At 43.8% G+C, this 240206-nt stretch overlaps 2 protein-coding genes across 6 annotated transcripts; both read right to left on the minus strand.

The window, feature by feature from the left end:
* Positions 1-19185: 19185 nt before the first annotated feature.
* On the minus strand, positions 19186-39840 carry LOC139159451 (mucin-22-like). The gene is made up of 9 exons (XM_070736769.1): positions 39565-39840; positions 37114-37589; positions 35804-36417; positions 35149-35712; positions 33068-33796; positions 32413-32976; positions 23083-23471; positions 21617-22235; positions 19186-19739 (listed from the first exon to the last, which is right to left on the minus strand). The coding sequence occupies exons 1-9, from the start codon at positions 39838-39840 to the stop codon at positions 19186-19188; spliced, it is 4785 nt and encodes a 1594-aa protein (XP_070592870.1).
* Positions 39841-58393: 18553 nt separating this feature from the next.
* Positions 58394-188941, minus strand: MAP2K6 (mitogen-activated protein kinase kinase 6). 5 transcript variants are annotated; one of them, XM_070740276.1, is made up of 12 exons: positions 188235-188941; positions 112217-112283; positions 103024-103072; positions 101905-102018; positions 98316-98435; positions 97015-97131; positions 94627-94678; positions 91125-91252; positions 77868-77945; positions 75045-75184; positions 63037-63082; positions 58394-61442 (listed from the first exon to the last, which is right to left on the minus strand). In XM_070740276.1, exons 1-12 carry the CDS (start codon positions 188245-188247, stop codon positions 61365-61367), a joined length of 1002 nt encoding a protein of 333 aa, XP_070596377.1. In that variant the 5' UTR covers positions 188248-188941; the 3' UTR covers positions 58394-61364. The 5 variants fall into 5 exon arrangements, with proteins under 5 accessions (XP_070596377.1, XP_070596378.1, XP_070596374.1 ...); XM_070740277.1 differs by lacking the exon at positions 188235-188941 and adding an exon at positions 188002-188021; XM_070740273.1 differs by lacking the exon at positions 188235-188941 and adding an exon at positions 187462-187732.
* Between the last annotated feature and the right edge of the window lie 51265 nt (positions 188942-240206).

Raw genomic sequence — 240206 nt, forward strand, 5'->3', positions numbered from 1 at the left:
TCCTCCATTCCTGCCATGGAGAGGCACCTGTGGAGAGTGGAACCTGCAGAGATCAGGGAAGGCACAGGCAGCAGAAATGCAGAAGAAAGCTAGGGTGTGCTGGGGGGAGAAAGAAGTGTTGGGGAGAAATCTGTGGGGATTGGTGCAGGACCCACTCCCACACATGCAGTCATAAGCAGAGCGGCTTTGGACCAGTCCCTCTCTGTCAGTCTAGGAAACAGGAGTCAAGGGCAAACAAGAAACGAACGACTTCTGAAAATATTGCCAGGAAAATTTTTATTTATTTATTTATTTATTTATTTATTTTTATTTATTTATTTTGTCCAATACAAATTGAAAGTTAAGGAGAATAAAAACGTGTAGTAGTAAATATCAGGTAAGGGATAGAAGAAGAGATACGAGAATAGAATACATCAATGAAGAGTAGAGGAAACGATATATGAATGGGAGAAAAGATATATAAAATATAGGAGAGACAATTGGACAGGGGACGGAAGGCACACTAGTGCACTTATGCTCGCCCCTTACTGACCTCTAAGGAATCTGGAGAAGTCAACCGTGGAAAGTCTAAGGGGAAAATGTTGGGGGTTGACACCACGGAGTCTGGTAATGAGTTCCATGCTTCAACAACTCGATTGCTAAAGTCATATTTTTTACAGTCAAGTTTGGAGCGGTTGATATTAAGTTTGAACCTGTTGCGTGCTCTTGTGTTATTGCGGTTGAAGCTGAAATAGTTGTTGACAGACAGGATGTTGCAGCATATGATCTTGTGGGCAATACTTAGATCATGTTTAAGGCATCGTAGTTCTAAGCTTTCTAGACCCAGGATTGTAAGTATTTTCACAGGGTATTCTGTTTCGAGTGGTGGAGTGAAGGGCTCTTCTGGTGAAGTATCGTTGGACCTTTTCTAGGGTGTGATGTCCAAAATTTGGTGTGGGTTCCAGACAGGTGAGCTGTATTCGAGGATGGGTCTGGCGAAAGTTTTGTAAGCTCTGGTGAGTAGTGTGAGATTGCCGGATCAGAAGCTACGTAGGACCAGGTTGACAATTTTAGAAGCCTTTTTGGCGATATTGTTGCAGTGGGCTTTGGCACTTAGGTCATTAGTATTAGTATTCCAAGGTCTTTTACTGTGTGGGGGTTGTTTGTCAGATTTTGTTTATTTAGTTTGTATATGAGGTTCGGATTCTTTTTGCCGATGTGGAGGGTAGAGCATTTGCTAGATGATATTTGAAGTTGCCAATGTTAGACCAATCTGAGATGAAGTCAAGGTCTTTTTGGAGAATAGTTGTGTTGTCTGTGGTATTGAAAAGTTTTACATCATCAGCCAAAAGAACACAGTTGCTTATGATATGATCGCAGAGGTCGTTGATGTAGAGAATGAAAAGAGTAGGTCCTAGTACGCTGCCTTGAGGAACACCACTTTTAACAGGGATGGGGGTGGAAATGGTGCTTCCAATTTTGACAACTTGTTGTCTGTTTGACAGGAATGCTGTAATCCAGCTGTGGAGGAATCCTGAGAAGCCATAGGATTTAAGTTTTAGGAGTAGTTTGTCATGGACCACTGAATCAAAGGCTTTGCAGAAGTTGATATAAATTGCATCAATAGATTTTCCTTGATCTAGGTGGGTAGTCCATATGTTTTTGCAGTGAAGTAGTTGTAGGTTGCAGGATAATTTCCTTCTGAATCCAAATTGTTTGTTAGAGAGTAGATTATTAGATTCTAAGTGAAGAGTAATTGATTGATTTATAATTGATTTCATGACTTTACATGAGACGCAGCATAGTGATATTGGTCTGTAGTTATCAATGAGAGAAGGGTCCCCTTTTTTAAAGATGGGGATGACTAGTGCTTTTAACCATAGTTTGGGAAGTGTGCTGGTCCTGAAGGATTTTTGGAATATAATGATTAGAGGTTCGGCTATAGCAGAGGAACTTGCCAGTCTTCAGGGACTTGCCAGTCATAGACAGTCAAAAACTGAGGCTGAGGCTCAGCCAGGTTAGCCAAGGAGAAAGTGGGGCAAACAAAATCCATAGCTGAGTAGCATGGGTGGGCAACAGGCAGGATGGGGTAGAATGCAGTTCCACCGGCGGAAATGAATAAGTGTGCACAGCTCCAGCTGATCGGCGGCTGTCACTTCCTGGATTACTGGTGTCGGCTGGGTTCTTCTTTTTTCCCCTGCTGTTGCTCCTGCTGCTGCTGCACTCCTTCCTTTTTTCCTCTTTTCTCCTTCCTGGCCTTGGACAAGCTCCCCTCTCTCCTGCCTGGCTCCCCTCCAGCCTCACGTGGCCACCTCACGTGGTGTGGATGGAAGCAGCACTGGCAGCATTTATGCTTCTGGCAGCACCCGTTCACCTGGCTACCCAGCCTGAGGTGGAGGGGCGACCTAGGAAGGAGAGCGTGGGAAACACGAAGCAAATTGTCACCCCAGCGAGCAACACTGGTAAGGTTATAAGTCGAGGACTTAACAGTTCACTTGAACGATGATCGTTCAAGCCACTCCCACCTGATCACATCGCCGGCAAGCCACTCCTACCCAGTCACATGACCATTAAGCCACACCCAGTGTGGCAGTAAAATTTTTGGCTGCCCATTACTGCTGAGTAGTATGGGAGAAGGAATGGCAGTACCTGGAGGTGGAGTTAAAAGAGGGATCACTCTAGAATCACTGTCACCACAGGGAAACTAAATCCACCACCACCACTTGACTACCATTGACCTTTACCTAAATCTGGCCAAATGTTAATTAATCAAGAAGATGCCTGTTCATAGGCCTTCAGCAGAGCTAAGTTCTAACTTACCTCACTGCTGGTTCGCTTCCTCGCACACTGTGTGGATGCTCCTCGTGGGCACGTGCATGATGGAGGCATCCATGGACTGGCACCAACAGAACCAGTTCTGTGACATCATAGTGATATCATCAGCAGCTTGCTATCAATTCAGGTGAACTGTTCCTACCCGGGAGGAACCCACCTCTGGCCTTCAGTAATAAATCATTTTAATTGAACCTTCATGTGTGGATTTAATCATTAACTAATAACATCTATAACAAATTAAGATGTCAAAATGTCAATAACCATATGCAGTACTATCTCATAAATATTGCTATTTTGGGCCTGTGTCTGACAACTGGTGCAAGTAAGTTCTGGTGTTAGCACAATGTCATTGTTCATATTTAGACAATTCCTTGCTTACCAGTTTGCTCTGCAGATGCCTAGAGGTACAGCTGACTTTGTTCTCCCTTCATATACCACTTCAGAGAACCAAAAACAAAATTCTATTTTTCTTCCACATATTGTTCTGAAAAAGATTTCTGCAGTATATTCAGTTTTCCAAGAATCCAAATAAGTCTTCGGAGGAGTGGCATACAAATCTAATCAATAATAGTAATAATAATAATAATAATAATAATAATAATAATAATAATAATAATAATAATAATTAATAATAATAATAATAATAATAATAATAATAATAATAATAATAATAATATTCTCCCAGAAGACAGCAGAATTGGGGAGAAGCAGCTAGAGAAATTAGTGAAATACGAAGATCTAAAAATCGAGCTGCAACGACTCTGGCATAAGCCAGTGAAAGTGGTCCCAGTGATCCTTGGCACGCTGGATGCAGTGCCAAAGGATCTAAGTCGACATTTGAAAACTATTGGAATTGACAAAATCTCCATCTGTCAATTGCAAAAGGCCGCTTTACTGGGATTGGCACACAAAATTCGCCGCTACATCGCGCAGTCCTAGGTGCTTGGGAAGCGCCCGACTGGTGATAAAATAAGAAATCCAGCATAGTGATCTCATTTGCTGTGTCGTATTGACAATAATAATAATAATAATAATAATAATAATAATAATAATAATAATAATAATATCTTACATCATTCATCTACCCACCTACCTACCTACCTACCTACCTACAGTATCTATCTCTTTGTCTGTCTCTCTCTCTCTATCATCCATTTGCTATCTATATTTGTCTCTCTGTCTCTTTCTATCTTTCTTCCTGTCTGTCTGTCTATCTACAGTATCTATCTCCTTGTCTGTCTGCCTCTATCTATCATCTATTTGCTATCTATGTCTCTCTGTCTATCTTTCTTCCTACGTATCTATTTGTCTGTCTGTCTGTCTTTGTCTGTCTGTCTGTCTTTCTGTCTGTCTGTCTGTCTATCTATCTATCTATCTATCTATCTATCTATCTACAGTATCTATCTTTGTCTGTCTGTCTGTCTATCTGTCTGTCTCTCTCTATCATCCATTTGCTATCTATATCTGTCTCTGTCTCTCTTTCTATCTTTCTTCCTGTCTGTCTGTCTGTCTATCTACAATATCTATCTCCTTGTCTGTCTGTCTCTATCAATCATCTATTTGCTATCTATGTCTATCTTTCTTCCTATGTATCTATTTGTCTGTCTTTGTCTGTCTGTCTTTCTGTTTATCTATCTATCTATCTATCTATCTATCTATCTATCTATCTATCTTCAATCTAATTAAATTGGTCTCAACTCACTCATTATTCAACTTTGTGCCTGTGTCTACAACTTTTAGGCTGCCCAGTCTTGATTTCTAAATCAACACATCTGGAGGGCATCAGGTTGAAAGAAGCTGTACCAGATTTTTTAAAATGTTAAGATTATAAAATGGAAGAATTGGGTTAAACCTTCGGCAATCATAAATTTTAAGAACAGTTCAACAATGGAAAATGACTTCCAGGAAAGCCATACTTTCCTCCTCTTTTCTATGAAGTTTTTCAAGGAATATAAGTACTTGGATTTGTGCTCTATAAGGCCCGTGGCTTAACCTCATTCTTTAATCAGGTTTTCTTTTGCCATAAAATGATTCATTAGGTTTTTAAAAATAATCTAATGTGAAATAAAGTACAGGCATCAAGATATTCAGATTTTATTACTTCTGGCATTGTGGCAGAGTTGATTCGAACAGATTTGCTCTATTACTTACAGCTATGGAAAAACCAACAAACCACATTTTGAAACATGTCTCATCAGATGAGACTTTTAAAAGCATCTTGCCTGCTGTTGCAGAAGCAGAATTCTCCCATGATGCTCTAGGAAGGTGAAATCAACAAAGAGAATAGCTTTCACCTCATTTCCAGATAAAAACCATCCAATGGGACTTTAGAGGGGCGGGCAGGGAAGAATTCTCAGAAGAGAACGGAAGATAACAGAACTTAGAAGTTTTCCAGTCCTCTGAGATGACACAGAAGAGGAACAAGACACTGATCTTGTGAATCAGGGATGCACAACTTTTGTTGATTGGATGGTCCCAGCCAGGGAAGGGCTACCCATCGCCAGTGCTCCTGGTGTGCTCCCAGCAGCGGGTGTGGGAGCGGGCGCATCCAGCAGGTGGGCGCATGCATCAGTGTGAAATTTGACTTCCTGCACATGTGCAGGAAGTCGAATCTCATGCAAGGACATTCATGTGTGCAAGACTTCACTGGTTTTCAATGATTTCTTTGTTTTTGCACATGTATGGAAGCAAAAAAAACCCAGAAATTGGCAAAATCTCACATGCACGTGAAGCTGAATCTTGTGTCGATGCACCTGCCCATCTGCCGGTCAGCTGGAGCTATGCGTGGAGCTCCAATTTTCCAACCTGGACTATGCACCTGATTGTTCCAGACCGTTCCATTACTGGTCCCAGCACACTTTGGTGCCAGGTTGAGGCTCATAATCTGAAAGTGAAGGAGGAAGGGTCCATTTTGAAGGCACTTTCAGGGTGAGCACCTTCAAATGAGTGCCTTAAGCATAGGCATGGCTTCCCAGTTTGCCCCATAAGGCCCCCTATAAAAGAAGGAGGCTCATCCATTGGAGGCAAAAAAAACCCAAAGCAGATACATAATCCCGGTAGTCCTCAATTTGCAACCATTCATTCAGTGACACAATCTGAAGTTAGTTGGGGGAAAGATCAAAAGCAACATGAGAAAATATTATTTTACTGAAAGAGTAGTAGATCCTTGGAACAAACTTCCAGCAGACGTGGTAGATAAATCCACAGTAACTGAATTTAAACATGCCTGGGATAAACACATATCCATCCTAAGATAAAATACAGAAAATAGTATAAGGGCAGACTAGATGGACCATGAGGTCTTTTTCTGCCATCAGACTTCTATGTTTCTATGACTGTTCAAAATTACTATGGCATTCAAAACAGTGACTTAGGACCAATTCTCATACTTATGGTCATGTGATCAAAATTTAGTTGCTTGGCAACTGGCATGGTCATGTGATCAAAATATAGTTGCTTGGCAACTGGTTGCCGCTAGGTGGTCATGTGATCAGCATTTGGAACCTTCCAAGCCAGCTTCTGCCAAGCACAGTCAATGGGGGAAACCAGATTCGCTTAATGAACGTATGATTCACATAACCACTGCAGTGATTTTCTTAACAACAAAGGGTGTTAAATGGGACACAACTCACTTAACAACTGCCTTGCTTAGCAACAAAAATGTGAGGCTCAATTGTGGCCGCAAGTCAATATGTGGTCACTTGCATTATTCCCAACTTTCATACTTGCTTCAAGTCCATATGCAGGTAAGTTGCTAACACCAACTTTGTTTAGTGTCCACTCTCCAAACTACGAGAACTGAATGAGGGGAGGCTGGATCGCCTCCTACCGGCCAAACCTCCTGCTCCATTCCTCTTGGTCAGCCATGTCTGCTCCACGTGTTACAGAAGTAATTTCCGCAATGGGAAGTTCTATCCTGTGGGAAGCATCACTGCAATATAAGCTGGGCTGGAAGACCACAAAACAGCCTTTCCTTGCAGATACTCATCCTAGAAACATAGAAACATAGAAGACTGATGGCAGAAAAAGACCTCATGGTCCGTCTAGTCTGCCCTTATACTATTTTCTGTATTTTATCTTACAATGGATATATGTTTATCCCAGGCATGTTTAAATTCAGTTACTGTGGATTTACCAACCACGTCTGCTGGAAGTTTGTTCCAAGGATCTACTACTCTTTCAGTAAAATAATATTTTCTCATGTTGCTTTTGATCTTTCCCCCAACTAACTTCAGATTGTGCCCCCTTGTTCTTGTGTTCACTTTCCTATTAAAAACACTTCCCTCCTGAACCTTATTTAACCCTTTAACATATTTAAATGTTTCAATCATGTCCCCCCTTTTCCTTCTGTCCTCCAGACTATACAGATTGAGTTCATTAAGTCTTTCCTGATACGTTTTATGCTTAAGACCTTCTACCATTCTTGTAGCCCGTCTTTGGACCCGTTCAATTTTGTCAATATCTTTTTGTAGGTGAGGTCTCCAGAACTGAACAAAGTATTCCAAATGTGGTCTCACCAGCGCTCTATATAAGGGGATCACAATCTCCCTCTTCCTGCTTGTTATACATCTAGCTATGCAGCCAAGCATCCTACATGCTTTTCCTACCGCCCGACTACACTGCTCACCCATTTTAATGTAATCCTTTAATGTAGGGAGCAAGTAGGAGGAAGAGAGTGGACCCGTTGATACTGCCTGCCTCACATTTTGCTGATAGTGCAGGCTTCTCCATATGTCCAAGCATCGGACAAGAGGTTCCTTTCAACTGAACTACTTTAGAAGAAATCATTTCAAGCAGCAGGTTTGTTTGTTTGTTTTAATATCCTTTTGGATTTCTCTAACACACGCTGATTGCTTGGCTCATAGTTGTTCCATTATATTCATCCGTTGTTGGCTCTACAATATTCCCCTTCCAGCTTGCCAAGGCTATCTGGCTCACCAGGTTATTGCTCTACATAGTTCCTTGGTCCAATCCAAGAGGCTGTTTGTGTGTCCTTAGATCGAATGTTGTGGAGATGGGAGAGAATTCTATCAACCGTGATAATTAGAGGGTTGCATCTAAAATGTTTTTGAAGATGTATCTTTATCCTACTAATCACTGACTATCAGAGCAGAAACTCAAGCTTCATTTCCTGCTAGGCAACCCAGCTGAGCACTTAAATGCAGTAGGCATTGGGTATGTTAACTAAAGGCTGTGTGGCAGCCAGAGATACAAGTAGTCTTCAACTTACAATCATTCATTTGGTGACTGTTGCAACAGCAGTGAAAACAATGTCTTATGATCGTTTTTCACATTTATAACTGTTGCAACATCCCCCTGGCCATGTGATCAAAATCTGGACACTTAGGAACTGGCTCGTATTTATGGTAGTTGAAGTGTCCTGTGGTCATGTGACCACTTTTTGTGACCTGATAAACAAAATTAATGGGGAAGCCAGATTGACTTAACAATTGAACAGTGTTCCCTCGATTTCCGCGGGGGATGCGTTCCAAGACTGCCCGCGAAAGTTGAATTTCTGCGAAGTAGAGATGCGGAAGTAAATACACAATTTTTGGCTATGGATAGTATCACAAGTCTTCCCTTAACACTTTAAACCACTAAATTACCATTTCCCATTCCCTTAACAACCATTTACTCACCATTATTACTGGTACTCACCATTGAATAAGACACTTAGTGACCCTGATATTTATAAACATAACTATTTATTAACAATAATTATTTTTTTTGTTATTTATTTGCAAAAATTATTAGTTTGGCGATGACCTATGACGTCATCGGGTGGGAAAAACCGTGGTATAGGGGAAAAAACCACGAAGTATTTTTTAATTAATATTTTTTGAAAAACCGTGGTATAGGCTATTCGCGAAGTTCGAACCCGCGAAAATCGAGGGAACACTGTATTAGTAACAATAAGGGCAGTGAGTCACTTAACAACTATGGAACGAAAATTCATAAAATGGGGCAAAACTCATTTAACAATTGTTTTGCTTAACTCTTTTTTTTGTTAAATTTTTTTATTGATTTTTTAAAAATATGAACACATACACAACATAAAGCAGGTGCTTTGTGAGTAGTGCCCACCACCAGACAAGCATTCACACCAGAACACTAAATCGGAGGTGTTTCTTGTATATACCATTTTAACTCAAGAGCAAAGTATTTGTTTACATATTATAGAGTGATTCCAATTTATTCCTTGTAGCTTGGTCTCGGATTCTACTCACCATATATCATCTTACCTTGTCCCATCGTCCCATCAGTTGTCGCAAATCATCCCTTTATCCATAATCTCAAATTGAATATGGTCCACCATGTACCGGTACCAATTTTGCATTGTCCATTTTGTCGCATCCTTCCAGCCCAAGACTATTACCGCCTGAGCGTTTTCTATCGCTGCTTGTTTTATTTCTCTAAATTCTCCCATTTCCTTAGAAATTATCCATCGTATATTTAACAACCTATTAATATCCTCTTGCACTTTTTGCCAAAAATTCTGCACTACTGGGTATTCCCAACGCATATGTATGAACACTCCTTTATCTTGGCACCCATGCCAACAGATACCTACTGTGTTTATGAAGTGGTTGTTTTGTTTCCCCAATATACAGATCTGCACATGGCTCATTGCTATCTATGTCATCTATGTCAAAATTGAACAGACCTCTTTCAACAGCGGGATGTAACATCATCTAGTCCTTCCAACAGTTCCAAGAAGGCACCACACCCAATTGCACTACTCAGGTGATCCTGATGACAGAGACAAACCTGTGGGTGGCCTCCACTACTCACTAAGAGAATGCAAGGAATATTAATCCTTCCATTCCCCACCATCCAGTCAGAACTGAAGAATCTTCTTCAATGAGAAGCAAAACGTCTTCAAAGAAAAAGCAGAAAGTCCAGTTGCACCATGATCTGTATGACTGAGACTCTCTATAGACATTTCCGCATCAGTTATCTTTAAATAAGAGGAATTCAGAAAATTTTGAGGTCTTCCCCAATATGTCACAAAGACACACACATATATAAATTGCTCTTCATTCTGCTTTTATGTAACCTTCAGGCAATTGTTGGCTATTTGATATTTGGTGCATTTAGTAGATGGAGAGGGGTGGAACTGAAAAAACAATGTTATGAGCCAGAGTAGTACATCACTAAAAATCTTTCAGAGCTATAGAATTTGGCCAAATATGCCGTTTCATACCAAACTCTCTTTTACAGGAAAACAAAGCTGAAGAGAAACAGTAACAATAGATATTGGAACATGATCAGACTCCAGTAACTGTTAACTGAAAAGAAATATTCAGCCAAGCAAAGTTCCTCTGTGTGTGTGTGTGTGTGTGTGTGTGTGTGTGTACTTTCCCAAAAACCCAAACAGAAGCAAAAAAAAAAAGTTTTAAAAAACGTAATTTTTTCTACTCCCAGCCTAGCCAAAGCCACAAAAAACTGGAAATCTCCAATTGATGCCTGATCTTGTTTAATATTTCCAGAGATGCTTTAAAGTTGAGAGATGTTTCCAAACCCTTGTGGAACTTTGCAAGCCCTCATGTTTGATTGTGGTTTTTCTATTGAAAAAAAAATCTAAATCTTTCTAAGAAGATTTCCACTTGTTTTGAGCATGCAAACCTATCCACGGTATGATTGTGCAAAACCATGTTTGGAAACTCCAGCCAAACCTTGTAAGAAATACTCCAAGATCTTCACAATGCTATACTGTCTGATTTATAGGGGGGAAAACCAGAGGTCCCTGACTATATACAGTTATTCTGAGATATTGGATACTATTTATACTATTTATGGGCAACTTTTCAGGGGTCTGGGGCTTCAGGAAGCCCTCTGATAAAGCAATGACATCACAAGAAGGAATACAAATGAAAACATATTTACCCTTCTGGATCTGCTAAGGACTCCCCATATGCTTGAGCAGTTTTGTGGGGTTTGTCATATATGGGGATGGAAGCAAGTCTCAAAGAGAGAAGCCAATCGTATTTTGTACTTTTATTATTTGCAATCATTGAGAAGAAACTGAATTTTTTGTAGAACAATTTGGTCATTGCAATATCATATTTGGAAGGATGCATGTAACACTTTCCTGCTTATTACTTTATTTTGATTATTTTCCTGATTACTTGATTTTGAGTGATTGACCTATTCAGGTCAAGTCATGGGCATCAGGTCAAAAAGTAAATTCTGATTCTTAAGAGATTGGTGTCTATTACTAGAGATTCAGAATGCTGGTCTGTGACCATAATAAAAATTGATTGATTGATTGATTGATTGATTGACTGATTGTCTATTACTGCAGATTCGGCACAGCTTGGTATCAGAGGGGTTCAGCCTTACTTTCTTGAACTAAGGCATCTCCTTCAATTGGATTGCTCAAATGAGATGATGCAAAGGGCTGTTAATTAAAAGGGAAAACTCTTTGCATATCTGGAACAATAATTTTTTTATTAGGAATAGAGGCAGAAAAGAGAGAACTTGGTCATTAAGATGGCTACACATAACTAATCTGAAGAAAGACAAGCAGTGACATGATTGCAGCGTTTCTAAGGGGCTCCATAAAGAAGAGAGGGTCAACCTATTCTCCAAAGCATCGGAACGCATTACCGGAAGTAACAGATGGAAAGGAGGGAATCAACTTAGAACTAAGGAGAACTTTCCTGACAGCGAGAAAAATTAATTGGTGGAATGTCCTACTTTCAGAAGTTGTAGATTCTCTAACACTTGCTATTTTAAAGAAGAGCTTGGATAATCATGCTAAAGTGATATAGGGTCCCCACTTGAGCAGGGGGTTGGACTAGAAGACCTCTTAGATCCCTTCCAACTGTTAATTTTGTTCTGCTGTTCTCTTAAAATATAGTCAATCACTGAGAACGTGTTTCTCTAAAATTTGGTGCTTCTGTTAATGTTCTTTTTTAAAATTTACAAAATAGGTAGGCTAGTTCAAAATTCAGTATACAGGTTCAAAAATCATGTATTAGAACAAAGTTTCTTTTTGTGTTACTGGTTTTTGTTTAATCATTTGTCTTTTAGGAGTGGTATTTTTGTACGCACACATATTTGCATAGATATATTAACTGCTATAGTGCATACGTATTAGAGAAAAGGCTGAATCCCTATTTGGTATGATTCCTAGGGGTTATATTGAAATTCAAACAGCCGTATCATTTTACATCACTTACCTATTATTTCGAGGTTCCAGTTAATGCATAGTTATCTAATTCAATGACGGCTAGATTTAAAGTAATCTCAAAAGAGCCACGAAATTGCTAAGTATTTGGAGTAGAGTTCTCATTGTCCAAAGTCCCCAAACACACTGAAAGCAAACCTTTGTAGAAACACAGCTTTTGAAGAAGTCTGGAAGATGATATTTTGGAATTATTTATTTGTTGGGACCTTCAGAGAAGTTACTTCTGCTTTTCTCCATTAGAATGCAGCTGCTTCTTTAGAACTATTTTTCTTTCCTAGAACTCAATTTTCTGTATTTGAAACTTTATTTATTATTACAGTCAGAATTTATAAGCACAGGATGGACTTGCAAATAAACTAGGTTTTGGTTAATGAACATTGCCTTAGATGTTATCTTAGGAAAGTTGTCCTATGAGTTCTCCTTTTCTGGAGCCCATAGCTATAGTTCCCAGTTGACCTATAAATGAAAACTGGAATTAATTCCAGTTTCCTGACTTCTTCTATTGCTTATACAAAGAGGGGAATATAAGGTCAGCAAATGAGCTCTGTCCCAGCTTAATAAGCTAAGATCTTCCAAAAATAACTGAAGTTGTGGGGCTGATCAGCATATAAAGATGAATATAACTACTGAAGTTTTTCACTTGAAATTATGGTAGGAGATACATTATATGTGTCACCTGTGATGGTTACTGCACACATTTAAGATAAATATCTATGGAGATCCTCAATCATCTGGGTCATGGTTGTCCCAAAGGTGCTTTATTTCAAGAGGCAACTGGACTTTCTGGTTTTTCTTTGAAGACATTTCGCTTCTCATCCCAGAATCTGAAGAAGCTTCCACGATGAGAAGCTAAACATCTTCAAAGAAAAACCAGAAAGTCCAGTTACCTCTTGAAAAAGCACCTTTGTGACATTTAAGATAAATGTGTGCTCATTCAACAATGACCATCTATTCAAAAACAATATGAAATAGGTGTATGTGTTACAGTGATGGTTTCTGCCACATATGGCATTCAGCAGGTTCTTACCAGTTCTGAAGAATCGATAGTGGAAATTTTGAGTAGTTCAGAGAACTGGTAAATACCGACTCTGACTGACCCTACCCCCATCTATTCTCCACCTCCCAAGTCCCAGCTGATTGAGAGAAAATGGGGATTTTGCAGTAACCTTCTCCTGGTGTGGAAATGTAGATTTTACAGTATCCTTCCCCTGCCAAGCCCACCAAGCCATGCCTACCAAGCCACACCACACCCACCAATCCATGCCCCCAGAACCAGTAGTAAAAACAATTGAACCCCACCACTGGTTTCTGCACACATTTAAGATAAAGTCTTCGGAGAGGGGCGGCATACAAATCTAAGTAATAAAATAAAATAAATAAATAAATAAATAAAAGTGCAGCCATTCAGCAATGAACATCTATACAAGAACAGTATGAAATGGGGCTCCTCACCAAAAATCAATTCCATGTGCAAGATTCATGTGTTTGTGTATAAACCAATCTTTTTAGTCTGGCAGTACTGACATTTACAACTTGCTTTATTCAGAGACCTCAAATCTGGCTGTGTAAACTCATAAACTTTTTGTGATCACCACAATTTAATAATTTAAATAATCTTGGCCTTTCCAGGAGGAAAAATGGAAGGAATTAATCTACAACTAAGACAAAATGGGAAAACATTTAGGACCCTAATGTTTGCTTTATCAAGAAGACCATCTGTTTGCCATTCTGCCAACCGCAGAAGGACTGGTTTCTTTCTAACCTCAGGTTTGTGACTGCAGGTGTGACAGGTGGCGTTCCACCAGAAGATGTATTTAGATCTGTTTCAATGACCTCCGGGCCATTTCCAGATGAAATATGAATGAGATTCAATTGGACTTTGAGAGAAAAATAACTGGGACTTAATGAGTATGCCATCAAGATACTAATCATATTTGATTATCCAGAGTTTTTAAATGCTTCCTGTTTGTAGTGAATATATTTCAATTGCATGGAGTTTTTTATTTTAATCAAACAGCTCTGATAATGATTTTCAGATTGCTAACATCATAAATATAAACTGAAAGTACGGTGTTTGAGTGTCACTATTACCTTTTCTTTTTTTTTTTTCCTGTTAGGCTTCAGCAGTGAATTGCACCCAGAAATCCAGGTGAGATAAAAAATTCAGAAAATCCAGATGACAAGTACTGATATAAAGAAGCAGCACTTAGCCATAAATACCTAAAATGAGTTCATACAAATGGGTACAGTAGGAAAAGGGATGGAAGGCACGCTGATGCGCTTATGCAAGCCCCCTTAGGGATTTCTTAAAGAAACGTGTAAGGTCTGCAGTAGACAATTTAAGGTAAAAGATTGTGGGGATTAGAGAAACTAACAACAGGATCAGGTAAAGTGTTCCAGACATTTACTACTCTATTGCAGAAGTTGTATTTTCTGCAAACAAGATTAGAACAAAATACATTTAATTTGTATTTCTTGATAGCACTTCTATTCCATTTGTAATGCCATACTTAGTGCCACATTGAAAAGGGGGAATTTTGGTCAGAGTCAAACATAGCTGTTTCATGTTCCTTTGCAATTCTGTATTAATTAGCAGCTAACAAAAGTTAGTTGGACAAAGATACCCAAAATTACTTTGTACGCATGTCATGGTGATTTTATCAAAAATCCGATTGCCTCAGGAGGGCTCCTTTTAAGGGCAGTACTGACAATCAGCTTTTGTTTAATTACCAGAAGACAGATTTTGCTCTTTGTCAAAAGCCCACCAAAATTAGTAACTGGAACATCAAAGCCAACATCAATGAGCAGGTAAAATGAATGTCTGGGGGTTGTACTCTATGCTTTATGAAGAGAGTGTAAATTGGAAGCGTGCTACAGACAATTTAGAAAAGTACAAGTACAGGAATTGTTTTTCCTAAAAAGGAGATGTGCTTTCTTCAATTCAAGGCTGTTCCTGCCTCAACTTTGTTCTGAGTTCAGACAGAACCATCAACCCCCAATTTCATCTCAAAGCTACATTGTAGTTTAAGACAGGTTTGACCAAAATGCTGTTCTTGTCCAGTAATCTGTGTTTGAAACTTAACTTCTTCCCAGTGAGTCTAGCTCCACTGATACTGTAAATATATTAATGCATTTTATTCTGTTTGGTAAAAGAACTGGTTAGATAAATTGCTACTTTTTGTCTTATGCTATCTCCATGCGATGATCAAGTTGGAATGCTTCTTAAACAGTCTACAATGCTGAATGAGGGGGAAATGTAATCTGTAATTATGTTAAACCCTAGAGCAGTGATGGCAAACCTATGGCATTCATGCCACAGGTGGCACATGGAGCCATATAGTATACTGCATACTGTATACTGCATGAGTCAAAAAGAGGGCGGCGAAAATATTTACTGACCCATCACATCCTGAACACAAATTGTTTCAACTCCTACCCCCAAAACGTCACTAGAGCATTGCACAGCAAGAGAATTAGACGCAAGAACAGTTTGCAGAAGAGACGGAGTAGTGACACGGACACAAGAGCTGGAATTAAAACTGGGTCATTTTTATTAAAATAAATCTGCATAATTTATTTAATTAAATTAGCAAAATAAACATAACTAACTATGACCCTAACAATGGACCTGCAGGGCCAAACAATTGCTTCCGGGGTGGAAAATGACGTAGGATAAACTTCCGGGGCAACTTATGGGCGTAGCTCCATGCTAGTCCAGGTGAGGGACCCCTCCCTCACCTGAGACCCTGCCATGCACTTGCATGTGGGAGGTCCCACCGACTAACCCCTAACAGGGGAATTAAATGTGCGGGACCCAAAGACAGGTTCCCCCCAACTGCTCAGGTCGTCAAAACCACAAGCTTGGATAGAACCTGTCAATCATCCCCAAAGATGCCCAACGGAGAACACGTAGTTGCTAAACCACCACCCAGTTTTCCGCCCCTAACCTGCCTACCCAAATGACCAAAGGTAAGCCAATTAGTCTAACAGGTGCAAGCACCCCCTAACCGCTTATCCTTCTCCTCAGTGTAGAATAGGCAAAAAAACGGTCCGGCTAAAAGGCCAGACCGCCAAAAATTCCTATTCGGCCCCCTAGGGCGACCCCTAATAGCACACTGTAAAATAGGGAGGACGGGCGGGTGTCTGCTCTAAGACGATGTCCGGGCAAAAAGGCTGAGCCCGGGCCTGCACGCCCTTTTATAGGGCTGGCAGGCCCCGCCCGGACATGTCATCGATCAGGCCACTCTGGCCTGATCGTCGGCCGAAGTATCGCGATCTCGCGAGACTTTGACCGAAAAACAACATGGCGGCTTCGCCATGTGTCCGGTCTCCCCGAGCCCTCCTGCAAAAGGCACCAGCGGGTAAGTCCGCCGGCGCTATTTTCCCGAACACCATCACTCTACAAAACAAGTAATTCCCTCAACACTGTCAACTTTTTACTAAGTCTACACTTCTATTTCTACTAGTTTTTTCTCATTATTCTTATCATTCTTTTCCTCTCACTTAGGATTGTATGACTGTAACATGTTGCTTATTTGACCCCTATGACAATCATTACATGTTGTACCACATGATCCTTGACAAATGTTTATTTTTTTTTAATGTACATGAGAGCATATGCACCAAGACAAATTCCTTGTGTGTCCAATCACACTTGGCCAATAAAGAATTCTATTCTATTCTATAGGAGGGTACATGAAGCGTTGCCCTATGTCCACTTCAGTGAGCATGTGCATGCTGGCCAGTTGATTTTTGGGCTTGGGGAGGGCTGTTTCGCAATCCGGAGGCTTCAGGGAAACATCTCTGAAGCCCCAAAGTGTGAAAAATGGCCCAATAGGCAAACCAGATGTTTGGAAAAATGGTCACCTGGTTTGTCCATTGTGCTGTTTTTTGCACTCAAGACTTCAGGGAAGCTTCTTGAAGTCCCAGAGTGTGAAAAACTGCCCAATGGAAAAACCAGAAGTTTGCAAAAACAGACTTCTGGATTGCCCATTGTGCTGGTTTTTGCACTCCAGAGGCTTCAAGGAAGCTTCCTAAAGCCCCACAGTGCAAAAAATGGACCAATGAACAAACCGGAATTTTGGAAAAAAGGAAGTTTGGAAGTTCCGGTTTTCCCATTGGGCTGTTTTTTCACCATCCTAGGCTTCAGTCAGTTAAGTTAAGAAAGTTTGCCCCATTTACAACTTTTCTTGCTATCCTTGTTAGGTGAATGATTGCATATTTTAAATTAGTATAACATGGTAGTTAGGTGAATCTGGCTTCCCCCATTGACTTTGCTTATCAGGTTGGGAAAACTGATCAACGTGACCCGCAAGTCATAAATTTGAGTCAGTTGTCAACCATCTGACCTTTGAACATGTGACCATGGGGAATGCTCCAATAGTTGCTAAGTGTGAAAAATGGGCACAAGTCACCTTTTAAAGTGTCTTTAACTGGTCTGAACCAGTTTGGTCTGGTCTGGTCTGGTCTGGTCTGAACCGGTTTGGTCTGGTCTGAACTGGTTGGAATTGGTCTGGTCTGAACCAGTCGGAACTGGTCTGAACCGGTTTGGTCTGGTGTGAACTGGTCTGAACCGGTTTGGTCTGGTCTGAACCGGTTTGGTCTGGTCTGAACCGGTTTGGTCTGGTCTGAACCGGTTTGGTCTGGTCTGAATCAGTCGCAACTGGTCTGAACCGGTTTAGTCTGGTCTGAACTGGTTGGAACTGGTCTGGTCTGGTCTGAACCAGTCGCAACTGGTCTGAAACGGTTTGGTCCGGTCTGAACCGGTTTGGTTTGGTCAGAACTGATTGGAACTGGTTTGGTCTGGTCTGAACCGGTTTGGTCTGGTCTGAACTGGTTGGAACTGGTTTGGTCTGGTCTGAACCAGTTTGGTCTGGTCTGAACCGGTTTGGTCTGGTCTGAAATGGTCTGAACCGGTTTGGTCTGGTCAGAACTGGTCTGGTCTGGTCTGGTCTGAACCAGTCGGAACTGGTCTGAACCGGTTTGGTCTGGTCTGAACCAGTCAGAACTGGTCTGAACCGCTTTGGTCTGGTCTGAACTGGTCTGAACTAGTTTGGTCTGGTGTGAACTGGTTGGAACTGGTCTGGTCTGGTCTGAACCAGTCGGAACAGGTCTGAACCGGTTTGGTCTGGAACAGGTCTGGTCTGAACCGGTCTGGTCTGGTCTGAACCGGTCTGGTCTGGTCTGAACCGGTCTGGTCTGGTCTGAGCCGGTTTGGTCTGGTGTGAACTGGTCTGAACCAGTTTGGTCTGGTCTGAACCGGTTTGGTCTGGTCTGAGCCAGTTTGGTCTGGTCTGAACCGGTTTGGTCTGGTCTGAACTGGTCTGAACCGGTTTGGTCTGGTCTGAACCGGTTTGGTCGGGTCCGAACTGGTTTGGTTTGGTCTGGTCTGAACTGGTCTGAACCGGTCTGGTCTGGTCTGGTCTGAACCGGTTTGGTCTGGTCTGAACTGGTCTGAACCGGTTTGGTTTCATCTGAACCGGTTTGGTCGGAGCTGGTCTGAAACGGTTTGGTCTGGTCTGAACCGGTTTGGTCTGGTCTGAACTGGTTGGAACTGGTCTGGTCTGAACCAGTCGGAACTGGTCTGAACCGGTTTGATCTGGTCTGAACTGGTCTGAACCGGTTTGGTTTGGTCTGAACTGGTTGGAACTGGTCTGGTCTGAACCAGTCGGAACTGGTCTGAACCGGTTTGGTCTGGTCTGAAATGGTCTGAACCGGTTTGGTCTGGTCTGAACTGGTCTGAACCGGTTTGGTCTGGTCTGAACTGGTCTGACCGGTTTGGTCTGGTCTGAACCGGTTTGGTCTGGTCTGGTCTGGTCTGAACCGGTCAGAACTGGTTTGAACCGGTTTGGTCTGGTGTGAACTGGTTGGAACTGGTCTGGTCTGGTCTGAACCAGTCAGAACTAGTCTGAACCGGTTTGGTCTGGTCTGAACTGGTCGGAACTGGTCTGAACTGGTCTGAACCGGTTTGGTCTGGTCTGAACTGGTTGGAACTGGTCTGGTCTGAACCAGTCGGAACTGGTCTGAACTGGTTGGAACTGGTCTGAACCGGTTTGGTCTGGTCTGAACCGGTTTGGTCTGAACCGGTTTGGTCTGGTGTGAACTGGTCTGAACCGGTCTGGTCTGGTCTGGTCTGAACCGGTTTGGTCTGGTCTGAACTGGTCTGAACCGGTTTGGTTTCATCTGAACTGGTTTGGTCGGAGCTGGTCTGAACGGGTTTGGTCTGGTCTGAACCGGTTTGGTCTGGTCTGAGCTGGTTGGAACTGGTCTGGTCTGAACCAGTCGGAACTGGTATGAACCGGTTTGATCTGGTCTGAAGTGGTCTGAACCGGTTTGGTTTGGTCTGAACTGGTTGGAACTGGTCTGGTCTGAACCAGTCGGAACTGGTCTGAACCGGTTTGGTCTGGTCTGAAATGGTCTGAACCGGTTTGGTCTGGTCTGAACTGGTCTGGTCTGGACCAGTCGCAACTGGTCTGAACCGGTTTGGTCTGCTCTGAACTGGTCTGAACCGGTTTGGTCTGGTCTGAACTGGTCTGAACCGGTTTGGTCTGCTCTGAACCGGTCTGGTCTGAACCGGTCTGGTCTGAACCGGTCTGGTCTGAACTGGTTGGAACTGGTCTGAACCAGTTTGGTCTGCTCTGATCTGGTTGGAACTGGTCTGGTCTGAAACAGTCGGAACTGCTCTGAACTGGTTGGAACTGGTCTGGTCTGCTCTGAACCAGTCGGAACTGGTCTGAACCGGTTTGGTCTGGTCTGAACTGGTCTGAACCAGTTTGGTCCGGTCTGAACTGGTCTGAACCGGTTTTGTCTGGTCTGAACCGGTTGGAACTGGTCTGGTCTGGTCTGAACCGGTTTGGTCTGGTCTGAACCGGTTTGGTCTGGTCTGAACCGGTTTGGTCAGAACTGGTTGGAACTGGTCTGGTCTGGTCTGTACCAGTCAGAACTGGTCTGAACCAGTTTGGTCTGGTCTGAACCGGTTTGGTCTGGTCTGAACCGGTTTGGTCTGGTCTGAACCGGTTGGAACTGGTCTGGTCTGGTCTGAACCGGTTTGGTCTGGTCTGAACCGGTTTGGTCTTGTCTGAACCGGTTGGAACTGGTCTGGTCTGGTCTGAACCGGTTTGGTCTGGTCTGAACCGGTTTGGTCTGGTCTGAACCGGTTTGGTCAGAACTGGTTGGAACTGGTCTGGTCTGGTCTGTACCAGTCGGAACTGGTCTGAACCAGTTTGGTCTGGTCTGAACCAGTCGGAACTGGTCTGAACCGGTTTGGTCTGGTGTGAACTGGTCTGAACCGGTTTGGTCTGGTCTGAACCGGTTTGGTCTGGTCTGAACCGGTTTGGTCTGGTCTGAACCGGTTTGGTCTGGTCTGAATCAGTCGCAACTGGTCTGAACCGGTTTAGTCTGGTCTGAACTGGTTGGAACTGGTCTGGTCTGGTCTGAACCAGTCGCAACTGGTCTGAAACGGTTTGGTCCGGTCTGAACCGGTTTGGTTTGGTCAGAACTGATTGGAACTGGTTTGGTCTGGTCTGAACCGGTTTGGTCTGGTCTGAACTGGTTGGAACTGGTTTGGTCTGGTCTGAACCAGTTTGGTCTGGTCTGAACCGGTTTGGTCTGGTCTGAAATGGTCTGAACCGGTTTGGTCTGGTCAGAACTGGTCTGGTCTGGTCTGGTCTGAACCAGTCGGAACTGGTCTGAACCGGTTTGGTCTGGTCTGAACCAGTCAGAACTGGTCTGAACCGCTTTGGTCTGGTCTGAACTGGTCTGAACTAGTTTGGTCTGGTGTGAACTGGTTGGAACTGGTCTGGTCTGGTCTGAACCAGTGGGAACAGGTCTGAACCGGTTTGGTCTGGAACAGGTCTGGTCTGAACCGGTCTGGTCTGGTCTGAACCGGTCTGGTCTGGTCTGAACCGGTCTGGTCTGGTCTGAGCCGGTTTGGTCTGGTGTGAACTGGTCTGAACCAGTTTGGTCTGGTCTGAACCGGTTTGGTCTGGTCTGAGCCAGTTTGGTCTGGTCTGAACCGGTTTGGTCTGGTCTGAACTGGTCTGAACCGGTTTGGTCTGGTCTGAACCGGTTTGGTCGGGTCCGAACCGGTTTGGTTTGGTCTGGTCTGAACTGGTCTGAACCGGTCTGGTCTGGTCTGGTCTGAACCGGTTTGGTCTGGTCTGAACTGGTCTGAACCGGTTTGGTTTCATCTGAACCGGTTTGGTCGGAGCTGGTCTGAAACGGTTTGGTCTGGTCTGAACCGGTTTGGTCTGGTCTGAACTGGTTGGAACTGGTCTGGTCTGAACCAGTCGGAACTGGTCTGAACCGGTTTGATCTGGTCTGAACTGGTCTGAACCGGTTTGGTTTGGTCTGAACTGGTTGGAACTGGTCCGGTCTGAACCAGTCGGAACTGGTCTGAACCGGTTTGGTCTGGTCTGAAATGGTCTGAACCGGTTTGGTCTGGTCTGAACTGGTCTGAACCGGTTTGGTCTGGTCTGAACTGGTTGGAACTGGTCTGGTCTGAACCAGTCGGAACTGGTCTGAACTGGTTGGAACTGGTCTGAACCGGTTTGGTCTGGTCTGAACCGGTTTGGTCTGAACCGGTTTGGTCTGGTGTGAACTGGTCTGAACCGGTCTGGTCTGGTCTGGTCTGAACCGGTTTGGTCTGGTCTGAACTGGTCTGAACCGGTTTGGTTTCATCTGAACTGGTTTGGTCGGAGCTGGTCTGAACGGGTTTGGTCTGGTCTGAACCAGTTTGGTCTGGTCTGAGCTGGTTGGAACTGGTCTGGTCTGAACCAGTCGGAACTGGTATGAACCGGTTTGATCTGGTCTGAAGTGGTCTGAACCGGTTTGGTTTGGTCTGAACTGGTTGGAACTGGTCTGGTCTGAACCAGTCGGAACTGGTCTGAACCGGTTTGGTCTGGTCTGAAATGGTCTGAACCGGTTTGGTCTGGTCTGAACTGGTCTGGTCTGGACCAGTCGCAACTGGTCTGAACCGGTTTGGTCTGCTCTGAACTGGTCTGAACCGGTTTGGTCTGATCTGAACTGGTCTGAACCGGTTTGGTCTGCTCTGAACAGGTTTGGTCTGGTCTGGTCTGGTCTGAACCGGTCTGGTCTGAACTGGTTGGAACTGGTCTGAACCAGTTTGGTCTGCTCTGATCTGGTTGGAACTGGTCTGGTCTGAAACAGTCGGAACTGCTCTGAACTGGTTGGAACTGGTCTGGTCTGCTCTGAACCAGTCGGAACTGGTCTGAACCGGTTTGGTCTGGTCTGAACTGGTCTGAACCAGTTTGGTCCGGTCTGAACTGGTCTGAACCGGTTTTGTCTGGTCTGAACCGGTTGGAACTGGTCTGGTCTGGTCTGAACCGGTTTGGTCTGGTCTGAACCGGTTTGGTCTGGTCTGAACCGGTTTGGTCAGAACTGGTTGGAACTGGTCTGGTCTGGTCTGTACCAGTCGGAACTGGTCTGAACCAGTTTGGTCTGGTCTGAACCGGTTTGGTCTGGTCTGAACCGGTTTGGTCTGGTCTGAACTTGTCTGAACCGGTTTGGTCTGGTCTGAACTTGTCTGAACCGGTTTGGTCTGGTCTGAACTGGTTGGAACTGGTTTGGTCTGGTCTGAACCGGTTTGGTCTGGTCTGAACCGGTTTGGTCTGGTCTGAAATGGTCTGAACCAGTTTGGTCTGGTCTGAACTGGTCTGGTCTGGTCTGAACCAGTCGGAACTGGTCTGAACCGGTTTGGTCTGGTCTGAACCAGTCGGAACTGGTCTGAACCGGTTTGGTCTGGTCTGAACTGGTCTGAACTAGTTTGGTCTGGTGTGAACTGGTTGGAACTGGTCTGGTCTGGACCAGTCAGAACTGGTCTGAACCGGTTTGGTCTGGTCTGAACCGGTTTGGTCTGGTCTGAACTGGTTGGAACTGGTCTGGTCTGGTCTGAACCAGTCGGAACTGGTCTGAACCGGTTTGGTCTGGAACTGGTCTGGTCTGAACCGGTCTGGTCTGGTCTGAGCCGGTTTGGTCTGGTGTGAACTGGTCTGAACCGGTTTGGTCTGGTCTGAACCGGTTTGGTCTGGTCTGAGCCAGTTTGGTCTGGTCTGAACCGGTTTGGTCTGGTGTGAACTGGTCTGAACCGGTTTGGTTTCATCTGAACTGGTTTGGTCGGAGCTGGTCTGAACGGGTTTGGTCTGGTCTGAACCGGTTTGGTCTGGTCTGAACTGGTTGGAACTGGTCTGGTCTGAACCAGTCGGAACTGGTATGAACCGGTTTGATCTGGTCTGAAGTGGTCTGAACCGGTTTGGTTTGGTCTGAACTGGTTGGAACTGGTCTGGTCTGAACCAGTCGGAACTGGTCTGAACCGGTTTGGTCTGGTCTGAAATGGTCTGAACCGGTTTGGTCTGGTCTGAACTGGTCTGGTCTGGACCAGTCGCAACTGGTCTGAACCGGTTTGGTCTGGTCTGAACTGGTCTGAACCGGTTTGGTCTGGTCTGAACTGGTTTGAACCGGTTTGGTCTGCTCTGAACCGGTTTGGTCTGGTCTGGTCTGGTCTGAACCGGTCTGGTCTGAACTGGTTGGAACTGGTCTGAACCAGTTTGGTCTGCTCTGATCTGGTTGGAACTGGTCTGGTCTGAAACAGTCGGAACTGCTCTGAACTGGTTGGAACTGGTCTGGTCTGCTCTGAACCAGTCGGAACTGGTCTGAACCGGTTTGGTCTGGTCTGAACTGGTCTGAACCAGTTTGGTCCGGTCTGAACTGGTCTGAACCGGTTTTGTCTGGTCTGAACCGGTTGGAACTGGTCTGGTCTGGTCTGAACCGGTTTGGTCTGGTCTGAACCGGTTTGGTCAGAACTGGTTGGAACTGGTCTGGTCTGGTCTGTACCAGTCGGAACTGGTCTGAACCAGTTTGGTCTGGTCTGAACTGGTTTGGTCTGGTCTGAACCGGTTTGGTCTGGTCTGAACCGGTTTGGTCTGGTCTGAACTTGTCTGAACCGGTTTGGTCTGGTCTGAACTGGTTGGAACTGGTTTGGTCTGGTCTGAACCGGTTTGGTCTGGTCTGAACCGGTTTGGTCTGGTCTGAAATGGTCTGAACCAGTTTGGTCTGGTCTGAACTGGTCTGGTCTGGTCTGAACCAGTCGGAACTGGTCTGAACCGGTTTGGTCTGGTCTGAACCAGTCGGAACTGGTCTGAACCAGTTTGGTCTGGTCTGAACTGGTCTGAACTAGTTTGATCTGGTGTGAACTGGTTGGAACTGGTCTGGTCTGGACCAGTCAGAACTGGTCTGAACCGGTTTGGTCTGGTCTGAACCGGTTTGGTCTGGTCTGAACTGGTTGGAACTGGTCTGGTCTGGTCTGAACCAGTCGGAACTGGTCGGAACCGGTTTGGTCTGGAACTGGTCTGGTCTGAACCGGTCTGGTCTGGTCTGAGCCGGTTTGGTCTGGTGTGAACTGGTCTGAACCGGTTTGGTCTGGTCTGAACCGGTTTGGTCTGGTCTGAGCCAGTTTGGTCTGGTCTGAACCGGTTTGGTCTGGTGTGAACTGGTCTGAACCGGTTTGGTCTGGTCTTAACCGGTTTGGTCGGGTCCGAACCGGTTTGGTCTGGTCTGAACTGGTCTGAACCGGTCTGGTCTGGTCTGGTCTGAACCGGTTTGGTCTGGTCTGAACTGGTCTGAACCGGTTTGGTTTCATCTAAACCGGTTTGGTCGGAGCTCGTCTGAACGGGTTTGGTCTGGTCTGAACGGGTTTGGTCTGGTCTGAACTGGTTGGAACTGGTCTGGTCTGAACCAGTCGGAACTGGTCTGAACCGGTTTGGTCTGGTCTGAAATGGTCTGAACCGGTTTGGTCTGGTCTGAACTGGTCTGACCGGTTTGGTCTGGTCTGAACTGGTTTGGTCTGGTCTGGTCTGAACCGGTCAGAACTGGTCTGAACCGGTTTGGTCTGGTGTGAACTGGTTGGAACTGGTCTGGTCTGGTCTGAACCAGTCGGAACTGGTCTGAACCGGTTCGGTCTGGTCTGAACCGGTTTGGTCTGGTCTGAACTAGTCGAAACTAGTCTGAACTGGTCTGAACCGGTTTGGTCTGGTCTGAACTGGTTGGAACTGGTCTGGTCTGAACCAGTCGGAACTGGTCTGAACTGGTTGGAACTGGTCTGGTCTGAACCAGTCGGAAGTGGTCTGAACCGGTTCGGTCTGGTCTGAACTGGTCTGAACCGGTTTGGTCGGGTCTGAACCTGTTTGGTCTGGTCTGAACTGGTCTGAACCGGTTTGGTCGGGTCTGAACCTGTTTGGTCTAGTCTGAACTGGTCTGAACCGGTTTGGTATGGTCTGAACTGGTTGGAACTGGTCTGAACCAGTTTGGTCTGGTCTGAACTGGTCTGGTCTCGTCTGAACTAGTCGGAACTGGTCTGAACTGGTCTGAACCGGTTTGGTCTGGAACTGGTCTGGTCTGAACCGGTTTGGTCTGGTCTGAACTGGTTGGAACTGGTCTGGTCTGAACTGGTCGGAACTGGTCTGAACTGGTTGGAACTGGTCTGGTCTGGTCTGAACCAGTCGGAACTGGTCTGAACCGGTTTGGTCTGGTCTTTTTTTTTTTTTTAATAAATTTTATTGATTTTATAAGTTTACAAAAAGAAACGTATAACAGTGCACAGTGCATGTGCCCATCACCAAACAACACACACCCCCCATCACCCCCACCACCCCTATAGAGGGATTCAAAGACTTTTGAATTATTTGTCTATCTATTAATCCTTGGCTCTATCTTGAACGCTTTTTTTACTAAAAGAGTGATTGTAGTTTATTTTTCGTATTTACATCACAGATTCTACTTAACATATAATCTTTTACCTTGTTCCATCGCACCATCAGCTTCTCTAGTTTATTCTCATCAAAATTATTTAATCTTATTTCCATAATTTCAAAGTGTATGTAATCCACCATGTACCAATACCAATTCTGTAGTGTCCATTTTGTAGAGTCTTTCCATCCTAATACTATCACCGCTTGAGCACTTTCCAATGCTACAGTTTTAATTTCTTTAGATTCTCCTAGTTCCCTATATTTAATTAAGATTGCTGTTTCTTTTGTAATTATCCAATTAATATTTAACATTTTATTAATTTCATTCTGGATTAGCTTCCAGAATTTCTGTATTTCTATACATTCCCAGATCATGTGCATAAAAATTCCTTTTTTCTGGCATCCATGCCAACATTTACCTTTCTCTTTCCCCTGGTAATGTGCAAGTTGAGCAGGTGTATAATACCACTTATGTAAGATTTTTCTTCTCATCTCTTTAACTCTCGTATTTTTAATCTTATATATATTTACTATTATTTCTTCCATTTCTCTTTCGTCTATTTTTAAGTCATCCTGCCAACATCTTGTTAGACTTTTAACTACCTCTTCTTGCCTCTGCAATAGCAATCTATATATGTTACTGGCTTGTCCTTTACTTTCATTTATCTTTACCCTTATTATTTTTTCCAAGTTATTTTCTTCTCGTAAGAAGGTTTCTTTATTCTCCCTTTTATTTAAACATGTATATATTGCATTAATCTGCAACCATTGCTGTTTACCGATCAGCCATTCCAATCTAGTTCTACTAACTCTTCCATCTTTCTCATATAGCTGTTCCATTCTCATTACCCCTTTACTATTTAATATTTTAATGATTCTAATTAAATTAGCCTCATCCCCTATATTCAGTGCATGCAACGTTGATAGCTTGGATAACTTTATTCCACTTGTCCTCTGCCATTTAAGCCATATTTCTAAACATGCTTTAAAAGAATCACTTAGGGTACTGATTTCAATTCTATTCCAATTTTTAAATAATAATTCTTTATTATTTATATTATTAATTTCTCTTTCTAATTCTACCCATTTCTTTTCCCCCCATAGCTGTAGCTCGATTAACCTTTCAATTTGAAATGCATTTCTATATATTACTAGAGATGGGCTTCCCCAACCTCCTTCTTTTTCTTGTGCATACTGCCAATGCTTCCTTATTCTAGATTTTTTCTCTCCTTCAATCCAAAAGTTTAGTCTATTATCCCATTCTCTTAATTTTGCCTCAGGAAAGCTGCCCGGTAAAACTTGAAACAAATACATCATCTTTGGTATTATCATCATCTTAAGGGCCCTTATCTTAGCCATTCTTCCTAAATTTTTCCCCTTCCAATTTTTGATCTGCTTCTGGATTTTTTTCCATATTAAGTTATAATTGGCCATTGTTATTTTGGATGGATTTTTAAATAACCAAATTCCCAAATATTTCATTTTTTTACAACCTAGTTTCAATCCTGAAATTTTTTGAATTTCAATTTGCTCTTTGGGGCCAGTATTTAAGCATATTATCTCTGACTTTTCTATATTAACCTTGAGCCCAGATTGATCTTTAAATTCTTGAAGTAATATCATTATTTTTTTCATCATTTCAATTGGGGTTTGAGACATTACTATAGCATCATCTGCAAATAAGTTTAATTTCAATTCAAGTTCCCCTATTTGATAACCTCTCCATTCCTTATCATTTCTAATTTTATTTGCTAAGGTCTCAATTGCTAATGCAAATAGCATTGGGGATAATGGGCATCCCTGTTTAGTTCCATTTTGAATTTTAATCATTTCTGTTCTATTGCCATTTACTCTAATTTGAGCTACATTATCCTTATATATTGTTTCTATAACTTTACAAAATTTATTTCCCATATTTAAATCTTTACATAGTTGAAATAGGTATTCATGATTAACTTTATCAAAGGCCTTATAAACATCTAATTTTAAAATGCTTAATTTCCTTTTGGTACTGGTAGCATGATGTAGAACATTAATCACGTTTCTTATTGGTTCAAAGATTTTCCTTCCTTTCACAAATCCATATTGATCTTCTCCAATTATTTTTGGTAATATATTCTCCACCCTATTTGCCAATATTTTCATAAATATTTTATAATCCTGATTTAACAAGCTAATAGGGCGATAGGAACTAGGATCCATTAAATCACGATCTGGTTTTGGGACTGTTATAATTTCTGACATTTTCCACGTTTGTGGAGTTTCAAAAGTTTCCATTACATTATTGAACAATTTCTCCATATACGGTAATAATTCGTTCATATACACTTTATAATATTCAGCTGTAAAACCATCTGGACCGGGAGCTTTAGCAGGTTTCAATCCCTTAATAACTCTAGATATCTCCTCACTTGTAATTTTTGCATTTAACATTTGACTGTCCTCTTTCTTTAATTGCTTTTTAACCTCTGAAGTTTGTGAAACAACATACTCTTTTTTATATAATTCCCCATAAAAGTCTCTCATTATTTTTTCCATTTCTACAGTATTACGCTTTATTAGACCATCCTTATCTTTTAAAGCAGAGATAACAGATTTCTCTTTTCTTTTTTTTAAATAATTTACCATTTGCTTCATGGATTTCTTATTCCAGCTACTAATTCTATGTTTCATAATCATCTTCATTTTATTCCAATTTTCCTCATCAAGTAATTGCAATTGCTTTTTCTTAAATGATAGTAATAAATTCCATTCTCTGTTTCTTGTAATTTTTAAAGTTTCTTGGATTAATTCTATCTCTTTTAATAGATTATTCCTCTTAACATTCCAGGATTTCCTAAGGAAAGCTTCCGTACTAATGCAATTACCTCTCATCACTGCTTTATGTGTATCCCAAACTATTGTTTCTTTAACCTCGCCTGTTGCATTAATACTAAAAAATCCATTGAGTTCCTTTTGTAATTTAGTTCTGCTCTCCTCATTTGCAGAGACAATGGGGTTATACCTCCAAATTCTTTGTTTGTTAGAAATCCCTATTTCTAACACAACTAACATAGGAGCGTGATCTGATAGCCATATGGCTTTCACTTCCGCTTTCTTCAACTTAACCTTATCTGTTTTATTAATTAACATATAATCTATACAGCTAAATTTATTATGTCTAGCAGAATAGAAAGTGTCTCTTTTAACCACATTTTGATGGAGGTCCATCATATTAATTTTATTTAAATGTAACTTTTTCTTATCCCCCTTCCCTGTTGTTAGTTCCAAATTAAAATCACCTGCTAAAACCACTATACCTTCCGCAAAGTTATCTAATTTCCGTTTTACATTTATTATAAATTGTTTTGCATTTACGTTAGGGGCATAAATAACCGCTAAAGTTACTAAATTATTTCTTATTTTCCCCTTAATAAATAACATTCTACCATCCTTGTCTCTCTTAATATTGCTTAACTGAAAATCCACTCTTCTATGAACCATTATAGCCACCCCTCTGGATTTATTCGTTCCTTTCGAATGATAAGTTTTTTCCCATTCAATATTTTTTACTAATCTGTTTGTTTTTTCCCTTCCCTTATGGGTCTCCGACAAGAATAAAATATCTGCATAACAGTCTTTAGCCAGCTTCATGATTCTACATCGCTTCTTCTGTGATGATAGACCATTTACATTGAGAGATAGAAGGCTTAGATCACCCATCTGCATAAACTAAATGCATTTCCTCTTTCAACAAAACAGAGCCTACCGGAGAATTGTTTATTTTCCCAAAGAATCCCCACCCTGTGCCCCTCCCCTGACCGTCCCACAGGGGAAGGCAACGGAAAAAAAATCTTCCGCTACTGAGAGGCACGCTTAGATCTACGTTCCCTCTGAAAGCCCTCCCTTCTCCCCCATTTTACAAGACAATAAAAGATTCCCCCCTCCTTCCCTCCTTTCCCTTTCTTAACTAACGTGAACCCCCAACAAGAAATACAAAAGTATGGAAAAAAAGAAGTTAATTAGTTGAAAAACTTAATACCATATTAGCACGACAACTCAGTTCAGTTTGGTCTGGTCTGAACTGGTCTGAACCGGTTTGGTCTGATCTGAACCTGTTTGGTCTGGTCTGAACTGGTCTGAACCGGTTTGGTCTGGTCTGAACTGGTTGGAACTGGTCCCAAAGTGTGAAAAATGGCCCAATAGGCAAACCAGATGTTTGGAATAATGGTCACCTGGTTTGTCCATTGTGCTGTTTTTTGCACTCAAGACTTCAGGGAAGCTTCCTGAAGTCCCAGAGTGTGAAAAACTGCCCAATGGACAAACCAGAAGTTTGCAAAAACAGACTTCTGGATTGCCCATTGTGCTGGTTTTTGCACTCCAGAGGCTTCAAGGAAGCTTCCTAAAGCCCCACAGTGCAAAAAATGGCCCAATGAACAAACCGGAATTTTGGAAAAAAGGAAGTTTGGAAGATCCGGTTTTCCCATTGGGCTGTTTTTTCACCATCCTAGGCTTCAGTCAGTTAAGTTAAGAAAGTTTGCCCCATTTACAACTTTTCTTGCCATCCTTGTTAGGTGAATGATTGCATATTTTAAATTAGTATAACATGGTAGTTAGGTGAATCTGGCTTCCCCCATTGACTTTGCTTATCAGGTTGCAAAAACTGATCAACGTGACCCGCAAGTCATAAATTTGAGTCAGTTGTCAACCATCTGACCTTTGAACATGTGACCATGGGGAATGCTCCAATAGTTGCTAAGTGTGAAAAATGGGCACAAGTCACCTTTTAAAGTGTCTTTAACTGGTCTGAACCAGTTTGGTCTGGTCTGGTCTGCTCTGGTCTGAACCGGTTTGGTCTGGTCTGAACTGGTTGGAATTGGTCTGGTCTGAACCAGTCGGAACTGGTCTGAACCGGTTTGGTCTGGTGTGAACCGGTTTGATCTGGTGTGAACTGGTCTGAACCGGTTTGGTCTGGTCTGAACCGGTTTGGTCTGGTCCGAACCGGTTTGGTCTGGTCTGAACTGGTCTGAACCGGTTTGGTCTGGTCTGAACTGGTTTGGTCTGGTCTGAAATGGTCTGAACCGGTTTGGTCTGGTCTGAAATGGTCTGAACCGGTTTGGTCCGGTCTGAAATGGTCTGGTCTGGTCTGGTCTGAACCAGTCGGAACTGGTCTGAACCGGTTTGGTCTGGTCTGAACCGGTCGGAACTGGTCTGAACCGGTTTGGTCTGGTCTGAACTGGTCTGAACTAGTTTGGTCTGGTGTGAACTGGTTGGAACTGGTCTGGTCTGGACCAGTCGGAACTGTTCTGAACCGGTTTGGTCTGGTCTGAACCAGTTTGGTCTGGTCTGAACTGGTTGGAACTGGTCTGGTCTGAACCAGTCGGAACTGGTCTGAACCGGTTTGGTCTGGAACTGGTCTGGTCTGAACCGGTCTGGTCTGGTCGGAACCGGTCTGGTCTGGCCTGAACCGGTCTGGTCTGGTCTGAGCCGGTTTGGTCTGGTGTGAACTGGTCTGAACCGGTTTGGTCTGGTCTGAGCCGGTTTGGTCTGGTGTGAGCCAGTTTGGTCTGGTCTGCACCGGTTTGGTTGGGTCCGAACCGGTTTGGTCTGGTCTGAACTGGTCTGAACCGGTCTGGTCTGGTCTGGTCTGAACTGGTTTGGTCTGGTCTGAACTGGTCTGAACCGGTTTGGAATGGTCTGAACCGGTTTGGTTTCGTCTGAACTGGTTGGAACTGGTCTGGTCTGAACCAGTCGGAACTGGTCTGAACCGGTTTGATCTGGTCTGAACTGGTCTGAACCGGTCTGGTCTGGTCTGGTCTGAACTGGTTTGGTCTGGTCTGAACTGGTCTAAACCGGTTTGGAATGGTCTGAACCGGTTTGGTTTCATCTGAACTGGTTGGAACTGGTCTGGTCTGAACCAGTCGGAACTGGTCTGAACCGGTTTGATCTGGTCTGAACTGGTCTGAACCGGTTTGGTCTGGTCTGAACTGGTTGGAACTGGTCTGGTCTGAACCAGTCGGAACTGGTCTGAACCTGTTTGGTCTGGTCTGAACTGGTCTGAACCGGTTTGGTCTGGTCTGAACTGGTTGGAACTGGTCTGAAATGGTCTGAACCAGTTTGGTCTGGTCTGAACTGGTCTGGTCTGGTCTGAACCAGTCGGAACTAGTCTGAACCGGTTTGGTTTGGTTTGGTCTGAACTGGTCTGAACCGGTCTGGTCTGGTCCGAACCGGTTTGGTCTGGTCTGAACTGGTCTGAACCGGTCTGGTCTGGTCTGGCCTGAACTGGTTTGGTCTGGTCTGAACTGGTCTGAACCGGTTTGGAATGGTCTGAACCGGTTTGGTTTCGTCTGAACTGGTTGGAACTGGTCTGGTCTGAACCAGTCGGAACTGGTCTGAACCGGTTTGATCTGGTCTGAACTGGTCTGAACCGGTCTGGTCTGGTCTGGTCTGAACTGGTTTGGTCTGGTCTGAACAGGTCTAAACCGGTTTGGAATGGTCTGAACCGGTTTGGTTTCATCTGAACTGGTTGGAACTGGTCTGGTCTGAACCAGTCGGAACTGGTCTGAACCGGTTTGATCTGGTCTGAACTGGTCTGAACCGGTTTGGTCTGGTCTGAACTGGTTGGAACTGGTCTGGTCTGAACCAGTCGGAACTGGTCTGAACCTGTTTGGTCTGGTCTGAACTGGTCTGAACCGGTTTGGTCTGGTCTGAACTGGTTGGAACTGGTCTGAAATGGTCTGAACCAGTTTGGTCTGGTCTGAACTGGTCTGGTCTGGTCTGAACCAGTCGGAACTAGTCTGAACCGGTTTGGTTTGGTTTGGTCTGAACTGGTCTGAACCGGTCTGGTCTGGTCTGAGCCGGTTATGTCTGGTGTGAACTGGTCTGAACCGGTTTGGTCTGGTCTGAACCGGTTTGGTCTGGTCTGAGCCAGTTTGGTCTGGTCTGAACCGGTTTTGTCTGGTGTGAACTGGTCTGAACCGGTTTGGTCTGGTCTGAACCGGTTTGGTCGGGTCCGAACCCGTTTGGTCTGGTCTGAACTGGTCTGAACCGGTTTGGTCTGGTCTGAACTGGTATGAACCGGTTTGGTCTGGTCTGAACTGGTATGAACCGGTTTGGTTTCATCTGAACCGGTTTGGTCGGAGCTGGACTGAACCGGTTTGGTCTGGTCTGAACCGGTTTGGTCTGGTCTGAACTGGTCTGAAGCGGTTTGGTTTGGTCTGAACTGGTCTGAACCGGTTTGGTCTGGTCTGAACCGGTTTGGTCTGGTCTGAACTGGTTGGAACTGGTCTGGTCTGAACCAGTCGGAACTGGTCTGAACCTGTTTGGTCTGGTCTGAACTGGTCTGAACCGGTTTGGTCTGGTCTGAACTGGTTGGAACTGGTCTGAAATGGTCTGAACCAGTTTGGTCTGGTCTGAACTGGTCTGGTCTGGTCTGAACCAGTCGGAACTAGTCTGAACCGGTTTGGTTTGGTTTGGTCTGAACTGGTCTGAACCGGTCTGGTCTGGTCTGAGCCGGTTATGTCTGGTGTGAACTGGTCTGAACCGGTTTGGTCTGGTCTGAACCGGTTTGGTCTGGTCTGAGCCAGTTTGGTCTGGTCTGAACCGGTTTGGTCTGGTGTGAACTGGTCTGAACCGGTTTGGTCTGGTCTGAACCGGTTTGGTCGGGTCCGAACCCGTTTGGTCTGGTCTGAACTGGTCTGAACCGGTTTGGTCTGGTCTGAACTGGTATTAACCGGTTTGGTCTGGTCTGAACTGGTATGAACCGGTTTGGTTTCATCTGAACCGGTTTGGTCGGAGCTGGACTGAACCGGTTTGGTCTGGTCTGAACCGGTTTGGTCTGGTCTGAACTGGTCTGAAGCGGTTTGGTTTGGTCTGAACTGGTCTGAACCGGTTTGGTCTGGTCTGAACCGGTTTGGTCTGGTCTGGTCTGGTCTGAACCGGTCAGAACTGATCTGAACCAGTTTGGTCTGGTGTGAACTGGTTGGAACTGGTCTGGTCTGAACCAGTCGGAACTGGTCTGAACCGGTTTGGTCTGGTCGGAACTGGTCTGAACCGGTTTGGTCTGCTGTGAACTGGTCTGAACAGGTCTGGTCTGGTCTGGTCTGAACCGGTTTGGTCTGGTCTGAACTGGTCTGAACCGGTTTGGTTTCATCTGAACCGGTTTGGTCGGAGCTGGTCTGAACCAGTTTGGTCTGGTCTGAACCGGTTTGGTCTCGTCTGAACTGGTTGGAACTGGTCTGGTCTGAACCAGTCGGAACTGGTATGAACCGGTTTGATCTGGTCTGAACTGATATGAACCGGTTTGATCTGGTCTGAACTGGTTGGAACTGGTCTGGTCTGAACCAGTCGGAACTGGTCTGAACCAGTTTGGTCTGGTCTGAAATGGTCTGAACTGGTTTGGTCTGGTCTGAACTGGTCTGGTCTGGACCAGTCGCAACTGGTCTGAACCGGTTTGGTCTGGTCTGAATTGGTCTGAACCGGTTTGGTCTGGTCTGAACTGGTCTGAACCGGTTTGGTCTGGTCTGAACCGGTTTGGTCGGGTCTAGTCTGGTCTGAACCGGTCTGGTCTGGTCTGAACCGGTTTGGTCTGGTGTGAACTGGTTGGAACTGGTCTGGTCTGGTCTGAACCGGTTTGGTCTGGTCTGAACTGGTCTGGTCTGAACCAGTCGGAACTGGTCTGAACTGGTATGGACCGGTTTGGTCTGGAACTCGTCTGGTCTGAACTGGTTGGAACTGGTCTGGTCTGAACCAGTCGGAACTGGTCTGAACCTGTTTGGTCTGGTCTGAACTGGTCTGAACCGGTTTGGTCTGGTCTGAACTGGTTGGAACTGGTCTGAAATGGTCTGAACCAGTTTGGTCTGGTCTGAACTGGTCTGGTCTGGTCTGAACCAGTCGGAACTAGTCTGAACCGGTTTGGTTTGGTTTGGTCTGAACTGGTCTGAACCGGTCTGGTCTGGTCCGAACCGGTTTGGTCTGGTCTGAACTGGTCTGAACCGGTCTGGTCTGGTCTGGCCTGAACTGGTTTGGTCTGGTCTGAACTGGTCTGAACCGGTTTGGAATGGTCTGAACCGGTTTGGTTTCGTCTGAACTGGTTGGAACTGGTCTGGTCTGAACCAGTCGGAACTGGTCTGAACCGGTTTGATCTGGTCTGAACTGGTCTGAACCGGTCTGGTCTGGTCTGGTCTGAACTGGTTTGGTCTGGTCTGAACAGGTCTAAACCGGTTTGGAATGGTCTGAACCGGTTTGGTTTCATCTGAACTGGTTGGAACTGGTCTGGTCTGAACCAGTCGGAACTGGTCTGAACCGGTTTGATCTGGTCTGAACTGGTCTGAACCGGTTTGGTCTGGTCTGAACTGGTTGGAACTGGTCTGGTCTGAACCAGTCGGAACTGGTCTGAACCTGTTTGGTCTGGTCTGAACTGGTCTGAACCGGTTTGGTCTGGTCTGAACTGGTTGGAACTGGTCTGAAATGGTCTGAACCAGTTTGGTCTGGTCTGAACTGGTCTGGTCTGGTCTGAACCAGTCGGAACTAGTCTGAACCGGTTTGGTTTGGTTTGGTCTGAACTGGTCTGAACCGGTCTGGTCTGGTCTGAGCCGGTTATGTCTGGTGTGAACTGGTCTGAACCGGTTTGGTCTGGTCTGAACCGGTTTGGTCTGGTCTGAGCCAGTTTGGTCTGGTCTGAACCGGTTTTGTCTGGTGTGAACTGGTCTGAACCGGTTTGGTCTGGTCTGAACCGGTTTGGTCGGGTCCGAACCCGTTTGGTCTGGTCTGAACTGGTCTGAACCGGTTTGGTCTGGTCTGAACTGGTATGAACCGGTTTGGTCTGGTCTGAACTGGTATGAACCGGTTTGGTTTCATCTGAACCGGTTTGGTCGGAGCTGGACTGAACCGGTTTGGTCTGGTCTGAACCGGTTTGGTCTGGTCTGAACTGGTCTGAAGCGGTTTGGTTTGGTCTGAACTGGTCTGAACCGGTTTGGTCTGGTCTGAACCGGTTTGGTCTGGTCTGAACTGGTTGGAACTGGTCTGGTCTGAACCAGTCGGAACTGGTCTGAACCTGTTTGGTCTGGTCTGAACTGGTCTGAACCGGTTTGGTCTGGTCTGAACTGGTTGGAACTGGTCTGAAATGGTCTGAACCAGTTTGGTCTGGTCTGAACTGGTCTGGTCTGGTCTGAACCAGTCGGAACTAGTCTGAACCGGTTTGGTTTGGTTTGGTCTGAACTGGTCTGAACCGGTCTGGTCTGGTCTGAGCCGGTTATGTCTGGTGTGAACTGGTCTGAACCGGTTTGGTCTGGTCTGAACCGGTTTGGTCTGGTCTGAGCCAGTTTGGTCTGGTCTGAACCGGTTTGGTCTGGTGTGAACTGGTCTGAACCGGTTTGGTCTGGTCTGAACCGGTTTGGTCGGGTCCGAACCCGTTTGGTCTGGTCTGAACTGGTCTGAACCGGTTTGGTCTGGTCTGAACTGGTATTAACCGGTTTGGTCTGGTCTGAACTGGTATGAACCGGTTTGGTTTCATCTGAACCGGTTTGGTCGGAGCTGGACTGAACCGGTTTGGTCTGGTCTGAACCGGTTTGGTCTGGTCTGAACTGGTCTGAAGCGGTTTGGTTTGGTCTGAACTGGTCTGAACCGGTTTGGTCTGGTCTGAACCGGTTTGGTCTGGTCTGGTCTGGTCTGAACCGGTCAGAACTGATCTGAACCAGTTTGGTCTGGTGTGAACTGGTTGGAACTGGTCTGGTCTGAACCAGTCGGAACTGGTCTGAACCGGTTTGGTCTGGTCGGAACTGGTCTGAACCGGTTTGGTCTGCTGTGAACTGGTCTGAACAGGTCTGGTCTGGTCTGGTCTGAACCGGTTTGGTCTGGTCTGAACTGGTCTGAACCGGTTTGGTTTCATCTGAACCGGTTTGGTCGGAGCTGGTCTGAACCAGTTTGGTCTGGTCTGAACCGGTTTGGTCTCGTCTGAACTGGTTGGAACTGGTCTGGTCTGAACCAGTCGGAACTGGTATGAACCGGTTTGATCTGGTCTGAACTGATATGAACCGGTTTGATCTGGTCTGAACTGGTTGGAACTGGTCTGGTCTGAACCAGTCGGAACTGGTCTGAACCGGTTTGGTCTGGTCTGAAATGGTCTGAACTGGTTTGGTCTGGTCTGAACTGGTCTGGTCTGGACCAGTCGCAACTGGTCTGAACCGGTTTGGTCTGGTCTGAATTGGTCTGAACCGGTTTGGTCTGGTCTGAACTGGTCTGAACCGGTTTGGTCTGGTCTGAACCGGTTTGGTCGGGTCTAGTCTGGTCTGAACCGGTCTGGTCTGGTCTGAACCGGTTTGGTCTGGTGTGAACTGGTTGGAACTGGTCTGGTCTGGTCTGAACCGGTTTGGTCTGGTCTGAACTGGTCTGGTCTGAACCAGTCGGAACTGGTCTGAACTGGTATGGACCGGTTTGGTCTGGAACTCGTCTGGTCTGAACTGGTTGGAACTGGTCTGGTCTGAACCAGTCGAAACTGGTCTGAACTGGTTGGAACTGGTCTGGTCTTGTCTGAACCAGTCGGAACTGGTCTGAACTGGTTTGGTCTGGTCGGAACTGGTCTGAACCGGCTTGGTCTGGTCTGAACTGGTTGGAACTGGTCTGAAATGGTCTGAACCAGTTTGGTCTGGTCTGAACTGGTCTGGTCTGAACCAGTCGGAACTGGTCTGAACCGGTTTGGTCTGGTCTGAACTGGTCTGAACCGGTTTGGTCTGGTCTGAACTGGTTGGAACCGGTCTGGTCTGAACCAGTCGGAACTGGTTTGAACTGGTCTGGACCAGTTTGGTCTGGAACTGGTCTGGTCTGAACCGGTTTGGTCTGGTCTGAACCAGTCGGAACTGGTCTGAACTAGTTGGAACTAGTCTGGTCTGGTCTTAACCAGTCGCAACTGGTCTGAACCGGTTTGGTCTGGTCTGAACTGGTCTGGTCTGGTCTGAACCAGTTGGAACTGGTCTGAAATGGTCTGAACCGGTTTGGTCTGGAACTGGTCTGGTCTGAACCGCTTTGGTCTGGTCTGAACTGGTTGGAACTGGTCTGGTCTGAACCAGTAGGAACTGGTCTGAACTGGTTGGAACTGGTCTGGTCTTGTCTGAACCAGTCGGAACTGGTCTGAACCGGTTTGGTCTGGTCTGAACCAGTTTGGTCTGGTCTGAACTGGTTGGAACTGGTCTGAACTGGTTTGGTCTGGAACTGGTCTGGTCTGAACCGGTTTGGTCTGCTCTGAACTGGTTGGAACTGGTCTGGTCTGAACCAGTAGGAACTGGTCTGAACTGGTTGGAACTGGTCTGGTCTGGTCTGAACCAGTCAGAACTGGTCTGAACCGGTTTGGTCTGGTCTGAACCGGTTTGGTCTGGTCTCAACTTGTTTGGTCTGGTCTGAACTGGTCTGAACCGGTTTGGTCTGGTCTGAACTGGTCTGAACCGGTTTGGTCTGGTCTGAACCAGGTTGGAACTGGTCTGAAATGGTCTGGTCTGAACCAGTCGGAACTGGTCTGAACTGGTCTGAACCGGTTTGGTCTGGAACTGGTCTGGTCTGAACTGGTTTGGTCTGGTCTGAACTGGTTGGAACTGGTCTGGTCTGAACCAGTCGGAACTGGTCTGAACTGGTTGGAACTGGTCTGGTCTTGTCTGAACCAGTCGGAACTGGTCTGAACTGGTTTGGTCTGGTCTGAACTGGTCTGAACAGGTTTGGTCTGGTCTGAACTGGTTGAAACCGGTCTGAACTGGTCTGAACCGGTTTGGTCTGGTCTGAACTGGTTGGAACTGGTCTGGTCTGGTCTGAACCAGTCGGAACTGGTCTGAACTGGTCTGAACCAGTTTGGTCTGGAACTGGTCTGGTCTGAACCGGTTTGGTCTGCTCTGAACTGGTTGGAACTGGTCTGGTCTGAACCAGTTGGAACTGGTCTGAACTGGTTGGAACTGGTCTGGTCTGGTCTGAACCAGTCGGAACTGGTCTGAACCGGTTTGGTCTGGTCTGAACTGGTCTGAACCGGTTTGGTCTGGTCTGAACTGGTCTGAACCGGTTTGGTCTGGTCTGAACCTGTTTGGTCTGGTCTGAAGTGGTCTGAACCGGTTTGGTCTGGTCTGAACTGGTTGGAACTGGTCTGAAATGGTCTGAACCAGTTTGGCCTGGTCTGAACTGGTCTGGTCTGGTCTGAACCAGTCGGAACTGGTATGAACCGGTTTGGTCTGGTCTGAACTGGTCTGAACCGGTTTGGTCTGGTCTAAACTGGTCTGTTTGGAACTGGTCTGGTCTGAACCAGTCGCAACTGGTCTGAACCGGTTTGGTCCAGTCTGAACTGGTTGGAACTGGTCTGGTCTGGTGTGAACCAGTCGGAACTGGTCTGAACCGGTTTGGTCTGGTCTGAACTGGTTGGAACTGGTCTGATCTGGTCTGAACCAGTCGCAACTTGTCTGAACCGGTTTAGTCCAGTCTGAACTGGTTGGAACTGGTCTGGTCTGGTTTGAACCAGTCGGAACTGGTCTGAACCGGTTTGATCTGGTCTGAACTGGTTTGAACCGGTTTGGTCTGGTCTGAACCGGTTTGGTTTGGTCTAAATCTGGTCGGAACCAGTCGGATGGTCTGAACCGGTTTAGTCCAGTCAGAACTGGTTGGAACTGGTCTGGTGTGGTCTGTACCAGTCGGAACTGGTCTGAACCAGTTTGGTCTGGTCTGAACCAGTTTGGTCTGGTCTGAACTGGTTGGAACTGGTCTGGTCTGGTCTGAACCAGTCAGAACTGGTCTGAACCGGTTTGGTCTGGTCTGAACTGGTCTGAACCGGTTTGGTCTGGTCTGAACCGGTTTGGTCTGGTCTGAACTGGTTGGAACTGGTCTGGTGTGAACCAGTCGGAACTGGTCTGAACCGGTTTGGACTGGTGTGAACTGGTTGGAACTGGTCTGGTCTGGTGTGAACCAGTCAGAACTGGTCTGAACTGGTTTGTGAACTGGTTGGAACTGGTCTGGTCTGGTCTGAACCAGTCGGAACTGTTCTGAACCGCTTTGGTTTGGTCTGAACTGGTTGGAACTGGTCTGAACTGGTTTGGTCGGGTCTGAACTGGTCTGAACCGGTTTCATCTGGTCTGAACTGGTTGCAACTGGTCTGGTCTGGAACCGGTTTGGTCTGGTGTGAACTGGTTGGAACTGGTCTGGTCTGAACGTCGGAACTGGTCTGAAGCGGTTTGGTCTGGTCTGATGGTATGGTCTGGTCTGAACCGGTTTGGTCTGGTCTGAACTGGTTGGAACTGGTCTGGTCTGGTCTGAACCAGTCGGAACTGGTCTGAACCAGTTTGGTCTGGTCTGAACTGGTCTGAACCGGTTTGGTCTGGTCTGAACTGGTTTGGTCTGGTCTGAACTGGTTGGAACTGGTCTGAAATGGTCTGAACCGGTTTAGTCTGGTCTGAACAGGTTGTAACTTTGTCTGGTCTGAACCAGTCGGAACTGGTCTGAACCGGTTTGGTCTGGTCTGAATTGGTTGGAACTGGTCTGATCTGGTCTGAACCGGTCTGGTCTGGTCTGAACTGGTTGGAACTGGTCTGGTATGGTCTGAACCAGTCGGAACTGGTCTGAACCGGTTTGGTCTGCTCTGAACAGGTTGGAACTGGTCTGAAATGGTCTGAACCGGTTTGGTCTGGTCTGAACTGGTTGGAACTGGTCTGGTCTGAACCAGTCTGAACTGGTCTGAACTGGTTTGGTCTGGTCTGAACCAGTCGGAACTGGTCTGAACCGGTTTGGTCTAGTCTGAACCAGTTTGGTTTGGTCTGAACTGGTTGGAACTGGTCTGGTCTGGTCTGAACCAGTCGGAACTGGTCTGAACCAGTTTGGTCTGGTCTGAACTGGTCTGAACCGGTTTGGTCTGGTCTGAACTGGTTGGAACTGGTCTGGTCTGAACCAGTCGGAACTGGTCTGAACCGGTTTGGTCTGGTGTTAACTGGTTGGAACTGGTCTGGTCTGGTCTGAACCAGTCGGAACTGGTCTCAACCGGTTTGGTCTGGTCTGAACCGGTTTGGTTTGGTCTGAATCTGGTCTGAACCAGTCTGAACCAGTCAGATGGTCTGATCCGGTTTGGTCTGGTGTGAACTGGTCTGAACCGGTTTGGTAATTTTGGTCACTAAGTGAACTGTTGTAAGTTGAGGACTTAAGTTGTTGCTGTTGTTGTTTTTCATTTTGGACCTTGTTCTGATCCAGGCTTTATCAAATCACGAAACAGATTCCTTGTCCCGAAAAAAAAAACCCTTTTGATTTGGTTTATCCAACCAGTCCTTGGAGAGTTCCCAAGCCAATATCTTCTTGATTCAATGCTGTACAAGGAGTCTCCCAGATCAGCAAATCTTCACAATAGCAAATTAATTGTCTCCTACCAACACCACTCCTCTTTTGCTCTTATTTCTTATGGGAAGGGCCATTCAGCATCCCCTTGTGTTTTTACTCCCGACTCCTGAGTCGACCTGTTTCTTAATTTTTCCTGTCTCCTCACACCCTTGTGCATGCGCACATTAGAAACAGGCTCCAATTGTTCTTTAACCCCACTAATCTGACTCCGAATGTAGCTGATAACTGTCAGACAGCCCTGGCCCCATCTTTGCCTCCGATGCAGAGTGCTCATCAGAGCCTTTCCCAGACTCCAGGACTGGCCCACGTTCCTCCACAACTTCCTCACTGTCCAAGTCTGCTGCCAGCTCCGTGGGCCACAACAGACATGCCCAATCTTCTTTCAGACTTGCTTAATAACATTTCCTTATAGACTGTGGATGCCCTTATGGCACCAGAGCAGTCAGAACAACTGTATGTAACATTTGGTTGGCTCAACTTTTCTATTTTAATATGTACCTTTTTGACCTTACATTTCTACTGGGTTTTAAACTGCTGGACCCGGGCCATCATCACATGATCTTTCTCTTTTTACAGCTCTACTATGGTCATTTATTTATTTATTTATTTATTGGATTTGTATGCCGCCCCTCTCCAGAGACTCGGGGCGGCTAACAGCGACAATAAAACAGTGTACAATAGTAATTTGGTATTGATGATTAAAAATCAATTAATATAAAAACCAAACATACATACATACATACCATGCATAGAATTGTAAAGGCCTAGGGGGAAAGAGGATCTCAATTCCCCCATGCATGGCGGCAGAGGTGGGTTTTAAGTTGTTTACGAAAGGCAAGGAGGGTGGGGGCAGTTCTAATCTCTGGGGGGAGTTGGTTCCAGAGGGCTGGGGCCGCCACAGAGAAGGCTCTTCCTCTGGGTCCCGCCAGGTGACATTGCTTAGTTGACGGGACCCGGAGAAGATCCACTCTGTGGATCCTTGAGGTAATCTTGAGGTAATCTGGTCCGGTGCCATGAAGGGCTTTATAGGTCATAACCAACACTTTGAATTGTGACCGGAAACTGATCGGCAACCAATGCAGACTGCGGAGTGTTGGTGTAACATGGGCATATTTGGGAAAGCCCATGATTGCTCTCGCAGCTGTATTCTGCACGATCTGAAGTTTCCGAACATTTTTCAAAGGTAGCCCCATGTAGAGAGCATTACAGTAGTCAAGCCTCGAGGTGATGAGGGCATGAGTGACTGTGAGCAGTGACTCCCGGTCCAAGTAGGGTCGCAACTGGTGCACAAGGCGAACCTGGGCAAATGTCCCCCTCGCCACAGCTGAAAGATGTTTCTCTAATGTCAGCTGTGGATCGAGGAGGATGCCCAAGTTGCGAACTTTCTCTGAGGGGGCCAGTGATTCTCCCCCCAGGGTAATGGATGGACAGATGGAGTTGTCCTTGGGAGGTAAGATTCACAGCCACTCCGTCTTGTCTGGGTTGAGTTTGAGCTTGTTGACACTCATCCAGGCCCTAACATCCCCCAGGCACCGGCCCATCACTTCCACTGCTTCATTGGCTGGACATGGGGTGGAGATGTATAACTGGGTATCATCGGTGTATTGATGATACCTCACCCCATGCCCTTGGATGATCTCACATAGCGGTTTCATGTAGATATTAAATAGCAGGGGGGAGAGGACCGACCCCTGAGGCACCCCACAAGGGAGAGACCTAGAGGTCGACCTCTGATCCCCTACTAACACCGACTGTGACCGACCAGAGAGGTATGAGGAGAACCACTGAAGAACAGTGCCTCCCACTCCCAACCCCTCTAGTCGGTGCAGAAGGATACCATGGTCGATGGTATCGAAAGCCGCTGAGAGGTCAAGAAGCACCAGGACAGAGGACAAGCCCCTGTCCTGGGCCCGCCAGAGATCATCCATCAACGCGACCAAAGCAGTTTCCGTGCTGTAGCCGGGCCTGAATCCAGACTGCTGAGGACCTAGATAATCGGCTTCTTCCAAGGACCGCTGGAGCTGAAGTGCCACCACCTTCTCAACAACCTTCCCCATAAAGGGAAGGTTGGAGACTGGACGGTAGTTATTGAGTATGGCTGGGTCCAGGGAAGGCTTCTTGAGGAGGGGGCGCACAAGTGCCTCCTTATAAGGAGCTGGAAAGGACCCACTCCCCAAAGAGGCGTTGACAATCTCCCGGACCCAGCTCCGCATCACCTCTTGACTGGCCGAAACCAACCAAGAGGGACACGGATCCAGTAGACAGGTGGCGGAACACACAGCTCCAATCGCCTTGTCCACTTCCTTAGGTGTCACCAAGTCAAACCTCTCCCAGACAGATGGACAAAGACGTTTAGCCCCAGTCACCTCGACTGACTCGTTGTCAGTTGACTCTGTTTTACAATTGGAGTCGAGGTCCGCTCGAATCCGAGCAATTTTATCAGCGAAAAATGTGTTAAAATCCTCGGCACTACTCTGCAAGGGCTCCCCAACTCCCCCCTGGTTAAGAAGGGAGCGGGTTACCCTGAACAGAGCGGCCGGGTGGGATTCCGTTGATGCAATCAGGGTGGCATGATACGCGCATCTTGCTGCCTTGAGTGCCACTTTGTAAGTCATAATATGAGCTCTTACAAGTGTTCGATCGGATTCGGACTTACTCTTCCTCCATTGCTTCTCTAGACGTCTCTTCTGGCATTTCAACTCCCGGAGCTCCTTGTTGAACCATGGAGCTCTACGGGGTCTAGTGCCGCGGAGAGGTCGCAGCGGTGCAATTCGGTCAAGGGTCTCCGCTGCAGCCTTGTTCCAGGCCTCAGCCAGAGACTCTGCCGAACTGTGGATGAGTGCATCTGGAAGAGCCCCAAGCGCCTTCTGAAAGCCTTCTGGATCCATCAGGCGCCTGGGGCGGAACAACTTAATCGGTTCCGCCTCCCTGCGAGGGAGGATTGGAGCCAGGAAGTCAAGCCGCAGTAGAAAATGGTCTGACCATGACAAAGGCAATACTTCTAAGCCCCTTAATCTCAGACCATTACTCAGTTGCTCAGAGAGGAATACCATGTCGGGTGCGTGCCCCCCCTTATGAGTCGGACCCTGCACTACTTGAGTCAGGTCCATGGCTGCCATGGCGGCCATGAACTCCTGTGCCAGCCCAGAGGATCCGCCGAGCGACAGCAGGTTGAGGTCCCCCAAGACCATAAGCCTAGGGAACTTCACCGCCAGCCCGGCCACCTCCTCCAGCAGCACAGGCAGGGCTGTTGACACGCAGCTGGGAGGCAGGTACGTGAGTAACAAGCCCACCTGAACCCCTAGGTCCAACTTCACCAGGAGGGACTCGCAACCCGCAATCTCTGGAGCAATGAGTCTACGCAGGCACAGGCTTTCCCTGGCTATAATAGCCACTCCTCCCCCCCTTCCCTGGGGTCGAGGCTGATGCCATATCCGAAACCCGGCTGGGCAGATTTCAGAGAGAGGAACTCCTCCCTCCGGGCCCAGCCAGGTTTCGGTCACACAAGCCAGGTCGGCCTCCTCATCCAGGATCAAATCCCGGATTAGGAGAGCTTTATTTACTACCGACCTGGCATTGAGTAGCAACAGCTTGAGCCTAGGGCCAGACTTACACTCATCACCAGTGCCTTGAGTTAAGCTCATGGAGCCGGAACAAGGGATTGTTATTAAGCAGCGATCCCTCCTTCCCCTGGAACGGCTAGCTCCATGGCTTCCGCCATATCTGCCTCTCCCCAGCAAGACCGGGATATTCTGACCCTCCGCCACCCCAGAGATAAGTGTTCCCCCACCTCCTGCCCTTCCAGTGTCAGGTGTGCCTGAAATTTCATTCATATCATATTCATTCATTTCATACATATTATAATCCCACCCACCCACCCTGTTCCATCTATCATCCCCTTCCCATTCATTTCCATTCACAATATTCCATTCATTCCAATAATTACTAACATAATCCCATTCATTCATACCATAAATACATTAATCCCTAAAAAATAGTTAAAAAATTCAAAATACATAATACATATACCAGAAATATAAAAATAGCCTAAATGTACTAATTAATTATCAATTACTCTAAAACTAGTACTGGATGTCAAATTATTAAATATTTTTAAAGACCAAAATACAGGGGGGGGAATCAGTTAAAAATCAATTAGTTAGCAGTTCTTAGAGCATCAACAGCTAGGTGGCGCCAGACTCTGAGTCAATTAACTTCTGGAAAAAGTCCAGCATAAATGTCCAAGTCTTTAAATAATGAGTCCCTGGGGGAAAGAAAGATCTCTTTAGTGCCGTCCGTTGCCACCGCCTGGCACTCCCAGTTCGTAAATTGCGTCTCAAATTATTATTAACTCGGACTCCTGCGTCTCTACAGCTCCCCCGGCTCTCGGTGTTCACTCCGGTCACCCTGTGATAGTTACTATTCTTACTGGGCAACAACTCCAGTTCTCCACACTCTCCTCTCACCGCGATCCCGCACAGTCTCTCAGTAATGTCGAACAGCCTCAGAACAACTCCTCGCCCTCTCCTCAGCCTCGGCCATCCTTCTCTCTCTGCAGTAACCTCCTTACCCTTGATAATGACAGTCCCCTTGGTAATGACAGCTCTAGTATAATCCTTCATTCCGACGGCTCCAACAGTCCCTCCGATGCCAGGCACCCCCACCATTTGGCGCCACAACCTCCCAGGTCTGTCTGTCCGTCTGTCTGTCTGTCAGTCTTGGTCTTAAGGCCCAGCTCTCACTCTCTGCTACTTGTTTGCTTGCGGTGGCCACACGATTAAATGGTGGCCGCCATTTTCTGAATCCCAGCTGATCGAGTTCGGCAGCGAAGGGATGATCAGGAATGCCACGGGGAGCTAAAGCACATAGCATACAGCTCTTCCGAGGCATACAGGTCTTTTCTCTGGCTTGATCTTACAGCCCAGTTCTCAGTCTCTGTCCCTTGATCACTAGCGGCAGTTTACGGCGGTTGCAGAATTAGATGGCAGCCGCCATTTTCCGAGTTACAGCTGATCGAGCTCCGATGTCTTCATTATAAATAGTGTTATTTTCTCTCAGACCGTTATATTTCACACTGCTTATCTTGAAGTTTAAAAAATTTACCACAGGAGGCTGAGCATCCATTTGCAATTAGGCAGTGAAGAAATGCAAACTGGGTGAATTGTAATTCGTGGAAGTTCATGAGTCTCTGTAAACGTATTCTGAAATTTGCACAATATTTTCATTATAATGTGGAATCTTTTCTTTTTTAAGGAACATTTCATTAACCAGAAAACCCATCTTTCCACTGTAGGAAATAATATGGTGATGAATTACACTAATTTATGTGTTTCACCATTGACTAACATTTATCAGCTGGTGTTGGTCTTTAAAGTAGTATAAGTCTAGTCAAAGAGGGGGTTTTCCCTGGCTAATAAAAATTTATTGTCTACCACAAACTATGCAAAGCCTTTATTTTCTGTTTTAAGGCTGCATGCTGGTTCAATGGTTGTCTCACTCAAAGAATGGGGAAGCAAAATTAAAACTAACTGGACCTGGTTTGCCTCCCTCCAAAAATGGGATAAGGTTGGGGGGGGGAGAAGTGAAAACTGTGCAATATTATTGACTCAAATATATTGCGTAAACATATACATATGTATCTGTGTAAATGGGTAGTAAAATTGTTGACTTTTTCCCTTCTCTCAATCCTTGGGAATCAAGTCAAGTATTCCCCACAGAATTGAATATAGCAGTATTTCTTAACCTCACCAAGATGCGTGGACTTCATTTCCAGAATTCTCCAAGGAGCTTGCTTGCTGGAGAATTCTGGAAGTTGAAACCCACACATCTTAAAATAGGCGCTAGTACTTGACTTACAACCAGTTGCTTAATGAATATTAGAAGTTATGACAGCCTTGAGAAGAGCACTTTACAGCCATATAAATTGTCTTTGTATATGTGTGTGTCTTCAAGTAAAGTGTTGACACGTGGAGATGGCATGGAGTGGTCCTCTGCAGGCTTTTTTGAAAGGTTTTTCAGAAGTGCTTTGCCATTGTTGAGTGATCCACGACCAGGTAAGTTAGTGACAGATACTGAGGAGGATGAACCATGTCTGTCTTGGTACCCTTGCCAGCTGAATCAGAGAGTGAGATTGAGGGAGAATTGAAACTGGAGGAATCTCCAGAGACTGTAGAAACCCCAAAGACGGTAATGACTGAGTCAGAGGACATGGGAAACCAGGAGTCCCTATTAGATGCCCAAGTCAGAAGGGTCAAGAAGCAGACAGTAATATCTTCATGGGAAAAAGTTCAGAAAGTGAGTCTATGAAAGAAAGTCTAGTCAGTATAGCTCTAGGAAACAGTTGACCACACCCAGTCTGTATATAAAGGAGGGTTTCTGGGTAAAGAGACATGGAGTTTCAATGTTCGACATGGTAGAGGACTCAGATTTGGAGTTCCAGAACTGCCATATTGAGAAACTGCTATGACTCCTTTAAGAATCATGCAGAGATGCCGATGAACGAGAAAGAAGACCCGTTGTACCTACCTGAACGGTCTTCTCGATGCACTGGAAGGAGAGTCCAACATGGGTATTTAACCAATCCTATTGGTAGAGACTGAGTAAAAAATTAGCATAATAATAGGTACCGCCCCCCTTGCAGTCCCCCATGAGCTCAGTTTTAAAAACGAAAGGCACTTAAGAGGATAACCAACTTTTATTGAACAATTCAATAACTCATGAACCAACCCAACCTCCGGTGTCCCTGAACTTCAACTACCGGGTGGGTTTGGACTCTCCTTCCAGTGCATCGAGAAGACCGTTCAGGTAGGTACAACGGGTCTTCTCCACTGCATCTGGAAGGAGAGTCCAACATGGGATATACCAAAGATCTTTAAAGCCCATGGGAGGGAGAAGGTCTAGCTAGAGACTTAGGAGAAACACAAACTCTTTGAAGAACCCTCCTGCCAAAGGCCGCTTCCGCTGAAGCAAAGGAGTCCAACTTGTAATGTCTAATAAACGTCGTAGGGGCTGCCCAGGTTGCAGCCCGACAAATGTCCTCTATTGATGCTTGAGTAGACCAAGCCGCTGAAGTCGCCGCACTCCTGGTTGAGTGAGCTGTCAATCCTTCCGGAACTGTGTGTCCTCCGGCCCTGTAGGCCTCCGAAATACAGTCCTTAATCCAACGACTAATGGATTTTGCCGATAGTCCAAGTGCCTTCCTATAGTCAGAAAATGAAATAAAGAGAGTCTCAGACTTACGGAACTCCTCCGTCCTTCTAATGTAAATCTTTAGAGCCCTTCGGACATCCACCTTATGCCACAGCAGCTCCGACGGATGACTCCCATGAGAACAGAAATCCGGAAGAATTAGTTCCTGCTTCCTGTGGAACGCCGTGTTCACTTTTGGCACAAAAGTGGGGTCCAATCGAAGGACCACCCTATCTGGGTAAAAGACACAGAGGTCAGGTCTCACAGATAGGGCCGATATCTCCGACACCCTGCGTGCAGATGTAATAGCCACAAGGAAGGCTGTCTTGATGGAAAGTAGCCTAATTGGTATAGACCTCAACGGTTCAAAGGGAGGCTTAGTTAAGGCCTTAAGTACCCACGTGAGGTCCCAGGATGGAAATCTCCTGACAGGCAGAGAACGTATATTCGTGGCTCCCTTAATAAAGTCTCTGATCCAAGCATGCTGAGCCAAGGAACGAGACTCTGGAGTTTGAATCATGGTGGCTAGGGCTGCCACCTGTCTTCTTAAGGTATTAGGGGCTAGGCCACGCTCCACCCCTGCTTGTAAAAATTCCAAAACTGTAATTACAGAAGCTTCCCTAGGGTCACGTAAATCTTTGTTGCAAAAGTTACAAAATGCTGCCCAGGTCGCCTGATAAATCCGTGAAGTCGATGGGCGCCTGGCAACCTGCATGGTATCTATGACCTTCTCTGGTAAGTCCAACTGCTTCAATTTATGCCTTTTAAGTGCCAGCCTGTCAAGTGCAGCCATTGGGGATCTGGGTGTTGCAGATTCCCCTGGCTCAACGAGATGATCTGATCCGGGATTCTCCACGGGGGTGACACTGAAAGCTCCACCAAGTCCGCGAACCACGGCCGACTTGGCCAGTGTGGTGCTAGTAAGATCACTTCCGCTTCCTCGTGAAGAATCTTCTCCACCACCCTCGGGATGAGATTCACGGGAGGGAAGGCGTACAGGAGACCGGGGGGCCAAGGTGACAGTAGAGCGTTGGTCCCTTCTGCCTTTGGGTCCGGAAAACATGTGAAAAACCGCGGGAGCTGGGTGTTCTGGCTGCTGGCAAACAGGTCCACTAGGGGAACCCCGAAACTCTGGGTCAACTGATAGAACAGGTCTGGATCGAGTTGCCACTCTGACGGGTCCAGGGTAGTCCTGCTGAGCCAATCCGCTGTGGAATTGCTGATCCCTGCGATATGTTCTGCAGTCAGCGATGCTAAATGGGTCTCGGCCCAGTTGAAAAGCATCGTAGTTTCCTCCATAAGTCGTTGTGACCTTGTGCCTCCCTGGTGATTCAGGTGGGCCCTGGTCGCTACATTGTCTGTTAAGATAAGTATGTGTTTGCCCTCCACTATGGGGGCAAAGGCCAGTAGGGCTAGAAACACTGCCCTTAGTTCTAAGAAGTTTATATTGACTGAAGCCAGTTCCTCCACCGTCCATTGTCCTTGGGCCATATGTCGTCCCAGGTGGGCACCCCATCCATATAAACTGGCGTCTGTGGTGAGAATGAGACGGTCCTGAGTGCGAAAGGGGGAGCCTTCCTGAATTGTTTCGGTAAGCCACCACTTCAACGACCCTCTGACTCTCTTTGGTAAGATGATAGTCCTTTGTGAGTGGCTGACCTTGGCTCTCTGAGCTGGTAAGAGAAACCACTGGAGGCCTCTTATATGGTGCCTGGCCCAGGGAACTATACCTATGGCCGACACCAACGTTCCTAGCACTTTCGACAACAGTGCCAGCGGGGCCCGTCTGAGGTGGACCAAGTCGGAAACCAGGCGATGAATATTCTCCTGTCTCTCGGGAGAAAGGGTTACCTTGCCTGATAAGGTATTGATGATGGAACCCAGGTGTTGTAGTCTGGTTGCCGGAGACAGCTGACTTTTTTCCACGTTTATAGTGAAGCCATGCGCTTCTAATGTCCGTATTGTCCTGGCTAGGTCCTCTCTGGCCTGCCCGGGGGACCTGGACAAGATAATTATGTCGTCCAGGTAGGCCATCAGTCTGATGGAATGAGACCGAAGGTTGGCCGTCAGGGCGTCCAGCAACTTGGTAAAAGTCCGTGGGGCCGAGGAGAGGCCGAAGGGCATCGCCCTGTATTGGTAATGGACGCCTTCTGAACAGAACCTGAGAAATTCCCGGTGTGTCGGGTGCACAGGCACGTGGAGGTAGGCCTCCTTTAAATCTATTGAAGTCAACAGATCCCTGGAGCGTATTGAGGGAAGAATAGTCTGTAAGGAGTGTATGTGGAATCTCCTGTATTTGATGTAGATATTGAGTTGTTTCAAATTCAGTATCATTCGGTATCCTCCTGAAGACTTGGGTACCAGGAAGATCCTGGAATAAAATCCCCTGCCTACTTCTTGCCGAGGTACCTGTTCGATGGCTTGTATTTCCAATAAATGGGCAATCTCCTTGCGGATCTGCTGTCTCTTGTGCAGGTCCCGAAGCCTCGGGCAACTTACAAATCGATGAGGAGGAGGTCCCATGAATTCCAGACGAAGTCCTTCCGATACGGTGGCTAGTACCCACTTGTCCAAGGAAGTGAGCAGTCAGGAGGGGCTGAAGTATTGCAGCTTCCCACCTAATGGTAGAGGCCCGGGAGAGTCATTTGGAACGACGATATCCCCTCTGGTTGCCTCCCCGAAAGGGCCGCCTGGACTGCTGGAAACCTCTTGGATGATCCTGATAGGTTCCGCGATCACTCCTGAACGATTGTTGGGAATATTGGTTCTGGTGAAAACCTCTCTGCGCCTGTCCCTGTCCGGTAGAAGAATCCCAACGTGGGTTCTGCTGTCTAGTGTAGGGAGTAAAGCGACGGTCCTGGCGTCTATTGGACTTAAGGAGGACCTTCCTCTTGTCCTTGTCCTCAATGAGGACTTTATCCAGAATGTCGCCAAAGAGCATTGATCCCTGCAGCGGGGCTGATGCCAGGCGCCATTTTGATTTCAAGTCCGCTGGCCAATTTCTTAGCCACAACAGTCAGCGTGACGACAGTGTAGTGGCCATGCCTCTACTGGCAAACTTAGCTGCGTGTAGGGTGACATCGGCGGAAAACTCAGCTGCGGCCTGCAGTTTACTGATATCCTGGCGAAGTCTGGCCTCCTCCGGGCCGAGGCGTGACTGCAGTTCCTGGAGCTACATGATAGAGGCCCTGTTGAAGAAGGAGGCCGCGGCAGCCGCTCGGAAGCCCCAGCCCGCCATCTGGTGGGTCTTGCGCAATAGGGTTTCCGCCTTCCTGTCCTCTGGTTTCAAGCTTTCCCCCGTCTCCGACGGTACCAGGGCACTAGAAACCAGCGTGACTACCGGCTGGTCAATGGGGGGAAACTCCAAAAGTTTTTCCACCTCCTCGTCGAATGTGTAGAACTTTCGCTCCAAATTCGAAGGCCCCTGGGCCGCTGCGGGGTGCTGCCAGGGCTTTTTAACTCCCTCAACAAAAATGTGCGAGGCCGGGATGTGGTCCGACTCGGGTTGGGGTTCTCGTAAAAGGGAAGCTGATGTCTTGCCGGTCTCTGCTTCAGGTGTCTTGGCAGCTCCCTGCAGGTCCATTACCTGCTTTGCTTTGAAAAGTAGGGTCCGAAACAGTGTAGGTTTAAACAGGCCAGCTACTGGCTGCCGCTCTGGGGTGTTCTCATCCTCTGAGAATTCGTACTCTTTGTCAATGTCCTCGCCAAAATCCGGATCCTCTGAAAGAGACCCCAAGCCCGAGGGGGGCGGTATTGGCCAAAGGTTTCTTGCTTGAGTCTGAGGACGGTTCACCTGCTGACCTGCCCCGGCATTCACTCCTTGAGCATAGACATTCGCGAACATCTCCTGTAGATCTGGAGGCATGTGTTGCCATGAACCAGCCTGGGATCGCAGCCCAGCCGCTGTAGGGGTAAACGTAGCCGAAGGTGCCTGGGTGCCCCTTCTTGGAGGCCCTGAAGGTTCAGGTCTAGTCCAGGACAAAGCTGGAGACGGGGCCTGTGGCAGTGTCATGAACTGCCCTTCTGGGGACCAGTCACCCTCTTGGAGGGGCCCCATGTGTCCAAAGGCTGACTGTGGAGTCCTAGATTCAGGTGTGGTTGCCTGCCTCTGAGCCAATGGTACTGGCGAGGGGGAGAGGTGTAATGCTGCCTCCAATTTCTTCTCTAGCGCTTTTCTGCGCTTTTCTGCCTCTTTCAATGAGGCCACCGAAGCAGGGGACTGGGAGGGCTTTGACCTCTCCTTATCCTTCCCCTTAGCCTTTTCCTTGCTCACCACTGGGGAGCTGGCTTTCTCGGTACTGGGCTTATCATCCATTGTACTCACAGCTCCGGTGGTTGTATCAGGTGAATTGCCCGGGAAATTGCCTCTCAGCAGCTTCGTCACTAATAGTAAAAATGGCTGCTGCTGCTGGCCTCGCCCTTGCGGTTGCACATTAGAGCCGAAGCCCAATTTGCGCCTCTCAGCTGCCAGAAGCCCTTCCGGTTGGCGCCTTTGCGCTCCGTGGGGGGGCCTTTCCAAAATGGCACTGCCCAGCGTCTTCGCGGGCTTTTTGCGCTTACCCCCCGCTCTCGCCGCCTATTCAGGCTCACCCAGCCCGTTCTCGGTCGTCCGGACCTCGATGGACCTCTCATAGGCCAGCCGCGGCGATTTTAGCTCTGGTGGCGGCGGCGGCGGCAGCGGCGGTAGCCTCTGCGGCTTTCCCCTCTAGCCGCTTAACAGCTGATCCGGGCTCCGGCGCTGTTCGCAAACCCCTCCGGGGGCATTTGTCCTCCTCGAGCCTCCCAGTGGGGGGGGCGGACCCCCCCACCTTCGGCTCGCAGCCCTTGTTTGACCGCTGGGGCCAGGGACTCCGGACTGAGGTGCTCCTCTTGGGGGCAGTTCCCTCGGGGGGAAGCAGCCCCTAAGGAGATCGTTGGGGGTGTTGTCCGCGGAGGACAGAGACCCCTTCCTCCAACGCTGATCAAATCTGTAAGGAGACAAAAGAAACAAATCTGTAAGGAGACAAAAGTAAACAACAATCAAATTTCTTTAAGTAAAACTCAGTATGTCTCTACTCTGGGACTGAGTTTTTAAAACTGAGCTCATGGGGGACTGCAAGGGGGCGGTACCTATTATTATGCTAATTTTTTACTCAGTCTCTACCAATAGGATTGGTTAAATACCCATGTTGGACTCTCCTTCCAGATGCAGTGGAGAAACCAGGAGATCTGTATGTGTGTGATTTACAGACCTTATTTGAAGGAAGAATGTGCTAATTAGCTCTGCCTCTGGATTGCCGGCAGTTTGTTATCTCTTGGCCAATATGAGCGGGGCTTCTGTCAACATGAACTGATAAATCTGCTCCTGTCTGTACCTATATAAGTGTTTGAATTGAATCCTTTGGTCGTGAGGGCTTCTTTGTTCCGATCTGGTAGGCCCAAAGCAGAACAGCCATTGCCTTCTTAATTTGTGCCTAAGAGAGTGACTGTCCATCACTCAACTGGTTTTGTACCTAAATTGATATTTGAACTCAAGCTTTCTAATCTGGTGTCTTAATCCATAAACCAAATCACTTGTTGATTTACCATACTCAACTTAACAGATATTGATATTGAAGTATTACTGATATTAATCCAGAATAGGAATTACATTCAGCCATTTTTCTACAAATTGGAAAGGACCATTCTCCCATGCAATAAAAAACAAGACTGATACATTCAAGAAGTAATTCCTAGACATATTGGGGGGGTTTTCAGATTTCAAATTTTCTAATTACCAAATAGCGGACAGAGATTGATGTTTTCTTGGTAAATTCCTTCTCCCAGTATTGGCTCAGTCACCAGCTATCATGTCAGAAATCCATCTATGGCTGCTCTTCTAGTGTGCCAGAGTCAGAAACTAAGAATTTTGACACTGTCAACTATTACTTTATGATTAAACCAGGATATATCAAATCCCGACTTACTGTAACTAAATATTGCCACTGTATATATATTAGCATATATATATATATTATATTCAAGTATATTCAAGGATGGTGATGATGGTAGTGCTGCTCTTCTCAACATATTCTTGAAACAAAACTAGATGATTATGAAAAAAATGTTTTATCAATCAATAATAATAGAGCTGGAAGAGACCTTGGAAATCTTCTAGTACAACCCCTTGCTCAAATAGGAGACTCTATACCAGTGATAGCAAATCTTTTTTTCCTCAGGTGCCGAAAGAGTGTGGGCATGCGCTATCACACCCATAACTCAATGCCTGGGGAGAGCAAAAACCGTCTCCTGGAGGTCCTCTGGAGGCAGGAAACGGCCTGTTTCCCAACTTCTGGTGGACCCAGTAGGCTTGTTTTGCCCTCCCCAGGCTCCAAAGGCATCCCTGGAGCTGGGGAAGGGTAAAAATGCCCTCCACATCTGCTCAGAGCATCTCTGGAAGCCAAAAGCACCCTCCCAAAGCCTCTGTGAGAGCCAAAAATCAGCTGGCCAGCACACACATGCACATTGGAACTGAGCTAGGGCAACATCTCACGTGCCAGCAGATACGACTCCGCAGGCCACCTGTGGCACCCATAGGTTCGCCATCACTGCTCTATACCATTTCAGACAAGCAGCTGCCCAGTCTTTTCTTAAAAACCTCCAAAGATTAAGCACCCACACCTGAAAGCAAATTATTCCACTGGTTAATTGTTCTCACTGTTAGGAAGTTTCTCCTTAATTCCAGTTTGCTTCTCTCCTTGATTAGTTTCCCTCCATTGTTTCTTGTCCTGCCCTCTGGTGCTTTGGAAATAAATTGACCCCCCTCCCCTTTGGAGCAGCTCCTCAAATATAATATCATATATATAAACGTATTACATGATGTTGCCACTATCTGCTAATGCTATGCTACTGAGTAGAGACTGGCTTTTTCTTTTCGCAGTGCTTTGGAAGAAACTATCCCATGTAACTCAGCAATGCCTAACTACATACAATAAAAGCCATAAGGAACAGATTATGGGCTTTTACATACTGATTAGGGGTAACTAAAAACTCTGCTTGGGAGTTCTGTATAAAATTTTCCATTTCCTGTGTCAATTTGGAGCATCTCACACAACAGATGCCCTGGTGTGGGTCAGAGTTGAGAGGCTCTGGATACCAATTGTACAAATTTATGTAGACTGTATTTTCAATTCACGCACAATTAGGAAAGAAAAATAAGATCAACTAGTAGATCAGTCAATTGTATCAGATACACTATTTCAGCTAATCTGTCAAGTCCATTATGAAACCACTGTTTGGGAAAATGCAACGATAGCAAATTTACAGGTTCCAAATACCACAAAGAGTGAACAGCAGACTATCCAAGATCTCCTGTTGTCTGTACTAACATTAAAAGGGCTTAACATTATGGTTGAACATCATTAACTGACTCAAACTGAGGTACAGAATATGTGGGCCAGAACATACACACACATAACAATTGCATATATTTGTACATTGACAAACGGCAAACATGGTTCAGAAAATACTACATAATTTGAGAATCAAAATTTTAATTTCAGGAAGAAATTAAATGTAATTTTAGTCCCATGAAATCATAAATTAAGTTACTCATAATTATATGAAGCTTCACGGTTCAATGGATTTATTCTCTTATTTTATTTTAGACTATTAACTCCAGGGTCTAGAATTAATTAGGCTGTGTTTTATGACATAGAAAAATAGTTTTGCGAGAGAAGAATGGGCATTTAATTTTCCTATTTTGAAAAGAAAACATTGACCAAAAAATATTAGTTGATGTTTAAAACATAAAATGCAGCAACTCATTCCCGCATTATTTCCTTCAGTGGAAAGATAGATTTTGTAGTTAAAGAAATGTTCTTTTAAAACAAAAGAAAACAAAAGACTTTCCACATTATAAGAGGGGGAGAAATCACACAAACATAATTTCTAAGGCCTTTTCTGAGGTTTGCCTGGAGACTGTATGAAAATCAGAATCCATGAAAATATTTCCTTCATTCCCCAAATAAATGCACACCAGGCTGTTTTTAATTCATTGGTTGCTTTCCCGAACAAGTTGTGTGTGATGAGGAACCTCAGTGGAAGAATTCATAACATTCAGAATAAAGGAACCCCAAAGTAATTAAGAGACTGGGGAAAAAAACTTAAGATTCTTGTGTTTTTAATGGAGGAATGAGTTATGCTATCATGGTCTACATCTGAAAGTAGGAAATCATCAAGTTGAGTGTGGCATGAGATGAGAAAAGCAATACCCTGTAGAGAATAATTCAACAATTACCTTTTAGCTCAAACAAGAGGGCAACACAGTGTGTGCGCGCGCCCATCCACGACTCAAAGCCACCCCTTTTCCTTCATTGTTCCAAGCAATACTGAAAATGGGCATTCCTGCTTCACAAGTTTCTAGGATACACAATCCAGAGTGGGGCACACAACTTTATCGCAAATGTCCAATGCAGTGTTTTGTTAGCTTGCTAACATGCTTGGCAAAACGTTCTGGTGTTAAATAATAGGATTTTGCTACATGCATCAGTCTCTGCCAGCTACTTCTTGCTTAGAAATGGTTTCAACAGTCACTTATATGAGTTTCTAGAATGTATGCTATTATGGCAAATTTTTCAGCACTGTTTTACAAAGGAGAAAAAAACCCAAACTCCCATGACATCGCCAGTTTGAATATAGCCATGCCCCAAATCCACATACCATTGAAAATAATTAACTTGAAGTAACTTAAACAAACCTAAGACAACTGAGGACTCTGAAATTAAAGATCAGTCACAACAGCCATGGATTCCTGCTGTTAACATTTCCTAGAACAGATGAATTGTACTAATGGAACCTTGCTGAACCCAGAAACATTTTTAAATATTGAAAGACTTGGAAAACATCAACAGATGATGTCTATAAAACACATAATGGGTATTTGTGTCAGTTATTTATTTAAGACAGCCTATAAAAATGAATGCTCTATTAACAGTGATGATGAACCCTTTTTCCCCCCCAGTCAGGTGCCAAAAAGGTGCGGGCGGGCGATAGCGTATGCAAGTGTGCTCACACCCATAATGCAATGCATTCTCCCCTGTGCATGTGTGCTCTCTTGCATGTGCAGAATTGCCTGTCTCCCTGCACCCGCGCATGCACAGAGGCCTCACTGAAGGCTCTGGACTTCCGGTAGGCCCGTTGGGCTGTTTTTCGCTTTCCTCAGGCTTCAGGAAAGCCTCTTGAGGCTTCTTCACCATCCCCAAGGCTTCAGGAGGCTTTCCTAAACCCTGGGGGCAGCAAAAATCTGCCAAAAATCAGCTGCCCAGCACACACATGAGTGCTGGAGCTGACATAAGGCAACACCTTGTATGCTCTCAGATATGGCTCTGCATGCCACCTGTTGCACGCGTGCCATAGGTTTCGCCATCACGGCTCTATAACAACTTCAAACAAGATGATGCATTTCGGAACACTCTGGAGGTACATGTGCATGTCTCTGTATGTGTGTGTATACACACACACACACACACACACACACACACACACACGTGAATGGGCGATGTCTTCTTTAAAGCCCGTTAATTCTTACCCTGTTTCCAGGAGACAATCTGAACAGTTATTTCTTTTCTATTTTTACCTATCATCCTTTACAAAATGGATGTGAATTTGGGCTGCATTGCAAGGGCTGTGAACATTTCAGGGAAATTATGCTCACTAACATGATACGAGAGAACTTTTAAATAACAAAGAGAAGCAAAGCTTTAAATCTGGAACAGAAAATACAGATGTTAGGCACGTTTTATTCTATAACTGTGGTAGGGTTCGTGCACCTGCCAAGAGATGAATTATGTTTGGACAGACCTGACAAAAGAGCTCACAAACACCACATTCTAATTCCTAAAACAAAGCATGAGGCGCGTAGTGTTATTCTTTCCAGTCAGACTTAACTGCAGACGTCACTGGCATGCTCCAGCTATTGGAAACCAATAGGAATATTAATATTGTCTATTAAGCCCAATTTGATCTCCTAAATCCAGCCTGCCTGTTACCACAGCGCTCCGATAAAGGTATCCTGAGGTGAAGAGGATGTAATATCCAATGAGGTGTCACCATTTCAAGAGGAAAAAATGAAAAAGGCAGCAAACAATCTCTATGGCAAGCATCAGATCCGTTTATGGGAAACCCCCAAAGTGGGTTTTAAATGACATGTTTTTCCAAAGCGAGAATAGATGCTGGAACTAGTTCTAAAACCTGGCTGGCTGAACTTTAGCTGCAGCTGAAGACAATCAATCACAGAAACGAAGAATCAAAGGGGTGGGGAGCAGGGAAGGTAACCAGATATGTAAAATAGTTACATGTTCTTTGCTTCTGAAAAAAAAATACAATGAAAGGGAAGGACCTTAGTGTTTTATCTGCAATTAAACATCACTTCCAGTGGACTTCTGCAAAAAAGATTAACTACACTGTAAAATATGGACTGCTGGAAAGCAGGATCAAAATGTCTTTGACAAAAATCCACCTTATCAATACTAATATATCGGTCTTCCCCAATTTGATACACTCCAGATGTGTAGGGTCTGGATGAAGGCCTGAAGGAACATTGTCCATGGGGTCGTGATGAGTCAGACATGACTTCGCAATTAACAACAAGATGTGTAGGGTGTCAACTACATATTGGACAGCACACTTTGACGACCCCGGATGCATTCCTACTATACCCAAAACCTCCATTTGGAGTGAACAAACATCGCTGCTTGAACCATAGAAAGAATTAATCTTGTCAGGGGGAAACTTGCTTCTTGGAAAAAAGGTTTCCTTGGAAATTATGGGATCACTGCAGTTATTTTCATCAGATAAAGATCCAGTCTTATTTCTGAAACAACCCCAATAAAAAACAGTGTATTGTGAAGAGACACACACAAATTGTCGTTTCCATGTGTTAAAACAAAATCTATGACAACTATTTCTGAATGAAATATCAAGTAGTTTTAGCCCTACCAGTGTTGTTGTTGTTGTTGTTTTGTGTGTGTGTGTTTGCGCTGTCATGTTAGATAAAGGAAATAATGCTTATTAAGTAATTTCTGTTCTCTAACTATTGTTTTTAGACAGAGCCAACTTGCTGCGGCCAACTTGCAGCGGGTGAACTTGTCAAGGCCAGCTCGGTGCAAGACAACTCGTTGTGGGAGAATTTAACAATTCTATTTAATTTATTTAAAATAAATAAGAAATATTTCAATTTTTGCCATTTGCATTTCATTCTGTTCTTCCTTTTGCATCCTTTCGTTAATGATTCTATTCCACCATTTCTTTGATATTAGTGTGACTCTTGTCCTGCAGTGAGCTGTTTGGTAGCGAGTTGGCCGTGGTGAGTTGGCTGAGAATTGTCATAGTTCCGCCAAACATATAGGTGGGTCTTCTTCAGGAAACAGTAAGGAAAAAAATATTCATGTAGGTGAAAAAGGAGACAACTATGGGACACTTGAGAGTCCAAAACAAGCTCAGTGTTCTCAGAAGGATGTAAAACTAGTAAATCTTTGCTTGATTTCTTTATTTTTTTTCCCCTTTTGTGAAAACCACATCTTTATGCCCAGGCATGGGTTGCCGCTCCTGTTGCTACTGGTGTACTGTGCGCTCAGCTGTGTCCCACGTGCATCCGAGTGAATTTTGCTTCTGCGCATGCACAGGGAGCCAAATCTCATGAAGAGATGCACACGTGTGAGATTTCGGTGATATTTTTTTGCTTCCGTGCATGCGCGAAAGCAAAAAAATCATCAAAATCTCACATGCACGCGCATCCCCTCATGAGATTTTTCTTCCTACGCAAAATCTCGCTCGGATACATGCACACACGTGCCGGAGATGCGAAGCTGCACGTGCAGCTCCATTTTTGCTACCAGTACAATGGCGTTGACTGTACCAGTAGGAACTCGCTACTGTCTATGCCTCCTCAGTCCCACTTGTGAAGCCTTTTTTTCCCATTCAAAGGAACAAAACTCTCTACTAAGCCAATAGGGCCAGAGTTCTTCCTTGATTGGCCATGATTTAGAGCAGGGGTGTCCAACTGGCAGCCTGCGGGCTGGATGTGTCATTCCCACCTTGGTTCTGCAAAGGCAAAAAAAGTTGTGATGTGTCACAATATGTCACATGACATCATCGAGTTTGACACCCATGATCTAGAGAAACATCATTATTTAAGCAACAATCAAATGTCTAAAGCTGCTTTTGATTTTCCACTAACTTTTAAATACATCATTCTCCACTGTTAATCCCACAGATCCTGATACTGAGATAGAATCTTAAATCTTAAGGATATAATTGTTTATAGAAACTTCAGTTTTAAACCAAACCACTGGAATAATCATCTCATCCAACAAATCATTTTCTTTTCTTTTCCTTTCTTTTTTTCCTTTTTGCATCCTGCTGATGTTCTCGCCAAAACAATCTTCAGACATATCCTAGGGAATGATGTAGACTTCCTCATACATTGCTGGAGTATCATACAAACCAGACTCTTACTTCAATGTAAGAGTCATAAATGGACCATGCCTTCTCCTCTTCCTTTTCCTACAAAGCACTATAAATACTCTTTTCTGTAACTTCGCTGTTTTAGCTGTCATTATTGTCTCACATAAAAACAAAAACAAGAATTCTATTAAAAATCAAGCGCTTAACATAAATATTAAAATAATAGTAAGGACAAAATATAACTCTATATCAAACTTCATAACTACCGTAGCACCTATTACCATAAACAAAAGAAATCTGATTTGACAGAAAATTAAGTATGGCTGTTCGAGAGGTTGGTTAGAGAGCCCTAAAATATCATCATTTAAATCACTCGTTGTTTTGTGTATTTTTTGTTTATGGTTGACAATCTTATTAAAATTCATTTCACTAATCAGTTCATCCTATATCACTATGAATACCAAAGAACCCTTTTAAAAAGCCTTCAAGGGAAGGAGATTAGGATTTTACCAAAAAAAAAAAAAAAAAAAAGGAAAATGGCCACCAGTTAAATTCTCTTCTGGCTTTCCTGTAATGAAGGCTGTCCTACCATGACCCCTTCCTCCTTAATCCCACAAGTTCATCAAAGAATAAAATAATGTACAAGTCCATTTTTCTTTTCAGTTTTCCAGGATGAGTTTGACAAAAGAAGCCACATCTGTTTCTTTGGATTCATGAAAGGTAAAGAAGGGGTGTTGCTAAAAAAAGAAAAGAAAAGGAAGCAATGAGTAGAAGGTGATAAAAAGTTCCTAATAAAAATCCATATTTTTAATTTGTTTGTTTGTATCCCATCTTAATTATTTTTACAAATAACTCAAAGCAGCAAACATATACTGTACAACACTTCCTCCTCCTCCTATGTTGGGCTGAAGAGAAAGTGACTGGCCCAAAGTCATCTAGCTGGTTTTCATGGCTAAGGCAAGATTTGAACTCAGTCTCTCACTTTCTACACTGGAGCTGTAAGCATTACATCAAATTGGTTTAAATGGCTAGGGCTAGGATCGGCAACCTGTGGCTCTGGAGCCGCATGTGCCTCTTTCAACCCTCCGCTGTGGCTCGCTATTGTCGGTCAGCTCCACAATTGATACGGCTTTTGTTTAGGAAAGATAGAGGAAAAAGGACACCATGCTAGGAGGAGACTCTTATGGTGGGGGAACCGAACTTCCAGCTCCAAAATTGAACGGGGGGCTTTTAGTTAGGACCTTTGTGGTTCTTTGAGTATTTAAGGTTGCCCGCCCCTGGGCTAAGGAGACACTTCCTGAGTGCCATGACAGAACCTTATTCCCCTCATGATCAGTTTGCAGACCTCCCACGGCCTTTTTTAAAAAACTTTTCAGTGTAGTGACTGAATGCTTAGTTGGCATTGGTTGTCCCAATCCAATATGGGCTATTGTTTCTCAAGGGCACAAACACACAACTGTTTCTCTACTGCCCTTAACCTACTGCAACCTCCACCCACGGTTTCCTGCTGTGCATCAAAGGTAGCATTTCCTGACTTCTGCTTTATAGGCTGCTGACCATTGTTATTGCTGCCCTCTTGGGTATGTTTTGTATTTTCCAATGAAACATTAATACAGCAACAACTCAAACAGGTTCACTGGCAATATAGAGAAAGGATGTGCTGTTTGTTTTTTAAAATAAAACCTTGTATCTCTCTCTCTTAAAGAATACTGAACTCATAATGAAGTCACTGGAAAGTCTTGATAAGCTACCAAATTTTTTAAAAATATCTCAATACCCATATTGAGAACTACAGCAATAACAAAAAGCAGAGCTCAAATTTTTCATTTGAGTGTATATGTGTGTGTGTGTGTGAGAGAGAGAGAGAGAGAGAGAGAGTATGTGAGTTTGTGTATTTCAATTTATAGACAAGCAGAAGAAAAAAATCACTTCGATTAGAAATCTACTCTTTCATCCATCCCTGACGCTAAGTCATAAAACATCACATCAAACAACTCTAGCATTTGAAGGGGAATCCTTCCTTCCTCCCTTCTTCCCTCCCTCCCTTCCTTCCTTCCCCCCCCCCCTTTCCCCATTTAGTGATTTCAAAATTGTGCCTGGGTGTTCTGCATTCAGATGAATATAGGTGGACAGACAAAAAGGGAGAGGTAGGTGCAAGCTATAACATGGTCCTACAGGCATCAACTCTATAACTGACATTTCTTTTGGCTATGTAAAGGCTGAAGGCAGAGAACAGAAATATTGGGATGCGCTATTTTTCTTGCCACCTCATGTTTATTAAAAGCATAAGTGAAATCTATGTTACACTTGAATTCAACAAGATAAACTCACCATTAGCTCAGGGTATGTAGGTCTTTCTGTGGAATCTTTCTTCAAGCTTTGAAAGAAAAAGAAAGATGCATATTATTTTATGTTCAGTATATAAGCAATAGCCAAATGCCAACCTTAACCCAACAAAAGCTACAGATAGATCTCTCTAAAGCCAGACAGATAGAGATTATGCTCAAAACCAAAATAGTAAGTAATTAACAATATATATAAATCCCCCAAATGCTCAAATAAAGTAGGGGGATTAAAAGGCTATTATATTTTAATATACCATAGTGCCTCATCCCAAACTTTTGGGCACCAGGGACTGCTGCTGTGGAAAGAGGTTTTCCGGTGGACTAGGGAGGGTGTGGTTTCATGTACCACCTGCAGTTCCATGGATGGGGCTTCACTTGTTTGCATGGCCCAGTTTCTTGCATGGTGTGGACCAGTTCTCTGCCCATGGATGGGGCTGGGGACCCATGATATAGATTACTGTGCTATGAACATTTTTAAAAAACAGTCATACTATTTTGCACAAATTCAACACAATATAACAAATACACGTTCTGATGAATACCCTAACCATAATTCTGAAGCATCAGCAGCATATATGCAGTAACCACATCTCAGAATTATAGGACCGAAATTAAATTCCACATGTAAAATCTAATTTGTGTCTGGCTGAAATACAAGTAAATGGAATAAATGTCGTTTCTTAAAGCAGAAATTGTCTATACCTTTGAGTTTACAAATTCAAGAGTAAAACAGAATAACATTAATATAATTTATAATATCATATAAAAGAAGTTAAAGTAAAGTTTAAAAGTATCCATATCATATCCTTACAAATTAAATGTGTTTTACCATATTCATCTAATTTTACATCAAGTTTTAAAGGAAAACCTTTTGCGCATTTTTGTTCCTTTTAAACAAAATATGAGTTAGAATGTAGTTCCCAGGTAATATTATACAAGCTACTCATACATTTTAATTTTGTTTATTGGGTTAAGGGAAAGGAAAAAAAGAAAACTTTTAAGGGTTCCTTCTGAATTCACAGTAGCAACTGCTTTGAAACTTCTGAAAATTAAATTGATTTGAAAATAGGAATTCTGCTTAGGAAACTGGCATTTCAATAGAGGTCAATATAATCCACAGCATGGCAAAAATTTAAAAAAGTGGTTTCTATTCATTTTTTTAAAAATGGCTGCTTTCATGATAATATCATCCTTATGTTTTATGCTATAAATAATATAATGTGGAAATTTCTAATAAAGCTTAACTTCTGCTTTATGTACTTGGTGAATGTTTTATTGTGTAGTTTTATGAGTTTTCAAGTTTTAACCAAAAATAGCTTTAAATGTAAAAGAGAAATTATGCCAGTTATTTGGTGCTTTAACACACAAATGTCAAACATTTCTTTAAAAACCAAAAATGTTGCTATTCACTCAGCTACGCGTAGACAAATAATGCTGAAAAAATTCCTGGCTTGTTTAAAATTTTCAATATGGCAACCAGAATATCATTTTCTTAATTTACTGGCTAAATATTTTTAGAATTGGATATTTTTTAACCTCCAAAAATGTAATTCAGAAATAAAAAAAACCCTTATATTTTATGTCATACATTCTGGCTTTATGGATAAATGGATAATTTTACCTTGGATGAATGGATAATTTTACCTCTTAAATGGATAATCTTACCTTGCTGGATACCTTTCATACTAAGACTTCCATAATAATAATAAAAAATGATACATTTATATGGTGTAGGACTTATAGATAAAGGTAAAATAAAGGTTCCCCTCGCACATATGTGCTAGTCATTCCTGACTCAGTTTCTAAGCCAAAGAGCCAGCACTATTTGATGAAGATTCTGTAGTCATGTGGCCGGCATGTCTAAACACCGAAGGTTACCTTCCCACCAAAGTGGTCCCCATTTTTCTATTTGCATTTTTTACATGCTTTCAACTGCTAGGTTGACAGAAGCTGGGGCAACTAACCGGAGCTCACTCCATTACGCAGTGCTGGGGATTAGAACTGCTGAACTGCCAACCTTTCTGATCGGAATGGGACTGTTCACCAACTCCGCTTGGCGGTGCCTGTTTGGTCCCCAGGTTTCCACCCCCTCATCATTTGGGCGCTGCATTTTCTCCTTGGCCCATTTGCCGAATGGGCTCAAAAGCCCTTTCACCCTGGCCTTTTGGATGCAGGGGACACCTTGCTGCCAGCCAATCAGAATCCCACCCCACCCCACCACACACACTTCATTCTTTCCATTCCATCCCCCCCCCCCGCACTCTGGCGGCGGAAGCCTGGGGACCAAACAGGCACGGTCAAGTAGAGGAGGTAAACAGACATAGACTCCTTTTCGATCGACAAGTTATTGAGCCACCGTGTCCCCTTGTAAGGGACACAATCCCCTGCAATATCCAGCCAATAACAACTATGACCAGTATTACGAAATCAAAAGGGAAGTTCTATAAGAAATAAGATGAAGGACGAACCAGCAGTTCCCAGGCTAGAAAGAAATGTTATGCTAGCATAGCCTGAATACCTCTCAGGGTCATCATTGTAGCCACATATCCAATAAGTCCTGGTGTCACAGTGGTTAAAGTGCCGTATTACAGGCTAATTCTGCCCACGTCTTAGAGCTTAATCCTGACAAGGTCTAGAATCTGAACTCTGTAACAGACATATATTAAGGCTTTGACTTTTGTGACTGCAATATATGGCTTCAATCTGTCCTGCAATAATAAGACTATTAACTTGTCAAACTGTGCCTATAAGGCTTCTTAGAAAAAGACAAATCCTGAATAAGGGATTAAGTATCTGAAGAATTAACATTCAAAATTCTAGGTAAATACAACAATTCAAGTGCTATTTTCTAATATTTGTGAAGATGAAAGAAAATCAGCAATTTTAGTATCTTGGTATCCTCTGTGTATTTAATACTGTATCTGCCAAATAATTATAAACAGTACCAAGACCTGAGAAACAGGTATCAGGTTACTTTACATCTTACACAAAATGAATAGAATAGATTTTGAGTAAAACATCTATAGATGAGTTAGGTGGAGAGGTGTAACTGACAGGAACAAGGCTGACTCAGCAGCAACAGCAAGCTTTATTTCAGCACCAACAGACACAACAGGGAACAGTGGCTTTTATAGTAGAGCTGTCAAACTCCAAACCAATTGCAGGGCTTTATTTTCCCACTTGCCGGCTATTTGCATCTGAGCCAATCAGGCTTGAGTAGCAACTGGTGCGGTTCACTCCCTGGATGGCGCATGCATAGTTGGTGAGGTAGGTGGGTGGCCATCGATAGCAACCAAAGGAGGTTTAACAGAGTATTGTCCCACGGAACTTCCGGAGATGTGAGGGGCACCATCTTGGAAGGCTCGACTATCGCTGGAGAGGCCCTGATTTCAGGTGAGGCCGGCAGATGTTATCCGACAGTGGAGGAAGGAAGGGCCACCTCTTGCAGAGAGAGACAAGCTAGAATGGGAAGGTGTCAGCTAGCTGGGCCACATTGTCACAGAGAACTCTTCGGCAAAGCTATTCATGTGGCGCCACCATAGTTGACAATCAGCTAGGCGCACCCTGTAGGAGCATAGGCCTGTTAGTTGAGCCACATGCCCTGGAACCCATTTTTGACCAATCCCGAAATATAATGCAAAAATAGGGTCGCCTGGCCGGACCTGTCTATTGGTGGTTGCCAAGTGGGGTTGTTGTTCTGAGGCATAGCTGGGATGCAAACAATAAAGCTGGGTTCTGAGGTGGCAACTTTGGCTGAGGCCAATGGCCTGGCAAGGGGTGGTGTATTGTGCCAGGAGATAAGTGGTGATGCTTGTGTGCCAATTTAAATTCCCCAGACAGCCCAAAGCTTCTTTAGCAGATCTAAAGGTTTGTTTAGCTAAGTCGTTGGCAACTAGGTGTGCTGGGACTGTGGTGGCATGTCGAAGCCCTAACTGAGCCAAGGAGACCTGGAAGGTAGCAGATATAAAGTGGGGGCCATTGTCAGTGATCTGGGTGTCAGGCAGGCCATGGGTGGCAAATAGAGCCTCCAAGAGTCTAATTATGGCCTCAAACTAAATGGTGGGCATGCGAGTCATCTCAACCCACTTCAAATAGGAGGTCCACTAGTACTAAAAACATCCAGCTTTTGAAGGGGCCAGCCAAATTGAAGTGGGGCCTGGACCAAGGGCCTTTGGATCCTCCCAGTCTAAGATGGGGCAGCAGGCAGGGCTGCCTAGACTGCTGGCAATTCTGGCACTTAACCATCCAGGCCTCAATTTGCTGGTCCATTTTAGGCCACCAGGCATAGCTGCGCCAAAGTGATTTCATGCGAACTATGCCCGGGTAGGCCCTATTGAGGCAATGGAGGCTGGTGTCCCTGACAACTGGTGACACTACAACTCTATGCCCCCATAATAGGCAACCATTCATGACTGTCAACTCATATCTTCTGTTGAAAAAGAGCTGGAATTAAAGGGAGGGATACACTGAGGGCCACCCCTTGTGCACCCAGTCCAAAACCTGAGCGATTATAGGGTCTGAGACTGATTGAGAAGTAAATTGGCCAGCAATGACCAGGGTCTGGAGTTCAATAACAAGCAAAACAGGAGATGCAGGGGCAGGGTGAAGGATTGGAATGGGTAGACAGCAGCGGCTTAGGGCATCAGCATGGCCCATCTGGTGACCAGGGCAATGTTGGTAAGAATAGGAGGCAAGAAACCCAAACCACTAGGACATCTGTCTCTGGCAATTAGGCTAAGGAGAAGTTGGTGGTTTGTGACCAAGTCGAAGAAACAGCCATAAATCCAATATATAAATAAATAAAATAAAGGTAATCATGAAATTTATACTGTATATGCCAGCGACACAAGCAAGGGTTAGGGTTAAACTCAACACGAGGTATCCTACTTACTCCAATAGAGACACTACTCCCAAATTTAAATATTCATTCAGCCCAGCAATTAAAGATATCCGGATAGACAGCTAGAAAAGCCTTCAGAACTTTAGTTCCCCGATGAGTTTACTACACTTTAGTGTGCATAATGGATAAAAAGAAGTTAGGACTGCAGGCTATGCTTAGCATAGAAAGTAAAGACAAACTTTATGACCTATATTCTGTAAAAGAACTAATGGATCTCCCTTTGAAAATGGCAGTTCCAAAGATGCCTTGAAGAAACAGGTACAAATCGGACACAATAATGCTTATCTTAAAATATTTGACTGCGCTGAGCTGATGCATTTAACATTTCATTACTGACTCTAAAACACAGTGCAGACTTGCCTTCCACATACAATTTGTTTAATCTACTTTCTAAATATGGAGTTTGTTATTATTGATGCTTGTGAAGATCCTCCTTTCTGAAAATAGCTTTACTCCAAATGGCTGGCTGAGAACATTTGACAGCTATGGGGTTGTGAGTTGAAAAGGTAAAAGGCTGGTTATTTCAGTCTCTTTTACACACACACACACACACACACACACGTACACATGCACGCGTGCACACACACAGACAAAAGCTTTGAAGACAGGATGTAATAGCCACTCTGTTCCTGGCAGGGTATTTAGGGGGAAGATGCTTGGAGCAACTTGACAAAGATCCTGACACATACGGAGGGGAAGGAGGCATAAAGCGTCACATTATGAGAAAGCAAAGCGTGTTCATCAGCTCCAGCAAAAACACACCCTCTGCTGGGATTTATCAGGCCCGGAAGAAATGAAGGATGCTTGCTGAATAGGTACTTCCTGATAATCTCTTGCTGCTTCATCACAGAGCTCAGGTGTACGGAAGCGCTTCTGCTGTGTAATAACAAAAGCTGATGATTCACATAGTCACATATGTACACGCTGCCTCGGCTTATCAAAACTGACAGGAGAGACCGTGTGTGGACAAAATGGATTAGTTTTTAAATCTGCATTGAATCCTATCCAAGTTCACTCCGAAAACACTTTTAATGTAGACCAATGCCTGTTGGTTTATTCCTTTCCAAAGACCATTTATGTGAGTGGCCCCCAATATTTTGGGCACCAGGGATCGGTTCCGTGGAGAGAGATTGCTCCATGGATCGCAGAGAGTGTGGTAGTGAGAGTGATGCCTGCATTCCATAGATGGGGCTTCACTTGTTGCGCAGCCTGGTTTCCGTTTTGGGTGGGGCTTTTTGGGGGGGAGGGTTGCCTATCGGTTCTTCCAGGGGCCATATACAAGCTGAAATGGAGGTGAGCCTATGGTCCAGAGCAGGGGTGGGCAATTAATTTTGCCATGGGGCCGCATGAGAAATTGGGATGTTTTAGAGGGCAGGACTAATATAATTAACTCAGTTCGTTTATAGTATAAAATTCATAATGCAAAGTCACTAAAATCATGCAGTACATATCATAAACCCCTTATTTATCCTATGTATCGTCCATTAATTTTACCCATGTAATTCTATATAGTTCTAAAATTCTAATCTAATTTTACGAATTAATACATCCTAATATTAAACAACACCTAAATACTGTATATCTTTTATCATCATTCCATAGTCAATCCATAGTTAATAATCAATCATCCCTCCTCAAATTTCTACCACTCTCTCATTTCTGGGTACCCCTCCCCCTCTCTCCCCCTTTTCTCTCTCATTTGTTTCTCATTTCTCCCTCTTCCTCCCTTTTTTCCTCATTCCTTCCCCCTCTCACTTCTCCTCTCTTCCATCCCTGTCTCCTCCCCCCCTTTTGTGTGTGTGTGTGTATACACTCTTGAACCATTTCCACAAACAGGTGAGGGCTGGTTTTTTTTTCTTTCTTATTCTTTGGGTGCTTTTTACCATATTCTTTAAATCAAGAGTCACTTCTCTCTTTCTTTTGTTTCTCTCTCTTTCCTCTCATTCTCTGCCTCAGTCATTTTCTCATCTCTTTTTTTCTCCCCTTTTTTCTCTCATTTCTCTCTCACTCTCTCCCTTTCATTTGTTTTTCTCTTCCTTCTCCTTTTCCTTATCTTCCCTTCGCTCTCTCACTTTTTGTTTTTGTTCTTCCCCTCCCTCGTTCATTTTCTCAATCACCCTCCCCCCTCTCTTTTCCCCTCTCGTCTCTCTGCCTCCGTCTCTGTCTCTCTGGGAACCAGCCAGCAGCCTACCCCACTTCTTCAGAGCTTATCCTCTGGTTTCACACAGAACTTTCCGGTTTTACAGCCAGCCGACCCCGATCGACTCCTCTCCTGCTTCCCTTGTTCACCCTCCCTCTTCTCTCCCTGTGGAGAACTCGCCCGACAAGCCTTCACCCTCCGACCTCGGACTCCCATTCAGTTTCCATTCTGAAAATGGGAGCCAGCAACTCAGAGAGGAGGCGGGTGTGTGTGTGTGTGTATGCTGTGCCCTGCTCGGCTTTCGGCAGGCCTTCCATTACCTTGGCCTCCGAGGTGCCTCAGTGAGCGGGCGTGAAGACTCAGCGCCTCCTCTGGGCACAGTCCCCACCTCCTCCCTCAGGGCTGCCTCAGGGTGAACTTCTGCGCCCCGCCATGCGCCTCTTCCACCTGCGAAGGAAAAACCTTCGCAGGCGGAAGACTTCCTCACACTTTCCTTGCCACTCCCCCACTGACTCCGACACCCAGCTCCCCTGCGCAGCCTTGGAAAAGACTGTGCGGGGGGTTGCAGGCGGGCCAGTCACAAATAGCGGGCGGGCCGGATGCGGCCCGCAGGCCGCCCCTTGCCCAGGTCTGCTCTAGATGTTTTATTTTGGTGTTCATGCTATATATCTGCTATATATATATATAATAGGCTCTTGAATATAATCTGGAAATAATTGTTCTGGTCAAAGATACACAAAGAAAAAGAAATAAAAGAAAATGAGGCTGGACACATTATTGCTTTGCATACTGTGAGACACAGAATTCAGGCAACCACCATCATATTACTAACTACTTTGAACAGATTTGAGCTATATTATAGAAAAGCTAGCCATCAAACTTTTTATTTTCCCATTCTCAGTGAAAGAGCTGCTCTGCAGTTCCAGATGAATGCTCCCAAATAGATATAAACGCCTCCAAAACAACACAAGGAATATTGCCAAGTACCATTCAACAAAAGAAAAGAACAGAATGTCACTCTTATGGGCAGAAATGAAAGAACTACTGTACATTGCTTTCTCCACACTAATTTTAATTCCCAGACCCTATTTCTTACTACAATTTTATTTCTGAGAGTATCTTGTCCACCCCACAAAATGGCTTAAAACTCTGAGAAACTGATCTTAGTTCCTCCATAATCTTCTGGGAGGTCAACGTGACATTTCCTGAAAGCCACTGTAAATAGTTCTTTAGGAAAAGTTCAACTGAGACACACATGGCTTAGCTCAGGAAGAAGGCAGTGGAAGTAACGCCAATTTGCGTAAAGGACAATCTTACTGTACCTTGACCATTTCCCTTGAGGACTTCTGCCTGTTTTAAAAACAATGAAGCTTCTATAGAAAGCTTCAGCATGGTTCTTTAATAGTCATGGATGAATGTCCACTAAAAACACACTTCCAAAAAGGACAAAAATAAATAAATAACCAGACCGGAAAAATTGTCTTCCTTATTATTCTTTTTTTAGAATTATTTCAATTTATTTATACACAAATTCCTTAAGCAATCAGAACTCAGGAAGCTAAACTTGCAAAGACTGGGTATAATGTGTCGCCTTCCAAAATTGACAGGATAACATAACTAAGACTTACTATCATTGCAATCTCATTGTGGCCAGTTCACTATTTAGAGATCTCGGAAAGTAATTTTATTCTAGGCAAAGGATATATTTTGTCTAGGCTTAGAGAATATAGATTTAAAAAATACAAAAGAACATTGTGAGAGTAAAAATCTGTGCAGAAAATAATTACAAAAAAAAACACAAGCCAACAAAAGAAACCAACACAGATATAACAAAGTAACCAATCAACTCACAGCTCTAGGAGTTCTTCAGAAGGAGCCAGTTAGAGGTCACCTCATCATTTTAGCACAATAATTTAACTCTACTTTCTGTTTTGCCAATGTTTTACCTTCTATGTGGGAAATTAAAAATATACATAACTACTTTTGATATAAGATACCAACTTCTATCTTCTCTCTGTGTGTGTATCTTCTACTTCCCATTGTTTATTTATTTATTTTATTTATTTATTGGATTTGTATGCCGCCCCTCTCCGGAGACTCAGGGCGGCTAACAGCAATAATAAGACAGCGTACAATAATTGTTGTTCTTTCTCCTATTGTTTTAACCTCATTCTCACTCCATTTTAACATTTGTAAACCTTTCTCTGTTGTTTTTTTTGTGTTCCCCACCTCAAAAGTTATTTGGGTAATATTTTCTTTTTCCTAAATTCCAGTCACTACTTATAGGCAATGATCACAGGCCACACAGATTAGGATTCATATGTTCTGCCTAGTTACATCTTTCCCATTAATTCCAGGCCGATCCAATCTGAACTCTCAACTACTGATTCTTGCTGGGGACCACTTTATCCTTGGCAAACAAGAAAATGAACAGAACACTTTGAATGACACCCAAGCTTTAAAGGATACGGAAACCTGCTATGCTAAAAACAGTTTTGAAACACTTAAAAAGTTTAAGATCTTGTATTTCACAACATTCATCTGTTTTTCCTTTGCTTATTTTGTTTGGCAATGTTTATTACAAGGTTATGAGTAATTCAGAATGAACACTCAATATTCAATACTTGAGTATTTTTGGATGTTTTTTTTTTTTAATGTAACATGGGTTTTGCCCCATGCAAGCTTTGTTTTATACAGTGGTACCTCTAGTTATCTCTAATTTGTTCTGTGACCAGGTTCTTAAGTAGAAAAGTTTGTAAGAAGAAGCCATTTTCCCCATAGAAATCAATGTAAAAGCAAATAATGTGTGCGATTGAGGAAACTACAGGGAGGGTGGAAGCCCTGTATCCTCCCAGGAGATTCCTAGAGAGGCCCTAGGGAGGCTTACCCCCGCCTTTTCCGGCCCTGTTTCCTCCCAGGAGATTCCTAGAGAGGCCCCACAGAGGCTTCCCCCTGCCTTTTCTGGCCCTGTTTCCTCCCAGGAGATTCCTAAAGAGGCCCCATGGAGGCTTCTCCCCACCTTTTCCGGTTACAGTTTTAGAGGCTCGGGTTTGTAAGTGGAAAATGGTCTTGAACACCAGGTTCTTATCTAGAAAAGTTTGTAAGTAGAGGCGTTCTTAGGCAGAGGTACCATTGTACTGAGATTTCTTGTTTATGAGCAAGTGTCAACATTTATTTTGATTTTATTAGACTGCTTATCTCCCTCAAGGTTATCATGTAAAATGATTAAGTTCATTGGAAATATCTGCCAGATATACTTCCAATGAACATATTTCATAAACATATCAAAGGAGGGAAAGATGAAAAGATTGGAATTCTTTCCAGTGTCTTTACTAGACGTCATAGAAGGTGTCTGTATTTTCTTCAGTATAATAAAATACAGTTAGTCCCCAACTTCAAACCATTTGTTAGTGACCGTTCAGTTACGTTTCTGGAAAAAAAAGTTGACCGTTTTTCACATTTACAACTGTTATGAGTATCCCATGGTCACAAAACTGGATGCTTGGCGTGGATTTATGACAGCTGCAGTGTCCCGGGGTCATATGATCACCTTCTGCAACCTTCTGATTAAGCAAAGTCAATGGAGAGGCCAGATTCACTTCACAATTGTGACGCAAAATTCATTTAACAAATGTCTGGGCTGAGTTTGGGCTCAGTTGGGCTGAGTTATGTTGTAAGTTGAGGACCACCTGTGTTTTTTCTCTCTTTATATGTTTGAGGACAGGTGCAAATATGTGGCTCATAGGTTTTCCTTTTCTTTGGGTTGGATCTGATAGGTTACAAATATGGCCCTGTGTCACCTAAAAAGTGGGGACAGAAATAAGCAGTCAGAGGAATTCCAAAATGTTACATAACTCTGTTGGGAATTATTTTTCGCATCCCCTAGACAAACAAGTCCAATCAGTTTGAAACAAAACCTTTTTTTGTAAATCTGCTTGCATTCTGATCTGTTTTCAGAGATTTATTCTGCTGATAGACACGCAGAACCTTTAACATATTTGATTTCTGGGTTGAAAAGATTAAAAAGAGCAAGACACTTTTGTGGACAGAGCTTTTACAAGGCATAATAATGATACAGCTGCAACCGGACATCTGGAAGAAAGCAAAGCCCTTCCCTTTTCCTCCATGGTCCTGGGAGTCCATTGGGATGGACTAGGTCTGCAGAATTGTGAGTTAGACGCCAATACATCTGGATATCTGAGCAGAACTGCAAAAGTAATTAGCCCACCCACCTTTCTGCTGTTTTTAAAAGAGAAAACTGTGAAGACTAGAGACAGATATGTGGGTGCCTAATTGTTCTCATTCAAAAATAATATTCAACCTATCACATAATGTAAAGCCAATGCTTTAAAAACACAAGTTAACATATCTGTTCCCAGTCCTAAGGACATTACAGTTTACAGCTCAAGACATGTAAAGGACAGAGAAAGAGGAAGACAACACAACAGAAATTTTAGCAAGGTTGTTAAGGTTAGTTGTGTGCACCAAAGCTTAGTTTGAGTAGCAGAGATCATTAGTGCTGTGCCCATTTTCATCCATGTTTCATTTTTAAAGGATAAGCATTATAGGACTTAAAAACAAGAATATATATTACTGAGATTCAAATTATGTGTTTAGTACCTTCCTGAACAACTAGTGCACTCCTGTTCCAATATTTGTATTAAAAGACTGATTGGGTTGCAGTTAGAAAGCAATTCATAAACAACTAGGGTTATTTTTCCCTCCTTGCCAATTTCTTCTTTTGTGAGAAATAACTCATTTTAGAGACAATCTAGGCATCATCACTCATTTGGGAATCCAGTGCATTTTGGAAACAACTGCCTGATTTTAAGCTGCATTTATCTCTGGTCAGCATGTCAGTCTACACCTGTACGCCCCCAGTAATATGTGAGCAAATTCAAAGGTTAATGAAGCAATATCTGACTTCTCCATGATTCAGGGAGAACATTCTTACCACTGTGAGGTAAAGTCAACGAATTCAGCTGAAAACTTGTCTGCAGGGAGTTGTGGTGATGGCTCTTCCACTACCTGTTTGAGCTGCTGGAACGGCGTCCCCCAGGAGTCATATGGAAACCGCAAGATTGCTAATTCAATCTAGGTCCAAAAACAAAAGACAGGGAGGCATCAAGGCATTTTCCGGGGGACTCTTTTCTCCCTCCCCCTCCCTATCTTCCCAAAGAAAAATATGAAAAGGCTACTGTGATAAAGACACACAAACTCAATCCAATGTTGTTGCATGCTGCCACCTTCAGGATGAGAGCTGAAATTACAACTTCATTTTTTAAAATGGATTTCTATTGGAGGCTGTGCTATTCTCCCCCTCCCTCTTCCATTTTCCCTTGGAAACACTGGGCTCATTTGGTGCCTCTGAGGCACAGCCTGTGTAAGTCTCTGGAGACAGCATGTCTCTGGGAATATTTCAAAGCTGCAGCTTTGAAATATGTGAGGCGAGTTCTTCTGGTTTGTGCCACGTACCCACAGATTCTCCAGAAGACGCAGGGTGCCAGGGGAAGAGTCTACTTTCCTCTCTGCCCAGCCTACGAGGGCTGTTGCAACAAAGTGGGACTAATCATTCCCAAGATAATGATTCTGACTTGCTAGCAGAAACCTTAATGTTCATTCTGAATGCGTATTTCCCTCCTGCAGGCATGGTGCCAATGGAACAAGCTTTGTGATGGATGGTTGCTATAGGGCATTTTTTTCTGTTTGCAGACACGCAACCCACGTATGTTGCTGCCTGGTTTTTCAATATTCATCACAAGCAATGCAGAACTGTGGCTGAGGACGACAGCTGGACCTGCTAAGATTTCTGAAGAAAGTATAAAAAGCCCATTCTAAATTTAAATGGATAAACACTTTGCTAACCGCATGGACCAATTGAGTAGTTTATAAATTAAGCTGTCATAGCTAATGCGTCAGGCCGAAGCCATCGTTTGAGTTGGAAATTTTGGCCTGCACATGATAGAATGTCAAGGTTCCAAATAGCATCTGAGAATTAAATCAGCATCTAGCGTTTACTCATAAATCGGAACTTTGAGCAAGGCCATGCCTCGAACTCTGATTGTATTATGTGGCAGGCCAAAGTCTCCAACTCAAACGATGGCTTCGGCTTGACATAACGTAGTGCTGGGTAAATTCTGACTCTGAAAGGGTTTGCTCTTTTTTCTCCCTTCCCCTGACCAGGCTTCCCTGAACTGTTTGTTCTTTCACTCCAATTTTATGAGGGTGATGCAAAATAAAATCTGGCTTTTGTTCATAAAATCAAATCATTTTGCCAAAAAAAAAAATCCAGCAAGAGGAGCTGAGTGAGAGAAGGAGAGAGAGAGAGCAATTAAAGGGTACAAATCAGGCAGATGCACAAGACAAGCAAAATAAAAGCAAGCTAAACATCATCTTTCTATATGCAGCTGAATTGAAACAGTTATGAGAAGGGGGGAATAGGTCAGGAACTAACTGCATACTCTTTTACCAGTCAATCAATAAGAGCTAGTCAGGATGCTTTCTGAACAGAAGACTGACGGCAGAAAAAGACCTCATGATCCATCTAGTCTGCCCTTATACTATTTCCTGTATTTTATCTTAGGATGGATATATGTTTATCCCAGGCATGTTTAAATTCAGTTACTGTGGATTTACCAACCACGTCTGCTGGAAGTTTGTTCCAAGGATCTACTACTCTTTCAGTAAAATAATATTTTCTCATGTTGCTTTTGATCTTTCCCCCAACTAACTTCAGATTGTGTCCCCTTGTTCTTCTGTTCACTTTCCTATTAAAAACACTTCCCTCCTGAACCTTATTTAACCCTTTGACATATTTAAATGTTTCCATCATGTCCCCTCTTTTCCTTCTGTCCTCCAGACTATACAGATTGAGTTCATTAAGTCTTTCCTGATACGTTTTATGCTTAAGACCTTCCACCATTCTTGTAGCCCGTCTTTGGACCCGTTCAATTTTGTCAGAAGCTTTGGACCTTTGGAATGGTGTAAAAATTATGAGTGTGACCCTAAAAAAATTTAGAGCAGATTTTGGGGAAATAGCGGAGCAAGGCAGGAGCAAATCATGAGAGGCAGAGAAACCTGTACGAGAAACTCAAAATATGCCCACTTTAATTTTGTCTCATATAAAATGGGACTCGGAAAACAGGTTTTCAAATTTCAAAATTCAACAATAAAGCAGCATTTCTTGAAACCCTACTGTGCCAAACTCGATCACATCATGTGATTTATTGTGAGGCACTGTGACAATTTTTGCCTTTGCAGGGCCGTTGTGAATATGGCCTATGCATGACACATTCAGCCCATGGACCTCCAGTTTGACAGGCCCGCTACTGTGTCTCTTTCTTCTTGAAGAGAAGCTGAATTGAGTCTTGAAGTTTTTCTCTGCCTCATTTTATACTCAACAAAGTCAAGGCAAGGTTTACCTTGAATTTCTTTCTTACACTTTCTCCATTTTTGGGACTCTGTAAACTCTTAGAAGGTCAGTCCCTCTTTAGAACTCATTCTCCTGCTCCCCTTAGTGTCTCTTTCTCATCTCTTCTCTAAGGTCAGCTCTAAATTCTTTTAAAATGACTTTCCAACAAAACACAATTGGTTAACTCAAGAATCTTCCATGAAATTTCCCATCTTTTTGAACCTGTACGTTTAGAATACTGGCCTCCATAATTTAAATGCAATTAAACCCATTTCAAATTACAAAGATTTTCAGTTGCAAAAGTCAGCAGAATAGAATAAATAATAAAATTAATCCCGATATCATTCCTCAGTAATGTATTCTTACCATTGTAATCCCCAGACTCCAAATATCAGATTTTACACTGTAGCCCTTTTGGTTTAATTCCGGGTTGATTCTTTCAGGCTTGAATGGGGAGTAAAAGAAAGAGAGAGAGAAAATTTAATTGCTATATTGTTAGTTTTAAGTGTTCACTCGGGGAATGGAAGAATGTTCAACTTCTGCTATGAGAAAAGTAACATATATGCAACCCAAACTGTTATTACATCAACTTAAACTGTGTCTGAGTCTATACAAAATGCTTTGAGTCCAAGGCAAAGTAGTCAAAGTAGTTATAACCTAGTAAGCAACAGCACAGGAAAGTTCATTTTACAACAGCCAGGTTGGTTACAAACAGCAATTTTATGTCCCATTCCAGGATATAAGAATTCAAACCATGCCCATAGTTGTCTGACTGGCCAATGTAACAAAGCCAGTCAAAAATAAAGGTAAAGGTAATGGTTCTCCTCACACATACCTGCTAGTCATTCCCGACTCTAGGGGGCAGTGCTCACCTCCATTTCTAAGCCGAAGAGCCAGTAATATCTAATGATGATTTGTGGTCATGTGGCTGGCATGAGTAAAGGCGGAAGGCACCCAGAATGCTGTTATCTTCCCAACGTGATCCCTATTTTTCTACTTGCATTTTTACATGCTTTCGAACTTCTAAATTGGGAGAAGCTGGGGCAATTAACGGGAGCTCACTCCGTTACGCAGCACTAGAGATTCAGGCTGTCAACCTTTCTGATCGACAAGCACAGGCTCTTAGCCACTGAGCCACCGAGTCCCATTTTTAGTCCAAAATAGGGCACTTCTAAAACCCTGACTAATCAGTTTTCAAAAAGAAGTTGAAGATAAAGTGCAATTTTGCACTGCAAGCTACTTTCCCATACCATTCCGTGTATTCCTTAAACCAGTGCTTCTCAATATTTCATCCCCCCCAATTCTCTGCCGTCGCGCGTCTTGCAGCCTATCCCGTCTGACCTGTCAACTCCAAATTGCACCCTACTGTGAGATGCGTATCCTACCTGATACTGGTACCAGTACCTCCATCATGTTCCTCCGCGTTGTGTCCAGAGCAGCCCATTCTAAAAGAAAACATCTCACAAATGCGAGAAGTTTGAACTCACAAGACATTTTCTTTTAAAACAGGCTGCCCTGGGCACAACGCCGAGGAACACGATGGAGGTACTGGTACAAGTGTCAGGTAGGACGTGTTTCCTACTCCCTGCAGCAAAAAATAGCACGTTCCCCGTGGTCACATGCTCCGTGCCCCCCCCCGAGGGGCCCACCCCATTATTTAAGAAGCACTGCCTTAAACCAACTTCAATCTGGATTGCAGTAAATTGGTAACACGGATGGCCTAGTGTTCATCTTAGACTTTGGCGCCACTAGAATTGATTGCTCATTCTTCTACTTCTTGCCCATCCCCCATCCATGCAGGAAAAGTATACTTTACTGGTTGGGTTCAGTGTGAACAGGTCTACAAATGCTGCCTGCTTTTGGTTCCCCCCAAAGTTTGCACAAATGGACACATTCATCCCTCCCCACATTACTTTTGACAACAACATTGTTTTTTCTCTTTTTTCCATTATTATTATTATTATCATTATTATTATCATTATTATTAGGATTTCTATGTCGCCCCTCTCCAAGGACTCGGGGTGGCTCACAACATATAATAAATAATATACAATATCTTGAATCCAATTAATTAATTAAAAATCTAAAAACCACAAAAGCATAAAAAAAGAATAATTCCATACACTCAACATTCTCTCAATACATTCACTGGCCAGGGGGCGAGAATCTAATGGCCGCAGGCCTGGCGGCATAAATGAATCTTCAGACTCTTACGGAAGGCAAGGAGGGTGGGGGCCATACAAATCTCTGGGGGGAGCTGATTCCAGAGGGCTGGGCCCCCCACAGGGAAAGCTCTCCCCCTAGGTCCCGCCAAATGACATTTTCTAGTTGACGGAACCTAGAGAAGGACGACTCTGTGGGACCTCACCGGTCGTTGGGATTCATGCAGCAGAAGGCGGTCTTGGAGGTATTCTGATCCCATGCCATGTATGCAACAATAATCAAAGTAATAGGGAGAAGATTGTTCTTTTAATCTGCAAAAACCTTACAGCAAAGACTAATTGAGCTTCACAGAAATAAAATTAAGATGTAACTTTGCAACTTAAAATTGTTTTAAAAATAACACAAAGGGAAACTCTACAGAACTGCGGGCGGCATTGGGAAAGCAAAAGGGGGTGTACTTTATTAAGTTAAGGTAAACTGGGCAAAATCTGAAAGAATGCCCACTGGGGAGATGTTAAGAGTTGAAGGGATCATGAGGATAATTCATTGAGGTGCAGGCCACTATTAAATCGACTAAAAATGATTAAAGAAAAAGCAAGCCATCAGCACCTGCCAATCAAAACAGAAGATGGTTTTCCAGGGCAATGATTGAGTGCTGGAAGGTAGTGGGCATGCCACTTGCTGAAATCAGTTAGAACTGGAGCTGATACTGAAATGGAATAAAGCATGGAGATCATCCTCTCTCAACAGCCTAAGTTGGGTATGGTTAAAATAAAACACCAGTAGTTTTGAATTGCAACTGGGAAAAAATAGGCATGAGGTGCATTTGTAATTGGCCGACAATGGGAGGAGGATGTCATTTGTTCCTACGCTTGGGCAGTTATGATTGGCCCATACTGGCAGCGGGCCAATGGGAAAATGCAGTTTAAAGAATGGCATAACATCACAGTGTTCATCGAGGGAATCCTTGAAATCAGAGAAGATGCCTCCTTGGCACTGACTGGTCAAAAGGACCAAGCCATGCCCACTGACATGTTGACTTGACAATGTAATGAAGCTTGTCACATCATTCTTGGTGGAAGGAGGCTGTGGTGGCACAATGGTTAGAATGACATAATGCAGACTAACTCTGCCCACTGCCAAGAGTTCAATCCTGATTGGCTGGCTTCCATGCTTCTGAGGTTGGTAAAATGAGGACCCAGATTGTTGGGGGCAATCTGCTGACATTTGTAAGTTGCTCAGAGAGTGTGTTGTGCTTCGACTGCCAGCGCAGATGGCAATCAAGTCTGATGAGTCAGAGGAGATGGAGGGGGTGCTAGGGTTACTATCGGAGCCGATGAAAAGCTGTGAGGAGCAGGAGTTCTCAGAGCCAGATGCAGAGTAGGACCCATCTACTCAAACGCAGGCAAAGACACAGCTGTTTTGGGGGCTGAGCTGAGCAAAGGGGAGATATAGCTGGGTCCTGCCCCAGATGAGTGTGTGCGGAGGGGAGATCAATGCAGGACTGAGGGGCAGCCATCCAGGAAAAAGAGATGTTAGCAAATCCCTCCCTGGCTGAGATATAAGAAGGTGTGTGGAAGGTGTGGTTGTCATTCCTTTGTGCTCCAGAAGTATTCCCCCAGGTGGATTCCTTGCCAGGATTTCCAGGTTGGTCGGGATTCTTTGTGTTGGGATTGAAGTGCTAATTGAGGCTACCTGCAGGGAATTCAGAGACTCCTATGGATGTGTGACCTGGACCTTTGTCAGTGAATGCTGTGTATTCCTGACTTTCTAAATAAAATAGGCGTTGATTGCTTACCTGAACGCCTCTTCTCGTACGGTGAGCGGGTACAGCAGTCACATGGGTTGCTCATGTCCAATCCGGTGGAACTGAGCCTAGTATTAAAAAAGCTTGCCGGATCCGCCCCTTCCCCAGAATTCGCGAATCCATAGACTAGGCTCAGTTGTGAAGCTCTGTAGTGTTCAACTCTCATTGTTAGAGGAAGAAAGATATAGAAAGGTAAAGAAGACACATACAAGGGCGGGAAGTGACTGCTGTACCCGCTCACCGTACGAGAAGAGGCGTTCAGGTAAGCAATCAACGCCTATTCTCCGTACTGAAGGAGCGGGTCCAGCAGTCACATGGGACATACCCAATAGATGGTCCCTAGGGTGGGATTAGCTTGCTATCGTGTGAGATAACGGATTGGAGTACCCTTCTGCCGAAGGCAGCGTCCGCTGAAGCGTAAGAATCAATCTTGTAGTGCCTGATGAAGGAATTTGGCGAGGCCCAAGTGGCTGCTTTGCAGACCTCCTCCAACGGGGCTTGAGTCGCCCAAGCGGCCGAGGTGGCTGCGCTCCTGGTGGAATGCGCTGTGATGTTCCTTGGAACTGAGAGGGAGGCCGACTCATAGGCCTTAGATATAGTCCCTCTGATCCAACGGCCTATTACTGTTGAAGACACTTTGGCCCCCATGACTCTGGGATGATAGGCTACAAAAAGTGCTTCTGACCTCCGAAAGGGTCCTGTGCGTTGGATATAGATTCTCAGCGCTCTGGTGAGATCCAGGGTGTGCCATCTAATTGCCAAGGGATGGTCTCGTTGGAGGCAGAAGGAAGGTAGGACAATATCCTGAGATCTGTGGAACATGGAACTGACCTTGGGTAAGAAGGTGGGGTCCAGTCGCAAGACTACCTTGTCCTGATGGAATTGACAAAGGTCCTGCCTGATTGAGAGGGCAGCCAGCTCCGAAATGCGTCGGGCAGAGGTAATAGCCACCAGGAATGCTACCTTAAAGGATAGGTACCTGAGGGACGCCGATTTTAGGGGTTCGTATGGTGCCTGCGTGAGGGAATGGAGAACCCGTGGCAAATCCCAGGATGGGTACCTGTGGACCTTGGAAGGTCTGAGGTTGGCTATGCCCTTGAGGAATTCCTGAACTTCAGGGAAGGATCGGAGAGGCTGTCTGCGGGGGCCCCCTAGGACAGATGAAATGGCTGCCAGATGACGCCGGAGGGTGCTGGTGGAAAGTCCTTTATGGAAGCCTTGCATAAGGAAGGAAATTATTCTGTGTATGGGGATGCACAGAGGGGAGAGACCTTCCTGTAGACACCACTGGTGAAACTTGGACCACGTGTGGTCGTAGATTCGATTGGTCGAACCCCTTCTGGCCTTTAAAATGACCTCCACTGAATCGGGGTCATGACCACGCAGTTCTAAATCTCTCCTGATAACAGCCAGGTGGTGAGGTGGAACCACTCCGGGTCTGGATGGAAAGAGGCCCCCTGCCGCAGCATATCCCCCGAAACGGGGAGTCGCCAAGGGTCCTGGACGGACAGCTGTTGGAGATCCGCGAACCAGGGCCGGCGGGGCCAGTGAGGGGCGATTAGGATTACTCGGGCCCTCTCGGTGAGGACCTTGTGAATCACGTCCGGGAGGATTGGAATTGGAGGAAATGCGTAGAGTAGGCCTGGAGGCCATGGACTCCGGAGGGCATTGATTGCTTCCGCTCCCGGGGATGGAAATCTGGCATAGAAGCGAGGGAGTTGGGCGTTCGCATTGGTCGCGAAGAGATCCAGGATTGGTAGGCCGAATCTGAGGGTGATTTGATGGAACAGGTCTTGATGGAGGTTCCACTCTCCTGGGTCTATCGTTGCCCGGGATAGCCAATCCGCCTGGACGTTGAGACTCCCCGAGATGTGATCGGCTAGGAGCGACTGGAGATGTTTTTCCGCCCAAAGGCCCAACTTGAGGGCCTCCCTCATGAGAGCCTTGGATCTCGTGCCCCCCTGTCTGCAAATATGGCTTTTCGTGGCAATGTTGTCGGTGAGAATGAGAACGTGCCGGTTGGGAATGCGAGGAGAGAAATGCTTCAGAGCCAGGGAAACGGCTCTTAACTCTAGCCAATTGATTGGCCTGGAAGCTTCCTCCGGGGACCACGTGCCCTGGGCTATCATCCCCTGGGCGTGGGCGCCCCATCCCGATAGACTGGCATCTGTGGTGATGACAAATTGATCCGGGCACCTGAACGGGGATCCTCTGTCCATGGCCGGAGACTTCCACCACTTGAAGGATCTGCGAACACTCAGTGGGATGACAATGCGTCGATTTGAGTTGCTGTGCCCTGATCTCTGAAAAGGTAACAGGAGCCACTGGAGTTCCCTAGCATGGAGGCGAGCCCAGGGAATGATGCCTATGCATGACACCATCTTCCCCAAAAGGGAAGATAGAGTGACTATGGAAACTGAAGAATTAGATAAAATGTTAGAAATTAACTCCACTATACTGAGTTTTCTCTCGGGAGAGAGAAAAACCTGGGAGGATTCTGAATCAATAATGGATCCCAGGTGAGAAATGGATGTGGAAGGTTGGAGGTGGCTTTTATCAAAGTTGATGGAAAATCCATGGTCCTGAAGGACTGACATGGTGACAGAAAGGTCTGTTTTCACTTTCTCTAGGGAGTTCCCATGAATCAAAATATCATCAAGATAACATAAAATGTGGATGGGAAACGCCCGGATATAGGCCGCCAGGGACCCCAAGAGCTTTGTAAAGACCCGAGGGGCCGAGGAAGGGCCAAATGGCATCGCCCTATACTGGAAATGCCTGCCTTGAAAGGAAAAACGTAAAAATTTTCTGTGGCATTTGGCTATAGGAATGTGAAGGTAGGCCTCAGTGAGGTCTAAGGAGACCATGAAATCTCCCGAGTGAATGGCGGCCAAAATAGAAGACAAGGAGTGCATCTTAAACTTCCTATATTTGATGAATAGATTTAGATTCTTTAAATCCAAAATAGCTCTCCAACCTCCGGAGGACTTTGGAACCATAAATAGGATGGAGTAAAAACCTAGGCCCTTCTGACCGGGAGGGACCGGTTGAATGGCTCTGATGGACAATAGATGAGAAATGGCCTCCTCCATACGGTTACAATCTGAGGATGACCTGGGAGAAGGGCAGGAAATAAAACGTTTAGGGGGAGGAGAAATAAATTCTAAAAGAAGGCCTGTTTGAACAGTGTCAATGACCCAAGGGTCCTTGGAGGTGAGACGCCAATTAGAGGCGAAATGAGCTAGGCGACCCCCTATGGGAATAGAGGTAAGATTACCATCTAGGTTTTTTTGAAGCCCTGTTAGAGGAAGCTCCCCTTTGGAAGCGAAACCCTCTACCCCTGGAGTTCCTACCTTGGGAACGAAAGCGGGGGGAATACTGACCTGGAGATCTCTGGTAGGAAGCCGCTTGATCTTGCTGGCGCCCTGGGCGACGAAAGGACTGCGTTTTGGTAGCCTTTTTTGTGGTTGGACCCAAAACTTTCTTCTTGTCCGTGGTTTCCGTGAGGAGTGGATCCAGAAGATCACCGAAGAGAAGGTCGCGCTTTAAGGGACCCTGGGATAACTGCCACTTTTGGCGAACTCCCGCTTGCCAAGGGCGAATCCATAGGAGTCTTCTTGCCGTAGTAGAAGCTGCAATAGACTTAGCAGAAAATCTAGTAGATTGCAAGGTGGCATCAGCCACGTACTGGGCAGCTGCAAAGACCTTGTTGAAGTCTTGTTGACCTCTCAAGTCATCGGGAGGAATATGCTGTTGAAGTTGGCGAAGCCACAGCAGCATGGCTCTGGAGAAAAAGGAAGCCGCTGCAGAGCTTTTAGTGGCCCAGGAATCAGCGGTGAATCCTCTTTTGAGCATTTGCTCAATGCGCTTGTCCTCTGGGCGGAGGACTTCCTCCGCCTCGCCTGGCACAGCCGCTGCCGAGTGAAGAATCTTGACAGGTTCATCCGGTTTGGGAAAGGATAGAAGCTCTTCATAGGAAGAGGAAAGTTTGTACAACTTTCTGTCCTTGGTGGAGGGATTAAGGCCAGAGGCTGGAAATTCCCACTGTTTGAGTAAAGCATCTTTAAACAACTTAGGCATAGGAATTACCTCGTTATCCTCCTGTTCCTCTGTGAAGTAAGGTAAATTCTCCTCCGGGGGATCAGTGGAAGTGGAGGCTTGTTTCTCCTGGGCCGCTAATCCCGTAGAAATTCTAGCTTTGAGGAGGAGAGATTTGAATAATTGAGAAGGAAAAATAGTAATTGGAGGAGGAACCTTTATTTGGGATTCCTCATCATCTGATAAGCCTTGAAAAGCATCCTCATCATCCTCTATATCCTCATATTCATCCTGGGAGGAATCTGAATCATCCTGCATAGGAGCTCTGACCGCTGGGGGAGAACCCAAGGGGCGGGAGGAGCGAGAAGGAGGAAGAGGTAAGGGAAGCTCATTGATGGTGGAGAGTTTGGCATCAATGGCTTTGGACAACACAGCAAAAATAGACTGGAACTCAGGAGGTAAGCTGGAAATATCAGCAGAAATGGCAGAAGAATCCCTAAAGGCCTGGGAGGATCCTGGCTGGGGGGAATCTTCAATAATATCTGGTTCCTCTGGACCTATGCCCCATAGGTTAGGTTGGGGTCTGTCTAGGTTTGGCTCATCCAGAGATAACACAGGGACCCCAGAAGGAGGAAGACTAGAAGCCTCTGGTGGGTCTTGACTACTGATTACTTGGGCCTGCACTTTCAAACGTTTTGCTGATTTGTCATGGATTTTTTGTAGGGCTAGGTCCCTTCTCTTCTCGGCCCTGGTGACCTTGGTCGAGGGGCGGGCCCCTGGAGAAGAGGAGGAAGAGGCCTGGGGGATACTAGTAATCTCATCGCCTGTAGGCCTGGCCTCTCTGGGACCTTTAGTTGTGCCTCTCTTGGGAAAAGTAGCCATAGTCTGACAATTAACAGAAGACAAGGCTGAGCCAATAAGTGAATAATAAGGAGAAGAATTTCAAGGACTTCCCAAGAGGAATGGATCCTGCTTCGAGGCCTCGAAGCTGCTGAAACTTGAGGACAATCTGGGCAAACCCAGAGTTCGTGCCCCCAAATCCAGCGGGGCCAGCCTCCCTAAACTTTATAATTAAGTAAACCAAGGCACTCTGGTTGGAGGCTTAGCCGGTGGAGAATTTAGCCTGGGACCCCCAAGGCCCGCTCCGGGATCCACGCGGTGGACTGAGGCCTACGCGGCTGGCAGGAGGCCAACACGAGAGGCCTAGATTTAAAAAGGGCGCGAAGGCCTTCGCGCCGAAAAAATCGCCCCGTAAATTTCTTAAAGGGGAAGCGATCGACTAAGTCCAGGAGACTAGAAGGCGTCTCACTCCGCAGGAGGTATTTCTTAAGCCCTTAAATATATTGTATACAATAAATAATCAATAATTCAATAGATTAATACTTGCACCAGGACCTCCAGGCCAAAGGATTAGAAGAATCCACAAGCGGCCGCAGGAATCGTAACCGGCAAAACCGCCGGGGGGAAACGAAACCACAACTTCTCCAAAAGAAAAAAGCCGAGCCGCAAACGGCTGGCGCTATTGGTGCAAGTAAATAATAATGATAAAACAAATCTTACTACTTTTGAAGAAAAGGATCGAAGGGAAGGTGTTAGAATGTTGAACGAGCTATCACAATACAACCGCAGGATATGCGAACTGAGCGAATTCTGGAGAAGGGGCGGATCCGGCAAGCTTTTTTAATACTAGGCTCAGTTCCACCGGATTGGACATGAGCAACCCATGTGACTGCTGGACCCGCTCCTTCAGTACGGAGAAAGGGGCTTCTCCTCATGAGTAGGCTGTTGAGTGGGGGCTGTGGAGGCTGGGTCAGAACAGAGTGTGGTAACGCACTGTGGAGCGGTACGTAACTCTAAGTACTATTGCTATCAGATACCAGGAAGAAGTGTGTAAGATCTTGCGTTCCCCCAACTCATCATTTTTTTACCAGTTAAGGTGAAAGTGTGCTGCCAGAATGACTGGGTAAAATGTTTTGTGAAGAAAGCTCGAGGTAAAGATCATCACAAGCTAATAAATATTTAGAAGATTGTTTGATAAAGACAGATGGGAGGTCTTCCATCTTCTCCAAAGATATCTACCTCTTCACCACTTTATGGGAAGGTCACTAAGGAAAAGTAGAGTAAGTCTCCACTCTTAAGAAATTCCAGAAGATAAAAAGAGTTCCGTATGTCCAATCATACTAGTGTGTCTAATCACACTTGGCTAATAAAGAATTCTATTCTATTCTATTCTGTATGATCAGTTCTTGAAATTCTTGTACAATACACGGATTAGTTTCAGTTCAATAAATCTGGTTAACAGAGCTGTGTGAGAATCTTACTTTTGGTTTGAGAAGCTGGTGCCAATCTTAACAAAACACGTAGCACAACCCCCACCCTATACATTCTCCAGTTTGAGGGCATTCCTCCCACCCCCCTCCAAAAGAAAAGGCAACCAAAAATGCTGTTGTCTTCCTTAATGGGATAGCATGCAGGCTTTCTGAAGCCAATAATCACATTTTGCTAGTAGAAAAAAGCAGCAGCTTGCAAAGACTCTTCGAAGGGGAAGAAATAACAGATGGCAGCCAAAACAACAGTGTTAATATTCCAAAGCCCTACAGGCTTGGTAAATTTCTCAGCAGAGCATCATCCCTGACAGGTTTATGCATTTTGCTTAATTGTGATGGAGAAGATCCTTGCAGATTTGCCTGTAATCCTGGTAAGTTTATTATAGTATTAAGATGGCATGATCACCCATGCATGACCTATAGAAGGCAATCGAGACAGTGACAAATTCATTTCTTCTCAATTCACAATTGGCTCAGTGTATGCAAGCTGAAAAGAGTTCCAGCCAAAGGCACAAGAATCTATAGGCGAATGTATGAAAGAGTGTGTATTTCTATAAGAAATGAACTAGATGCTTATACGGCACTGTAGTTCTAACAATCACACGTCGAAATGCATTTAATATTAAGGTATTGGGAGGGATGTTCTTAAGAACCTGGAGAAAAATTAAGAAAAGGGAAACTGGAAGACTTACAAAACAATATTTAATCACTTTCATCTAGTCTGATCAGACTGCTTCCGTTTCCTCAGACAAGCTGGTGGATTATTTTGCTATCTTGTTCCCAAAGAATAATGGGAATCTCCAAGTTTGCTCGTAAATTTTTTTAAAAAATCAACATTATTTGGATATACTGTACTTGTTCCGCTTTGAACTATACTTAATGTCTGAGTCTCAGATAGATTTTTACTATGACCCTCTCAGATAGATTTTTACTATGATGTTCAAGACAGTTTATTTAAGTATGTGCTGCACATATGCTGTAACTTATTTTCATTTTATAGTATCAGATTTCAAACAGTTTTGGTTAACCTTAATTGCCAGAGTAGAAGCTGTAATTACCAGCCCCCATTGTGAACAGTACCTAACTCCAGACATTCCCATCATGAAGGCTGAGAAAGTGCTACTCCACTGCCCAAAGGCACCTATTGCATTGTACTGCGACAGAATCTAACACACCTCATCTGCACCAGTCTAACAATAAAAAGTGGGGGGGGGGGGGGTAGTGTAAATGTTAAACACTCTTTCTGGTTTTAAAGGTACGTGGAGTACTATGACATGATGGAGCACAGCAATTGCTCTCTCTGTGTTCAAGGGTTTCCGAAGAAAAGGTCAAGAGTTCCAATCCAGCTGTTTCACTGTTTCTGAAAAGGAAAGGCTGGGGGGATATGTCAGCTTGTCTGTGCACAGTCCAGGTTCTCATTCTGATTTGAATAATATATCAAATTATTGTTTCTGCTTAAAGTGAACGTGTGTATGTGGCTCCTTGTCTCCAGTGTTCTTACTGCAGCAGCTTCTATCTGGGTCCATCATCTAATCCTAGAGAGATACTGAGAACATTTACTTGAATGTGAAACCAACGAAGAATCCTATGGCTGGATGGCATTGACAGAATATGGTAGGTTCTGAGCTGAGACCCAATTTTTTCAGTCCTGGCACCTGAGAGCAAAACAGCTACTCTAAAACACTGCTTCGTTTTACAAGACAAGCACAAATGCATTCTAACAAGTTTTCACCAAGCCAAATCTTTAGACCTTTATTCTTTTTCTGCTTTTCTGATATTTCTGCTGTTTATTTGATGGTGTTCAGATGCAAAGAAACCTTGTAATAATTAGAAATGTAGAACACATATGCACATATATAAAAACTCCCTTTTATACGACCCTATAAACTCTTAATTCAGGTTAGAGTCGGAGCAACTGAATACAGTGTTTACTGGCTGGATATCCTTCTTGATGCTATGCGGAGTTTGCAGCAAATACCTTTTCTTTGTACCCTGAAAAACATTTGCCACTAACTAGGGATTGAATTCTGAGTTGGGAGACAAGCATCTTCATCACTAAGCCACCACACCGCTCATACAAACACACACACAGTTCCAAAGAGTTGGACATGACTTAATGACTTCACAATACACACACACACAGAGTATGTGTATACAGTGGAACCCCGACATAAGAGCTGCTCTACTTAAGAGCAACTCGAGATAAGAGCTGGGAGGGGAGAGATATTTTTGTTCTACTTACAAGCCCAAATTCGAGATACAAGCGCCAAGGAGCTGTCTCCTGAAGCCAAACGCTAACTTCCGCGTTCGGCTTCAGGAGACAGCTGCGAAGCGGCGCGCATGTTTTAAAAGGTTGCAGCCGGCCTGGGGGGCTCGGGGGGGTGCTTGCAGCTTTCTTTCTTGCTCTTTTTCTTTCTCTCTTTTACCTTCCCTTCCTCTATTTCTTCTTTTCTTTCTCCTTCCCACCTTCTTCCCTCCCTCCCTCCCTTCACTCATTCCTCTCTTACTCTCCCCTTTCATAAGTTTCCTTGCTTCCTTCCTCTGTTCCTGTCCCTTCCCCCTTTCTTTCTTTCTTTCTTTCTTTCTTGCTTTCTTTCTTGCTCTTTTTCTTTCTCTCTTTTACTTTCCCTTCCTCTATTTCTTCTTTTCTTTCTCCTTCCCACCTTCTTCCCTCCCTCCCTCCCTTCACTCATTCCTCTCTTACTCTCCCCTTTCATAAGTTTCCTTGCTTCCTTCCTCTGTTCCTGTCCCTTCCCTCTTTCCTTCCTTCCTTCCCACCCTCCGTCCATTCATTCACCCATTCCTCTCTTGATCGCTTAAAGCCGGTCCCTGGTGCAAAAAGGGTTGGGGACCTCTGTCCTACAGGATTGGGTGGCAGAGAAGTTGAACATATGTAAATTTAAAAGTTTAAGAAAGTTTACAAGTTAAGTGAAAGAAACTTCATTATTCATTTATATGTACATGTACATTTCTTCATTAAAAACATGTCTTTCTGCATAATTTAGACTAACTTTGTGAGTTTTTTGAGGGCTGGAACCAATTAAAATTATTTACATTAATTCCTATGGGGAAAAGTCGTTCGAGATAAGAGCTGCTCGACTTAAGAGCCCAGGTCCGGAACGAATTAAACTCGTATCTTGAGGTACCACTGTATACTGCATGTATGTGTGCACGGGTGTGCGCACACACACTTTCTTAAATTTGATAAAATAAAGCAAATATCTGTCACTGTGCCTAAAAAGTGTTGTGACAGTTTGCCCTGAAGGTTTCACGATTCACTGCACTTACTGCCATGTACGGTTTACAGCCAGCATCCATTGTCTTAGCCACAGAATCAACCAGGTAACCACTAATTCCAAAGTCACACATTTTCACCTGTCCTTGTGTATTAATCAGTACATTGGAAGGCTTGACATCTGCAAAAGAAATTACAGCGGAAAGTCATTGCTTGCAAACAGTCTTTTTTTTCCTTGTAAATCAGAGGTCTCCAAACATGGCAACTTTAAGACTTGTGCACTTCAATTCCCAGAATTCTGGGAGTTGAAGTCCACAAGTGTTAAAAGTTCCCACGTTTGGAGACCCCTGTTGTAGATTATGATGAAAAGGGAAGCAGGCTAACATGGGTTGTCACCAGCAGAGGGCACCCAAAGCAATACACCGTTTATTTGTTGGCTTGACATAAAAGGATCTACGCAAAAAAAAATCACACACAGAGACACAAATGTATTTTTCCATAAGACCGTAGTCGGGCGTTTATTCCAACCAACAATTCCGCTATTAATTTACACTAAGGAAACAGCTAATAAAGTTCAAACAGAAGAACAAAGGCTTTTAGCTGTGTGTGAATCAGGATGAAAAATCTAAAAAGTAGCACTGAGATGATATACTTTCTTTCAAAGTTTCTTCTCTCCATGGAGCAAAATGAAACATGGTCAATTGTTGATACTGATTTGATAACCATCGATTTATACCTTGTCTTGCATTCAAGAGCTCATAACACTCACTTATACAGTACTTTTCCCCACAAGAATCCTGTGATTGGCCCAAGAGATCAGCCCAAAGTCAGCTAGGAAGTTTCAGTGGCTGAGGAGAGACGAGAACTTGGATCTCCTCCCTCTCCTGAACCAACTTCTTAAACACTAGAGCAGTTAACTTTAAAAGTGGCCCTCCAATATCCACTAACAAATGTCACATGTCATACTAAGCTGCAGTATATGATAATACAAGTACTCGTCACTTAGCAACCACAATTGGGGGCAGCAAATCAGTCACTAAGCGTTGTGTCGCATGACCGGCTTATAAATTCACTTCCCCCCACAGTCACTAAGAAAAAAGAAAACAGAAATCATGTGATTGTGATGTACTATTTTGTCTCCAGCTCCTTTATTAACTCTGCTTGTCACAAACCAGTTGTGAAGCCTGCAAATGATAATTGCATGATGCTGCAAGGATCATTAATGGGCCTGGAGACTCGATTTGGAGCCAATCAAGTGGCTTGTTTGAGTCTGAAGTTAATTGTCATGGGGGGTGGGGGTGGGGAGAGAACAGGAGGATTAAATTGCAATTTTTTAAAAAAATTAATGCCACCTGGAATCACTGAATATGAGTTGGGAGGCTATGTAAATTTGTTTAATAAATAAATAAAATGGAAGGATTGGTTGCAGTGCTATTGTTTTACATTATTGTAACTTCCAGCTAAACAAGGCAATTGGTAAGTCAGGGCTACCAATAAAATCAAGATGGGCCACTACATGCAGGCTAATTCAGCTACTTCAGAGCTCACTCCCAGTAGTTCAATCCTGACCAGCTCAAGCTTGACTCAGCCTTCTATCCTTCCAAGGTCGGTAAAATGAGGACAGATTGTTGGGTGGAAATAAGGGGTATGTAAGTGCTATTAGTGGTATATAACCATCATGAACATGCTTGAGGCCTCTTTCTCTGCAACATTGGTTTGCTTAACGTGACATAAGCAATTTTGGATTCACCATCTGTTATAGCCATTCAGAGAGAAAAGATGGCAGGTGCAAGCGTTTATGCCTCTTGCCACATGAATCCCAGCGACTGGTTAGGTCCCACAGAGTCGGCCTTCTCCAGGTCCTGTCAACTAGACAATATTGTTTGGCGGCACCTATGGGAAGAGCCATCTCTGAGGGGGGCCCAGCCCTCTGGAATCAGCTCCCCCACCCACCCCGGAGATTCGTACTGCCCCCACCGTCCTCGCCTTTGTAAGAGTCTAAAGGCTCACCTATGCCGCCAAGCTTGGGGTTATTAGATTCTCCCTCCTAGCCGTTGAATGTAGTGTATTTATTGATTGGATGGTTATGTATGTATTTTAATTGGTTCTTTAGTTTTTTTAGTTGTAACTGAATTTTAATTATTTAGATTTTACATTTAGACAATATATATTGTCTTTTTTATATGTTGTAAGCCACCCGGAGCCCTCGGAGAGAGGCGGCATATAAATCTAATAATTCAATAAACAAACTTAAAGCAATATATGAAAAATGTCCACTGCTGCCTTATTGTGAAAACAGACAAACAGGACCTCTGATTAGCACTAAAGCACTGGAGCATTTCAGAGTTCTGAGGTCAAAACTAGCTCTTGATTTGATAACTATCCACTCATGAAGCTACTTCAATGAAAATCTTTCCGTCTTGGATGTCTACAAAATGCAATGAGGCGAATTTTCAGTCACAGTAGCATATCAGTTGTATTACTGATTGATCAAATCACATTAACCAGTTTGTCTCCTAAGTCAGAAGAAATTTGGCCTGACTTTAGTTGCTGTCTACAGCCAAATTCCTGCTGCTGAATAAAGTCTCCCTTATCTTTAGGCGAGTCTCTCTGCGATAAAGCACTACAGACAAGGCAAGAAGGCCCTAAAGACATGGTTCTGCCAGCAGGCCTGGGGAACCCAGAGCAGGATGGAGCCCACTGAATAGCTGGTATAAGTGTGTGTTGTTGCCAGGAAAGGGTAGGGGTGTTATTTCATTTATATTGTGTTTTTAATCTCCTGTAAGCCACCTGGAGTCACCTGAGTAACAATAGCACTGGCGCTTAGACTTATATACTGCCTCACAGGGCTTTACAGCCCTGTCTCTACCCAGTTTGCAGAGTCAGCACATTGCCCTCCAACAAACTGGCTCCTCATTTTATCGACCTCAGAAGGATGGAATGCTGAGTCAACCTTGAGCCATTCAGAATCAAACTCCTCAGGTGAGCAGTGAGTTAGCTTGCAGTAGCACACCACCACTGAGTAAGCGGAAACAAAACAAAACAAACACAAAACAAAAATAAAATAATAAAAGAAAACCCCTTATTCTAAATTATATAATACAAAGTAGTTGCCTTAGAATATGTATAGTATGGCATTCCACTGGCTGTCCAAAGACTTTAGGTGAAACAAAAATTATAGGAAAACAGGAAGCCACTATTATGCAAAAGCACTACTTGCCCAGTGTCCAAGGGCTGCAGTGACATAACCATAGGGGAAGGGGGGGGGCGCGGAGTGAAAATGTTTATTGTTCACTTTGGACCCAGGGTAGCTAAATGAAAGATTTTGCTTCCTTAAAACAAACAAAAATCATGGCTCTACAGAGCTGAATGTCAATGGAAAATCCAAGAAGCATTGGAAAGCAAAGTGGTGGAAGAGTGGGGAGGCAGAGATAAATAGCTGTGGGGTGGGGTGTGTGTTAAATGACATATATCTTTGATCAAAAAGCCTTGCCCCTCTTTTCATGGCTGAGAAATAAGTGAGAGAATTGAAGCACCAAGTTCATGTTTACTTACCTCGGTGAATTACAGAGAGTTTACTATGTAGGTGTTCTAATGCTTTTACAATCTGAAACACACAAGAGAGAGAGAGTGAGCTGCAACTGCTGAACCAGAAATATTTATTTTCAGGGCACAAGTTCATTCCCCACCCCCTCCACGTTTTCAACACTTAACCTCAGGTAGAGACAGTCTGGGGTTGGGCATCTTGGTAATTAACCAGCAGAAGAATGCTGAGCCTGCAGTCTAATACCAACGTAATAAAACATGATTCATGCCAAACACCCTTAGCAGCGTGGCCAAGCTAAGGGTTGATATAATGAGCTCTTTTTTCCAAGAGTCAGACTGTACCCATCCTTTATACATCTTTATGGGGGGGGGGGGGGGGGGATTTTTGATTAGAATTCCAGCCATCTCCCAATGAATCAAATATTTTTACAGCAAGGATCTGTCTGATTGTTTTTTCCCTGCAGAACAGAAAGAGATGGCAGATGAAGAGTGCTTTGGTTACCCAGCAGGGTAATTTAAAAATCCTCCTATCTCATGAGCAAGATCGCAATAAAATAACATGCACCTTGCTGTACAGTTAGTGCTTGACTCACAACAGTTTGCTTAGTGACCGTTGAAAGTTACGACGACAGTGAAAAAATTGACTTATGACCGTTCTTCACTCTTATGACTGCTGCAGCATCTCCATGGTCATTTGATCAAAATTCATCCGCTTTGCAACTGACTCATAATTATGATGGTCGCAGTTCAAGTTTCAAGTTTCAAGTTTAATCAGATTTGTATGCCACCCCTCTCCGCAGACTCGGGGCGGCTCACAGCAATAGCAATACAATGTAAGACAAATCCAATACTTAAAATTATTTTAAAAAACTGCGACCAGCTTTTGCAATCTTCTGACAAGCAAAGTCAATGGGGAAACCAGGTTCACTTAACAACTGCAGTGATTCACTTAACAAACATGGCAAGAAAAGTCATAAAATGGGAGCAAAATGCACTTTAAAAATTTCTCACTTAGCGACATAAATTTTGGGCTCAATCGTGTTCGTAAATTAAGGACTACCTGCATAAACACGAAAAGTGTCAAAAGATTAAACAGATATTTTTTATTGTACCTAAGTTGGTCCTAATCTCCTTTCAGGAGAATGATTTCTTCCCCATTAACAAAAATACTGCCACAACTTCCATCAAGGTATTCCAGGAAACTTTTAAGGAAAGATAGCTCTATAATAATTCTGTGCACCTGCTTTTACAGTGTTTCAACAGTGTTTCCTTTTGTTTTAATTGAGGCAGATGGTCTGCAAACTGACTCAAAGCAGATCAGGCTGCACCCAGTACCTTTCTCCTGCCTCAAGAGTTTAAGAAGCTGCAGACTGCAGGCAGATAAACCAGTAAAAGCAAACAATTACATTTCTCTCCATTCTCCTTAGAGGTATGAAGAAAGAAAAGGAGGAAATCTAGCTCTGTGATTGACAGCTCTGGCTTCCAACCTATAGTTAAACACACACACACACACACACACTTTCAGTCCCAGTGTTCTGGAAAAGGTGTTACAACCCTCAATAAGCAAAACATAAATACAATCCTTTTTTTAGATTTTTTGTTTGTTTGGGGTTTTTAATTTTACAAAACAAACAGAAATGCCTTCATATTCCTTGGAACTCTGCCCCCAAATATACAGACTTTTTTTTTAAAAAAAGTATCAGAATATCAAGGTATTTAATGCAGAAGCCCTTGTATCAATTATCATATTTTTCAGAGTATAAAACACACTGGAATATAAGACGCACCTTAGTTTTGGGGAAGGAAAACAAGGTGGGCCAGAATTCTGCCTACCAGGTATTCATCTGGCTAGTGTCCTTAGTCTGGTCAGTTTCAGTGCATAAATCCCCTGATTGGGGATAAAAAAAACAGCTTCTAAAGTACAGCTGATCATCGGAGGGAACAGCAATGAGAAAAATAAGCAAAAGTGGAGAAAATCGCTAATATCTCATTAGGGCTGAAAAAAAGTTTCGAGAAAAGATACATTTGGAGTATAAGACACCCGCAAATTTTCAGCCTCTTTTGGGAATGGGGGAATATGTCTTATACTCTGAAAAATACGGAATCTTACCCCTGGCAGGCAATTTTCTGTACAAGGATTCTGCCTGGGGTTTGAACTAAAGTGGTTCATGCCTGAAGCAGGCAAAGTAAGGCCCAAATCAAATTTTATCTTCAATATCTGATCTACTAATTAAAAGAAACAATCCCTTAAAAAGCACGTTACATGTAATCCCCATTTAATAATAACAGCAACTGGGACTGCTGTTGCTAAGCAGTGTGGTCGCAATGCCCCCCCTCCCTTACATGTTAAATCATTTTTGGAAGAGAGTTACAATTTTTAAAAAATGGAGCACTTACAGAGACAGCTATTTTCCCTAAGATATCCTCAGGAATCGTTAAGCCCCTGTCAATCACTTGCTTGTAGAATTTGTCCAGTGAGGTATCCATCAATTCCATACAAATCCACACATCCCCCTAGACAAAAGGGAGTTGGAGAAAGAGGAAACAAGTAAGTGATGTTAAACTTTGACCAGTTTCTATCACCAAAACATATCCTTATCAAAACACGTATGCATTGCCTCCAAAAATTTCTTCTCCAATTATGTTAGATTTTAAATCAGGCTTCCTACCACACACAGAAATCTTTAGGGACCTGTGGGGAGCTGGAATGTGCTAAAAGTTCCTTTCCTGTAGTGTGGAATGTGAATTGTTTAGATTCACTGATTGATGGAAGCAATGAGCAATGGAAGTGTGGGGAAAAAGGCACCAGAAATTAGATAATAGTACAAAGAGAAAATAAATCATTTACAAGCTGCTTGTCAGATTAAAAACTCAGCTTGATCAATAAAATTCAACCAGTGAGAGGTCTACCTTTTAAACCACTGCTTTATTTGATTGTTTCTGAAAAGGATGAAAGGATATAGAAAGTAAGTCCTGCTAGCCATTTTTGTTATTGTTGTTTGGATTTTGCTATTTTAAAAGTCTAGCGTCGTAGTCTGGTACACTAAAACAGCCATAGTTAATGCAGCCCAACAAATGTCTTGCAGATCTGCCATAACTCTCCTTTTGTGGGATGATTTGGGATTACGCATCCTTCCAATACCTCTTTTGCTATTTTTCATTGTTGGATGAAAAGACATACTATTCTCCTCTGAGCTTTTCATCTTCTAGGTCAAATGAAATTTTGTTGTTCAGAACCTTCTGTCCGTGCCTGGTTTTCTTGTGTTTTCTGTATATACTGAAGATATTTTGCATCAACTGAATTGTCTCCTGGGGTCCTACTGTAACAACTGGTTGTGTGCAATTTGCAAATGATTTAAAGAAGAGCTTTGGGCTTTATTTGACCACAGCAAGCTCTCTGCCAGTTATTAAAGCAGTCCGTCTTTTTTCACAAGGTACAAGCCCCTGAATAATCTTTACCAATTACAGACTAAAGTATTTTGGTTTGTCGTGAGGCATATTAAATAATAGGATGAGATGGAGTTTGAATAACTGAAATCCATGCATTATTTGCTTTCAGATCCAATCACTTGCCAAATGAAGGACTAAACTAGGAATAGCCCAGCAGGTTACCCACTCCCAGGCTAAATGACCATCCAGTTAATATAGTATAATTTTCTATGTCCTAGATAAAAGTGTGAGAAAGTGCTAAGTCCTACCTCTCGAAATAGTGCACCGTAGAACGTGACAGTGAAATGACAGTCTACAGTTCTCATAGAAATGTCCAAGTCCATCAGTAGCCTCTTCTGTTCCTGGCTATTCACTGTTGCTCGGATTCGCTGGAAAATAGAGCCGGTTTACATGTTCACTCTTCCTATTCTTAATCATGGATACTTAATAATAATAATAATAATGATAATAATAATAATGATAATAATAATAATAACAACATCAACAACAACAACAGTTTATTAGATTTGTATGCCGCCCCTCTCCGAAGACTCGGGGCAGCTCACAACATAACAGCAATACAATATAAATACAAATCTAATGTTAAAAAATTAAAAAACTAATTTAAAATACATTGTTATAAAAAACCTTATCTACTACACAATCATACACACTCAGGCTGACTGAACATAACCATAATAAAGGTCAGCAAAAAAAGAGGGGAGATTAATCCCCCCACGCCTGGCAGCAAAGGTGAGTCTTCAACATTTTGCGGAAGGCGAGGTGGGTAGGGGCAGTTCGACTCTCCGGGGAGAGTTGACTCGAGGGCCGGGGCCGCCACAGAGAAGGCTCTTCCCCTGGGTCCCATCAGACAGCATTGTTTTGTTGACAGGACCTGGAGAAGGCCAACTCTGTGGTCCGATGCTATGTAGGGCAACAGACAACAACAGACAACAACCTGGCTGTCAAAATGATGACATTCCCACAAAGAGGTCTTACCAGATGCAAACCTTCTCTTTCCTGATCTTACTGGATGAACAAAATCAACCAAAGAGAGGGTTACAGACATGTCCGGGCCATCAGCCCATTGGGTGCTTAAAGAAAATAACTACTTTTTGAATCACACCGCAAAATTAATTGGCAGCCAATGCTGTTTTCACAGCAGTAGTATTAGATTGGTAGACCTAGGAGTTTGGTTTATTTTATCAAGCAAATTTAACCAGTTATTTTTCTAGTGGCTCATCCCTTTTACTGCAGGACAAGGAAGAACAAATGCCTGCTGACCCACCCTCAGAAGCTGGAAGCCTTCAAATTAGGTTAGTTTAAAGATGGCAGCTACAAACGTTCAAGCCAGCCAATGTTGTGGCTTGGGTGTTTTTAATCCCCTGAATCCCAGCATCCTTTGAGAAAACTCAGTGCTTTTCTGGGATTAAACAAGAAGGCTGCAGTCCTTAGCATACTTACCCAATACTGGTGCTGGTGGAGAGTAACTTCTTTGAAATCCAGGATAATTTACTATTGAGTGGATAAACATAAGCTTAGGCTACAAATGCCCCATAATGGACACTCCAATATGAAGCTTTTTAAAAACCTCTTTATGCCTTTGTGAAATGGGGGTGATGACATTTACCTCACAGGCATAATTTGTGTGAGATCCTCGGAGATGAGGTGCTATAGAAGGGCAAGCGATGATCGTTATTACAGAAGTGTTTTCCTGTCTTTTCCCCGATTATTTACTTTTGTTTTCTTGGGATGTCTATTATTAACAAAGCAACAAGGGCAGAGCACTGACTGAAGAGCAGAGGTGGGTTCCTCCCGCTTCGCTTGAAGCCGTATCGATCCACTGCTGACATCACAATGACATCACGAAATCAGTTCAGTCAGTGCCAGTCCATGGGCGCCATCTTTTTTTTTCTTCTTTTTTTAACTTTTTTTTATTTTATTTTATTATTTTATTTTTCTTCTGAGCATGTGCAGAAGCCAGGTTTCGGGCACTGCTTGTGGTCGCCATCTTGTTTTCAGCTTTTGGGAAGGGGACTTTTTGTTACTGCGCATGCACGCACAAGCACATGAGACGTGGCCACACGGTGTGGGAGGAAGAAAACCAGCAGGGCAGTAAGTTAGAACCCACCCCTGGTGAAGAGGGACCACAGAAAAAGCACCAGCTTTATTAAGGGTTTTGCACTATGGTTTAGCAGTAACTTGGATTCAGTAATATATTTGTATCAGGCTGGTAGCTGTCAAAACAGCTGGAATCTGTGACTAATATAATTGATAGGCAGTCTGGCACTCCATAGAAAATTTATATTTCATGTTATTGTAATTGCTTAAAAACAAGCTCGAGTCTGTTCCCCAAAGGCATACTTTACCATTCTCACAGTTTTGGAAGGGAAGTTTTTGTCATAATCAATTATATTTTGTATGCTAATCAGTTTCAGCAGAATCTGCCATCAATATATTCAGGGAATTTTTTTTTCCAAGTGTTTTAATTAAGTGGAAAGAGGACACAATGTTTCTTACTCTTTCCCTTTTAAATTTTCACATTTAAAATATTGCTTATCTTTATTCAGATGACAATCAATCCCAAAATGTTAATTTGGATCATCCATTGACAACTTTATTAATAAAGGAATCAGTTACAAAAAAATCATACATTTTATGAGCTTTTATGAAATGTAGTTTGTTAATACTTGATAGGAACATAATCATCATTTCTGCACGGAATGAAATTACCTAATGATATGATCTGTATGGGTGATTACCTACCATGAATTCATATTAAAACAAAAACACATTGATGCTTAACTGTAATGATATTCAAGGGTTATAATATTTATAGTAAATTCTGAGCATTATTGAAGGTGAGGCTTTAAATACATAATTCTAAATATACATAATTCTAAATATCTAAAGACATATTACAAAGATGTGAACTAACTAGAAGTTCTAAGGTATAAGTCACAATTTTTGTTTTTTTCAAATAACATGCTTTCTCCCTCCGCAGCCTGTCCTTAAGTGGGTGTGGGTGGGTGGGGAAGAGAGAGGGAGGGAGAGGGAAAGAAATATTTAAAACTTTACAATTAGTACTTCTTAACAACCCTAATTGGGGACGGAATTTCAATAGTTAACCTAAGTGACTGTTAGCTCTACTATGATAATCCGAGTAGTCCTGGTGATTACATGTGATGTTATGTATTTTATTACCATATTGCTTAACAATAGAAATTCCAGTCCCAATTACCATTGTTAAGCACGGACTACCTGTACACACATACACACACAATTCCTTCTCATTTTTAAAAAGAATATTTGCATAGAGAAATTCCACTCATTCCAAGCAATACTACTACTCTTGCTACTACTACTAATTTTTTATTATTATTATTATTATTATTATTATTATTATTATTATTATTATTATTAAACTCCTTTGAGCTATGGTAAATAAAAAATCTGTTTCCAATTTAAGCAGCCAAATACTTAGAAAAAAGCCGACACAGTAATAGTTAGATGTCAGTTGGTAAGGAAAAGAACCACAAATAATTTCTAAAGCCCTTTCCTGTGTATCACAAAAAAGAGAAAAAATATAACGGAATGTTTGAATTTAAAAATGGAAGCAGGACTTATGGAACATAAGCAGATACTAAATCAAAATTTATGAATGACTGCATGTGTGTAGAACTACACAACTTATGATTCAACAACATGCAAATGAGCCATTTGGAACTTTCAAAACTAAATGAAATTTCACCATTACACTTTGGCCTGATCTGATCCACTTTGCTGTTTCAAAATCCTGAAGAACAGCAGGGGTGAATTTGGATAGTTAATGCACACTAGGAGAGAATCTTACTCTACCTTCACTGCCATTATTTGCCCGCTGGGCATATGTCGCATCATCTCTACCACCCCATATGCACCACGTCCTAGTTCTGATATTGGCTCCAGGTCATCAGCTTTAACTTCAAAGTTCTATGAAGAAATAAAGTCAGGAAAACAAAACAGAAGTTAAAAGGCAGATCTTCATTCCAATTCAGCCAAAGCAGGTGAGCTGTTTAGCAATCCATTTTCTTGGACGTTGTGTTCCCTAAAGGTAAGTAATTAAACATGTGATTTTCACACATAAAATAAATAGTGCCTGATCTTTTGCATACTTTTTTTCTCATTTCACTAGATTAGACAAGTGATTTGTACAAGAGATATTCTCTCTCTGGAACCCAAAAGAATAGTAGTTCATTTTTATCCCTCTTCCATTCTCAGATCACTTCAGATGTAATTCAGCGCTAGATTTCACCACAGGTGAGAGATGCAGGAGGAGATGGGTTGTGGACAAGCACTCTGGATTATGGGCAAATGTGTGGTTGCTGCAAGGGGCGGCGGGGGGGAAGTGTCACAGCCAAGGTCCAGGTAGGCATTGCAGAGTACAGGTGGGTGAAAAAGCAGTAGGAACAGGAACAACTTTTGATTTCCCAAAGGCTTTCCCATTGATTTTGCTTCTAAGAAGCCATCAGAAAACGGAAAACACCGTAATTTGATCATGGCATGCTGTAATGTCATAATTGCAAGGTGGGAACTGGCCCTCATGTTGCCATGGTGACACTGGCAAAGCCAGAGCTCTGAGGACCATCTTTAAGTCCCTCATAATCATCACCATTATAACCATGAATGGTTGCTTAATGAGTGTCCACCTATATTGATGCTCTTTAAAGGAAAGTTAATTTAATGCCTGTAAAAATACCCCACGTCATTTAAAAACGTTAAAAGCTTTTTGAATACTGGGTTAAACAGCTAAGGATATAATAAATAAAAACGTAAATACAAGACTGAGAAATAAAATTACATACAGAGAAAGACACACACACACACATTTATAGGACTACTGTATTCATTCCTATTCACTTCTTTATTAATTTCCATCTTAGTTCTCCCAACAAGCACACAAGCAGACCTGCCCAACATATTTTATCTTCACCATACCTTGTCTCCAATATTAATGCAAGCTTTGGAATCCAAATCTCTAGGTGGTCTGTGAAATTAAGAAAAGTAAAATCAGAAAATAATCTGATTCATGCTTAGATCCACACCTATGAATACCTGTATAGAAAAATGCATTAATCTACTCAGAGAACAAAGGCTGATGGACCATTTTTTAAAATATATATACTGTATATATTAAGAGAGTTTGGAAATTAATACATTTTTAAATTGTATACAGTCATACCTTGTCTTACGAACCTAATTGGTTCCAGGGGGAGGTTCGTAAGACGAAAGGTTCGTAAGACGAAACATTGTTTCCCATAGGAAACAATGTAAAGTCAATTAATCCGTGCAACCCAAAAAAAACCCCGCAAAAAAACCGCTGCCGCCCGGCTGTGACCTTTTAAAACAGCCATGAGGCTTCCCAGCCGTCTCCCGAAGCCGAACGCCAAACCCAAATTTCTGCGTTTGGCGTTCGGAGGCTGCTGGAAAGCCGCACGGCTGTTTTAAAAGGTGACAGCCGGGCTGGGGGGGGGGGGTTGCTGGGAAGCCCCCCAGCCCGGCTGTGACCTTTTAAAACAGCCGCGCGGCTTCCCAGCCGTCTCCCGAAGCCAAACGCCAAACCCAAACTTCCGTGTTTGGTGTTCGGAGGCTGCTGGAAAGCTGCGCGGCTGTTTTAAAAGGTGACAGCCGGGCTGGGGGGCTTTCCAGCAGCCTCCGAACGCCAAACGCGGAAGTTTGGGTTTGGCGTTCGGCTTCGGGAGACGGCTGGGAAGCCGCGCGGCTGTTTTAAAAGGTCACAGCTGGGCTGGGGGGGTTGCTGGGAAGCCCCCCAGCCCGGCTGTGACCTTTTAAAACAGCCGCGCGGCTTCCCAGCCGTCTCCCGAAGCCAAACGCCAAACCCAAACTTCCGTGTTTGGCGTTCGGAGGCTGCTGGAAAGCCGCGCGGCTGTTTTAAAAGGTGACAGCCGGGCTGGGGGGCTTCCCAGCAGCCTCGGAACGCCAAACCCGGAAGTTCGGGTTTGGCGTTCGTATCACGAAAAAAGTTCGTAGGAAGAGGCAAATTTTTTCTGAAGCCCGGGTTCGTATCTTGAGTTGTTCGTAAGACGAGGGGTTCGTATCTTGAGGTACCACTGTACTTGGAAAATGCTGCTCTTTACTTGTGTATGTGAATTTCCTATCAAGTACTTTTTCAAATATGAATCTACATTTAGGGGCTTCCAGTGATTAGTTATCCCAATAAATTTTATCTCTATTTCAAGTTTTAAAAATATTTTAAATTAATATATGTATAATGATCAATAAAACATTTTTAATGTTAAGAACTTTTTTTAAAAAAGCAGCAGCAACAACTATAAAAAGGCAGTAACTATATTATTCAAAGGACTCCCAAAGTATAGTTTACAAACATACTAGTGTATACGACACTCCTGCCCTGCCCCCCCCCCCCCGCCAAAAGTGGGTGGAAATGTCTGTGCGTCTTACACAGCTAATGTTGCAAAAGTCCCTACTTCTCAGCAATTTATCCCCCCAGTCTGGAACACTTGATTGGCGATACTGCAGGAGGCAGATCTAGCTGCTTGAGCTAAATCAGGTTATGTTGAACCTGACCAGGCTTTTTGCTGTAAGGGAGCAAACTGTTGGGAAGTAGAGGCAGATTATTTTTTTCTTGTTTTCCTCCCCAAAAGCTAGGTATGTCTTAGAGTCTGGAGCATTTTATAGTCTAAAAAATATGGTAAATATATATTTTAAGCCTAAAAAAGTATCTTAAGTGTTAAACACTGATTTAATTGATTTCTTCCATTCTTTATATTACAGGTAAATTAACTTATGCAATTCTTCTTGGTGGTTAAAAATTTGGTCCCTTTTCATAGACCATCTTTTGAATAGTATTTCTTCAGAATATTATTTTGACGATTTTCCCATTCTTTAAAAGCCTTGATGAGACAAATTCAAGATGCAACAAATGCAGCATTCAACAAATGACTCAAGGGCCATTGTAATTATGGAAGGAAAGGGGTGGGTAGAATAAAAACATCCTTCTCTTTTTTCATTTCTGTAGTTATAAACGTTTGTGCCTATTTAAAATTAATTAAGTTATCAAAATGGAGAAAAGCCTACAGGACAACTGGGCTGGGATTCTGGTAGAGGACTTCCTAGAAGAAACTTGCAACCTAGAAGACCTGAGGGCAAAACCTTGATTTGCAACAATCACTAGGAGGAAACCCCAGTTGTCTTTGCTGCCTTGTCTCTTGTTTTCTGGGTTTGTATTATTAGCTTCAAAGTCTGATGGGGCCTGGAAAGCCCTTAATATCCTTTCCACTGCTTCCAGGAAAAAGATAATGTTTGCCTAGCGTGCAGGGTCATGGAGAGTGACTTGGAGTCTCGACATTTGCTGGATTAATGATTACTTGAGATACCTTGGCAAATTTGTTAGATAAAACAGAGACTTATTTTACTGAATTGTGTCAAGCTGTCCTTTCTTTCTAATTTGGCAGTCAGCTAGGATAACAACCTTTTTTCCCCCACTTGGCTTTTGACTGTGTCTGCTATATTTTCTTTCAAAAAGGAGGTCTGTTTTAGTTTATAAGTTCCTTTGGATGCAGTTTCCAAGACTTCATACAGTATCTGCTTTTTTTCACCGTGCTTCTCTCTTCTTTCAATTGATAACAAGGCATCCAGAATACCATCAGAAGTACAGTCTCCACCAAGAACTTGATACTCCTCTAGCAATCAATAGAAGGACTTCTTAAGGCTGAATGTTCTCTTGTGACCAATTTCCTAGAGCAGAACTATTTCTCTTCCCCTTTCTTTAGCTTTCAGTTGGCCATACCTGTATCACTGACAAATGTCAGGTGTGGCTGTCTCACCAGCAGACATTAAATAAGCCTGTGGTAGGGAAGAAGTTTGAAAGTGGGGAAGGTTTAAAGCTACTGTAGAATGATCAACAGATAAATTGAGGTGGACAAGATTATTTATGAAGACTATGTAAAAATAATTATTTGATAAAGATACAGATTTAAAGGGGCTTCCACTGTAAATAAGGTGTCATATGTATAGTTGCATTGTTCCAGTGTTCATGTTACATTTCTGGTTATTTGATGTAGCCCATCACAAGACTCTACTGCTGTCTCTATTGTCTTGCCTCTTGCCTTTTGCGTTATGATAGCCCCTAACCGTCTATTGTTTTTTTCAAAGTTTGTGTTTCTTCAAAGTGCAGTGACAGTGTCCTTTTTTGACCAGACACTAACACTCACTGCCCTAGTTTTCTGTACTATGATCAACATGTCTTGCAGGTCACTAAGTAAAATCATCAACAACATTAATAAATCAGGAGTCTGGGAGAGGGTTTTTAACCTTCTCTGCTCATTAATGCTAACCTATTATCCTAACACATAAAGACTATTGGCACAGGCTTCTCTGTGTGTATGTGTGTGTGTACATATACATACACATACATACATACATGCATACATACACAGTATATATGTTTTCATAGATTTTCATACAGTGGTACCTCTACTTACAAACTTAATTCGTTCCGTGACCAGGTTCTTAAGTAGAAAAGTTTGTAAGAAGAAGCAATTTTCCCCATAGGAATCAATGTAAAAGCTAATAATGTGTGCAATTGGGGAAACCATAGGGAGGGCGGAGGCCCTGTTTCCTCCCAGGAAATTCCTAGAGAGGTCCTACAGAGGTTTCTCCCTACCTTTTCTGGTTACAGTTTCGGAGGCTCGGGTTTGTAAGTGGAAAACGATTCTTGACAAGAGGCAAAAAAATATTGAACACCTGGTTCTTATCTAGAAAAGTTCGTAAGTAGAGGCCTTCTTGGGTAGAGGTACCACTGTATGTAGATAGTTGTGAGTTCGCGTTTTTTCCATGTAATATTTTGAGTGTCTTTGCGACATTTCGGTGAAATCACATTCGCCATCATCAGGCTGAAATTATTGGCTTCATGTTGCTTTGAGTATGGTTTGTTTGCAACTGCCGTTTTTTCTTTATAAATAGTGGTGGGGGGCAAAGAAAAATGTTTTCCAAGCCCTAAGTCTTTGCAGGGTTTTTTCCATTGCTCTACTTGCTGAGACTGTTTCTTTCCAGGTGCCAATGATGTTCCCAGCTCTTACTGGCTTTCAAGCTCTTTCATTGTTACTGTCTCAGAATTAAAAAAAAAAATTAAGCTCTTAACCAGGGGATAAAATAATGGCCAGACTAGCCAGATGTAAACAGATTCTTTTCCCTGCTTTCCTCCCCAAAAACTAAGGTGCGTCTTATACTCTGAAAAATACGGTATATGTATAAGTATATATACAGTATATGTATATATGTGTGCATTTATTACAATGTCACTGGCAATGTCTTAAATCTCGTCCACTCCAGTTCTGTGGAATATCTGCTGGAATTCATTGCATGTTGTAATGACAATATTTTCTCACTTTGCATTATGAACTGCTGCTGATTGGGAACTGGATAGGGAGTAATGATGATTGATAGCTGTTTCATATTTACCCCAATATCAAAATTTAGCTCTGACATATTCATGGAAGTTCTAAAAACTATTCAATGTTATATGAGGCAAGCCATTTAAAACAGACAGCAAATGTATATTTTGTACTGTACTGCCATTAAGGAGTTCTGAGTTATTTAAAAGCTTTTTTTAAAATGAACAATTTAAGAAAAGGAAATACTTATTTGAAATTTGAAATACAGTAAGCAAGTTTCTGTTGATATCAGAAGTTGAAAATTCATACGCACATGGACTTTGGATTAAGTTGAGGAATTCTGTTTAACATCTTCTGCAGAATCCAATTTGGGTTGGACCAGAAAGTTCATAAGTTTTGTAAGCTTTCAGACTTATACTAGAACCCATCTTCAGGGAATTTCTCTCTAGCAGAGTCTGTGCTGTGTGTGGTATTTATAGTGCCTATTGTAAGTGGCTTTTTAGATGTTGATTGGGGTGTGTTGATGGCTGGCTTTTAAGTCATTAGCTGTTGTTTGCTTGTACAGCCCAGCCCTTGCCTTCTACTTGATAGGCTGGTGGTAAATCAGTACTCCTATTGACTTGGGTTGGGGGGGTGTTAGGGTTTCCCAGGCTTCAATCACTCCCCCAGCTGTTTTTGTGCCTACTTGTCCAACAATCTTGGTTTCTGAAAAGTTGAATGTGTGTCCTTGTTCATTGCCGTATGAGTTTACCAACGAGCTCGGGTCTCCTTGTTTGACCGCTTGCAGTCTGATCTGAAAGTCAATGGTCCTGGTGATCAATCCAGGTTGTATCCTGCCTCATTATCCTGGGACACATATATTCCCTTCATTTGTTAACATCATTTGATTTTTCTGTGTTAAGCTGTAGTTGACGTAAGCAAGAGTCATTTTAAAAAGAAACATTGTGGTTTGTTTGTAAGAGAAGGGGTTTCAGAACACAGAGGAAGAGGAGAGAAAAATAGTGCTCTTTTACAGTTTGTATTTCTGAATTCAAGGGGGAGAGGATATAACTGGCTGTAAGGGGAAATTCTATTGGCTGATTGTGTTTTTGAATTCAGGGAGGAGGGGACTAGACTGGGAAGTATAAAAGAGTGAGAAAAACCATTTTAAACTGCACTTTCAGAACACAGAGGAAGAGGAGAGAAAAATAGTGCTCTTTTACAGTTTGTATTTCTGAATTCAAGGGGGAGAGGATATAACTGGCTGTAAGGGGAAATTCTATTGGCTGATTGTGTTTTTGAATTCAGGGAGGAGGGGACTAGACTGGGAAGTATAAAAGAGTGAGAAAAACCATTTTAAACTGCACTTTCAGAACACAGAGGAAGAGGAGAGAAAAATAGTGGCCCGCGCGCCTGGCGGAGTGCGAATTATATAACTATAAACCAAAATCAGCAAAGTTTGGTAGCAATAGGGGTTCATTTTCTTGCTAAGTACCTGTATTTCAATACATTGTTAAGATGATTGGCTTGGTGCAGTGTAACACTTGTTTGGCTGTTGTGTTCCGTAGTACCTTGTGGAACTTGGGGTACTGCCCTCTTTGCATTAGGACATCTAGGTTAGATGGCGAGATCTCTAGATTGCAGTCCTTAGTTTGTAGCTTGCAGGCAGAAGTGGAAAGATTGTCCCAGCCACGTGCTGTAATGCAGCCATGTGTGCAGCCTCCACTTCCACAGTGCCCCCCGAGGAGGAGGGCTGTTTGGACAACTGTTGGTTCAGGAAGATTACGTGCAGTTGAACAAAAACATAACAATTTTGGTCTCTCTGTATCCAATTCCTATAATGTTCTTGCGGATTTAAATAGTAAGGATGTTGTAGATATTAGCAAGGCCCCTCAGGCGGAGAATGAGGGGATGTTCAAAGGAGAAGTTGTTGTAAATGAGGAGCATAGTGTCACCAAACCAAGTCCAGTTAGTAGAAATAAGGAGAGGACACATGTTCTTGTGGGTGACTCGATTGTCAGAGGTGTTGATTTGGGACAGAGGAAGGATGTGGTGAAGGTGATGAGGTGTCTTCCAGGAGCCACTGCCCACAGGGACAGGAGGCGGATTACAAACATTGTCAAGGCTGTGAGTAAAGGTAATAAAGTTGATGTGGTGGTGCATCTTGGCACAAACGATTTGTCCCAGAGAAATGTTAATGTAGTAAAAAGAGATTTTCAATGTCTAAGTGTGGAGCTGGGTAAAATAACTGATTCAGTGACTTTCTCAGAGGTGTTACCGGTTTGTGGCCAGGAGGGTAAAACAAGTTGTATCAGAGAGTTTAATGTGTGGTTAAGGCAGTGGTGTAAAGCTGAAGGTTTTGGTTATGTAAGTCATGATGTCAGTAGGTGGTCTAATAGGGAGTTGTTTAAGAGGGATGGTTTGCATCCATCATACAGAGGTACCCAGGTGCTTGGTGAGGAATTCAGAACTTTTTTGGACAGGCATTTAAACTAGGTAAAGGGGACAGAGATGTACCAGATGTGGAGGATTTCTGTCCCCGACCAATGAGGATAAATCAGTTTCTGGAAGCTTATGAAAAGGGAGCTGTAAATAAAATAGATGTAGTTGTTGATGATAAGGGGCAAACTAATAATGAAAATAATGTTCTTCGGGTAATGTACACGAATGCTCGAAGCTTGAGCAACAAGCTCTGTGAGTTAATGGCCATAATATCTAGAGATAATTTGGATCTGGTTGCCATAACTGAGACATGGTTTAAGGATTCTAATGAATGGGAAATATCCATACCAGGATATACACTGTATAGGAAGGATAGAATAGAGAGAAGGGGAGGTGGAGTAGCCATTTATGTTAAAGAAAGTCTAAAAACAATACTAATTCAAAATACATGTAAAGATCTGGAGACCCTCTGGATTTGCATGCAAAATAAAGACGGTTCTGTCATTAGAATTGGGGTGATCTATAGGCCTCCAGGGCAATCTGAGGAACATGACAACAAGATGGTGGATGAGATTACCCTAATGGCAGTAAAGGGAGATATTGTGGTTATGGGTGATTTCAACATGCCTGATGTTGACTGGAATATCCCCAGTGCCCTTACATGCAAAAGTAAGAATATAGTAGAGGCCTTTACAGGAGCAGCTATGGCACAGCTAGTTAAGACACCAACTAGAGGGGAGAATATTCTAGATTTAGTTTTTACAAATGGGAATCGGGTTTCAGAGGTCAAGATGGGAGAAAATTTAGGTTGCAGTGACCATCTATGTTTGTGGTTTGATGTAAAAACTGATTGTGAGCAATCCTATACTGTAAATGATTTAGCGTTACTAGATAAATGGTCAAAGCAATGGAAACTGCAGTTTAATGTTTCCAAATGTAAAATAATGCACTTGGGGAAAAGGAATCCTAAATCTGAGTATTGCATTGGCAGTTCTGTGTTAGCAAAAACTTCAGAAGAGAAGGATTTTGGGGTAGTGATTTCTGACAGTCTCAAAATGGGTGAGCAGTGTGGTCGGGCGGTAGGAAAGGCAAGTAGGATGCTTGGCTGCATAGCTAGAGGTATAACAAGCAGGAAGAGGGAGATTGTGATCCCCTTATATAGAGCGCTGGTGAGACCACATTTGGAGTACTGTGTTCAGTTCTGGAGACCTCACCTACAAAAAGATATTGACAAAATTGAACGGGTCCAAAGATGGGCTACAAGAATGGTGGAAGGTCTTAAGTATAAAATGTATCAGGAAAGACTTAATGAACTCAATCTGTATAGTCTGGAAGACAGAAGGAAAAGGGGGGACATGATCGTAACATTTAAACATGTTAAAGGGTTAAATAGGGTTCAGGAGGGAAGTGTTTTTAACAGGAAAGTGAACACAAGAACAAGGGGACACAATCTGAAGTTAGTTGGGGGAAAGATCAAAGGCAACATGAGAAAATATTATTTTACTGAAAGAGTAGTAGATCCTTGGAACAAACTTCCAGCAGACGTGGTTGGTAAATCCACAGTAACCGAATTTAAACATGCCTGGGATAAACATATATCCATTGTAAGATAAAATACAGGAAATAGTAAAAGGGCAGACTAGATGGACCATGAGGTCTTTTTCTGCCGTCAGTCTTCTATATTTCTATGTTTCTATGTTTCTATGTTTATGATAAAGTTCATCAGTGCCCAGGTTACTTGGAGCTATTTCTGCCATATATAATGCAAGATAAATAAGATATTTTCCAGGTAAGTCTACTTGCCTGAGCAATTCATCAAATCAGATTAAATGAGCAAAATTGAAGATTTACAGTATATCTCCCTAGGCACACAATTAAAATAAAAGAATGTTAGCAGAAAGGAGTCATAATGAACCCTATCTTCAGCAGTATATAAGAAATGAAGGCCAAATGTAACGTGTATCTTTTGTGGTGAGTAAAATGTATTTTGAGGAATTCATAATTTAGAGAAATTATTTATTCTTTCAATCACAATACTATCTCTATAGGAGTGCAAGGGTGTGATGGCTCAAGCGTTTAAAGATGCTGAGCTTATCAGCTGGAAAACTGACAGCCCACCTAGCAGTTCAAAAGCATGCAAATGTGAGTCGAATAATAGGTACCACTTTGGTGTGAAGGTAAAGACATTCCATAAATCTATGACCACAAAAATTATCTTTGGACAATGTTGACTCCCTGGGACAAGAAATGGAATGAAGAGGGGATTGAAGTGCTCCAGCCCCCTCTCCATGTCCCCTACCCACCCCATCATAACAATATTAAAATATACATACGTTGAGCTTGTCTGTGGTTGTTCAAATGCTTCTTTAGGAATTTTCAAACCTGGGTTTTTCTTCTTGCCTGAAATTTAAAAAGAATGCATTAATTTTTTATTAAGGTTTAGCGTCATTTTGCAGTCTGCCACAGACATCAATCACTTTATTTGAGGAATATTTCAGAGTGCAAGGTTCAGCATACGAAGTCTGTGGCTGAAACTTTACCATAACTCATAATTTCTTAGAAATCCAAGCCTTAAAATGATCTGGAGGGAATGACGTACGATGCAAGTGGTAAACCTGAAAAGCCAAGTGGATGCCTTTGCAAGTCTTCAAAGAAAAGAGCTTTTGTCAGAGCCTTTTAATAGCTTGGAATCTCTCACCCTGACCCTTCCTGACCCTAATGTATTTTAACATCAAGGATGCCAGAAAGGAACCAAATTACACATCTTACTTAAAATTGCATGAATGGAACTTATTCCAAGCAATTGAAAGCTTTCTTAGTCAAGACTGACTGGCTTGAACAAATGTGTAAGGCTCTAATAATACTCAAGTTAATGCTTCTGTAAGGCCCAGTGGTGGGCTGCTGCTTTGGATTGGTTAAAGATGAACTGGAAGTTCTGAGGATCAGCTGGCTCCGCCCATCTACTCCTGCCCTATATTTTCTTCTTTCTGGCTCAGCTAATTCACGCAGCACAGCTGATTACTGCGCCTCCGCTGTTCTACTTACAGGGACGGCCTTAGAAGATAAGCAACTGAACTTCAAATTGCCGTATTTTGAATATTATGCGCAAGTGCGTTAGGCATGACCACAGAACAGGGTGTTAAACCAGTTGCAGCCCATCACTGTGTAAATCTATTTTGCTCAAATTTATTTATTGGATTTGTATGCCGTCCCTCTCCGTAGACTCGCATTAGCATTAAAAAGAGCTCTAAGATGACTTCCAATTACTTTAAATTTGAACACAGATAGCCAAAAAGATAAACTAGGCAATTTCAACAAGCAAACTACCCAAATCTCTTAAGTGTCCTTTATTGTAATTGCACCTCGTACAATGAAATTAAATCATTTTACATCCTGCTGTGATTCTACGGGTAGGAAGAAGGACAATTTATTTGGTTTATCACTGAAAAACCCTGACCGCTAGTTTGGACACCTGTGCCTTCATCATTTTATATATGGCAACATCACAATGTGAACCGGTAGGGAAGGTAGATAGAACTCACCCCTGCCCTGGTTCTAACTTATACTACACCCCCTTCTTATGGCTTTCTTAGTAAGCTACATTTTAACTTCTATTCTGAAAATATAAGTTGTGGTTAGTCTGATCTTGGATAATTTTTCTAAGTATAGGCAAGTCTGCTTCCTATTACTGTTGTTCTGGGTAGCAGCTAGCAGACATCCATTAATTGCCAGCAAAGAGTTACATAAAACTAAATGATGAAAAATTAATTTGGGTGTACAACTATCTTGGAAGATCTGTATTCATGGTTATACTGACTATGGCTTTTAAGGGGGAAATAATAAGAGCTATTTGAGAAGTGTGATCTAGGCAACTAGGTCACTCTCTCTTCCAACAGCTTTGAGGAACATACTTAAAATGTCAACAATGATTGTCAGGGGCTGTTTCTTCTTAATATTCAGTGTACTATATTGTTTCCAATATTACAGTATCTCCAAAGGATACATAAAATGCACCAGAAAAATAATAAACTGTTAAAAACATGCACAGGAAGAAGGAGAAGAAAATGAAAACAAAACAAAACTGATTTGGGATTCACTCTGAGTGTGACAATAAATCACTTTCAAGAAACAGAAACACAGTCGCAGGAGCTTAGTTGTAGAAGATGCAAGGCCATGGCTCGGCTTCCCATTGATAAGTTTGTTTCGTTCTTTTTTAGGAAGATGGGAAAGAAACTCTTACAATGATGATCTGTCACTGCAGAATCTGGAAATCTAACCGTATTTATGCAATACATCAGTTCAAGGGTGTAAACTCTACATCTTATTCATAAATGTCCAAAGATACTTCACCAGAAGAGCCCTTCACTCCTCCACTCTAAATAGAATACCCTATGAGACTAGACTTTCAATCCTGGGCCTAGAAAGTTTAGAACTAAGACGCCTTAAACAAGATCTAAGTATTGCCCACAAGATCATATGCTGCAACATCCTGCCTGTCGGCGGCTACTTTAGCTTCAACCACAACAACACAAGAGCACACAACAGATTTAAACTTAATATTAACCGCTCCAAACTTGACTGTAAAAAATATGACTTCAGTAACCGAGTTGTCGAAGCGTGGAACTCATTACCGGACTCCATAGTATCATCCCCAATCCCCCAACACTTTACCCTTAGATTATCTACGGTTGACCTATCCAGATTCCTAAGAGGTCAGTAAGGGGCGAGTACAAGTGCACTAGAGTGCCTTCCGTCCCCTGTCCTATTGCTCTCCTATATCTCCTGTACCTTTCTTCTATTCCTATATCTCTTCTTCTGTTCTTTCATTGATATGTTCTATTACTATATCTTCTTTTCTATTATTTCTTAGATATATTTTACTATGAGTATCTCCTCTATAACCTTCATCATGTATTTTACTATGTGTATATATATATATACCCACTAAAACCCTCATTGTGTATTGGACAAAATAAATAAAATAAATAAAATAAATAAATTAAATTCCACTCATTTCTCAGTTCTGGAGATGAAGAGCACCTGCAGGGTCTTAACAGCTATGCCTTTTTTTCCACATTAGCCAGCTTCAACCTCCTGGCCTCATGTTGCAATTATTTGTAACCTATGACAATCATTAAGTGTTGTACTACATGATTCTTGACAAATCTATATTTTCTTTAATCTACATTGAGAGCATAGGCACCAAAGACAAATTCCTTGTGTGTCCAATCACACTTGGCCAATAAAGAATTCTATTCTATTCTATTCCATTTCTCGACTTACGGACCACAATTGAATCCAAAATTTCCATTGACAAGCAAGGCAGTGGTTAAACGACTTTTGCTCCATTTTATGACCTTTCTTGCCTTTGTAATGGTTAAGGGAATGACTGAAGTTGTTACATTAGTAACATAGTTATTAAGTGAATCTGGCTTCCCTACTGACTTTGCTTGTCACAAGACCGCAAATGATGATCTACGGCTGTCATGAATACATGCCAGTTACTAAGTCTCCAGATTTTGGTTACCTGACTACAGGAATGCTACAACGGGCGTGTGAAAAATAGATGTAAGACACTTTTCTCAGTGCCACTGTAACTCAGTCACTAAATGAATGATTGTAAGTCAAGGACTAACTGTACAGTATTTCGTGCCATTTATATCATAAGGAAAATCCCGAACCTGACTCAGAGGATTAATAAACCTTCAGGGCATTTATTTCAAAATAGGAGTCACAAGTACACATCATCAATCAATTGCTACATTTTTCATGGGTTTCTAGACCTGTGATGGCAAACCTATGGCACACGTGCCAGAGATGGCAAACAGAGCCCTCTGTGGGCATGCACACCATCACCCCAACTCAGCCAGCTGGTCATCGGGTTTCCTGTGCTTGCAACTTCAAGTTTGGGCACTCCGTGCCTAAAAGGTTCACCATCACTGTTCTAGACCAAGTGCAAACACACTACAGTACCTAAGCATGAGTTACCCATATGTATAATAAGCATTCCTGGTCACAAAAATAAATCGAGCCTCAGTTACATAATGGGAACGTAGAAATATCACATTTTCAATATACCCAATTGATACACATTTTGTAAAGATTCAAACTCTGGGTTTTGGTTTTTTTTAAAAATCTTCTTCTACTCATCACTGCATTCAAACCCTGGTTCAGAACATATAAATTGCGGCTTCAAATGTTAGCAAAAGACCACAGCCAAGTTTTCGTAATTTATTAATGATACTTAACCCCAAAATTCTCAACGGCCACTACTCCTGATTTTATACAGAGGTAGCACAGAAAGAAAACAATGCTAGGGTATCACACACTGTAACTGCTAACTATAGTTATACTTTCTCATTGTCACAGCATGCTCATTGAGAGAAAGATAACCCAGAGTTTCTCCAAATTTCAAAGACCCTTCAAAATTTAAAGCCCCACTAACATAGGCTAACATATAGAACAGACATACCATTTAATTTCAGATTAACAGTTAAGCAGCCTCACTGTCTCACTGTGATATCGCACTCTGATGAAGTTTGGTCTCACATCATTATCCAACTACAGGGAAGTATTATCTACTCTGGAATCTGGTGGATTCTTAAATAGGATATTGATGGGAATTGCTGAGTGTATTAATACCCTATGTGATTCTCTTACTGTAGCTTTACAATATAAGTAATATTGGCCTACGTCAGTGTCCCACAATCTTTTGGGCATCAGGAACTGGTTCCGTGGAGAGATTTTTCCGTGGACCATAGGAGGTGTGGTTTTCCATCAGTGGTGGGTTGCGCACCGGTTCGCCCTGGTTCGGCAGCGGCAGGAGGCTCCTCCCACCCACTCGGACATCTCTGCACATGTGCAAAAGCACTGCACCTGCAGACTCCCAATAGCGAACCAGTAGCAAAGTTAATTGAAAACCAATACTGTTTTTCATGCTTCCTGCATCCTGCGGATGGGGCTTTGCTTGTCTGCGCAGACCAGCTGCTGGCATGTTGCGGTTCCAGGACTGGTCCAAAGATTCTGGTCTACATGACTTTGGCTTCCTACTCTGGTGTACCTTGAAGAGCTGACAATACCTCTCCTGAAGAGCAGATGATAAGAAAGGATTGCTGTCTAAATAAGCTGCTTTTCCAATGTCTGTAATGGGATGCTAGTCTGATCCAGTGAGCCTCTTAAACCCATATTAGCTAAATCTGCAAGATTTATTGCATTCCTTAAGTTCTCATTTCAAACATTTACACCCTTAGACTAAACAAGAGCCACTAAGGGAAGGTGCTTTCTGGCCAAATCTTCAGATCCCCACTCACATAAAATAAACTAAGAAACAAAACAGCTATTTGTCTTTCAGAGGAATCTTGCACAGGATGACTGGAGGTCTGGGCCTCACAAATGCACTTTCCCTCTTAGGTCTCTAAGGACCCAAATGGAGCTTCGATTCTTCTGAACTGACACCTGAAATGAATGACATACGCAAGGTTTTAGCTAATCCAATCTTCTCATGCTACTGAATTACATCGTTTTCATGTATTGAGTTGCTTCTTCAAATTAAACTCCTTCATGAAGCCATTCTTTATGAGGCCCTAATAGCTGAGACCCGTTTAAACAGCCATACTACCCAGTTTCCCCAAAAATAAGACGTACCCCGAAAGTAAGGTATATCAGAGATTTTGCAGAATTTGCTAATATAAGGCACCCCCCAAAAATAAGGCGTAGTCAAGTTTACATACGGTACAATGGAAAAACATACGGTACCATTCAAAGCTGTTCATAGCAGTACCGTAATAATGTGGCATCCCCGGCTGGCCCCTTCCATTGCTTTGTACCATCCAGTACAGCAGCCCCGAGTCTGCGGAGAGGGGCGGCATACAAATTTGATTAATAAATTACAGTCTCCACTACAGTGCATAGACTGTAGTTCCTCTGGTGACCGGAAGCTGCAATATCAGAAGTGTACTGTTGTACCATATAAGTGCCGTCACTTTTGTGTGTGGGTGCCATACTGACAGGTACCGTACCATAATCAGTGTACGGTACACTTTCTTTGGGGGTGTCAGCTTTTCTGCCTGTGAATTTGTCTTATTTGAGAAATATAAGCCCCCCCCCCCCCCCCCGAAAATAAGACGTAGCACAACTTTGGAGTAAAAATTAATATAAGACTGTGTCTTATTTTCGGGGAAACACAGTAGCTGTTTGGAGTGATTAAGCTGGGTGCTCTTCAGTCAGCCATCCTCTTTCAGCCCTAAAGGGAAGGTGAACTACTTTTAAAATCTTGCCAAGAAAACTGTGGAGTCTAAGACAGTGATCGAGAAATATGACACATGTGTCAAGGGTGGCACACGACACTTTGGATGACATGCCAGCATTCAACAAAATCCAACAACTATTCTCAAAATTACATCCCATTCTTGTGAAACTTTCAGGGTCCAGGTGGGAATAGAGACCTGAAATAAAATGTGCTCTGTGAAGCCTCCAAATCCACAGGAAGTTGCACAAAAGGGTCACACTCATGTGGCCTGTGGAACCTCTGAATATTGAGAGGCCCATGAGAACAGGATATACTTTTTGCATGATTTTTGGAGGCTGCAAAGGCCATGGAAGAGTAGCTATTGCTATCATCTCTGGTCTCTATGAGAAAGGGTTCCAAAGCACAGCCAAAGAGATTCCCCCCCTTCAAAAGCCCCAAAAGTGAGCTTCCAGCAGTTCTTGGCATCCATCTGCCATACCGTAACAAAGGAAGTGATAGATCAGGCTGAAAACGTGGCCACAGCTAAGATGGTGCCTGCTATAAACTCAGCTGCAGCAATAACTTTGGACAGATCCTGGTGACTCCAGAGGTCCTCCAAAGGAATTCTGTCCTGCAACTGGCAAAGCCACCGCAACAAAACCCTGGTGAAAAAAGGAGGCCATGATATGGGCCCAAATAGTCCTGGAGTTGGCCTGATGAGCCTTGCACAGGGTGATCTCCTCCCATCATTCATCGGCTTTCAAAGTATCATCTGCATCCAGAGGCAAGATGGAATTTGTAGCCACCAGCGCATCCACCTGTGGCAACTGGATCAACTGGAACAGGTTGGGTTCCACAGAGAAACAGGTGTTCTCTGTACTGTTAGGCCGCTGAGTGCTGGCTGGAGAGTTCCATTGGTGCCTAATCACGTCCAGAAACATGTTGGGAATTGGGATGGCATCAATTGTATCCTCCTGTTCAGAAAAGAGAAAGTCCCCCTGCCCCCAGGGCCCTGGGGCTGCAGAAGGTCATTAGTATCAGTGCCCAGGCAGGCCATGGCCAGAGCCTTGACCAGAAGCTATCTAAATAAAGCTGGACCAAACAGGCCCTTGAAGCAAGGTTTGGATGAAGTTTCCAGATCCAGATACAAATAATCCATCTCCTTCACAAGCTCCCCCTCAGAAATTGAAATCTGTCTGGCATCTGACTGACCAGTAGAATAGGCCCCTCCTAACCCAAATCCCATCTGGGCCATCATACACTGGAGGCAGAACTGCAGGGGCAACAAGTCTCTGATGCAGTTCAGCAGCAATGCCCTCCTTGATGACCGCAGTCAGACAAGCCTTAACTGAAGAAGGAATCTCTTGGTCCAAAACCTCCTCCTGGTGAAGCCCTGCTGCAGCAGGGGTAAAGGTGGCTGAGGGGGAAGCCTGATGACCACCCTTGGAAGCTGACATGCTCTGGGTAGGTCACGAATCCAGAACCTCCAGACAATCAGAGGTAGGTCACCCCTGGGACCCTGCACCGTTGTCCATGCTCCGATCAGAATGAGCGGCCATAAACAGCTGGGAATCAGCCAAAGCAGCCAGCCCAGAAGCCTCCTCAAGTACCCTACAATACCCAGCTGAGGAGTTGTTAAGGTCTCCTCTGCCCTTGAGAACTCCTTGTCTAACACCCTTTGGCATTTGAGACCTGCCTTCAAATCAGCCTTAAGAAGCCTTCATGGAAGCCGGACCCATCATTTTAAATGACAGCCACGTCAAAATAATAATGGCCCTTGAGGAAAAATGGGCCAGAAAGGCAAGTTGCATAACCTTTGTCCCCCAAAACATGGTGTTTGTGCAAAAAACTCCAATCCAAAATGGCACCCGGGTCAAAAAATGTGAATCTCAATGGTCCCAGAAGGCAAAATGGCAATCCCACCAAAAATACAGTTAAAGCCAGAATGGTAAAACAACTCCTGGCAACACAGAAGTGCTCCAGAAACCTCACTGAAGTCGGATCAACCCCCTGCCGAATTAATGCGAGTGGAGCAGCCAGCCAAGTCACAGCCGGAGCAAACAAGTACTCCTCGATGGGAATGGCATGAAAGTGAGCAATGGCACTAGCCGACAGCCTCCTGAGCCAACAAACGGACTGAAACTCGAGCATAGCAAAGATGTTAAAAGCCCTGCTCCAACACTCACCCTGCAGCCAGACACACAGATAAAGTGAATAGCCCACCTGGGCGCCCAAAGGCAGCATAAGACAGGCATTCGTAGTCATATGAATTCCTTCAAGAAGGCAAAGTGTTGTTGTTCCAATGGATGGAAAACAAAATAAAAAGGATTCAGGGAAAGTCCAGGATGGAATAAATACAAAAATAAATTAAACAACTCAAAGCTCACAGGAGCTGATAGGAAAGTGTCCATGAGCTGAGCACTGAGTTGAACGACTGAGGATTATGTCATCAGAGATGATGATGGTGAGGATCACCAAATCATCAGAAAATTCAACCATCATTAGAACCTCAGGAAATTCAACCCAGTCCATAGAGCTATGGGGCTAGAGTAACCCATCCTAGGCTCTTCCTTCGATGTGAGGGGAAACTGTTTCTCTTGTGTTTGGGAATGTGATATGCTCACCGAGTCAAGTTAGGCATTGTTTGAATTTTCGAGTCAAGGCAGTCGCTAAGAATCAAGGCTGACTTCAATGCTCCCCCCTCCCCAGAAAAAAAGCACAACTCAAAAGTTACAAGGCTGCCCGGGGATAACACTGTCCAGCCATTTGGAACTGATGAACGTATCGAGAATTTCGAGGAGTCCCGAATGGCTGCTGTGGGAAATAACCAATTACAAAGCACCAATTTATCATGATGTTATCCCTCTGGAACTATTCTACTTAGACAGATTCCTTTCTTGTTCTTTTTAAGGCAGGTAGACACTTGGCTGCAACCATCCCTTATTTTTTCCATATTATGGTCTGTTTGGTGCTAAGGGCAGAGGATGTTGGATGTTGTTTTGCAGCATAATGGCTTTCCGTTACCTATGATTGACAGTCAAGGGCATCAGGGAGCCTGGAAATTGAAAAGGAGAAAGGCTATAGCTGTGACAGAGGCTGGTGAGCCACACTGGGATCCATAAAGATAATAGAACCCAGTTCAGGCATGATTTAAATGCAGCTACTTCTTTAGCTCTCAATCTTGCACAATACCTAGTACATTTGCAGGAAAGGAGAGCAAAGACAAGACTGCTAAGCCTCACAGGAGACTTAAAACCTAAGAAAAGACCTGTTACATCAGGTCAAGGCCCATTTTATTCAGTATTTTGTGTTGTGTATCACCTTTCTCAGTCCATCAGGTATTTGCAAACAGAGTCCTCTCATGGTTGTTCCCCTGCAAATGATGTGTTGTCACCAATTTTAAAGTAAATAAGGAGTCTTCCACATTAATAGCCTGGATTTAGATAATTCCCTTTTAAAGCCATGCAAGTTAGGGACATCACCATCTCTCATGGTAATTAATGCCAGATTAATTATGCTCTGTGCAAATGTAATTTGCACTTCCTTAAACAGCCTCTTGTTCTAATGCTTTGAGAAAGCAACAAAATGTTTTCTCCGTCTACTTTTTCTTCCTCCTTCTCTTCATTTTGTCCATGCTCCTGTTCATTTTGTCTACCCCATGCTCTGTGCATAGACCAATTCAGCTATTCAGGCATCTTCTGCTTGAGCAGGGGTGGGGGTGGACTAGATGCCCTCTAAGGTCCCTTCCAACTCCCTTATTCTGTTATTCTGGCCTCAAAGATTTTCCCCATTCACTCAGACTGCCAGACACAATCCCCACTGACAGCGATCGTAGTTACTTGGGCACCTAAAGCATTGGATATACAAGCAAAGATTTCTTGTATATTATTTTCAATTTTTAAAATATTTGTTTATTTTATTTCCAAAGTTAAAATATAAAATCCAAAAAAAGAAAGAAAAAAAAAGAAAAAGGAAACAGTACAAAAAAAGGAAAAATGTGCCTAAAGGCAAAGTAACAAAGATGCACATAGATTGTCCTCCCTGGTTGAATTCTGATAAATATATTTCAACAATAGTTTCTCTCACTGTGAAATGCCACAATGTAAACAAAGCAGTCGACAGGTAAGTCCAACAACAAGCCCAATTTCAAAGCCTTCTGTTAATTGTTTATTATTGTATTTATTTGCAGAAAGTCCTCAAATGGCTTCCAAGTTACCATAAACCCACTGCAATCATTATCTATGATCCATCCAGGATCAAATATCCTTGATTGATTCTTGTTTTCATTTTTAAAAGATGTTACATTATAATCTCCATCCCTGGTAGCGCTACTGTACTGCCTATCCCTGCTTTAAAACTGCTCCTATATTCCAGATAAGGAACGAGGTAGGGACAAACATAGATTTTTTTTAAAAAAAAAAATCCCCAGTATTTACTGTTCAAATTACAGCTTAAGTCATGGGACCAGTAGGCCCATAAGGATAAGGCAGAATTTTCCTCTTTGCTATAAACCTGCGATGTATTTGAGAACACAACCAGTTTATTAGAGGAAAAGGTTGTACATTTTCAAAATAAAAAAGTATAATAGCATGATGAGCAAGAGGCAACTTGACAACTAACAACTAACATAATCAACAAATTCAGGTGCACATCTGGGCCTGTTTCCCCACTGCCTGTCTTGGTTACTTCTTATTGGATGTGTATGAGAGGTTTCCCTGATCTTTGGTTTATCTACACCAGGGATGGGTTCCACTTACCTTCGCCACCGGTTCGCATCGCAACGTTTCACGCACGCACATCCCCTCGTACAATTTCACTTTCGCACATGCACAGTAGCAGGATTCAGACTGAAACACAGCTAAGGATATGATCAGCTGTGCTTCGGGTTAAGAAATAAAGGTCAGTATTAACCCGGAGGTGGGCAGGAGGGCTGTGGAAGAGAAGCCATCCAAGCATGGAAAAATTCGCCAAAAAGTCCTCAAAAAAGATGGCAGCGCCCACGGACTGGCACTGACCAAACCAGATCTGTGATACCATCATTATGCCACCAGTGGGTCGCTCATGGTTTGGAGATATCTGGTCCGAACCGAGAGGAACCCACTCCTGACCTACACCACTGGCTGCATTTGCAGACTACCAAACAAAAACAGAGAGGTTGACTCAGCCTTCCATCCTTCCGAGGCCGATAAAATGAGGGCCCCAATTGTTGGGGCCAATATGCTGACTCTGATGTTTGGGGAAGGCTGTAAAAGCACTATGAAGTCATATATAAGTCTAAATGCAATTATTATTAAGATAGAAAGTAGGTTGCAGAGGCAGAGAATGAGAAAAAAAGAGGATTCAAGGAATGATATAGAAAATGGCTAAGCTACCATAATGTTTTATGATTAAGGCGAAGTTGAAATTCATGTTGACCCTTGGAATTATTGTAAAAGCCTCTAACTCAGTGATGGCGAACCTATGGCATGGGTGCCACGGGGAGCCATATCTGCTGGCACATGAACTGTTGCCCTAGCTCAGCTCCAACGTGCATGTGTGTGCCGGCCAGCTAATTTTTGGCTCGTACAGAGGCTCTGGGAGGGCATTTTTGGTGGGGGCAATGGGGGAGGGCATTTTTACCCTCCCCTGGCTCCAGGGAAGTCTTTGGAGCCTGGGGAGGGTTAAACACAAGCCTACTGGGCCCACCAGAAGTTGGGAAGCAGGCCATTTCCAGCCTCCAGAGGGCCTCTGGGGCATGGGGGAAATGATTTCGCCTTCCCCAGCAAATTGAATTATGGGTGTGGGCACTCGTGCATGTGAAATAGAATGCAAGCACGCTCTTTTGGCACCCGAGGAAATAAAGGTTTGCCATAACTCTTTGCTTGATCCCACATGCATTCCAAGAGGTTATAAAAATCAACAAATTGCCAAAAGCTCTTAGGAGTATACGGCCAAATGAATTCTTATAAAGCTTACTGTTAGGGCATGGGAACATTAAATTGATCTCAGGTGAATTATAGCATTTCAAACCACAAAACAAAGAATAACCTTTCTCATGCCACCAGGTTCAAAGAAATCATATGGGGAGGGTGCCTAGGGGGGGAGAGTCGTGTGACTTAACAGTGGGGAGTGGCCTTGGTCTGCAGGACCTGTATTTGGCTAAGGAAGCAAAGCAAAAGGGAGGAGTTTACAACATTAAATAGACATTGCTGCTTCACTGTGTTACTAGGGAGTGTTGCTGCTTGCAATCTCTAGGATCACTTTTTCTCATCCTAGATGTTTACATAGTACTCTGCTAGACTCATTTCTCTGTTTTCAGTACAAATCTCCTCCTTCTGAACTCTGCAACCCACACTGGTTTGCATTACAGCTCCTAGCAACTTCCAGAATATAGCACTGCTACTGTTGTTCTGGAGAACGTTGGTTAGTTACACGATTCATTCATACTCTTTATTACCTCTCAGTCTGCTGGGCAGAAGAGAGTAGGATGATGCTACCAAGAATCATCCATGCAATTCTTATAGTCATGTTTTAAGACTATAAAGAATCCACAAGGAGTTGGGCAGCTTATAAATCCAATAAATTAAATTAATTTATGGTCTCTTGAGCCTTAGTCTCTTCAGCCTTGAAAGAGAGCGTTTAAGGGGTGACTTGATCGAAGTGTATAAAATCATGCATGGGATATAAAGGGTGGATAGAGAAAAATTATTTTCTCTATCACACAATACTAGGATGAGGGGGCACTCCCTAAAGCTCATAGGTAGGAAAGTGAGGACAAATAAAGGGAAATATTTCTTCACCCAGAGAGTCGTTGGTTTATGGAATTCACTTGCAGAAGAGGTTGTGACATCTATCAGCCTTGATAGCTTCAAGACAGGATTAGACAGATTCATGGGTGCCAAGTGTATCGGTGGTTATTGAAACGGATGTCCATGTGATGCCTCTATGTTGGTTGAGGGAGGCAGGATTCCCTTGAGTACCATATGTTGGGGGTCAAGGGAAAGGGAGGGTCTTGCCTTCTCTTTCTACTCAAGATCCCCATGTACAATTGGTGGGCCACTGTGTGACACAGAATGCTGGACTCGATGGGCTTTGGCCTGATTCAGCACAGCTCTTCTTATGTTAAATTAAATGGTTGCCAATATTTGAGTCTCAAGGACATCTCTCTTGGCCAACAGATGGCTCTTCCATCCAAACGTGCCATGATATGAAACATAGAAACTGGCAAGCAAAATGGCACCGTGAAAAATTAGCTTGTCATGGAGATTAGCTCAAATCAGGAAGAGTCAAACATACAATTTCTCTAGATGTGGACTATGCAACTACAACCAAAAAGGGCAGTGCCACACCCGGTTTTTGGAAGATGTAGTTTGGATGTTTAAAAGAAATGTTATACAGTGATCCCTCGAGTACCGCGAGGGTTACGTTCCAAGACCCCTCGCGATACTGGATTTTTCGCAATATAGTGGTGCGGAAGTAAAAACACCATCTGCGCATGCGCGCCCTTTTTCCATGGCCGCACATGCGCAGATGGTGGAGTTTGCGTGGGTGGCGGGGAAGACTCAGGGAAGGTTTCTTCGGCTGCCCAGCAGCTGATCTGCTCGGCAGCGCCGCAGCAGCGAGGAGCCGAAGATCGGGGTTTCCCCTTTGCGTGGGCGGCGGGGAAGACCCAGGGAAGGTTTCTTCGGCCGCCCAGCAGCTGATCTGCTCGGCAGCGCCGCAGCAGCGAGGAGCCAAAGATCAGGGTTTCCCCGCCGCCCACGCAAAGGGGAAACCCCGATCTTCGGCTCCTCGCTGCTGCCGCGCTGCCGAGCAGATCAGCTGCTGGGCGGCCGAAGAAACCTTCCCTGGGTCTTCCCCGCCGCCCACGCAAAGGGGAAACCCCGATCTTCGGCTCCTCGCTGCTGCCTGCCCACCGCTCGCCCACCCGCCGCCCGCCGCTCGAGAGCAAGAGGGGGAGAGATAGAGAAAGAGAGAGAAGGAAAGAAAGAGATGAGAGAGGGAGGAAGAGAGTGTGAGAGAGGAAGAAGCAAGATAGAGAAAGAGAGAGAGAAAGAAAGAAAGATGAGAAAGGAAGAGAGTGACGTCATCGGGTGGGAAAAATCGCGATATAGTGTTTCGCAAAGATCGAGATCGCGAAAATCGAGGGAACACTGTAATAATAACCCATGCTTCTTAGAGAGCAGAGGGGAGGAAATCAGCAATCTAATTTCAATTTTCTCTTTCACTTCAGTCCAGACAATGAAGTCATTGTAATTTTCTGTTTAGCAAACACTAAAGGCTAATGTACAGTTGTAGACAAATTAAAGATGTGGATTCCCCGTGGGCGTGTGAAGTTCCTTGCCCTAATGAAACAAGAACAAGTACATATATAGTTTTTCCTGGTTTTAAGCACAAATTCTGTCAGGACGTTATTGCAAAAGTTCTTCTGAAAGACATCAGATTTTGGGAGGGGGGGAATAACAGAGTTGGAAGGGATTTTGAAGGTCCTCTAGTCCAACCCCTTACTCAAAGAGGAGACCCTATATCAGTGATGGCAAATCTTTTTTTTCCTTGGGTGCCAAAAGAGCATGCGCGTACCCTATCGTGGGGAAGGCGGAAACAGCTTCCCTCACTCCATGGAGGCCCTCTGGAGGCTGGAAATGGACTGCTACCCAATTTATGGTGGGCCCAGTAGGCTCATGTTTCGCCCTCCCCAGGCTCCAAAGCCTTCCCTGAAGCTGAGGAAGGGTAAAAATGTCCTCTCCCGTCCCCCTGGAGGTGCTCTGGAAGCCAAAAACACCCTCCCAGAGCCTCATTGTAGGGCAATGGCTCGGGTGCCAGCAGATATGGCTCCGCATGCCACCTGTGGCACCCATGCCACAGGTTCGCCATCACTGCCCTGTATCATTTCAGACAATATTTTCTTAAAAACCTCCAAGTGATGGAGCACCCACAACTTCTGAAGGCAAGCCATTCCACTGGATGACTGTTCTAACTGTCAAGCAGCAATCTAATAAAATTTATTTCTGTCTCCAAAGACAACAGAATCTAGTTTATTAAATCAAAAGATTGCCTACAAAGCTGTTGCTGTATTAGTCATTGAAAACAAAAGTAATCATATACTGAAGGACAAGTGCGTGAAAGGCAAGCAAAACTAAAATCACAGGCAAGGGTTAAGAATTGAAACAGAATGCATTCTGTAAGGAAAATGAAATATTTTTATATACTATTCAGACTGTAGGTTCATATGTTATCAATTTATTCACTTTTGTTTAGAGCTGCAGAAATCCTAGTAACAACCAGATTGCAGCCAACAATTAGATTTTTCTGAATCTTACTGCTTCTATACATCTATATTTCTAAAATTTGGATCTAATGACAGTTTCACACTTTAGAAATGCCACTGTTATTTGATATCTAAAAATACTAACACATATTCCATGTGCAAGAGTGCAAAGAGTGAAATGGTAAAGGAAAATATTGTATGGTAAAATGAAACTAAATGCTCTAATTAAATTATCCTCTAAAACAGGAGTGGGCAACTATGGTCTCCTTACGATCTGTGGATTTCATCTTCCAGAATTCCGGACTATGCTGGAGTTTGAAGTCCATAGGTCGTAAAGGGACTCCAGTTGCCCATCCTTGCTCTAAAGCAGTGTTTCCCAACCTTGGCAACTTGAAGATATTTGGACTTCAACTCCCAGAATTCCCCAGCCAGCGAATGCATTCTGGGAGTTGAAGTCCAAATATCTTCAAGTTGCCAAGGTTGGGAAACACTGCTCTAAAGACAGAGAGCTGAATTTCCCTGTCTTTTCAAGCATTAATGCCCCTTGTGGCAATCTATACAAAAGTAGATCATAACAACATCTAAATGTAGTAAGACACCATTTTAAAAATACCCTAATTTTAGTAGCAATCACAAATCTCCATCCATTGCTTTAATAATAATCTGGATTTGCAATGGAGAACCATCTGTTTTCTTACATTATCCATATTAACCTTCAATCTCCTGAGTTCTTCTCATAGTGTGCTGTGATAAAACGACCACTGAGGTAAAATCCAGTTGATATTTGATGTGCTTGAAAATGCAACAGTAGAAACATAAGAGTTATGTGTGAAATCACCTAATTTATGTTGCTAAATAATTCCTAACCAATAAGATAAAACTCATAATTATGTTCTTTGGGACTGAACATTATCTTCATAGAGTGCTCCAGGTACTATGAAATATGGGAAGGTACCCCCTCTCTTCTTTGGAGAAATTTATACAAGGTAGATGGCCTTAGCCATCTTGGACAGAAATGGTTTAAACAGAAGAGCCCAGTAAAGAGCAGATGGCTTGAGTTCTAGATTAAATCCCTGACATGTGTATATGTAGGCAGCTTCCTCAAAGTCCAGAATATGGCATCTAGCCAGTGCAGACCATATTCAGCTAGTAGAACAAATGAGCTATGACAGTGTTTCCCAACCTTGGCAATTGGAAGATATCTGGACTTCAACTCCCAGAATTCCCCAGCCAGCATTTGCTGGCTGAGGAATTCTGGGAGTTGAAGTCCAGATACCTTCAAGTTGCCAAGGTTGGGAAACACTGAGCTATAATAGCTTTCTGTTTTACAATATACAGACCACGTTTGACACAGGTTGCATTGCTGAACCAAGAGTATCACCTAGCAAGGGAAATTAACAATAGATGGCATTCTACTGGAATTACAGTACTCCCTGATTCATCCCATTTTACAATGTGAGGTAGATATGGAGGAGAGGATGGACTCAAGTTTCTATTTTTCTTCACAACTATTATTCTTTTAATGATACTGGGACTTGAGTGTATTATCTGAAAAGTTAACGTTACCCACTCTTGGTGTGAATATTGTTACTGTGATTCCTTTGCAACTAGTGGTACTATCGTTAAGGAATTTGGCCTTCTTTCATCCACTTGTCCATTCATCAGCTCTAAGAGAAAGAACATTTTCTATCCTCTATCATTTTAATCAATGTTCTGATTTGCTGAAAGTCCAATGACAAAACTGTTCTAACGCCAAAGAATGTGTATGTCGAGAAAGAGGTCAATGGATGTTTCCCCTAATCAATCCCCTTCACCTGAGCACCGGTTGCAAGTCACAATTGCTACTTCCTGACATTCAACTAATCTCACCCCAACATATGTTGTAGAACAGCCTCCAGTGTCTTTTAAAAATCCATAAGTGTAAACTAGCTATAGAAAAACTCCACTCCTTCAGGAAATCCTGCAGAGGTGACTTGTTCCATTAATCATTCAGTCCCAGAAGGGAATGGCTATCACCAAATAGTATAATTACTACTGCATATTTTCCTCCCACTTCAACAGATGTCATATTGTGGTAATTCCAATCAAGAATTCCATTTCCTGATTCAAATAAGCTATTTTTCGGGTGGCTGCACCATTCTTACTATCCAAGTTCAGTCATTTGATGCTCCACATACCTGAATGAGATCTTTTAAGCTAACGTGAAAAGCATAAAACGTGGCACTTCTTTTCCTATTTCCTTGAAGAGAGAGAAAATATACATGGATGTCTGAGTGTATCTGAGAGAAAATTTAGAAGCTCTTCATTGTTTAAGGTACGCTCGTTGCTTTCCCTACCGCCCCCAAATCACTTATTTCACCTTGCTAGAATTCCTCCCCTTTTTCTTAAGGTGTTAAAAATAAAACTTATGTTTTCTGTTTTGTTTTTTGTAAAATTCTTTAAAAATCAATAAAAAATTATATTTTAAAAAAATAAATAAATAAAGCTTTTAATGCTAGCTTAGGTCAGTGAGTGTTGGTTAAATAAAGTAAGCCTGCAACTTTCTAGACAGCAGCCAGGCACAACAAAAGACTTTAATATCTAAATATTTAAATTTAATTTTTAAATATCTAATATTTAAATTCAAATTTCTAAACTTAGCAATTGACAGTTGTAAGAAAAAAAGAAATGTAAGCAGATTCAAAGTAGAAGAAAACACTGTGTTTTGTATAGTGTAAAATGACAAACATGACAGCATGCTATATACATTGGTATTTATAATAGAAACTTCCTTTGTCATTATCAAATGAGTTGATGTTAGACTGGTATGGCTTTTTAAATTAATGTCAGGGTAGGAAAAACTTATTTTATTGCTCTTGAAAATGAACATTCAACTTCTCCAATAAAGGTATATGACTCTTCTCTAGAAAACAGCCAGTCAGAAGTGTAAGACTTTCGCGGGTCCGACTTTCGTGGAAAGGCTATATCACGGGTTTTCAAAAAATATTAATAAAAAATTTATTTCACGGTTTTTTTGAACACCACGGGTTTTCCTGTGGCCGCCCGATGTACAATATTGCGTGTTTTAACTCTCCTCTTCCACCACCCACCCCTGCTTCTTTAAATAAAAGCTCCGCTTCTGTCCTAGCCTCCCGATCCCTCCCCTTTAATTCTCGGAGCGTTGGTACACTGCACTTGAAGCCGAGCCTTATTGCCATCCACTGTTGCCGCCTCTTCTTACCCCACCCACCTATGCCGTCTCCCTTAGTGGTAGCATCCGACCTCGCAGCTGACCGACCTGGAATCCCGGCTTCGAGTCCTGGCCTGGATTCCTCTTGCCTTGAGCTTCCCTTTCCCCTGCCCTGACCCTGAGAGATGCCAGCAGAGAGCGCAGCAAAGCCCCCAGCTTGCCTCCCCGTTGCCCCTGCGAGTTCTGGGGGTAAGTAAAACCAGGAATGGAAGAGGGAGGGGGAGGAAGGAAGGGAGCATCTCTACTTCACGGAAATTTGATTTTCACAGGTGGTATTGGAACGTGTCCCCCGCAAAAGTCAAGGGACCACTGTAGTCATAAAATTTGTATTAATTAGCGGATGAACTTGCTTCCAGGATGTTTTAGCCCCTCACTTGATCTCTTCTGGGGAAAAGATACATTATTGGTGGGAAAATAGATACCAAATGGCAAAGCTCTTACTTTGCTTTGGATGTTCCACTATTTTTTTTTAATTAAAACAATGTTTTAAAAATATCAAATGCGTCATAGAGGTTAGTAGGCACAAAGAGAAGCACTTGGGGATACATTTGGTGTGCCCATTGGTTCAATGATTCCTGCATTTAATCAGCACTTTCTGAACCACAACAGCAAGTCTCCTCACTGATTATGATTTCTTATTACACCTGCAGTCTAAAGAAACGTAACAAGAAAGTAAGCTAAAATCCCTCAGGAATTTTACTCCAGTAGTACACATAAACACACACACACCTCAAAGCAAATCATGCTATTTGTAATGAAGAACAAATGCCTTTAGAGCAACTGCCACGCAAAGTGAGAAACCGAGAATGCAAAATTTAAGGGATGAAGAATTTCTCAAAATTTTCTTTCTCTGGGAAATGCTAAAAATAAAGGCATATAATACCTGGAATGAAGATAGCACAAGGTGGTGATCAACGCTCTAGAAATATCTATCGAATACACATGATATTAAAGAAAAGTGGCCTTTTGGGGGGTGAGGACATTTGCCTTCAAACCATTCTTGATTCCCAGCTGGCTTCATGTCTAAGGGAGGACTAGAGCTCATGGTCTTGTTTCTAGCCTACTGCCTTTACTCACTACACTGAAATGGTTCTCATTAGATATGTCCATGGTGGCCTTATCTTCCTCTTAAAGAATTATTGGGCTCCATTTAGCTTTCTTATCTGCCCAGACAAATGCCTCAGGAAGCAGAAGCTAGGTAGAGTCAAGTCTGGTTAGGACAATATGTGAATGAAAAAACCATTAGGAAATAGAACTAGAGCTGTAGGTGATACTGGGAAGTCAAAAGAAAAAAGGGGAGACAGCAGTGAATCATTTCTACACAGTGATACTTCATCTTACAAACGCCTCATCATACAAACTTTTCGAGATACAAACCTGGGGTTTAAGATTTTTTTGCCTCTTCTTACAAACTATTTTCACCATACAAACCCACCGCCGCTGCTGGGATGCCCCGCCTCCAGATTTCCGTTGCCAGTGAAACATCCATTTTTGCACTGCTGGGATTCCCCTGAGGCTCCCCTCCATGGAAAACCCCACCTCCGGACTTCTGTATTTTTGTGATGCTGCAGGGGAATCCCAGAAGCGCAAAAACGGGTGCTTCACTGGCAACAGAAGTCTGGAGGTGGGGTTTCCCAGCGAGGGGAGCCTCAGTGAAATCGCAGTATCGCAAAAACACAGAGGTCCAGAGGTGGGGTTTCAAGGACTTCGGTGTTTTTGCAATGCTGTGATTTCACTGATGCTCCCTTTGCTGGGAAACCCTACCTCCGGACTTTCGTTGCCAGCAAAGTGCTCATTTTTGCGATGCTGGGATTCCCCTGCAGCATCACAAAAACACAGAAGTCCGGAGGTGGGGTTTCCTATGCAGGGGAGCCTCAGGGGAATCCCAGCAGTGCAAAAACGGGCACTTCAGCTGGCAAAAAGGGTGAATTTTGGGCTTGCACGCATTAATCGCTTTTCCATTGATTCTTATGGGAAACATTGTTTCGTCTTACAAACTTTTCACCTTAAGAACCTCATCCCAGAACCAATTAAGTTTGTAAGACAAGGTATCACTATCATTATTATCCAAAAAAGCTGCAATGTAATGAGCAAGAGGCAAATCCAACTTGAAGATGTGTTTATCACTGCCTTGACAGTGGAAGGAAACTTCCCCCCTAGTATTTCTGGCACAGAGTTAGCAACAAGTGTAGTTTTGCATCTACAGCACAGAGCAGTTTGCTCAAGGCTATCTGGCTGTCAAACAGAAGTGGCTGAAGATGTTGAAAGGATCAAGCAAATATCCTTAGGAAGAAATCTCATTTCTGAGCAACATTGTTTGGCAACAAGCATGCTACTAAGCCATGCAGAGTCACCATGTGGGAGTTAGGTGGCCATATAAATTTGTTTAATAAGTAAATACATGCTGATAAAAGCTGCTTGTTTTTTTCTTCATCGGACATGCTGATAAACAAATAAGGAAACGTGATTCACAGTTTGAGTTTACGAGAGTACCTAGGAAGGGAGCTAATCAGGGTTAAACAAATAAATCTAAACAAACCATGGCTTGGGTACCTCATTGGTTTAGCTCTACCTGGCCTTTTTCCTCCTGCTTCCGTATTACCTTTTCTTTCTGTGTGAAGTATCTTATTTTAAAATCCCTTTTGGCAAAATCAAAAGATCAGCTCAAAAAATAATGCTGAAAAGAAGTGCAGAGTGTGATGGACACTTATAAATTTACAAGTAAAGTGATCCTTTACTTACAACTACGACTGGGACTGATTTTCCACAGGGTAAGCAAAGTGAATCGTGCCCAATGTTATGGTCTTTTTCGCCACTGTTTTTAAGAGTTTATTCATATATTTTCACATACTGTACATACAGGTAAGTGCTTAGTGAACTGCATATTGTCTGGATCAATTTATTTATATACAATTATGCTTTCCCAATTTCTACCTCTATTGTCCAAACGTTTATAAAACAAATCCCATGTTTGAAAAGACTATGTATCTTCTTTTTCTTTTATTTTTAATGTCAATTTGTCCATTTCTGCGTAATCTAACAATTTTTTATTACATCACTTTGTAGATGTTTCCTCATTTTTCCAGTACTGTGCAAATCCTTTTTTGCCACTGTTCATTTCACTGTTGTTAAGTGAATCACTGCAGTTGTTAAGTGAACCATATGGTTGTTAAGCGAATATAGCTCCCCCTCCCCCGACTTGCCAGAAGTTGAGATCATAAAAGGCAATCACGTGACCATAGTAAGTCACTTTTTACAGTGCTGACATAATTTCAAACAATTGCTTAACAAATAAGTTGCAAGCTGGAGAAAACCTGTATATAAATGTTTGATTAAAAAAAAAAACAACTTTCCAGCAGTAAATAGGCGTTGATTGCTTACCTGAACGCCTCTTCTCGTACGGTGAGCGGGTACAGCAGTCACATGGGTTGCTCATGTCCAATCCGGTGGAACTGAGCCTAGTGTTAAAAAAGCTTGCCGGATCCGCCCCTTCCCCAGAATTCGCGAATCCATAGACTAGGCTCAGCTGTGAAGCTCTGTAGTGTTCAACTCTCATTGTTAGAGGAAAAAGAATTATAGAAAGGTAAAGAAGACACATACAAGGGCGGGAAGTGACTGCTGTACCCGCTCACCGTACGAGAAGAGGCGTTCAGGTAAGCAATCAACGCCTATTCTCCGTACTGAAGGAGCGGGTCCAGCAGTCACATGGGACATACCCAATAGATGGTCCCTAGGGTGGGATTAGATTGCTATCGTGTGAGATAACGGATTGGAGTACCCTTCTGCCGAAGGCAGCGTCCGCTGAAGCGTAAGCATCAATCTTGTAGTGCCTGATGAAGGAATTTGGCGAGGCCCAAGTGGCTGCTTTGCAGACCTCCTCCAACGGGGCTTGAGTCGCCCAAGCGGCCGAGGTGGCTGCGCTCCTGGTGGAATGCGCTGTGATGTTCCTTGGAACTGCGAGGGAGGCCGATTCATAGGCCTTAGATATAGTCCCTCTGATCCAACGGCCTATTACTGTTGAAGACACTTTGGCCCCCATGACTCTGGGGTGATAGGCTATAAACAGTGCTTCTGACCTCCGAAAGGGTCCTGTGCGTTGGATATAGATTCTCAGCGCTCTGATGAGATCCAGAGTGTGCCATCTAATTGCCAAGGGATGGTCTCGTTGGAGGCAGAAGGAAGGTAGGACAATATCCTGAGTTCTGTGGAACATGGAACTGACCTTGGGTAAGAAGGTGGGGTCCAGTCGCAAGACTACCTTGTCCTGATGAAATTGACAAAGGTCCTGCCTGATTGAGAGGGCAGCCAACTCCGAAATGCGTCGGGCAGAGGTAATAGCCACCAGGAATGCTACTTTAAAGGATAGGTACCTGAGGGATGCCGATTTTAGGGGTTCGTATGGTGCCTGCGTGAGGGAATGGAGAACCCGTGGCAAATCCCAGGATGGATACCTGTGGACCTTGGAAGGTCTGAGGTTGGCTATGCCCTTGAGGAATTCCTGAACTTCTGGAAAGGATCGGAGAGGCTGTCTGCGGGGGCCCCCTAGGACAGATGAAATGGCTGCCAGATGACGCCGGAGGGTGCTGGTGGAAAGTCCCTTATGGAAACCTTGCATAAGGAAGGAAATGATTCTGTGTATGGGGATGCACAGGGGAGAGAGGCCTTCCTGTAGACACCACTGGTGAAACTTGGACCACGTGTGGTCGTAGATTCGATTGGTCGAACCCCTTCTGGCCTTTAAAATGACCTCCACTGTATCGGGGTCATGCCCACGGAGTTCTAAGTCTCTCCTGATAACAGCCAGGCGGTGAGGTGGAACCACTCCGGGTCTGGATGGAATGAGGCCCCCTGCCGCAGCATATCCCCCGAAACGGGGAGTCGCCAAGGGTCCTGGACGGACAACTGTTGGAGATCCGCGAACCAGGGCCGGCGGGGCCAATGAGGGGCGATTAAGATTACTCGAGCCCTCTCGGTGAGGACCTTGTGAATGACGTCCGGGAGAATTGGAATTGGAGGAAATGCGTAAAGTAGGCCTGGAGGCCATGGACTCCGGAGGGCATTGATTGCTTCCGCTCCCGGGGATGGAAATCTGGAAAAGAAGCGAGGGAGTTGGGCGTTCGCATTGGTCGCGAAGAGATCCAGAATTGGAAGGCCGAATCTGAGGCTGATTTGATGGAACAGGTCTTGATGGAGGTTCCACTCTCCTGGGTCTATCGTTGCTCGAGATAGCCAATCCGCCTGGACGTTGAGGCTCCCCGAGATGTGGTCGGCTAGGAGCGACCGAAGATGTTTTTCCGCCCAAAGGCCTAACTTGAGGGCCTCCCTCATGAGGGCCTTGGATCTCGTGCCCCCCTATCTGCAGATATGGCTTTTTGTGGCAATGTTGTCGGTGAGAATGAGAACGTGCCGGTTGGGAATGCGAGGAGAGAAATGCTTCAGAGCCAGGGAAACGGCTCTTAACTCTAGCCAATTGATTGGCCTGGAAGCTTCCTCCGGGGACCACGTGCCCTGGGCTATCATCCCCTGGGCGTGGGCGCCCCATCCCGATAGACTGGCATCTGTGGTGATGACAAATTGATCCGGGCACCTGAACGGGGATCCTTTGTCCATGGCCGGAGACTTCCACCACTTGAAGGATCTGCGAACAATTGGTGGGATGACAATGCGACGAGTTGAGTTGCTGTGCCCCGATCTCTGAAAGGGTAATAGGAGCCACTGAAGTTCCCTAGCATGAAGGCGAGCCCAGGGAATGATGCCTATGCAAGACACCATCTTCCCCAAAAGGGAAGACAGAGTTACTATGGATACTGAAGGTTTAGATAAAATACTAGAAATTAACTCCCCTATACTGAATTTTCTCTCGGGAGAGAGAAAAACCTGGGAGGATTCTGAATTAATAATGGAACCCAGGTGTAAGATGGATGTGGAAGGTTGGAGATGACTTTTATCAAAGTTGATGGAAAATCCATGGTCCTGAAGGACTGACATGGTGACAGAAAGGTCTGTTGTCACTTTCTCTAGGGAGTTCCCATGAATCAAAATATCATCAAGATAACATAAAATGTGGATGGGAGACGCCCGGATATAGGCCGCCAGGGACCCCAAGAGCTTTGTAAAGACCCGAGGGGCCGAGGAAAGGCCAAATGGCATTGCCCTATACTGGAAATGCCTGCCTTGAAAGGAAAAACGTAAAAATTTTCTGTGGCATTTGGCTATAGGAATGTGAAGGTAGGCCTCAGTGAGGTCTAAGGAGACCATGAAATCTCCCGGGTGGATGGCGGCCAAAATAGAAGATAAGGAGTGCATCTTAAACTTCCTATATTTGATGAATAGGTTCAGCTTCTTTAAGTCCAAAATAGCTCTCCAACCTCCGGAGGACTTTGGTACCATAAATAGGATGGAATAAAAACCTAGGCCCTTCTGACCGGAAGGAACCGATTGAATGGCTCTGATGGACAATAAGTGAGAAATGGCCTCCTCCATACGGTTACAATCTGAGGAGGACCTGGGAGAAGGGCAGGAAATGAAACGTTTCGGGGGGGGAGAAATAAATTCTAAAAGAAGGCCAGTTTGAACAGTGTCAATGACCCAGGGGTCCTTGGAAGTGAGACGCCAATTAGAGGCGAAATGGGCTAGGCGACCCCCTATGGGAATTGAGGAAAAATTACCATCTAGGTTTCTTTGAAGCCCTGTTAGAGGACGCTCCCCTTTGGAAGCGAAAACCTCTGCCCCTGGAGTTCCTTCCTTGGGAACGAAAGCGGGGGGAATACTGACCTGGAGATCTCTGAAAGGAAGCCGCTTGGTCTTGCTGGCGCCCTGGGCGACGAAAGGACTGCGTTTTGGTAGCCTTTTTGGTGGTTGGACCCAAAACTTTCTTCTTGTCTGTGGTTTCCGTGAGGAGTGGATCCAGAAGATCACCGAAAAGAAGGTCACGCTTTAAGGGTCCCTGGGATAACTGCCACTTCTGGCGTACTCCCGCTTGCCAAGGGCGAATCCATAGGAGTCTTCTTGCCGTTGTAGAGGCTGCAATAGACTTAGCAGAAAATCTAGTAGATTGCAAAGTGGCATCAGCCACGTACTGGGCAGCTGCGAAGACCTTGTTGAAGTCTTGTTGACCTCTCAAGTCATCGGGAGGAATATGCTGTTGAAGTTGGCGAAGCCACAGAAGCATGGCTCTGGAGAAAAAGGAAGCCGCTGCAGAACTTTTAATGGCCCAGGAATCAGCGGTGAATCCTCTTTTGAGCATTTGTTCAATCCGCTTGTCCTCTGGGCGGAGGACTTCCTCTGCTTCGCCTGGCACAGCCGCCGCCGAGTGAAGGATCTTGACAGGTTCATCCGGTTTAGGAAAGGATAGGAGCTCCTCATAGGAAGAGGAAAGTTTGTACAATTTCCTGTCCTTGGTGGAGGGATTAAGGCCAGAGGCTGGGAAATCCCACTGTTTAAGTAAAGCATCTTTAAACAATTTAGGCATAGGAATTACCTCATTATCCTCCTGTTCCTCTGTGAAGTAAGGTAAATTCTCCTCCGGGGGATCAGTGGATGTGGAGGCCTGTTTCTCCTGGGCCGCTAATCCCGTAGAAATTCTAGCTTTGAGGAGGAGAGATTTGAACAATTGAGAAGGAAAAATAGTAATTGGAGAAGGAACCTTTATTTGGGATTCCTCATCATCTGAGAGGCCTTGAAAGGGATCCTCATCCTCCTCCATATCCTCATATTCGTCCTGAGAGGAATCTGAATCATCCTGAATAGGAGCTCTAACCGCTGGGGAAGAACCCAAGGGGCGGGAGGGACGAGGAGGTGGAGGAGGTAAGGGAAGCTCATTGATGGTAGAGAGTTTGGCATCAATGGCCTTGGACAACACAGAAAAAATAGATTGGAATTCAGGAGGTAAACTAGAAATATCAGCAGGAATGGCAGAAGAATCCCTGAAGGCCTGGGAGGATCCTGGCTGGGGGGAATCTTCAATAATATCTGGTTCCTCTGGACCTATTCTCCATAGGTTAGGTTGGGGTCTGTCTAGGTTAGGCTCATCCAGAGATAACACAGGGACCCCAGAAGGAGGCAGACTAGAAGCCTCCGGGGGGTCTTGACTGCTGAGTACTTGGGCCTGTACTTTCAAACGTTTTGCTGATTTGTCATGGATTCTTTGTAGGGCTAGGTCCCTTCTCTTCTCAGCCCTGGTGACCTTGGTCGAGGGGCGGGCCCCTGGAGAAGAGGAGGAGGAGGCCTGGGGAATACTGATAATCTCATCGCCTGTAGGCCTGGCCTCTCTGGGACCTTTAGTTGTGCCTCTCTTGGGAAAAGTAGCCATAGTCTGACAATTAACAGAAGACAAGGCTGAGCCAATAACTGAATAATTAGGGAGAAGAATTTCAAGGACTTCCCAAGAGGAATGGATCCTGCTCCGAGGCCTCGGAGCTGCTGAGACTTGAGGGCAATCTGGGCAAACCCAGAGTTCGTGTCCCCAAATCCAGCGGGGCCAGCCTCCCTAAACTTTTTAATTAAAGTAAACCAAGGCACTCTGGTTGGAGGCTTAGCCGGTGGAGAATTAAGCCTGGGCGTCCCAAAGCCCACTCCGGGATCCACGCGGTGGACTGAGGCCTACGCGGCTGGCAGGAGGCCAACACGAGAGGCCTAAATTTAAAAAGGGCGCGAAGGCCTTCGCGCCGAAAAATCGCTCCGTAAGTTCTTAAAGGGGAAGCGATCGACTAAGTCCAGGAGACTAGAAAGGCGTCTCACTCCGCAGGAGGTATTTTAATTATTTTAGCCCTTAAATAATAATACAATAATGAATCAATGAATCAATACTTGCACCAAGACCTCCAGGCCAAAGGATTAAAAGAATCCACAAGCGGCAGCGGGAATCGTAAACGGCAAAACCGCCGGGGGAAAACGAAACCGCAACTTCTCCAAAGGAAAAAAGCCGAGCCAGAAACGGCTGGCGCTATTAGTGCAAGTAAATAATAAGGATAAAACAATTCTTACTACTTTGAAGGAAAAGATCGAAGGGAAGGTGTTAGAATGTTGAACGAGCTATCACAATACAACCGCAGGATATGCGAACTGAGCGAATTCTGGGGAAGGGGCGGATCCGGCAAGCTTTTTTAACACTAGGCTCAGTTCCACCGGATTGGACATGAGCAACCCATGTGACTGCTGGACCCGCTCCTTCAGTACGGAGAAATATCTATCTGCTTCAACACAGCACGCTTTTTAAGTTCCACTGAAATCAATTGGCTTTGTGATCTCTTCCCCAGAGTTCAGTGAATGAATTCAGTGAATGAACAAATGGATCTAAATGTACTTATTTAGAGACTTCCTTCCCAACGTAATTTGCATTGGGTGTCATGACTTGCCTGTTTCTCTCACAATTTTTCAGAGCTGTCCAGATTCCAGAGAAGCAAATGAGTTGTACTACCACTAAAGCACTGTGGGGTCAACAGCACCAAATGACTGAAGCATTTCCAAAACAGTTGCTCCTCCTGTCATGTTGAACAGTGGCTATGTTTAATACTAACAGCATATCTGACAACAACCCCAAATTCCACTAAACATAATACCCTTGTTACAAGGGTAGGCCTAGCTCTTCTGGCTTGTCTTAAGCCACTCTTGTAAACACGGTTGCATTTAATATTTTCACTTCACCTTTGAAAGAAAATCAGGCCTTCAAGAAACTGCCAGAGGCATGAATGACTAACTATTTGATGCATTTCCACATCCCACCACTTACACATGCAATCAAGAGAACGTGGGCAGACCTTTCATTTATCTGGCATAAAGAAAGGAGTGTACAGTGATACCTCGTCTTACAAACCCCTCGTCATACAAACTTTTCGAGATACAAACCCGGGGTTTAAGATTTTTTTGCCTCTTCTTCCAAACTATTTTCCCCTTACAAACCCAAGCTGCCGCCACTCGGATGCCCCGCCTCCAGACATCTGTTGCCAGCGAAGCGCCCGTTTTTGCACTGCTGGGATTCCCCTCAGGCTCCCCTCCATGGGAAACACCACCACCAGACTTCCGTGTTTTTGTGATGCTGCAGGGGAATCCCAGCAGCGCAAAAACGGGCGCTTCATTGGCAACGGAAGTTCGGAGGTGGGGTTTCCCAGCGAGGGGAGCCTCAGCAAAATCGCAGCAACACAAAAACACGGAAGCCCAGAGGTGGGGTTTCGAGGACTTCTGTGTTTTTGCAATGCTGCAATTTCACTGAGGCTCCCCTCGCTGCGAAACCCCACCTCTGGACTTCTGTTGCCAGTGAAGCACCCATTTTTACGCTGCTGGAATTCCCCTGCTGGGATTCCCCTGCAGCATCACAAAAACTCGGAAGTCTGGAGGTGGGGTTTCCCATGGAGGGGAGCCTCAGGGAAATCTCAGCAGCGCAAAAATGGGCATTTCACCTGGCAAAAGGGGTGAGTTTGGGGCTTGCATGCATTAATCGCTTTTCCGTTAATTCCTATGGGAAACATTGTTTCGTCTTACAAACGTTTTACCTTACAAACCTCATCCTGGAACCAATTAAGTTCGTAAGATGAGGTATCACTGTATTTGTAAAAAAAAGGGGGGGCATGTGTTTCATGGAACAGGCAACATTCACAAAAATAATAACAACAGTTTGAACCGTTAGAAACAAATACTTCCGGTTCTCCAAATCGGTATTAAAAATGCTTTTAAAAAATAAAGAAAACAAGTTTTCATTATCCCGCAGCACAGCTGATTGTCACAGCTGATGAAACTTTTTTTTACTTTTTTAAAAGCATTTTTGCTACCTATTCCACAGAGCTGTTAGTAAAAAAAAATGCTTTAAAATGTTTTTTTTAAAGTCCCATCAGCTGTTGTTTTTTTTTAATTTGCCAAGTGTTATTGGATACACAAGGAATTTGTCTTGGTGCATATGCTCTCAATGTACATAAAAGAAAAGATACATTTGTCAAGACACTTAATGATAGGTACAAATAAGCCATCAAATCATATTAGAAACCAGTCAATATAAATTGTAAGGATACAAGCAACAAAGTTACAGTTATACAGTCATTTGTGGGAGGAGATGGGTGATGGGAAGGATGAGAAGATTAATAGTAGTGCAGACTTATAGTTTGACAGTATTGAGGGAATTATTTGTTTAGCAGAGTGTTGACGTTCGGGTAAAAACTGTTCTTGTGTCTAGTTGTTCTGGTGTGCAGTGCTCTATAGCATAGTTTTGAGGGTAGGAGTTGATGTCCAGGATGCGATGGGTCAGTAAATATTTTCCCTGCCCTCTTTTTGACTCGTGCATACAGGTCCTCAATGGAAGTCAGGTTGGCAGCAACTGTTTTTTCTGCAGTTCTGATTATCTGTGTCTGTCTTGTTGGGTTGCAGAACCAAACCAGACAATTATAGAGGTGCAGATGACAGGCTCAATAATTCCTCAGATGTTTCTAAATTGGGGAAGAAAGAACATTCTTTGTTGTGCTTTTTTGATGATGTTTTTGATGCTAGGTGTCCATTTTAGAGCTTGTGATATGGTAGAACCTAGAAATGTAAAAGCCTCTACTATAGATACGATATTGTCCAGAACTGTAAGAAGTATAAGTATGGGAGAATTTGAGTGTGTTCAGTTCCAGATTGTTCTGGAATGAGACCAATCACTGTTGTATCATCTGCAAACTTCATTAGTTTAAAAGATGAGTCCGTAGAGATGCAGTCATTGGTATATAGAGAAGTGGAGAGTTATTTTTGTGTAAAGTGTGAACGTTAGTTTTTGAGCTCTTTGTGGCTCTGTTCGGTTCCTGCTTGTTGCTGCAGGGGCCATTTTGTGTGCTTTTGCATTTTGTATGAGTCAGTTGTGTAACTTTTGTGTTATTTTTGTGTAAAGTTTGAAAGTTGGTTTTTGAGCTCTTTGTGGCTTGTTGCAGGGGCCATTTTGTGTGCTTTTGCATTGTATGTGGATGGATGGGTGGGTGAGTGGGTGGACGGACAGATAGATGGACAAACAGATAGGCAGACAGATAGACAGACAGACCTGAGCCTGAAAAGAACTCAATGTTTTTAAAGCTTGTCTCAGAGGCAATTGTCAGTAACACAGTTCACTGAGTTCATACTCAGAAAATCACAGAACAACTATCAGTAGCATCAGAAATTCAGATTAATTGGTTCTAGAAATACCCTGGGTGTATCAAAACCAGTCTTGACATTTCCAGACATTCCTTCTATATATTCCACTGACAAATTACACAATGCTTGACTTCTCACCATGGTGTCCCAGAAAAACATTGAGTACTAGGAGAAAAAGAAATTGTCTCCAGATTATGAGCTTCCTAATTGTTGCACAGTGTTAGGGCCGCATGGAACTGCAAAAACAAGACTGATCGTTCTGATAATAAAATGTCTCCTCCACCAGAGAAAGTTATCAGAATGGTGGAGTGCAAGCCTGGTCCCATCAGTCCCTGGACAGTAAAAGGTAAATGGGAAAACAACACAATAGACAAACAGAGGACTGTAGGCAGATAGCTTGCACATACAATTCTGTTCCTGTGCCAAGAATGAGGTGTTACTCACAAACAGAGAGTAGTAGATGCTTGGAACAAACTTCCAGCAGACATAGTTGGTAAATCCACAGTAACCGAATTTAAACATGCCTGGGATAAACATATATCCATCCTAAGATAAAATACAGGAAATAGTATAAGGGCAGACTAGATGGACCATGTGGTCTTTTTCTGGCGTCAATCTTCGATGTTTCTAGGACATGGTGCAGGGACATATTTACAGAAGATGAACCTTGCAGACTGTTTCAATCAGAAACAAACTTTAATTAAATGGAGGGGGGGAGATATATAATGATTCAGATTGAAATTGGAAGAACAAGAAGGCACTAAATCTACCTACTCAGCAGTGTTCATGTTGTCAAACAAGAGACAATAAACTTTATTGTCCTGAAACCATAGACAATCTGGTGCCCTCCAAATGTTTTCAACTGCGGCTCCCTAAAATCCTGAATCATAGCTATATCATCCCCAATACAAAGGCAAGTAAGTTATGTACCGTCTAGAAAATGAAAGCTTTTCTTACATTTATTTAAACAACAGTTGTTTAAAAACTAGGAAATCCTTAAGTATCAAAATTCATTGCACTTCAAGAACTTTAAATTTTTTAAGCATAAAATTTTAAACCAGGTAAGGCAAAATAGTGGCCTAGCAGTTAAAATGCTGGGCTGTTGACCAGAAAGTTAGCAGTTTAAGACCCAAGCACCAGATGACGCAGTGAGCTCCTGTTCTTGCTCAGCTCCTGCCTACCTACCAGTTTGAAACCATAAAAATGCAAGTAAATAAATAGAAACCATTTCTGTAGAAAAGTATCAGTGTTATGTATGCCTTGGCATAAAATTATGCTGGCCACATTACTACGGAAGCATCTTCAGACAATGTTTGCTCCCTGGGCTAAAAAACAGAGATGAGCACCGTCCCCTAAAGTTGGACATGACTGGACAGGGGAATCCTTTACCTTTGCCCAGGTAAGGAGGGATAGTCAGAAGCTTATACATTTTATTGTGCTGAGGCTCATGAAACTTCAATGCGGTATCAGATTTATGGTATCTTTTAATACTAGTGCTTAAAACTATGCTTATACTTGCTATAAGTAGTATAAGAGTGACATAATTACATAAGAAGCTCCATCACCACATGTCATGCTATTGGATATTTCTACTTACTCAGTTTTGAAAAAAAAATACAGTGATACCTTGTCTTACGAACTTAATTGGTTCCAGGACAAGGTTCGTAAGGTGAAAAGTTCGTAAGACGAAACAATGTTTCCCATAGGAATCAATGTAAAAGCGAATGCAAATCCTTCAGGAAAATCCCAAACTTTAGAAGGGAGGCGAACAGAGGGCAGGGAGGAGCAGCGAAAGGGGGCGGGTGGAAGAAGCAAGGCTAGGCTAAAGGGTGAGTAGGAAGGAAGAAAGGCAAGGGGGGCGCCCCTCCCTTTTCTTTCTTCAAAAGACACTCTTTCAGTGCCTCTGCAAGCACTCCGTTCTCCTAGCTTTGTTAATGCAAACTCTTTCCGTCTCCAAGCTGCCCCTCCCTTTTCTTTCTTCAAAAAAGAAAAAAAAAGAAACCCCTCCATCCCAGCAGCAGCGGCTTCTGTTCGTAAGGTGAAAATAGTTCGGAAGAAGAGGCAAAAAAATCTTAAACACCGGGTTCGTATCTCAAAAAGTTCGAAGACGAGGTACCACTGTATCTAGATCACGGGTTCCCAACCCCGTAGCATGCCAGAAACTGTCCGGGACAACAGTTCCAGGATGCAAGCAGCATGCAAAACAAAATCACACCCTTTCCGGTCTGCGGAAAAGCCCCTCTCCATGGAACTCTGGTGCCCAAAAGGTTGAGGGGCTGCTGATCTAGATGAACATCAAAGGCGTCATAGAAAAGTAGCAGGTGCACTGAGTCAAACACAGGGCAAAAGCAAATATTTTTCACTCAATCCAAATGTCACATTGAAACAGTATCTCCAAACAAAATATCACAAAACTTTCTTCCTCTTCACGATGATGATGAATATGATGTTGATGATGATGGCTGTGAAAATTAATCTACAGTATCTGTTCAGACCAGGGACTTGGGCCACGGATGGGTTAATTAGTATAACATCCATAATACAGTGTAGCTGCTACTTCTTCAGATCTTTTCTGATCTTAACATGCTACTGGCCATTACAGGAGGGATGAGCACAGAAACAGCATATGGGTAGTTCTTGACTTACAACCATAGTTCAAAGTTGTAAAGGGATCAGAAATAAAGTTACCACCTATCCTCGTACTTGTGACTGTTGCTTCATCCCTGCAGTCACATGATCACATTTTAGACACTTGGCAACAGGTTCATATTTATGACCTGCCACGGTGTTTTGCAGTCATGTTTTCCAGCACTTTTTTTTTCACATTTTCCAGATAAGTTCGATTCAGATCTATGAACGCATGATTCAATTGACAACCACGTGGTCCATGACTTGCTTTATGACCATCATAAAAACTGTCATAAAAATCAAATCTGCCATGACTTGACTTGCAACTGCAGTGCCTTGTGACCAAAACTGTCATATTGTGGCCACAAATCAAGGACTACCTGTAAAGACATATTCACGCAGAATGGTATGGCTGCCTGCAAGCAATTGTGCTTCAGCAAAAGAGGTACTCAGCAAGTGAATGACAGTCAATAGGCAAGCTATCAGGTGGAAATACAATTGGTTTGGAATACAGGTAATCTTCAATATACAGTGGTACCTCTACCTAAGAACGGCTCTACTTACGACCGTTTCTAGATAAGAACCGGGTGTTCAAGATTTTTTTGCCTCTTCTCAAAAACCATTTTCACTTACAAACCCGAGCCTCCGAAACTGTAACCGGAGAAGGCAGGGAGAAGCCTCCATGGGGCCTCTCTAGGAATCACCTGGGAGGAAACAGGGCCAGAAAAGGCAGGGAGAAGCCTCCGTGGGGCCTCTCTAGGAATCTTCTGGGAGGAAGCAGGGCCTCCACCCTCCCTGAGGTTTCCCCAATCGCATGCATTATTTGCTTTTACATTGATTCCTATGGGGAAAATTGCTTCTTCTTACAAACTTCTCTACTTAAGAACCTGGTCATGGAACAAATTAAGTTTGTAAGTAGAGGTATCACTGTACAACCATTTATTTAGTGACCATTCGAAGTTACAACAGCTCTGAAAACAGTGACTTATGACAGTTTTTCCTACTTATAATCCAGTGGTGAAATCCAAACTTTTTTACTACTGTTTCTGTGGACATGGCTTGGTGGCCATGGGGGCATGTCTTGGTGGTGTGGCAGGGGAAGGATACTGCAAAATCTCCATTCCCTCCCTGGGGCCAGCCAGAGGTGGTATTTGCCGGTTCTCTGAACTACTCAAAATTTTCGCTTCCAGTTCTCCAGAACCTGTCAGAACCTGCTGGATTATAACCCCCCTGTTATAACCCTTCCATATTCCCCATGGTCATGTAACCACAATTGAGACACTTGGCAATTGACATATATTTACGATGGTGTCCCAAGTCATGTGACCACCTTTTGGAACCTTCTGACAAGCAAAGTCAATGGGAAAGCCAGGTTCACTTAACTAACAACATTGTTACTAACTTAATAATTGCAGCAATTTATGTAACAGGAAAAGTCATAAAACGGACAAAATTCCTTTAAAAACTGTCCTTGCTTAATAACAACAAAATTGGGCTCAATTGTGGCTATCAATCGAAGACTACCTATATCAAGTTTTTTCCTCAACTACTACTATTTTACTCCCAAAACATTTCCCCCCTCTATATCTAAAGAAAACATCCAGGGTCTTCTGGGCATCACAAAACATGTACAATAACCTCTGCCATGGGTCATCTCTTGCATCAATGCCTATAAAACTCAGCCATAAGAATAAACTGGGACGGGACTCAAGAGTATTCCCCAGTGGAACATAAATCACCCCTTGCATTTCCCTTCTAGCCCAGCCCAAAGGCAACAATTATTTCTCATCCCACAAATATGGTTTCCCTAACTGCTTATCTGGAACAAGGAAACCCACTGTAAAATTTGTGGGAAACTTTCTGAAACTTTCAGTTTCACTGGAAATCATCTTGTCTAATTTAGTGGTTGCTTACGTTTTTTAACCTTTGTGGCTAGAGATATAGAGGGAGAGTGTAGAGAAAGAATAATGAGAGGAAATACCGTTTCTCCTGTTTTTTCCCCCTCCATTTTGTTCCCTCAAGAAATGGTAGAAACTGAAAAATATTGAAAAAATAATAAACCCCAGCAGATTTCGTTTTAACGTAATGGTGACACAACACACAAGGTTCATAAATTGCTATCCCATATAGTTTCTACTGCATCAAAGCACTATAGTTCTTATATAGAGGGTAAATAGTATAGAAAAATTGCACAATGCAAGAACAGTATGCATTTCTGTCACAAACGTACACATATATACACACCCTGGGGCATTGCCATGTTCACCAATGAAGGAACATTCAATTTCACACTTGTAAGTCTGCCTATTGTGGATTTTTTAAATTTTTATTTAGAGATTAGGGCTTTGTTCTTCAGTAGATCTGAAAGGGAAAAGGCCCAAAGAAGTGGCAGAAGAAAGAATTTAAAATGTTTTAAATAAATTGAAATGAATTCAATTAGGAAATGTCGCTGTTTGTCTCACTAAGTGGACTTTTGCATATAATTTTAAAAATTGAGGACTATAGAATAAATTAATCATACATACCGTACAGTAGTGGGTTCCTAATTGAACGGTAACGGACGCCACACCAGTAGCAAAAGTTGAGTTGCGCGCACAGCTTCGGGTCTTGTGTGCGTGTGCGCGTCCCAGTGTTTTTGCTTCTGCGCATGCACAGGAAGCAAAATCTTGTGAGGGGATGCACACATAATTTTTCACCAATTTTTTGCTTCCGCACATGCATGGAAGCAAAAAACAAATTACTGAAATCTTGTGCGTGCACCCCCTCATGGAATTTTGGAAGCATCAACAACCTCCACTCATCTGGATTATAATCTATGTTGATAGCCGACATTAAACCACAGATGTTGTTACAAACAGCAATACCACCTTCCTGGTCAAAGAATGGAAGATCTTTTTGACGGTCACGGTATAGAGATGTATGAACATCATTTGCCAGGAGATTCCACTGCTTTAGTCTTGAACCTAAAACCTCTGCCTTGTTCTTCAGAAGATCCAAATCTCTTATTAGGTCATTCAATTCCATTTGTGTTATGAGGTGCGGTTCAGTGGATACAGATGGCAGATAATCTGGGTCATGTAAGGCTGTTTGTTCATCACTACAAGCTTCCTGAGGTTCTTCCTCACTGGACTAAACTGTGAAAGATTCAGGTGCTTTTGGAATTATCCTTCTCCATGAGATACTGGATGTATTGCTGATGGAATGTTTGGATACTGCACATATAACTTTTTTTTTTTAGTAAAACCTTTCTCAATTGGAGACACCATACAAAAATAACAATTACTGGCATGGTTCTCTCCAACTCACTGGCCTTCCACCTGCTTGTATCATGGAAACTAGAGCCAATATACATTTTTAAATATTATTTTTGTTTTTAGCACCCCAGAATTATGTAAGAACAGCTGTTTTCATGCTTGCAAATTTTTACCTGTAGAACAGTGGTCTCCAATCAATCAGTCAACTTCAGAATTGAGTAGAAGTTGAAATCTAATGTTTCCTAATTGTATTCCAACAACTTAATCTTCTACAAACACACGTGCACAGGCACATAACAATAATAATATTAACAGCTTCCAAGCAAACTTGACCAATTTCTGTATTCTAGCTTCCTTTGATTACACTGAGAAAACTTTTCATTTGAATATAATGGGAATAGTGTTTCATTACTTGTAAGAATAAAGGAAGGAACTAACTAGACTTTGGATGATTAAACATTTTATCTGGAGGAAAAATTACCATTAACATACATTCCCTTTATAATTTGGTATTCTGTTGCTGCATTACATTTCTAAAAATTTTCTATACAAGGCTTTTAGCTACACAAATATGTTCACGTTAAAAATAATTTATATCCACACACTGACACACACACACACACACACATATTCTAATTCCTTTTTTTCTAAAGTATAAAATAAACATACAGTGGTACCTCGAGATACGAGTTTAATTCGTTCCGGACCTGGGCTCTTAAGTCGAGCAGCTCTTATCTCGAACGACTTTTCCCCATAGGAATTAATGTAAATAATTTTAATTGGTTCCAGCCCTCAAAAAACTCACAAAGTTAGTCTAAATTATGCAGAAAGACATGTTTTTAATGAAGAAATGTACATGTACATATAAATGAATAATGAAGTTTCTTTCACTTAACTTGTAAACTTTCTTAAACTTTTAAATTTACATATGTTCAACTTCTCTGCCACCCAATCCTGTAGGACAGAGGTCCCCAACCCTTTTTGCACCAGGGACCGGCTTTAAGCGATCAAGAGAGGAATGGGTGAATGAATGGACGGAGGGTGGGAAGGAAGGAAGGAAAGAGGGAAGGGACAGGAACAGAGGAAGGAAGCAAGGAAACTTATGAAAGGGGAGAGTAAGAGAGGAATGAGTGAAGGGAGGGAGGGAGGGAAGAAGGTGGGAAGGAGAAAGAAAAGAAGAAATAGAGGAAGGGAAGGTAAAAGAGAGAAAGAAAAAGAGCAAGAAAGAAAGAAAGAAAGAAAGAAAGAAAGAAAGAAAGAAAGAAAGGGGGAAGGGACAGGAACAGAGGAAGGAAGCAAGGAAACTTATGAAAGGGGAGAGTAAGAGAGGAATGAGTGAAGGGAGGGAGGGAGGGAAGAAGGTGGGAAGGAGAAAGAAAAGAAGAAATAGAGGAAGGGAAGGTAAAAGAGAGAAAGAAAAAGAGCAAGAAAGAAAGCTGCAAGCACCCCCCCGAGCCCCCCAGGCCGGCTGCAACCTTTTAAAACATGCGCGCCGCTTCGCAGCTGTCTCCTGAAGCCGAACGCGGAAGTTAGCGTTTGGCTTCAGGAGACAGCTCCTTGGCGCTTGTATCTCGAATTTGGGCTTGTAAGTAGAACAAAAATATCTCTCCCCTCCCAGCTCTTATCTCGAGTTGCTCTTAAGTAGAGCAGCTCTTATGTCGGGGTTCCACTGTATCTGTTTAGCTCAGCAGAAACGTAAAGGAAATTTTATGATTATAATTTACCCATGAAGGACTTGACTACAAATTTCATTTCCACAAACATCTGCAGGCTTGGAGGGGGGAAAATAGAAAGAAATTGAAGATGTAATGAAAAGTGGCTTGCAGTATTTGGTAGTAGTTTTAATTACACTCTTGATTACTTTTTAGTTAATGTTGTAATGCTGATTTCTAAAAATGAGTGCACTTTTTAAGCATTCCAATAATTACCAAGTCACAAGCTGTCTAATTTTAGAAAGAAATGCAATACCATCTGGTATGCTTCCAGGGTTAGGGCAGTGGCCTGGGGCATGGATGAAAAAGAAGAATCTATGTTCCCCCCCAAAACTCTCTTTGAAGTTCTATGAAACAGACAGACCTCTTGTTGTCTGTGACATTGATGACTTTATATTAGTAATCTGGTTAGGAAAATGACCTCTGGCTTTGCTCCCCAACAAGTAAGCCTCAATACATTTCCTCTGGTTTCCCTTCACAAGGCCTCCTTCCCAAATTCTATTTCCAGGGCAAAAAGTCACCTTAGAAAAAATGCAAATAATAAAGCATTCTCCAATCAGAGCTGCTGGTCTTCAATTATCAGTGAATAAGGGCTTTAAATTTCAAAAGGACCGTTTTAGTAATTTTGCCATTTATGTTTTCTGTTTCTAGTAAACCGCTCAGAACCATTTAAACAGTACAAATTTATTAATAAATAAAGTCAATAAATACTGCAAAAATTCTAATATTTTTGTTTGTTAGTAGATGGCTGATGCAGTATATTTAAATTTTTTTAATGCAAAAAGGCAACCATATTTACTTACTCACTTAAAACTCTGAACAGCTGACAAAAGATAAGAGCAAAATACAGGTAGTCCTCAACTTATGACTAATCAAAATCACAATGGCACTGAAAAAAGCGAGTTATGACTAGTTCTTGCACTTATGACTATTACAGCACGTGATTGTGATTTGGGCTCTTGGTAACCCAGAATGATCAATCAAAAAACCTCTCAGCCCATCACCATCACTGATAAGGCAAGCCACTAGAATATAAACTGAGCCACTAAAATATAAATTCCATTCCTTACTAACACTGATGAGGTTACCTAATTTGGATAATGAAACCTCTGCAAGAAAACAACCAAGTTCAGAGAGCACCAAAGACTCCTCATTTCAATCCTGAGCCACAAATATTCTCTTATCAAAAACAAATATGTCGAAAATATGCTGTTTGTTAGTTCACCTTTCTGGAGTGTTTTGTTCGAAGAGGATCTTAACCTCTAACAAGGTTGTGGACTGTCCACGATGTGTCCGCAAGTGGCCTATACAGGCACAAAATGTTCTGCCACATGTTGGGCAGACATGTGTGGGCACCATTGTCACAGTACAGTAGTACCTCTAGATACGAGCTGCTCCACATGCGAGTATTCCAAGTTACGAGCCACGACAGGAGCGAAATTTCTGTTCGACACCCGAGCTCAAATTCGGGATACGAGCTGAGCATCCACTAGGTGGCGCAAGAATCCTTGCTTCTGGTTATCTCGGCCGGGAAAAACAAAGTTTAAAGCCATTTGTTCCAGATACAAGTTGATCGACATACGAGCTCCGCTCTGGAACGAATTAAACTTGTATCTAGAGGTACTACTGTATTTGCAGCTCTGACTTTGTGGAGTGCTCGCTTCTCTTCTGCTATGGTTGTTCTTCTGGCCTCAGATGTCTAGTAGCCTTGGTGGATCAGCATGCCTTGATCAACCTTGTGCCAGGGTTTCCCAAAAGATGGTGTCGATATCCAGAGACCTGAATGAGGCTTTCAATGTGTCTTTTGTCCCCTGTGCGATCATTTTCCTTGAGACAGCTCACCATAAAGGAACTCCTTGGAGATGCAATGGTTTGGAGTACAATTGGGTTAAATGAACAGTCCTGGCTACTTCTTGTAAGTGTAGCATTCAGTCCTAGTTGTTAAATTAATAATATATCATTTGTTTGTTTTTTTCATTCAAATGAACAGATTACATCTACAAAACCTAAAGCAATATACTATGTATTATCCAAATGAAGCCACGTTGTCAACGAAGCATTTCTCCTTAGCTACACTCTGTAACCAAACCTTGTTATAGGTTACTCACCTGAATACTAATTTAGAGTGTTGTCCAAACTCAGATTTATGACTAGTTTTATTAATGGTTAACAGCAATTTATTGAAACCCCATGAAAACAATTCAGTGCGCAAGTGTTTATAAAATGAATCCACCACAAAATGAAACGTCTCGTGCTTTGTTCTTCCCTGTGGGTTCTTGAGAACTTTCTTTTGAAACAAGGAGTTTGGAGAAAAGCCTTCTCTGTCCTGCACATGTTGACTTTGACAAGAATAAAACCACTACAGCTTCAATGTTCCAATTCTGCAGGAATTCTGCTGGCGGGCCCAAGGGAAAGGGCCTTTTCTGTGGCAGCTCCGACCTCTGCAACCAACTCCCCCCAGAGATTTGCACTGCCCCCATCTCCTGGCCTTCCGGAAGGCCCTAAACACTCACCTTTGCCGGCAGGCCTGGGGCTGTTGAGCTTTAACATTTTGCTCTGGCCGTAAATTTGATTGTGGAATGAGTGTGAGAGTGACTGTATGCTTTTTTAAATGGGTATTTTAGATTACTAATTGGGTTTTTTAGATTATTTAAAATTTTAAATCTGTTTTTGTATTTTTATATGTTGTAAGCGGCCCTCAGTCCTCGGAGGACATCATATAAGTCCAATCAATCAGTCAACCAATCAACAAGTGTAGTTCTCAACTTACTACTACAATCGGAACCCAAAACTTCCACTAACCAAAGGGTTGTTACATGAGTTGCACACAATTTTTTGTCCTTTTTTGCAGTGGCTTTTACGTGAATTACTGCAGTTCTTCGTGAATTGCACAGTTGTTAAGTGAATAGCAGTAGCTCTTTGACTTATATACCACTTCCCAGTGCTTTACAACCCTCTCTAGAAGCTGTTTACGGAGTCAGTGTTTTGCCCCCAACAATCAGGGTCCCTATTTTGCCAACCTCAGAGGAATGGATGGAAGGCTGAGTCAACCTTGAGTCAGTGAGAATCAAACTACAGACAATCGGCAGAATCAGCCTTCAATACTGCAATTATAAGCACTGCACCACCAGTGCTCAGTGAATCAGGGCTTCTCTCATTGACTTTGCTTGTCAGAAGCCCCTGGGAAACTCGCAAATGGTGATCGCAAGACCCAAGGATACTTCAATTGTCATAAATATATGCCAGTTGTCAATTACCTAAATTTTGATCACATGACTAGAGATGCTGGGACAAGTGTAAGTGCAAGAACCAGTCGTAAATCACCTTTTTTAGTGCCCGTTGTAGCTTTGAATAGGCATTAAAATGAATGGTTTTAATTCAAGGACTGCCTATAAATAAACCAAGAAGTGAGTCAGAACAAAGATGGAGAAGTACTATTGCATCACTGCCCATGGTGTGCTGGGTTGTGTGGTATGCATATATTGGCCTTAACTGTGGTCAACCTAAAACCACACAATGTATTATGCAAACATTGTCCTTGTGTAAACATTATGCAATCACTGTCATCAAATTATGGCTACTTTGGAGTATTATTTGCCAGGACAAAACAGGAAGACCGACAAATAATTAATACCTAAAGTGCTTGGACGCTGCTTATAGTCTATTCAACAATGTTTTTCTGTATTTTTTATTATGCTAGAAATGATCTGAAATTTCATTTTACACAAATTACCATTATTATTTTTTCACATGAACTGGAGTTAAAAATATATACCGTGTTTCCCCGAAAGTAAGACAGTGTCTTACTTTCTTTTTATCCCCAAAAGCCCCACTATGTCTTACTTTCGGGGTATGTCTTATATTGGAAAAAAATTGTCGAATTTTTTGTTTTAACCATAAAATTAACATTTATTAACAACCTGAACAAACGGAGGCGGCAGACGCGGCAACGTATGGAGGGGGGGCGGCACGGAAGTGGGCAGGAGGCGGCGCTCATTAAGATCAGAGGGAGGTGGCAGATGCGGCGACGTATGGAGAGGGGGACGGCGCAGGCGTGGGCAGGAGGCGGCGCGCAGCTAGATGAAAGGGAGGCGGCAATACCCCCGTGTTTCCCCGAAAGTAAGACATATGTCTTACTTTCGGGGTACGGCTTATATTAGCCGACCCCCCTGAAACCCCCGATACGTCTTACAATCGGGGGTGTCTTACTATCGGGGAAACAGGGTATATCATTCTCCCCTAAAGGGAGAACAAGGTATGCCTGAGCCTAGGCCGGCCAATTCACTTCACCAGAGTATCTCCAGCCTCACAGACATCCATTGAAGATGTCAATGCATTAAAATGTCAAACTACATTCTTAAGGGTTCTGTGGATAAGTACAAAATAAATACTGATGTAATCCTGCCCACATCTAGCCTGAATTACTGTATTTAAGGCAGCTTCTTCCAAGTAAATGAGTAAGAAGTTGGGAGACTCTGTTTTCCAATTCAAAAGGATTCTCTTTTAACGCCAGCAATTTCCACTTCACATATTTTGTTATCATAATTTAGGAAGGCAGCTTTTCACGAACCTGCCTTATGGGGACACTTTTCATTTGAAGGGCATGAAGGAAGGGGGGAAATCTCATGGATGGCTCCAGAGCTTTATTTTATTATTTATTTCTATCCTACCTTTATCATTTTAGTCAGGGAGGCAAACATATCATATCCAACACAGTCTTCCTCTTATTTTTCCCACAACAACCCTATGAGGTAGATTGGGCTGAGAGATTGTCCCAGAGTTAACCAGTTTGTTTTTATGTCCCTAAGGCAGAACTTGAACCAGGGTGTTCAGGGGGAAAGCATTTTGAAATTCCCTGATATTCCCCTGACATTTCCCTGTAACTTGCGATCTAGTTAAGGTGCGGCCATAGATGATGTCATACCAAACAGCTAAGCCATGGAGAAATATCGGTAGCTGAGGAAGCAAGTTGTTGCCAGTTATGTTAATTTTTGCCTGACTCTGTCAGGCAGCGTGATCTGTTTTTGTATTTTTTTACTTGATTTTTCCCTGACTTTTAAACATTTTAATACAGGGTTTTTTTTCTAATTTATTCAATTTTTTTCACGAATTCCCTGATAATTCCCGAACCGCCAATTTCCCCGATAATTCCCCGATTTGCCTCTTTTACAGGTTTGCCGGACTCATCTTTGTCTGTTTTCCTCTTCTTCTACAATTTCAGCTTTGGCCACTATAAGATGTGTGGACTTCAAGGATATAGTGGAAGTGGAAGTTTTCTGAGGATAGAAAAAGTTCCATTTGGCTACAAAAGGAGTTGGACTAACCCAGATAAAAACCAAGCTGAGGAATAGGGCAGCATAGAAATCTAATAAATCTAATAATAAATAATGATTGATTGATTGATTGATCGATCAATTATGTGTGTATGTGCATGTGTATGATTTTTCTGTCAAGTAGTCTTCCTTCCTTTTCATTATCAGCAAACATGTTACACACACACACACATATAGATATATACAGTACAGTATATACTTTAGAATATTTTTCCATTGGGGGAATCAGTGTTACAGATTTATGAGGTATAAATGAACGCAGCTCCCTGATCATTTTCTCGCAACCTCTTCTCTCTCTCTCACACACACACACACACACATATGTATACATACATACACACACACACACACACACAGGTAGTTCTCCACTTACAAACACAATTGAGCCTAAAATTTATGTTGCTAAATCAGACATTTGTTAAGTGGGTACTGCCCCATGTTATGACTTTTCTCTCCACATTTATTAAGTGACTCACTGCAGTTCTTAAATTAGTTAAGTGAATCTGGCTTCCCCATTGATTTTGCTGGTCAGAAGGTCACAAAGTGACTCCAGGACAGGATCCTGCAACCGTCATCAATAGGAGTCACTTGTCAAGCATGTGAATGTAAACCATGGGACCATGGGAACGCTGCAATGGTCATAAGTGCGAAAAATGGTCATAAGTCACTTTTTCAGGTGTTTGAATGGTCACTAAATTAACTGTGATGACATAACTACACTTCACAACAATTTTGCCAAAACCTGGCATTTGTTTTTCATTTTTAGCAAAACTGCTCTTGTAAGGTAACCCTAACAACCACAATCTTTGCTTAACTGTGGACTCACATAATGACCAACACAAAAGTTGTAAAATTGGGTTAGTCACGTGGCTGACCCATTTTATATTTACATTTACATTTCCCACAGTGATCATGGTGGGAAGGCTCCACTCGAGTATTACCTGTATCTCCCTCCACTAATTTTTCTTCTTTGACACAGCCAGCAGGTTACCAGCCTGAAGTCTAAACTGCTTTCTTACTGAAGGTCACTTGGAACTGGACAAAGCAGGTAAATGATTTTTGTTTAAAGAGAAATGCCAGAAATTTAGCAAGATCCAGGATCCACTCTATAGTTTTGCCTAATCTTCTAATAATGATGAACAATACTTTACCATACAGTATTGCAATGAATTGTGTTGTTGAAAATTGTATTCCTGCAAATAATGGGACACCCAGGGAGGGGATTCAGAATCCATCAACCTAAAAAGCTCCAAGAAGCTAAGAGAAAATAGTGGTGCTGTAAGAACCCTTTGCATCAACACCTGGACTGGGGGTTGCACTCATTGCTGTAACATCCTTTCTTCTTTCTCTTTCATAATGTTTTATTGCCTGGCTCCACAAGTTGATTTTTTCCCTTATTTTTCTGCAAGAACAAATTATCCTTTCCTGGAACAGAACAGTGACAATTCCCAGTTCTAAACGAGTTGTTTGCTTTACAGCTAAAATAATACACAGCAATCTATTAACGCCTCGCCACATCTCAACCATAAAAGCTGGAGTATATATGGAAGTGGCTGTACCAGAAAATCATACATGCAAAAGTGTGCCAAAATACTCAGTTACACAAGCCCTAACCCAGTGTTTTTCAATCTTAGCAACTTTAAGAAGTGTGGACTTCAATTCTCAGAATTCTCCAGCAAGCATTGTTGACAGCCTGGCCTGTTTCAATAGAATAGAATAGTTCTTTATTCGCCACATGTGATTGGATATAAAGTTATGAGTGACAAATCATGATCATAGTCATCATCATACAACATAAAAATATAGATTCATAAGCCTTATCTATTTTTATATTAATTATCACTGAGGTCCAACTGTACTTGTAAATCTTTTACAAGTGGACATTTAGTATATTTTGAAATTTTACTTATTTTGGTCACAAATTACCATTTACGTTTGGATATCCTGCTGATTTCATTTTCATCGTACTATCCATCACCCTGAGCATTTTCATGAATTGAATTATAACATGGTCCCCATAAGAGTATAGCCTTTGGAGCACGTTGTCACTTACAGCAAGCCCGCAGAGAAAATAGTGATGGATCCACAAAGAGCTAATTATGACCCAATTTCAAAGTTCAAATGTCGGGACTGATGTGATCATATTTAGGCACTAAGCAACATGACCATCTTTCATGACCACTTTGCCAGAAACCAGCATTTACATCTAGTTTCCAGCCAAAAAAAAAAGATGCCCATAGCAAATATTGGGTTCACTTAATAACAGTGTAATCACCACGATGTATGCTTTACAAGCACTACAAACTACTATATATATATAAATGGAGGGGTGTGGGGGTGTGTTCATTCCAGCATAACTCTTGAACGCATCAACAAATTTCAACCAAACTTGGTACAGATGACTTTCCCTCTGGAAAGGGGGGGTGGGAGACACTCCTATGGAGTCTATGTATATGTATGTGTGTGTTCCAGCATAAATGTGGCATCCTAAAGCAGCAATTGTTTATGATATCAGTTCCTCTGCAGCTTCCTTTGGAAAGCTACCCTTGATGTTCACCCTCCAATGGACCAATGAGAAAGCGTCTGATGGATTTAGGGCAAAATGCAAGTTTTGTAGACAGGTCAGGAAAGAGGAGCACATGGGAGGGGGAATAGAGTGGGCAGGGAAGGTCTCTTTTAAGTCCACGGCTTCCTGTAATTTTCTACCGGTTCCAATTGTACACTGGAACCATCACCTATTGACTCTTTGCATTCTTTAAAACTTCTACAAAGATCATTGTACAAATCCATTATCTCCCGAATCTCCATCACTTCAATGTCTGCAGAAGCAACTTTTTATATTTCCAGCTGTCTACAAAATCTTTTCAACAGCCTAAAACGTCATTTCGACCAGTTTCCTCTGTAGAAATCATTTTAGTATTTTTGATATACAGTGATCCCCCGCTCTTTGCGAGGGTTCCGTTCCAGGACCCCCCGCAATGAGCGGGTTTTCGCGAAGTAGCGCTGCGGAAGTAAAAACACCATCTGCGCATGTGCAGAGGGTGTTTTTACTTCCGCAGCGCTAGCGAGGAGCCTAAGATTGGGGGCGGCGCGGGTGTTTTAAAACATCCCCGCCGACATGAGGGGCTCGCTAGCACACCCCCAAACCCGGGTTGGGGGTTCGGGGGTGTGCTAGCGAGCCTCCCATGTCGGCGGGGATGTTTTAAAACACCCGCGCGACTTTCCAATGAGTCCCGAAGACAAACGCGTTGTCTTCGGGACTCATTGGAAAGTCGCGCGGGTGTTTTAAAACATCCCCGCCGACATGGGAGGCTCGCTAGCACACCCCCGAGCCCCCAACCCGGGTTTGGGGGGTGCTAGGAAGCTCCCATTGTTGGCGGAGACCTTTTAAAACACTCGCGCGGCTTCCAAACCGAGTCCTGAAGCCAAGCGCCAAAGGCGAACTTCTGCGCTTGGCTTCAGGACTCGGTTTGGAAGCCGCGCGAGTGTTTTAAAAGGTCTCCGCCAACAATGGGAGCTTCCTAGCACCCCCCAAACCCGGGTTGGGGGCTCGGGGGGGGTGCTAGGAAGCTCCTCATGATGGCGGAGACCTGTTAAAACACTCGCGCGGCTTCCAAACCGAGTCCTGAAGCCAAGCGCCAAAGGCGAACTTCTGCACTTGGCTTCAGGACTCGGTTTGGAAGCCGCGCGAGTGTTTTAACAGGTCTCCGCCATCATGGGGAGCTTCCTAGCACCCCCCCCGAGCCCCCAACCCGGGTTTGGGGGGTGCTAGGAAGCTCCCATTGTTGGCGGAGACCTTTTAAAACACTCGCGCGACTTTCCAATGAGTCCCGAAGACAAACGCGTTGTCTTCGGGACTCATTGGAAAGTCGCGCGAGTGTTTTAAAAGGTCTCCGCCAACAATGGGAGCTTCCTAGCACCCCCCAAACCCGGGTTGGGGGCTCGGGGGTGTGCTAGCGAGCCTCCCATGTCGGCGGGGATGTTTTAAAACACCCGCGCGACTTTCCAATGAGTCCCGAAGACAACGCGTTTGTCTTCGGGACTCATTGGAAAGTCGCGCGAGTGTTTTAAAAGGTCTCCGCCAACAATGGGAGCTTCCTAGCACCCCCCAAACCCGGGTTGGGGGCTCGGGGGGGGTGCTAGGAAGCTCCCCATGATGGCGGAGACCTGTTAAAACACTCGCGCGGCTTCCAAACCGAGTCCTGAAGCCAAGCGCCAAAGGCGAACTTCTGCGCTTGGCTTCAGGACTCGGTTTGGAAGCCGCGCGAGTGTTTTAACAGGTCTCCGCCATCATGGGGAGCTTCCTAGCACCCCCCCGAGCCCCCAACCCGGGTTTGGGGGGTGCTAGGAAGCTCCCATTGTTGGCGGAGACCTTTTAAAACACTCGCGCGACTTTCCAATGAGTCCCGAAGACAAACGCGTTGTCTTCGGGACTCATTGGAAAGTCGCGCGGGTGTTTTAAAACATCCCCGTCGACATGGGAGGCTCGCTAGCACACCCCCGAGCCCCCAACCCGGGTTTGGGGGGTGCTAGGAAGCTCCCATTGTTGGCGGAGACCTTTTAAAACACTCGCGCGGCTTCCAAACCGAGTCCTGAAGCCAAGCGCAGAAGTTCGCCTTTGGCGCTTGGCTTCAGGACTCGGTTTGGAAGCCGCGCGAGTGTTTTAAAAGGTCTCCGCCAACAATGGGAGCTTCCTAGCACCCCCCAAACCCGGGTTGGGGGCTCGGGGGGGGGGGTGCTAGGAAGCTCCCCATGATGGCGGAGACCTGTTAAAACACTCGCGCGGCTTCCAAACCGAGTCCTGAAGCCAAGCGCCAAAGGCGAACTTCTGCGCTTGGCTTCAGGACTCAGTTTGGAAGCCGCGCGAGTGTTTTAACAGGTCTCCGCCATCATGGGGAGCTTCCTAGCACCCCCCCCAGCCCCCAACCCGGGTTTGGGGGGTGCTAGGAAGCCCCCCATGCCGGCGGGAAGACCCAGGGAACGTTCCTTCGGCCGCCCAGCAGCTGATCTGCCGGAACGCAAACTCCACCATCTACGCATGCGTGCAGATGGTGTTACTTCCGGGTTGAAAACTCGCGATATAGCCGTTTCGCAATGATCGGGGTCGCGATACCCGGGGGATCACTGTATAACATAGCTTTCTTTTTTGTCTTCAAAATTCATTCAAAGTTTAAACACATAGTTCACAATATTTTCTTTCATTTCTTCTGTATCACATTTTATAAGGAAAAAAGTATCAACACTCCAACTACTTTCTTTCTCCAAGGTCACATCTGGACAAACAAGACACAGCTGAATAAACAAGTAGTGATCCCTCGATTATCGCGAGGGTTCCGTTCCAAGACCCCTCGCGATAATCGATTTTTCGCGATGTAGGGTTGCGGAAGTAAAAACACCATCTGCGCATGCGCGCCCTTTTTTCATGGCCGCGCATGCGCAGATGGTGGAGTTTGCGTGGGCGGCGGGGAAGACCCAGGGAAGGTTCCTTCGGCCGCCCAGCAGCTGATCTGCTCGGCAGCGCAGCGAGGAGCCGAATCGGGGTTTCCCCTTTGCGTGGGCGGCGGGGAAACCCCGATGTTCGTCTGCTCGCTGCTGCTGCGGCCGCCCAGCAGCTGATCTGCTCAGCAGCGCAGCAGCAACGAGCAGACGAAGATCGGGGTTTCCCCGCCACCCACGCAAAGGGGAAACCCCGATTCGGCTCCTCGCTGCTCTGCCGAGCAGATCAGCTGCTGGGCGGCCGAAGGAACCTTCCCTGGGTCTTCCTCGCTGATGCCCCCGCTCGCTCGCCCGCCCGCCGCCCGCCCGCCGCCCGCCAGCAAGAGGGGGAGAGATAGAGAAAGAGAGAGAAGGAAAGAAAGAGATGAGAGAGGGAGGAAGAGAGTGTAAGAGAGGAAGAAGCAAGATAGAGAAAGAGAGAGAGAAAGAAAGATGAGAAAGAAGGAAGAGAGTGACGTCATCGGGTGGGAAAAATCGCGATATAGCATTTCGCGAAGAACGAGATCATGAAAATCGAGGGATCACTGTACTCAGATCTCACACCAACAAATCTTCCACCAACAGATGGCACCACCACTTAGTCCCCAAGTTCTTTTAAATTTGTTTTAAATCCAAGAGTTTTAAGTTCTTTTTAGATCCAAATTTTAAGTTCAAAGATATCTAACAATTTGGGTTTTAGCTATAACTTTCCAAGTCCATTCAGTGTCAATTGAACATTTCCGATATTAGTCACTTCCCCCACCTTTCTGATGTCCTTTCATCAAAAAAAAAAAATTCTAATAAAACAAATTCTTTTTTTCTGGCAAATAGTTCACCATATCCCTTAGCTCTTGTCTCTTCAGCCTCCAGCACAGCACTTAAGTTTCCTTTTCTTCTTAGATTTATTTATTTATTATTTTATTTAATATTTAGATTTGTATGGCGCCCCTCTCCGCAGACTCGGGGTGACTCACAACAAAGTGAAAACAATTTACAACAAATCTAAATTACTATTTAAAAATATTTAAAAGACCCCATTTTCTAAACACACATACATACAAACATACCATTCATAAATTGTATATGCCCGGGGGAGATGTCTCAGTTCCCCCATGCCTGACGACAAAGGTGGGTCTTAAGGAGCTTACGAAAGGCAAGGAGGGTAGGGGCAGTTCTAATCTCTGGGGGGAGTTGGTTCCAGAGGGTCGGGGCCGCCACAGAGAAGGCTCTTCCCCTGGGGCCCGCCAACCGACATTGTTTAGTTGACGGGACCCGGAGAAGGCCCACTCTGTGGGACCTAATCGGTCGCTGGGATTCGTGCGGCAGCAGGCGGTCTCGGAGATATTCTGGTCCAGTGCCATGAAGGGCTTTAAAGGTCATAACCAACACTTTGAATTGTGACCAGAAGTTGATCGGCAACCAATGCAGACTGCGGAGTGTTGGTGAAACATGGGCATACCTAGGTAAGCCCATGACTGCTCTCGCAGCTGCATTCTGCACGATCTGGAGTTTCCGAACACTTTTCAAAGGTAGCCCCATGTAGAGAGCATTACAGTAGTCGAACCTCGAGGTGCTGAGGGCATGAGTGACTGTGAGCAGTGAGTCCTGGTCCAGATAGGGCCGCAACTGGTGCACCAGGCGAACCTGGGCAAACGCCCCCCTCGCCACAGCTGAAAGATGGTTCTCTAATGTGAGCTGTGGATCGAGGAGGACGCCCAAGTTGCAGACCCTCTCCGAGGGCGTCAATAATTCCACCCCCCCAGGGTAATGGAAGGACAGATGGAATTGTCCTTGGGAGGCAAAACCCACAGCCACTCCGTCTTATCCGGGTTGAGTTTGAGTCTGTTGACACCCATCCAGGCCCCAACAGCCTCCAGACACCGTCACATCACTTCCACTGCTTCGTTGACTGGACATGGGGTGGAGATGTAAAGCTAGATGACTTCCACCTTGCCAATTCAATCTTTCTGTTTTGCAGTCGCTGCATCTAGGAACAGCTAAAAAGCCAATTTCACACCGCCACTGGTGGAGGCTCCATATCATCTCCCTGTGAGATATGCCGATCCCAAAACAGCTTGCTGATCAAGTCCCCTTCTTCACCTCCCCTAAAGGGAGGATCTGGGCTGATTCCAAATGGAATCAGCACCCCCAAACGATGGGGATTTGGATTTCCCGTGGAGGGTGGGGAACTCCATGTCGCCGTGGCAGATGACCACCACCCCCCTCTCCTGGAAACATGGCTTCTGGAAACAAATATTGGGGAGTGGGAGGTAAGACACCCTTGAGATAAATGGGGAGGTGTGTGTCTTGTCCGCACTTGCTTTTCTTAAGACAGGATGGGAAACAGGAGCACATGGAAGGAGGGAGAGGGCAGGGATGATGGGCATGGGAGTAGGGGGAAGAAAGGCCCCTCTCAATGGCTCCCTGACAGACAAAGGCTGGGCAACGGCAGGTTATCAGTTAGTAAAGATAATAAAATTGGGTCCAGCCATGTGGTGAACCGCTTTACAACCATCATGACTGATACTGCCAATCTCAATTCAGATTGCAACTCAAGAACTGTGTGTGTGTGTGTGTGTGTGTGTGTGTGTGTGTGTGTGTGTGTAGGCTTAAATTATTTCCAAATTATGCATTTGATTTATTCTTTATAGTTAAATGTTAACAGTGTGGTTGTACAACGCTCCCTCCCTGACAACAGAATGATGCTAGATGGCTGTTAAAGAAGCTGCAGATTCTCCACCACTTTTTAACTCTGACAGTTCTTGCAACTATGAAAAGCAATTTTCTTAAACAGCCAGAGAAAGCCACTTCTGCTCTTTTAGCCGTAGTCCTGCAGGGCTTACATAAAAAGACAAATTTACCTTCTGACTTTTAAAAATAAAACTATTTTCAATAGAACAAATAAATAAATTTATGTTCACTACTGGTGTCATATGTTTTTTCCTCTGGATCAGCAATGTGACTGAAGACTGTGAAAGGTTTGGAAGCTTTGGATTTAAAGCCCATCCAATCTGCCATTTCAACCTCCACAAATGTGAATGAGCATGAGTTTCCAAGAAGACCAAAACAAGTATCTCTCAGTCTATCGAGGAGAAAGATTAGAACAAAGAACTGTAACATTTATTCAGTAAGTGCACTTTCTATTATTTCACCCCCACTTCCATACATTTATTCTTTCAAGTTGAACACTTCTGGGAAAATTCCAATGGCCAGTTGGAGGCGGCTAGTATTTGGATGGCCTAAAATGAACAAATGATATTTTCAAATCTCTTTAGACACCTAAGTGGTAGTCTTTGAGGAACATCATTGAGAGAGAGAAAGGGAATTGTAAGCTGCGCTATAAAATGCAGTTCAACATTTCTAGCATGGAGAGCCTATCCAGATTTTTTTTTTAAAAAAAGCAATGCCTATAGAAGTTTCAGCAGTTTTCACTAGAAGAAATAACAAGAGAACAGATGCACTTCTTTTGTTATTTAAATAATGTGTCTTGGCTCTTTAGTCTAAAAAAAATTACTTTGATTTCTCTGGCAATAATCAGATTCATCAGATGCATGGAGATGAATTCATCCAGGACATGTATTATATATCCATCAACTGTTGAAGGAGAAGATAAAAAAGGAAAGAATAGTAAAAGGGGACATTGGAGGAAAATAAAATTTAAGGGATAACAACCAGTGAAAACTACTTGTATGATTGCCATTTAAAAAAAGACTTGTTAGATACAAAAGCTATTATTGTCAAGGATTATACTATCCTAGATAATATTCCATTTAAGGTAAAAAGGTTGTGAGTATGCAAAGCAGTCATATTGCTGAGTCATAGTGACTAAGCTGCAACCTGATTGGGCTAGAAGAGTATAAGAAGCAATGCACCTTTGCAGTGAGTGTGGTTGTTGTGGTTGGTTGGTTGGTTGGTTGGTTGGCTAGTTCTGGTGTGTGGTTAGTCTTGTGGGTGGATTGGTTTACTGTATCATAGTAAAGTACTTTAAGTAAATAGAAAAATAGGAGAGATTCTATTTTTGATACATGGAAGAGTAAAACTTCTTCAACCAGTTCTTGTTGAATTATCTTCATTCTTCGGCTTCAGTTCCTGAGTTCCTGTATCACACATTCCTGTGACTAGCCAGTAGCTTTCGAACGCAACTCGGACAATTATAAGCACTCATTATAAACATGAGGGATCCAGGGGCGGGTTTCTCCCAGTTCGGACCGGATTTCCCAAACTGGTAGCAACCTGCTGGTGACATCACAATGGCATCACAGATCCAGTTCAGTCGGTGCCAGTCTGTAAGTACCACTATATTTGGTTGGAATTTTTTCCCTTTTTTTTTTTTTTTGGCTGTTTCAAGTTTTTTCCTCTGCTGGTACTTGAAAAGGGACCCTCCCACCTGCCCCTGGGTTTATACTTACCTTTATCCCTTCATCTGAAGCACAGCTGATCAGCTCAGCGGTGTTTCAGGCTAATTATAGTTACTGAGCATGTGCAGAAGCAGAATTGCATGAGGGGACATGTGCATGAGCAGAATTCTTGCATGCACAAAATGTCACGATACAAACCAGTTGCCGAAGTTAGTGGAACCCACCCCTGGAGGGATCGTATATGCATAATAAATGTTTTTTTGTGGGAAGGGGGGAACCTTTTTTAAATTAATGATTCCACTTACAGAATAGTGATCCTAACAATAGATAACAATACACATCCACAATTTGATCCATAGAAATAATCACAAGAGAAGTTAAAAGGCTTAAAAGAGATTTTGTTTAGGCAGGCCAGAAAAAGTAAAAAATAACTAACGGAAGGGGAAAGTCCTTAATGTTCAGATTTTGATTTAGTTTTGAACTCCTTGACAAGACGTCTCTCTACTTTTTGATAAGAGATGTAATATTGCCATTTTAAAAATCTGTAAACTAACTACAGGTATGATTGCGATATCCGTTTGGGATCAGCGGTATATAGAATATACTATACCAGTGATGGTGAACCTATGGCACGGGTGCCACAGGTGGCATGCGGAGCCATATCTGCTGACACACAAGCCTTTGCCCTAGTTCAGTTCCAACGTGCATATGTGTGCTGGCCAGCTGATTTTTGACTTGCACCAAGGCTCTAGGAGGACGTTTTTGGCTTCCAGAATTTCCAGGGGCGTGAGGGAGGGTGTTTTTAACCTTCCCGCGGCTCCAGAGAAGCCTTTGGAGCCTGGGGAGGGCAAAAACTACTGGGAAACAGTCCATTTCCGGTCCTCCAGAGGGCCTCGGGGGGGTGGGGAGAGCTGTTTTCACCCTCCCCAGGCATTAAATTATGGGTGTAAGCACTCACACATGTGCGAGAGCGCGCACGCATGCTCTTTCAGCAGCGGAGGAAAAAAAGGTTCATCATCAAGGTACTATACTGTCTATGTGAAAAGATAAAAGTGATAAAACAAAGATATTTGTAGATGACATTTATTTGTTTGTTTGTTTGTTTGTTTATTAGATTTCTACACCTCCCAACTTCCTAGGGACTCTAGGCAGTTCATAGCAAAAATATAAACATCAATAACAGTACAAAACCCTCTAAAAACAGTTTTAAAACAATTTACAATACGAACAGTTAAACCCCTGCATACCACTCGTGGCCAGACCTCCCTGGTTACCACCATAAAATCATCGGCCCCAGACCTACCAGAAAAGCAGGTCTTTATTGCTTTCCAGAAGTCCAATAGGATGGGGGCAGTCTGGATCTCAGGAGGTAACTGTTTCCAGAGAGCCGGAGCAGCCACAGAGAAGGACTACTGCAAGGACTATTAACATCTGATATTAGGGGACTTATGGGAAGTAGCCTGTAATGTATTAAGCATAGCTTTGGACAACAGTAGTCTATTATTAAATCGGGATCTGCAAAAGGTATGTAATACAGGTAGTCCTTGACTTACGACCATTCATTTAGTGATCATTCAATGTGCCTTATGACCGTTTTTCTCATTGCAGAATCCCCATGGTCACATGATCAAAATCCAATGATTGGCAACCAGCTTGTATTTATGATGATTGCAGTGTCCTGGGATCATGTGATTGATTTACCTTTCACAATCTTCTGAAAACAAAGTCAATGGGGAGTCAGATTCACTTAACAACCATGTTACTTACTTAACAACAACGGTGATTTACTTAACAACTGGCAAGAAGGGTTGTACAATGGGGCAAAACTCACTTAACGGTATCACTTAGCAAGATTAATTTTGGGCATAACTGTGGTTGTTAGCTGAGGACTACCTGTAGTCATTAACCAAGGATTACATAAAAACATAAAAGCATGTAGCATAAAAACAGATTTTTGTATTTGTTGGGTAGTTTTCCTCAGCTCTCCCACCCATCTTTTCCTCATGCATGCTGGGTTTCAGATTATAAATGTAAGGTTGTTGATGTTGTTGTTATTATTATTATTATGCAAATTTTTATAAGCCATCATAGAGCCTTTTCAACTTAAAATATATTGAATAAATAGTATACAATCCCATATTATGTATTTTAGAAATCCTCAAACTAATGAAAGGACGGCGAAAGGTAAAATCATAGGGTTAAAGCCCCGAATAGTTATATCTTGTCTATAATAAATCAAGTATTATTCTAATGTGATGCATGATTCAAGCAGTGACCAGAAATCCTAATAATGGTGTACATATCCTAATATCATGTAGGTCATGTTCTGCTGACTATAATATTACTTTAAATTGCTAACTAAAAACACCAAAGACAGAAGCTTAGGTAGGTAACTTACAATCTCAATTGGGACCAGAATTTCTGGTGCTAAATAAGTGAGTTGTGCCCCAACTTTACGACTTTTGGCATGGTACTTAAATGAATCACTGCACCTGTTAAATGACTTGTGCAGTCTTTAACTAAGTCTGCCTTCTCTCGTTGACTTTGCTTGTCAGAAACCAGCTAAGAAGGTTACAAATGGGATACTGCAACTGTCATAAACACCTGCCAGTTGCCAAGCACCCAAATTTTGATCATGTGTTCATGGGGATGCTGCAATGGATGTAATAGCAAGTTTACTTTTTTTAGTGCTCTTATAACTTCAAACAATTGCTAAATGAATGGTTGCAATTTGACAACCATTCAACTTACCCGTACATGATATACTATTTAAACTATGACTAAGATTGTAGACATTTAACAAATTCTGTATTTATGAAATAGAAGATAAAATAGAAATGTGACATCTGTTCATTCTAATGATAAAGAGTGCAGAAAGCTTAATCGGATATACTTTTGGCATCACTGTCTGCTAAAACATTACCTGAATCAGCAGCAACTTGAGCCATAGGAAAGAGCAGCCCTAGCAATACAGCAATCAAAAACTTAAATGGCAGTCTATATAACTCTCATACACAATATCAATGATACAGAAATTATATTAAGTTTTTTTCCCCCTCCGCCTTTGCATACCTATTTTGTGAACAGACTGTTCATATCTCTAACTACTACCACACACACACACTTTGTCATATTACCACTTCTCCCAGATGCTCAACAAAAGGGAGATTCTTATTCCCAATAATAAGAGGCAGGAAAACAACCAGCTAAAACCCATGCAATAGATATAAATCATTAATACTTTCTTCAAGGCAACAAATGGTCAACTAGGATTGAGTGGATATTTTATACTAGCTTTCACAGCATTCCAATTCTCAGATTAATTCCACTAGAAACATATTTGTTTGTTTGCTTGCTTAATTAATTAATTAATTTCATATGCCACCCAACTCCCAAAGGGCTCCAGAATATTATTCAGATATCAAGATCTGAAAGGGTACCAATTTAGAAGATGCACAATACTGTATTAGGCTGGAAAGAAAAAAGGGAGGCAATTTAATTTTAAGCTATCTTTTTCCTGTCCCTTACACCTCTCCCTTTCAAAACGGCAGGAAAATTGGGGATTCTATAGGATCATGCTAATAAATACACTTGGATTTGTGTGTGTATCTAGGGACATATCTTCCTCACCATGCCATCTGTTTATTTATACAATATTAAGTATTTTATCAAGTAGGCTTTGCAGGGTCTATGACTAATCGGGAGAGCTTACAAGAATAAACTGCAGGTAAAACATAGTAATAAAGCTCCAATCAAAACAGAGATCACAGATCAATCAGATTAAACCAACCAAAACCTGCCAGAAGAAAATCTGAGAAGGCACATCAATATTCAGTGAGAGGCAGTAAAACCCTTGCTAGCCTTGTCCCAGTTAGAAAAAAAAGCAGACCTAGGTCTATTTAATACTTTGATGGGAGACCTCCAAGACAATGGGGCCAATGGTGAAATGCTCCCGGTTCAGCCCAGTTCAGGTGAGTAGGTAGTGGCAGCAGAGGGTGGTTTGGAGAACTGGTAGCAGCGGCAATGCAAGATTCAGGCCACCCACTCCAACATCATCAACTTCCTGCTTTTTAACCCTCTGCGCATGCACAGGTAGTCAAAAGTCAGACCCAACGGGTGCAAGTGGACCATGTGTGCGCTGAGTGTGCACTTCCAAACCAGTGGGGAAGATAAGATTTCACCGCTACAATGGGCTAAATTAGGAACAAGAATCCCAGAAGAAAGCAAGGTCAACCACTTTTACTGAGAATGCTCCATGTAAAAACCCAGGGAACCAGTAAAGGTGAAACCTCTCTCAAACATTCCCTGCCTCATTCTTCTTAATTCTGACCTAGGAGAAATATCTTTCCTTCCATAGTCAGGGATAGAAGGGAGAACGCAAGGAAGGAGATAATTCTCAGATATCCAAGCTGTTTTACATTTGAAGAACTAAGATCTTAACCCGAACTACTGTCTCCTGAGCTGTAATCTTATTGCTATATTCATAATCCCATGAAAATGCACTCTGGTACTGTAAGCTAAAGCTGGTGTACTTAAGGCATGGGTTCTCCTACAGTAGGCACCACTGACTTCTTCAAGACAAGTTCAAACTCATCAATCTCAGTGGATTTGTTGCTTCTACCTGAAGGAAGTAAAACGAGGTGGGTAAAATGAGGACCCGGACTGTGGGGGCAATAGGCTGGCTCTATTAAGAAGTGCTATTGCTAATATGTTGTAAGCCGCCCTGAGTCTAAGGAGAAGGGCGGCATAAAAATTGAATAAATAAAAATAAATAAAATAAATAAATAAAAGCCCCCTTCTGACCTTTTAAAAGTTCAAGAGGCCTACTAGGAGCTAATGAAACATCTATTACAGGTAATCGTCAAAATACAACAGACCCCCTCAAAGCTACATACAACTCCATTTCAAAGTTACAACATATGCAGTGGTCCTGCAACTTTTCACTCATCTGACTCACAAGATCATTACAGCCCCCTCCTGCCTCTTTCCCATCCTACTGGAACCCTGGAACACTTGGGCCTCCTCTCCAAATTCCCACCACACCCCATACTTACCTTTTGAAGCTCTTTGTGCATATTGTGGAAGAAAGAAAGGCTATATGTACCCTGGCTGCACAGTGGCAACCTAAATGTGGCTGTCATTTTGTCCTGCTCATTGTTGACGGGACAAAATGGTGGCCGCCAGCAAAACTGCATCAATTTGCTGCCTTAGAGCAGCGTTTTCCAACCGGTGTGCCGCGGCACACTAGTGTGCCGCGAGACACAGCCAGGTGTGCCGCCAAGCTCCTAGGGAAAAAGGAGAGCTTAAGGAGAGCCCTGCCCAGCTGGAGATTCCCTGGCAGCACCAGGTAGAAGCCGGCAATGCAGCACCCTTTTCCAGTGCCGCGCAAGGAGCTGGGCGTTGGAGTTTGGGGTGGGGAGCGATGAAAGTGCGGAGGCCGGCGCCGCGGCTGCCCCCACCCCCCAGTGCCTCCGTTCCCCTCGCGCCCCTGGCTTCTCGCCGCTGACGCCCGCCCGCCCGCTCGATCTGCCCCTTTCTCCAGCTCCTCCGGCGAGCGCTCGGAGAAAACCTTCTCACAGCGGAGGTCGGAGAAGGTTCTTTGGAACGTCTGGGGTGCGTGCGCGCGCGCGCCCTATCCCCCAGCCAGCCTACCCGGAAAAGCTTTGCCGGCCTCCGCAGAGAAGGAAGAGAGAGAACAAGAGAGAGAAAGAAAGGAAGAGAGAGAAAGAGATAGCAAGAGAGACAGAATGAGAGAGAGAGAAAGAGAAAGAAAGAAAGAAAGAGACAGCAAGAGGGGGGAAGGAGGGAGAGAGAAAGAGAGCCAAAGAGAGAGGAAGGAAGGAAGAGAGAAAGAGATAGCAAGAGAGACAGAATGAGAGAGAGAGAGAAAGAGAAAGAAAGAAAGAAAGAGACAGCAAGAGGGGGAAGGAGGGAGAGAGAAAGAGCAAAAGAGAGAGGAAGGAAGAGAGAAAGAAAGAGATAGCAAGAGAGACAGAATGAGAGAGAGAAAGAAAGGAAAGAAAGAAAGAAAGAAAGACAGCAAGAGGGGGGAAGGAGGGAGAGAGAAAGAGCAAAAGAGAGAGGAAGGAAGGGAGAAAGAAAGGGATGGAGAGAGAAAGAGGGAGGGAGAGAGAAATAGAGCGAAAGGGAGAAAGAGAGATTTTTTTTGTCCAAACTTTTTTGCGCCCCGCCCCCCCCTCAATGTTCCCCAGGATTTTGAAAATGTGAATAATGTGCCGCGGCTCAAAAAAGGTTGGGAAACACTGCCTTAGAGAGGTCTGCACAGTATTACAGAAGCTTCTGAACACCGCAGAAAGGTTTTCCAGCACTGCAGATCTTGGTAAGGCAGCAAAACAAAGCAGTTTGTCCCCAAGTTGTCCAGGGGCGACCCAAATGCAGCCACCATTTTGCCGACATCAAGTTTATAATTAGCTGAAACATGGCCACAAAATATCTTGACCACATCACGCAAATTGAAAACCTTCTATCACAATCAGGTGGCCATACAGCAGCATGAAGACAACTAAACATGATATTAAGAAAATATCACTCACCATGGAGACAACATATAGTTCAGCAACATACAAAATGTATATGTTCATTGGACAAATGGGCATGCATAAGTGCACTTATGTGCCTAATGTCCCTGTCCTACTGTCTTATTATCCTTTCTATTACTTCGTTCTACTTATGTTATGTTATATTAATATTTACTATAATACTATACTTGTTTGACAACTAAATAAATAAATAAATTTATATATCCTCTATATCAGCGTTTCCCAACCGGTGTGCCGCGGCACACTGGTGTGCCGCGACACACCGTCAGGTGTGCCGCGGCGAGAGGTGGCGGAGGAGAGTGGGCGGATCGGGCGGGCAATGGGGCAGGGGGGAGAAGCCAGGGGCGCGTTTGGCCGGGAGTCCGGGACTGTGTGGCTTTGCGCCATGAAGAGAAAACGGCCGACTTTTCCCTGCTGCCGTTTTCTCTTCATGGCGCAAAGCCACACAGTCCCGGACTCCTCGCCCCAAGGCAGGAGGCGGTGGCGGAGGAGAGTGGGCGGGCAATGGGGCAGGGCGGAGAAGCCAGAGGCGCGTTTGGCCGGAGGCACCGTGGGGAGGCAGGGGCAGGGAGGTGCGGCAGTAGGAGTAAAGGGAGCCGCGGCTGCCCCTGCCTCCCCACGGTGGCAACGGCATCGGGAGTGCTAATAGCGGCGGCGGCGGGAATAGGGGGGGGGGCCTGCAAGTGGAAGCCTCAGCCCTGGAGCCCCCTCGCACCCATGGCTTCTCATCGATGCCTCTGCCTGCCCGATCCGCGGGAGTGCTAATAGCGGTGGCGGCGGCGGGAATAGCGGGGGGGCTCCTGCCCGCCGCTGCTATTAGCACTCCAGCGGATCGGGCAGGCAGAGACATCGACGAGAAGCCATGGGCGCGAGGGGGCTCCAGGGCTGAGGCTTCCACTTGTGGCTGTCCCCGCCAGCCCGATCCTTCCTTCTCTCAAGCTTTTTTGGGGTGCGGCTTCTTCCACAGCGGTGGCTGCAGCGGCGCTGGCGATCCGGCCGCTAGCCGCTCCAAGCGCTGTGGGAACGCCCACCCCTCTCACAGTCCTGTCCCGGGCTGTCAGTAAAGGGGCTGCTTGCTCGGAACATTCAAACTAAGGGAAACCTTCGCTGGCCTCCACAGAGAAGAAAGGAAGAGAGAGAACGAGAGAGAGCAACAGAGAGAGAGAGTGATAAAGAACAAGAGAGAGAAAGCATGAAAGAGAAAGAAAATAAGAGAGAACAAGAGAGAGAGAGACTAAGAGAGAAAGAAAAGAGAGAGAGAGAGAAAATAAGAGAATGAGAGAGAGCAACAGAGAGAGAGAAAGAACAAGAAAAAGCACGAGAGAAGAAAAGCAAGAGAGAAAAAGAGATAGCAAGAGATACTGAAAGAAAGCAAGAGAGAGAGAGAAAAAAAGATAGCAAGAGAGACAGGAAGAGGAAAGGAGAGAGAGAGAGAAATGAGAACAAAAAGGGGAGGAGAAATGAGAAAATGATTGAGGCAGAGAATGAGAGGAGAGAGAAACAAGAGAGAGAGAGAGGTGATTCTTGAAGCATATGGTAAAAAGCACCCAAATAATAAGAAAAAAACCCCAGCCCTCACTTGTTTTTGAAAAGAATAAAAGAGAATTAAACCCCAGCCCTCACCTGGTTTTGGAAATGGTTGGAGTGTGTATACACACACACACATAAGGGGGGGAGAGAGACAGGGATGGAAAAAGAGGAGAAGTGAAAGGGAGAAGGAATGAGGGAAAAAGGGAGGAAGAGAGAGAAATGAGAAACATGAGAGAGAAAAGGGGGAAAGACAGGAGAAGTACCCATAAATGAGACAGCGGTATAAATTTCAGGAGGGATGATTGATGATTGACTGTATTTATAAGGGGATGTTACATGGGATTATATATATGAGGGGGTTATGTATGTATGTATGTATGTATGTATGTATGTATGTATGTATGTATGTATGTATTTATTTATTTATTTATTTATTTATTTATTAGATTTGTGTCATTTTGGTTGGTGGTGTGCCCCAGGATTTTGTAAATGTAAAAAGTGTGCCGCGGCTCAAAAAAGGTTGAAAATCACTGCTCTATATGACATTTCAAGCTTATAGGTTTCTGCTTTACTTTGGAAAACTGAAAGCAGGTTTCCAGAGTGAAGTCACAGCCATAATCAAACAGGAAAGCCCTTCTGTTATTTAAGGTTCTCAGAAGGGAAGAAATACTTCTTTTAATTAGTCAAAACTATTTATTTATCATGTAGGCTAAGTCAAGACTTTTTATCTACCAGTGTGCACAGGGAAAACTTTCAATCCCCCAGTGCTTCCACTGTCTCTAAATGGTTAATTTTAATTTCATGTTATTGCATTTTCACAGTTTATTTTTACTGTTTTATTCCTTTGTTATTGTTTACATTTTTAAGCATCCCCCCCCCCCCCGTTTGATTGTTGCAAGTAGCCCACAGTGGACCCACATTGAGATGGGCAGCAAACAAATTTAAACAAAAAACAAAAAGGCATTTGTGAAAACAAATACCATAGATGCTCTGGGAAGAGACTCTAAGTCTCAGGTGTGTCAAACGTATAGTGTTACATTGCTGTCAAGTGTCGTTGCTTGACGGTTTTTCCCATTCGCGGAGCTGGAGTGGGTGTGGCCTGCATGTGAGGCATCCAGTCTGCAGGCTGAATGTTTCACACCCCTGCTCTAGGTAAACTGGAATTGGATAAGAATTCTTCACTTGAACACCAAAGTACATTTTCCACTGCAGTAGAGACAATTCCAGGTCTTGGCCTCAGTTATACTCATTACCTGAAAATAATTATCAGCAACTTATTTCAGCTAAGTACTAATTTGCAAGCATTCAGAATTAATTATCCTTTGGTGAAACAACAGAATTGGTGTTATTTCAGTATTTATCCTTTTCAATGGCTCTGTAAATAGTCATTCGCATCGCATTACACCAGCAACATGACTGAAATCACACAAAATGCAGGGCAAATATGGTCTCTGTGACCTGAAGTGTTCAAGCACAAATTTAATTAAGTGTTGTATCATTATCAGGCCCTGTGGCTCAGAACTGATCAAATACCTGTGGAATTCCATTCTGAAGAAGTCCATATTCAATAAGTTTTCAAGAAAAAGTGAGATTTTTCTAAATTGCTCCAGTGATACATTTAAAAGTACTGTTCATTAAAAAGACTGAATTTGGCCACTCACAGACTACAAGCCCAAACATTCACTTTAATTCTTGAGTGGCATTCAACTAATACATTAGTCACAAGATAGGGCAGGGTCACTTAACAGAAGTCATGCATGCTATTTCTCATGAAGTTTTCTTTGGAATTAACACCATAGAGATTATTCCAAATAAGCCTTTTTAAACAGGACAAAAGCGTAAAGATAAATTCTCACATTCAGATAGCTGCAGATAGTAGAGGCTTTCCAAAGGTCAAAATAACAGGAAGAAAAATACAAACTGGGTTCACAACATAATAAAGTAGGTTGATTTGGATTAAACCTAACCACTCCAATGTGTAAAATCATGATTTATACAACTTAGCATGTAGTGGAAAACCAGCAAAGGTGGTCTACCAATAGATCCTACTAAATGTATGTTCCTTGGTTATTGAGTAGTGATAACTCATATATTAATTTCCTTGTAATTTAAGGGATTGCAAAATCTGCAGATGGGCTACATAGAATATATTCTAGTTACTAGTATAACCCGATTATTTAACATTCTTCCCCACACAATACTGTATTCAGGCTCAGCCAGGAAGTCATAGTAGTTTCACAATTACAGATACACAGTTTAAACTAGTGTGTGTTAACTCATTCAAAATACATCTAACATTAGTTCAAATATTTATCTACATCACTTTTCAGTAAACCTGCATCACTTGGAGAAAATTACTTGAGCTGATCCTGAAAAGACATGAAAGTTGTATCTATAGCAACCTGTCGCAATCAAGCACTTCCCAGATATATTGCACTGCAGTTCCCAGAATCCTGAAATAGCATCAGGTTTTCCAATGTCCAACAATGAATGAATGGGAATACATAAGAGTTATGGAAGTATATCACCTGAAACAAAACTTCTATTTTTAAAACATTAAAACATCTGTATCGTAAAGCTCCCAGTTGCTTCAAAGTTGTCTTTGATTTCAAACAGCACATGTACTGAGGTCACAGAGAAGCACAAACTGCAAAGCAGCTATGCAAATCAATCAGAAGACGCAACTGCTTTAAGGCACTGCACTCATATTCTGTTCAGTATTCTATTATGAACTTTTGGCAATCCAATAATTTCCTTACTGCCAACACAATCTTCAAATAACTAAAAGAATTGTGTATACATACAGAGATGGATATTACCAAATCAAATTAACTGTATTACTATGGAAAGAAGTAGAAAAGCTCCCTTATACTGTAACAGCAAACATATGGTCAGCGGCTGATTGGGGAACAAATCACAAACTTCCAAGTTAAGTGAAAGCAGAAAGCCAACCAGTTTCACAATGTGAAGCTGAGTATATTCCCACCATCTTCATGAAGAGAATTGCCCTGGAACGAGGGGAACTGTGGAATTTAAAGCATTTATTTATTTATTTATTTATTCATTCATTCATTCATTCATTCATTCAATTTTTATGCCGCCCTTCTCCTTAGACTCAGGGCAGCTTACAACATGTTAGCAACAGCATTTTTAACAGAGCCAGCCTATTGCCCCCACCATCCAGGTCCTCATTTTACCCACCTCGGAAGGATGGATGGAAGGTTGAGTCAACCTTGAGCCGGTGATGAGATTTGAACCGCTGACCTTTTGTTAAGGATGAATATGAAGCTACATTACATTAGGTAAATCTAGCGGTAGCCATCACATTACTATACAGTAATACCTCATGATACGAACTTAATTGGTGCAAGGAGGAGGTTCGTATGACGAAAGGTTCGTAAGACGAAACATTGTTTCCCATAGGAAACAATGTAAAGTCAATTAATCCGTGCAACCAAACCCCCCCCCCCCCAAAAAACCGGCTTTCGGCGACTGCTGGGAAGCCGCGCGGCTGTTTTAAAAGGACACAGCCGGCCTGGGGGGCTTCCCAGCAACCTCCCGAACCGAACCCGGGGTTCAGAAAATTTTTGCCTTTTCTTACGAACTTTTTTCGAGTTCCGAACCAGCGTTCGGGAGGCTGCTGGGAAGCCCCGCCGCCTGGCTGTCACCTTTTAAAACAGCCGCGCGGATTCCCAGCAGTCTCCGAATGCCGGTTCGTAACTCGAAAAAAGTTCGTAAGAAGAGGCAAAATTTTTCGGAACCCCGGGTTCGTATCACGAGTTGTTCGTAAGACGAGGGGTTCGTATCTTGAGGTACCACTGTATTCTGAACCAGTTATAGTTTCTGGGTAGTCTCTAGAACAGCCTCATTTAGAGCACATGTGTTGCAGTAATTTGAACAGGTTTACAGAACCCTCCAAAACACTGGCTCCCAGTCTCCTCCCAGGTGTAATTGAAGATGCTGATTATTATTACTTTTAAAGCTCTATACAGTACAGAGCTGTTATTTGTAGGATCATGTCTTCCTAAGGACTTCTACCTGTCCTATCAGATCAGGTTTCTTGTCTCCTAGCTTTCCGAAAAGCACTTAAATCTTTTCTCCGAGTACTGGGATAGAGTGAGGAGAATGAAAGAATTTAACAAGGGACTGTATGGTGGAAACTTAGTTTCAGTGTCAAGGGTTTTTTTTTTTAAGTTTATACTTTTAATATGTATTATGTTGTTTTATTGATGGAAGTTTAATTGTTCATTGGGAGCTTCCCAGAGTTCAATATAAAATTGGCAGCTATAAAAATGTTTTAAATAAATAAATAATTGCAGTGATGAATACACCATCAGAAAACCTGATGGATCAGGGTGGGCACAGATCCTCCTGGAGAAAATCTCAGTCAGTCAGAATTCTCCAAAGGAGTCAGTACTGACACCCAAGAGGCAATGGAACTATGTAAGGGGTCAAATGTATTATGCTTTGTCATACAGCCAGATGTTCAGACTGAGTTTGGCACTTTTAGTCATCTATCAAGTCCTTTCCAGGGACCTAGGTTAGGCAGGTGTGGAAGTCTGGTGGATTTAATCTATTCCAATTGCCTTCTGCAACTGACTGGTGGATTTGTCAATGCCAATAGTGTTCAGGTTGCGTGCCAATGATTTTGGTATTGCACCAAGGCAATACCAAATAATTAATTTAAATAGTGTTTAGTAAATACAATATTTGGGGGAATTGTTGGATTTCTATGTGATTTATGGTTATAAGTGCTGTTCTTCACTTAATAGCAAAACCTTGCTTCAATATAAATCTTATGCTTTTATTTCTTATTTTCTCATTGAACTGGTTTCATATTTACAACTTGACGGTATAACTATTTTTTCTCTATACATCTTGTCTCTATGATGCAGATTCACCAACAGTCAGCATATGAATCCCCAAGAATTCTATCTTTCAACTGCCAAAAATGACCACATCCCAGTATGCAAATTAGCTCTCTCTCAACATTCCATCCCCCTTTTCCATGCTATATGCCAGTGATGTCGAACCTTTTTTTCCTCAGGTGCCGAGATAGTGTGTGTGTATGCTATTGTGCATGTGTGAGCTCCCACACCCATAACTCAATGCCTGGTGAGGCGAAAACAGCTTCCCCCTTCCCCGGAGGCATTCTGAAGGCTGGAAATGGCCTAATTCCCAACTTCTGATGGGCCTAGTTGGTTCATATTTTGTCCTCCCCAGGCTCCAAAGGCTTCCCTGGAGCAAGGGGAGGGTAAAAATGCTCTCCCCCATCCCCCTGGAGGCTCTCTGGACGCCAAAAATGCCTTTCCAGAGCTTCTGTGTGAGGCAAAAATCAGCTGGCTGGCGCACACACATGCATGTTGGAGCTGAGCTAGGGCAATGGCTCGCGTGCCAGCAGATATGGCTTTGTGTGCCACCTGTGGCACCCGTGCCATAGGTTCACCCAGGAATCAATGAACAAACTGAAATTTCACAAGGGGATCCTTGAGGTCCCCAGAATGTGATCGCTTAACACTCAACTATGACTTGATGACATTTAGTCAACCAATCAATCAATCATTGATGCAATTGAAAACTATTCAAATGACTGATGGAAAATGGTACCACTAAAGTCAATACTTCAGTTGGAGGCCACCCAGAATTGGTTCATCATGCCAAGTCTGCACATGGTATGCCACATGGATAAATTTTCATTCTGTAATCTGTCTCCAACCTTCTGCCAAATCTTCTTGAAATGAGAACAAGATGGCACAGAGATCCATTATAAGGAAGGAGCCAAGCTGCATGTCCAGCTGGCATACCTTAAGTATTTATTAAATGAAACAAGCCATAGATATTCTAAAATAAGTCTACATTATGAGCGCAGAAGATGATTCTCAGAAAGAACAGAGGTATCGGAACATCAGGTAATAAGTGCTGGAATGATGACAGGACATGGAATAAAGAAAGATCAAGCTACTATTATAATTACTAGTACTATAATTAATTTTTCTCCATATAAATGTAGGCCAGCCATTTCTGCAGTTGAAAATAAAATGTTGTGGACTAAAGTAAATTCCACACTGTTGACCTCAAAACATAAACAAAATGCAACCACAAGTTCACTAATAGATATTCTTGGGAAGTATCTTCAGAAAAAATACTGTAAGGCCAGAGAAAATTCCATTGCTTTTTGCTTTATTAAGATGCCTCAACTCTCTCTAGCTAAGCACTTTGTAAAATCTTTGGGGAAGAAATATCTTTAGCTGGTGTTATTCTGAAATATTCCATCTGCTAACTAAACAATAGAAAACAGCAAATCACCTCATAATTACCATGTAATTTTAAAAAATACTTTATAATATATTTATTTATTTATTTATTCTATCCTATAGCTACCCATCTCAAACAAGTGGCTCTGGGCTATGAACAATCATGAAGCAATTAAAAACTAATAGAATAGAATAGAAGAACCGTTGTACCTACCTGAACGGTCTTCTCAGTGCACTGGAAGGAGAGTCCAACATGGGTATTACTCCAATCCTATTGGTAGAGACTGAGTTAGAAATTTACATATAATTGAGCACCACCCCCTCTGCTCTCCCCATGAGCCAGTTTTAAAAACGAAAGAAACCATAGTAAGAGGATAACCAAATTTTATTACACAACCATTAACTGACTAACTGACCACTCCGGCGTCCCTGCACCCATAACTGTATCGGGTGGGTTTGGACTCTCCTTCCAGTGCACTGAGAAGACCGTTCAGGTAGGTACAACGGTTCTTCTCCATTGCATCTGGAAGGAGAGTCCAACATGGGATATACCAGAGATTTACGGCCCATGGGAGGGAGAAGGTCTTGTCAGGGACGTTGGAGATAAACAAACACGTTGTAGAACACGTCTCCCAAAAGCCGCCTCTGCTGAGGCGAAGGAGTCCACTTTGTAATGTCGAATGAAAGTTGATGGCGTCGACCATGTTGCCGCTCTGCAGATGTCATCTATGGACGCCTGAGTAGCCCAGGCCGCTGAGGTCGCAGCACTCCTTGTTGAGTGAGCCGTCACTCCTGGTGGTACCGGTTGGTTACGGGCTCTGTATGCCTCCGCAATACATTCCCTGATCCAACGACTAATGGACGCCGATGAAACTCCAAGTCCCTCCTTATCTGATGCAAAGGAAACAAACAACTTTTCCGACTTCCGACAACCTTCTGTGCGTCTGATATAAATCTTGACCGCACGGCGTACATCGATCTTATGCCACCTCAATTCAGACGGGTGGCTGCCGTGTGTACAGAAGTCTGGAAGAATTAATTCCTGTTTCTTATGAAATTCCGAGTTGACCTTCGGTATAAAGGACGGATCTAATCTCAACACCACTCGGTCTGGGTAAAAGATACAAAGGTCAGGGCGAACCGACAAGGCCGCCAACTCTGACACTCTCCGAGCTGACGTAACTGCCACTAGAAAGGCTGTTTTAAGTGACAGTAGTCTCAGCGGAATAGATCTTAGGGGCTCAAATGGCGGTTTCGTCAAGGCCTTGAGGACCAACTGGAGGTCCCACGAGGGAAACCGCCGGATCGGTGGGGAGTGTTGATTCGAAGCTCCCCGCAGAAAATCCTTCACCCAAGGATGGTAAGTCAATGATCTTACTCCTTCCACTCGTATTATGGTCGCGAGTGCTGCCACATGTCGTTTTAGGGTGTTGGGCGCTAGTCCTCGATCAAGACCCGTCTGCAAAAACTCCAGGACTGTAATGACCGAAGCCTGTTCAATATTGAGGTTCCTTTTGTCGCAGAAACTGCAAAAGGCCGCCCATGTCGATTGATAGATCCGTGAAGTAGATGGACGTCTTGCAGCCTGCATTGTCTCAATGACCTTCTCTGGTAGTTTCAATCCTTGTAGTCTGACCCGTTCAAATGCCAAACGGTCAGTTGAAGCCACTGGGGATCGGGATGTTGAAGTTCCCCTTGGCTGAGTGATATCAGACAGTCCGGGATCCTCCATGGCGGTGACACCGACAGTGCCACCAGGTCGGAGAACCATGGCCGCCGAGGCCAATGAGGGGCTACTAACAACACCTCCGCCCTCTCTCGCAGGAGTTTGTCCACCACTCGTGGTATCAGATTTGTTGGCGGGAACGCGTACAGCAGTCCCGGCGGCCAGTATGTCCGGAGAGCGTTGATCTCCTCCGCTCCTGGCTGTGGGAATCGAGAGTAGAACCTTGGAAGCTGGGTGTTCCGGGAGCTGGCGAAGAGATCCACCAGCGGAAGGCCAAACCGTTGTACTATTTGTTGAAAAAGGTTTGGGTCCAACTTCCACTCTGACTGGTCCAAGGTGGACCGACTCAGCCAGTCCGCTTGCGTATTGCTGACGCCCGCAATGTGCTCTGCTGTTAGGGACCGTAGGTGTTGTTCGGCCCACATAAAGAGAGCCTCCGTCTCTTCCATGAGGCGCTGTGACCTTGTGCCCCCCTGATGATTCAGGTGGGCCCTGGTCGCCACGTTGTCCGTAAGCACTAACACGTGCTGATGTTGAACCAGAGGTGCAAATGTCTGTAGAGCCAAGAATACCGCTCTTAATTCCAGGAAGTTTATGTTGCCCGATGTAAGGTCCTCTGTTGTCCACAGTCCCTGAGCCATGTGAGCTCCGACGTGGGCACCCCATCCGGTAAGACTGGCATCGGTTGTTAGGATTATCTGGTCCTTTGTCTGGAATGGAGATCCCCTGCTGATTGCTGCCGATGTCCACCATTTCAGGGAGTCCCTGACCTTCCGGGGCAAATGAACCCGTTTGTGAGAATGACTCTCCTTGGTCCTCTGAACCGGTAAAAGGAACCATTGCAATGTCCTGATATGGAATCTGGCCCATGGAACGATGCCAATGGTAGATACTAGGGTTCCTAGTACCTTGGACAGCAAGGAAAGCTGTACTGGGCCCCGTTGGATACTGGCTATCAATTGTTTGATATTGTCCTGTCTCTCCTGTGATAGTGACACGGTGCCTTCCTGAGTATCTATAATCGCTCCCAAGTGTAGGAGCTTGGTAGTAGGTGTCAATTGGCTTTTCTCCACATTGACTGTGAATCCGTGGAGTTCCAGCGTACGCAGTGTCTCGATAAGATCTCTCTCTGCTGTTATTCTGGACCTGGACAAAATGAGTATATCGTCCAGGTAGGCCATGAGTCTGATGGATCGAGCCCGTAGGCTGGCGGTCAACACGTCCAAGAGCTTGGTAAACGTTCGAGGGGCCGATGACAGGCCGAACGGCATGGCTCTGTATTGGAAGTGTCGTCCCTCGGTGCAAAATCGCAGGAACCTGCGGTGATCCGGATGTATTGGGACATGCAAGTAGGCCTCCTTGAGGTCTATGGATGTTAACGTGTCCCGCTTTCTGATGGACGCTAGAATGGTCTGCAGCGAGTGCATCCTGAACCTTCGGTATTTTATAAATAGGTTCAGTTGTTTCAGGTTGAGAATCAACCTGCAGCCTCCTGAGGATTTGGGCACGATGAAAATCATGGAGTAGAACCCCTTGCCCTCCTCCGGCTGCGGGACCGCTTCTATTGCTCGAATGTCTAGTAAGTGGGTGATCTCCTTGCGCAGTTGTAGTTTCTTTTGAATGTCCTTTATGAGTGGGCAGTGTAAGAAGCGGCTTGGCGGTGGCTGTACAAACTCCAGCCTGAGTCCTTGTGTGACTGTAGCCAGAGCCCATTGGTCGGAGGAGGTTGCCTGCCAGGCTCTGCCAAAGTCCTGCAGTTTTCCTCCTAGGGGTTGAAGTGCGGCTGAGTCACTTCGTGCGTTTGAACCCTCTCGAACTATTTCCACGAAAGGGTCTCCTGGACTGATGATATCCTCTCTGCCTGTCCTGGAAGGCGCCGCGGTCGCTCCTATAGGTCTGTTGGTTGTACTGGCCTTGGGAAAAGGAGCGTTGGCCCTGGTTAGAGGCCGTGTTGGAGTCCCATCGAAAGGACTGGCGCCGCGAATACGGTGTGAACCTTCTGTCCGGCCGTCTGTTGGCTCTAGGGAGGACCTTCCTCTTATCCTTGTCCTCCACTAGGACCTTTTCCAGTAGATCTCCAAAAAGGGTTGAGCCCTGGAAGGGGCCGGAGGCGAGGCGCCACTTAGACTTAAGGTCGGCCTGCCAGTTTCTCAGCCACAAAAGCCGGCGTGATGACAACGTGGTTGCCATGCTCCTTGTGGAAAATTTAGCCGCGTGGAGGGTAGCATCCGCCGAAAACTCGGTCGCCGCCAATAATTTACTTAAGTCCTGGCGGAGACGCCCGTCTTCGGGTCCCAGTCGAGCCTGCATCTCTTTGATCCACATTAGTGATGCTCTGTTGATAAATGACGCGGCTGCTGCCGCCCTGAATCCCCAGCCGGACATCAGGTGCGCCTTGCGCAGCAGTGTTTCCGCTTTCCTCTCCTCTGGTTTGAGGCTTTCCCCCGTCTCAGAGGGGACCAAGGCGCTGGAGACAAGCGTCACGACCGGCTGGTCAATTGGCGGGAATTCCAGCAGCTTTTCCACCTCTTCATCAAAGGTGTAAAATTTTCTCTCGATGTTGGAAGGGCCCTGCGCCGCTGCTGGCTGCTGCCACGGTCTCTTTATGCCCTTTACGAATATGCCTGAAGCGGGAAAGTGGTCGGACTCGGGTTGGGGTTCATCCAGGAGTGAGGCCGAGGCTTGTTCTGATTCAGCGGCCTCCGCTGCTTTAGCAGCGCCCGGCAAGTTCATTACCTGCTTGGCTTTGGATAGCAAGGTTCTAAACAACGCCGGTTTAAACAGGCCAATCGAAGGTGGCTGCTCAGGAACATTTTCATCTTCTGAAAAGCCAAATTCCGGATCGCTGTCCTCAAACTGCTCCTGTTCCTCCAACAAGGACCCCAAACCCGAGGGGGGCGGTGCCGACCACGAACCCATCGTTTGTTGGGGGGGCCTCCCGTACTGTTGGGCCTCCGGTGCCACATTTTGTGAGTAAGCATTTACTATGAGGTCTTGTAGATCTGGAGGCAGATTCTGCCACGCCCCCGGCTGGGATCGCAAGCCCGCTGCAGTGGGGGTGAATGTGGCTGCTGGCCCCTGGTAGCTCCCTCCAGCATGGCCTGCTGAGCCTGGTCTAGCCCATGATGTGCTGGGGGAAGGCATGCTCTGGGGCAGGGGCAGGACTTGTCGGTCTGGGGACCAGTCACCTGCTGATGTCATCCCTGTAGGCCCGAAGGTAGCTGGTGATAGGGGTTCTGAAGAATGCCTCTGTCCCAAAGGGAGCCCCGCTGGGGATGCCTGCAATGCCGCCTCAAGCTTCTTTTCCAGCGCTTTAATGCGCTTCTCAGCTTCCTTAATGGAGGAGGAGGAGGCAGATGAATGGGATTTCGCCTTTTCCTTAGGCTTCCCCTTATCCTTCTCCTTAGATGGTGCGGGAGAGCTCGGGACCTCCTTCCCTTGAGTGTCCTCCATATTACTCACGGCTGCCAGGCAATGTAAATCACGTTTTCTGTGCTTTCTGACCTCCGGTAGCTTATCAGGCCCACCTCGTCAGCACAATTCGGCAGAAAAAATGGCGCCCTCGGTTGCCCGGGATTTGCGCGTGCGCATTAGGGCGTCCCAGCCCTTTCGCGCCTAATTGGCCAGCCGCCAGCCGATCTCGCGCCAATTCGGCGCTTGCCGCCTAATTTTTAGCCCCAACATGGCTGCGCCCAGCCTCCGCGGCTTCGTGGGCTATTGCCTAGGTCTCCCCCGGCCTTGGGACCGCTCAGTCCGGACCTGGGGCGGCCGGTTCCTTGCCATCCTGGCTCTCCGTCCGGCTCCGCTGCATCGGCGGTTTCGGGGCTGCCGTGGCGGCGGCTGTCCTTTTAGCGGCTCGCTGCCATCAGCTGTGAGGCGCTCGGCTCCTTCTCTCTGAGACGGCAATTCTGAGCCGGCTTCAAGCCTCCCAGTGGGGGGGGCGGACCCCCCCACCTTCGGCTGACAGCCTCGGTATGGCCTCGGAGGCCAGGGACCCCCAGGCTGGATGCTCCTCTGCGGGGTGCTCCCTCTGGGGGAATGCAATACCCCTGAGGAGGTTCGTTGGGGGTGGTGCCCGCTGAGGGCAGAGACCCCAGACCGTCTGAATCCTCTTGCAGCTTTATGTCCTGAAAAACAAAGCACAGGGATTAAAACGGTAAAGAAAAAACAACAACAATTATTCACAATTTATTTTCTATTTTTGTACAATATTAAAACCTTAAGCTACAACTCAGTGTGTCTCTACTCATTGACTGAGTTTTTAAAACTGGCTCATGGGGAGAGCAGAGGGGGCGGTGCTCAATTATATGTAAATTTCTAACTCAGTCTCTACCAATAGGATTGGAGTAATACCCATGTTGGACTCTCCTTCCAGATGCAATGGAGAATTATTTTATTGGCCAAGTGTGATTGGACATACAAGGAATTTGTCTTTGGTGCATATGGTCTCAGTGTACATAAAATATACATTTGTCGAGAATCGTAAGGTATAACACTTACGATATAACACTCCAGGTACAAATAAGCAATCCAATCCTATTAGGAACTAGTCAATATAAATATGTCAGTCAAGGGAAAATGCTATCATCAGAGATGCCAAAGTAGCAGAGGAAAGGAGGCGCCAATATGAACTGGATCATACTCGAATCTGCTTAACACTAGTTTTCAAATACAGAAAGAACAAATATTAAACTGATAAGACCAGAAACCAGTCAATCCAAGGCCCAGAAATAGTGAGAGACTTTTATAGTGACATATTTCCTGTTCTTTGTATGTACTACTAAAGTTGTACTTTTGTTCAAAAGGGAGGAGACCATAGGTAAGGATGTCCATTTCCATATTTACAGTATCTAAATAGCTGCCATTCTCTCTTTGAAATGCTATATTGTACAGTACATTTAAATATATGAGGAAGCTGAGATTGGATGGCGGCCGGAAAGCAATCAAAGGAAAGACTAGAGTGGCCAAAGCAATCTTCCTCCCCAGAAACCTAGAGGCAGACAGGCAGGCAAAAGACTAGCTTGTGCTTGGTGGTAAACGAAGACGGAAGGCAAAAAAATTATTAAAATGTGAAAAATCACCGCATCTTTCCTTCAGCCCCTCAATCGGTTTTCCCAAGGCTTTGGAGAGAGAGGAAAAAAAGAGTTACACCTCTTTTCCTACTCCACGCATCAAAAGACGGGATTCCTTTTTCACTCTTCTTCACTAAATTAGTCCCTTGGGTGAAAAAGCCTGAGCGAAAGCCACCTTCGGTGTAGACAGCCGGGCCATAAGGACTGAGTTGAGCGCTTTTATAGGACCCAAAACCTCCATTTGGCTGGGAGAGATCACTGCACCAAACGGGGAATCAATTATGCAATTCGGCCGGCCCGAAAAGCGGCAACGTTTGTCTGCCTGCCATATGTGTATGTGAGAAGGAAGGGAGAGAGGGAGGAAGGAGGGGAGGGAGGAAGGAAGGAAGGAAGGAAGAAAGGAAGGAAGGAAGGAAAAAGAGGGAGGGAGGGAAGAAGAGGAAGGAAGGAAAAAGAAAGAGGAGGGAAATGAAAGAGAGAGAAAGAAAGAAAGAGATGGGGAGGAAGGAAGGAAAATAGAGGCTGCCCACTAGCTTTTCCCTTTCCAAAAAGCAACCGCGACGCCTGTCTCTATTCTTGTCTGGTTTAGGCACTGTTTACTCACCCAGCAACTCTTACAAGTGGTCTTTCGGAGTTCATCCCGCAGCCTCTGTCCCGGATCCACACTCTTCCCCCAGGATGCAGCCAAGAAAACTCCAATAACATAGCATCCCCACCTTCCCCAAGACGAGAGCCCCCCCCCCCCAGTCAAAGAACAACCCCTCCTACGTTCAAGCGAATGCTCCTTAAAGTTTGAATGAGCCACGGCCAGCCGCACTTCCTCCTTTAACTCGTGTCAAACGCTAGCTTTTCCATTTCTCCCAACCTTTCACCGCACTCTCACCTAAGACTCCCAGAAGCGTCGCTGCTCTGGCTTCGGCTTTAAAACACACACACACGCACAGAGAGAGAGAGATCAAAACCGCGTTTCCAAAGTAAGACCAGGCGAGCCCGCTGCGTAACTTTCTCAAATCGAGTCTGTGCAAAATACGCTTACTACTTGCGACGAGGGGAAGGGAGCCAAGTCTATGGAAAATGAGCTCAACGCTGGGCATCAGAACAATGCTTTCCCATAGAAACCGAGGTTTATATTTAATTCTGAGTTAACTGCACTCAAGTTTCACCTTCCGTTGCTTCCAGAGATTTAAAACGCACGCCAGGATTTCAATCTGCATTGAAAACTGCCTGCAGATTTATCTGCATTGGCCTTAAGGGGGGGGGCGCGAGGAGGGGGGAGGTACAGCTGCTCATGCATTAGCTTCTCAAAACCCTTTTATCAATCTAGACTGCAAAAAACTGGGAGGGGGGGTTGGCAAGCTCAGGAATCCCAGCAAAAGAATGCAAATAACGTCAATGCACAACTAAACTGCAAGCCCTGCCTTACAGGAACTCTGTGTGTGCGTGCACGCCGCGCGCCCGAGTATGTGCGCGCGTGTGTGTGAGTGTGCGTGTGTGCCTGCAAAAAGCACACAGATACTAAACAGGAAATGCAACTGAGAGCTCTTCGGCGCCTCAAACTTCAAAATGCAACGGCATCCCGCAAATTGCATGCATGCAATTCCACAATGCATCCACGACTTTTTGCATAGCTGCAAAGAACGCAAGTCCGAGCCTTACCTCTCTGAGACATTTTCCCCTCTTGCTTTGATGGGGGAGGGGAACACAAAAGACTTTGCCTTCTGTAGCTAGTTTTGCAACAAAGATGCAAACTGCAAGCGCTCAATCTTCATGCAACTGGAGTTTTTCTGACTTCGCGCAGCAGATTTCCTTGCAGAGGAAGGAGCTGCAATTGCACGCCTTGCAAAACAGATTGCAAAGTGGGGTTTCTCCCGCTATTTGCAATGGGAAGGAAAGCTGTGCTGCACCTACATGATGGGCCAGGACTGGCAGCTAAAAGCTCCAAACTTGGATCCGACTGTCTTAGTGCGCAGACGTCCTTTGCACGACTGGCGCGTTGGCTTCTGGGTAATGTAGTTCTTCCGAATATTCACGCGAGGGTGCCCTTTAAGAAGACTATCGGCTTCGCAGTCGACGAGGTGTGCAAGCAGTTGTGCAGAGGAGGCATCTTCTTGGAGGCAATCCATAGATTTGGTTGAATGCTTTGATCTCCGCGATCATTGCAAAAGGGAAGCGGCGGCTCACCGTCTCCTGCTCTTTAATCCAAAGAGGCAGAAACATTGGGAGCCGACTTCGCCTGCAACCACGTTGCAAAATCTCCTAGCTAGCACTTGGTAGTTTCATAACGAGCCCAGTTGCCGTGCTGGGAGGAAAAGACCGAGGCACGTTGCGTGGTGCAGCCGGCCGGTCTGCTTGCGCCGTTGGCCGGTTTCCCTGCGTGATGATTCTCACGACGGAACTCCACGAAAGCTTTCCCTCCCGCGGCTATCGTTACTGAAATGAATAGAGGATGGCAAAACTATGGCTCTGTTGGGGGGGGGGGGGCAGGGGGGGCATATTCAACAAAGATTCTGTAAAGTTTACGCCTTGGTTGCGACGTGGATTTCGCCCGGATTAGAACTCATTCTGGATTGCCGGGGAGGATGGTTTACATGACTAGTGTTCTTTGGGTCATGGCTTCTGAGTTTTCTTCATACGCTATTTTCACATTTGTTTTTAATGAGGTCACTACTAGCTTGAAGGGGAGTAACACGGTGTAAAGCCCTGCACTATATATCCTTCCCCCTCTAAATTGTCCAGAATATTTCTTAGGATGCTGCATACAGCCAAAACTAAAATCTAAAATTCATTGGTAGATATGTATCATTTTTATATAATTCAGGCAAGGTTAGCAGCTCTGGTGTAGAGCATCCTTTTACCGCAACTCATTTCAGGACAGCTTGCTCACCTTTGGTCCCCCACCTGTCACTCAGCTCTCACCTGTGGCTCCCAGTAGCTGTGGCCATATTCCAGGCCACAGCTCTGACAGGCTGGCCAAATTAGGTTGAGAGTAGTCATTGGGTCATTGACCCTCGGTGAGATAGGGACTTGTCTATTCGGAGCATATGAAGAAAGATTTTGGCAGACTGAATGGATGAAATCTACTGGAGTAGGACAACGGTCATGAAGGCGGTCTCTAAAAGCAATGTGGGATGGCAAGACATGAAAGATGCCCTGGTCAACCACTACACACAGCCCATCTCCAACTGTCTTAACTCTTGTCCTGCTATTGGAGCAAGATGGAGGACAGAAGGAAAAGGGGGGACATGATCGAAACATTTAAATATGTTAAATGTTAAGGTCCAGGAGGGAAGTGTTTTTAATAGGAAAGTGAACACAAGAACAAGGGGACACAATTTGAAGTTAGTTGGGGGAAAGATCAAAAGCAACATGATAAAATATTTTACTGAAAGAGTAGTGGATCCTTGGAACAAACTTCCAGCAGACGTGGTGGATAAGTCCACAGTAACTGAATTTAAACATGCCTGTGATAAACATATATCCATCCTAAGATAAAATACAGAAAATTGTATAAGAGCAGACTAGATGGACCATGAGGTCTTTTTCTGCCGTCAGACTTCTATGTTTCTATGTTTCTATGGAATCTGGGAAGAGAGAATGAGGCTGACTATGCTCACTTCTTCCTCACTTTAATCCAATTCACATGTAAGTCTTCACATCATCCCCCAACCCAAGATGTCAAGGTCCTCTTAGAAAACTATGGATGAATATCATCATCATGATTAAGGGAATACGGGACACTGCATTCTCCACCTCCTCCCTCTCACCCCAGAATTGCTATGAAACCCATTAAAAATATTTCAATCATGGCAGATGTAAGTTTTGTGTTAAAGTGTCACATGTAAGAGGCCTATACAAATTGAAATAATACATCTTAATTCCAAATCCCCGTCTGTATACCACAATTAGAAAAACACCATCCTCCCTTTAAATCAATTCAGGAAAATCAGAAAATATAGGTAGCGTGATATTTTTTATAAAATAAGCATAATGAATAATTTGGTCCTCCATGTAATGATTCTAAATAGAAAAGAAAGCTTATTAGTAAACCAATACAAGACAGAAACTTAGTTCCAAAGAGTTAACAAGATTATCTGTGGTGAATGTACTATATGACAGAGGCTGATTTCCTCGCCTTCCGGAAAGCCATGAAGACCTGGCTTTTCCAACCTGGAGCCGTTGACTAGCGAGGTCGATCCATGAATATATGGATGGCTGCAATTATTTTAAATTGAAATGTTTTTATACTGATTCATCTTCATTTTTGTTGTGAGCCGCCCTGAGTCCTTAGGGCAGTGTTTCCCAACCTTGGCAACTTGAAGATATCTGGACTTCAACTCCCAGAAGTCCCCAGCCAGCATTCGCTGGCTGGGGAATTCTGGGAGTTGAAGTCCAAATATCTTCAAGTTGCCAAGGTTGGGAAACACTGCCTTAGGGAGTTGGGTGGCATAGAAACATAACTAACTAAATAAATAAACAAGCAAACAAATAAATAAATAAATGGAATTACACCCACGCATGTGCAAGATAATGCATGTACACGCTTTCAACACGTGATGAGAAAATGGTTAGCCATCACTGTTATAGAAAGTCCAACCCATCTGAAATGTTAAATAGGAGAGAATGCATTGCAGGAAGGGAAAATGGATGGTGAATTTAAATAAATTAATGTTTTGTAACTCATTTCTTTTTGTAAAATGACTTTTTTAAATAAGATAGTTAGACTGTTTGGCATTTTTATTTGCCTACCAAGTTATTTGCCTACCAAGCACCTGTGATAGGGAGATATTGCTGTTTGATGATATTAAAGGTATTGTTGCAAGATCTCAGCTGTTCCAAATAAAGCTGCTTTTTGAAATTGATACTTTCATCGAAGTCAATATCTCTATGACTCAAGGATAAAAAAGAAATTTAATTTTAAAAAAAACAGGAAGGGGAAACCGTTGCATCAGAAAACGAATCAATACGGAACTTTAAAAGATTAGTATAGTACTGTAATACTGATTTTACAATAAAAGATAATTGTTTCAAAACTATCTTAAGCATGCAAGATGAATATGGGACTCTGAAGAGCAATTAACATGAGAATATGGAATATCCCTGCACCAGACATCACACCCACACCACATGTGTATTAACCTAAATTGCTCAAAAATGCTAGGAACAAAGCTATTAAAAATGGGCACTTTCATTGCAAGTACAGGTAGTCCTCGACTTACAAACATTTGTTTAATGACGGGTATTAAAACAGCACCGAAAAAAGTGATTCATGATAATTTTTCACATTTCTGAGTATTGTAGCACATCGTGTGATTAAAATTTGGGCACTTGAATACAAAAACAGATCTCATCATTATTAAGTACCGTATATGGATAAAACATGGTTGAGAAAAATAATATTGAGATCTATTTTTGTAATGTATTTTATTTTTTAATGTACAATTTTTTACTGGACGAGGCAGGCATACCAGAAATGTATATGGCAGAATTATTTATTTATTATTTATTTATTTGATTTCGATTTCTATTGGATGTATAGAATTATAGACAACATTAGCAAAGGACATCTAAAATATTCTGTTTCCCCAAAAATAAGACAGTGTCTTATATTAATTTTTGCTCCCAGAGGTGCTACATCTTATTTTCAGGCGATGTCTTTTCTTTTTTTCAATGAAGAAGAATTCACATTTATTGCTGAACAAAGAAAGAGAACATTTATTATATATTGTACAGTAGTTGTCATCACAAACCAGCATAACCAGACAAACTATGAATCCTATCAAGGATTTCTTGCTACTACCGTACCATTATTTCCACGTACAACAATTATACTTTCTTCAAATATATGTTATATGTTATGTTTGGGAATGCTGTGAAATGAAACGTCTCCGTCTACTTTCGGGGGATGCCTTACATTAGGCAATTCTACGAGATCTATGTCTTACTTTCGGGGGTGACTTACTTTCGGGGAAACAGGGTACCTCAATGTTACATCAGCTTAAGAGTTTAAAGCCATGATGGGGAAACTATGGCATACATGCCACAGGTGGCACGTGGAGCCATATCGGCAGGCATGCAAGATGTTGCCCTATGTGAGTCCCAGCGGTCATGTGCACCTTGGCCACCTAATTTTTGGCCTTCAGAAAGACTGTTTCATCCTCCGGACGCATCAGCGAAGCTTCCCTGAACCCTGGAGTACAAAAAAACCCTCCCAATGGACAAACTGGAAGTTTGGAAAATGCACTTCCAGTTTTCCCTAGGTGATGTTTTTGCACTCTGGTGGGTTCAGGGAAGCTTCCTGATGCGCCAGGGAGAAAAAAAACAGTACAACGTACAAACCGGAAGTCCATTTTCTGAACTTCTGGTTTTTCCGTTTTTTTCATGTCCCAGGTTTCAGTGGCCTGTGCGTATGCGTGGGGAATGGGGGGATTGTGCGCACGAGGGTAAGGGGTGTGGGTACGTCCATGCATGCTAGTACGCACACACACACCCTTTTGGTACATGAACCAACAAAGTTTTACCATCACTGGTATAAAGTATCCATGATGCAATACTCACAGAATTAAGTGCTGTCTCCTGCTACAGATTCCCCTCACTGTGTTCCCAAAACATTCAGACTTCCAAATTTCTGCTCAAGCAATATTTTTAACAGTTAGGCAATAAATCACACACGTTAAAGGTTTATTATGGAAATGCTGACAAACCCATACTCGAGTGGCAGTGTAATACATAACCATGACTGCAATCTAATGAACAGTGAATGTTTCTTCTTTAAAATCATGGAGGATATCCCTGGCAGAAATTTATAGGCAAAACACTTCAGAAGATTCATGCACTGTGTCTCTTCTTCTCCTTGAAGACATTTTGGAATTCTCCATTTGTATTCGCAAAACCCATCGGGTTTGCAGAAATCCCTGAACCAAATCAGTTGCATGGCATCATACAATATATGGATCATCTATTCTAAACTGCAGTTGAATGGGGAAAGCATTAAACCACCCAGGCATATATCTATTCAGCCTATTTTTTAAAAACCTCCAGTGAGGGAGAACCTATCAATGTTTAGGCAACCTTTTTTCCTGTTTCATTGCTGTTTTTTTAAAAAATCAGAAAACTCAATCTGATGTTTTCCTCTTTTAATTGGTTGTCTTGTCTTCATTTTCAATAAAGAACAGAACAGCACAGGACAGTTTTTGGATATTGGTGGACTCCATTTTCTCTTAATGAGTAAAAAAACTGAGTATGTTCAACTTGTAGCTCCCACCCTGATCTAGATGGATCCCAACACAAATGCATAAATCATGGGGACTGCATCACAACAAATGTCCACCCTAATTGCCTCTTCTTCCCCAGATGCCTTCACAAAGTCCTAGCCACCTGACTGATGTCTCTCAGATTCTCCTCTTCTAGTTCACTTGAATTCCAACATGACACAGTTGCTTTTATCCAAGGTACTTAAGGCCAGTAATGGGCAGCCAAAAATTTTATTGCCACACTGTGTGGCTTATTTTGTGGACATGGCTTAATGGTCATGTGACTGGGTCTGAGTGGCTTGCCAACCATGTGACCAAGTGGGAGCGGCTTGAACGGTCATCATTGTTCAAGTGAACTGTTAAGTCCTCGACTTACAACCTTACCAGTGTCACTTGCTGGGGTGACAATTTGCTTTGTGTTTCCCGCGTTCTCCTTCCTGGGTTGCTCCCCCACCTTAGCTAGGCAAACGGGTGCTGCCAGAAGCATAAATGCTGCCAGCGCCACTTCCACCCACGCCTTCTGCTTGCACCTCATGTGGGAGGTGGTCGCGAGAGGCTGGAAGGGAGCTGGACAGGAGAGAGGGAAGCTTGTCCGAGGCCAGGAAGGAAGAAAGAGGAAAAAAGCAAGGAGTGCAGATGCAGCAGCAGCATCAGGGGGAAAAAAGAGAGCCAAGCCAAGACCAGTAATCCAGGAAGTGACAGCCGCTGATCAGCTGGAGCTGCACACGTATCTTCATTTCCACTGGTGGAACTGCATTCCACCCCGTTCTACCTGCTGCCCACCCCTGCTTAAAGCCTTCAATCTATTGGTTAATACCAGGCCTTCAATCTATTGGTTATCGGGATGAGGCCCAGTATAGCTGACCCCTTATTCATTCTTCTGAAAAATAACATCGTCCAACAGAAGCAGCAGCAATCTTTTGGTATTCCATTGCTGATGAAGTAAATTTTCTAGCAGATATCAATATATCCATGATGGCAAACCTATAGCACGTGTGCCACAGGTTGCACACAGAGCCGTCTCTGCGGACATACAAGCCATTGCTCCAGCTCAGCTCCACCACACCTGTGTGCGCACCTCCCACTGCCCAGTTGGTTTTCAGGTCCTGCTGCATATGCACATGGGAGTGTTAGAGGCTGCATGCTTGTGTGCAAGGAGAGCCACATGTGGCATCCCACATGGATGCATGGAAGTTCCGTATGCATATCAGGTGCATGTGTGGGCCACATGTGTAGGGATGGGGTAGTACAAGGGAATCACATATACACAGGGGATGGGGTGCACATGGGGTCATGCATGCATTCATGTGGGCAGGATGCATGAAGGGGTTGCACATGCATTATTGGTGCATGCATGTGCATGCTTTCGGCATCACTACAAAATACAATAGTTCCACTAGAACTTATATAGTAGACATCAATTCCTGTTAATCCATGCTATAAAGCCAACCGGTGAGGAATCTGAAAGAGGTGTTAACTTAGAAGGTCAATTCCTAAATGTCAGAATCATGGGAAAGGGGCTATTTTTAGGAGGCACTACTTGTGCTTTCCAGCTGAGTTGTATGCAGAGTTGCATGCAGCCAACGTCTGGAACTTGGGAGAAACTGCTTGTGGATTGGGATCTGTAAAGGACCGTTGAACTTACCTGAACGGTCTTCTCGATGCACTGCAAGGAGAGTCCAGGATGGGTTATTCTCAGCCTGATTGGCTGGGACTGAGTTTAATTTAAATATTTAGATATTAGTCAGGCACCGCCCCTCCTAGCCCTCCAGTCTGAATAATACGAAGGAGCAGAATGAACCACCAAAACATTTATTTAACCATACACTGGAGAAAAAAGAAAAACTCCAACATGAAAAAGAAACAAACTACGACCCTGGTCCCAAAGCCGGGCGGGTCTGGACTCTCCTTGCAGTGCATCGAGAAGACCGTTCAGGTAAGTTCAACGGTCCTTCTCCAATGCACTTGCAAGGAGAGTCCAGGATGGGATATGCTCAAGTTACCGTTATAGGGAGGGAGAAGGCTGGACCAGGGGCGTCGGAAAGGAACACACCCCCTGCAGAACTCTCCTCCCAAAGGCTGCCTCCGCAGAAGCGTACTTATCAACCCTATAGTGTCTTATGAATGTAGACGGTGATGCCCACGTGGCCGCCTTACAAATGTCCTCCAGGGAAGCCTGAGTCCTCCAAGCCGAAGATGTGGCTGCACTGCGGGTTGAATGTGCAGTAATCCCCGGATTACTGGCGGAATAGAAGCTTTCTTGGCGATATAAGCCTCAGAAATGCACTCCCGCAACCAACGGCTAATCGATTGAGCGGAAACCCTCTTCCCCAAGGATCTACTGGCAAAAGACACAAAGAGAGCCTCAGACTCTCTGAACGGTTGAGTCCTGCGGATATATATTTTTAACGCACGTCTAACGTCCAGTTTATGCCACCTCAACTCAGATGGGTGGCTCCCGTGCATACAGAAATCTGGGACCACAATGTCCTGGGATCTATGAAAAGCGGAATTAACCTTCGGCACAAACGCCGGGTCCAACCGTAGTACCACCCTGTCCGGATAAAAGCGACAGAGGTCCTGCCTTGTTGATAATGCAGAAATTTCGGACACTCTCCTGGCCGAGGTTATGGCCACCAGAAAAGCTGTCTTAATAGAAAGGAACCTGAGAGAAACCTGACGTAACGGTTCAAAGGGGGGACCTGTCAGTGCGTGCAACACCAGTGACAAATCCCAGGACGGAAAACAGTGAAGTGTGGGAGGCCGTATGTTCGCGGCTCCTCGGAGAAAGTCCCTGATCCAGGGATGCCTTGTGAGAGGATGGGAGTAATCGTTGACCAGGATGGTCGACAGGGCTGCAACGTGGCGACAAAGCGTGTTTGGCGCCAGGCCTTTCTCCAGACCCGCCTGCAAAAACGAAAGAACCATCAATGGCGAAGCTCCCTGCGGGTCAACCTGCCGTTGCTGGCAAAAGTCACAGAACGCTGCCCAGGTGGCTTGGTAAACTCGCCTGGTAGAAGGCCTACGGGCAGCCTGCATAGTGTCTATGACCCCCTCTGGCACGAGCTGGCTCTTCAGATGTTCCCGCTCAAGCGCCATACGGTTAGCTGCCACCACTGAGGGTCTGGATGTTGCGTTGCCCCCTGAGTGAGGAGTATTCGATGGGACGGAATCCTCCAGTAGGGCGCTACCGACAAGTCTATCAGATCGGCAAACCAGATGCGTCTCAGCCAATACGGAGCCAGCAGGAGAATCTCTGCTCGCTCCTCCAACACCTTTTGAATGACCCTCGGGAGCAATGGTACAGGTGGAAAAGTGTAAAGCAGTCCGGATGGCCAGGGTTGATGTAGAGCATTCACCCCCTCCGCCCCTGGGGATGGGAAGCGGGAGATGAATCTGGGAAGCTGGGTATTCTGGTAGGTCGCGAACAGATCCAGAATCGGACTGCCAAACCTCTCGACAATCTCCTGGAAGATGGTGGGGTCCAGGCGCCACTCCCCAGGGTCCAGAGTCTCCCGACTCAGCCAGTCCGCGCATACATTGTCCACCCCGGAAATATGTTCCGCCGAAAGTGAGGCTAAATTGGCCTCCGCCCATTTCAGCAGGGACTCCGACTCCGCCATGAGTCGCCGTGAGCGGGTTCCCCCTTGCCTGTTGATATGGGCCCGAGTGGAAACATTGTCTGTAAGGATCAGGACGTGGTGTCCCTTCACCCAGGGCGCAAAGCTCTGGAGGGCCAGAAAAGCCGCCCTTAACTCCAAAAAGTTTATGTTGCAGTCCCTCAAGTCCTGATTCACCCAACGGCCCTGCGCCAGGTGGGACGCAAGGTGGGCTCCCCATCCCGTTAAACTGGTGTCCGTCGTCACTATGAGATGATTGCTGGGCAGGAAGGAGGAGCCCTTCTCCAACGCCGGAGAGGTCCACCACCGAAGAGAGTTGCGAACCGTGCTGGTAAGAAAGACCCCCCGGTGCAGGTGGCTTGACTTTGACCGTTGGAACGGAAGCAGAAACCACTGAAGTGGTCTTAAGTGATGTCTTGCCCATGGTACAACCTCGATGCAGGAGACTAGAGTCCCCAAGATCTTTGATAGGAAGGAGAGTTTCGGAAACCTCTGACCGGAGAGCTCGCTCAAGAGTCCTCTGATGGAAGACCGCCTCTCCGGGGACAGGAACACCATACCCAAGGTGGTATCTATGGTAGTCCCCAAATGAGCTAGCCTCCTCGTGGGCGTCACATGGCTCTTTTCCCAGTTCACTGTGAAGCCATGGATTTCGAGTGTCCGGATAGTCCTGATAGGCTGCTTCTCTTGTCTTTGCCAATATAAGGATGTCGTCGAGATACGCCATGATGCGTACCGAATGGTGTCTTAAGGAAGCCGTGAGAACATCCAAGAGCTTTGTGAATGTTCTCGGCGCCGACAAGAGTCCAAAGGGCATTGCCCGATATTGAAAAGGAGTTCCGCCCAGACTGAACCGCAGGAACCTCTGGTGTGGTGGGAAAATAGGCACATGCAGGTAGGCCTCTCTGAGGTCTATGGATGTTAAGAAGTCCCTGTGCCGTATAGATGCGAGGATGGATCTGAGGGAGTGCATCTTGAACCTCCTGTATTTTACGAAGAGGTTCAAGTGGCGCAGGTTCAGAATCAGCCTGACCCCTCCGGAGGCCTTGGGGACCAGGAAAATCGCGGAGTAAAATCCCCTGCCCCGCTCCTCTGGAGGCACCTCCTCTATGGCTCCTATGTCGCGAAGATGAGAGATCTCTCGATACAAAAGGGCTCTCTTCTGGGCATCTGAGGGAACCCGGCACGGGATGAAGCGACGAGGGGGTAAAGAGAGGAACTCGATTCTCAGACCCTCTGTTACCGTGGCCGTCGCCCAGGCGTCCGAAGACGTCGTAGCCCAGAGTCCCGCAAAGTGGGCTAGTCTGCCCCCCAAGGAAACTGTGGTGATAGAGTCATTCTTTCGGAAGCCCCGATTAGCCCCTCTAAAGGGCCGGCGTCCCTGGTAGGCCCTGTTGCGATCCTGTGGAGCTGATCTGTCCGACCGGAAGGACCCCTGATTGAAGGAGCCCTGGAAGAAAGGCCTCGACGCCTGGGCGGTGCTCGAGAAGGGCTCTGAGCGAAACGGCTGGCGCCTCTGATATGGGGTGAACCTTCTGTCCTGCCTTTTGGACCTGGGCATGACCTTCTTTTTATCCTTGTCCTCGACTAAGACGTCGTCGAGGACCTCCCCAAACAGTTTTGTGCCCTTAAACGGGGCCAAGGCCAGGCTCCATTTAGACTTGACGTCTGCCTGCCAGCTGCGTAGCCATATTAAATGGCGGGATGACAGTGACGAAGCCATAGCCCTGGCAGCAAACTTCGCGGCAGTAGCCGTCGCATCAGCGGAAAATTCGGTGGCTGCCAAAAGTTTATTAAGGTCCTGGTGTAGGCGGGAATCCTCGGGGTCAACCCGCGACTGGATCTCCTTGATCCAAAGTAGGGTTGCCCTGTTAAAGAAAGAGGCTGCAGAGGCGGCCCGTATGGCCCAGGCCGCCATCTGGTGAGTTTTCCGTACGATGTTTTCGGCCCTCTTGTCCTCTGCCTTTAGGCCCTCCTGAGATTCAGAAGGGACCAGGGCATTGGAAACCAGACTGGTAACCGGCTTGTCCACCGTCGGGAAAACCAGCAAGTCCTCCATCTGCTGGTCAAACGAGTAGAGCTTGCGGTCGAGGTTTGAGGGTCCCTGAGCCGCCGCTGGGTTCTCCCAAGGGCGCTGAATGGTCTCTAAGAACAGGTGCGAGGAAGGGATGTTCACTGTTTCTTGTTTCGGAAGGACAAACAGTCCCCCCGTATTCTGGACCGCAGCAGATGGATCTTGGTGTCCACTCTCCCCTGCCTGTTCTATTGTCAATTTGGCCTTGTTCAGCAAGACCTTGAACAGGGAGGACTTGAAAAGACCAGCAAAGACAGGTTGTTCGGGAGGCTGGTCATCCCCCGACAGGTCATCCTCCCGGTCGCTGAAATCCTCTCTGGGAGAGTAGTCCTCCTCCATCACCTCGGAAACGGAATGCGAAGCTGGAGCCGTCCAAGGATCCCTCAGCCTACGCGGGGGTTGTCCCACCGGTGCCGGAAACTGCTGTGCCCTGGTATCCACCCCCTGGGAAAACGCACTCGCGATCAGATCCTGAAGATTTTGGGGCATGTTTTGCCAGACTTCCTGCGAGCTGCGCAATCCCGCTGCCGTTGGCGTGAAGGTAGAAGACTGCGCATGGCCATACGGAGGTGGTACATAGGCCTGAGATGGCAAGGAACCAGGCCACATGTAATGTTGTCTCCCCACATTGACCATCTCCGGGGGGGTAGGTTGTTGTGGACGTTCAGGTGACCAGTCCCTCTCAGAGGCCGAGCCTGCAACCCCTGTGATAAGCATGGGGGAGGCTGGCTCAACTGTAAGCCCCACTGGCCTAGATGACAGCGAGGCCTGCCTTTGGGAGGCCTCCAGCTGCTTCTCAAGGGCTTTTATCCTCTTCTCAGCCACCCTGAGAGATGAGCCCTGGGAGGTTTTTGCCCTCTGAGTCTTTTCTTTAGGGGTACTGGGCCTAGGAATGGCACTGGCCTCTTCCCCAACACGGGCAGGAGTTTCTGCCATAACTGACTTCAAAGCAACACTCACGATCAGCTACCAAAGGAGTGCAGGAACGAGCAATAATTCTCCACACAATTCACCAGGGAAAGGTGCTTCAGAAAAATGACCGTTTGTAGCCAAGGCTATTGCGTCCGCGTGGCACTAGGCAGAATAGGGCTGCAGGCAGAGCGAGCCCCCACCGAGAGGCGAGGAGCCTGCGTGCCTATTGGCCCCAATCCCAGACGCCCGCGTTGCCCTGGCAACCCGCATGGTGTCCTGTCAGCAGCCCCTGGCCCTGACATGAAGGGCGACCTTGCTGCCCAATAAGGAAGGCTGGCAGGAACTCCTCCCCCTTCCTGGCCTGCCGCCAAAAGCTGGCCTAAAGAGGCCTGCCAACCGCTCCCTCGTCAGCGGTTTTATTGCGGCGGCACTAAGAGCGGGCGGGAACTCCTCCTCCGCTCCGTCGATCGCCCCCCCCACCAAAATGGCGCCCATCGCTGCCGGCTGTCAGCTGAGGTAAACGTCCGTTCTGAGCTCGGCAGCGGCGGGGAGTGAGGGGGGATAGAGGGGCTCTCCGTGGGGGGGATCTTCCAAGGCTTCGTGTTTTTCCTCTTCTTGCGGCATATTCGTCATGGAGGGCAGGCCCCCCATGGCGTCAGCCGACCGCCAGATCCACCGGGCGCTGCCGCGGAGGTCAGCAACCCGGGCGCTCCTCTCAGGCACCCTGCGAGGGGCCTCCGCTCAGAGGAGCTGCAGCCCAGTGGGTTAACCCCATGGAGGGTATTAACCCACGCTGCTCCAAGAAACGAAGCCTCCCCCAGTGCCTGAAAAAGAAACAAAGAAAAAGAGAAAAATTAATACAAGAAAACAACTTTAATATCTAATAAACAACATACTGTAAACACCCCCATTAAAACAAATTTAACAGGAGAGGAAAACTCTAAGTCCCATTCTGCGACTGAGTTTTTTTAGACTGGGGGGGCTAGGAGGGGCGGTGCCTGACTAATATCTAAATATTTAAATTAAACTCAGTCCCAGCCAATCAGGCTGAGAATAACCCATCCTGGACTCTCCTTGCAAGTGCATTGGAGAATCAGCTGTAACTATTCTCATCACCTAAAACCTTTTGCCATTCCCAATAGAGCAATTCATTTTCCGGACAGCAGAACAGAAAAGTTCCATAAACTTTCTGTTGCTTTAAGAGCCAAGCTATATACCGTATTACACAGAACAACTCCAAAGCCCTTTTATTGAGAATAAGCTATTCCAAAGAGTGCTGACAGTTTGGCATCATGGCATGGTGAGATAAAGTAAATCCTTTTGCTCTGTGACATCTTTTTTTTTTAAATTTGAAGGGTGGAAAATTTTAAAACTCTCCAGATTAGGATCAATTGCAGTTGTTAAATATATTGCTTATATTAACTTAGATTAATTTTTAAAGTTCAAATGGCATCTGTCTTAATCCCAGAAACAATTCTGCAAGGTCAGCAAAGAATAATCAGCAAGTTTATTTGGAAGGGGGGAGAAAAACCGGACTGAAATCAAAAATCCCAAACAGAGCCATTACAACATGCATCCCTATTAAACAGTAACATGAGGCCCAATAGAACAAAGCTACCTTAATTATCGTAGTTGGAATGTGGCCAATTTGTGGTCAAAATGGTGGAGATAATCTTCTAAGGTTCATAACTACATTGTCATCTTGCTGCAAGAAACCTAATTTTCAACTGGGTTGGCACTAAATGGATAAACACTTTACTCTCTAAATGGAGAATAAGATGGTTTATTCTCAGGTTTAGATCAGGTTTAGTTGAAAAAAATTCAGATCTACTGATAAAAATATAGAGCATTATTTAAAACAAAAGTTTTATTTAAAGCAAAGCTTGAACTGAAACCTTTGTGTATGTTTTTTTTAAAACTAGGAATTTTTGCAGAGATACAAAGAATATCACAATGTACAATATTAAGATATATACAGTACTGATAACCATGAAGATAAATTTGACCCAACACTGGAAAAGACATACTTACCTAAATTGATAAATCAAAATTGGGGAAATCACAGTAGTAAAATTAACACATCCAGAACAGAAGTACAATGCAGGTAATTCTTGACTTACATTCATTTAGTGACCTTTCAAAGTTAAAAAACAATGGCATAGAAAAAAGTGTCATATGACTGATTTTCAGAGTTACAACCTTTGCAGCATTCTCATGATCATGTGATCAAAATGAAGATGCTTGGCAACTGGTTCATATTTATGAACATTGCTGTGTCCTGAGGTTATGTGATCATTTTTACGATCTTCTGACAAGCAAAGGCAATGGGGAAGCCAGCTTAATTTAACAACTGGGGTACCAATTTATCAGCTGCAGCGATTCACTTAACAACTATAGCAAGAATGTATCGCAACATTGGGCAAAATTCACTTAACAAATGTCTCACTTAACAACAGAAATTTTGGACTCAGTCATTGTCGTAAGTCAAGACAACTGTATTACCAAACTGAAACAAAACTCAGAATCAGAACCTGGAGCACAGTTTTTAAGGGGGGAAATATTTGATGTAAGCATGGGTGAATTCCAACTTACCTTGCTGCCGCTTCGCTCCCTCCCGTGCATCATGGGTGTGCCTCGTGGACATGCACAGTAATGAAAAATCCAGCAAAAAAAATAATAAGGTGAAAAAAAGATGGCAAACGCATGCACAGTGCCAGAACTCAGCTTCTGTGATGCTCAGAAGGAAAATGTAAAATTTTTTAAAAGATGGCGGCACCCACGGACTGGCACCAACTGATCTGGTTCGGTGATGTCATCATGACATCGCCAGCAGGTCATTACTGGTTGGGTAAACCAGTCTGAACCGGGAGGAACCCACCCCTGGATGTAAGGCAGTAGCCAGAGGTAATTTTAATATCTATAAATAATTGAGCATACTCACCAGTTCGTTACGGTACAATGGGAGGGACTATCCAATAAATTTTTACATATTTTTATTTATTTTAATCTCCTCCTTTCATAAGATTGTGTGCATTTTTTTCAGATGATGATAAATAGTGTTTATTATTAATGTAAATACTAACATTTAGAGTTTTCCAGGGATTTATTGTAGTTACACCCAGTATTGAGAATCAAAATCCAAGAAGGTACATTATCGGTAGAACACTGAAAAGAAAGAAACTACATCTGAAGCTGAAGGAAAAACCTTGAAATCACCCTTGGCATTATTCTAGGAAAAGTTTAGGAAACAATAAAGCTTAGCCCCTTCAGACAAAAGCTATTTTGAAGTTCAATTACTGAAGGTCAAAATAAATGATATCATGCATTCCAGTGGTGGAATTCAAATTTTTTTACTACTGGTTCTGTGGGTGTAGCTTGGTGGGTGTGGCAGGAGAAGGATACTGCAAAATCTCCATTCCCATCCCACTCCAGGGGAAGGATACTGCAAAATCTTCATTTCCTCCCAATCAACTAGGACTCGGGAGGCAGAGAATAGATGGGGGCAGAGCCACTCAGAGGTGATATTTACCAGTTCTCTGAACTACTTAAAATTTCCGCTATCGGTTCTCCAGAACTGGTCAGAACCTGCTGAATACTACTTCTGATGTATTCCATTCCCTCCTATTATAGAAATGCACAAACCACAGGTAGTTGATCCTGCCTTGGGTAGGAATGGAAACCTTTGGAGGTTTTAACTTGGGTCAACTTTCAATCTCCTCTGTTCCTGTTGGTGCATGTATCTTTGAAGTATTGACTTTCTTTCTTTTTCTCTTTTTCTTTATGCTTTCAAAATAAATCACATTGGACATTTCAGACTGCTAATTTGCTTTGTTCGTGCATACATGTGTGTGCCTTACTTTTGCAACATGAGGCTACCCATTTGTCAAGTCTAGCCTAGAAAGTGGTATTAAAAGTGGTTTTATAGCAGAATTTTTGTACAAGGTAGGGCAACTTATTAAAAAAAGTTCAGTAGGAAAAAGTGTGTAGCTCATAACAATGGGAGAAACCCAGTAAAAACAACCCATTCAGCTTTCAAGTGGCTATGATTTCAAGAAGATAAAAGGATGAAGGAAAGGTCACAACAGCTTAACAAGGAAAGAGGCCAACCCTACATTGTAACCAAAGGGCCAGAAAGACAGCTGCTTAGCAAAGCAACATGGCTTTCATTTGCCGAGAAACCCTCAACCCAACTGCAGATTCAGGACGTAAAGTTCATCAAGAATCTTCTGGGTCCATGATGGGCAACCTATGGCACATGTGCTGGAAGTGGCATGCAGAGCCATCTCTCTGAGCACGCAAACCATAGCTCGTTGCTCTTCCAGATTCTGGCATGCTGGCCAGCTGATCTTCATATGTGCGGGAACGCCGGAAACTGGAAGAGAACAGTCACCCAGTGCACATGCGCATGCTGGGTGGTTGCTCTTCTGGTTTCTGGCGTGCATATGTGCACTGTCCATTTGGTCTTCCGGTTTGTGGCATGCATGTGTGCACAAAGATCAGGTGGCCGGTGCGCATACATGTGCCGAAAACCGGAGGATTTTCTTCCAGGCGCCGGGCGGCTGTTCTTCCAGTTCCCGGCACACACATGTGCACCGGCTAGCTGGTCTTCACACATGCACATGGGCCAGAAACTGGGAAATCGGGTGGCCGGTGAGCATGTGCATGCAGGAAACCAGAAGAGCAACCACCCGGCATGCACAGCTGCACTTCCAGTTTCTGGCACTTCTACATGCGCACTACCATGGTCTTCACGCATGGATGCATGACAGAGACTGGGTGGCCTTCTGGTTTCTGGCATGCACACGCGTGCTCCTGTTTTGGCACTCTGTGCCAAAAACGTTCGCCAGCACTATGCTAGGTACCTGCATGAACAATTTAAATCCTTTTTAAAAGTCAGACTTGTGAACACTGTTTATTTTAATGTGGTGTGCTTTGCAACGCACAGTTCTTTCGGTGGAATTTTTTTTTTAATGTGCTAACTAGACAGGTTTAGCGCTTATCAGTATTTTTTTTACATTTGCAGATTCATCAGTATGCTGCTAGAAATGCTTATGGGCTAACATTATTGCCTTAAAATCTGTTATGGATGGCCCAGGGATCACTGGACTTTATTGCAAATAGAGTGTGGGATGTTAAGTGCTGTAATTTTCTAGCACTCTGGTGATATAAAACACATGGCTTATGGTTTGAATAAGCATCCATTTCAAGGTCAAAGCATCCCATGGACCAAGTTAATTTCCACAGCCAGTCAAGATCAGTTTTACTGCATGAAATAAAGGTGAGTGGACCAGGGCCTCCTCTTCATTGGAAGGCAGTGGAGCAGACGAATGACCGGGGCGGAGGGGGTGGGGGTGGGGGCAGAAGGAAAAGCTCAGGGGTGATGCTCTTCTCTAGACCCACACTCGCAATTTGAAGCAGTATCCTCAGTCTTTCAAATGGTTCAGACAGCCTGATTTGGCATTCAGTTTTAGCTTCCAAAAACAATTTTAAAAAAAGAAACCTTCTGTGCCTGCAACACCATTGTCATGCAAATAACAAGTTGAGGGAAAAAACCCTCAATATTCTCATTCAAACACAGTCTTTTTCAACAGACTGGCTGACACTGTACTTTGTTTGAATGAGTGGCAATTTCCCAGTCAGGCTCTGGGAATAAATTCGCTTGTACTATAGTTTCAAAATTTCTCTGAAAGTAAATAACCCTGTCCTTTAAGTCCTTCACTGTTATTTTGGCAAGAGATGGGGAGGTTGGATATGCATAGATGGATTACTTTCTGTATTACCCTTTTTATGGTTACCAATTTTTTTGGAGTATAAGATGCATCTTAGTTTTGAGGGAGGAAAATAGGGGTGGGGTATCTATCTACCAGGTATTCATCTGGCTAGCATCCTTAATCTGTTCAGCTTCAGCACATTATTGTATCCCCTGTTTAGGGCTGAAAAAGGCTTTTTCAGAGGGAATAGGAATGAAAACAAGCCTGCAAAGACTTAGTGCAGGAAAAAACCTTCTTCAGAAGGAGTAGGATGCCGGGAAGATCGTTAGCACTTTGTTAGGGCTGGGGAGAAAAACTTCAAAAGTTACATTCAGAGTATAAGATGCACCCAAATTTTCAGCCTCTTTTAGGGAGGAAAAGATGCTTCTTATACTCTGAAAAATATGGTAAATTGCAAAGGGAGAAGTACAATGGTACCTCTATTTAAGAACGCTTCTACATATGAACTTTTCTAGATAAGAACCGGGTATTCAAGATTTTTTTGCCTCTTCTCAAGAACCAGTTTTTACTTACAAACCCGAGCCTCCAAAACTGTAACTGGAAAAGGCAGGGCGAAGCCTCCGTAGGGCCTCTCTAGGAATCTCCTGGGAGGAAACAGGGCCAGAAAAGGCAGGGAGAAGCCTCTGTGGGGCCTCTCTAGGACTCTCCTGGGAAGAAACCGGGCCAGAAAAGGCAGGGAGAAGCCTCCACGGGGCCTCTCTAGGAATCTCTTGGGAGGAAACTGGCCCTCCACCCTCCCTGTGGTTTCCCCAATCACATATATTATTTGCTTTTACAGTGATCCCTCGATTTTCGCGATCTTGATCTTCGCGAAACGCTATATCGCGATTTTTCAAAAAATAATAAATTAAAAATACGTCGACGGTTCTCTCTCTCTCTTTCCTTCTCTCTCCCCCCCTCCACTTGCCCACGAGACGAAAAAAAGCAACCTCTGCCGGGCAGCTCCCCTTGTGCCCTCGCTTTGTGCCTGCCTCTTGTCCCTCTCTTTTGGGGATTTTTTTTCTTTTCTTTTTTCGCCTTTGGTCTCCCATTACTGTAAACCTGCCGCTTGGCCGCCGCCGAGGAGAAGCAGAGGGGGTGGCTGAGGCGGCGGAGGCGTAGCGGCGGCGGCGGCAGGCGAGCTTGGAGCCTTGCTTCAAGGGGGTCAGACGCAGCCTCGGCGAGCCGAAGGTTTCCGCGGCTCTGACCCAGAGCAGGAAGGGCTGGTGGGGGTGGCGAATCCACCTCCCCAGCCACCGGCTCCACCATCTGCGCATGCGCGGTCATGGGAAAAAAGGGTGCGCATGCGCAGATGGTGTTTCCACTATATCGCGAAAAATCGATTATCGCGAGAGGTCTTGGAACGTAACCCTCGCGATAATCGAGAGATCACTGTATATTGATTCCTACGGGAAAAATTGCTTCTTCTTACAAACTTGTCTACTTAAGAACCTTGGCATGGAATAAATTAAGTAGAGGTACCACTGTATTGGCTGAATGAATAGAATTCAGTAATTTCCATTCCATTTGGGTGTACAGGTAATAATAATAACAACAACAACAACAATAAGTTGAGCAGCAGCAGCAACAGAATTGGAAGAGACCTTGGAGGTCTTCTAGTCCAACCCTCTGCTTAAGCAGGAAACCCTAACTACTTCAGACAGATGGTTATCTAACATCTTAAAAACTTCCAGTGTTGGAGCATTCACAACTTCTGGAGGCAAGCTGCTCCACTGATTAATTGTTCTGTCAGGAAATTTCTCATTAGTTCTAAGTTGTTTCTCTCCTTGTTTAGTTTCCACCCATTTTTTCTTGTTCTACCCTCAGGTGTTGTGGAGAATAGCTTGACTCCCTCTTTTTTGTGGCAACCCCTGAAATATTGGAACACTGCTCTCATGTCTCCCCTGGTCCTTCTTTTCATTAAAGTAGCTATGTCCAGTTTTTGCAAGTTGAGATAATCCTCAACTTATAACCATTTGTTCAGCAACTGTTCCAAGTTACAACACCATTGAAAAAGTGATTTACAACCAGCCATCACACTTATGACTGTTGGTTATGTGATTAAAATTTGGGACCTTGGCAAATGGTCAGACCATGTACTGTAATTGTCTTCTCAGAGAGTTGGATGCAAATGGGAACACTGTGTCAATTCTTTCCAGTTGTAAAAAATGCGGAATTCCAATATGGGGAATGCCTCGGTTCATAGAATACGTTCAGCAGTAACAATGCTTTAGCTCACAGAACATGCTGGACCAATCTAGTCAACAAAGCATGCTGTGGGTTAGTGCCATGTGTGAACCCTACTGCTCAGGTTCAACTTAAAGCAGGTGCTTCATATTGACAACATGTCTGTAGTGAATTATATTGCCCTTATAAATGATTCCAATTAGTGAGGCTTGCATAATGGGGGAGGAACATAGTTCACAGAGGACATTGCCCTACATAAAATGCCACCCACTATTCATTGTGTCAGCAGAAAGCTTGCTACCATAAATTAAGTTCTCCAGACCATCCATTCACACACAGAAATGGAAGACCTTTAGAAGCTCACGATCAAACTGTGCTCTTATTGTGGGGAAATGCGTCGATATATCCTCCCCTAGAGTGTAATTGCTATACCGCTTAGTTATTGCCACCTACTAGAAAAAATATAGGGAGACATCTAATGCTGTAATCCCACTGTATCTAACCTTGATAACATTTTTCTTCTGTGCTATTTCACTTTTATTTATCTATTTATTCATTCATTCATCTCATGAGCAAATGATTCTGGGCCTCATACAATAAGGCTAAAGCAATAAATACCTAAAATCATTACCTATAGCAAAATTTTAAATATTAAAAACTGTAAAAAAAAAAAAAGCCAAAACAAAATTAATAGGCAAAGGAAAGTTAATAGTAATAGAGTCACTTCACCAAATCACCATTTTTGCACCAATTCAGTTTTGACCAAACCTGTCTCTGAAGATTTATATAATTTTGCCCCACAGTGGCTTTCTGTTACCCTCTCATCCTTTCTATTGAATAAATGGAAAGGAAGGGAAGGTAATAGAAATCCACTTTGGGGGGAAATTATATAAATTTGTTCATTTGTTCATTCATTCATTTACCAAATATAGAGACCGCCCATCTTGTTTTTAGGGACATGTGGTAGTTTACATGGAGCCAAAAGGTTAAAATATTCAAGAAAATATTGAACTTGACAGGGCTTGTAAAGAAACATTGTTGACAAGGAGATTGGGAATTTGGAAATATTTATCCTTTTCTTTGTTTCTTAACTTTATAATTCATTGCTTCTGGGAAAGGGGGTGCAATAGGATACTGTGCTTTTATGCATTGGATTAATGGTGGATCAGTGAAAGATAAGCACCTTGGAAGAATACAATTAAATATTTCTTTGTTCAGAAAAACAATATTAAAGAAAGACTATCAGTCAGGCACTAACACCGCACACAAGTTTCATTTTAAAAGAGGGAATGCAGCAGGAAAGGATTTGAAGCAGGAGCCTTTGGAAAATATAGGAGTGTCAATGTACTATCTATATACCAATATGGATCATTAAAGCAGCTGCATCTTTTCCACATAGCCAAAAGTTGCTTTTGCAGATTCTGAAACACATTTTCCAAATCAAATCCAAAACATTGTTAACCATTATAGATAGACATGTATCAATAGCCATGTTGTCTTAACTTACCTAGAGCAACACTAAGAAGAGATTATTGGTTTACCTATCTTAAAATATGACCATTGTAGAATCCTACTAATTTAAGGTAGGAAAACTCCTTTTGAACCAGAGGTGAATTGATGATAGAAGCCTGTTTGAACTCTGAGTTGCAGTTAGATTAAGCTAGCATTGATAGTGATTTAAACTGCTAGTAATTCCTTTAAACTGCTATTAACTCCTTTAAAATTTGAGTTTCACCATTCACTTAAACTTCTTTTGTTTACTGGTAAGATTTTTTAAAATGATCATTGAATGTTGTAACATGTTTCTACAAACTAAACTCATATATGAGACAGTATGTGCAGTGGTGGGCTGCAACCAGTTTAACAACCGGTTTGGTGATCAGGCCTAATGCTCTTGCATGCAGGGTTCAAAGTACAGCAATTTGAAGTGCAGCTGCTCACCAGGCAGCCCGGTAAGTAGAACAGCAGAGGTGCAGAAATCAGCCGAGATGTACGAATCAGCTGAGCCAGAAAGAAGGAAATATACAACAGGATAGTGCAGGGGAAGGTGAGGGGGTAACTGATCATCAGAACTACTGGTTCACCCGAATCAATCCGAACCCGCAGTAACTCACCCAGTGGTGTGTGCAGCCAGTTTGGACCAGTTTGCCCACACCAGTGGCAGAAATTTCCACCCGCTTGCTGAATCAGCAGCAATGGCCATCCGTCCACACACCTGAACCAGTTCTCTGGTTGCCATGGCTGGCAAAAAACCTTCTGTGCATGCATTTGTGTGACATCACGGGGGCGTGAGAACCAATAGGGAAGGTAAGTGGAACCCACCCCTGATGGTCCACCACTAATTATCTCCTTTTGACCGTATATGATAAAAGAAAGGAACAGAAAAAAATTATCTTAAGAGCGCTTGCACCAAAGCTCTTGTTATATATTATTAAGAAAGTAGCAGCATGCATGGTCTTCACCCGACAAATTCTGTAATTGCCTTTTGATCAATCTTTTATAATATGTACCACTGGCACATACATTGTTAAAGAAGAACTTCCATTGGCTGCAGGTTCTGCCCTCCTTTATAATGCTAGACAGGTAGAACAAGGTCCATAGGGCCGTTGCCAGTGCTGCCACTATGAAAGAAGCCTGGCCTTAAAAGAGATTTTTGGAGCAGTGAGAACAGTCTGAGAGCATACTCAGCAGTTTCAGTATGAGAATGCCTTCTACATTCCTGTGATGATGTTTGAAAAACTGGCTCTGCAACATTGCAGTGTGCCTTGATTTGTATTGTGGAAAACCAGGTTACAAAGAGTGCCAACTGTTTCACAAATTCTATGGTGTCACTAGCATATCTGTGCAATCACAACAAAGTCACCAGCCTAAATTTGGAAGTGATTATATAATATCTGGGGTATTTCAAAATAAAAGCATTGGATTGGCTCAACCTGTAAATGTTGCTCCGTGCTCTCTGATCAGAAGGATGGAATTATGATCAGATCAGAATTCAAATCAGAATTTATCTCAGGATCCACCTTTTCAAAGCTGTCAACATTAACTCTGTTCAAATGACTTTACATCTGAAAGATAAGCTGGAATCTTTTCCAATAGATCTATACAATTACTATTATTTTATGTTTAATTAAAAGAGCACCAGCACTGAGAATGTGTATCATTTAGAAGTGTAATTAATCCAAGCCAAAGAAGGTTTATTTTCTGAACAAGCAAAATGAAACCCTATATACTCTGGAGTGAGGAGGGAAGGAGAATGAAAAGGGGAAGGGAAGCAATAATGTGATTTGTGTCTTGCTGCCCAATAAAGAAATGTCGATGTAATGTCTGATAAATAATTCTGTAGTCAACCCTAGCCCTAAAACTAAATTATAGCTAATGAGAGCAGACTTTTTTATCTGACATAGCATAGCATGATTTGTGCAGCTTATCTCTACTGATATAACTGAGTTCTCTGTAAAGATTTCCAAGCTCCTTCTGGATTTCAAATAACTTGGTTTCACTCAGATTTGCCCTATGATAGAACTTTTAGGTTCTGAAGATTCAAAGAACTTTAAATCTGATTGTCCCTGGGGTCATGGAAGTACAAAGATTCCCCCACTTCAGAATAAACCAGTGAAAGAATAACATATTACACAATACTTTCTTCTTTGTAATTGGCAATTTTGTAATTTCAGTTTTTTCTCCTAAAGTGCAATTGTTCCTAGAGGTACATGATCTTGGCTGCAAAACTGGACAGTCGGTGCATGGTAGAAAAAACTTTGCTTGCTTGCTGCCATTCAGTAGATGCGTGAATTTTTGCAGCCCTGATAGGACAGCTCTGACTCTTGTATCTTTCCTACAGCGAAATGCAAGAGAAATAACATCCTCACCTGTATTACGATTTGCAGATCTGAATCTTATCTTAAGGTTGACAGTGGAAGGTAGCTTCAGCATTAGTATTCTCTCCAGTTCTTCTTGTTGTTGTTCATTCCTGATAGACAGAAAATGCAAATAGAATGGAAAGACAAAGCAGAGAGTGAATGGGAGTGATCCAAGATAGCAATCCTCCTTGGAATCCTGTATTTTCGCTGCAAAAAACCAATAACAACTCTGTGAAGTATATTGGGCCGAGAAAGAGTTACTGGCACAAAGTCACCCTCTGGCTTTCAGGCCTGAGGTGGAACTAGCAATAGCGGCAGCACTTAATACTTATATACCATTCCATAAACCACTCAGAGAGTGGTTTACAATGTCAGCATATTACTTCTAAGAATCTGGCTTATTATACTGATCTTGAAAGGATGGAAGGCTGAGTCAATTTTCAGCTGATCAAAATTGAACTCCTGGCTGTGGGCAGAGTTAGTTTGCAACCACTGAGCCACCACAATGACTAGAACTCACATTCCCTTGGTTTCTAACCTAGGGCCTTAACCACTAGACTCTCTCTATATGTACTTTGGTCTCCCCTTTGCTATAAACCATCTCTTGGTTGCTATCAATGTATTAATCTTTGCTCTAATTAATAACTTACCTCTCAACTTTTTAATGTGAGAAGTTGATTCAGCTTATTAATTCTTAGGCTCATCCTCTTTTATAGATGTCCCTATCCATTGTCTGCCTTATGTTCTGGGCTTTATTCCCTTTGATTCTTCCTATACTTGTAAAAGAATTTTGATATGACCTTGGTTTGAAAGAGCCATTAAGGAGACACTTGGGGAAAAAATTACACAGGCCAAGAGGATAAAGCAAGTGGAACAAAGAGATCCAGAATTATTCTGCCTTGATTTTATTACTATAAGGGGAGAATGGACAAAAACTTCAGCAGGTTTTCAAGTTTCTGTTATTACTCTCTACAACAATAAGATTATATTTCTGGAATCTCTGTGGTATAGATTCTTGATCTGGTCTATTTCCAAAGGCTGACACTACCCTACCCAACATTTCAAATGTGAAGCAACAAAACCTTTAATGATTAATTTCCCCACATCAAATGTTGGAATGGCTTGTCTTACCCCAATACAAGTGGTTTTTTAAAAAGTTCTCCATAGTACAAGTAGTGCTTGATTTATGACCATAGTTGAGCCCAAAATTTCCATTGCTAAGATAGGCAATCCTTAAGTGAGTTGTGCCCCATTTTATGACATTTTTGCTACATTGACTTTGCTTGTCGGAAGACAGCTGAAAAGATTACAAATGTTGATTACATGACCCCTGGACAGTGCAACTATCGTAAATAAATGCCAGTTGCCAAGTGTCCACATTTTGATCTCATGGCCATGGAGATGCTGCAATAGTTGTAAGAGTCAAAAAATTATCATAAGTCACTTTTTTCAGTGCCTGTCAATTGAACTGTCAATAAACAAATGGTTGTAAGTCGAGGATTATCTATATAGTTTTAGACTCATAAAAAGTATTCAAAAATGGTTGTGCAATACTGAAGATGCCTTATCAACAAGACAGGATGACTTTGGTGTTTTGTATAATTTGTTTTTATTGTAAAAGTGTATGGCACAAGTCATAATACATTAATGTAAGGGAGGTAAACATGCCATTTCTCGTTAATATGGGTGTGTTTTTTTAAAAAAAATTAAGAAAACACATTTATCTTATGCAGCTCTGCAAGACATTTATTTTTAACCTGAAATTATTTCTTCTGATCAGATCTTCCTGACCAAATCCATCCTGAAAGCTCTATTTGGAATGTGCTAAATAATGGAATAAAGTAGAAAAAAATGTGTTTGTTTTTTCCTTGAACAGCAGGAATCACCAGGACAAAAGTCCTGCCAATGGACCTTCTCCCACATTTAGAAGAAATACATAAAATATAGGTATTTGAGAGTCAGACTGCCACAGTGTTGAATGTGTTAGCCTAGTAGCAGTGATACCCAAGTTCTTCAGTCCACGTTCTTCAGTTCTTCAGTCCACTGAAGAACTCTACAGAAGCTCTATGGTGCCCACTCTAAGGTAGACCAAACTAAGAAGAACCATTGTATGAACAGAATTATTCAAGTCTGAATGTGCTTCCCTTTTTCATTTTTTAAAAAATCTTTCTGTAAGTTTGTGGGAGTGAGTATGCTGTCTTAGGCATTTCCACAAATTACCTTCCTGGTCTGGCCTCAAGTCTCATTTATCTGATTAGTGCTTTGGTCATGAATCTTTCCTCTGACCTTCCAAGGTAATTCTGTATATTCATTCCACCGGATTGCCACAAATCACACATCCTATTTCTCAAACCAACATATCTCAAAAGTGATGCAAGAAAAAAAATCAGGAGAGGAAAGTCACCCTGGTATATGGGAGGAGCGTACAGCTTCCTTTTTGCCTCTTGGCCCCATTAGGGGCCATATTCCAAGGCAGATAAACTTTTTATAGCCGACAACTATAACCTATTTTTGGCTGATAATGAAAAGGGAGACCACTATAGATCTATTTCAAGCTTATTTGCCCTCATTAGGTAGCCATACTTTTACTGGGATTTGAATCTGGGCCTAAAGGCTAAGGCCACTGCCTTACAAATCCTTCCCTGCTACAAGCTGATACAGGAGGTGAGCCTGTAGCCTGGGGGCTAAGGCCACTGCCTTACAAGGCAGAGCCCCAGTAATGGTGTGGCTACCTGATGAGGGCAAATAAGCTCAAAAAAGATCTATAGTAGTCTCCCTTCCTTTTCATTATCAGCTAAAGTATGTCTCTCTCTCTTTCTTTCTCTCTCTCTCTCTCACACACACACACATACACATACACATACACATACATATACATACGCATATATATGTAACAATTCATGAATTTAAAAAATCCACATCAGAGCATAAACCTCTTTTACCTTTAGAACCCATGCTTGAGGCCTGTATACAGTATGTACCAAACAATACTGTTCTTCTGATTCATCAGTAATGAATGCTTTAGTAAAATGGGATCATTGGAATAGTCCCAAATGGTTTTATTCCTGCTGGGATGGAAAAAAACTTCATTCATGGAATTCATTGGAAGGGGGCCAGCATTTTCTGTTCCTTCCTCTACTCGAGCCAAACAATCCCATTGTTCACAATGATTTCAAGTCAAACAAAAAGACTAGCAGTAATAGCAGAAGCTACGAGAATAATGGCAAAAGTCAAATACATTGCAGCCTGTTCTTCTATGTTATCATGTTGATTGGCAATAAAACAGGAACTGGGACACAAGTAGAAACACTATTTTGATTTGAAGATAGGGTACACATGGACACATACAGAAAAAGATGTAGGTTTGCTTAAGGTGATCCTTTGTAAGCTTGCTTCAATAAACAAAACTAAAAAGATACCTCTTTATATAAGGATGCTATCAACTGTCAAATTAGTTTATCAAGATGATTTGGTGTTATATGTAAATCTACCTAAAACTTTCTCCATGGGATATCAAGTTTTGAAATTTTAAGTTCTACTGGTGAGACCTCAAGTTTTCAAACACAGGAGTCAATAAGCCCTTAATTAACATGAGCATTAAAGCAACTCCAAACAACAATAGAATTCCTGAAACCACTGGAATTTGCTAATCCTGATTAAATTAAGTAATTAATTTCACAGGAACTATTTCAAGAGTTTTCCCAACTGCTGAATTGTAGTCATCAGAAAATGCTCTTTCCCTTCTTCAGATTTCACTAGTGTTAAGATGCTTCTGTGCACTTTCTCTTGACCAATAAATATTAACCTCCGAGATATGAACAGGGAGTCAAGCTGCACATGGATATACATAACTGCATGAACATACAAAGAGTGCACTTAAAAGCAGAGGGTAGCTCAAGTACCCTTATGTAATTCTGCAACCACACAAATCTGCTTCTTGCTGCAGTGGCTCCTTGCCAGTCTTTCATAAAACAACAGAGGCATCTATGGAAATGCCAACTCCATGTGCTGCCCCCTGCACTGCTTTCTAAAATGTAAAAATACAATTGGAAGCATAGACAGCATAGGCTGGCAAGGAAGGAATCATTTGTTCCCAGGCTACAGAGAACCATTTTGTAAACATACCTCAACCACCCAAGACTGCCAAGTGAATTGCCAAATACCCATTAATTTAGAAAGGCGGGAGGAAGAAAGACTAGATTGTGGCTATTTAAAGGTCCCAAATTCTTGTTCTGCAGTGAGCAATCAGTGACTGTGTTGCATTCACTCTATTTAACAGGCTGCATGAAGGTTTCACTCTCACCTGCAGGAAAGATCCTGAGCTAAGTCGTGTCTAGAAACCTTCTGTCAAGCCTAGCTGAGAACAAATTTAAGGATTAAATGGTTGAAGATTTATGGTTTATTGCTGAGTTCTAGTGTGAATTTTGATAAAAGGAAAGAAACTCTCATGTTAAGGAACTGCAGTGAGTTTTCCAATATCAGAATGTGATTTTTTTCCCCTTAAGATATCAAACAGCATTTATGTTTGGTTTTCACAACCTTTACTGACAAGCATTATTTACAGCTAGATTACTATGTTTTATGTACAGAAAAACTGTACAAAAGAGATGGTTTGCATCCATCAAAGAAGCACGGTAGGCGACTGTGCACCGGTAGTGGCCACCAGATTGTGCAATTTGCATGTGACTGCTGGGTGCTAGTCCTTTGGGCATGGCCATCTTTTTACTTTAATTTTTCATATTTTTTTGTTTTGTGCAACACTTTGCGAGGGGACGTGCACATGCATGAGATTTCAATGATTTTTTTTGCTTCCACGCCTGCAGAATCGAAAATCGCAGAAATGGTAGTTAGAAATGGAAAGCATCCACTTTACAATGAATTTTAAAATTCAGTCCTCAGATATACTATATGTTTTCTCAGATTAACACTTGGAAGGGACATTGTAGACAGGAGTGGGCAGCATGCAGTATGGGGTGGAACGCAGTTCCACCGGCGGAAATGAAGATGTGTGTGCAGCTCCAGCAAATCGGCGGCTGTCACTTCCTGGATTACTGGTCTCGGCTCGGCTCTTCTTTTTTTTTGCTGCTGTGTCTGCGCTCTTTGCTTTTTTCCTCTTTCCTCCTTCCTGGCCTCGGACAAACTTCCCTCTCTCCTGCCCAGCTCCCCTCCAGTCTCATGAGGCCACCTCCCACCTGAAGTGCAAGCAGAAGGCATGGGTGGAAGCGGCGCTGGCAGCATTTATGCTTCTGGCAGCACCCGTTTGCCTAGCTACCCAGCCTGAGGCGGGCGGGCAACCCAGGAGGGAGAGCATGGGAAGCACAAAGCAAATTGTCACTCCAGCTAGCGACCTTGGTAAGGTTGTAAGTCGAGGATTTAACAGTTCACTTGAACTATGATGATCGTTCAAGCCACTCCCACCTGGTCACATGGCCGGCAAGCCACTCCTACCCAGTCACATGACCATTAAGCCACACCCACAAAATAAGCCACACCCACAGTGTGGCAGTAAAAGTTTTGGCTGTCCATTACTGCTTGTAGGTCATCTAGTCCAAATCCCCCACTCAAGCAGGAGACTCTACATCCCTGATGGTGAACCTATGTCACTCATGCCACCAGTGGCACATGGAGCCATATTGGAAGGAACGTGATACATTGCCCTATGTCAGAACCAGTGCACATGCGTGCGCTGGTCAGCTGATTTTCAGCCTTGGGAAAAGCCATTTCGCCCTCCAGATGCTTCAGGGAAGCTTCCTTGAAGAACAGGAATAAAAAAAAACCTGCTCAATGGACAAACCGGAAGTTTGGAAAGTGCAGTTCTGATTTGCCCATTGTGCTGTCTTTTTGCACTTCGGAGGGTTCAGGGAAGCTTCCTGAAACCCCAGAGTACAAAAAACAGCACAACAGGCAAAACAGGCAAAACGGAAGTTTAGAAAACACGCTTCCAATTTGTCCATTGGGGTGTTTTTTTCATGCCATAGGTTCACCACCACAGGTGTAGGGTCTTCTGCTTGAGTGGGGGGTTTGGAGTAGATAACCTACGAGGTCCCTTCCAAACATTAATCTGAGAAAACATATAGATCTGAAGACTCAATTTTAAAATTCATTGTAAAGTGGATGCTTTCCATTTCCAGCTATTGTGCAGCCTAAGTGTATTCTGCCTGTGTGTTATACATCCCATAATACTGACCTAATGCATATTTACACTGCCTTGTTTTTAAATACCTTTCCTACCTTCTATTTTGGGGTAAAAAAAGGAGAGACTAAATATAGTGGCCAGCATTCCTTCTTCCAGGCTGGCTGAGGCTTCTCTTTGGTTGAGAGAACTTCATACCTTCTGTCACTTCAGCCTCGCCAGAGACCTTCTGCAAAGAGTAGACAAGCTTCTCCAGATCTCATTCAGGTCCATTTTAGGACACTTCAATCTCCACTTGAACCAAAAAATATCACACTGCCCAGTCCTGCTCAAGATCATTAGCCTATCTTGTTAATGAAAACCAATAACAATTTTTCAGGAGACTGTGTTGCCCAGATCCATCTTTGATTGCCTGCCATTGCATCTTCTTCTAGTTCCAAAAGCGTTTCCTAGTGAACTTTTTAAAAAGGATCTCTCTTGTTATCTACTCAACAACTTCTCCTTATGGAATAATTTTTCTTTGAGAAACTAAGCCAGTGGTTCTCAACTTTTCTAATGCCCGACCCCTTAATAGAGTTCCTCATGTTGGGCTGACCCCCAACCATAAGTCTAGCACCAATTCTCCCAATAGAGCGTTAAGCTGATTGGCAGGAAGGTCAGAGGGACACTCCCACTGTAAATGCCTGATTGGTCGGATTGTAAAAATATGTTCTAAGGCGCAGGAATAAAAGCTTTAGTTCCTAACATGGGAAATTTGTCTTTTCCCACGGTTTTAGGCGACCCCTGTGAAATGGTCGTTCGATCCCCAAAGGGGTCCCGACCCCTAGGTTGAGAACCACTGAACTAAGCTATTTCTTCTGCTCTCCACATCTTCTTGGTAACTGCAAAAAGCAGTATATTAGACCAATGATTCCCATTTGCAGCCAATCCCAACTTAAAGTGTTTGCTGCCTTCCATTCTTCCTCTTTCTTGCAAGCATATATATGCATGTGCTGCTGAGAACTCATGTGAGAATGTGGAGACCTGTCCAGAAATCAAATAAATTAAAAAGAAAATGCATCAAACCTACAATTAATTTTTAACCTTCCTTGTAAGTAAACATATAGAATGAGGTTTGTTTATTTACTTGTTACTTTTTGTAGTTACATGTGGCCTTTTGTCCCACAGCTCAAAATAGTTTATGCAAGGACATTTGCCTTAATTTTATTCCACAGTAATCCTGTTTTTATTTATTTATTTGTCTGCCTGCCTGCCTGCTTGCCTATCTATCTATCTATCTATCTATCTATCTATCTATCTATCTATCTATCTATCTATCTATCTATCCCTCTATCTATCATCTATTTATCAAAACTTATACAAGATAATAGGTATGGTATAAACATAAGAGTTTCCCGAGTCTTCGGAGAGGGGCGGTACAAATCTAAGTAATAAAAAATAAATAAATAAATAAACAAAAGCAAAGAAGGTATAGGTAAATTTGGACAATAGGACAATAGGACACGGCCAGGAGGCACAATGTTGTGTTTATGCACGTTCTTTACAGACTTCTTAGGAATGGGGTGAGGTCGACTGTAAACAGTCTAAAGTTAAGGTTTTTGGGATTTGGGGAAGAAGTCACAGAGTCAGGTAGGGCATTCCAGGAATTGACCACTCTGTTGCTGAAGTCGTATTTTCTGCAGTTGAGTTTAGAGCAGTTTACATTGAGTTTGATTCTAGTTTGTGTCTCTGTGTGTGTTGTTAAGTATTCATTGATCGGTAGGACATTATGGTAGATGATTTTACGAACTACATTTAGATCAGATTGAAGGCGACATAGCTCTAGGTTTTCTAAGCCCCAAATTTCAAGTCTGGTGGAATAAGGTATTCTGTTGCGAGCAGAGGAGTAGAATACATTTCTGCTTTGGTCGCGTTGATGGATGATCTCTGGCGGGCCCGGGACAGGGGTTTATCCTCTGTCCTGGTGCTTCTTGACCTCTCAGCGGCTTTCGATACCATCGACCATGGTATCCTTCTGCGCCGGCTGGAGGGGTTGGGGGTGGGAGGCACTGTTCTTCAGTGGTTTTCCTCCTACCTCTCCGTTCGGTCGCAGTCGGCGTTAGTGGGGGGTCAGAGGTCGACTTCAAGGTTACTCCCTTGTGGGGTGCCTCAGGGGTCGGTCCTCTCCCCCTGCTATTCAATATCTACATGAAACCGCTGGGTGAGATCATCCAGGGGCATGGGGTGAGGTATCATCAGTATGCTGATGATACCCAGCTGTACATCCCATGTCCAGTCAATGAAGCAGTGGAAGTGATGGGCCGGTGCCTGGAGGCTGTTAGGGTCTGGACGGGTGTCAACAGACTCAAACTCAACCCGGATAAGACAGAGTGGCTGTGGGTTCTGCCTCCCAGGGACAATTCCATCTGTCCATCCATAATCCTGGGGGGGGATTATTGACCCTCTTAGAGAGGGTGCGCAACTTGGGCGTTGTCCTCGATTCACAGCTCACATTAGGGAACCATCTTTCAGTTGTGGTGAGGGGGACGTTTGCCCAGGTTCGCCTGGTGCACCAGTTGCAGCCCTATCTGGACCGGGACTCACTGCTCACAGTCACTCATGTTTGTTTATGTTTGTTTATGTTTATTGGATTTGTATGCTGCCCCTCTCCGTAGACTCAGGGCGGCTAACAACAGTGGTAAAAACAACATGCGACAATCCAATACTAAAAAACTAAAAACCCTTATTTTAAAACCAATCATACATACAAACATACCATACATAAATTGTAAAAGCCTAGGGGGAAAGAATATCTCAGTTCCCCCATGCCTGACGACAGAGGTGGGTTTTAAGAAGCTTATGAAAGGCAAGAAGGGTGGGGGCTATTCTAATCTCTGGGGGGAGTTGGTTCCAGAGGGCTCTTCCCCTGGGTCCCGCCAAATGACATTGTTTAGTTGACGGGACCTGGAGAAGGCCAACTCTGTGGGACCTAACCGGTCTCTGGGATTCGTGCGGCAGAAGGCGGTCCCGGAGATAATCTGGCCCGGTGCCATGAAGGGCTTCATAGGTCATAACCAACACTTTGAATTGTGACCGGAAACTGATCGGCAACCAATGCAGACTGCGGAGTGTTGGTGTAACATGGGCATATTTAGGGAAGCCCATGATTGCTCTCGCAGCTGCATTCTGCACGATCTGAAGTTTCTGAACACTTTTCAAAGGTAGCCCCATGTAGAGAGCATTACAGTAGTCGAGTCTCGAGGTGATGAGGGCATGAGTGACTGTGAGCAGTGACTCCCGATCCAGATAGGGCCAAAACTGGTGCACCAGGCAAACCTGGGCAAACGCCCCCCTCGCCACAGCTGAAAGATGTTTCTCTAATGTGAGCTGTGGATCGAGGAGGACGCCCAAGTTGCACACCCTCTCTGAGGGGGTTAGTAATTCCCCCCCAGGGTAATGGATGGACAGATGGAATTGTCCTTGGGAGGCAAAACCCACAACCACTCCATCTTATCCGGGCTGAGCTTGAGTCTGTTGACACCCATCCAGACCTCAACAGCCTCCAGACACTGGCACATCACTTCCACTGCTTCACTGACTAGACATCACCTCATCACCTCGAGGTTCGACTACTGTAATGCTATCTACATGGGGCTGCCTTTGAAAAGTGTTCAGAAACTTCAGATCATGCAGAATGCAGCTGCGAGAGCAATCATGGGCTTCCCTAAGTATGCCCATGTTACACCAACACTCCGCAGTCTGCATTGGTTACCAATCAGTTTCTGGTCACAATTCAAAGTGTTGGTTATGACCTATAAAGCCCTTCATGGCATTGGACCAGAATATCTCCGGGACCACTTTCTGCCGCACGAATCCCAGCGACCGGTTAGGTCCCACAGAGTTGGCCTTCTCCGGGTCCCGTCGACTAAACAATGTCGTTTGGCGGGACCCAGGGGAAGAACCTTCTCTGTGGTGGCCCCCACCCTCTGGAACCAGCTCCCCACGGAGAGTAGAACTGCCTCCACCCTCCTTGCCTTTCATAAACTCCTTAAAATCCACTTCTGCCATCAGGCATGGGAGAATTGAGACATCTCCCCTGGACCTATACAGTTTATGCATGGTCTGTTTGTGTGTATGTTTGCTTTTAATAATGGGGTTTTTAGTGATTTTTTAATTATTAGATTTGTTGTACTGTACATTGTTTTATTGTTGCTGTGAGCCACCTCGAGTCTACGGAGAGGAGCGGCATACAAATCTAATAAATAAATAAATAAATAAATAATGAGTACTGCAATGTCCTTAATAGAGTGAGGGTCATCTACAAAACTGTGTCCTCCAAGTTTGTATTTTGTGTTCTGATTCTTTTTGCCAATGTGTAAGACAGAGCATTTATAGGTTGAGATTTGAAGTTGCCCGTTATCAGTCCATTGTGATACATATCCTAGATCTTTTTGAAAGGTAGAAGTATTGTTGATGGTGTTGAATAGTTTAACATCATTAGCAAAGAGAACGCAGTTACTTACAATATGACCACAAAGATTGTTTATGTAAAGAATGAATAGTGTTGGTCTTAGAATGCTGCCTTGAGGGACACCACTGTTGACAGGTGCAGGATTTGGTAGGGCACTTCCTATTTTAACCATTTGTAGTCTGTTTGACAAGAACACAGTTATCCAATCATTAAGGGGACCAGAGATGCCATAAGATTTTAGTTTTATCGTGTACTACTGATTCAAAGGCTTTACAAAATTCTATGTAAATTGCATCTATTGATTTGCCTTAATCGAGTTGTGTAGTCCATATGTGTTTGCAGTGTAGGAGTTGCAGGTTAGTGGATAATTTTTTTCTGAAACCAAATTGTTTGTTAGAGAGTAGGTTGTTAGTTTCTAGGTGAAGGGTGATGGATTGATTTATGATTGATTCCATGACTTTGCAAGTGACGCAACATAAAGATGTAATTTTCAACGTTACTTGGATCTCCTTTTTTGAAGATAGGGATGACTGTGGCTAGTGACCATAAGTTGGGTAAGAGGCTAGTCCTGAAGGGTTTTTCAAAAATTATGCTTAGAAGTTCCGCTATAGCTGTGGAGAGCTTTTTTAAGAAAGATGTACGTAGATCGTCAGGTCCAATGGATAGAGATGGTTTTAGGTTGTTAATGCTTTTCCAACATTATCTTCTGTAAAATTGATTTAGATTGTTGCAATTGTTTGGGGTGCAACCAGAAAATTGCTGTTTACAAAGACGGAGCCGATAATGTATTAAAGAGGTCGGCTTTAACAGCTTCATCATTATATTATTTACCATTTGGTCCTTTGAGGGGTGGAATGGAGCTCGAGTCTTTGAGTTTGTTATTTACAAAGTTGTAGAAGGGATGTGTGGAATTTGTGCACAGAAGGTTTTCTTCTTGATTGATGTGATAATTGATATATTCAGTCTTTAATTGGTGGCATAGATTTTTGTAGCGACTTTTAAAGTTAGTAACGTAGCCAATTTTATTTTTCTGCCAAAGGGATCTTTTTTGGATTGGAGCTTCCTTATTTTTATGGGTAGTTTGTTTTTCTTGGCTTTGGTGATAATTAGTGATACATATAATTTAATGATTTGCATTTCGGGCAAAAAGATATTGTAGTAGTCTTCAGCAGTAGTACAGTCAGAGAATAATGTTTGCCAATCAAGAGATTAGAGGTTAGCATCTATGATATCATAGTTGGCTTTTTAAAAAATGTAATTGGTTATACTTTTATTGTGGTTGTTTTTGTAAGGACATATATTGAGACAAAAGTCAATCATGCTATGATGACTGCTGGAAAAGGGCTCTATTGTTTGTAGTCCATAAATTGAGTGTAAACTGTTACAGAAGATGAGTTCAAGACAATTGCTGAGTTTAGTACTGTTTGTTACTAGCTGTTCAAGCCCTAGATTAGTAATAGCTTTATAAAGGTTTGAGTGTATAGGTTCAGTTGAACATTCATTGAGGGTCCAGTTAATATGAGGTAAGTTGAGGTCGCCAAGAAAAATGAAAGGGTATGGGTAGGAGGTTGCCCATGTTAGTTGTGAGGTTAGCTTGTTCGCATGTGTGATGTTGTAATCAGGGGCTCTGTAACATAGAAGGAAGCGACGTATGGTATTTAAGGTCAGTTCACAGATCATGGTTTCTGAAAGTTCATCGAGTTCATGTCCAACTTGAATATTTTTAAGATTTTGTGATTTTTTGTAGAAGATGGCAACTCCACCTCCTCTACTGGTTTCATGATCAGACTGTTAAACGTGATAGTCTCTTACTGTAATAATGGAGTCGGGAAGGGAAGCATTCAGCCATGTTTCACAGACAAATATAATGTCAAATTTAGCAGTTTTTTGTAAGTAAGCTTTTTGTACTTACTAAATTTTTACAGTTGAGTGGGGCTATAAACTTGTGTCTCTCCGGTCCCAAATCCAATAGGTCACCATAAAAATCTCAGGAAAAGGTAAAACATGTGATATAATAATTATACTGTGTTGGTATAAACAGGATTAGTCAGTATTTCCCTGATTTTTGGTGAGTAAGATCCTCCTCCAATTGATGGTGAAGAAAAAAGGAGGAAACTGTCTGTTATATAAAATTACAAGCTCATTGAAACTAGCAATTTTCACACCCTTCTAACACTCTTAAACTCATACAAATTGAGAGTAGTTTATTTAATTTAATCTCCTTAGCAATAGCAATAGCATTTAGACTTATATACCACTTCACAGTGCTTTATAGCCCTCTCTAAGTGGCTTACAGAGAGTAAGCATATTGCCCCCAACAATCTGGGTCCCCATTTTACCGACCTTGGAAGGATGGAAGGCTGAGTCAACCTTGAGCCTACTGAGATTCGATCTGCAAACTGGTGGTAGCCAGTGATCAGCAGAAGTAGCTTGCAGTACTGCACTCTAACCATTGCACCACCGAGGTTCTATAAACATATGTACAATATATAGATTGGAAAGATACATGGATTGATAGCGATAAAATTCACAGCCTGATGAAAAACATATTTCTTCTTATAGTTCAATGCAGTTTTTGTATTTCTTGCAGATTCCTCTATGCCTACTTTTTTTGCAAGATATTTTTGCTGGCAGTAGAATATATTATATCTCTCGTATGGTGTAACAAATTATTTTGGTAGTCCTGAAGTACATTAGAAACAGAAACATAGAAGATTGATGACAGAAAAAGACCTCATGGTCCATCTAGTCTGTCCTTATACTATTTCCTGTATTTTATCTTAGGGTGGATATATGTTTATCCCAGGCATGTTTAAATTCAGTTACTGTGGATTTACCAACCATGTCTGCTGGATGTTTGTTCCATGCATCTACTACTCTTTCAGTAAAATAATATTTTCTCATGTTACTTCTAATCTTTCCCCCAACTAACCTCAGATTGTGCCCCCTTGTTCTTGTGTTCACTTTCCTATTAAAAACATTTCTCTCCTGAACCTTATTTAACTCTTTAACATATTTAAATGTTTCGATCATGTCCCCTCTTTCCCTTCTGTCCTCCAGACTATACAGATTGAGTTCATGAAGTCTTTCCTGATACGTTTTATGCTTAAGACCTTCTACCATTTTTGTAGCCCATCTTTGGACCCGTTTAATTTTATCAATATCTTTTTGTAGGTGAGGTCTCCGGAACTGAACACAGTATTCCAAATGTGGTCTCACCAGCGCTCTATACAGCAGGATCACAAACTCCCCTTTCCTGTTTACTATACCTCTGGCTATGCAACCAAGCATTCTACTCGCTTTCCCTACCGCCTGACCACTCAGAAATCACTACCCCATAATCCTTCTCTTCTGAAGTTTTTGCTAACACAGAACTGCCAATACATTGAAGGGACTATATGAAGGGACATTGGTGAAAACTATATGAAGGGACATTGGTGAAAATGCCTTCTCAAAACATGATCCTTTTATATCACAGATAGAACCCTTTCTCCATGTAAACCAAGGAATTATGACCCTCACCGGATGTGACTTCGCACCTGACCCATCACATGACCCTAACTTGATGCAACCCACACAATCCTGACACCCCCTAAATTCTGCTGAAGATGTTACCTAGCCTGATAATGAAATGTTTGGAAACAAACCCACAAATTTGAAGAACAAACCTCTATCCCCATGTACTAAATTTCTTATATGACAAAATTAGATTCCTTACATGTCTGTGCCATATTTATACTACTGAATGGGAATACTATGATACATAACTAGTATGTGTAAAATTTAGACCTTGACACTGAGTTGCCTGGTACATTTGGCAAAGTGCATTTACAATTTTGTAGTCTCTTTACCCTTTGAGGACATCTAGTGGAAGTATTGCTTTATTGCACTATTATATTATTTATTCATTATTCATTATATACATATTGGAGGTATGTAAAGATATAATAATATTCATATACATGATACTAGTAAAAAAAAAAAAGAACAAACATTAGATATAATAATATTCATATACATGATACTAGTAAAAAAATAAAAAGAAACATTAGGACAGGGGCTGGTGCACTTATGCATGCCCCTTACTGACCTCTTAGGAGTCGGGAGAGGTCAACAGGGGTTCGTCTAAGGGTAAAGTTTTAGGGGTTAGGAGATGATACTACAGAGTCTGGTAGTGAGTTCCATGCATCAATTACTTGGTTACTAAAGTCGTATTTCCTGCAGTGGGGTTTGGAGCGGTTTACATTAAGTTTGTATCTGTTGTGTGCTTGTGTGTTGTTGTGGTTGAAGCTGAAGAAGTCGTTGACAGGAAGGACATTGTAGCATATGATTTTATGGAGTGTACTTAGATCATTTTTAAGGCCACATAGTTCTAAGCTTTCTAAACCTAGAATTGTACGTCTAGTTTCGTAGGGTATTTGTTAGCGAGTGGTGGAGTCTTTCAAACTTCCAATCCACAAACATATGTAGTATGTTATATATCAGTGATGACAAATCTTTTTTCCCTCGGGTGCTGAAAGCGTGTGTGTACGATACACCCATAACTCAATGCCCTCCATGCACCCTGCCTGCTCTGCATGCACATGCATGCACGCCCCACGCCCACACTGCTCCGCCCCTGCACATACATGCACAACCCCCTTTCCCATTTCTGAACTTCATTTTTTGCCCTCCCCAGGCTCCAGAGCTTCCCTGAAGCCTGGGGAAGGTGAAAACGGCCTCCCCCACCCTCTGAAGGCTGAAAATGCCCTCTGTGTGAGCCAAAAATCAGCTGGCCGGCATGCACATGCATGCTGGAGCTGAGCTAGAGCAATGGCTCTCGTGTGGGCAGATATGGCTATGTGTGCCTCCTGTGGCATGTGTGCCATAGATTCACCATCACTGTTATATTTATATACTACCGTATATATCAGTGATGGTGAACCTATGGCATGCATGCCCGAAGTGGCACATGGAACCGTGTCAATGGGCACACATGGCATTGCCTGTCTTCTTCCGGGTTTCTGGCACACATGCGTGTGCGACAATCAGCTGGCCTTCATGCATGTGGCAGTGCCAGAAACTAGAAGTTCATTTTCTGCTATGCACATGCCCCCTGGGCAGCTCCTCTTCCGGGTTGTGCCTCCAGTGAGTGTGCATGCTCCCTTATTGGCACTCGGTGCTGAAACAGTGCACCATCACTGCTAGATATATACAGGATCGTATTTTTCAGAGTATAAGATGCACACTTACCCCACCCACCCAAAGAGGGTAGAAATGTCAGTGCACCTTATACACTGAATTCAGCCTTTTTTGCTGTCCTGAAGCCCTGCCCCTACATCCCATTTTTGGACAGAGTGTCTGGGAAGCCTGCAGAGAGCTCCTAAGTGCTGGGGGAATGGCAGAAATGGCAGTTTTTACAAAAAATGGGCTGTTTTTCACCATTTATTTTTAAAATGGTAGGCAAAGGGTCTGGGGAGTCAGCAGAGCGCTCCTGGGGACTGGGGGAAGGCAAAATGCCCCTATTTGCTTTTTAAAATTGGCAAAAACCATTTTTTGCAAAAATGAGGCCATTTTTGCCATCCCCCAGCATCCAGGACCTCCCTGCAGACTTTCCCACCTCATTTTTGTGAAAAAATGGGCAAGAAATATCCTGTTTTTTTTACCAAAGCAGGGCTGTTTTGCCTTCTAATTACCCCATCTAGCATGATTGGAGGAGGAATTCTGGGAGTTGAAGTCCACTAGTCTTAAAGCTGTCAAGTTTGAAGTTTGTAAAAAGTGTACATGGTTGTAAAAAGTATTCTGCTACACTGGTATTTTATTAAATAATATATTACTATACCAAAAAGATTGTACCATTTTTTCCCTTGTTTTCCACCTCTAAAATCTAGGTGTGTGTTATACTCCAGTATGTCTTATACTCAGAGATGGGCTACCAAAATTTTTACTGCCACACTGTGGGTGTGGCTTATGCATTTTGTTTCAACATCTTTCAGTGCAACTTGGGTGCTCTTGGGTGGAGCTCCAAATTTTGCTACCAGTACTGCGTTCCTGACCGTACCCGTAGGAGCCCATCACTGCTTATACTCCAAAAAATACAGTATGTATGTTTTTTAAAATAAAAATTTAAAATAAACAATATTTATCCGTCCTTATGTTGCCTATCTCTGTCCACAAATTAATTAAAATATGAACAGATGATTAAGCTATGCATTCCATATACAAAATAGGAAAGTTTTTTTTTAAAAAAATTGACTGACTAAAAGCATTAGGATATAGGTAGTCAGGCATGGGCCCCAGGCGGAACGGGCAGAACACCTGTTCCTCCAGGAAAAACTGACCGTGTAGGGCCGCGCCGGTAGTGGTTGCAGTCAGGTGTGTATGCACCCAGCACGTGCAACTGGAGCGATTCCGGTTAAAAGTTACCGGTTTTTTGCTTCCATGCATGTCCAGAAGCAAAGAAACTGGTAATTTTTGCTGCCGGAAAGAGAATCTCGCTGCCGTACCTAGAGCAGCAGCTGGGGCTGGCAGCAAAAGTGGCCTGCCCGAGCTCCGGCAGTGTGGCCTGCTCTTTGATCTCCCAGGCTGCAGGAGATATGCCTGCGGCACAGGAGAGCATAAAGCAGGTCGCATGGCCAGAATTGGGGCCACCCAGCCTGTTCCCTGTGCCAGGGCCCCTGCAGGAGGTGATCAGGTAAGCAGGGGCAAGGGGCGCGGCAGGGAAGCAGCGGGGGAAGCAAGGGGGAGGGGTGCGGCAGGGAAAGTGGCAAGGGGAGCAAGGGCGAGGGGTGTGGTGGGAGTTGGCGGTGCGGCGGCAGCTCTTACCTCTTCTCTTAAATTTCTGGTTTTTTGCTTCTGCGCATGCACAGAAGCAAAAAAAACCAGAAATCACATGCGCATGCGTCTTCATACAATATTCGGCTTTTGTGCATGCGCAGGAGCCAAATTACGCGCTGGCCACGGGCGCACAGCAGGCTCCCCCGCAGGGGCGCGCTCCCTGCGTGTTCCAGTAGGGCTGAAATTGGTGGCCCGCCGCTTTAGGTAGTCCTCAACTTATGACCACAATGGGGACCAGAACCTCTGTTGCTAAGCAATGCAATCATTAAGGAAGTTGTGCTTGATTTTACAACCATTTTTGCCATGGTTGTTATGCGACTCACAATCATCGTTATGTGAGTCTACCTCCCCCCATTGACTACTTGTTAGAAGCTCCCTAGAAAGATGAATGGTGACCATGTGAGCCCTGGAAACTGCTATCATCACAAATACATGCTGGCTGCCAAGTGCCCAAATTTTGATCATGTGATCACAGGATTGCAGCAATGGTTATAAATGCAAGAATTGGTCACAAGTCACGTGTTTCAATACCATCGTAAGTTCAAAGGCTTGCTAAACAAATGGTCATAACTCAACAATTATCTGGAACTTTGTGTCCCATATTTAAAATTATCCTGGATATTCCAAAAATCAATCTAGAACCATGATGGTGAACCTATGGCATGTGTGCCACATGTGACATGTAGCACATGGAGCCATATTGGAGGACACATGAGACAATGCCCTATGTCAGTTCCAGCCAGCTGATTTTCAACCTTTTTTTGGGGGGGGGGGGGGCATTTTTCGCCATCTCCTGGCTTCAGGGAAGCCTCCTAAAGTTGGGAAGGTGAAAAATGGCCCAACCGGGAGTTTGTTTCTGAACTTCCATTTGGCTGTTTTTCACCATCCCCAGGCTTCAGGAGTGTACGCACCCTTTTGGCACGCAAACCATGAAAGGTTCGTCATCACTGATCTAGACACTCAGTGAAGGAGGTGGGCAAATACGTTTAAATGAATAGATCAAATCGAAAAATCAAAGTTTGAATAGTCAACTTAGAAATGTTTTGTTGAGATTTGGAGGATTTGGTTATGGGGATAGAAATGATTGGCCTCCCAGAGGCCTGGCCCTCCAATTCCCAACTCTTAATTTTACAAGAAAACTGTGATGAAATGTGCACCTGTAGAGAAGACTTTTAGCAACAGAGCTTTCCCAGAAGGAGGTCTAGATTAAGAGACTGCGAAGTCCTGAGCTGGAAGGGGGAGAAGGGAACCTTCCGCCCACATCCGACAATCTCTCAGGCTATATATCTAGTACAGTGTTTTTCAGCCAGTGTGCCGTGGCACACTAGTGTGCCGCGAGACATGGTCAGGTGTGCCGCGAAGCTCAGAGAGAGAAAAAAAGCAAGAGAGAGAGAAAAAAAGAGCAAGAGCAAGTGAGCGAGAAAGAGAACAAGAGAGAGAGAGAAAGCAAGAGAGAAAGAGAACAAGAGAAAGAAAGCAAGAGAGAGAGCAAGAGAGAGAGCAAGAGAGAGAAAGAAAGAAAGAGAGAGAGAGAAAGAGGGAGGGAGGGAGAGAGAGAAAAAGACATAGAGGGAGGTAAGGAGGGAGAGAAAGAGAGCAAAGAGAGGAAGGAAGGAAGGAAGAGAAAGAAAGAGGGATGGAGAGAAAGAAAGAGGAAGGAAGGGAGAGATAATTTTTTTCTCTAAACTTTTTTTAGCCCCCCACCCCCACCCCGCTCAATGTGCCCCAGGGTTTCGTAAATGTAAAAAATGTGCCGCGGCTCAAAAAAGGTTGAAAATCACTGATCTAGTAAGTTAGAAGGTTATAGCTTTGCTTTGGCAAGATTTTGTCCACTAAGTGTTAGCAAAAAAAAAAAAAAAAAGATTGAACTTGAGTGGGTTTTACTGTGCTGTCTTTGATACTTTGGACCTGACAACACGCCACCTACTCACCCAACAAAAAATGTGCTGTTGAAATTCAGTCGTTTTTCTGTTAAGTAGTGTCACTTGTAGACTTCAGTTACCCAATTTTTATAGAAAGGAAAACAACTTGCCTAGAATACTGATTAGAAGATAAGAATCATACTTCTAGACCAGGGGTCTGCAACCTTAAATACTCAAAGAGCCATTTGGACCTATTTCCCACAGAAAAGAAAACACTGGGAGCCACAAAACCTGGGTAGGTGTTGTCAACACAACATCACTTCCACCTAATTATATGACACTCCCCCAGCCATGCCTACCCAGGTTTTGTGGCTCCCATTGTTTTCTGTGGGAAATACCTCTTTCTTTCTCCCTCTCTCTCCTTTTTTTCTCCTTTTCTCACTCATCTCTCCCCCTCTCTCTTTTCCCCTTCTCTCTCATTTATTTATTTATTTATTTATTTATTTATTTATTTATTTATCTATCTATCTATCTATCTATCTATCTATCTATCTATCTATCTATCTATCTATTTATTTATTTATTTATTGGATTTGTATGCCACCCCTCTCCGTAGACTCGGGGCGGCTAACAACAATGATAAAAACAGCATGTAACAATCCAATCCAATACTAAAATAACTAAAAAAACCCTTATTATAAAAACCAAACATACATACAGACATACCATGCGTAAATTGTAATGGCCTAGGGGGAAAGAATATCTCAGTCCCCCCATGCCTGACGGCAGAGATGGGTTTTAAGAAATTTACGAAAGGCGAGGAGGGGGGGACAATTCTAATCTCTGGGGGGAGTTGGTTCCAAAGGGCCGGGGCCGCCACAGAGAAGGCTCTTCCCCTGGGTCCTGCCAAACGACATTGTTTAGTTGACGGGACCCGGAGAAGGCCCACTCTGTGGGACCTAACTGGTCGCTGGGATTCGTGCAGCAGAAGGCGGTCCCTGTGATAACCTGGTCCGGTGCCATGAAGGGCTTTATAGGTCATAACCAACACTTTGAATTGTGACCGGAAAGTGATCGGCAGCCAATGCAGACTGCGGAGTGTTGGAGTGATATGGGCATACATTGGGAAGCCCATGACTGCTCTCGCAGCTGCATTCTGCATGATCTGAAGTTTCCGAACACTTTTCAAAGGTAGCCCCATGTAGAGGTTTAGGTTTAGGTTTATTGGATTTATATGCCGCCCCTCTCCGCAAACTCGGGGCGGCTCACAACAATAATAAAAAACAGTACAGTACACAATACCAAATCCAATGCCCACCCATCCAGTTCCAATTTAAATTAATAATCTCATAAAAAAGAGAGCATTGCAGTAGTCGAGCCTCGAGGTGATGAGGGCATGAGTGACTGTGAGCAGTGACTCCTCTCTTTCTCTTCCTCCAGCTCTCTCTCATTTCTCTCTCTCTGCCCTTCTCTCTCTTTTTCCTCTCTCACTCTCTCCACCATTTTCTCATTTCTTTCTCTCCCTTTTTCTCTCTCATCTCTCCCTCCGTCTTCATCTCTATTTTCTTCTTCTCTCCTCTTCTCTCTCGTTTGTGTCTCTCTTTTTCCTCTCTCATTCTCTCCCTGGCTGCGGTGATGATGGAAATTCCACTTCCCACTTCACTCAGATGTGCTACATGTGCTGCACAGGAGAGCTGGAGCTCTTACCTTCCTGCATCCGCCAGTGGTGGCTGCTCTTCCCTGTTCCTCTCCTTCCTGAACTGACATGAAGGGGACTGTGGCTGGTGCTGAGCTACCCGCGAAGGATGCGGAATCACAAAAAGCAGCTGTTTGCGAGCGGAATACTAGGGGCGCTTCAGCTGTATGGCTCTGTAGAGAGGTCCCCACCTTCTTGGGGTGGACAGCCGGTCATGCAACTGGGTCATGCCAGTGTCTCGAGGCGGAGAGCAGGTCGTGCAACTGGGTCAGCAGAGAGCAGCAGAGAGGGGTCAAAGAGGCAAGGGGGCTCTGGAGCCACGGGTAGCCGACACCTGTGCTAGACCAATGTAGGCAAGTCTCCCAATGTATTCCAAATAAGAGCAGACCCATCACATCACTTTACAGCTGATGATGTTCACAGAAATGAACAAGATTTCTTTAAAGATTGTTGGCTGGGTTTGTATGCCAATGCATGGCCATATAGAAAGCTGCCCTCTTCCTCCAAGAAAGCGATAGAACTAGGAAGTTCAGGTTGAGCAAGAGGGCTTACAATCTCCAGCACCAAAAATGTGCCGTCATTGCTGAATGCCTACCAGCTGACTCCTCTGTTAAGTATGGCTCCTGTTGGCGTGCATGGTGTGGTATATTGGGATAGTCTATTTATAATCCAGATCCATGATGAGAATCCAGTGGGTAGTTAAGACAGAGAAGGACTTGGAACCAAGGCAAACTGAGACAGGCCACCGGGGATTGAAATAGGAGGTATGAAGGTGTAGTGTGGACAGAAATAAAACACCTATAAATAATAAATATTACATTGAAAGAATGTTGTATATAATGCATAGACATCATGGCAAATTAAAATGCAACTAAGTAATTGGTACATTGTATTAGAGTTACTTTATTTTGATTGAATTCAATGCCTGAGTGTAATCTCAGAGGCTATGTCAGACTTTCTTTAAGCAAAGCTGAGAAAACTGGTTGAAGGGGAGGCCTTCCTACCTCAGTGCAGGAACCAATCCAACTTCAAGGGGCTGCCTAGAAAACAAATTAAAGCCCAGCAGGCCAATAGGACAATAATGCGCAAAGTAAAAGAAGCCAGAAAACATTAGTTTGCAACTTAGAGCATGACAATACAGGGTGAATACAGATAATGTAGACTGAGGTTGTATTCATAAAGTGCTGGGGCAGTAATGGGAAGCCAAAATTTTTACTGCCACACTGTGGGTGTGGCTTATTTTGTGGGTGAGGCTTAATGGTCATGTGACTGGGTGGGAGTGGCTTGAACAATCATCATTATTCAAGTGAGCTGTTAAGTCCTCGACTTACAACCTTACCAGTGTCGCTTGCTGGGGTGACAATTTGCTTCGTATTTCCTGTGCACTCCTTCCTGGGCCGCCTCAGGCTGGGTAGCTAGGTGAACTGGTGCTGCCAGAAGCAAAATGCTGCCAGTGCGGTTTCCATCCATGCCTTCTGCTTGCACCTCAGGTGGGAGGTGACCATGTGGAAGGGAGCTGGGCAGGAGAGAGGGAAGCTTGTCCAAGGCCAGGGAGGAGGAAAGAGGAAAAAAGCAAGGAGCACAGACGCAGCAGCAGCAGAAAAAAAAAGGAGAGCTGAGCCGAGACCAGTAATTCAGGAAGTGACAACCGCCAATCAGCTGGTGCTGCGCATGCATCTTCATTTCCGCCAGTGGAACTGCGTTCCATCACATCCTGTCTGCTGCCCACCCTTGGGCTGGGGGCAAGAAGATATAATCCAATCTTGCCTTTCAGAAATAGCTAATTATCCCTTATCGGGAAATCTGGCAGCACAGATAAACCCCTCAATTTCAAACTTTTTTCTTTCTCTCTCATAGCCCAACACTTATTATTTCTCTTTGCTATTTTGTGTTTTCTATCTACTAATTTTACGGACATGTTTGGAGTTTGTGTTTTTGAGGTTCTTATGACATATCATTCATTACAGCTGTGATAATAAAACAATTAACTTTTACTTACAATCGGACATCAAGAAATAAGGCAATCCAATAAAAACAATGTAAGGAATTACAATAATAGAAGTTTAATAACAAGTTCTTTTTCTTCTGTTTGATTGTGTCTGATTCTCAGAGACTGCCTGGGCAAGTCTCCGCAGTTTTCTTGGCAAGGTTTTTCAGAAATGGTTTACCATTGATTCCTTCCTAGGGCAGAGAAAACGTGACTAACCCAAGGTCACATAGCCTGGTGCCTTAACCACTACATCAAACTGGCTCTCTACTAATAAATATAAAGTGCTGAAAAAGCCTTGAAGCAAAAGCAATTAGCCAGCACTTCCAATCTTAGATCCAGCACCTTATAATAGCAATTAGAACAGAACAAAACCTGGCAGTTTTCCTAGAAACATCTATAAACTGATCCATGAATTAAAAAAAACGCATAATCTCTTCTACAGAACAAGCCATGTATTTAAACTACCACACCAGGAGTGGTACAGAAGGGAAGCATAACAAAGATGTCTGAGTCTTAATAGGTCTGTTCTCCCCTAAGCAGCATTCATTACAGATTGCCTTCTCCCCAATCTTCCCACAGCCTTCTCCTTTCCATTGTCGCCCCCAATAATAAACAAGGCATATACCTGTTCTTAAATCTACTAAAATAATTCTGTTAAATTGATTTTTTTTTAAAAAAATCTGAAAGAAGACAGCATTTTTATCTTTAAAATTGCTCCTACCTCCTTGGTTTAGTGGAGACAAAATAAGGTGATTGCTCAATCAATCCTGCATTCATACTGGGCAGATTCATTCCTTGTTCTCTTATAGAAGTGTCATATATATTGTGTTAGTGAGCAAAATCTTTGGCCAATCTTGTTTTAAAACATCCACCGCTTATTTAACTTCCAAATAAGACCCTTAGATGTTATAATCAGGAACATGTTTAGTCCTATGGCAGTTATCCTAGGGGACATCAGTGCATTCTCAGAGATTAGATTCTCATGTTTTATTTTACTAAGCATGAAACCTTCTCACTAAGCAACAGGATTGTTATTTGTAACATGCACAAGTCTATCCAATTTTCATTAAAATCTTGGGGAATAGGACATAACCTTTTTGTGTTTCAGCTAGCACAGGAGTGTCAAACTCATAGCCCACAGGCAAGATGCATCATGTGCTGGCCATGCCCAAACTCATCACAAGTTTGACACCCCTGAACTAGCAGTTTAAAGTCACTGTGCACAAAAAGTTGGCCTAGCAGATAAAGAATGTTCAGGCTCATGTTAATTCCTCAGCAAGGAACTGCAATCAATATGGTCACATTATTAGATCAACACATAGAGTAAGAGTTTTACCATATTCAGTACTATCACTGCTGATGGAAAATATTATGAATGAATAAATGAATGAATGAATGAACTAAATGAATGAATAATTTGAGGTCTTAGACCACAATGCAAATTATACATAGTTCTCTACTTATAACAGTTCACTTTGTGACCAAAGTTACAACAGCACTGAAAAAAGTGACGTGACTGTTTTTTACACTTACGATTTTTGTAGTATCCCCAAGGTCACATGATCAAAATCCGGATCCTTGGCAATTGACTCATATGTATGATGGTTGCAATGTCCTGAAGTCATGTGATCACCTTTTGCAACATTTTGACAAGCAAAGTCAACAGTTAAACCAAAATCAACCTTGATACTAACAACTGCAGTGATTCACTTAACAACTTTGTGAAGAAAGGTCATAAAAGGAAACAAAACTCATTTAACAACTTCTTGCTTAGCAACATAAATTTTGGGCTAAATTGTAAATTAAGGATTAACTGTAGTGGAGCAGTTATATTCTTAGCAATTGTTTTCAAAGTTCCTAGTCTATAATAGGGCCTACTATTTTTTTTAATTGAAGACACTTAAAAAGGATTCCTTCATTCCTTCATTCATTTTCTATATCTGTCCAACTGAAGCAAATAACTCTGGGAGACTAACAACTGCTTATCATATAACATAATATGGGGACCTGTAATTCTGGAGGTGATTAATGGATTAAGATAAGGCCTACCTCTTCCCTTTGTGACTCTTGTTCCCATCCTTCCCATTTTTCTTAATTTTAAAGCAATTTTATTTGTTGTTTTATTGTTTTATACCGTTGCTTTTATTGATTGTAAACTACCTAGAGTTGTTTCTAGTCAAAGTGAATAGTATATAAGTTAAATAAATAAATATATTTTTTCCAAGAGCATTAAATTTCCTTAGGCACATGCTTATACCATACCAATGAACTTACATGATACATGACAGTGATGGTGAACCTTTTTTCCCTTGGGTGCCAAAAGAGCATGTGTGTGGGCTATTGTGCTTGTGAGTGCTCACACCCATAATTCAATGTCTCGGGAGGGTGAAAACAGCTTCCCATGCCCCCTGGAGGCCCCTTGGATGCCAGAAATGGACTGTTTCCCAACTTCTGGTGGGCCCAGTAGGCTTGGGTTTTGCCCTTCCCAGGCTCCAAAGGCTTCCCTGGAGCTGGGGGAGGGTAAAAACACCCTCCCCACTCCCCCGAAAGCTCTCTGGAAGGCAAATATGCCCTCCCAGAGCCTCTGTGTGAGCCAAAAATCAGCTGGCCAGCATAAACATGCACATTGGAGCTGAGCTAGGGCAACAGCTCAGGTACCAGCAGACATGGCTCCATGTGCCACCTATGGCACCCGTGCCATAGGTTCACCATCAATGATATACGGTAAGTATTATGCAAGGGTTATCAGGAAAGTAAGATTACAAGGCACATAGCTCTCATGGGGAATGTTCATGGGGGAAATTGGTATTACTATTGTATAATGGGAAGCCAGTGGAACAGAATGAGCAGTGCCAGTGGTCAGTAGATCATCGACTGGCATTGTGGTGAAGGTTAGAGATGAGCGTCCTCATTCCATTTCCCTCCAAGTACGAAGTGTGCATTGTAATCCGCTACCTGAATGCTAAGGGCATGAACGCTGCTGTGATGCAGTGACCAAGATGCTTACTGAAGAGCACAGGTCAGTGCTGTCCAAGAATTTCTTGACCATTTTGAGATTGAAGGCGAGGCTTTTCTCAACTGTATAGTGACAGGAGACGAAATTTAGGCTTATCACCATACTCCAGAGAGCAAACATTAATCAATGCTGTGATGCCATACCCATTCTCCTTCAGCCAAAAAATTCAAAACTCAGCAAATGGCAAGAAAAATCTTGGGCACCCATCACAGAAGAGTTCATGCCCTTAGCATTCAGGTAGCGTATTACAATGCGCACTTCGCATTTGGAGAGAAATGGAATGAGGACACTCATCTCTAACCTTCATCACAATGCCAGTCGATGATCTACTGACCACTGGCACTGCTCCTTCTCTTTCGCTGGCTTCCCACTACACAATAGTAATACCAACTTTTCCCGTGAACATTCACTGCAAGAGCTACGTGCCTTGTGATTTTACTTTCCAGATAATCCTTGTACATAGTTGGAAGTTATTCTTAAAACTCCAATGTACTCGTTTTTCAGCTGTTATCAATCTTTCTCATTATACATTTTTTTCATTACAGTAATTCTAGGATTAGTCATTAATTTGGTCTTCTAGATGCTATATAAGTCTGATCTCTACTTTTATAATCTTCAAAATGTTTTAGTTCACCTATACAATATTATGCTATACAGTGAACCCTCGATCATCGCGAGGGTTCCGTTCCAGGACCCCACGCGATGATCGATTTTTAGCGAAGTAGCGGTGCGGAAGTAAAAACACCATCTGCGCGTGCGCAGATGGTGTTTTTGCTTCCACTGCCGCCCGCCCTTCGCCCGCCCACCCCGTTGCTCGCGCCTGGGGTGCGCGCGCGTTTGGGGACTCCCTAGATCCGCTCCCCAGCTGGGGAGCGGATCTAGGGAGTCCCCAAACGCGCGCGCTTTCCCCAGCAACGCGCGCGCGGTGGGGACTCCCTAGATCCGCTCCCCAGCTGGGGAGCGGATCTAGGGAGTCCCCACCGCGCGCGCGTTGCTGGGGAAAGCGCGCGCGTTTGGGGACTCCCTAGATCCGCTCCCCAGCTGGGGAGCGGATCTAGGGAGTCCCCAAACGCGCGCGCTTTCCCCAGCTGGGGAGCGGAGCTGGGATGTCCCCAAGCGCGTGCCGCCCGCCCGCCCACGCCGTTGCTCGCGCCGCCGCTGGGGTCTTACGGGGGCAAGAGGGGGAAGACCCAGGGAAGCCTCTGCCCGGCGGGGAAACTCCACCATCTATGCATGCGTGGAAGGGCACGCATGCGCAGATGGTGGAGTTTACTTCCTGGTTGAAAACTCGCGAAATAGCCCTTTCGCGATACTTGAACACGCGAAACTCGAGGGTTCACTGTATTTTAATGCAAGGAGAAAGAAAATAATCTATTGTACTGGTCTCAGATGTAACTGACTTGAATAATGAAGCGTAACTAAATTGTTGCAATCAGGAATTCACTGGGTGCCACGTTCAGCAACAGTGCACTTTTGCTTTTAATTCAAAATTGGCAGATGATGTATAGCAGTTGCATTTAAAATGAAATGACTATATTGTGCAGAATAATAAACAAGGAACACACTCAAAATATTGTGTTGAATTGCTGTATTTATTCTGGAGCATATTGTATAACAGCCAAATTGCTATACTCTTATATATTTTAAATAATGCATATAATCAGGTTTCAGATTCTTAGCTTCTGCTGTAAGGATCAAATAAAACACTGTCTGAATATGGATTGTCCCACTATCCACTTGTTCTTTCTCCCAAGAATAGTGCCGGCTCTAGAGATATGAAAAAACTTTAGAAATTCACAATAAAAAAGAGAAACGAAGTAATGGTGCACAGTAATGGAGCCAAAGTGCCTGGTCATGGATTAATTATAATTTTGCAGAATTGTTTCCGTTTGTCAGTGGGTGATATAATAACTAATATTTATGTGAAAAGGATGAAGATGTCTGAAAAAAAAAACAATTCAGGGCTGAAAATTGTAAATGTAAAGCTCAAAAGAAAAAATATATATATGAAG

The sequence above is a fragment of the Erythrolamprus reginae genome, chromosome 2 (assembly GCF_031021105.1).
Source record: "Erythrolamprus reginae isolate rEryReg1 chromosome 2, rEryReg1.hap1, whole genome shotgun sequence".
NCBI lineage: Eukaryota > Metazoa > Chordata > Lepidosauria > Squamata > Dipsadidae > Erythrolamprus > Erythrolamprus reginae.

What these genes read in the sequence shown, in the direction of transcription:
- LOC139159451 (XM_070736769.1), bottom strand. Translation starts at nt 39,840, where the DNA reads ATGAAACCGGTTCAGACCAGTTCAGACCCGACCAAACCAGTTCAGACC. An exon ending in GTTCAGACCAGACCAAACCG is followed by an intron (nt 37,590 to 39,564) that starts GTTCAGACCAGA and finishes CGACTGGTTCAG; the next exon opens with ACCAGACCAAACCGGTTCAG. An exon ending in GTTCAGACCAGACCAAACAG is followed by an intron (nt 35,713 to 35,803) that starts GTTCAGACCAGT and finishes AAACCGGTTCAG; the next exon opens with ACCAGTTCAGACCAAACCAA.
- MAP2K6 (XM_070740273.1), bottom strand. Translation starts at nt 187,672, where the DNA reads ATGCCCAGCGTTGAGCTCATTTTCCATAGACTTGGCTCCCTTCCCCTC. An exon ending in TAGGGAAAATAGCTGTCTCT is followed by an intron (nt 94,679 to 97,014) that starts GTAAGTGCTCCA and finishes TGTGTGTTTCAG; the next exon opens with ATTGTAAAAGCATTAGAACA. An exon ending in GTTGACTTTACCTCACAGTG is followed by an intron (nt 63,083 to 75,044) that starts GTAAGAATGTTC and finishes TTTCTTTCAAAG; the next exon opens with CTTGAAGAAAGATTCCACAG.